The following is a 288,358-nucleotide window of genomic DNA, read 5'->3' on the forward strand; positions in this document are numbered from 1 at the left end:
CATACCATAGGAGCCTGCCCTGTCTTGAGGCAGAGCAAAACTCTCCCACAATCCATAGTCTGCCAGGGAGCATGTTGTTGACTGAATTAGCTCTAGGAAACTCGTTTCTCAAGCTCTTCCCTGCCCACATGTACCAAGAGTTACCCAGAAAGCAGCTGCCAATCTCACAAGTGGAAATTCCCTTGGGCTCCCCTTGCAGGCCACTCCCTATCTCTAGTTTGGTTGAAGGTGTACAGGGAAGTGGCTTCCTGTACCAAGGCTTCATTGTCCATGGTAGTTCTGTAAACACTAGTGTGAGCTTTGAGCCTCGATGGCAGTAGTACTGCTCCTCACAGTGTTCCAATAGCCCCTCAGTTTTGCAGGCAGAATATAGGGGATGAAGAGAGTAGATAGACTATTAAGTTTTAATGAAGTTTTTTAAATAAATATTTTTACTTTATGTGTGTGTGTGTGTGTGTGTGTGTGTGTGTGTGTGTTCCTGGGCACACATATGCCGTGACATACAAGTGAAGATCAGAGGACACCATTCATGAGTTTGTTATTATCTTCCACCATGTGTGTCCTGGGGCTCCACCTCACATGTTCAGATTCAGTAGTCAGGGCCTTTACCCTCTGAGTCATCTCACAGGCCTCTCAGTGAACTTTTAAGATAGATTCTTCCATTCCCCTTTCTTTGTCCATGGTAGCCATATGGTCTGAAATACTCTTTGTCTATGGCTAGAAACACCTTCTAGTAAGATGGTAGTATTGAGAGTCTGGAAGTTTCCCAGAGGGAAATGGGTTAAAGGAAAGCAGAGCATGTGGGCCCATGCTGACAGTCTGAATATTACATTATCTATTTCTGCAAATACCTTGGACCAGATCCATCTGTCACATACAGAGACAACATTGATCATTCAGGATAGATTTGCCAAGTCTAAGATGCCAGCTGTCCTCTCCTGCCTGCTGTGGGCAGAGAATGCCTCTTTATAACCAGCTAGAGTAGTCATTGCATAGACACAGGTCTCCAACCCAAATTCATTTAATTTCCTTTCTGTACCCTTTAAGAGAAAATGAGCAAGTAAGGAACATCCTCCATTGGCTCCATGATGGCTATGGAGGATGTTTTACTTCTCACACCTTGCTGCTGAAGGGTGGGGGCGTATGTGTGCATACTCAGCATATGACCCTGCAATATTATAAGCTTATTCATTCTCTTGTTGCAGTTCAGTGTTCAGGTGCAGCTTGCTGACTCATGGACTGGAGGAAGCCAGTCATTCTCAATTGAGAATTGGTACTCTCTACCCATCAACACTCGCCTTCTACCCAACATTAAAGAAATGCAGAAAAGTTCTATCTGAGAATTCAAATTTATTCTGGAGGACTGCTGCAGACCTAGACTAGATCTGCTCATTTTCATCTTAGCTGTCTCAGTGGGTTCATTTGACAAGAGCAGCAGAATCCATGTACCCAAGAAATAGGAAGTAGGGGGACAAACAGGGATGGGGCCAAATTGCTCCACTGTGGGTAAGATTCTAGATCAGCAAGACTTTTTTCAGGAGCAATGTGTGTGGTAGCATTGGTGAAACTTGTCGGCTTTCCTTTGACTTAGCCATTGCTCCTCTGCTTCCTGTCATATGGAAATAACCAGAGATCCCCACCAAGGTGACTAGGTTGTCATTATTTATAATAGCAAGGGGGAATAATGTCAATATCCCTTAGTGGTGATAGGTTGGTTGTTTCCATACAGCCATGAATTATAACACAGCCATTAAACATTATGGTGCCAATAGCTGCTAACTGACATGAGATATAATAAATTTATATTGTGGGGAAAGCATAATAAAATATGCAAAACATATACAGATGGATATGTATATAAAGAAATAGTCTAAAACAGTCTCCAGCATGTTGGCTGATGGGCATTTTGATAACTAGTTTGATTTGGCTTGTGTCTATTATTGATTCTTGATTTTGGGCATTAAGCTTGAATTTCATTTGTAGCTAGAATTAGAAACAATGAGATTTTCTCTATCTTTTACATATATGTGTGCATGAATGTGCATGCTTGTACACATGCACATGTTTCTGCATTTAGAAGGTATCAATAACATCACTTCTTTTAAAAGCCAAAAATGACAGAAGAGTAAAAAATCACTTGGCGTTGGCTGTTTAATTGAAAGAACTCTCCAGTCCCTCCCTGCTGAGCTGTGCATTGGAAAAGTACACAGGACTATATAGATGCTAAGGTTATTTACTCCTGTCCTTAAATGTTATGTTATCAAATTCAGTAAGTAATTATTCTTACTTTCGTGTCAGAGGGGCTTTCTGTGTGCCAAGCATTGTCCCCAGCTCCTTTGTTCAGGATTTTTTTCCTGATGTCAAAGAGGGCGAAGCAGGTTTACAAGATGGCAAGCAAAGAGGTGAAGCTCCGCAGCTCTAAGGCACTTCTCAATGGAGCTTGACCCACTGTGCTAAGTTTCTCATTGAATGGCTCTAGGCTTGTCTTCCTCAAAGGAGTTACCTTACTAAAGAACCAGCATTTAGCCTACTGGCAGACAGGAGAACAAGGAGTATAGTGTGCAAGCCTGGTGACCTGAGTTCAATCCCCCAGACCTATATAAAGGTAGAAGAAGAGAACTGACTCCACAAAGCTGTCCTCTGACCTCCACAAGTACACCATGGTACCCAGACTTTCATGCACATGTGCACACACACACACACACACACACACACACACACACACAAGGATAGATAGATGGATGAAAGAAAAGAAATTCAGGTAAAGTATGTGGTGAAAAGGCCACTTCTGGTGTTAACTTTCTTGCTGGAGGATCCTGAAGTGGTCCAGGGATCACTTGCTAAGAGACAGAGAACACATGTTATAGTCTTCCTTCATCTTCTTTTGTGGTCCTAAGTGTTCATGGGAGTTTCATTCAGATGACCTTACCTAATCCCATCTCTTCTCAAAGACCTCACCTCTACACACCCTAGTCAGATTAAGTTTCTACCCTCTTAATACCTCACAACAGGGATTAAGTGTCAACACATGAACACTTGTAGGATATACTTAACCCATGGCAAATTGAAAACCCAAAGTATTCCTAAAATAAAACTGTATCTGTACTGAACACATGCAGACCTTTATTGTTATTACATATTGTTCAGGAAAGAAAAACAGCTTTTTTACATAGCATTTATATTGCTTTAGGGATCACAAATAATTTGCATGTTTCACTATTTAATGCAAGGGGCTTGAGCATCTGTGGATTTTGGCATCTGGGAGTATCCTGGTCCCCATTCTCCTCAGTGGGAGTCTGGGCGGGTGCTCCTTTGGAAACTCATCAATGCTTCTGGTGACACCACTGAGTCTTCAGTGAGGGAGCCAGTGGGAAAGCAGGTACCACCTCCTGGCCTGTGAGAAACGAGGCTGGGCTTTCACAGATGACCCTCCCTCTCACCAAGAACTCCACAGATTTCAGTGTCCTCTCTCGGGGAGCTTTGCCATATAAATGCGAAGTACCTGATCTCCCTCTCCACATGGTTAAAAGATGGTACACATCTGTGTTCTGTTTAGATCAATGCCTTAGGCAGTATAGATGGTTTAGCTACCGAGTACTGTGTCCTTTGGCCTAATTTCCATTCCAAAATACAGAATCATTTTCTTACAGCATTAGCCAAGCATGTCCTAATCACAGCAGCTGCCGTCTAGTAAACACTATGCGCCAAGTCTTAACGGACTAAGCACATTTGTGTGTATAATCTACTTATTTCTCACCAGTCCTGGAGCTGTGGGCATTCTTAATGATCCTCATTTTGCAAGACAGGAAAATGAGGCACACAGAAGTTAAGTAAATCTCCCCAGGTGATATGGGAACAAAGTGGCGGAACCAGTATTCAGAGTACTACTGGAGGGCCACCTGATCCCAAACTCCCACACTGAACTGTTGATTCACTATTCTTAAGATATTCTTTTCATTTAACAGTCTGTTTATCAAGTATGACAGGTATTCTCTGAAAACCGACAACCCATCAAACTATTGAAAAGTTTCCAAACGTTTTCCTATGTAATGTGTGCTTATGAGGCCATGGCACTGGGATTTTGCCCGTTCAGCAGATTCTGGGCAACTCAAGCAAATTCCCTCTAAATCTACTCTGTTTGTTTCAGGCAGGTTCCTTGTGTCCACCAGGCTTGTTAAGTTATTGTACAGAGGAATCAGCCCTGTAGATGCCTCCCAGAGCAGCAGGGAGCGGGGAACAATATGTACAGTACTAGCATTGCCTCTCTACAGTTTAGGAAATGGTTCCACCTCCCTACCCCATTGTAGAGCCAAGGCAGCCTTTACATGGTGATTGGGCCAAGTCAGTGATAAGGAAGTTTGCCCAGCCCAGACCTGGCATGTGAGCAGTGCACTGTCTTGCCAGGGATAGCCGGTATTTCAGAAGTGGGACTTGGTCTGTGTTGTGTCTTGTCTCAGTGGAGACTTATTTTGCTCTTGACCCTGATTATCCTTTTCCAACTGCCATGAGACTGCAGTCTCAGTAATTTTAAACCCTGGACAGGAAAATGGAAGCACCTTATTTCACGACACAGGGTCTCGAACCGCCTAACCCAGACTCGTAGATACTTTTGACCAAGTGACAGATTAGCATGGAAAGTTTATTAATTCAGTGGATAAGAAACTTAACATACTTTGTCTTTAGCCAAACATAGTAAAAGATATCTTCAAATACATTTTTTTAAAAATATATATATAGTTCTATTTCCCAAATATACAGTGATTAAACCCATTTGTGCATCTCTGCCAGCAGCTGTGGTACCGCCACCCTTCGTATCTCTCATGTAAATTACTATCACCTTGTGATTTGAAACCAGCTTGGTAAGTCCTTTACTGAGTAGCTTCTACAAGGCTGCCCTGGTTAAGGAACTGGAACTCTTTAGTCTCTCGGGGGCCATCGCTGGAATATTGAGCCTGCAGTTGGAAGCTACCATACAGGTTGTCGTGCAGAGCTTTGTCAAGCAGAACTAGGTTGTGGAGCCTGTCCCGAAAGCTGCCTTGGTACCACTTCTTCTTTTTGGCCTTACCCCCCAGATTTGTTTACTAGGTCTTTGTCTTTGTTGGCCAACTCTCCAGCCTCATTCTTCTGATCGTCCTTGGGTGACACAGCAAAGCTTGGAGAACAGTGACAGCCCTGGCAGCCTTGCTGAGATGTCAGACTGAAAATAAAAAAAGTCGGTTTTTAAAGGAAGAAAACTGTACTACATTTCCTCAGGTTCAAGCTGACTTGGACATGGTAGAAGCTTAGGGTCACTGGCCCCTGTCTCTGGCTGCTCATCCAAACTGTGGTCCAGGGGAAGGATAGCATGTTGATAGGCTCTTGGGCTTCATTTGGCTGCTTGCTAGCGTAAGGGATTTTCATTTTGGAAAGGGCATTTTGTTGTCTTTCATTTGTACAATTTACTGAATTGATAGTTTCTAATATTCTTCTGTTGGAAGGATTCTCCCTAGAGTTCCCCTTCCGTTTCCACAGCTGCCTAGGTGAGTGACAGGAAGCCCTAGTATAATCACAATACCAGTTTGTCGGGGTAAATCTGGGTGGCGATAAGAAGAAAGGGCTGGAGGATGTATAGTGGGGTTGGCACTCTAGAAAACTTATTGTCACCTATATTTTAAGTGGATGAAAATACAGATTGATGACTTCTAAAGGGAATAGAATAGACACCTTTGCAAGTGAATTGCCATAAACCTGCTGACAAAAAGTGAATGAATGTCAGAAGTGTTAGATGTGGAGTAGTGGAAGGGTGGGCTAAGATAAGGGAGTGGGCCACTCATGATGTCTGACCATCCATCGGATCCCCTAGTGAACTGAAGATGCAGCAGTTTATGCAAAGGAAGGAATCTTGAGATTGTTCAGTTGGTTGTTTGGGTCTTAGGTAAAAACTTCTTTTCCAAAAAGTTGAAGCACCACCACCACCACCCCCCTTTTAAAGGCATATAGAAACATCACTGAAGAGGCAAGCATTTCTTCCCCAGACAGAATGGTGTTTTAGTTTTGCCAAAAAGCAGGTACTTGCAGAATAAGTCTGTTTAGCTGTTAACCAGCTACTGCTGAGATCTCTGCCACAGCTAGGCCCTTGCCTACTGATCTCCATTTGATAGTGCTTTTTTTTTTCCAAAATAAGACCTTGTCCAGTAAGTCCACACATGTTTTGAGGCAAGACTCCATTCTTTTTTTTTTTTTTAATTTATTTTGCAATACAATTCAGTTCTACATATCAGCCACGGATTCCCTTGTTCTCCCCCCTCCCGTCCCCCTCACCTTCCCCCCAACCCCCCCCATTCCCATCTCCTCCAGGGCAAAGCCTTCCCCACAGACTGAGGTCAACCTGGTAGACTCAGTCCAGGTAGGTCTAGTCCCCTCCTCCCAGGCCGAGCCAAACAATCCTGCATAGGCCCCAGGTTTCAAACAGCCAACTCATGCAATGAAGACTCCATTCTTAAAAAGATTGTGACGGAAGGAAATGGGGGTTGGGTTAGTTTTGGTCCCAATGGCAGACACTAAAAGATGCTCCAGCATTAAGGAGAAAGAGCCTCCATGGTTGACTTTATTAAAATCTCAGCTCAGGTGTTGCCCCTAAAGAAGCTGTCCTTTCTGTAGAATTCACACCACTCCATCCACCTTCCCATCCAGGCACCTGCTTTCACACTGCCTTGATTATAATTTCGTTTCTTACCTCTTAACACCATTTAAAATGAAGTCTTTTTGATTTTTTTTACTTGCTTAAACTGATATTTTTCTATTCATATCACCTACGATAGTTACTAAACTTTTAAAATCACATTAATAATCAAAATATTTCTCAGACAAAATTATTTGGAGCAAGTACCTCTAATGTGCATTTGTTGATTCTATTAACTTATTTATAAAGTGTGTTTCTACCTTAGTCATTTTATATACAGCACATCAAAAAATACAATACAGAAATTCTACAAAGACAGCTACAAAGAGTGCCCAAACTGGTATTTTCTCTTCCTCTGTCCTATCTTCGAGTACACTATCCTTGAACATGAGTGGCCCGAGGGCAGAGGCATCCCAGGGCCTGAAACCTGTCAGAGTACCTGCCTCATAAAGCCACCTAGTAATGCTGGGTAAATATCTCTTGTTTGAAAGTAAACAGGACTGCAGCACAGTTCACCCTCCAGACTCTGAATGGCTGGGGTTCTGCTGTACCTTTAGGGTATAGGAGGAAAACCGTGGTTTTAGGATCAGAAAGTCTTCCTAATACAAGCCGTGCTGAGTAAGGGATTTGCTGTAATGATTCAAATCCTTCACCGAGGAGGTAATTGCACCCTCATGACATGAGGGCAGCTCCAGCAGGCAAACAGCTGCTTTCTCAGTTCTCTTATACCAGATGGCCCCAGGGGACCTGCTTCTGAGGCTTTTTGAGGAAATGTCCTCAAAAATAACCGGAATATACTTTTCATGTCTTCCAACACACATTTCCTAAGTAAAACAAGGAGGTTGAGGGTGAGAACACACGGTAGGAAGACGCTCGTTGCTGGGGAAGGCACTCCCCATTTGCCCAAGCATCCGGTGCCTGGTAGCAGGCACACTGGGGAAGGCCCTGTGTCTCTGTTCTTCAAGTTCAATGGTGAATTAAGACATTTGCAGGGAACCTATAGAAGAAAATCCTTTAGGCAAAGATTTCTTAGATATGGCAGCAAAAGCACCATCTACAAAAGACAAATTTAGTGAATTAGAACATCCGAAGTTTGGTCTTTCAAAAGACACTTTCAAAAGAGAAAATTAAAAGACAAGATGCAGATGGGAAATCATATTTGCAAATATCATCACTGATAAATAACTTGTGTTCACAGTCTGTACAGAAATCTTACAAATCCGTGAGGAGACAGTAGGTGTCCAAACAATGCAATCTGATTCAGTAATAAAGACGAATTGACTAGCATACATGCTAGAGCATGAACAAAACTCATAAATATGCTGTGAAATTAACAGTTCACAAAAGACCACACAAGATAGGTTCGTTTTTGTGAAATGTCCATACAGGGCAAATCTGTAGAGATGAAATGTTGATCAGTGTTTGCCTCTGGCTGGGAATGACAGAAAGAGCCATAAAAGATGAAAGTGACACATGTTTTCAGTGTCCTAATGGTTGAAAACTGAAAAGCGGACCATTTCAAGGCATCTAAGTCACACAACACAAGCTCTGCTTTGAGCTCTCCCAGGAGCACTAAATATTCTGTAACTGTTGGTAGTTGTTTTTCTGTATATAATATGGACAAATGATAACAAAATTAAGAGTTTAGAAAAATATGACTGTAAGTACTCTGCCTGAGTGGATGCATGCGTTTTAATACATTAATTAGTTCTTCTAAATAGTTAAGTAGGTTTTCCAAAAATGTATGTCTCACTTTTATAAAAGTTTAAAAAAAAAATGTGGGTTTGTTGGCTAAGAAAACAGGATAGCATTGAGAAAGCCAAATTAATTTTAAATGGTACATGGATGAACTTTCTTTTCCTTAGTAATAATGAAATTTTATTATTTAGAAAGGACAAGAGTAGATGTGTATATTTCATTAGAGAGATCAATTTAAAGAACTTAAAAATAGTATGGATTTAAAGCATACATGTCACACCAATTAAATCTGAGTCACAGTACTGGGCACGCATGTATGACCTGACCTGGGGCAGCCAGCACATTATCCAGTTGGAAGAATGAAGCCACTAATGACTGAAACTGAATACCAAAGCCCAGAAATTCATCTAGCATTTCTGTCTCCCCTTTTTCCTACCAGAAACAAGAAATGTGGGAAGCTCCCCTGCTGTCATTTCTTGAGCATAATCGTCCTAGGCTGGTAAACAAGCAGCTAGTTGCAGAGCCGTTATGACCAACCAGAATAAGCAGTTCCCTTTGACCTTGCATAATTCTGATTCTGGAATGTCTTGCTTCCCTGGCAGCCAGTAGTCTGGCCCTTGGTTTCTGGTGGATCCATATTTTCCCAAAACGTTTTGCTTTAAGGCTGTGGAGTCTATTTTAATAGAGCTTTTGAGTATTGCCAGTTCAAAGAAACTTATTATAGTGCATAAGAAGTTCAAAGAGGATATAATAATGACAATACAAGATAGAGTCAAGACTGGTAGAAAAATTTAGTCCTGGAGGCTTAAGAGGAGAAAGATGCAACTGCTTGACTCCGTGTGATATCAGAGAAGCCTCAGGAAGGAGGTGGCATGGGGAGCACGCTTTGAGTAACTGGAGAGGCAATGACTAGCACAAGGGCAGAAGTGCCAGCACCAACATGTCAGCTAGCTGATGTGACACCAGGGATGGCAATCTGACGTTCCTGGGCCAGGTCCAGACAGGGGAGGGAGGGCTACGCTTCTGCCTGTTTGCTTTCTTTGTGGCTTGTGAGATTAGGAAAAAACGCAGTGGTGAACAGTTAACATTTAAAATGGTTATACAGGGAGGGCGTCTACATAATAGCCTCAAATTTGCTTATTGGTCTGCCACCTAAACTGTTTACTTCCTGGTCCTTGGATGAAAGGTTTGGGGAGGGCCCTCATGGTGGCTCATGCCTGGTAGTCTCAGTGCCTGAGAGGTTGCAGTCAAGAGAATCAAGAATTCAGACACATTCTCAGTTACATAGCGAGTCCCAGGCCAACCCATGCTGCACGAGATACGTCTCAAGAGAAGGGGGAGGGGGAAGGTAAGAAGAGATGGAGGTAGAATGGGGGTGGCTGTAATCATAGAATTTAGAAGGGCAAGAGGATCTCAAGTTCAAAACCACAAGGCCAGCTTGGATTGTATACAGCAAGACTCTGTAGCGCACACACACACACACACACACACACACACACACACACACCCCAAAAAAACAGCATTGGAACTATAGCTCTGGATAAGCGTGCTCAGCTAGCACCTATGAGGCTCTGAGTTCAGTCCCCAGTAGCATGGAAGTGGAGCAGCAGGGCAGAGGACAGAAATGTGGGGAAGGTTTGGGATCCTTCCTATGAGAAATCTGCAAATGAAGGAAACCTAAGTAGATTGGAGGGTTGAGAGAAAAGTTGTAAGTGTGCATTTTAAGAAGTCTCACAACATATCTAACCGGAAGTACAATTGGATCCAGTAGCCCAAGTTACCATTATTATGCTTGATTCTCATCCCTCTCTTTGTAAAACTTCATTTGCTGGTAAATATTTGCCACGTGATAGTGAAGAAAAAAAATCTCTGTTCACTCTATTCTGTTGCATTTAAGGTGTCAGATCCAGGAAGGAGAGTGTTTAGACTCCCCCACCCCACCCCCCGTAAGTAGATGATGAGCAGATATGGCTTCTCTGTGGACCAGCTGCTGTGCTGCTGGGGAGAATTCTGGTTGTCCAGCTTAGGTTCCATGCTTCCCTGCAGTGATATGAGTGAGGCACTGGGGATGGGTAAGAACTTCTCCAGGTGAACTGTAGCTGGAGTTTTTCTGCCTGGCCCACAGTCAGGGCAAATCTCTCTCACCCGCCAGTCCCAAGCCGCTCAAACCCGATCAAGTAAACACAGAGACTTATTTTGGTTACAAACTGTATGGCCGTGGCAGGCTTCTTGCTAACTGTTCTTACAGCTTAAATTAATCCATTTCTATTAATCTACACCTTGCCACGTGGCTTGTGGCTTACCGGTACTTTACATCTTCCTTGTCCTGATGGCGGCTGGCAGTGTCTCCCTCACCCAGCTTCTTGTCCTCTCTCTTCTCCTCTCTTAGTCCCGCCTATACTTCCTGCCTAGCCACTGCCAATCAGTGATTTATTCATTGACCAATCAGCAACACATTTGACATATAGACCATCCCACATCACTTCCCCTTTTCTTTTCTTAAAAAGGAAGGTTTTAACCTTTACACATCTCCAAAGTCAGCTTGGTATATTTGGGAATTTGGGCGTAGCTTCTCTTACTACTTCCTGCTGGAGGGGGGCGCTGTATCTTCTGGGGAAACAAAGAAAATTTTAGGATCATGGAGTAGTCCGTGAGGCTGTATCATCTGAGCCAGTTGCCTTGAAACGGTTCTGGATGTTGGATCATCTGGGCCATGGTGTCATCGGAGACCTTTCAGGTGGTCTTGGCTGGTCAAACCTGATGTGTCTTAATCTGGAACAAATCCATAGCCTCTTGCTTTCTGTGGAAACAAAAGAGACTCTTTTCCAAAGCAACATATCCTTACATCCAAATTTTGAAGTCAAAGTATCTTTAAAATATACATACTGGTTTAACTCAGCTTCCTTTACAATCAAATATCTCTCTGTAGTTAAGAATCCCAAAGACAACACAATCCAGACTCTCTGTGTAATAGTCATCTCTACGTGGCTTATTTTTTATATTACTTTTACTGTCTCTTTAAAGACTTTATTTTTTAAAACCATGTATTTGTTTCTATACTGTATATATCACCTTTTTTTTTCTTTCAAGCCTACGTATATTTTACATACATTTTAAACTATTACATCTGAATCTGTCTTATTGTGAATCTATTGTTTTAAGCTGCAGCCTTCTAAGCCTGAAACGGTGCTGGTGCTGTGGCTACTGGCTCCGCCCGCCTCAGCTTCCCAACATGGCGGCAGTATGCTTACCGCCAGCTCTGGGAGCCATCGTGGGTCTATGCTTTTATCCAAGCAGCGTGTAGCCCAGAAACCTCTTTTTTTTTTGTACTAGCAAAGGCTAAATCCATAATGTAGCTTAATGTGCCATTTGCAGAGGCCTCATTCCCGCCATATGGCGGCAGGTCGAGCGCGCACGCCAGCAACCCGCCAGTAGCTCAAACCGGCAGCTGCCGCCCATTTGAGAGAGACAATTAGGAACTGTTTTTAGCTCCGTTTTAGAATCCTTTTTCTCAGTTTTTAGGTGGAAACTCTTGCCACCACGTTGGACGCCATTTGTAGCTGGAGTTTTTCTGCCTGGCCCACAGTCAGGGCAAATCTCTCTCACCCGCCAGTCCCAAGCCGCTCAAACCCGATCAAGTAAACACAGAGACTTATTTTGGTTACAAACTGTATGGCCGTGGCAGGCTTCTTGCTAACTGTTCTTACAGCTTAAATTAATCCATTTCTATTAATCTACACCTTGCCACGTGGCTTGTGGCTTACCGGTACTTTACATCTTCCTTGTCCTGATGGCGGCTGGCAGTGTCTCCCTCACCCAGCTTCTTGTCCTCTCTCTTCTCCTCTCTTAGTCCCGCCTATACTTCCTGCCTAGCCACTGCCAATCAATGATTTATTCATTGACCAATCAGCAACACATTTGACATATAGACCATCCCACATCAGTGAACCAAAGGAACAGAGCTGGGGAAGCTGCTCTGTGCTAGTAAACCACAGTTCCACACGGCGCTCCCCCAGGGGAAGGAATTTATTTATGCTACACTTAGGAAACAGTGGGAAGTTTCAGCATTTATTACGCAGTGTGTTTGGGGGTCTGTTTATCTATAGGATGAGGTTGGACAGGTCAGAAACCAGGCCGGCTATTCCTCTGAGAATGTCTTGGTCTTTATACTGTCAGTGAGCAGTGAGGAGGCATTGAAATCAAGCAGAGAAATTTCATAGTAAGATTTATCTTTTGAAATTATCACCAGAATCGTTCTTCTAAGTTAAGCATTTACACTTCATGGGGGGGCACAAAATTGGGGGAGTGGGTCTGGAGGTGGGGGTGAATATTATCAAAACACACTGCATACAATTCTTAAAGAAGTAGCAAAAAGTAATATAAAATTATTTTGTTTTCTGTGTTAATTTTCTTAGTAACACATAGGGGGTCCAGAGTCAATTTGAATCCACCTCAAATTTACCAGAAACATAAAAGCTAATTAATTTTGTGAGATCATAATTAATACTGTCTTGCTATACTTACTTCTATTGACTTCTCCATGTTTGAAGCATAAGAACTAGAAGAGAATGTGAAAATCATATTCCTTCTATTTTTTTTTTTATTCACAGATGTTGAAATTATCTTTTTTTTCCCCTAGTGGAAAGGTGACCTTGCTGGAAAATCATTCAAATTTTTTACAGTCAAGTCAATAAGTTCCTCAGAGTTAAAGGAACAAGGGCACAGAGATGGCAGTAGAGGCCACTGCACCCCTGAATTGGCATCTACCAGTGCACCAGCACCCATGGAAAGTGTGGAGATGAGGAGTGTGCTGCTGTGGTTACGCTGGAGGAGCAGGGCCAGGTGCTGAGCATAGAAACAGTAGAGAGAAAGTTCGAGTTCCTTGAAATCAACAAAACAGTTTTCCACATCAGTAGACTACTGAATAAACAGCAGAATTCAAGGGAGTCAGCTGTTCACTTAGAAGGAAGGAAAGAGTTGGAGACCATGGCCTTTTCTTCAGAGTTGGTCTCCCCTTACCTCTCTGCCTCATAAGCCTTTTGTGGTATCTGGACTGTGGTGTGGCTGTAAGTAACCATTCTAGACATCATCATTAGCAGAAGCCCTTTTTCCATTGCTGGAAGCTCTGAACACAGTGAATTATTTTAGGCTCCTTATTTTATCTTTATAGGATTACTGTAAAGCTGAAAAAAAAAATCTGGGACCACCACTTCTAATTTTAGATATTCTTTTGTTTTCGCTAGCTGACATTTAGGCTCTTATTAAAAATCTCTCCCTCTTCACTTCTGAGTAGTCCAAACAGGAAATCTTCCATGTGAGTAGACTGTATAGAAAAGTGTGCCAGATGGTCCGGCCTCTCCCTGTGTCCTTAACATATTGTCCAGCCTACTCAGAATGTGACATCAGAGACATCCTCCTTGACTTCCCATGTGCCAGTAAAGAAAAGAGGCTGTGGATTTGTTTGTAATAACTTCACTAAAGAAAAAAAAAATCTCTAGAATAGTCAGCATAAATTCTCAGTGGTGGGCGGGATAGGAAGGTTAGTTTGTGTGCATAGAAGCCGGACAGTAACATCTCTTAATTGCACTTTACTGAAAAGGTAGAGAACAGTGTCCGTTGGGAGCTGCCAATTGGAAATGCCATCCACACCATGGATTAGTGCCACAAAGTCTAAACTATGTTTGACCTTCTCAAACATCCTAAAGAGTACAATGAATACTTTGAATAGAAGACAATATAGAAAATGATTTAAAAGTACAAAGACTATGCCTGTCTGTGGGCAAGGGAACTTTGGACATTCTGCTCAATTTTAGTATAAACCTAAAACTACTTAAAACATAGAACTTATGTTAACCCCCACACACTACAAGTTTCCTTTAATTTCAGCACCTACGGAGAATAAATGTGACTAGCATGTCACACCGTCTGTGCTTTAAGCCAGCTTTAAAACGTATTTTATAGTGAAAGAGATGCATGAGATATGGGACTATGACTTACTAATTGTCATTCAGCAAATGCCCACTTACTCACCACCCAGGCTGGAAGTTCAGACTGCCTTATCTGTGCCTCTGGCCTTCTCTCTGTCCCTGACCTCTCTCTCCATGATGGTGAGCGCAGATCTGGTGTCTGCAGTAATCAGTTCCTTATTCTGACTGATAATTTTACCTCCTAAGTGCACTTGTCACACTGTGAAGTCACAGAACTGAACAGTGCCCCAGTCTTTGATCCTCAGGAAAATACAAGTTAAGGTTCCTGTGAGAACTCCTAGTCACAACATTTTCATCATTTCATTGATAGAAACCATGGTTTACATGCATTTCTGTGTAAGACCCCCTCCTTTAGTATTGTTGATTAACATACTCAGTGATCCACAGCTTTGTTATCTCTGCCTGATTGCAGCTACCCTGAACACATGTTCTCTTGTGAGGCCCATCAGAGCCACCTGGTGCTTAGGAATATCAGAAAGCACATCAGTAGTATGCTGAAAGGTGGGAACATTTTAAAAAGTGACATTTTCAATAAGGAACGCAAACACACACACACACACACACACACACACACACACACACACACACACACACACACACACACAGGGAGGAGGGGCGCTGGAGCAATGGCTCGGTGGTTAAAAGCACTTGTTTCTCAAGAAAGAGGACCCAGGTTGTTTCCAGCACCAACATGGTGGTTCATAAACATCCATAACTCCATTTCCAGGGAATCCAACCCCGCTTCTCACTTCCCCAGATACTAGGCACATACGGGGTACACATACATATATGCAGGTGAAATACTCACATACCTAAAATAAAATTTAAAATTTTAAGAATTACAAAGATGTGGCACCACACAGATCTTGAAAGAACACTTACAGTGTGAAAGTTGCAAAGAGGAGGCTGAGCTTTACCTTGTCGGAGTACAGTCACAAGCTGTTACTCAGCTTTCACTTCTCCTAGGCAGATACTTCACTGCCCTAAACACACCCCAATTGTTTGTTTGTTTGTTTGTTTCAGCGTTATAAGTAAACTATAGAGAGTAGGTAAATTTGGTAATGGGGAATCTGGGAATAATGAAGACAGCATGTTTTCATAAAAGCAGTATTGTATTAAAATGTTTTGCGGTTAAGTCTCTCTTGCCCTACTATTTTAAGGGCCATTCATGTACAAATAACTTAATCATCTTTATGTAGTAAAATGTATCAAGATGCTAAAAGTATTTTCTGTTCTTCTTTTCCTGAAATTTGAGGGTCTCACTTTTTACTCTTCCAAATTAACTGTGCTGCACATTTTGGGTAGGTGGTGTAGAGGAAAGCTTCAGATGTGGCTCCCCGAGAGCCATATTCTTTATTTTTATACAGGATACTCTGTCCTCATTGGCCTGGAGCTCTCCAGATACTTTTGGGTGGCTGACCATTTGAGCCCTAGGAATCTGCCTGTCTGTGCCTCACCAGCACGGTTTCTTCGAGTAAAAGCCCCATGCCTAGCATTTTTTAGTGTGAGTTCTAGGAATGGAACTCAGGTCCTCATGCTTACCGGGCAAGCACTTTTTACCTGAGCCATTGAGTCCTGATTGTCATATTCTTCTCATATTAATGTGTGTCTGGAGATGCACATACATAGTCCTCCAGGGTACATCCTGGAAAGGTAGCTGCTGTTGGACCATAGATGGCGTCTTCACCTTGATCAGAATGGGTGTAGCCATTTGTCTCTATCTCTCCTTCAATAGAATATGGTGGTTTTTGGTGTTCCACATCACAAACTCCAGCATTCTCAGGATTTGATATCCACCTTCTAGTCATTGTATGGGTAGAGGATTCTCTTGCTATGGCTCTCACATACTCTTCTGGCTTACTGAAAAGCACAGCACTTTTTCTTTAGTTTCCCCTTTAAAGTCTTAGGTTGCTTGCCCAATTTCTGCCTTTTTTTTTTTTACTAATAGTAATAATTCATGTAGCCTAGCTATGAGTTCCACATTTATTTACATGTCATAGATCTTTCTCCTCTCTTAATATTATCTTTTAATGAAAACACACTTGTTACTGGGGGGTAGGATTGTGCTTATTTTTGTTCTTCTTTTGAGACAGGGTCATACTGGCCTTGAACTCATTATGTAGCCCAAGCTGGACTCTACTCATAGTCCTCCTGCCTTAGCCTCCCAAGCACTTGGATTACAGGCACATGTTGCCATACCTGGCTCAAAGTTAATGTTTTAATATAGTCAAGTATACCTGTATTTTCCCTTACAGTACTCTGCTGTAGAACAATCTTTGTACATTGTAAATGTGTGTTACTACCATTGGTCAATAAAGAGCTGACTGACCTATAACTGGACAGGAAGAGATTGGGCAAGAGAGCCAGACTAGGAGGATGCAGGGAAGACGAAGGATGGAGTCTCAGGAGTTGCCAGCCAGACACAGAGAAAGCAGGATGTGTATGAAATGAGGTAACAAGACATGTGCTAGAACTTAGATAAGAAAATTGGGTTAATTCAAGTTGTAAGAGCTAGTTAGTAATAAGCCTGGGCTATCTGCCGAGCATTTATAATTAATATTGAGTCTCCATGTGGGTTATTTGAGAGCTGGCAGGTGGGAAAGAAAAGTCCTCCTACAGTACTCCATTGGATAAATCCAACCCTGAATTTATCTTCTATAGTCTGTATTGTTTGCCTTTGATATTAAGATTTATAATCTATCTGGAAATCATTTGATTTGTATGGTATGAAATAGGATGTCCAATGTCCTTTGGATATCCAGTTATTCTAGTACTATTTACAGAAGGGCATTTTGCAGTTATTTTATTTTAGAGAATTTAATATGTAAGTCCTATATTTGCATCATTCTTTCCCCATGCTTGCAAATTTCATTTTAAGAGCCATGTTTATGCCTCCCTGACATCCTAACAATTGATGTACCTTAGACTGTAAGACAGAAGATTGAAATAGTCAATGTTAAACTCTCATAGTGCTTCCTCTTTTAAAAAAAATGCTTAAGATGTCCTACAAATAGCATTATAAATCATGAATTTTCTTTGATTGAAAGAGAACAAATATATTTAATTTTAGGAACCAATTTTGATGTATCTTAGTGTGATTAAAACAAGGGAAGACTGAGCTCACTGTGTATTGTGTACCATGTGCACAACTGAAGTGCTGGGCCCAGCACCTCTAGTTCCTTCCATTGGGGGTTTTCTTTGAAGTGAGCAATTGAACTAGAATTCTTGTCCAGGAATCTCATTTAAAATTCAGAGTTCCTCTCTCTCTGACTCATTTCTGTACTATTCACCTGAGAAGATTCACACTGTTCACTGAGAGAACCTTAAGGACAATAGACACCCTCTGCTAAGATTGTCAGTTTTCTTTAAACCCTGGAGTTACTCACCATTTTCACCCACATCATCAGAGTTTAAAGTTGACTTGAAATTTATCCTTCAGAATTTTTTGAGCTGGAAAACAGAATCACTATATTGTGGATTAGTCAAGTATTTTAATGTAAATTATTAGAAAAGTATTTTTTGAAAACAACTGCCCATAATTGTTAAGACCTTAAGGGAATTTTGTCAGCTAGCATTATTAAAACAAAGGAACAGCTCTATACTTATCAGTTTAAAATGTATATAAAGTATAATGGATGAGGAAAAAGAATCTGTATAAATACATAAAGAAACAAACATAAGTCAGGATGAAGGTCAGGAGCATATGAGCTCTTTTCTTTTTTCCCATTTTCAAGTTGAAAACACATCTTGCAAGATCCCAAAGGTTGGCTGTAGGCAGACTTTTCTGTCCTGCCTGCCAGCTCCCAAATAACCACACAGATGCTTATTATTGATTATAAATGATTGGCCAATAGCTTAGGCTTGGTACTGACAAGCTCTTACAACTTAAATTAACTCATTTTTATCAATCTACATGTTGCCACATGACTTGTGGCATTTACCCATCCTCTTGCTTGTTTTGCCCCCTCTCTGTCTGGCTTGTGACTCACCCTTCTTCTTCTTCCTAGCGTTCTCTCAGTCTTACTCTCCTGCCTAACCTCTTCCTGCCTACCCATTGGCCAGTTGGCTCTTTATTAAACCAATGAGAGCAATATATCTTCACAGTGTACAAAAGTATTATTCTATAGCAGTTGGCATATACATAGTTTCTGTTTCAAAAGGTTGAGTAGATACATGAAAGAACCTTTGCTTTTCAGTTTTCATCAAGAGATTATAATTTTATTTTTGTGTCATTTTCTCTGATCCATTATTGTCATCCTACTGACCAGTGCTGCTTTCAGCCATATTTACCCAACTGGCTCTATTTCCTTTCTCTTTTTGTGATATTCTAATTCAAGTCATAAAGGGATATTTTCCAGGGAAGAGGCACTCACTGATCTAGAATTACATTACCTAGATGCTATTGATTTTTCCTTCTCCTTTTTTGGGGAGAGAATAAAGACATACCTACCCCCTTTGGCCTTAATGGCTTCAGTCCCAATTCCAGGTCTGAAGGAGAGATAAACTATTAAGGTCAGCCCTGGCCCAGGCCTGAACTACACACATGTGGGGTACAGATTATTGGCCACTTCTGACAGAGACATAAATACAAGTTTTATGTCTTCTGCACAGTGTGATGCTAGCTGAGGAGCCTTTGGCCCCTCTTCATTCCTTCTATTTAGTCTTCAAGAGTTCTGAGCCGGCAGAGTACTCACTACTCCCATTTCTCTTGGCACAGCCCCACAATCAGACCAGGCATTCAATGTCCCTAGGTGTGGTTGTCCATCTGTCTATATGCTGGTGTCCTTTCCTCACTTTTCAGCATAATGCCCTTTGGAAAATTAAACATTGCTTCCATGTAAAAACAGAACACTGGGAGGAAATCACACTTGTTTGTACATTATTGGAAATGTTGGGAGAAAGGGGGACATCTAAGCTAATCTTAAACGAAAACAACATGTCGAGTCTTTGGACATAATGCTCTGTGTTGGTAGAGTGCATTTGCTGGAGCTTTTTGAAAAAAAAAAAAAAAAAAAGCTATTTGGCAGGATATATCATGACCCTTGAAAGAAGAACCTAACCTTTTACCCACTAACTTTACTTCCAGGAATTTATGCTAAGGAAACAATTGGTGACACAGGCAGTGATCCTCTGCAAGAATGTGATGGCAGCACTGTTTATACTAGCTACAAGGGCATAGCAATCTGGATGTACACCCAGAGAGAATAGCTATAAATCAGGTATACCATACAATAGAATGCTCTGTAGCCAATGAAAAATGTTCCAAAGCCTGTTAAATGACATTGGAAATCCCTATAGTGGGTAACTTTAAAAAATAGCCTGTTAGCCATGTATATAATATTATGATAAAATATTAACAGTGATTATCAGTTGTGCAAAGTATATATAATTTCATTGCTATTTTGTTTTCAGTATTTTTCCATTTTTCTGCAAAGCCATAAATTGGTTATAAGAATTTAGAAAGATTAACTTTCTTCCCTCCATGCCTCCTTTGCTGTGGATTGAACCCAAGGCCTTGTACATCCTAGATAAACACACTACAGCGTACATCCCCAGCCCAAGACAAACTTTCTTTTTATTGGCAAGCCTATGTCTCCAGTAAGAGCACCCTCCATCTTATACAAGCTCTGTAACAGTGGTGTGAAAACTTGAAAGGGTCTGCTGCATCTCTATTGGGATTGGGAGGAGCCTGCTCAGGTAGCTCTATTCACAGCATGGCCAGCATGCCCTGGCCAGTGCATCACAAGTTCCATCATTCAAGTGAGTCACCACAGAAGGGTGTCGAGCTGATGACATTACTACACACTGTACTTGAACTATCAGCTCCAACCTCACAGGCTGCCAAGCCTTGGGCTTATCTTCCTAAACTGTTATTCTCTCACTGTGCATAATGTCAAAGGAACTGCCTAGGCTGACAAGTCCTTTTGAGGACACCATGGGCCAGCATGCTACAGCTGATGCAAGCCTTCCAATTGGAGACAAACCAGCCCAGCAAGTGTTGCTTCCATGCTAAAGTTGAAGCTGTTACTGCTGTAGTTGGGCCTTGATGAAGGCTTTGGCAGGACTCCAGAAATATTTAGGGTAAAAAATATGCTGGGGTGTTCAGCTGGGAAATACCCAGCTGGCTGAGGGGTGTAAGAAATCTTTAAGGGTCATCTGCTAAAATTGGAGTTAGAAAGTTATTTCCTCCTGTTTTTAACCTTGGTTGTTTGTTGTGTTTGGCTTTAGTAGTGGGAAAAGAACGGAGAATTTTTTATTGGAGGTTTTAGGGCCGAAGGTGAAATTGACCAATTTTTGTTGGCCTGGTTTGTTTGGGATTATTATGGTGTGGGTGTTTTTGTTTGTTTGTTATTAACGCTTGTCATTTTAATAAGTAACGGGTAACCAGTCGCTGCTGTAGTGAAGAGGATATTGGTGATTATGCACAGATGGGCTATCATTGTCATCCCTGCGCATTGTAAGTCCCTCGTGTATGTTGTATGAATTCCATCAAAGCTAAAAGAGTGTGTCTCAGGGTCTGTTAGATGATTGCCTCTATGTATACAACCCTTCTGTTGTTATAAGCATCTTCAGTATATAAAAAAATGTGGACTGGTGTTGTTGATAGGGACATTTATGATGTGTCCCTGAAGTATAAATGAAAGGCATAATAGCTTTAGTAGTTGAAAACATCATAAAAAGTCTTGTGTAGTATGCAGTTTATTACTTCATGTACACCAGCACAGTGGTAATAGATTTTAAACTGTGGTCATTTCATAGCAAATAAATGTTATTGCTATGACTAAAACAAGCAAATAAAATGCTGTTAGACATTAAAAAGTGCAGATAATATTTATGGCAGTTGACATGGGACTTGAAGAATCACTTCTTAGAACAGTTATGAATGCCCTGCATTCCAACCTCACCCCCAGATAATTTCAGCCATGGTTTCCTGGCCAGGAATTGCTGAGACGTCTGAGGATGTAAAACAAGATTCAGAACCCCATATTGTATTCCAAGACTATGCTTCCCTTACAGATGACATAGGAAGCTAGAGGTGTTTCCTCAATATAGAAGTAATTTTAAACTACTTTGTAGATCCTTTTGAATTACCCTATGGTATTATAACAGGAACAGATTAGCCCAGGCCTCTGAGCCCAAGTTGTTCTCTTGACCCTCCCCTTGTTTCACTGGTTTGGGCCCTGATTCAGGTGTTCTTTCCAGGCCTTACCAACTGGCACGTTATATAGTGGGACAGAGAGAGGCCTGAGAAAGCATGACCTCAGTTGCTGGCCCAAGTGCCAAGGAAGACTGCATAGCATAGGTGATGTACAGCTGTTCCTGGACCCAAAGTGAGAGTCACCAGGAGTAGATGCTAATTTACAGTATAGTCCCTGACCTCCCTCTAATGATTCTTACTGTCTCTGTTGCTGGTTTTCTTCTTAACCTATTACATCTTGTCAAATATATTGTAAGCTCTTTAAAGCCAGAAACTTTGGCGAATTGTTCTTATTGTCTTGCTCATTCTGGGTGCTCAGCAATGAGTCTTTGATAGATTGAAATCTACTCTTTGAATTTCATTTCTTCCCTTGCATGACTCCCATCTGCTATATGAGTCTACCAGACAGGACAATAGAGGCTGGACTGTGGAGTCTATTGGAATTTACTATGTGTTGAGTCCTACTGTGTCTGCTGCTTTATTTCCATTCTTTGCAAATGTGGCAGGCATCTGAAGGAAACTCATAAATCAGTGATTAAGAGAATTGCTAATGTTGGGCCTGGGTCTGTGAAGCTTTTCAGGCCTAGAGGAGCAGAGTAACGCCTGCTTTGCAGACATAGAACACTGACAACGAGAGCCCAGGCTTTGGGTCGGGGCACTGAGTGAATCTTGGCCCTGTCACTTAAAGGCTGGCAAGCCTTACCGTAGCCCAGGGTTTCACATCTGCGCAGTGGAAATTTTAGCAGTGCCTGTCTTTGGGCTTGTTTGGCAGCTTAGTGAGAGCCACTAGTTTACTCACAAGTTATCTCTTTAATCCCTACAGGAATTACTTAGACAACCTAGCTACCGTGAAAGGAACAAAACTTCCTCCCTGTGGGATACATGTGCTAGAAATATAATACTCAATGATGACATTTAATAAGTGTTTAATCAGATTCATTGGAAGATATGAACTTGTCACAGAGTTTTCTCTGAATGCTGCCACAGGCATTCATGTTACAGCGTACACACACACTCAATACCAGTATCAGGTCTGAATTGGTGTAACCCTAGCACAGTCCCTGATATAGGACATGCATGTATTCTTGCTCAGTATCTGCAGCTGTCTTCCTGTACATTTCCTCCCCCCGTCCCCATAAAGAGCTTTATTTGAACAGTCCAGCAGCCAGCTAAGACTCGGGGCCTGAAGGTGGTTGTATGGCTAGCTAGTTTCCACATCATGTCAGCCATCTGTGTTTGCACTTTCTGTGACATAATGTAATTTCACCTAGTTGCTAAGATGTTTGCATAATCTACGGAAATAAGTCAGATGGCCAGCGTGGCCAACTAAAATCTACCAACCAGATTGTGATGATTTCAACCTTTCCTCTCAAAACCTTTGGTCAGCTGCCCATCAAAGAAAAAAATGAGCCGGGCAGTGGTGGCGCACGCCTTTAATCCCAGCACTCGGGAGGCAGAGGCAGGAGGATCTCTGTGAGTTCGAGGCCAGCCTGGTCTACAAAGTGAGTTCCAGGAAAGGCGCAAAACTACAGAGAAACCCTGTCTCGAAAAACCAACAACAACAACAAAAAAGAATAAAATGGACAAATTCGAGGTTTGGGCTCCTTTTTTAAAACTGTTTTTACTGAGGCTGTTCTTTGAACATCAGAATCCAGAACAAGAGAAAGAACAGGCCTGACAGCACAGCCCCAGGGAGCTGCACACAGCCCTAAGTGCTGTCTCTGAAAGGTGTGTGTCTGTTCTGCCTCTATTCCCTAGCATGTTCCTAATGTACACTCAGATCTCCCATGGCACATAGCCCATGTAGTTGAAAATGTAAACAGGAAATTGTTTTCTGGCTGAATGGCCTTTGTGGCCCAGAAAAATATTCATTTCTGCTGAGACGTAACTTTGAAAGCACGCAACAGTGAAGGCTAAAGGCTGGCCGAGAGTGAGGTCAGTGTGTAACAGAGCAAGCAACAAAACACAGAGATGCAGATTCATGTATGTGGGTCCAGCACATGTTCACCAGTGGCCAGTGGTACAATAGATAGTGGAGAAGCTTGAGTCACCTAGAAAGCCCTTGTGAGATGGGGTGAAAGGGCATGTTTGTGCATCCAGACATCAGGTAAAATGCACTCCTTGGAAGACGCAAAGGACCGACCTGGAGCATGGAGACTAGGCAGCATGCCTCTGGCCCTTGGTGCTCCTGTGTTCTGCTGCAGCACCCTGTCATTTGGCCTCCCATGAACCTCCTGTGCTCCCATTGTGGTTTCCCTATGTGCTGATGAGTTTTCTGGTTGTTATGTCTTGCAGCCCCCCGAATCCAAGCCCAACTTCACCCCTCTCGCCATCATGGCCCATGTTCTCGGCGCCATCCAGCCCTATGCCCACCTCATCCACGTCCAGCGACTCATCCCCCGTCAGGTCTGTTGCAGGGTTGGTTTGATTTCCTGTTGCTGCTGTTGTTCTCTCATTGGCTTGGTCCTCTCTTCATGCAGTGTTCAGCCTCCTCGTCAACTTTGTTCCCTGCCATCCAAACCTGCACTTGCTTTTTGACAGGCCAGAAGAAGCAGTTCGTGAAGACTCCAGGTAAAACTACGGATGGTGACTGACCTGTTCCCGTTTATGCAGAGCTGGTCAGGGACATTGTTGCCTCCTCTGCTCTCATATGATTCCATCCTAAGAAACCAAGCCAAGAGGCACAATACGCATGGCCTTGCATGGCATTTTTAATACTCTTTCTAACCCTTACCCACATTTCTGAATTAATCTGGTGCTTGGATTTGGGGAATAGGGATCTCCAAAAACCAGCACTCCTGTGTTGAATTATTTTTGGAATCGTGTGGGCTCTCCACGTTTTGGTTGAAGACAATATCCTAGGGAGCAGTGTTGACATACACACACTGGTCTTTCCTTGTCACATGTTTATCAGGTAATATCTGGCAGCATTTGCTTGTGGGTTGGGCCAATAGCCCTGAGCACTGACATCTAGTCACAGACCAAATCCGCTGAGTGAGAGGAGACTATAACACAGACTAAAAGACTGAGACATGAAGCACTTGCCCTTTAGATTGCTCAGGGCTTCTGCCTTCCTACCCTCCACCCCATGTACTCCAGGAGTCTCCTGGCCTCCCAGCCCACTTCGGTCTCTGTAGATCATGAACTCTGACTCTGAGTGCACATGGAAATGGGTTCTACATTTTTTTGAGGGTGAGTGGCTTGACCTAGTTCTTCTCCCAGAAGACCATGCCTCTGTCCTGTCTTGGAGCGCTCCACAGCTAAGTGCCATGGGTTTGCTCTTGGGCTCTCTATAGAAAAGAAACTCTTCAAATCCAGGGAAGGATGGAATAAAGATCCTATAGACTTCCTCTGCTGTTTGGGGCACTCGACGGGCAGCTCTCAGACTTGGCCTCCACATTCAACAAGCCAAAGTGCAGGGTCCAGGTAGAAGCATCGCAAGCATTCTTGATTTCGGCGGGATTTTTGCATACTGCCCTTTCTCCTCAGGAGTGGGTCCATCAGCGAGGGCTACCTCCTTTGTAAAGCTGACTCTCACCATTCAGGAAAGCCGTGCTCTCCATGTATGCAGGCACATGACTTCTTTCCCTTTGGGCATCTTCACATCGGTTGTGTCATTCTATACTCAGATGAGAATGAGAAGAGAAGTGGCCTGAAGCACACTGTGGAAAAAGAAAATGGTCACTTCATCGAATGAAAGCCAGGGCAGAGTCAGGAGTTCCTGCTGTCTGCCCGGCGTTTTTATTCTAGACCTGGGCAGCCCCGGTTAAGGTTCTGTGCCATCCCAGCCCTCGGCTCTACTGGATGAGACGTGGCTTCCCACCTAGTTTAGTTCTGGGTGATGGCAAAGATGGCGGGGTTGTGTATTGTTTTGTCCTCCCCCCATAGATAAAGTAAAAATTAGATCCTGTTTCTTAACACTTTAAACTATTTGTGAGTTATTTCTTAGGCAACTGCTAGGCACTTTAGGAGACATTTACTTTCCAGCACACCAGAAACCATATAGATTATTCCAGATTGGTCCCTCATTGACCCACAAGGACCTTGAAGGAACAACTACCATGACTCATTTACTTACTAAATAGCCTTGGGCATTAGGGGAATGGGGCTAGCCTAGACACAAGTAAATAGTTACACAGTACTGCCCCCTCTGGCCTCTGTTACAAGGGCACTATTGTGAAGATGTCCCACAATCCTTAAGGAATCTGTCATTTTGAAATAGACAAGCCACGATAGGGCTTGAAATTGGATGTCACTGAGTTACATGTTTATGCTAAGATAAACACAGATCAGAACCCTGCTGGAAAGGTAGCCCACTAGGAGACCAGAGGTGGGTCATAGTCCCTAATGGCTGTCACAGTGTATAACCAAGAGGTGAGGGCGTACATCCGTGGTTCAGGTCTAGTGTTGCCTTTCTCCAGATTTACTGACAGAACATAAAACCTCAGATTTCTTTCCTTTGGCAAAGCTTTTAACAACAGATTCTGAATGAGGCCTAATTAGGGGTCCTGGAGACCTATAGGGGTGGCTTCTTCTCTCCATCCAGTCTACTTTTTGAGCTTCTTGTTCCAAGCTCAGAAGTAGAGGTGCCTTTTACAGTGCAGAAGAGCTAGACACTGGAGGAATCCCCCTTTGACATTTGCCCTTGCTTTTTCTATTTGCCCATCCACTTTCCAAGAAGCCCCCACATTGGACCCCTAATTTGTATTTGCACTCGGGCCCTGGGAAACTGCATTAATGATCAAGTCACCGCAGGCTGGCTCCTCCTCCAGTAGCATGCACCACAGAGAGTGGGTTGTCATTCTGCAAAGCTTGCAAGGGCATTTGAGGGAAATTCCTCTGAGTGTTTTCCTGGCCTCGTTCCATGCTCAGAGGCAAAAATTAAAAGTGAACCAGCAGAAGGTTCCAGAGTTGCTCATGCCCTTGAAGGCCCAGCTGAGAGCTAAAGAATGCTGGGGTGGGAACTGCTAAAACCTCCCCCAGCTGTGTGCAGTTGCATAGTAGGGAGCCAAACAACCAAGAGTGCTGGCTTCAGTCACAACCAAAGCTTCTCAACCCAAACCTTTAGTCGACAGGATCTCTCTGCTTTGGTAGGAACCCTTCTTGTAAAGCAAATGCCTTAGAAACTTTCAGAGGGAGCTGTCAGGCTTATAGCAATGGCAGACTTTTAACAGGACAGGACTTCCCCAGTTAGAGTTGGCAGATACGCAAACCAAATAAAAATCCAACCTACTCAGTTAAATTTGAATTGAAGATAAATTAAAAAGACACTTCTTAGTATATGTGTATATATAAAGCATACATTATTTATATGAAATTCAGATTTGACTAGGTGTCCCTTAATTTCTGGTGACCTTACTTCTGGGGAATGGGAACACCCTCCTTTAAAAGCATGGCCTCTAAGGCTAGAAGTGCAGATTGGTGCTTGCTTACAATATCCATGGCACCCTACACTTGATCCCAGCACAACGAATATGTGCATGTACACGTGTGTGCAAACATACACAAGTCCCCCGCTTCTGCACCCCCCTCTATTTTCTGTACACCATTAGATAGTCGGGGAAAGATCTTCGATCAGCTGTCAATTACCTGTTAGAGAAAAACACTCTCTTTACTTTTAATACATTGTTTTCTTGGCATTTTATCACTAAATTGCAAAATTTTAATATTGGTGGAAAGTTAATCCCTTCTACTAATAGTTGTGGGTAATAGAGACCATGGTCTCTGCTGTCTGCTGCCAGACAGTCCTACTTGTTTCCTGGGCAGCTCCTGTTCTGTCCTGTTACCTTTATTTCATAAGGTTAATGAGTAACCTCTAGGAAAACCACATCCAGAGAAACATTGCCTTCTCTGGTCTCTTCACACTGCGCCCACCTGTGCTGCTCTGTCCTCAGACGCAGCCCTGGTCTCAACCTTGGCTCCCCTGGCCTGGATTCTCCTTCTACCCTGCATGTTGTGCGAGGCTCCTCAGGCTGGACAGTGTAATGCTTGGCTATTTTAGCCCCTTTCACGGCCTCCTGGCTGCTCTCTACCCATGGTCAGGGCAGGAGGTGGAAAGAGAAGTGCACTTCTTGTCCACTGTGAAGAGCTATACATTGACTGCTGGGCCCTTGCCAGCCGACACGCACATTTATTGTTTACTGAGATTAGACCAGGAGAGCTGATTTCCAGCTGAGCTGATGAAAACCAGAGGTTTTCTGCCTCCTCCCCAGTGTCCCTGTATTATTTTCTTCCCCTTTCCCAGCTCTCCCCTTCCCAGCATCATCCCGAGGCTATGAGAAAGCCAGCGAGAGCTACAGGAAGCTGTCATTTCCCTGGCCACACCCTCTGGATAACCACCAACTCTGCTCCCCCTCCTCTACAACACTCTTTCGACTGTGTGGCTTTCCATTTTCACGGACCCAGGGCTGGAAGGAACGGTCCCACTCTGAGTTGGCATCATCCATGACTCGTCCTTCCCGATGAGTCCTTGCACTCGGTGTCCCTAAGCAATCGCAGTTTCGGCAGACCCAAGACACCCCACCTCGTCTGAGACCAGACCCCTCTTCAGGCACTAGAAATCAGTGCACCCCAGGACCTGGGGCATTACCAGTTCCGTGAGGCTCTCAGATTGTCAAGTGAGGAGAAATTCAATGACACAGCTCTTCACTGTGGCTTTTTAAAACCTGTGCTTCTGAGTTCCAAAGTGTACTCCCTCAGATGACTTGGAGAGAGAAAGCCACTTGTGGCAAATAAAGACCAGCCCTTTTGACAGTTCGATGTCATTTTGACCATTGAAAAATCTACGGACTGCCGAGAATAATCAGGTGCCCAAGTCAAACTTGACAGAAAAGAGTGAAATTACCCTGTTCTCACAAATGACCGTGAAGACACACAGGCTTGCACCTTATATGGCCTGTGATGGTCAAACTATGCCCCTACTTTGTGGTAGATAACTTTTGACTGGAACAAAGCCTCACTGGTGTGTTTCCATGTTGTCCCTGGCTGCTGTGGACAGCAGTGCAGCATGAAGTAGTTACGACAGAGACCACATGCCTTCAAGAGCTCAAAGATTGGCCCCGGTACCACAAAAATCTGCCAGCCTCAACTCTGGCTGTGTGTAATAATCACTTGGAAAGTGACATACAAACACTTCAGTTTCAGTTCTGTTGCTTAGAGTTCTATATGCAAGTTGATAGGACATTTAAATGCCCTCAAGGGCATTCTGATAACATGGAGAGAGAATTGTCAGTATTCACTGAACAAGAGAACCCCAAGCAGAACACAGACTCAACCTCTGTCCGTCCCTTCTTCCCCCTCCTCTGCACACTCCCACACTGGTGCGCACACGTGTACTCACACACTACCTCACACTCCTCCTCCATCCTTGCCTGCCCTGGGGGCCGAGGAGTTCCAGCTCTGGAATGCTGCCCCACCAGCAATGGAGAACATCTGGGGGAACTCACGGCCGCCCCCGCCTGGGCTGAAACCTGGCTCTGCTGGAGTTTCTGCTGGATTCACTGGGTTTTGCCAGCTTCCAAGAGTAACTGTTGGGAATATTCTGCAGAGCCCTGTGACCCCTTCCTACCCCCAGCACTCTGTCTCTGAAAGCTCCTCCCTCCCTTCCCAGGCCCAGCTGTTGTAACTCCCAGGTAGAGTTTCTCTGGGGCACAAGATGACCTTGGAGAATTGTGGCCTTAGAGTGTGGCCTTTTCCTGACTCTTACTCCGTTTTCTCCTGTGGCCTCTGCGACTTCCCACCTCCTGCTTGGCCATCTGGCCGCCTTGTCCAGACTCTTCCCAGGAGGGGAGGACTAGGTGGCTTGCAAGAAAAGGGAAGAAGAAAGATGAACTCTCGGGTTTTCGGGGTGGAAAACAATGTTAAATAAACTCCCCCTTTCTACACAGCACACCGTTCCGGAAGGCAAAGGCCTTGTATGCCTGCAAAGCCGAACACGACTCTGAGCTTTCCTTCACGGCAGGCACCATCTTCGATAACGGTGAGTTTCCCATCATCTCACAACAATGGAGGGAAGCAGATGAAGGAAGTTCCTACCTGGGGTAGGGGGAGTCTTTCCCCCAGGTCAGACTTCTGGAGGCGTTACCTTGGGTAGACCCACATCGACACCTAGTCACTGAGATGTTTGGAACTGTGAGTGAGATTGTACCTGGCCTTGGTGTTTCACATTTGTGAGCTAGATGGTCAGAGACGGGGGGAGAGGAATACAGGTTGGTGGCAGCTGGGCAGAGACATGGGTCGAGCTCAAGGTCACCTGTTCTGTCATTCTTTACCCTTGGGATCTGGGCCTGCATTGTTTTCAGCAGGCACGGCTCCTGCCCCAGACAACCAGGTGGCCAGTAAACCTCTTTCTGCTCCTCCTCCTCCTCCTCCTCCTCCTCCTCCTCCTCCTCCTCCCTTGAACTTGTGAGCACAGAACAGATGCCCTCATGTGACATCACACCCCAGCAGCGGCCTGCTGTGGCATCCAGGTGCAAGAATGTATTGTGGCACTCCATAAAACCGTGGTCCGGACCTCTTTGGTGCACCATTTTCCCAGTTCTTTTCTGTCTTCCTCCCTAGAAACATAGTTGATAGTGAGAAGTGAAGCTGTGGCTTGGCGTAATTATTTACCTAAGAGGAAAATCTGGACCCCTGTGCAAACACCAGGTTTCTGTGATGGCTGTTTTCCTTGGGTAAAGTTCTCCTTCAGGGTTAAAAGCGGTTCGTCCTGTTTGCTTCAAAGGAAGACAAAAAGGCAGCAGCCTGTTTCCAGGACCCAGATATTTGTTCTGGCCACCCCTTGCCTTAGGCGCAGGGAAGGCAAAGGTCACACCAATCTGACTGAGCACCACCCCTGCCTGGCCCTAGACCCGCCTCTCCCCATGTGACTGAGGAGCAGCACAAGTATAGGGCAGCTGAGGTGCCTCCGCAGCACACGAGTGCCTGACCCTAGAGCCAGGCCACAGTGCGTGTCCCAGCCTGACCACTTGTTCTGATGTGACCTCAAGGGGTGACGTCACTTCTCTGTGCCCTGGTTCTCCTCTCTGTCACAGCCGATAACACGCCCACTTTGCAGGGTGTGGTCAAATGACATCAAGCTAATATAAATTGTGGGTTTGAAATAGTACTTGAGGAATAGGAGGTGTTCAGTGTGCTGTGCTTATTAGTGTCAAGAGCTTGTGTCCATCTTAGAAAAAGACCATGGCACTGCGGTCCATTAACAAGGATGGCTTTTCCTTTTTGGCTAGCATGGCCCAGCCTGACGAACTGTCCATCAGCTAGCGGTAGGCACTGTTTATGTCTTTGGAACCTGTCGGCACATCCGGAGTGCCTGACACCAGGTGTATCCCACACCCTGCCTTCTGCCCACCTATTAGTCAGGCTTGGGTAGACATAGTGGGGAAACGCAGCACACAGTGCAGGGAGATTCCCAGCCTGGACCTCCTGGGCCAAAGTTGAAACTGCGCGTGTCCTGATGAGGCTGTGGTCCAGCTCCGTGCTTCCCTGAGTCCAGAGCCCCATGCTGGGGCTTTGGCTCTGTTGACTGTCTTTCCGGGTGCTTTGCAAATCAGAGCACGGAAAGTAGCCAGTGCAGCCACCTCTCCTGTCAGCAGCGGGTGCTTGCAAACCTGGCAGACCAGCATGCCAGTGGGCCTGCTGAAGACTGTCCCGAACCGTGTCTCGGTGAGTGTGCCCTGCCCAGACCGGCTGGAGTAACATGGCACAGCTTCCCCCGACAGACAAATCAGAAGGGGTGTCACTAACTGCTGGGGCAGCTGTGCTCCTGACGTGGGTGAGTAGTATATTCAGAGTGAGACAACTCTCACCACTATCTACTTCCAGGATATCACACCCCCTCCCACACACCCCCAAAACACACAAGGTGAATCCCATAGCCTTTAGTAATCATGATGCTTTACCCCTAAACTTTGGATATTTCATACAAATAGAACTACATAGTTTGTGGTCTTTGTATTTTCTTTTTTTTTTTTTAATGGTGTTTTTCAAAGTTAATCCATGTTGTAACGTGTATCTGCACTTTATTCCTTTTTATGGCCAAGTAGTATTTCATCGTATGGCTGTACCACAGTTTACTTAGACACCCACCAGTTAATGACGGGCTAGCTTGTTGTCACTTTTTCACTGTTAAGAATGATATTCTGTTGACATCCGTGTTTGAGTATTTTTAAAAGATAATTTCTCCGGGGATTGCTGGGTCACGTGGTAACTCTAGATTTACTGTTTGAGGAAATGCCAGACTATTTTTACAAGGAGCTTGTACCACTCTGCATCCCCTCTTCCATTTTAACTCTCATTTTTGAAATAGCTTAAGTAGTCGGGCAAACACCGCCCGCCTATGAGTTTGACTTGCCAGGGCCTTCCTTGCCCAGCGGGGTGCTCTGCCCAGCAGGTGCTGTGACTGCTCCCACCAGGTAGGTAACCTTCACAATTCCTCTAAAGACAGATACATGTAGCAAGAAGGAAGTCTGGTTCCCTTCCCATGCAGTCCTGTGATCTCTAGGGTTCATTTCCCATCCCTTTGTACCCACCCTCTGCCCTTGCAACCTCCCCCCACAAAATAAAATAACATTTAAGAGGAAATAGGAAAAATCAATCTCATCATGGAAGCTGTAGTGTGTGACACAGTGAGTCATGCAGTAGACCTTTTTATCCATATATATATATTTACTTGCAAGTGTTCATTGCAAAGCATCATTGGTCTGGTTCGAGGCCTCTGGTTTCTGCTACACTATCGATGCTGGGCCCTCACTGGGTCTCCTCTTGGATATCCTGTTGTTGCCCTGTGTCATGGAGATCCTGCAGCTTTGGATCTACAGGCTGGGCCCCTTCACGTGCTCCAGCAGATCACAGATGGGGTGGATGTTGGGGTGGGCCAACTCAGAACCCTGGTTCTGGGCCTGGGTAGTTGCAGGGTTGATGAGCCCACCAGCTCTCCCTTGTTCTCACCACCAGAGTGAGCTCTCCAGCATTGCTCTGGCTAGCTCACCCCTTGCAGCAATGGGCAAGGGGCGGGGCCAGTTCTCCTGCTTTTACACCCTCGGGGTCGGTTCTCCCACACCCGGGCTATCTATCGGGGCCAGCTCTACTGTGTTGCCCAGGCAAGGTGCAGTGGCCACTCTCCCGAGTGCTGCAGCTGGTGAGAGACACGGACAGCTCTCCCACTCATATAACCTCAGGGCCAGCTCTCCTACCTGCCGCAGGTGGTGAGGGGCAGGAGGTGGGGAGGGCATCTCTCCCCCACCCACACCACCACATGGCAGATGAGGGGCGGGGCCAGATCTCCCAAGCTCATTCTTAGGCCGGTTTACCCGCACCCTGTCAGTAGGGTCAGCTCTGCCTCTGCTGCCCAGGTGAGGTGCCAGGCGCACTTTCCCAAGTGCCGCAGCTGGTAAGGGGGAGGGTCAGCTCCCTCACCCACCACAGGTGGTAGGGGCAGAGCCAGGAGGACATCTCTCTCCCTCACCCTCACCATCACATGGCAGATGAGGGGGGTGTGGACAGCTATACCACTCTCGCATCCTCAGGGCCAGCTCACCCATGTGTCCGCCAACAGGTCAGCTCTACTGTGCTGCCCAGGTGAGGAGCAGGGCTGCATGCCCAAGTGCTGCAGCTGATAAAGGGGAGGGTCAGCTCCCTGGATAGCAGGAGGTGGTAGAGGCAGGGGGTAGGACATCTTTCCCTCGCCCCCACTACTCCACCACAGACAAGGGAGGTGGTAGCAATCTCGTCCTCCTCACACCTGCAGGGCTGGCTCACCTGTGCCCCTGGAGAACATTTCCCCAGTCAGTTCCTTCCACCTTTCTGTGACACAGGCTCTCTCTCGTTTCTTCTGTGGGCTGCAGACTCCAGTCTAGCTTCCAGCCAGTTCTCCCTCTGGCTCCCAGCTTTCCACAGGAGTTCTGGGATGCCAGAAGCACACTACCGCGTTGGCTTTTCACTTAGCTTCTGGGGATCAAACCCTGGTCATCAGGCTTACACAGCAAATGTTCTGTCCTTTGAGCTGTATCCCTGGCCCCTGAGAGAAATGCTAGCCCACATTCTAGGCTGTTTTGCCTGGTAATATTTCACCAGGTTCTATCCTAGAGGAAAAATCTTCTTCTACTCTGTCAGAGAAATTAGGCAGTGTAGAAGAAAGTAATTAAGATGTTAGATGGAGAAGTGGCCTTTTCTGACTGTTCCCTCCTGTATTGACTCTGAAGAGATAAGGTAAAGCCTGTGTGGCCTGGATGCTCACTGCAGCTGTCAGGTTAAAGCTTCCTCCTGACAGTTTTTGAATATGTAAGCTATTGCTGCGTGTGTGCTGTGTTTTGTGTGTGGAATAAGGAAGAGAAGGGAAGAGTGTGTGGGGGGGTGAAAGTCTGCTCTTTTATAACCATTGATCTCTCAGCCTTGGATTCCAGGGGCTCAAACTTTGACTCTGGGGCAGCAGCTTAGTCAACTCCTAGACTCTATGTGGCAGAGGATTGATGTGCAGTACTGGGAAATATCTCCAGTGTTAGCTCTTGCCAATCTACCAGGAAACTGTCCACCCTGCTAGGAGCACCTCAGACAGTAACTGGAAAGAGAAGCAATTTGTGTTCTCGGGAACATTAGTCACCCAGAAGCAGTGTGATTTGTGATACCTAGAAAATTCACGTGGCAGTTGCAAAAATTGGGTTCTTGGGATACTCTTCAAGTTTTGAGATGAGGATCTGGAAGACAGATCTGTAGGTTAACATGGTTACCATGTGGACATGAGGCCCTGAGTCCCACCCCTAGTGTCCTTGTCAAAAGCCAGGTGCAGTCATGTCCCTGAAATCACAGTGCTGGGCAGGCAGACAGGAGGGTCCCTAGAGCTTGCTAGCATCCACTGTAGTTAAATCTGCCGGGTTCAAGGAGAGGCCCTTTCTCAAGAAATAAGGTGGAGAACAGCGGAGGAAGACACCAATACTGGCCTCTGGCTTCTACACACACAGGCATACGTGTGCACACACATTCATGCACACGTGTGTGCCTGTGAGAGCACACACACACACACATTTGAGATGAGCTAGATTCTTTCACTGTGGTATACAACGAAGCATCATTGCCAAGCCAGGCTGCCCCAGGTCCCTTGCCCGTAGACAGTATCCTCACCAGAGAGACCACGAGCTGCCCAGGAGTGGGGTGACCTGAGAGCTTTTCAGGGTAGTCTCAGCTCCCCCGCTGTTGCACTGCCACACCAGCATCCAGCCAGTTTTGCCTCGGCACCTGCATGTTCCCACCAGCTGCCAAGTACCCCTGCCAACCACTCTTGCCTCTCAACCCATCTCTGCATACAAGCTAGAGTGGTCTCCCAAGTCCCATCGTGATATTCCCCGTTTAGAGCACTTCAGTGGCCTCCTATTGCTCTGTGAGGTACCTCGGAGGCCCTCTGCATCCCAGCCCTACCTCCTGACCTCTCACCAGGTGTTTATACACCACAGCTTTGGAGGACATAACCGTAAACTGCTGGTAAGCTGCCTCTTTTTGTAGTTAATGTTTTCTTGGAGCATGGCCACTCCTGCTTTTTTGTTTGTATGTTTTCTAGGACACTCCAAGGAGTTGCCATACTCTGTGCCCGTTACAGGGTGTTTACAGACCACTGTTCTGAGACCACACCTAGCTTTTCTGTGTCTTAGGGCCGGCCTCGTATCTATGCTAAGCACTCCTGGCTGATACTGTGAGTGCCCTTAAGTTGTAACTTTCAGAGTTCCTCCCCTCCCCCCAAATCCCATCTCTTCTCCCCTTCCCTTCCCCTCTCCCTCCCTCCTCTCTCTCTCCCTTTTCCCTGTCACTATGTTTATTGATAAATTGTTGCTCCCCGAAGGGGACATATACAGGAACCTAGCACAATGCCTGGCCCCTGATAGGAGCTCAGAAGACATCTGTGTAATGAATAAATGCCTGCTAATCACACAGGTCTGTAACTTCCTCCAGTGGAGGCTTCTTCCCTCTGGGGGTAGCCAGCCATTAGAGATCATAGTCACACTTGCCCATTGTCCATAGTGGATTAGCAGAGAAGAAAGTGTAAGCTGAATATGCCGGGGACCTGTGGTGTACCTAAGGCTGTAGCAAAGACAGCAGTTGGGCCCATGTCAGCAGCAGCTTATAGTTTATGTTCACTGGGCTAGATAGCCACCCAGGCAGCTCCTTGCAATGCACGGTGCGTGCATAGTACATTGACTGGTAGAGTTCAGCCTGCCAATCACTAACTGAGTACTTCCCCAGTCAGCATACTGAGGCAGGCATAAGCAGAGTTCAGACTGTGGGCTGAGTGGTCAGATGTCCCAGCCCTGTCGTATGTCTCCACTGTCTACCAGCTATGCAGTCCTTGGCAGGCTGCTTAGCCTTTGGGGCCCTCAGTTTTTTGTCTGTGGATAGAAGAGCAGCAGAGCCAGCTCTGCGTTCATACTGAAGCTAAGTCAGCTGGAGTTCCTGTTGGTAGTGTTCCTGCTACATAGCGTGTGCTCAGCCTGTTCACACCATCAAGAAGCACCTTCTCCTGTTGAACCAAAGCAGGATAGAGTGTGGGGGGGGTGGGGGTGGGGGGGGTGGTCTCTGGGTTCAAATTCTGGTTTTACTCTCATGACTGTGCAAATTAATCTGTCTGAAATTCTGAGCACGGGACCCCTCCATGATACTCAGCCTCTCCACATGATGGGTTGTGTCATAATGGATGATGCAGAGGGGAGTCGCTGAAGGTTGTTGAACCACATAGTTGATAACAAACTGAAATGTATTGAAAAGTCAGGTAGGGAAGCATTTTAGCAGTGTATTACTAGGACCCATAAACACTATGTGGGATGTGTATGAATTTTCCAGAAATCAGGAGGTTGGAGGAGCAGGTAGAAGCAAGTCCACAATACTGTTTATGAAGGAGTTGCAGCTGAGCCATGTATGAGGCCAGAGAAGGGATTGCAGCAGGATAGAGTGGGGCGTCTGGGCTCCCTCCTCCACCAGCCAACCTCAACTCAGATTTTCATTCTTAGCTATTGCCTTTATTACAACAAAGGTATTTTGACACAGAAAAGTCGTAGTTTTCACTTCTACAGACCTATTAAAATGCAGGTGCCTAGGGCCCAGGGATCTGTAGGTTCTGTAAGCATACAGTAGGGCTGGTGCATTGTCTAGCAGGAGGCTCTAAGGAACCCTGGATCAAGGACTCCAGTGAGTCAGCAGACTCTAAAGGGCTGCTTCATCCCCTGAAATAATTCCATGTGACACATCTCTAGGTCTTCCTGGTTCCCTCTGATCCTTCCCGTAGTCTGCAAATTCCACCCAGGTTTGTAGATAGGCTCCTCGGTACTTGTGCCATTTGAACAACTGTGGGAAGGAAGCAGACCCATCCATCCGCCAAGCAGCTCTGCTGTAGAGTAGCAGAGCTCTTTTGGTTGTCTTTATTTTAGTCAGATGGTTTTTTCTTTTTAACTTGTTTAATTGGTCTAATTTTGCTTCTGAACATCTAAGGTTTCCTGAAGCTTTGGTGGGCGCAGATACTAAGCCCTCGCCCAGACCGGCTGGTGGAAGGGCCCTGGGGTCCTCCTGTCTCCACCTCCCCGTGCTGGGATAGTGGAGCACACTCCCACAGCTGGCCTTTCACGTGTTTTCTGACGAGCTGAACTCAGTCCTCACTCTTACGCACCAAGGGCTTTCTCTAATTTGCTGTCATCTCCCCAGCCCCTTGGCCGTGTTTTACTGGAGGGAGTTCCTCACAAACCTGCACTGGGAGTTAATGACGCACTTGCAGTGTCTCCTTGAGCACCAGAAACCACAGAAAAGGTTTTGCCACCATTGTAGAGGTGTAGAACTGGAAATGGTCTTGACAGCCTCAGCTGGTGGCCAGGCAGAGGACAAGCCTATTTGGTATTCCTTATAGGCTGCCTAGAAAGACCTGTAGTAGCTGGAGAGGCCAGGCCACCCCTAAGAGCTGCAGACTCTTCCCTGTGTGGTTGCTGTGGGTCTGAGCAATGTAATGATAATCTGTTTAGGCTTCATTCTTCAGGCCTCGTGGTAGGAGGTTATGCAAAGTTTTGGAGGCCAGCTAATAGGTGTCTGACCATGTCCTCATCTAAGGAATGCCTCTACACACACACATTAGTCCTTCTAGAAGTCTCCGAGCCTGTGATTTTGTTTCCTCCCCGCTGGCCTCCATCAGTTTCTGTTCTTCTTTCCCTACAAACCGAAACTAGAATTATACAGTAGTGGTGGGGCGGAAGTGCGTTTCTAAAACAAGCTCAGGAAGTCACTTAATTAGCCCAGGAAAGGCACAGGGGGGAATCCATTCTCTCCAAACAATCTTGGATAATTGGGGTTTCCTAATCCGTATAGAGTGAGTACCCTGTCCCACCCCAGAGTGACCTGTGCTTGTACAGCTGGTTCACAAGTAGGAAGACCCCCACTTCCCCATACACACTCATCACTGAGGCTCACAATCCCCTCTTCCCTCCCACTAGGCTGCACCTCACAGACTCAGACAGATTTCTCCATGTCTTCGTTATTGGTGGTTTCCAGAGAGAGGGATCGTGACATAACAGAACAGGGTCTATATTCTGTGGATGTTGAAAAAAAAATCAAAAGTTGCAGTAAAGGAAGCAGACAGCTTTCTGGCTTGTTTATAGGCAAACGAAAAGTTCGAGAGTGTAGAAAAGAAAAGTAAGGAAGGGCGTGGGTGGAGCAGAAGGGAAGCATTCAGAGTCTGCAGCGTGAAGGGAGGATCTGCAAGGAAAGGAGAAGCAGTGGTGAGGATTTAAAGGTACAAAGCAGATAGGTCAAGCTGGGCTTGGTGGCTCATTCCGCTGCTCGCAGGACTCCTAATGCTGAAGCAGGAAGATGGCTATGAGTTCAAGTCTAGACTACAGATTGAGACCCTCTTTCAAAAAGATAAAAACAATAATGAACAAACACACAAAGCAGATAACGAGTAAAGACTAGTTCTTAGCAAACCTTCAGGGGCGTGCCATTTGGTACATAGCTGATAGTGAGTAGGATGGGTTGATACAAATACGCCTGTTTGGGTGCAAGGGGGGGTGAATGGGTGGGTGTGTGGGTGGGTGGAGCATCCCAACTGTTGACCTCTAACCTAAAAGATGTAAATCTGTTGCATGTAGTTTAAAACGGGAACTTCAGAAAATTCATAAAGCCCCTGAAACTGCATGTAAAAATGCGAATGTCTGAATGTTTCCCTTTTGGTTGTGGGAAGACTTCAGAACAGCCTTATCAGAAGGGTTTCGTTCCACAAAAGGTTAAGGACCTCTGTTTCCAACCAGTCCTGGGATTACATAACAAGCAACTGTAATCATTCCCCAAACTTACTTCCCACATCCTCCAATGCATAGCACACCCACCTCTTGCTCTGCCCATGACCTCATCTCCTCTCACTCTCTCTCCCCTTCCGGTACAGTTCATCCATCTCAGGAGCCTGGCTGGTTGGAGGGGACTCTGAATGGAAAGACTGGCCTCATCCCAGAGAACTACGTGGAGTTCCTCTAACCTGGAGCCCCCGGCAGAGCTGCTGAGCTTTACGTGGTCTCCATGACAACTGCTGATTCTGGCGTTGGGGGCCACTTTTCATTGCCACTGAGAAAGCAGGGAACCTGACTCTTGCTTCCTGCCAACATGAATGCCTCTGGGAACTTGTGTCACGTCTCTCCACGATCATCTCAGCTGACGACACCACAGTGATGCTGCAAGAATTGAAAGTCAATGAGCAGAGGAGGCCATTTGATTTGGATAACCTAGAGGAAGCCTTGCAAAGCTGTTTTCTCATGAGTACCCTAAACAGCGAGCCCTGATTTTGTTTCAACAGTCATCCAAACCCCCAGGTTCTGGAAGGAGGAAACAGGATGAGAATAGTCTTACAGAAAGGGCAGCATTGCTGAGTCGGACAAGGCAGGGCAAAGATGCAGGCTGCCTCGACTGCTGTTTCCAGCAGACACTCGTTCTCTCTCCTTCCTTCTCCCAGAGACACAGTGCTGCAGGCAGCTGGGCCTGTCGGCAAGCACACAGGATGAAGGGGTTGCCGCGCTGTTTATGGAAGGTCCAATCTCTCACCATCTCCTGAGCAGCTGTCGGCCTACACTCAGCAGATTTCAGTCCAGTCCTCTCATGCAAAGAAGCACATGCCCCTCACGTTCTCTGCCACTGAAGGCTTCCATCACTGCCATCACCTAGTAACCATAGCAACCCAACCTACTTTAAAACTAAGCCAAAAATAATACTCCTCTTTGTATGACAACCCCCTCTACCAGCTCTGGTGGTTTTTTTTTTTTTTTTTTTTTTTTTTTTAATGGTCTTCCAACAATCTGAAGCAGAGGATTAGACCATTAGGGTGGTCTCTCTGGGGCAGACAGGATAGCAACTGGGGACTGTTCCTTTTCTGGTAATGTCAACATCATCAGCATAGGTTTGGAGCAAACTTTAAGAACCTGTTGAGATTAAATCCCATACACAGTCAATGCTTCTGTTCTTCATGTAACGAGTTTTTGCTTCAGAGGGCAAGATGCTGCCTCTCTCTAGGCTAGCATCTAACAGGTCCCCTCCAGTTCTCCCCCTACCCCCTCTCTGCTGCCTGCCTTTGCCCTTGCCAATAACCCCCAAACAGTTCCCTAGAATGCTTTTGCTACTGAGGTCCTGTGGAGTTTAGAGATGATTCTTGGGCCATACCTATAGCCTGAATTTTAAAAGGACATTTGTATTCACTGCCACCCGAAAAAGAGGGAATCATTAACTAGGTTATCCAGGCATGAGACTAATATAGACCATTAAGAATCTGGAAGACACCAGATGTTGAGGCCTAGGGGCTAGGTTGGGTGCCTTCTAGGAGAGGGAATTCCCAATTAAAAGGCTCTGGGTTTTAACTGTTGTGCATGGGAGACCACATGGACATTTCAACGTCACATGACCTCCAAAGAACAGAATCATGGTATCTTCACAGATGAATGCCCTTATTAGAGGGACTCTGGACAGACAAACTGCCCCACTCTCCAGGAGCTCCTTGGATGGCAGTGTTGCTCCGGAGTATCTTTGGCTCTGGGGACTCCCTTAGGGTTCTATAATGAAGAAAAGAAAAACTTGAATTGTGTTGAATTACTGTATCTTTTGCTTTTTTTTTTAAAGATAAACTTGTAAATAGAATGATTTGAAATATTATATGGTAAAGTTTTATATTTGATATTCTTTAAGCTAGTCGCTCCATACAGTTAGTATTTTGATTGCTGAACAAGTGTATTTAAAGGGTGTAAGAGAGGCAGAGTAGATGAGTCATGGTCATGTCCCCTCTCTGGCCCAGTGAAAGAATGTTTCCCTGTGATTCCTGTCGGGAAGCCTGAAAAGTCCATTGTATTCAGTTTTCTTTATCTACGTGTGATTTCAGGCTTCAGAGCTCAGAAAGTGTTTTCAGGTAATGAATTTTCAAAGAACTCCCATCTAACAGTAAAGTGACACTCAGGATTTAAAATGGTGGGGCAAGGGGTGACGTGTTTGTTTGTTTTTGTTTGTTCTTCTCAGGTGTATTTCTTGGTACCCCAGGATGTCCAGACAAAAGGAGATGAGACAATTACTCCTTTTCTTCCACACACCCTAAGGTTTTTATAACTATAGCCTAGCTGGTATAGAAATGTATCTCTCAGTGCTAAGAACAGAACAAGGAAGCCAGCGCTGTGCTTCTTAGTTGTTGGTGCGCTTTTACTCCTCCTGTGGCTATGTCTGCACTTCCCTCTCACCTCCAGATTCCCTGCAGCTCCAGAGGAAGAGTCTGCCACGAGGGATGGAGACTGCACCATCACGGTTTTTAGAGCGCCTGTAATGTTAACAGGAGTTGACTGTTGTGACTCAGTATTGACTTTACCAGCTACAGGATTGTACTGTTGTCCCCCAGGAACTCAGCCAGGAGGAAGGGCGACTCTGCCCTGCAGTCAGGGAAGCAGAGCAAGGCAAACAGAGGACTCAGAACTGCCATTGATGCTGGGTGTGATGGCTCATGCCTTGTAGTCTTATCACTTTGCGAGGCAGAGGCAAGAGGATTGCTGAAGTCCTAAGCCAGCCGGGTTTGGGGGTGGGGAGAGGGATTGAAAACAGGAAGAAAGGAAATAGGTGACACAGGTTCCATACCTATTCCCTGTGAGCTTGAGAACAAGGTTGGAAATAGGGCCTGAAGGGCATGCACGCTCAAGGAGCATTGAAAGAGCCCAGCATGATACTTTTAATATGTCTGATGATTTAAATTGTCACCTGCCCCATCATAAGTGAGGTGTTCTTGTAGTCAGGGCCCAGCATGACTGCTTGGTTACATATCCCTCTCTCCCGAGCTGGCCTTGGTTTGAAGCTGCTCTCTGAGGCTGACCTCCTTCCAGTTTCCCTGAGGCCATGTGTGGCCTATGACAGATGGTCACTCTGGTTCCCTCTGTCCAGCTAGGCCTCCCTCTTCCTCATCAGCTAAAGAACTGGGGAGATGAATACGAGCCAAGTGAACTGGAAGATTAAAAATGAAATGTACCCTTTCTGCTCTCTGAACACCCCCTCAGCTCCCATGAATAAGGAAAACGGGGGTAGAATGTGGGGAGTGAGTTATCAGAATGGAAGTCCATTGACTGGACTCCCAAAGGTTTCCCTGGAGCGTTGAGCTCCTCTTGTAAGGCCCTGGGATCAGGCGGTTGGGACCTGGATTTGGGGGCGTTATGATTGGCTTCACTCCACCTCGAGATGCAGAGCTCCATAACTGAAGAGAAGATAGCTGATTTCAGATCCCTGTCCCCAAGCAAGGAAAACCGGGTCTTGCTCAAATGGATGGAATTCTCTCCCAGTTTTCAAGATCAATGTCTAAGAGTAAACTCCGTTTAGTGGGCCCCTCAGTAGTCTATAAGTCTTGGAGCCAGTTTTTAGTATTTCTAAAGCCTATATGTGAATGCTTGTGGGTGCTTTTTTACAGGGAAGCAAAGAAAAACTTAGCATAAGTACTTACAGACTGGCACTGGTTGGTAGAACTGAACCATGCTGGTTTCTTGGGAATTGCAGGCACTTGCCCACAACTCCAGACATGAGTGTGCCATACCTGGATCTCAGAGAGAAATCCTTGTCAGCTGTATCTTCTACCCGAAAATGGTAGTACCAATTATACCAAAAGCTGTTTCTCAGCCTTAGAGGTTCCGAAAGCATCCATTATTAAGGCATGGGGAAATAGAGTAAAGATGGTGAGATCATCTGTTCCATGGCAGGCTGTTGACACCTTCCATCCTCTGTCATCTGCTTCCAGAGACGAGGCTGCTCTCCTAGCTTCATAGCCATGGAGCTCCTGGGTGCACCAGCGACCACCCCGGCACCTCACATTTGCTCTATTACTCACCATCCCTAGTAGATGAGGGAACCACGCATCTGCTTAGATACCTGACTTTCAAAGGAATCTCCTGGGTGTCTGTGAAGGGAGTTATCTGCCACCTCTGGCAGACTTGACAGTGATCACTTATGCCGACAGCCCTGCCCCATAGCCCTTTAATCAGCCAGGTACCCCTCACACCCCACAGTGGTGTTTGAAAAATGTCATTTGTACTCAAATATTTCTGCAGCCATGTTGATCTAGGGGTTGTCTGTGAGCATAGCATCAAAATGCCAAGAAGAGAGCAGTGAGCCTTGCACATTCCTCCAACACACCTGAGACGAGACTCCAACAAGTAATAATTAGCTTTCTTCCTTTTGCCGCCCACGGTACTTGTCTAACTTAAGAGAGTTTCCCAAAGCAGACAGAGATTCCAGGTGTCGCTCAGAGGCAGCCCTGTGTTCATGGGGAGAAAAGCGTCGATACAGAAGCTCCAGGATTGGAAAGGGAAAGTGAGCCACATTGAGGAGCCCCAGGTCTTTAAAGAGTACTAAGATACTGCTCTTAAGTGAGCAGTATGTCTTATGAGGGGGTGAGGGGTGAAACTGGACTACCACCAGAAAAATTTCACAACTAATGATTTTTCACAAGTCTGTAGGACATTACAAAATGCCCTTCATGGCGGACTGTTTTAGAGAGCAACAACTGAGCATAGTCCTAAACCATGGAAGATGAGTCAAGAACTATTGTGTCAAAATTAGTGTAGTTGGTGGGGACCAGAGTATGGGCAATTCAATGTCTGAGTGACCTGGAGTAGCTTCAGCCAGGCTGGGACATTTTGTGTCATCCCACACCCACAGTTCCAATAGGCTTAACACCGACGAGACAAACAGCGTTCCTGGGGGTCAAGATGCCAGGACCAGCGTTGTGGCTGTGAAAACAGACATCTGGTGATTCTAAAAGCTGTGTGTGCATGTGTTCGTGTGTATGTGTCATGTGTAGCATATAACTACATGTGTAAAGATACAGCCTCACGTGTAGACATGCATGAGCTGGCACTTCCAAAGCTTTTACAGCCTTGGAGATTTGGAAGGAGGGTCTCAGAGGAATGAGAGGCTGATGATTTCCATGCAAAAGATCAAAGATATAAATGAAGTGCCATCTAAACCCCATGTTCATATTTATCACGTAGTTATCTGCAGCTGTGTTCCTTGGTGACTTATTAAAAGTCATGTTAAAAACTCAAACCATAAATTCCCAATAGCTAATGCTAGGCTAGTGTTCAAAAGCACTCTAAAAGACATTTAGTCCATATCTTGGGAAATAAACTATTTGCATGTTTAATTCATCTTTTAGGCTACCTTTGAGTATACTGTACAGTGCTATGTGATACAATATCAATAAAGTACTTATAAATGGCACTTTAATATTTTGAAAAATCATAAGTAACACACTGTTGTAAATTTCAGTATTGAATATTGACTGGTGCATAGACTCAAATTCTGTAATTAAAAAGTAACCTGCAGCTAGTATAGAACATTTTCCTGTTGTTAAAAAACAACATTTTGCCATGTTCAGGCTTTTAAAAAAAATGTGTTTCTGTGCCATTGTGCGTATCTATAAAGGAAATACAATTCCTGTAAAGCACCTCTGAAACTTGGCTTTTTTATGTTTGGTTTGTGTCTGTGGCAATCTCTATAAAAGTGAGTGGAAGTATGACTTTTGAATTAAATGATTTTTTTCCATTTGATAATGTGTTCATTTCTTGAATTTCTGATTAGTTTTGACACAACATATCTTAATTTCTTCTAATACGCACTTACATACTGATCAAAGGTCACAAGTCTAGGCCCTTAGCAGTTCTGAATGTCAACTACAGGGCTGGCTTTTTATGAGCTGGGAGTGGCTCTGTGTTCCACTTGCCAAGAGGTCAAATGCTGCTATCCTTGAGTCGGCTACTCAGGCCTCTCACACAGTTAAGCCTCACATTGTCATATTCCATATAAAACTAATAATTGTATCTCTTGGAACACATAATAAGTTTGAGCCTTCCAAACTTCAATTCTCTGAGTAGTTAACCTTTTCTAGAACTTGACACCGAACACAAGCAGACTGCCTGTGCTACTGAGTGTTCTTGTTTCTCGGGCCTCCCAGTAATGTCCTGAGTTGTGGCTTGGGATCTGGGTTTACAGTGAACGTCTAGTCCTAGTTCAAGTTCCAAGGATTCATGGATGCCTCTGAAGGAAGGGGACCTGGGGGCCTAGGGCAAAGCTTCTCACCAGTTGCTTGGCCTACACTGAGGAGGAGAGAGATGGGGATGCTCCTTTGGAGCCAGGATTTAAGGAGGAAGCTATTTGAATGTATGGGTCACATGGGAGCAGTCCACATCGTCCTCTTCTGCCAAGCTTAGCCTTGGTTGAGCTCTGGGAACAGCACAAATGTCCCACATCTGTTGTCCTCGCTGGGTTTGCAGGTCCTCTAGAACCACTGAACTCTTGAAGCCTTACACGTGTGACATGTTTGGTTCTGAGCTGAGGCTTTCTGAGTCCAAAAGCAACTTGAAGAACGGATTTATTTGGTGTAGATATCCCAACACCATAGGTCATTAAGGGAAGCCAGGTCAGGAACTCAGTCAAGCAGGTGAATAGGCAGAGACTATGGAGGAATGCTGCTTACTAGCTCACTAGCTTTCTTAGCTACTTATCCAGCTCAGGCCCAGCTGCTAGGGATGGCACCACCCACAGTGGGCTAGGTTCTCCTGCATCAGTTAGCAATTAAGGAAATGCCCCCACAGGCCAGTCCATTGAAGGCAATGCCTCCAATGAGCTTCCCTCTTCCAAAATGACTCTTTTGTGTCAAGTTGACAAGAAGCAACCAGCCCAAGCACACTGTCTGATACTGTCGCCAAGAGAGTGAAATGTGTGTCTCTGTTTCTGTCCCATCTGACCTTGTCCTTTCCAACAGGCTTCCCGGTCACTCTGACTTTCGAGTGTCTTCACAGTGTGAAAGGTCTTCATTTTTGGTTTGCCTTTAGCAGCCACCTGGAGCAGAACTCGAATGGCGTCACGTCCAGTGGCTTGCTGAGGCTGTGCTCATGTTAGTTCTGGCAGTGAGGCTGGTTGGTTGTAAGAGCGCTGTGGTTAGATATTGACTTGATTGACAGTTGAAACTAGGTGACTGTTTGTGGGTGTGAAGAAATATTTTCTCAGGCCCCAAATAAGTGCCAACTCTTGAGAATTATGCCATGTCTTTCTTCTTTCCTCAGGTCTTTCTCAGACTTCACTCAGATGCCACACGTCTCTCGCTGCTTTTAATAGCACCAAGTTACGCTGCAACTAATTGTGTGCTGAACTAGCCATTGTCAAGCTGCAATTGGCCTGCTCAGCAGCCAAGAGATGCCCTAACCAAGGCAGTAAGTAACTTCTCCGGTGGGCGAGGCTCCTAGCCTGGGAGAGCTGACCTAGGGGAAAGGATGCACATACCAAGGTACCAGAGTTCAGCCTTGGGATACTCAGCCAGCATCAGCCATTTGGGGACCAGAACCAGGATGGCTTTCCATTGAAATGATCAAAAACATATCTCACAGCAGCTGGCTGTCACACTACATAGCTATCCAGTCTATTATGTAATTGACCCGGGAGCCTGGCCACAGCCTCTGCTAGTGAGGCCCAGCTGCCTATAATATGCCTTCCTGAGCCCATCTAGCAATCCAGTGAAGATTTGAATTCATGGGGTTCTTTCTGGAGACATCAACTCATATCTTACCATGTCCTGTGCCCAACCTGAAGTCCAAATGCATGTTCTGGCACTATGGCCTGATGTCCCTTGCGCATTTATTAATTTAAATACAGGGTAAGTGACCCTTGACAAAAACGCCTCATTTGCTCATAGGCTCAGAGTGAAGGCTGTAGGGGCAAGACTTTTCTGCCCTCCACTCAGGCACACAGTACCCCCTCCCCCCAGTACCCCCCCTCCCCCCAGTAGGTGCTCTCAACTAGTGCTCACCACAGTGAACCCTCTGGATAACCCAATAACCAGGAGCCAAAAGCCCCTTTACTGTCATCTGGGTGGCTGGTGACTCATCCTAACATAGAAGCCCCTTCAACAAAACTCAGAATCACCCCAAACATTAAAAGCGCTCCTTCCTAAGGACCCATCGAGGAAATTCCACTCTGTCCCACGGGACCCGGTCTGCTCTCTGTCACTCTCGCTAAGGGAATTCTTGGAGTCTGACTGAAGTTTCCCATGGTGCAGCTGGCGTCCATTTCCGTGCTGGCTTAAGCGCCCTATTTTTATGCTTCCACCCAGTCGTTTCCTCTTGACCCACTCACATGTCAGGAGCTGCTAATGCTGGGAAAGGAGCACGCCTCTGGCCTTAGGGAACTCACACAGGCTTCACAGAGCAAGCTGGCTGGGGCTTTGCTATGAGAGATAGAAGTAAGAACCAGAGACAGCCTGGAGGAGGTGGCCTTCAAGTTGGACCTTGATACATGGAAAAGTGTCCCGGTCCTCCCAAGTGGGAAGGCATGAGGACCAAGGCATGACAGGGTGTTGCTGATGTTTTCTCCAGTCCTGCCTGGCCCACGGTCAGGACAAATCTCTCTCACCCGTCAGTCCCGCAGCTGCTCAGACCCAACCGAGTAAACGCACAGAGACTTACATTGCTTACAAACTGTATGGCCGTGGCAGGCTTCTTGCTATCTGTTCTTATATCTTAAATTAACCCATTTCTATTAATCTATACTTTGCCATGTGGCTCATGGCTTACAAGCATCTTTACATCCTGCTCCTCATCGTGGTGTCTGGCAGCATGTCCTCCATTCCGCCTTCCTATTCCCCCAATTCTCCTCTCTGCTAGTCCCGCCTATACTTCCTGCCTGGCTACTGGCCAATCAGTGTTTTATTTATCAATAAATCATAGCAACATATATTCACAACATACAGGACATCCCACAGCAACAGGGTATGGCCAGGAGTCGGGTAACCTCAGTGAAACTGGACCATGAGGAGACAGGGCTTTCCGGAGGTTGCAAATGACTCACCCTCACCTGTTCCCACCTTACCATTGGGTTTCTCTTTTACTGTCAGCTGACAATATCCTTTCTTGTTGGTCATAGTTAGCACCTTGCTAGATCCCCCCACTAAGTCCTCAAGACATATGAAGCACTGTCTAATATGAAATAGAAAGGTTCATGGAGGCCACACAAGCTAGGATGAGATGAACGGACAATTCCAGTGTAAGGCCTGTCTAGTTCTACAATTCTTGTGTCCTTTGAAAATCTTTTTAGAAATCCCTTCATACATGATCTTGTCTCAGTGTATGCACAGTAATTATGTCCCACACAGGACTGTTTCTACATTTACTGGGTTCCTCTCCTAGAGTGAAAAGCTAGTCCCTAATAGGCCTACTTCAGGTGTGGGGCCTACCTCAGGTGTGGGGCCTACCTCAGGTGTGGGGCCTACCTCAGGTGTGGGGCCTACCTCAGGTGTGGGGCCTGCCTCAGGTGTGGGGCCTACCTCAAGTGTGGGGCTGGCCTCAAGTGTCGGAGAGGCCTGAAGAGGACAGAGCAGTTCTAGGTTACGGAGCACATTTGCACTGCTAGGCTTCACACTGACTCTTCCCCGAATCCACTTACTTAATTCTCAAATCGGCCCCGGTGAAACAGGTACCCACTGTTATTCCATTATGCCCGTGAGGAAGTCAAATACCAGATTAGGCAACTTGTTCAAAGTCACACGGTTAATAAGTAACAAAGCAGAGCTAACCCCAGCTAACCCCAGCTAACCCCAGCACTTACACTCATAACATCCACAAAGGTCACGCTGGGGAAGGCCCAGAGGCTGCACCCCCGCCATGCCCTTCACTTCCCCGCCCTGAGAGAATCCCTGCTGTTCTTACCTGCTGACAGCCAGCACCCTTTCTACTGGTAAGAGCACCCCACTTGGGCCTCAGAGAGCCACATGCCCCTTACCCTCTGGTCCCAAAGGTTTGTGTGGCCTGGCATCAACTCGGCACCCAGTGGTGACCATGTGTTCTGGTGTGAGATGGAGTTGGATTGCTTCAGGAATGGATCCAGGGTCTACAGTCCCACAGCTTTGACCTGGAGCAAGGTACACAGAACCCAGCACCGGACAGCATGAAACCTGGGAAGAAGCAAGCGCCACGACGCAGCCTCAAGTGGCTTCTCCGTATCACTTCTTCCTGTCACGCTTGTTATCTGAAGGCCCAGGATGAGGCCCCTTCCTTTGCGTAAACTGCTTGTTGACACTGAAGAGTGCATCAGTTGGAGAAGTTGCCTCAGATAGCAAACAGATAGAAAGTGAACAAACACTGTCCTGGTTTGAGCAACCCTGGAACGGGCTCACACAAAGAAAAGCCTAACGCCTGTCTCCCTGCAGCAAGCGGAGCTTAGTTTTACAGTTCCGACATTTGGTCTCTTTTGTGAGCCAGGAGAAGCTGTGGCTACATCTCCTGAGGACAGGGAGGAATGATATCTGTCAGAGAAGGCTTTCCCAGCCCCAGCTGATTCCCCTTGTCACTGACTGATTGGCCCTGCAGGGGTGCCTCAGTGTTGAGCCAGCTGCACCCCACAGTTCTCACAGAGGATCCCCGGGGCAGCTCTAAGCAGGAACGGCAGTAAATCATGGCCAACCGTGAGGTGGAATTGGGTGCCATAGAGCTCATCTCAGAGAACTGAGCACACCCTGAGGCCGCACCCAGACCTGCTCAGCAGTCCCAGGAACATGGGTCTGAGAAACTCCAGACACCCAGTTCAGACCTTCACCTTTCCTTGGGTGGGGCAGCATAGCTGGGCCTCTAGAGGTACATGGGTGGGTATATCTCCTTAGCCTCCCTTGGAGGCCCTGCTGTGGCGCTGTGGCTGTGGTGTGCTCGCAGTATCAAGACTGCCAAATAAAAGTAAAATCGCCAGCCTTGACAGGAAGGCCCACAGGCTGGAAGTGCTTCTGGTCCACCCAGGAGCCTGCTTTACTTAACAGAGTACTGTAACACCCTCAAGGCTCTGTGTGTGTGTGTGTGTGTGTGTGGTGTGGTGTGTGTATGTGTGTATGTGTGTGTGGTGTGTGTGTGGGGTGTGTGTGTGTGTGTGTGTGTGTGTGTGTGGTGTGTGTGGTGTGTGTGGTGTGTGTTGTGTGTGTGATGTGTGTGTGTGTGTGTGTGTGGTGTGTGTGTGTGTGTGTGTGTGGTGTGTGTGGTGTGTGTTCAGCAAAACTTCAAAACTCAGTCCCACACCTGAAGGAGGGAGGAAGAGAAAAGGGAGAGAGGGGAAAGGAAAGATAAAAGGAGACAGAAGGGGGATTAAAAGGAGGAGAGAGAAGAGATTAAAACTTCAGAAGCTCCTGTGGAGGGAAGGACAAACCCTAGCTCCTTAGCACTCAGGATTCTTCCCAAACCGGCCCCAACCTTTTTTTTTTTTTGAAAGATTGCTCTCGAGCCATCAACTCTCCACCTCTCCACATGAATGGACCAATGCTTGTGTTGTTATTCGCTTAGCTTTTATGAGGTGTCTGTGGTATCCATGTCTAAGTGCTAGGTACTGTCTTCCTGCTTGTGGACCAGAGGTTGAACTAGGCTTGAGTGCCCTTCATGTCTTTCACTCCAAGGGCCTGTCAGCTGCCATTGCCTCTTTGTGCCATTAACTTTTCTTCTGATTGGAGCAGATTGTTTTCTTTTGGGAAGCCCCCTCCTGCCCTAGGGACCCTTGGTTTCATGGGTTGACATCTGTATTAGTCAGGATTCTCTAGAATAATAGACTTATAGAATGACTCTCTCTCCATACACACACACACACACACACACACACACACACACACACACACACACACGAGATTTATTATAATGACTTACAGGTTGTAGATCAGATAATCTAGCAATGGCTAGCTATAAATGGAAAGTTCAAGAACCCAGTGGTTGCTCAGTTCATGAGGCTGGATGTCTCAGCTGGTCTTTAGTAGATATGGGAATCCTGAAGAAGTAGTCTTTAATGCCAGTGAAGGAATAGACTTGCTAGCAAGGCAAGAGCAAGCAGACAGAGCAAAAGCTTCCTTCTTCCATGTCCTTATATAGGCCTCCAGCAGAAGGTGTGGTCCAGATTAAAGACCTATGTCTTCCCACCTCAAGATCTGGAATAGAATGATTCTTCCTACTTCAAATTAAGCAAAAATTCCCTCACTGGTGTGCCCCCCATTTTGGATTTTAGTTCATTCCAGGTGTAGTCAGGTTGACAATCAAGACTAGCCAACACAGCATCAACCCTGGATCTAAGGTCAGTCACCATGTGGCTGGTCAGGCCTCTGAGATCATAAGACCTACCTAGTCAAATTGACTGGTTGATTCAGGAATGGGCATGGGGCTCACAAAGCGTGAGGAGAATCAGTTGGGGGTTTAAGGTCAGTCATAATAGACTTTCTCTGTCTGACTAACTGAATCATAAGGACAATTGGCAGTCATCTTGGCACTTTGATGGGGAAGCCTAGGGGAACACTGAGCAGCCTGGGTATGGTGCTGTGAACAGCGAAGAACAGCACTCCTCATCACTGGAACAGATACTCCCCAGCTTTTCTAATACATCAGCCAATAAATTCTCATTTTCTTCAACATGCTTTGCTGTAAGGTCTTTCACTTGTGACCAGATTTCTAGGAAAAATACTGCAATAATCTCTATGGCTCCCCTGTGATGAGGACAGGACACTGGCCTTGCTGGAATGGAGTGTGGCTGAAGCATTAATCCAATTAATCATTTTCGATAAAAAAAAAATCGGGAGTCAAATATTGAGGTAAGAACCTGAAAGATCAGAGAACAGGGAGCAGCCACTTCCTACCTCTACTGTTCCTCCATCCAAAAAGGCCAAGATCCTCTCTCAGCCCCGCCTTACTACTTCCTGTCTCCTCTCTGTCTACAGTCCTCCAAACCTCTATGGTCAGCTAGTGGCTGGCTCTGCCCTCTGACTCCAAGCAAGCTTTATTTGTTAGAACACAATCAAAATATTGCACAACATATGGCTGTTTCTAACCGTGAGACCTTCAGGCACACCTGTATCTTCTTTGAGTATCAGCTTCCTCAGCTTTAAATTGGATATAAAGATGCTTACCTTCTGAGGTTACAATGAAGTAGCACTAATGTTGTGCATAAAGTTCCCTGTCCTTAGACTTCAGTATTGCAGCATGGAGTTCCCCAAAGCCTTGCAAAGAGTTGGGAATATCTAGATACTGATTATATTATTCATGACCATGACCAGGGTTAGGAGGCATCTGGGCTACATGAGTACTGCCCATTACTCCTTGGAGGACCATGCCACCATCATCTATTTCTCCACTGTAATTCCCTGGCCAATCTCAAAAGGACTAGTTGTAAACAGACATCTGTGCTGAAAGGTGTCAAAATGCCAGTGTCCTGAAACATACATGGTCTAGCCTAACACAGGACATGGACCAATCAGACTTTGGCTCCTGAGAAAGGGAAGATGCCCTTTGAAATGGGGACAGAAGATAGAGAGTTCCTGGGATGGAGCTGGGAATGATGCTTGTGTCATGTAGGGTACACATCTAAAGGACACAATGAGCCCTGTGTGCTGAGCAGGAGGCTTTGCAGAACCAATCAGAACCATGGGAAGAGAGAAAAGTCCTGACCCACTTTGCAATTCCCTAGAGGGACCAGTTGTGCATTGAGCCTAGGATCTAAAATCCCAAATGATCATTATGACCTTAAAACTAGCAAGCTCATGTATTGGGTGAATTTGAATGACTTCTGTTTCTTAACACCAGAAGAGACTTTCCTAGAACCTGGAGAAGTCTCAACTGGCAGCAGAGAGCTTTTAGTAGCTGGATGATTGGCCCAAGGTCATGTGGATTTTTCAGGCCGAACATACATGCAATGGTGTTAGATGAGCAGGGCCCATTGCCTTCTTCTCTCTCTGTGGCCTTACGATCTTACTTTTGGTGATGTCTGAAATGGCTTCCTAAGAAAGGCAAACCTGAGCATTTGAGCACTGGAAAATCTCAAGCCCACTGCCACAAGCACTGTTCTAGCACCCTGGGGAGAAGGGTGTATCTGGAGAGGAGGGACAGGAAAGGTCATTCCACAGAAGCCTAGCTGGCCATCCATCCGAACCGCAGAGTCAGCTCTGCCCATCCCTGCTCAGGCCCCAAACAAAGCCGATGAAACATAATTCTTGGAATCCACAGAGGCCTGTTCATCCAGGCTCTCTACAACTAGTTGGTAAATGTGCAGGAATCTTGGAGCTGCTTGCTGAACTGCTAGGAGTTTGGAATCAGCGTTAGTGGGATACTTCATTTTGGCATAGCCAAGACCACCAAATGCTACAGACCAGAGCTCCCCAGGAGCTGGCTGCTCAGTGCTACCAGCATACTGTTGCTGAGTCTGCCTAGGTGCTGACCAGCTAGGCGGCCCTTGAACTTGGCTTGGTCTACAGTCTAGATGTTTGTCATGTAAGAGGGGGAAGGGATGGAAGAACTGAGGGCAGTGCATAGAAATAGAAAGAAGCTGCAAATCCCTCATTTGGAGCAGTGCAGAGCTCCACAGCTGACTTGCTGTGGAGATTAAAAAACAAAAAAACCTAAAAAACACCCCTTTCCCAGTAAGACAGCATGCAGCCCTTGGAAACAACAGCTGGCTTGTGTTTATTTAAATCAGTCTTAACAGGACCTAGAATCAGGGATTTGTTCCCCCTCCCCCAAGGAAACTTCTTAGAACTCCGTGAGAGCTACAAGGAATTTCATGCAGATCTTGTACATCAGAACATGCAGCAGAGAGGGTTCCCTCTTTGTAGCAGAGAGTCAGTTGGGAACCCAGCCAGATGGGAAATGCCACAAGCTCCTTCCCAAAGGCCAGCACAACTCTCAGTGACCATTCCAGGCTTCTTTGGGAGTGGAGGAACCATTCTTTCCTTTGGTAACTGCTGTGGGCAGGAGGCAGAAGGATGAAGTGATAAAGCCAGCATGGTCCAATGTCCATGGGAGCCAGGCTTTGTCAGAGGCCCCAGCACACCCTGCCCACCATAGAAAGCATTAGAGTTCTCAGGGCCTCCTTAAAACTAAACAGCTGTGTGTGCGCAAACGTGTGTGTGTGTGTGTGTGTGTGTGTGTGTGTGTGTGTGTGTGTGTGTGTGTGTGTAGAATGCTGCCCTTGATTCTGTGTTTTCAGCAGGTATATGAGTTGCGTATTAGTGGTCCTCAGGAGTAATTCCAAGGTCATTGTGGGGGGACCATTAAAGCCAGACATGATTGATGTGTTTTTCCTTTGATTAAATATTGAGATCTTCTGATTTGTTTTACAATATTATTAGGAAGTTTCCTTGGCTCACAGATGTATGAGTGAGAAGTTTCTTTATAGTGATTTACACACACGAGTAAGAATGGAAAAATCCATATTTACCTGGATGATAAATCAGAGGGTAATGATGTGACGAAAGACCTCCCCAGAGTTTCCTCTGCATGATGACATGAATTTACTCACTGCAAGAAATTGACTTTCCAGTAACCCAATTGCCATAAAGTGGCTGAAGTACACCAGGGTTCTGGTGGGATCTACATGGCCACAGCTCTCTCACTTTGCAGCTGATTGGAGTCCAGGTGGCTTTTGGTCAAAGTGGAAACCATCACAAACACAGGCTGTCACGAAGAAAATCACTGATTCTGCTTTTACCTGTCCTGAATGGACTCACCTGAGCATCAGTAAAGCCCGGATGTTCACATACTTCATCTGCAAAAAGAAGGGCCATGTGGTCAGCTGGCCAATAATTCGAGATTTTAGTGAGCCCATCAAGTTCCCAACATAGCTTTTGTAACTGTTTAGCCTCTCTGAACCATTATTTTAAAGTCAAGAAGGTGGGACGTGAAGGCAATTCCTATGTGTAGAGACATCAGGAGGATTAGGAAAAACAATACATATGCACCTGCACATACACACACGCACACATACGCACGCGCGTGCGCGCGCGCGCGCACGCGCGCGCACAAAGAACTTCAAGCATATGACATAAAAAGTTCACAGACCACCAGTTAACTTTTTGAAAAGTTAATCTTGATGAACTTCTTTCTTTCCTTTTGTCTCCAAAGCAGGAACAATCATAATCCCAGAAGCAGAATTGTTTCAAGAATTAGGTGAAATGATGATTTAACTAGAGTACTTCACACGCATCCAGAACTATTGACCACCAAATATAGTGTAAAAAAAAAAAAGTAACTAGCTGAATAAAAAAATTCTGAGTCTTAATAATAAAGGTATGCAAGGAAGTTCTTTCTTATACAGGAGTTGAAAGCCAGCTATGTGTGTAGAAGGAATGACAGGATCTTAATATTCCCAACCATAGTACTAGTAGTGCTTGAGTGAATCCAGAATCATCAATGGGTGATTCATATCAGATATTTGCATAATCTCAAAATATCTCTTTAAAAGATACCCATCTATCCCGAAGAATAAAGTACTGTGGAATAATCGTCTTGTACACTCTAAAGATTTGTCACTTGAACTGGTTTAATAAAATACTGATTGGCCAGTAGCCAGGCAGGGAGTATAGGCTGGGTGACCAAACGAAGGATGGTGGGAAGGAGAAGGGTAGAGTCAGAAGTCGCTAGCCAGACACAGAGGGAGCAGCAGATGAACATGCCATGCTAATAAAGGTACCACCATGTGGCAGAGTGTAAATAAGGAATACAGGTTAGCTTAAAATGTAAGAGTTAACTAGTAACAAGCCTGAGTTATCAGCCAAGTATTTATAATTCATATTCAGCATCTGAGTAAGTTATTTGGGACTGGGCAATCAGGACAAAAAATATCCATTTGCAATAAAGTAGTTACTTTGTACTGGAATCTAGCAGACACAGACTTTTTATTGTTTGAATTGTGATCTCCAGTCTGGCCTTGTACTCCTGGGCTCAAGAGATCCTCCTGCCTCAATCCTCAAAACACCCAGGACTATGTCTGTGAACTGCATGATAAGACTAAGTCCTAAATTTATTTTTTCTGTATATATATATACACGTGTGGCTCAGAGTACACTTTGGGGTATCAGTTCTCTCCTTCCACCATGTGGGTTGTAGGGATAAAACTCAGGTCATTAGGCTTGGCAGCAAATGCCTTTACCTTCTGAGCTATCTCATTGATCCTAGGACTAACTTTTAATGGGACACACCAATAGTATGTACCTCCTAGGAGACATTGAGGGGGACTTAAAAAACCCTTCCAAAAATGTATATTCTAAACTGCACCTGATAAAGACAAATCAGTGCAGAGATATTTAACAAAGTAACTGAGTTGTTCGCTTCTAAAAATGTCAGATTTCAGAACAATTCTAATGCCCCAGGACATGAAAAACGGGTGCAATACATACGCTTGATTTCCACGGATAGAAAGGATATTATAGGGAAAACTGGCAAAAATCTGAGTAAGGATAATAGACTAGATAACTGCACTGTATAAGTGTTCATCCTGTGATAGAGAAAATTGCATTACAATTTGAAAGGGTACAATTTTTAGACAGACTGTTACAGAATATGTGTAACTAAGGGTAAATGGCATTCATCGACAATTTCCTCTTAAGTAACAAAACAAAAAATTAAGGTGTGCTTAAGGGATGGCACAGCAGTTAAGAGCCTGTATTGCTCTTGTATCAGACTCGAAGTTTGGTTGCCAGAACCCATGTCCAGCAGCTCACAACTGCCTGTGACTCCAACTCCAGGGGAACTCATGCTTCTAGCCCCTGGGTGTGCCTGCACTTGTGGGCACAAACCCCAACACAGACACATAGCTAAAAAATAAAAGAATTCTTTTAAAAATTAAAGAAAGATAGATGGTGCATGAAGCAAATGTAATCAGATACTAACATTGGACATATTTGGGCAAAGCGCGTCTAGGAATTATTGAGGTTTATCACTTTTTTTTTTTGTAGCCTAATATCGTGCTTAGGGAAGTATGCAGCCATGCCAAACAACTAATAGCATTTGTTGTTCTATCAGTTAATGTTGGGCACAGACACAGACTCTGTTCTCAAGAGTTTGGAAGCTAAAATCAAAATGAGTACCAAGTCAAGATGGGAACTCTCTAGGAGACGCTTTGAACTTTTAGGTTTTTTAGCATGAAGTGTAAGTCTGCATCAGCCACTGTCATTCATCTTGATTAGTTCCTCTTTGTGCTTCCAGGAGTGTGGTCCAGGTAGACTGTGTGGCCTTATGGAGTGTTCCTTGATGCTGTTTCTTAGCTTCTTGTGTCTGGAAAAGCTTCAGTGCACCAGACACTGGGTCTGGCTTCCAGCCCCAGAGAAGACTGCAAAAAGCCATTCCAGGCTAAGGGTTTAATCTTGGCTCTGTCTGTCAATTTGAGGATATAAGTATAAGAGGGTGCTTTTAGCAGCACAAAGTGCCCTGTGACTGCATCAGCCATTTGCTGTGTGCCTTGTGGTGGAGTCTGTCACTTTGTGGTTAAGAAGGCAGGCTCCAGAATCAGCCAGACTGCTTCCAAATCCCAGAATCACTACTTGACTAGAGAGGTGACTTGGGGAGAACCATTTGACACCTCTGTCCTCTACTTTCCTCATCTATAAAATGGGAGTAAAAACCATTATATGGAATTCAACTCAGACAGATAGTGCAGCTGTAGAGCCTGCCTGCAAGTGATGGGCTTTATGGCCGGGCATCCTTGAGTGTCTCCACTGTGATACTATCCTGAGATGACCCTGAACCAGAACAATTTCTCTAGGACATTTGGTGATCATCCTGGCACTTTCTTTTTCCTGTTTGGGCCAGCCTACCATCTCAAGACACACATTGCTGATTACTTTGAATGTTGAATTTTCTCCTGGCACTCAGTCCTTCTGGGATCCAGAAGGAAGAGCCAGGGAAGAGAGCCGGATCCTCTTCCCCATCTTAGGTTCCCGATTGCCAGCTGAACCTTGGAAACTAAGGGGCTTCTTCAGTCCTAGGGGAACACACCTCACCTGGGAAGCTCACCTGGCAGATATGCAGTTGGAGCCAGACCTTTAGTGCCAGCCCAGAGCTGTGTCCTCGGTGTGACATCTTACCAGGGACCCCTGAGTCTCCACACACTCCGCTCCTGTGCAGGCGTGGGGAAGGCGGTGGCTTTGCTGCTGAGGTTGTGTAAATACACCCAGGATCTCAGAGCAGCACTTCCCCCACCAATCCACAGTGGCCTGAGCCAAACCTCAGCAATGGACGCTGGACAAAAATGTGTCAGAGGAAAAATATGCCCTCCAAGTCCTCTCTCTCTCAAGTTCCACGCCCATAGTTCTGCCAGCCTGTTGGACATCTCTAGTTCGATGACCCACGGTCGTGTCCTCACCAAAACAACATGTCCACAGTGATAGCCGACCCTTCTGTACCCCCTTCTGTGCCAGCCAAAGTGAAAAACCCTGAATCCTGCCACCTCTATCCATCTGCCCCTTCAGTTAGCAGGTCCTCTCCATTGAGAATCCACAGTGACGCAGGTCTTACCCCCCTCTTTGGGCCTCACATGTTGACCACTGGGGCCTCAGGATCCCTTGCTGAACTCCCAGTCTCTCTGAACTAGTCTCATACCTCCAGTTCAGCCCTGTTAGCTCTTTCTCTACAAGAAGAACATAACTATTACCCAACATGGTGAACCGTACATTGGTTCCCTAGCAGCTCAGGAATAGAGGGTGGAGTCTTGCACAGCCATGTTCATTCGGCCACCTCCCTGGCTTCCTCCGGCCCTGATCACCCATCTCTCCAGCATCCCAGACTTCTCAACGGGCCCCCAACTGCTTCTTACCCATTTCTTATTAGCTTTTGAGTAAGGTCTTCCCCTTGTTTGGACCCTTTTCTTCCATCATGTAACCTGGAAGAGTTCTACTTACCTTCAAATCCAAATTGAAAGCCTCTATTTTAGGAAGGCCATGGTCCTCCTTAGTCCTCTCTGCCCAAGTGTTCAGCATATTGTTTATTATAACTGGCTGCTAGTTTGCAGATGATTGTTTATGTATTTACACTGGATGCTTATATGGCATTCCAAGACTATATGTTATTCCCCATGGACTCCTGTACTCCAGGAAAGAACAGAGTATTATTCAGGAAAGGATGGTCACATGGCCTGTGTATCATACACCTGGGGTACCGGAGGGCAGCACAAACAGTTGGCATGGCCCCTCACTATTCTTTTATTAGAACAGAAGGACTAGGAGGTTGATTCTGCAGCAGGCCGTGAAGGGGCACCTTCCTCTTTAGCCGAACGTGGAGTCCTTTTCCCCTGGTGTCTTTCCTGACCTCACATGTTCTCAGCAGATCTCTGAGGGATATCTTTTTTTGCCATAAAGAAGAAAAAGAAGAAGAAAAAAAAAACCCAATGTATTCTGAATTTGCAGGCTAGAGGAAACAGGGGACAGGGTTAACTGCCTGTGGTTTCAGAAGCTCTTCTATCTCAGAGGAGCCTCGGTCAGTAACTTAAAATGCTGGTATCTGAGGCGGCCATTCCCACGCCTGGTCATCCTCGCATGATATTTAGTACCAGGGTTAGACTGACCCTGGCACTCAACCGTCTTCGTTCTCATTTCTTCCACACTGAGTTTCCTTCCAAGTTTCTGATCATTTCTCCTCTGAAAGGCGGCCAACGCCAACGTCCTGGTGGCAGCCACCATCATGCCGAGTCTCCAGGCCTCCTTTGCTTCAGGGGCTGTGGTGGCTCTGGGAATTCTAGTGTCTGCCAGGTGCGGCACACGCAGGGGGCAGGCCCCCATTCTGATGAGGCGGGCACCTCCTGCGCGGGATCTCATTTTTTTCTCCATCTGCACAGCTATTTGGGCCCCAGGCCCTGTGACTCACACAGTGGCTATCCATCTGCCCATTTACTCCAGAAAGGGAAAAGGGCTTCTTTGCACGCAATGAGTCATCCTATGATCTATGAGTCAAGCCACCTGCCTGACTCAGACAGTAGCCGAGCTCAATCATAGTGGGGCTTCCTTCCACACGAAGATGAATGGAACTTGTCTACTATCCCTCCACCCCTAAACCAACCCAAACTCCCATCTCCAGCCCATAACGGGACGGGCTACGGTTGCAGGGCCTCTGGCATCCTTTTCTGTGCTTGCTGACACCCTGATTGGCTGATGAGACAAATGTGAGCCCGAGCATGCCAGCAATGAGCCCTCACAGCTCAGCCTCAGACTAGGCCCGTGAAAGGAACAGCTAGCTAGTCATCCACTGAGGCCAGAGTGGGGGGAGAGGACTGTTTCCAGGTTGAGGACCATGGTGTTAAGATGACTGCATTTGTATTCTCAGACAGTTGATTACCTGACTCGGAAGCATGAGGGATAAGAAGGGAATACCCCCACGGGAAATAAAACCTAAGATATAAACAAGAATTAAACAGTGAGAAGCCCTGTTCCTACCTCAGTTCTGAAGACAGGGCTCGAGAAAGAGAGAGAAAGAAAATTAGTTTTCTAGGTTTAGTATAATGAAGTGCCAGGAACTTAAACAATGGAAATTTACTGTCCCCCGTCTCTGGAGGCTGGAGTCTGAGCTTGAGGCTGCAGCCTGTGAGGGAGGCTCTCTTCCGGCCTCTCCATTAGCTTCTGGTGTTTTGCTGTCAGACTTTGGTGGCCCTTGACTTGTAGAAACATCCCCTTGACCTCCATTTTTTGTTTTCATTTGACTTTGTCTCTGTGTGCATGTCTGCGTCGGAACTTCCCTCTCTGTAAGGACTGACCATACTTCATCAGGGCCCGTCCTAGCGCCTTCATTTGAACTTGGTTCCTTCTGTAAAGACTCTGTCTCCAGGTGACATTGGAGGTGACACAATCCAACCCATAAGAGGCAAGGCTTTGTGTCTGTACTAGATTTTCCTGGCCTCATCTCAACCCTGTTCTGCCTCCAGCTTTTCCCTGTAAGGCTCCTTTTTAGTCACACATATTAGTTATACATTCCAGTGGGGTTTGTTGTGATATTTTCATCCATGCTCACAGTGTGCACTGATCGTACCCAACCACCCTCTTCCCAGGCCCTGTACCCTTCCCAGTCCCTGGTCATCACTGTCCTAAGGTCACATTGACTTGGTAAGTCTCACATGGAAGTGAGAAAGTGTGGTCCTTGTTCTTTTTGTGTGTCTGGCCTGTTTCACTTAGCGAAGTGTTCTCCAGTTCTATTCCTTTAGTTCCAAGTGACAGGATTTTATTCTCCCTTGTGAGTAAAATTCTATTGTTGATGCACGCATGCATGTATGCATGTGTGTGTGTTTGTATATGCATGCATGCGTGTGTATTTACATGCATGTGTGTATGCCTGCCTGTGTGTGCATGTGTGTCTGAATGTCTGTATGGATGCCTGCATTGTGTGTGTGTGTGTGTGTGTGTGTGTGTGTGTGTGTGTGTGTGTGTGTGGTTTGTGTGTGTTTGCATGTCTGTGTATGTACCTGCCTATGTGTATTTGTGTACCTGCCTATGTGTATTTGTGTATATGTCTGTGCACTCACAGCCCATCTTTTCTTTATCTACTCATCTATCGGTCAGTACCCAGGTTGACTCTGTATTTTGGCCATCTCATGTATTAGTATGGAGGCCTGCCTGGTCCTTTCTAGACCTGCACTAAACTGCAGCTGACCACCTGGGAGTGTCGCTGTTAATGGATCTTTATGCTGATGATTAAGGCCTTTCCATCTCTCCCTATAAAAGTTTCTGTGAATGTCCTTGAACATATATCATCACACTTTCAAGGGAAGTGTACCTGCAGCATAATTTCTTAAGTAGAATTGCTTGTTCCCAGGGTAAGAATATTTGGTTTAGATATTCATGAGACTCTTTAAATGATCCCCTTCGTCTATGCCACACAGAGTTGCCTTTCTGACTCTGCTGACCAGAGACCATGTCCTCATCTCTGAATATGCTGGATCTGGGTCCAGAGACTCTAGAACCTTCTTCATAACTGAGGCCAGGGGCTGGGATGACACTGGCGTGTAGAAATGTTAGGTAGGAGAGGGACATGGAGGGTGAGGAGTAGAGCTGCCAACACAGGCCTAGTGTGGACATACTTGCCATTATGATTTTTTCCCAGATGCATTTCCCATGGGAATACCTGTTCGGCTTGGCAAATGCTAAGTTTCAGTTTGGCTTGTAGGACTCTGAGACTCTGTGTGGCATGAACACATGTGAAGCCAGCCAGTCAGAGGCCAATGAGGCACGTTCAACAGAACTCCCCGCTGAAGACTTGCAAAACTCCCCCAGGCTTTGCCTGTTTAGAGACTCACTCTCAGGTTACCAGTAACTTACCCCTTGTTTCTGGCTCTTTCTGGCCCTGTTCTCACTAGTTCTCAGCATGTGAGCATCTGTGGTAAGGGAATCCAAGGTCCAGTCTTTGGTTCCTGGAGAAGCCGAGGCACAATGTGGGGAGGTGACCCGAGTCAGGAGGAGGAACAACAGAGACTGAGCATGAACTGTCCACGCAACACATGAGCATCTGTTGGATGCCTGAAAGTGATGATTACAACAGACCCTATCCCTGCTCTCTGAACGCACAGAATCCTGTAAATTAGCCAGTCACGATGGGAATGATTTGCATTTGTAAAAATACACAAATAAGGAACTTATAAAAATTAGAAGTTGTGAGTGCTGTGAAGGGGACACCTGTGGGGTGCTAAGTGTGTTGGGCCAGAGGCTGTTCCAAGAGGACCTAACTTTAGGCTGTGCCCTGCAGAAGCCGCCACCCAGAAGGAGCACCACTTCAGAGGTGGCCTTTCACCTGGTCACCCTGCCTGACTGAGGCAGGTAGGACAAAAGGCCATTCCTCTCACCGCAGCGGGCTTAAACAAGGAAGAGAGAAGGCCTCGGAGGATGGGGAAGGACAGTCTCCCACTCAAGCCTGACATAGGAACTTGAGGGACAGTTTGGAAGAGTCTCCAGGTGACTAAAGGAATGTTCCCTGACTGCTCCAGCTCTCTGCCTCCTCTCTGGGAGGGGTCCAAATACCTTCACTCTACTTCATTGTTTAAAGAGAAAGCAAAAAACCAGACAGGATGACCGCAGCTCTTCACTTACAGCCACTGCTTCCTCCCCGTCAGTGAGGGAGCCCTGCTGGCCTCTGCTCCAGCCAGGACAAAAACAACCGCAAACAGGACTTTCGTGCATTCAGCCTGACATTTCTTAGACCCTGCTGGGTGTTTCTTGAGTATGTGTGGAGGCTGGAGGACACCCTCGGGTTTTGTTCCTTTTACTTGAGATGGGGTCTCTCCCTGGCCTGGGATGTGTCTGCTTTCTACTGACCACAATTACCAGCTGATATGTCCCTGATACACTGGAGTGGAACTTGGAGCCATTCAGGACATTTAATGCATGTCTGGGACCCAGAATGTCTGGCACTTGCTTCTGGGTCAGTGGCCCGGCAAGTGCACACTGGCCTATGTTATGAGATCTAGCAAGTGTGAAATGTGGAAGGGGAACTTTGTAAAGAATCATTTGAATTGGGCCTATAATTCCAACACCATGAAGGCTGAAGGAGGAAGATCTTGGGTTCAAAGCCATCCAGGGCTACATGGAGACCCCGTCTTGAAAGAAAAAGAGTTGTTGTTGGTGGTGGTGGGTGTAGGGAGGCATGAGCTCTCTGGCCTCCATTTCACATTGGTGCTGTGTGGGATCCACAAAATCTACCATTAAGCCCAGATTCAGTGGCTTGCCAAGGGGGCAGAAATGCACAGCCCACTGGGTTCTGTTTTAGCAGTCTGTGTCTCTGTGGGTTAGCCACACATGCTGCTTTTACCTGACTTGACAAAGGAACAAAACTTCCTCAAGATCTGGGAATTCCCACATCCACCCCTGCTGTTTCTTCCAACCACTTCTTCTCCCTGAGAGGAGCTGCCACCCTGATTTATTATTATTATTATTATTATTATTATTATTATTATTATTATTATTAATTTTGTGACAGGGTCTCACAGTGTCACTCTGGCCAACCTGGAGGTTTTAATGTAAACCAGGCTGGTCTCGAACTCACAGAGAGATCCACCTACCTCTCAGGCACTGGGATTAAATAAAGGCCATGTCATCACACTTGCATTATCCCAACTTTTAACACCATAGATGATTAATTTTTTCCTATTTTCATAGATGAAGACTTGAAAAAAATCATGAACCAAGGCTGTTTTTTTTATTTTAAAAATTAGAACATGAAAATTTTCTATTTTGCTAAGTTCTTTGTAAGCATATTTTTAGTTGTTGCATGAAACTATATCAACAGTTACCAAAATTTAGTTACTGATTGCTTTTTTTGCTGCAAATTAATCTTTTGTGGATAAGGCCTTTGATGCTGGCTAGGGAAGTCAGTAATACACAGGGTAGACTAGAAATCTCAGACATGAGGGGACGCTGCAGCCCACAGGTGAGCTTTCTTTACCAAATAAACCAATGCTCTGCTCTCCAGGCCTTTCAAATTATTGACAGCCCTCATACGCACTCTGAGATTTTCTGGGATAATTTGCTTTATTAAAGACATGGGTTATAAACATTCACCACAATTTTTTAAAAATCAACTTTATTATTTTTGTTGCTGTTGTTTTTGTTTTTTGAGGCAGGGTTTCTCTGTGTACCTTGAGAGCCTGTCCTGGAACTTGCTCTGTAGACCAGGCTGGCCTCGAACTTGCAGAGATCCATTTGCCTCTGCTTCCCAAGTGCTGGGATTAAAGGCGTGCACCACCACCTAGCTTTAATCAACTTTATTAAAGTATAGTTTACAAGTGATTTAATGTACTCATTTTCATTAAAAAAGTTTAATGAGTTTTAACAAAACTCCATTCTTGTAGCTTATCACTACCACACTCAGGATGTCACCTTTCTAGTATGCCTCAAAATGCTCTCCTACTTTGTATCCATTAATTCCTGCCCCAAGCTCTGGCCCCAAGCAAACACAGATCTGCTTTCTGCAACTGTAGATTAGTTTGTTTTATCTAGCATCATAAATAAATGGAATCAAACAGTACGTGGCTTTCGTGTCTTGCTTGTTTCAGAATGTATTTTTGGGACGCCCATCTTAGAATTCATTTTATGAATTAACTGTAGGTTGCTGCATATGAACATTAGGTTGTTTGCAATATTTTTATTACTGTGAGCAAAGCTGCTGTGTACATTTCAAGTAAAAGCCATTGTGAGGGCTTATTTTTCCATTTCTCTTGACTAAATGTACAAATTTTAAACAGAAATCTAGCAGCAACTTGCCTCATAGGAGTTGGAGAGTGTTGGCAAATTCAGGGAGTCCGGGGTGGGATTTGTAGAACCGGGGCAGCTCCCCTAGTGGGCAGCCTTTATCTAAGAGTGGCTTGCCCACCGGGATCCTCTCAGCTAATACAAGGACTATTTTAAATGGCTGTCATTTCATCTATTGTGTTGTATGAGTCAGAGAAAAGTCGTCTTTTCTAGGGTCACCCACAGTTTATAGGAAGCTAAGCTGATTCAGGATGGATTTATTATGAATGAGAATAATGGTTAAGATTTATTAAACACTCAGGGTGCTGAACACTATGAAGAAGGAACTGTTTTTCCCCATTTGGCAGAAGCCTGGAGCGGTTAGGCAACTTGCCTGAGACGGCATACCTAGTAAACAGTAGAGCTAGCGTTTGAAAGCTCTTGGGCCCAGGCGTGTTTCATTCGGAATCCCTCTGCCTTAAGGGCGAGGATGCAGGCTCTGTGTTCTGACTCACACCTTTCACCTGGTAGGATTCATGGCAGCCCATGTGTAATGGCTGAAGGCTCTCCAGAGGTTATTTGGGAGTATACTCAGACTATTCAGTGTTTAATTATATAGAACTCATCAAAAGCAAGTCTTCATCCGTCCCCTTGCCTGCCTTAGAAAGAAAAAGGGGAAAATCTTCCTAGCAGGGCGCAGCTTCCAGGGTCTCATAGACCCAGCCACTCATGAGACTCCATCCCGCCCTCAGCAAATATTTACAGAGAGCTTTGTGGTGGACACTGCGGAAAGCCTCCCAGTCTACCTCTGCGAGGCTGTGATTTGAGCCTCGGAGGAAGAGTCGGCAGCTGCGGGAGGGAGAGCAGCTGTGAGCCAGTTTGGGCAATGAGAGGCCGCAGGGCCTTCTGGGAAGGAGCCCGCCCCTCCCGCGGGGGGCCATTTTGAGGCAGCCATCTTGCCACCTTTGGAGACGCCGGTTCGAAGGCCCTGGCCTGCACGGGAAGGAAGAGAGCCCGGCGTGGAGTCCTGCCTTCTGCTGCTGCAGTTGTGTGAGGTACAGCTAGCTTCTCGTTTTTATAGTCTGTGAGTGTGGTCTGAGCGGGATTTCCAGCTCGTGCGGCCGCTCAGGGCCCGCGACCATGCTGCTGCCCGGGTGAAGGCCCTGGAGCGTGCTAGTGGCCTTTGCGTGCTCGAACCCTGCTGCTGGTGGGTGATGCAGCGCGGTAACAGGGCGGTGGTTTTCCTTGGTCGCCTGGGGAGAGGGTTTGCGTCACGGTATGCAGGTGTTTACCACATGCAAAAATCCGCGCTTCCTTCTGACATTCCCCAAAGACCGTCTACAGCTACAGAGAACAGGTCTCATTTTACAGGTGAAAGATCCGGGCGCCTAGACTACTTAAGTTCCCATAACTAATGACCTGAAGACTGAAATTTGACAAATCTCCTCAAAAAGTCTCCAGCCGCTCTTTCATAGACAGGTGTCTAAGGTAGATCGGTAATGGGTTTTCTTGGATTCTAGTTTCACAGGGGCAGAGGGTAGGTCAGATTTTGGTTTTCATCACGTACTAATCAATTAAAATATTTTTGGCCTAAAATCAACAACAACAAAAACCTTTCCCCAAATTTATTGGGATGTAATTGGCAACATTTTATATAATTAAGTTGTATAATGTGATATTTTGTTATATTCATATATCATGAAATGATAGCTACAACAGAGTCGCTTCTTTTGCCCCCTGCCTGTGGCGACCACTACTATGGTTTTGCCTGTACAAAACTTGTGTCCAGCGTCTGACACTTAGCTTTTGAGATTCACCCAAGTTAAAGCATGTAGTCCTTGTTCATTTACTCTTATTACTAAGCATTATTCAATTGTATGAATATATCACAGTTTATTCTATTGTGGCTGGATTTTTTTTTTGTTGTGTGCAGTTTTGTTTTAAGCAATGATGTTAAAATGACTATTCATGTACTAGCTAACACATATGTATGCACATAGAATATTTTCTTTTGTGTTGGTACAGAGGTCTAGTTGATTGCCTAAATCACATTGTGCATATATATTTGACTCTTAAGAAACTACCACATAGAATATATTTCTCTTTATATATATACACATATAGAGATATGAAAGCGCGCGCACACACGCACACAGGCACACACACACACACACACACACACACATATTACATGGAAGTAAAAGGGGGCCTGTGTGGGAAAAAAAGGTGTCCAAAGGGAGGAAAGAAAATGAAAGAATAGCAAGGAAAGACAAATTAGCTCATATTTTCTCTTTTATGTGGAATCCATATTGAAATATATATATATATATACACAAATATATATATATTTATTTGTACACACACATTTGTATTCATGATAGAGCAGACTGTGTGAGGAGAAAAAAGGAGCCAGCAGGAGGTGGAAGGAGAGGTAAGTGTACTATGGTGGGAGGGTGTATTGGTTAAAGTTCTCTAGGGAAACAGAACTGATAGAATGAAAATGTACACACACACACACACACACACACACACACACACACACGCGCGCGCGCGCGCGCACACACACATGATTTATTAGAGTGGCTTACAGGTAGGTTATGGCCCGACTGTTTAACAATGACTGTCTCCCAATGGAAAGTCAAAGAATCCAGTAGTTGTTCAGGCCAGCAGGCTGGTTGTCTCTCTTCAGTGTGCACTACAGCCTTGAAGAAGTAGGCTCTAACACCAGTGAAGGAATGGACTTGCCAGGGAGAGTGAGGACAAGCAGGCAGAGACCAAGTGCTTGCTTCTGCATTGTGCTTTATAGAGGCTGTTACCCGGAAAGTGTGGTCCAGAGGAAAGGTGGATTTCCCCACCTCAGAAGATCCTAATTTAGGGTGGATCTGCCCACTTCAAATGATTCTGTCAAGAAAAATCCTTCCCAGCTGTACCCAGCTGCTTGAGGTTTAGTTAATTCCACATATGGTCACATTGACAACCAAGAATAGGTATCACAAAAGGCAAATATAAGAAAAGTAAGGTGATGTACATGAAAGTGTCATAAAGAAACCCATTATTTTATACCCAGAAAACAATTAAAAATAAAACCCTGTCATATGTTTCCTCATAGTGATTGCACCATTGTGCATTCCTGTCAGTGGTCAATCAGAGTTCCCATTGCTGCACATGCTTGCTAATACTTGGTAAGGTCAGTCTTTCAGATTTGGAATTGTAATAGATAGGTAGTGGTTTATCATTTAGTGTAGCCTGCATTTTCATAGTGACTAATTGCCATCTTTTTATAGTTTTCTATATCTGCACATTTCACGATTTCATTGTTCTTTACAGCTGAATAGTATTCATTGTGTATGTATAGATATAGATATCACACTTTTGTCATCCATTTATCATTTGAAGGATATTTAGGTTGTTTCCATTTCCTAGCTATTGTGAATAGAGGGGCAGTGAACATGGTTGAGCAAGTATCTGTGTAGTAGGATGTTGAGTCTTTTGGGCATATTCTGAGGAGTGGTATAGCTGGGTCATGTGGTAAATTTATTTTTGCTCTCTTGAGGGTTTTCTATACAGATTTCCAGAGTAGCAGGACAAGTTTGCAATCCCAACAACAGTGAATGAGGATTCCCTTTCCTCACGTCCCCCCATCATACGCTGTCAGGAGTTGTGTTGTTCTTTGCATTCTGAGTGGGGTAAGATGAAATTTCAGTGTTGTTTCGATTTGCATTTCTCTAGTTCCTAAATATGATGAGCATTTTTGAGCTATTTGTTAGCAATCTTTATTTTTTCTTTTGAAAACTCTCTGTTCAAAACCATAAAAAATATATTATTTTATGGGTATGGATGTTTTTGCCTACATATATGTCTGTACCATGTGCATACAGTGCCTGAGGAAAGCCAGAAGACGGTGTCTAATCCCCTTGAAATGTAGATAAAGAAGGTTGTGAGTCACGATATAGGTGCTGGGAATGGAACCCAGCTCCTCAGAAAGAGTTGCCAGTGCTTTTAGCAACTGAGCCACCTCTCCAGGCACCATAGCTCATTTTTCAATAGATCTTTTGTTTTCATGATTTGTTTTTTTAGCTTCCTATATTCTGAATATTAATCCTCTGTCAACTGTATAGCTGGCAAAGATTTGGTCCCGCTTTGGGATTCCTCTTCACTCAATTGATAGTTTTCTTATCTGTACAAAAGCTTTTTAGTTTTATGAGATTCCACATATCAATTTTTGACCTTAATTCCTAGAAAAATTAAGCCTTATTAAGAAAGTCCTTGCCTACACCTGTATCTTGTAGGTTCTGCCTGGTTTCTTCTATCAGTTTAAGCTTTCACATTGAGGTCTTTGATCTATTTGGAGTTAATTTTGTACAAGATGACAGGTAAAGGTCTAATTTCCATATTCTACATGTAAACATCTAGTTTTCTCAACACCATTTGTTGAAGATGCCATCTTTTCTCTAGTGTATGCTTTTGACATCTTTGTCAATTGTCAGATAGCTATAATTGTGTACTCATGTTTGGGTCTTATGTTTTGTTTCATTGGTCTACAAGTCTGTTTTTGTGCTGGTGCCATACTGTTTTTATTACTATGGCTTTTTAATACGTCTGGAATGGTAATCCCTCCAGCATTGTGTTTTGTTTTGTTCAGGATTTCTTTGGCTATTTGACATCTTTTGTAGTTCCAAGATTCTGTGCATTTCTTGTATGTGTGTGTGTGTTTCCTTGGTTTGGAGTTTTCTTCTGTAATGGTGAAGATCTGGCTGGTGACATTGACCTGGGATTCTTCTTCTCCTTCATCTGTGCCTATAATTAAATACTTGGTCTTTTTAGGTATATGAGTGTTTGCGTGCATGCATGTCTGGGTACTATGTGTATGATTGATGTCCTTGGAAGCCAGAAGAGCTTGTCAGATAGAAGCCAGAAGAGCTTGTCAGATACTCTAGAACTGTTTGTTCCAGGTTGTAAGCAGTAATGTGGGTGTTGGGAAGGGAACCTGAGTTCTCGGCAAGAGAACCCCAGTGCTCTTAACCTCTGAGCCCTCTCTCCAGCCCCTCTTGTATGTCTTTAAATTTTTCATTTTTGCTTGTGTGGCCTAATTCATCTGCTTTATTTTTGGTCCTAATATTCTGTCTTCTACTTGAAAGGTTTTCCCCTGAGTTTTCTAGTTGTGTTACGGAGTTTTTCAATTCCATCTTCATGTTAACTTGTGTCTCTATTGAATTTGATTTTCCAGTCCTTGGTTGTCTTTGTCACTTCATCCAGCCTTATGCTTGTGTTTTCTTGGGCATTTATCAGGTGCTTATTCTCTTTAAGTTTCTTGAGATGTTTCTTTTTTTTTTTTTTTTTTTTTTTTTTTTTTTTGGTTTTTCGAGACAGGGTTTCTCTGTGTAGCTTTGCGCCTTTCCTGGGACTCACTTGGTAGCCCAGGCTGGCCTCGAACTCACAGAGATCCGCCGGCCTCTGCCTCCCGAGTGCTGGGATTAAAGGCGTGCGCCACCACCGCCCGGCTGAGATGTTTCTTTTGGTCTTCTATAAACCTGAATTCTTTGATGAAGTTTTGTTCTTTTAAATTTTGTGCCCTGGGGATGGTCTTGGTAATTCTCATTGATATGTCTGTCTGTCTGTATCTCTCTCTGTCTCTCTCTGTCTCTCTCTGTCTCTCTCTCTCTGTCTCTCTCTCTCTCTCTCTCTCTCTCTCTCTCTCTCTCTCTCTCTCTCTCTCTCTGTGTGTGTGTGTGTGTGTGTGTGTGTGTGTGTGTGTAGTTGAACAAGAATGTAGAGACCAGAGGTCAGCTTTGCATGCCATCTACCTTGTTTTCTGTGACCTTGAGCTCATTGATGAAGTTAGGCTGGGTGGTCAGCTAGCATTAGTGATCCTTCTGTCTCTGCCTCCCCAGCACTAGGATTTCAAGTCTGTACTATCACATTTCACTTGTTTCAGGTCCTTCTGCTTATGTGAGAAGCACTTTGATGATTGAGCGACTTTCCCCAACCTTGATGTTGCTTTCTTGTTTGTTTTTGAACCAGGGTCTTGCTGTGTAGCCTTGGCTGACCTGGTGAACTTATAGAGGTCTGCCTACCTCTGCCTCCCAAGTGTTAGGATTAAAAGTATATATTACCAAGTTACCCAATGTTACAATTTAAGATTGACACAAAACTGTGAGCAAGTTCTTTCTAGAGGTTACTGTAGGAACCATCTACAGAATTCTCTATATTCCTTGAGCCCACTCATGAATAGTACTCCCAGAATCAACACCCCTCCTTCTTAAAAATATATGGATTACACTTAAGGACCCCATCCTTATGTAATAATGTTGACACCATCATTGCCAATAGTTTATAGGTTATGCTAGGATCTCTCTTGGTGCAGTATATTTGGACAAATATAGAATGTATCCACCATATGGTGTAGACACATTTACTGTCCTGCTGAAAATCCTCAATACTTTGTGTTCCTCTCTACTTGTAAACCCTGCTTCTAAAAGCATTAAACATCTTTCTTTATAGTTTTGCCTTTTGCAGAGTGTCCTGCATTTGGAATCATACAGAAGGCAGTCCTTTCAGATCAGTTTTTCACCTTTTGTAATGTATATTTAAGACTTCTCTATGTCTTTTCATGGCTGGTAGCCCATTTCTTTTTGTGTTGAATGATTGTCTTAGGATTTCTATTGCTGTGAAGAGACACCATGACCACAATAACTCTTATAAAGGAAAACATTTAATTGGGGCTAGCTTACAGTTTCAGAGGTTTAGTCCATTATCATCATGGTGGAACATGGTGGCATGCAGGCAGAAATGGTGCTGGAGAAGAAGCTGAGAGTTCTACATCTTGACTGTGGGTAGCAGGTGGAGTCTGTGACCCACTGGCCAGACTTGAGCTTATAAGACCTCAAAGCTCACCTCCATAGTGACATACTTCCTCAAACAAGGCCACACCTACTCCACAAAGCCACACCTCCTAATAGGGCCAATTTTTATGGGCAAAGCATTCAAACACATGAGTCTACGAGGGCCATACCTATTCAAACCACCATGATACCCCACTGTGTGCAGGTTATCTCATCCACGGAAGCCAACTCAATGCTTCTCTGTGTATTGATGACTATGACTAAAGTTGCTGTAATAGATGTTTTTGTGTGTATATGTTTTGAACTCCCATCTACATACACACCAACCCATTGATTAAATGGTAAGAGTATGCTGCATTTTGTAATAAACTATCAAATTGTCTTCTATCATGCCATAGCATTTGATTAGCAGCAAACAGGAGTTCATATTGCCCCACTCTCTCTAGCATTCGGTGGTGTAATTGTTCTGGATTTGGACCATTCTAAAAGTATGGAGTGCTATCTCATTTTTTTGCTTTAACATTTCTTGGATAGCCTATGATGGGGACATTTTTCATTTACTCACTACTTTTATGCTTTCTCAGGTGCTTGGTCAACTTTTACACTGGTTGTCTATCTTATTTTTGAGTTTTAGGAGCCTTTGTGTTTTAAATATTCAATTAGGAAATGTCTCTTGCACATATTTTCCCCCAGTATATGGATTGTCTTTTTTTTTTTTTTTTTTTTTTTTGGTTTTTCGAGACAGGGTTTCTCTGTGTAGCTTTGCGCCTGTCCTGGAACTCACTTGGTAGCCCAGGCTGGCCTCGAACTCACAGAGATCCACCTGGCTCTGCCTCCCGAGTGCTGGGATTAAAGGCGTGCGCCACCACCGCCCGGCGGATTGTCTTTTCATATTGTCTCTAGCACAGGAGAAATTTAAATTTTAATGGAGTCTACCTTATTCTCTTCCATGGATTTTGCCTTTGGTATCATAGCATGTAGACTATGCTGTGTTTTTTAGTTTTATAATTTGTATTTCACATTTAGGTCTGGGGTCCATTTTGAGTTTGTATTTGTTAAAAATGTAAAGTTTGTGTCTAGATTCCTCTTTTGCATGTGATGCCCCATTATTTCCAACATCACTTATTGAAGTCTTTTCTTTGCCGTGTAGCCTTTGCCCCTTGGTCAAACATCAGTGGACTGTATTTATGTAGGTCCAGTTCTCAACTCTGTTTAGTTTAGATGACTATTAAAAATAATTTAAAAGATAATTTTATATTTTTAGTGACAGCACTACTCTACCTTGATTACCATACCATAGATATATAATTAGTTTTTGCATTGATCTGATACTCTAAGAATCAGTAAAGATGGTAATATTTTTGGCTTTGCAGACCGTATAGTCTCTGTTGGAATGACTTGATTTTACAGTTGAAGGAAAGTTGGTTTGTTGATCCCTGTTGTATCCTGTAGCCCTGCTCATTAGTTCTTGTAAATTTTTAAAAAGTAACGTTTATTAAGGTAAAAGTCCTAACAAAGTCAACTACTCAAAAAATAAAGGTAACCTGATACATGTTATATAACAACCATTTATGCCTCATTCCAGGATATTCCTGTAAATGTAAAATCCTTACACATTAAGCAGTAACTCCTCATTCTCCTCTTACTCTAAGACCCTGACAATCATCATTCTATATTCTATCGATAGATTTAATTATTCTGCATCTATCTGGTCAATGGAGTCAATCTACATGTCACTGTGTCTGGCTTTTTAATCATGTTTTAGATGTTGTTCCATCTTAAGTACAGGTCTGTACTTCATTCTTTCCCAGGCTGAGTAACAGCATATTGCTTGTATGTGCTGTGACTTCTTTATCCATTCATCCCCTTGAGGGACATTTGGAATGTTTCTACCTTTTGACTATTGTTAGGAATGCTGCCATGCATAAATATGCACATGCTTGCTTGGGCAGATGTTTTCAGTTCTTTTGGATATCTACCTACAAATGGAATAGTAGGTCAGATGGTCATTCTCTTCTACCTTTTGAAATTTAATAGTATCCTTTAAGATGTCATAAGAATTTCTACTTAAATGATTATACAAATAATGATCCTTGGTTTTTCCTTTGTGATTTAGATGTCTTTTATTCCTATTTCTTACCTTATTACATAGTCTACAGCCCTCACATGTAATATTTGAATGGAAGTGGTAAGAGTACATATTTTGTTGCTGATCTTAAGAGGAAAATGTTATCTTTTTCCATTGAGCATGATGCTGAGAGATATCTTTTGGTAGGTGTCTTTTCAGAAGGTTGAGGAGGTCTTTATATTCACCCAATGCCTGTAAAAAATTAAATGTTGCATTTCATAAAATATTTATATCCATTTAACCAGTTTTCTCATTTTAATTTACCATTGTGCATTATACTTTGTGTGTGTGAATATGTGCATGTTGCTGCTAGCATGTGTGGAGGTTGGAGGAGAACTGGCTGGAATTGATTCTCTCCTACTATAGATCCTGGGCATGGAACTCAGATGGGCAGGGTTGGTGCCAAGTGCCTTTACCTGCTGAGCTATTTTTCCAGCCTGGACTGATTTTTTTTTTTTTTTTTTTTGGTTTTTCGAGACAGGGTTTCTCTATGTAGCTTTGCGCCTTTCCTGGAACTCACTTGGTAGTCCAGGCTGGCCTCGAACTCACAGAGATCCGCCTGGCTCTGCCTCCCGAGTGCTGGGATTAAAGGCGTGCGCCACCACCGCCCGGCTAATTTTTAATGTTAATATAACGCTGCATTTGTGGGATAACCTATTGGACATGGTGTACTCTCCTTTCAGTTATATTAGATTTTATTGCAAAGACTTTGTTTAGAATTTTTGCCATCTGTGTTCATAAGGGATACTAGCCTGGAGTTTTGTGTAACTTTTAATTTTTGTCTGTTGAATATAACGTATCAGGAGATTGATAAAGTGGCCTGCAGAGTTTCAGGATTAATTTGCATCCACCAAGCTATGTAGTCATCACTGTAATCAGTTTGAGAACACTCCATCACCACTAAAAGTTTCTTCAAGTATTCACATTCATGGCCCTGATGCTATCCCCCGAAATAGGCAACGATGGAATAACTTTCTGGTTGTATACATTTGCTTTTTCTGGGCACCAAAGAAAAATCACGTATGTAATCTTTTGTGTCTTTTAGCAAGTTCTTAAGGTTTATGTGTATTTACAGAGTGCATCTGTATTTTAGTTTTAGTGGCCACATATAATAATTCCATTGTATGCTTACCTTTTCATCAACTGACAGACATTAGGTTGTTTTCATTTTTGGCTGTTTTGTTCCTATGCACGTTTACATATAAGTCATTGAATGGTTACATGTTTTTATTGGAGTAGACAAACAAGTGGAAATGCAAGTCATTGGGCCTTCATTGTTAATTCCTTGAGGACAGACATGTGTTCATGAATTTTTAGTAATGCCTTGGTGCTCTCTGAGTGGGAACAGCTATATACTTGCCAACATAATGGGTCATGAAACTGATCAGAAGTTATTTGTAACATGTTCTCATGTGAGCCTCTACTTTTTATGAATACTGTCCTTCCCTCTTTAAGGCATTGTTTCTTGATTCCTTGCAATCTTTTCAAATAACCCTGGAGATTTTACATGTCCTCCATTTGTGTCTCCATCAGAACCCCATAGATGTATTCAGAAGTACTTTATGAGAAAAGCCACATTAGCAGAAGAAAAGAGGCAGAGCCTTGTTTCCCTTGGCTCCTGTTAGCAGTGCTGCTGTGCATGTGTGTCCACAAGCTTTGGAGGAGCACCCAGTTTTAGTTCTTTTGTGTCTACATGTAGGAGCAAATGACAGGGACAGATGAAAACAGCTTGAGCGACAGAAACAAAAACCGAAAATCCGGGCCAGTATGATGGCTTAACAGGTAAAGGTGCTGGCTGCCAAGCTGGACCTCCTGAGTTCGGTCCCTGGAACCCACACAGTGGAAGGAGAGCACCAACTCCTGAAAGGTGTCCTCTGACTTCCACAGGTGCACCATGGCATGTGCACACCCACCTCTCCCAAAGAATGATAGAATACAAAAATCAGATCCAGGGTATACATGGCAGACAGCAGCACACGGTGGTGCATTAGTGGCTGGGTGTGTTCTTCTTTTGTCACTGTTACTTATGGAGTGTGTACAGTTTGCTATGAACACGAGGCTACGGAAGAATCCAAAACAAAACAGAAACATGTCCCGTCCCGGTAAACAAAGGGAAGGAAACAGACAATTGACTTAAAACTTGAATTTCTGATTCTCTTTGTAGTTCTTCAGGCTTCTGTTCCTGACACTGCCATTAAACCCCCTGGGACTGCTATTGCCTAGTGCTTCTGCCACTGTATTACCCTGATGATGGCCTATGGGATGAACAGAGTGTAAATAGCCCTACTCCAATGGGCTGGATACAGTGTACAACTGTGTAGGCATCTGATGTGGTCTAGATGAACTCCTTTGTTTAGAGATTCAGGTCTGGAAACAAGCAGAGTAGCATGTTTCCCTTACCAAGTACTATCTCATTTTAACTAAGAAACAGGAAGCTTGATGAAGTCTGGTGGCAAGAGACTTTTAGCATCAAGAAGGTAGTATAAAAGCTGTTGGGAGTCACTCACAAGATGAGCCAAAGTCTACAAACTGTTTAGCTGGTACAAAAACTGTTTAGCTGGCTCTCCATTTTCAATTTAAGCTTTTTATACCCAAGGTTTAGATAGTGTTTTTGTTGTTGCTAACATAGGACCAGATTTGACTTGTATCACAGTTTCCATTTGTAAACAACTTTCCTCCTCAGCTCAACTGTAACCTTTTTGCATCATTTCGCCTGAAGGTTTGTTGATTTGCTTTGAGTGCTGTTAAATGACATACAGATTCCTTGTATATCTGAAAAACCAAAGGGTTTTCTAAAATCTCTCTGGAGTTAGTTTTTCACCCTCAATTTCCTCAGGAGTCCAAAAATAATTAGCCCTGGAAACATACATACAAGTCCCATTGTATAGACTGAGAAGGTTGTACTTACATATATTTAGGAATGCTCACACATGCATGCTCGTACATACACATGCATGCTCGTACATACACATGCATGCATATAACAATAGTTAATGAAGAAAAGAGGCCATGAATTTGAAGAAGAGCAAGGATGGTACATGAGAGAGTTTGAGGGAGGAAGAAGAAGGGGAAATGATTGCAACTACAATCTCCAAGAAGAAAAGTATTAAGAAACTGAGGATGGGATTGAGATCATGTCAGAAGACAAGGACTCAAAGGCTCAGCCGCTGCACTTAGGAGCTTCTCATTCCTCTGTCCCCAGAAGTGGTTAAGAACATGAACTCCAGAGCCAGGTGTCTATGTCAAGTTCTCCTCAGCTATTTCCAAGCTTTGTAAGCCTCAGAAGATTACTCAGATTTTCAAGCCATACTTCCCTCATATATGTGAGAATAAGAGTACTACTTTATAGGGCTGCAAAGATGAAGTAAGATAACATTGAAGCATGTTATCTGACACATAGTAAGTGCTCAGTGAAGCAGTAGACAAATGAAAAGCAGAAAATATCAGTTGTCTGTGAGGATGCCAGAGACTTGCTATCTGATACCTGGTAACTAAAGGGCTTCATTACAGAGGTTTCCATTGTAATTTTAGAAATTGAGTTACTAGCATTACTTGTCTTCATTTATTCATTGAGTGAAGATTAACTGGTATAGTATGTGTAAAGGTACTTTACAAAAACAGGTTAATACTTGAAAGTAAATGGTATAACAAGAATGGGTATGGGTGGTTGGTTTGGCTTAGTAAGAACTCTTGCTCTGACATATGGATATCTGAGTTTGAATACCCAGAATCCATGTAAACAAGCTGATGTGGACATACATGCCTGTAACCCCAGCACTGCAGGGCAGTCAGGCAGGTCCTGGGAGCTCACTAGCCAGCCAGTCTAGCTGAACCAGTGAGCTTCAGAGTCACTGACAGACCTTGTCTTAGGGAATAAGGCAGAGAGTGATAGAGGAAGACAGCAGTGTTCCCTTCTGGCTTCTGCATGTGCATGCAAAAGTGTGGACACTAGACACTGGTGCCATATCTAGGGTATTGGTATTGCACCTTAAGATACCAAGAAAGGTAATTCTGGACTGCCCAAGCTCCAAGTCTTAAGTGTCTTAAGCATTGCCAGTGTCCTTGTATTTATATAGTAGGCCTGCAGCCAATAGCTGGACTACATAAGATAGATACAGAAAATGTACTTTTTAAGTTAGAATGCTTTTTTATCATAATGATAGCAGTATCCCATGGAAAGGTATGGGAAACATGAGCATGTTTTAGAAGATACTGATAGATAGATGACTTTCCGCTTCCACAGCCTTGATCTTCTGTATTGTACACTTGCTGTGCTGACTTATTTGCATTTCTAAGAGAAAGTGTGGATTTTAGATTAAGCTATTAATCTTTCTCTTAGATAACACTTGTTTACATAAAAATGTCATCTTTTGGAATAAAGGCTGTTACATTTGAAGCAGTTACAGGAGTCAGTTTCTTCTGCATTTAAGATCCTGTGAAATCATAACCACATGAGCACTGAAGACATGGGTGAGATAATCTTTTAGAGTTTTGGGCATCATGGTTAAGCCCATTTTGAACAAATGTAATTTTCCTATGCACACACTAGCTGTCACATTGGCATTTAAATGTCCACCTTATCGAGTTCTAAGTGGGAACTTCGCTGTCAGTAGAATGAGGAGAAAAAAAAGTTGTAACTATATAAGTTCTATGAAAGCATGTTGGGAGTCACATAATGAAAAAGCAGATATTTTTATTATGATGTTTATCCATATTTGGCATTGCTGTAAATGGCTGACTAACATTTACTGCCAATTCAGTACAAATGTGTGGTTTGGTAATACCAGAACAGCAAATTTAAATGAAAAATAAAAGTTAAACATTTCCACACAAAATTTTACAGTCTGACATTTCACTGTGTAGGTAAAAAGACAGTTTTTAAACTACAGGTTATTCAGCATGAATAAAAAACTACAACTTTTATTTTTAAACAGGAGTCACTGGTTTTTAATTTTTACACATTTAAAAATTACTGTGATAAAAAATAATGAAAAAGCTTCTTAATAATGCCATACACAGTATAATATAGATTTGTCCCCATTATATAGCATTTGTTTAATATACAAAATAGAATATTGACACACTGAAATCTATATGTAGTTAAGCAGGTTATTTAGAAGGGTATTTTCATACAGCCATTTATCAGAAAATAAAATCCTTTCAGGCATGTTCTAGACAGAAGCCAACCCTTTCCTGAAAACCTGGTCATCAACTCTGATGGACCAGGCTGACTGAAAGTCTGGAAAGTGAGGAAACTTCCATCTGAAGTGGTTTGCAGTGTCTCTTGCACACTTTTATTTCACCTAACACTGAAACCAGGCACATAAGAAACACATTCAACTACAGCTTATTGTTGGGTGACCAACCAAGATGTAAAGCTCACTGAAGGCTACCATGATCCTTGAATGTTGACAGAAGCAAGCATAATACCGCGGTTCATCCCATGGTGATACGGTCTCAGTACAGAAGAGGGGGCACATACTGAGACCAATGGCCAACTGGAATTGCTTGTCCTGTCCCATCCCTGCCCTGGCCCTACTCTGCAGTGCTGGGGAGGCTGGCTTCTTAACATGCTCACCAGAGTTCACCCTGCGCTCATCGTCAAGGACTGCACACACTAAACATGTCCCTTGTCCCTTTGGGGTGGTCTCACTTGTTGTTTTGTCTTTCCTAAGAGAAGGCTTACAATCCCTTCCCTTCCCCAAGCTTCCTGTCTTCTAACTTCTGCTTCTACAGTATCCCAAGTCAATGCCTAAAATACCCACAATGTCCCTTTTTGTCCTACCAGTAATTAAAGATAGTTTTCAAGATCTGTTGTAAGTCATGTAGACATTTCACCAACTCTCACTGAAGTTATTATAAACCTAAATAGTTTGGAATGGTATGAAACCACACACAGTAATCGAAGCTGCTCTCAAACAGTACCATAGCTTTCTCACATCTACTCAATCAAAATGAGGATCGCTTTCTTCTTTCCTACATAGCGAAGGCTCACTTGATCCATTTAATAGAAAGCTTCCTATTGTAGTTTTATGAATGTCTGTTGCCTTCTGTTAATAACAAAGCACATATATCTTTTTCTTTTTTGGAGCTGTAATTTTTTTTGAGAGCCAAGCTGGTTGGGACTGAAAGTAGATTTTTTTGTGTGATGTGCTATCTGGTTTTAACCATATAACATTCCATAAATGTACAATAATCTATTTTTGAGAAGCTCATTTTGAAACTTAACACTGTCATTGATAATATTCAAGTGGTATTTCTTAGGCACCATGAATTTCACATCCAGCTGGGTTACAATTATCTTAAAGTACTTTGAGACCAATTTAAACCATTACAAAGTGAACATTCCCTTTTAGAGAGAATTTAAAAAGCAAAGGATTACATTTTTTTATTAAATAATTTCTGCAAAATACTGAAAATAACAACATTCAAAAAGCATTCAAAGAAAACAAACATGTCCTCATTTTACTTGGAAATAAACTATTGTAGGATGGGAAGGATTAGTGTATTATTGGTGACCTATGGGATTCTGTAGTATTTACATATTGCTGGTACCTCTATTCATATTATTGCCAAACTTCTAAAGCCTCTGTTTCTGTTAACCTGTGGGGAGGCTGCAATAACCCTGTTACTAGATGGTGCCTACCACTACATAAGCGCCACCTTTCTGTCCTCTTTATGTATGTTAGCGCAAGGGGGGATTTAATAAACTAACCCTGCACTGGCAGGGTCAAGGTGGATAAGGATGGTTAGAATGGGAGGTGGGGAATTAGTCCCCTGGGATCTGATTGGGTCAAAGCCTCAACAACCCCCACTGCACACAGGGCCAGTCTCCATCTCCCTCTTCCTAGCTTAGAGCAAAGCAGTTTTGACTTCCCAGACCACTGAAGCCTGTATGGATGCTCTCACACACTATAAATCATATAGGATTTCCATCAACATTTCTTTGACCCCTACAAAAAATATATAACATGTCATGATAAAACAATCTCATCTAAAAATCATTCTTATTTTACACTATACAGCTATTTTACAATCATTTTAATAAATTGCATGTAAAGCTGCAGTAGCCCTTCCCTTCCCAGATTAGTGAATACCAATATGATATATATCTGAAACTATAACTAAATATAAAAATATATTAGAAGTTTCATATTTTTAATATTAGATTTTCAGTTTTCTATTACACAAATAATTTGGCCACCTTAAGTAGAAATCAAATTGTTTGTGGCTTAGTAAGTGTGTTAAGCTTTGAGTTTACAGAAAGTTGGTAAGGTGCACACAGAAAAGGCTACTACAGCTTCTGTTGTTTAAAATGAGAATTCTCAATGTGAAGAAGTTCACAAGACCTCTGTTAAATGCTATGGCACATGGAGGGATGTGTAGTTGGACAAACATGGATGCCTGACATTCAGTTCTAAATAACAAAAATCAGTAGCTGATTTCCTGTACCACCAGGAAAGCTAGACCAATTGGTGACAGGTGGGGATGTGAAAATGGGTGTCTAGCCATTCTTGATGTATTAGAGATTAGCTTGGGGGTAAAGTTTAATGAGAGAAGTAACTTGGGCTGATTTAAAAAAAAATCTCTCCGCTTTGTCCCATGATCTGGAATCATAAATTTGAAGCTGTTACACAAACCACTCCAGAAGGTCCTGAAAGAGTTGGTTATAAACTTTGTTGCCATCTCACCCTTGTAGAGATGGAGCATTAGGTGCAAACTGGGCCTTTTGGTAGTTGCTGTCTTACAATCAGTCTTTTGTGACCGTCATCCACAGTTTACCCAGAGGGTCACTGACTAGGTAGGTGCTCTACACCAGTTAGGACGGTAATCTGCACAACCTATCTAATTCTCCATGGAAGCAGATATATACAAAATAATAGCTTTTGACAGGAATACTGGAGATCTGAGTCAATTTTTGTGGTCTTCTGATAGCTAAGTGCCATCAGGGTAGAAGCACCAACCCATTTTCACACAGAAGATTAATGTTTAGAGTTTAGGAAAGCTATGAACTAGCTGCCCATCTTAAACAGCTGTACAATAACTTGAATACAAAAATTATTTAAGAAAAAACGAGCAAGCATAGTTCACTGAATATAAAGGAAATTGTTAAAACCAGACAGTAATAGCTATAAAAGGCACAACTTCCCTTTTCTGATATACACTTGTAAACTTTTTTCAGGTTTCCATGCATAAATCAAAAATGCTATATTAACTATACATGGGAAAAATACACCAACAGAAAGTCTAGAAGTTTTATCCAGCCAACTGAAAGTCTGAGCAGAAAGCTGACCACATGGACTTTGGGCACTGGTGGTTTGGGTGCGGTCCTTCACCGAGAGTGGAGATAGTGGACATGCCTCCACACAACTGTTTTTAGTTTCTGTGATACACCAACCAATACACTTCACTGTCTGCTTCCCATCACCTCCAAGTGATGGCTCAACTGCTTCTGTTGCCAAGTCTTGGCCCTCTAGAAACCACATGTAGTGCGTATTTAAAACAAAACAAGACAAAACCAAAAAGAACAACAAAACATCTACAAGACCAGTTGATAAGTTTGTACAGTAAAAGCTATAAATTCAACTTTCTTAAGGCAACCTTTCTTAGTAAGGCAGTCATTTTTGATGAAACAGAAGCTTTTTGATGTTTCCATTCGTATATTTTGGTATCTGATTAGTGATGATTTCAGCTAACATCTCTGGGAATTCAATACTCATGGACTTATCCAAAAATGTTTGGAAGCAGTAGCTAAGGAGGTTCTCAACCACCTGCAAGAGAAGACACAGTACAATGAGGCTTGAAAACACAGCAGTGTGAGTGGCTTGTATCTGTTGCCTCTCCTTCCCCGCCTTTTATTGAAAGTCGATTCTTTTGTCATACAGTTTCCCCTTCCTCTGTTCCTCCTAGTTCTTCCTCCCCTCCTCTCCCCTCCTCCCTGAATCTACTCCCTTTCTGTCTCTCATTAGAAAAGAACAGGCTTCTAAGAGATAACAACCAAACATGACAAAATAAAATATAATAAAATAAAACAAAAGTTAGCACATTGGAGTTGAACAAGACAAAGAGCCCAAGAGAAGGAATAAGATTCAGGGACCCACTCGTTCACACACTCAGGAATCCCATAAAAAACACTAAACTGGAAACCATAATACATATGCAGAAGACCTGTTGCAGACTCTGTTCATGTTCTGTTGGCCTTTTTTTAAAATTTGATCTAAAATATATCAGTATTTATTGGAATTCCCAGAGAAGAAAACTTATTGAAATAAAACGAGCACTTAAGTACAAAGACATTTTAAATTTCTTCGACCGTGTGCAGAATGAAAGCCTGGCATGTCTGGAATCCCAGCACTTAAGCAGACTGAGGAGCAGGAGCAGGGAAGGCTGTGAGTTTGAGGCCAGCCTGGACTAGTACTGAAATACGGGAAATGAAACGAGTGTAATTTAACAGCTCTTTTGTGTAGAACAGGGAAATCTACTAAAAAAAAAAAGTAGGACTATTAAACTGTGATAACATGGTATTTTCATGGAAATGACTAGAATAGTAAGACTTAAGAGAAATGTGTACAGAATTGAAGTCTACAAATTTAACTTGAATGATCACTAAAATATATAAACTGAGGGAGGGGGAATGACTTGTTGGTATATAATTACATAATATATATATATATGTGTGTATATATATGTATATATATATATATAAAATATGTACTAATTAAAACATATCTTATGTCCCACAAGATTCTTATGTTTCTCTCTGTCTCTGTCTCTGTGTTTTTGAGACAGGATCTCTCTTAGACAGCTCTGACTGTCCTGGAGCTCATAGAGATCCACTTGCCTCTACCTCAGCCTGTGCTATGATTAAAGGCATGTGTACCACACCCAGCCTATGGTTTTCTTTTTGTTGTTGTTTTGGCTTTGTGTTTGATACTTACATCATGCATGGAGTCCAAAAGTTTTGTCAGTTGATAAAACCGCTGCCAGTTCTGACTGGAGTTTCCTTCCCTTTTGACAATGGCTTTCCCAAGCTCTTTGATATAGGTCATTCGAATCTCATCAAATAACTCCTGGCTCTTCAGCCCTTCCTTAGGAACTAAAAGGTAAGATGAAGTCGGTTAAAGAATTTCCTCGCTGTAACATCACGCACCAAGTAGGACATTTCATGCATACTTCGTTGTTACAATGGACTTTTAATGCGTTCTAAAATCCATGCATTTTCAAAGGACTGGGGGACTGTAGCGAAGTGGAAGTATAGGGTGATTGAGAACTGGGGGTCATTTGTTTTCTATCTTATAAGCCAATTGTTTTCTATCTTACAAAATGGGAGTTGGTGATGACAAGCCTCTTTTGAAGATTAAATGATAACTGATGATTTAGTTAACTTTGGCTGGTATTCTTCACTTTCAATTAGTTCCGTTTCCAAGTAGAAGGCTTTAGCAACAACTTTTATTCCCACCAGCTACATAGTAAGCATATGTATCATACTGCTAGTTAATTAGAAATTTAAACTTAGCATGCACCATTAAAAACATGTTAGTGCCGGGCGGTGGTGGCGCACGCCTTTAATCCCAGCACTCGGGAGGCAGAGCCAGGCGGATCTCTGTGAGTTCGAGGCCAGCCTGGACTACAGAGTGAGTTCCAGGAAAGGCGCAAAGCTACACAGAGAAACCCTGTCTCGAAAAACCAAAAAAAAAAAAAAAAAAAAAGTTAGCATACTAAAATGTTATGATTCTAGTATAAGAGGAAAGATGATCTTTACTTTGTCACCCCCTACATACAGTCCTTTCTAGGGAGTAAATATCTGGTTCTGTGCCCATTTAAGAACTAGCCATACCTCATGAAATCTGGATTGTAATATTGGGGTAACTTTTTTATTTTCATATTACTCTCCAATACTCAGTGTTACGAAGGGCTGATCATGGTCAATTGCTCTCGTGGTGTTACAACTTCTGTAGATGGCTACATTTCTCAAAGTGTGCTCCTCCAAATACTGCTGTGGTAACAATGGTTAGGGGCAGGAAGAGCTGGGTAGTTTAATACAAGGATCTCTGAATGTCAGTACTTTTCAGAGACCCTAATATGCATTCTCCAGATTTAGGGCTAGGTACTGTGTAATCCATGACTGTTGATGCCAGAGGGCAGACTGAGTAGCTGTGACAGAAGTTATAAAGTTGTAGATATTCGCTAATGGCTCTTTGCAGAAGTTTGCTATCTCGTATACTGCAAAGTATCCTTTTACTACAGCTATTCAGTGTCTTCATTTAGTCCTTTTGTAAACACCATAAAGTTGGGGGATGTTTAAAAATCCACTTCAAAATTATGCTTCCAGCATTCAGTTCATCTCCATTTTTCCTGACATTATGGATATATTTGAATTTATTTGGACTCCCTTATGTGGCATCTCTTATCATGTCCCCTCTTGTCCTCCTCTTGCCTCCCAGCTCCTACCTTCCACTTCTCATTGTGTCTTGTTGCACCCTCCACTGTGCCCACAAAAATTGGTAATCTGCATACTCTAGTTGTCATCCTTGAAATTAAGCATCCATTTTTACCAGATTCCCCTTTGGGTTTATTATGTGATTTTTTTTAGTTGTTTTTAGCCCACAAAGATATTTCTGTTATTTTCTATATAGGCAAAAGTCAGTTTAAATGTATCTATTTCCCATCCCTTAATCCTTTATTCCTTAATAAACGTGAGTTGCTACTTTCCTTCGACCTAAGTTTATCCTGTAACAGTGTCTTGGTCAGAGTCCATGGTGGCAAGCACTTTCATCCTGCCTTCTAAGAAGCCTGCCGCTGTGTTCGTGTTCTGCCTGTCTGTGTTTACTGTGCTTGTTGACAAAACTGGTTAGAACCTGCCTTGTCTCTAACTTCCTCTCCTCAGCATGTTTGTCCTTTGTTTCCTTCTAGATTGGCCTCTTTTTGCACCTTTGATGTTTTTTAATTTAAAAAACTGTATTTACTTAAAGGCACAGAGGATGTCAGTAAGACAGCAATCCATTTTTCAGTCACACAGTCGTATTTGGCTACCAGGATAATTATGTTGTGTAAGTTACGTCAGAGACTCCCGAGGATGCAAACACTCCCGTTTACAGCCTCCATACTGTACCAGCTGAGGTAGGAACTACTGAAAACACCACCAGGACAGGGATGTCTACAGGCATATTGCGGGTGTGTCAACTATCCCCAAGCTGGAGAGTTCAAAACCAACCTTACACAGCCTTCCATTGCAGGTTTTGTTTTCCTTAAAGGGAGCTGTTTAATACTTTATTGACAAGAAAAAAACCAAACTAGACCCAGTTTATTGTTAATCATCATCTTCCTCTTCCTCCATTTTTCACTACTCTCTTTTTTACTGCATCCCCCCCACCAAACCTGCAGGCAATATTCTTTTCCTATTTTTCCTTCAGTTCAGTGGGCTGTCTGTCCCACATCCCACAGCTTCTCTGCAATGTTACCAGAGGATTCAGCCCAGATATTCTCCATTTATGTATGTATGTATGTATGTATTTATTTATTTATTTCTCTTTTACATTGGACTTTTCTATTTCCCTTTTAGGAGGGATGCAGGTTTTCATTTCTCTTTCTTGTCCACCTTTGTCCTGTCTGTAGTTTTTCATTTCTTAGCTGACATGCCTCCCATGAGCACATTTTATAAACAGCTGGAGGAACTGACGGAAGCTGGCAGTTTTGTACCAAGAATGCAGTTTTCTTTTTTGTTTCTGAGGATTGCCTTTGCTCATATGTAGTAGTTTCTCCTCTTTGCATAAACAAGGTGGGAGCAGAGAGAAGCCTTGAGCTCCAGCCCTTGCCCCGAGATGTACTCCTGTTCTGATGAAGTACATCAGGTTTGGAGTTGATTCAAGTCAACAGAGACGGGAGACAGAAACCACTTTTGCTTGTGGCCCAGCAGTCCTGCCCTGCCACTTGAGAGGAAGGGTGCGGGTTTTAGGTCTGGGAAAGTTGGGGTATCTTGCATGTGAGACAGACTTCCAGCCCTTAGAATTTGGCCTAAGGCTTACTGCAGGCTGTCACATCAGCCTTCAGTTTTCATGAACTACTTCATGATTCAGTTTTTCCTTTGACAGTTTGAACTCTTTTAAGTGACTACTGTATCATACACAGTATACATTTTCAACTAACCTATTTACCCCTCCACAATACACTATACCACTTTAACAGGCAATGTCAATGCCAGAGTATACCCAACTCTTCCCTTGTAACTATTACAATACTGCTGTCGTTCACTTTACATATCCATGCACTTCAATCATCCAGTACTTGATTATTAATTAATTAAAAACACATTGTTTTGTGTGTGTGTGGGTGCTTTGCCTGATATGTTTGTGCCCCACAAGTAAATATGGCAGAAGTCAGAAGAGGGCATAGGATCCCTGGGACTGGAGTTACAGACAGTTCTGAGCTGCCATGTGCTGCTGGAAACCACTGAGCCATCTCTCCAGACCCCTGGTACCTGATTATTGTTACTCTAATAGTTATTTAATATTAAGACAAAAGTGACATTTTACCTCGTGCAACCCTTTTCTAATATGCTTTCTTTCTTATGTAGCACATCCATAATTCTGACATATATTTTCCTTTCCTCTGAAAAACATTTTAAAATAGCTCATGTAAGATAGATGTAAAGATGTTCACAAATTCCCTACCTTTTTTCTTTGTTTGTTTGAGAAAGTTTTTATTTTACCTATTTGTTTCTTCAGATAGTCTTGATAGGTAGCCATGGCTGGCTTGAATTCCAGCCCTTGGCCTCTGGAGTGCTAGTATTCCAGGTGTCTGCTACCATGCCTGGCCCCATCTTCATTTCTGAGGGGTAATTCTGTTGGCTCTATTGTCTGAGGTTGGTGGGGTCTATCTGTGTATTTGTTTTTGTTTTTCAACACTGTAAATATTTTACTTCAAATTTTTTTTTTTTTTTTTTCCGATTTTTCGAGACAGGGTTTCTCTGTGTAGCTTTGCGCCTTTCCTGGGACTCACTTGGTAGCCCAGGCTGGCCTCGAACTCACAGAGATCCGCCTGGCTCTGCCTCCCGAGTGCTGGGATTAAAGGCATGCGCCACCACCGCCCGGCATTACTTCAAATTCTTATTTGCATGCTTTCTGATGTATGTTATAGAGATTTTTTTTAAAACTATGACTCTTTCAAGATATTTTTCCTTTGTCTTTGGTTTTCTGTAATTTGAAGAGGACATGCCAAAATGCAGATTTTTTTTTTTTTTTTTTTTTTTTTTTTTGCCTGGTGTTCTCTGAGCTTCCTGGACCCACATTTTGGTGCCTGTCTCTAATTTTAGAAATTTCTGAGCTTTTAGGACTTCTCCCTTTTTCCGTTCCCACTTCTGATGGTCTCCTCCAACCGTTTTAATTCTTTTTTCTCTTTATATTTGAGTCTAGAAGTTTCTATTGACCTCTGTTCACTGTTTCCTGGTTGCACTACAACTAATGATAATGCCTGTTGGAGCATTCTGAATCTGCATGTCAGCATCTTTTGTTTGTAGCATTTCCTTAGAGGAATGATTCCTTAGCAGTCTATGAATCTATTTCTATGTAGTGTCCTTAGCATAAACTATAGTTATTTTAATTCCTACCTGATAATGCCAATGGCTTGGGATCAGATTTAATGCTTGCTTTGTTTCTTGAGATTTGTGGCTTTTTATTGCCTTTTAGCATGGCCTTTGCTTTTTGTTGAAAGCTAGACAAAAATTATCAGGACTGATGAAATTAGACATTTTGTGGGAGACAGTGTGTTAATCTGGCTAGGCTCTGGGTTATGTTTAATGTTGTTTATGGTACTGTGGTGGTTTGAATACAAATGGCCCCATAGGCTCATATAATTTTGACTTTAGTTACCAGTGGAACTGTGAAAGGATTAGGACTAGGAGGTAAGACCTTGTTGGAGTGGGTGTGACCCTGTTAGAAGTGTGCCACTGTGGGATAAGGTCTACAAAGTCCACAACAGGCCCAGTCTCTCTCTGTCTGTCTGTCTGTCTCTCTCTCTCTGCATGCAGATCAGGATGTAGCTTGCAGCTACTTCTCCAGCACCATGCCTGCCTGCCTGCCACCACACCCCCCTGCCATCTTAATGGACTAAGCTTCTGAAGCTGTAAGCCAGGCCCCAATTAAATGCTTTCTCTTATAATTACGTTTCAGTTTTACTGCCTCTGAACATTTCCTAGAAGCCCATTCCCCTCTTTTCTTCCCTGTGAGTCAAGAGGGCTATTATAAGGGGTCTAGAATCCTCTATTTGCTTTTTTTTCAGGTCAGATATGGTCCTGATGAAGCAGTTTCTCCTATAGGGCAGGCTTTGCTTTTGTTTGGAAAAACACTGTATGTACTTCCAATGCTTTCATCCCTTTCTTACTGGAAGAAAAGTGAGTTTTCCTCTCCTCTTCATCACAAATACCTGGTAGAATTTCTGAAGAAAGGCTGGACTGCTGGGCATGCTGAACATCAAACTATTCCTCACAGCCTCCCTCAGTTCCTTGATGAACCTCCCTTTTGATTTTGTTAATTGTTCACAATTTATTAGAAAACAAAATCTCCAAACAGACAACTCTCAATTTCCTCTGTAAGAAACAAACTTTTCTAATTCCATCCTTCTTTTCATTCCTTTAAGAATACTGATTTGGTTTACACATTTTGGCAAATAATTATTCTGTCCTTACCCTTGATTTTATACCTTTTTGTACAGTTGTTCACTTTTACCTCACTATTCTGTATTCCTATTGAGTTGGAAGGTCTTCAACAAAGAGAAGTGTATGTACCTCTTCTCTATTCCCTACAAGTGCGAAATACAGTTAAAGTATTGAGTGAATGGTCACTGAGCACGGGGTAGGGTTCAGTTCAGCTGTTTGTGCCAGGAGTGAGAACTAACTGTTTTACCAAAGGACAGACTGCTACCAAGTTTGCCTCTAAGCTAGCAGTGGGACCACTGTGAATGACATTCGGGGCTAGTGAGAAAAATCAAGGAAGTCAGAGAGGCCCTGAGAGAGGCTCTGGGAGAGGTTCTGGTGTTCTGCCCTGCCCTGCTGTCTCAGAAACCCTATGATTCTTAGATTCTTTCTTTTAAAAATTACTCCTGAATTCAAGTTTATTAATATGGAACCAAAGTAAAACAACAAACAAGATAGAACATATAATACCAAAATGAATTTTCTATATTCTACTTGTAGAGTACAATAATTTAATTGATAGGTATAACAATAAAATTCTGTCTGAAAAGATTCATGTGGGGCAGAATCATAATCATCTCATCTCTGGCCCCCGTCCTCACTTTTCTTGTAAGAAACAAAATCAGTTTCCATTTTCATTTCTCTGTAATGAGCCTGACTGCGTGTTTAGCCATGTCCCGGTGAAACATCTCCTCTACTTCATCCTTGATTTGGTCATTTATGTTCTTTGCTCACTTTCTCTTTATGGGTCATGAATTATTCTTCTGACATACATAAGTTCCCTTTAATAGCAAGTAACATATACTTGTAAGAAAATACATCATGTGCAGTATATCAATGAGTAAATCAAGGTATTTGTAAATTTTTTAAAAAATGATACGTCTTCAGACCAGAAAGACAACTGAAAGTCAATGCTATCACTATTTTGATATTGTCATCTTTTAATCAAAGATTAAGTAATATACCTGAGACAAAAAGAAATTCCCAAAGGTGGTAGTAGAATTGGAACTACAATTCAGGAAATGACTCAACTTCAAAGTCCAATACATTTTTCTTCTTCCAACAGACTTAGTCATTCAGGTTCATGTGACTATGTATGTATGAATATGAACCTTTTCCATAACATTAATAAAACTGGCTTTAAGAAGTTCATCTAAAATATAATGGTCCCTCTATTTATAAAGACATATTTGACTCAGCTCTATTAAGGTGACAAAAGCTTTTTCTGAATTCTTTCTTATCAACACCTAGATTTTTTTTTCATTTATTCAAACAACCAATATTTCATTGGGTACACCCTCCATGTTATATTGTAGACTTGGTGATCTAGAGAAAGGATGGATACTTAGGACCTTGTAGTATTTATTTATTTTACATCCCTCCTGCAGTTTCCTATCCCTCCTCCCTGTCTCCCCCCTTCCCACCCCCAATTCACTCCTCCTCTTCTGTTTAGGAAAGAACAGGTCTCCCATGAGTATCAACAAAACATGGCACATCAAGTTGCAGTAAGACTAAGCACCTCCCCATGTATTAAGGCTGGGCAAGGCAACCCAGACTGAAGAGTAGGGTCACAAAAGCCAGTGAAAGAGTTGGAAACAGACATGTTTCTGCTGTTAGGTGTTCCACAAGAGGATTAGCTACACAAATGTAACGTAGGACCAGCTACACAACTGTAACACAGAGTGTCTAGGTCAGTTCCATGCAGGCTCTTTGGTTGTAGGTTCAGTGTCTATGAGCCTCTATGAGCCCAGGTTAGTTGATTCTGTGAGTTTTTCTTGTGGTGTCCTTAACCCCTCTTGCTCCTACAATCCTTTCTCCTCTTCTGCAGGATTCCCAGAACTCTGCCTTATGTTTGGTTGTGGGTCTGCATCTGTTTCCATTAGTTGCTAGATGACACCTCTCTGATAAGAATTGGGATAGGCACCAATTTGGTCACAGATGGCCAGTTCAGGTTACATATCCCCTATTCCTAGGAGTCTTAGCTGGTGTTGTCCTTGTAGATTCCTGAGAGATTCACTGTTACCTGACTTTGAAATGCCACTCCCCATCCCCCTTCAGTATTCTCTTTCAGTACTCTCCCGATATACCCCCGCCCCAACCCCAACCTGATCACTCATGTTCCTATCCCCATCCTCCCACAGTCGGCTTGTGAAATCAGGGAGATCCAGTGTCTCCCCTCCCCCTTGCAAAGAACCCTCCTTGTTACCTAGTCTTTTATGTGTCTGTGGATTGGTTTACAGCTCATATCCACTTATGAGTGAGTACATACCATATTTGTCTTTGTAGGTCTGGATTATCTCACTGAGGATGAATTTTTCTAGTTCCATCTACTTGCCTTGAAATTTCATGATGTCCTTGTTTTTAACAGTTGATTAATACTCCATTATGTAAATGTATCACATTTTCTTTATCCATTCCTCAGTTTGAGGGACATCTAGGTTGTTTCCCGGTTCTGGCTATTACAAATAAAGCTGCTATGAACATAGCTGAGCAAGTGTCCTTGTGGAAAAATTGAGCATACTTTGGGTATATGCCCAAGAGTGGTATAGCTGGGTCTTGTGGTAGATTGATTCCCAATTTTCTGAGAAACAGCCATACTAATTTCCAAAATGGCTGTATAAGTTTACACTTCCACCAGAAGTGGAGGAATGTTCTCCTTACTCCATGCCCTTGACAGCATGAGCTGTCACTTGTGATTTTGATCTTAACCATTCTGACATGTGTAAGATGAAATCTCAGTCATTTTGATTTGCATTTCCTTGATGGCTAAGAATGTTGAACATTTCTTTAAATGTTTCTTCTCAGCCAGTTGAGATTCCTCTGTTGAGAATTCTGTTTAGATCTGTATGCCATTTTTTAATTGGGTTATTTAGTTTGTTGATGTCTAGTTTCTTGAGTTCTTTATATATTTTGGATATCAGCCCTCTGTCAGATGTGAAGTTGTTGGAAATATTTTTTGTTTTGAGTGCTCCTGTCTTGTCCTATTGATGGTGTCTTTTGCCTTAGAGAAGCTCTTTGGTTTCACGAGGTCCCAATTATTAATTGTTGATCTTAGTGCCTGCTATATTGGTGTTCTCTTCAGGAAGTGTCTCCTCTGCTAATGCATTCAAGGATATTTTCTTCTATCAGGTTCAGTGTATCTGGATTTATGTTGAGGTATTTGATCCACTTGGACTTGAGTATTGTGTAGGGTGATAGATATGGATCTATTTGCACTTATACATGCTGACGTCCAGTTGGACTAGCACCATTTGCTGAAGATGCATTCTTTTTTTCCATTATGTAATTTTGGCTTCTTTGTCAAAAAATCAGGTGTCCGTAGATGTGTAGATGTATGTCTGGATCTTAGATTCCATTAATCCACCCGTCTGTTTTTATGCCAATACCATGCAGGTTTTTTGTTTTTTGTTTTTTTTTAATCACTATAGCTCTTTAGTAGAGCTTGAAATCAGGCATGGTGATACCTCTGGAAGTTCTTTTATTGTACAGGATTATTTTAGTTATCCTGGGTTTTTGATTTTCCATATCAAGTTGAGTTTTGTTCTTTCAAGATCTGTAAAGAATTGTGTTGGGATTTTAATGGGGATTTCACTGAATATGTAGATTGCCTTTGGTAAGATGGCCTTTATTACTATGTTAATCCTACCAATCCATGAACATGGAGAGTTTTCCATGTTCTGATATCTTCTCCAATTTCTTTCTTCAAAGACTTGAAGTTCTTGTCATAGAGGTCTTTCAGTTGCTTGATTAGAGTTACACCAAGGTATTTTTATATTATTTGAGACTATTGTAAAGGGTGTTGATTCCCTGATTTCTTTCTCAGCCTATTTATTGTTTGTATATAGGAGGGCTACTGGGCTACTGATTTTTTTTTTTTTTAGTTAATCTTGTATCCAGCCACTTGACTAAAGGTGTTTATCAGCTGTAAGAGTTCCCTGGTAGAGTTTTGGGGGTCACTTATGTATACTATCATATCATCTACGAATAATGATACTTTTTATATCACCTTGATCTCCTTTAGTTTTCTTATTGCTCTAGCTAGACCTTCAAGTACTATATTGAATAGATATGGAAAGAGTGGATAGCCTTATCTTGTTCCTGATTTTAGTGGAATTGCTTTAAGTTTCTCTCCATTTAATTTGTTGATGGGATCCCTCTTAAGAGATTAGCTTCTTTTCTCTTAATAGTGTATATTTAAGGTTCATTGATGTCTTGTTTGGCACAATAGAGTATCTCTTTTCAGTGTTGAATAATATACCATTATTTGGATGTATAAATTTATCCATTCACCTACTGGAGGACATCTCATTGCTCCCATGTTTTGTCAAATATAAATAGCTTGGCTATAAATATCCTTATTGACATAAGTTTTCAGTTGCTTTGTACTTGATCAAGCAATTGTTACATCAAATGGTGAGACTATGATAGTTTCCTATAATATCCAAACTGTTTTCTGAAATGGCCATTCTACTTTGCAGTTCTTTTAGCAATGAAGGAGAGTTCTGTGCTGTGTGTCCTTACCAGTATTTGGTGTGCTCAGTACTCTGGATTGGTTCATTCTAGATAGGTCCCTGCAGTATGTGACAGGCAGCACTGTGTCATGCTGACTTTCTGTCTTTATCTTCTTTAGTAAGGCATCTTTGCATATTCTCAGTCCATAAAAACCAGGTTGCTGTTTTAGTTGTTGACTTTGAAGAGTTCCTTGTATATTTTAGAGAATGCCAGGTAAGACTGTCCTTTTATTAATTATTCAAGATGTCAAATAACTAATATAGGTAAGAGTCTATATTTTTTTGAATTTTTCTAGTTTGATTATTTTTACTAGATGAAAGCAATTTCATTAAAGTCTAAATGTCATTAGTCTTGTTTAAACTTTTGACTGCTTTGATAAACTGTTAGTTTTCTAGGCTTTTTTCCATACATGGTAGTACTCATTAAAGATAAAAACTAATGCAGTAGAGAAACAAAATTATTTGTCTTACACAGTGATGTACTGAAGATGGATGGGTGGAAGGAAGGACGATAGACACAGATCCTGAGGCAGATCTCATACCTATTTCTACAATACCTACTTATTTTACTAATATTGGCAACACTTAACATATACATTTCTTACATTTTACCTTTCTTAAAATCATCCGGCTAGCCAAGCACAGTGGAATTGTGTATAATTGGTATAATTACTACATTATATACACAGAACAATAGTTTTAAAACTTGCACACCCCATGCATTTGCCATATTTAGATATGAGTCTTAGAAGTGAGTAGGTGGTCCACCAACCTGAGGAGAGAAGCAGTAAGGTTTTCATACAAAGATACTCTTCATAGGACACCTGCAATCTTTGTAATTCAGAGGAGATATACAGCATGTGTTTACATTGGTCATACATGCAGGGTAGAGTCATTCTCTGCCTGTGAGACACAAATACAAGTGTGAGTTAGAAAGAAATTGGGCTCGTCTAAAATAATAGCTGAATTTTGGTTTTCAAATTTGTGAGCTCCTGAGTGAAAGTGTACCTATTGCTGTCACTAATGCCTTACAGAACTAGAATGTTGGAGAACAGGAGAAACTAGTCGATAATACCCCTTTAGAATTTCAGAATTGTGAATGCTTTGCTATACTCAGAACTCATTAAGCTATATAATTCTGGAGTGCCCACAGGCATGCTTTAATGGAATCATTAGGATTCAGTTATTTTTACAGATCTTCTAGTCTGCTTATTCCTTTTTAAATTATTTTATTTTTGCGATTATAATATAATTACATCATTTCTCCCTTCCCTTTCCTCCCTCCAGACTCTCCCATATTCCCCTTCAAATTGATGGCTTCTTTTTGCATTAATAGTTGTTACATATATGTATATTTATTTATATTCCTAAATACATAAGTACAAGCTGTTCGGGATGCATACTGTTACTTGTGTGTACGTTTCTGGGGCTGATTAGTAGTACTGGACAACCAATTGGTGTGCTCTTCGCGGGCAGACTATTGCTCCCGCTCTCAGCATTCCGTAGTTGCCTGTAGTTCTTTGTGTAGGGTTGAGGTCTGTGAGCTTTCCTTCACCTATGTGAGCATGTCTTTTGTTTAGCTCCTTTTTAGGCAGGGACACTAGTTGTCTTCATACATGGCAGATATTATTTCCTTTAGCATTTAAAGGTTATTTATTACCAGTTACTTATTTAAACTAACATTTGGCATTTGACTATAGTCAGAGCTACAACATAGTTTTTTATCTTACCATTTAAAAATCAGAAGCCCCCTCTCTGTTAAATAGTATCTCATCCTAAAAACAGTTGTGTGTGAAAGTTATGCTGAAGGGGCAGTATTAGCACTTGACATCTTCTTAGTCTTCATCATATTTTTTGAGATAGAGTTTCTTACTGAACCTGGAGCTTACTTATAGGCTACACTGTCTGTCCACAAAGCCCCAGGGATCCTGTCTGTAACTCCCTAGTGCGTGTCTCCACTAGTAACACAGAAGCAGCTAAAGAGCAGGGACCATTTCTGTATTCTGATGGAGTTAGGGTGGAGCTCAGTCTGTAGACTGCTTTGCCTAGCACTGGGCTCAGGTTCAATCCTTATTCCCTTCCCTCTACCAGGACTAAGAATGTTATATGTTGTTATTTACCTCTAATCCAGGATGCTTATTTCTTGGCCCTAGAACAAAATCTAAAGTCTATTTCATGGACTGCATGATTCTGTTTAGTCATTATGCACTCCTTTCAACTCTGCCATACCCTTGAGGGCCTTCTTTCAATTCCTCACCTGGGCCAAGCTTGCTTCAGTTCTTCACACTTGTTTCTTCTGCCTTGACTGCACTACACTTTCACAGTGAATGATTAAGCTACTCAACCCTCTGGGCTCCAAGACCTCCATTATCTGCACACACACCCTGTCACACTATTTTATTATGGCTCCATGAATCCCCTCATCAGATTGTTCTAAGGGACCTTATTTGTCTACTATTTTACTCCAAGTTTTCATAATAGTGCTTGGCTCTTGATAAGTGTGTAAATGGCATTTAAAATATGGCAGGAGAAAATTACAAGTACCATTAGTAAAGAAACAAACAATATTACCATTAACTGGGATGATTAACTGCTTCAGCTAACTTTTTCTACTACTTTCCCAGCTATCAGAAAATCTCTGCTGTATCCTGAGATGTGTGTCCCAGAAATTACCCAGTAGTAGCTCACAGAAGAGGTGTCTGGATTCTAGGGTTACCTGGTAACAATGGCTCTGGCATACTCCCTAAGAACCTCTCCTTAGAAGCACCTGGGCTATCTCATCCGGTCCTTACTAAAACAGCTCCAATAAAAGGAGCTTATGGATGTCATTGCTCTAGGCTCCCCCATGAACTTTTAGCTCAAATAGATGCTTTTCTGTAACTCTACACATTTAATTTTTTTTTTTTTTTAAATCTGGTACACACAGTAAGGAATGCTTGCTACATTCTCGTACAACCTCTTTAGGCTGTCCTAAATGCTCTCTAATTCCCTTTTCTCTAAACATTCCATTCATTAATCAGCATTAATTTCCAGACTTATTGCCATTCTGGACACATTTCAGGCGGTCGCTCTTACTCACATGAAGTGTAACTGAATGCTCTTGTGCTAATGGGGCTTTATGGATTCATTACTTTTGGGAGGAACTCTTAACAGAATCTATAAATGTACAATAAAGGATAATCTCTATTGTCTTCAGAGAATAGACTCTGTGTATGAACTTATGCACATTCTAGGAAAGAATAAGCTACTGGCCCAAAGGCTAGTGATAAAAATAGAAAGTAAGAACAACCAGGGCTATATGGAAGAGGTTATATTTAGTCTTACTGTGAACTAAGAGGGTATGGTTTGAAGAATGACCAGTTTAGGTATTGACAAAGGACATTTAAGAAGAACAAACAGAAAGTAAGGATGCATTGGATGGCCCGTGGATCAGAACTGCACTTCAGGAGGAAAACATTAGTCAACATGAAGACAATGACAATGGAGGTAGAAAACCAGTGAGCAGAACAGCTCCATGAGACCAGAGGGTGAAGAGCTGCCATTATTCACGAAAACTAGCATAGGCCTACAGGGTAAGACAATGGCTGATTTATAAAACTGTGAGTTGTGATGGTTCTTCAGTTAAAAAATCACTATGTTTCCTCATACACATTCTTTTCTTTTTTTAGACAGGGTCTCATGTGGCCCAGGCTGGCCTCAGACTTGCTATGTAACTATGGATAATCAAGAAGCTCTGATCTTCCTATGTCCACTTCTTCAGTGCTAAGGTATCCACACTGCACCCAGTTTCTGCTGTGCTAGGAATCAAATGGAAGGTTTCACACATGCTATACAAACACTACCAATTGAGCTACATACATTCCTAGCGCAGGTCTCACGGTCTTTCCAGGGCCTGGATGTTATAGCCTTGCCATGCAAACAGATACCTCTTGTCTCTGTGTCTGTACCACCTCACATCCACTCAGTGGGGACAGTCTCATTGCTTTTATTGACCCCACATTAGTTTTCTCATACTTACTTTGTTTTCTTGATTAGGGTTACATAATTCAAACAATAGTACAATAAGATTATTGTTATTGTTTCTTGCCACACTGTATTGATCTCAAGACTCCAGAGATGCCCAAAGTGTAAAGGGTTTTTGTTTTTTGTTTTTAAACATGGTCTTCTGTTATGTAGCTCAGGCTAGCCTGGAACTCACAGAGATCCACTTGCCTCTGCCGCTGGAGATCTGGTATTAAAGGTGTGTACCACCACATCCAGCTGGAGTAAAGGTATTTTTAAATGTTATCTTGAGACAGTAATAATGGTACATATGCATATTCTTTATCTTATAATTACTCTACCTCAAGCACTAATGAACAGCTTTGCTTCAAGTTTGTCTAGATCCTAGATAGCTGGTAGGATTGATTCAGAACCACATTATTATGATAGCACACTGGGAAAACATCAGCTGGTTGAAATACTGCATGAATCTAACTTACTCATTAATGATCAGATCAGGAGCAAAACACAGCAGGTTTGCACTTGCTTGTCTGTATGATCTCCAACCCAGGGCAAATGCCATGAGAAACATCCATGAGTACTGCAGGAGGGTCATTTGGTCGTCCAGGTGTAAGTTTCGGAATCCTAATTGAAAAGAAAGGTGTAAGGCAATACTCCAGTCGATCAGCTGGCCATGTTTGGGGGTGGCCTTTAATAGATAGCATCTTTCACATCAACACCTAGGTGCTCAGAACTTTTTAACAGTTTAACAAAATGTATAAATAGCTGGGTTTTTTTTTTGTCACTTTTGCCTATTTAAGTATACACAAAGTAATATAGTAAAAGAGAAAGCCAAGGGTCTTGGCTTAGGATAAATTCTTAATGGATTTAGATTTCCTGATATCTATCTCCTTTCCTTTGCTAAGATGGTGGGGGTGATGGGAGCTTAGCTAACTTATTCTTACTCGCCTGTGTGTGTAGCCATAAGTTTGCCAATCCCCTCTATCTGTAAAGTCAAGACTGATGCTTAACATTGACTTCTACTACACCAAAATTCCAACATGAAACTTTTGTTTAAAAATGCCTTAGAATTAGATGGAAATTTATATTCACATGTGGCATTTCATTTAATGAAAAGCAAAAATGATTTTGTGTTAGTAAATTTTGACAAATTCAACACACCTACTGTTTATCAATTTCAAAAACAAACAAAATGAATGGAATTCCTAAATGTTCTCTTCCAGGTGTCAGAGTGAATGGAATTTGAGTTAATTCTGGTAATAGATGATCCTATCTAAAATGAAATGCTATGGGTGACCTGAAAATCAAGGAATAGTGTCTGTGGTTTACTATGGTCTCTCATTTGTCCTTATGAGTAAGAGAAGCAAGATTTGCTGTGAGATTAGGATGATACTCAACCTAAAGAGCCCTAGAGCAGCTTTATTTTTGGGGGGTGCTGCAGATTGACCCCAGGGTCTTGTGCATGGTAAGCAAATGACACACCACTGAGTTATATAGGAAGCCCAACCCAGAATGCTGCTTTTGTTTACAACAAAATACCAAGGTTCACACTCTAGCTCTGCCGTTCTTTGTGTCTTACCTGGTATTGCCAAATGGCATACCACTGAGTTAGTTATATACCAAGCCCAAACCAGAATGCTGCTTTTGTTTACAGGAAAATACCAAGGTTCACACTCTAGCTCTGCCATTCTTTGTGTCTCACCTGGTATTGCCTTTGCCCATTTCACCGCTGCAATCACCTGGCGCCCACCTAACATGTTGAGTGTGGACATGATTCTCCAAGCTGAGTCTGGAACAGAGCTGTCATATCCTGCATATAACACCTCAGGTTCAATCACCTCCAGCAGTGATATCAGGGTTGGGGTAAGTTGTGGTAATGTTGCAGGAACTACTGTTTTGTTAGGATTTTCAGAAGTGTCTTGTGAAACTCCTGTAGTGGCTTGCTGAATCCCTTTTATTTTTTTCTTTGTTTTTCGGGCTGTGGATATTGAGAAAAAAAATTAGAAGTGTATTGAATCAACTTTGTAGCCCCAACATTCCAATTACAAGAAGTGTTTACTTCTTTCAATAATAATTTCAGAAATTAAACTATTTTAAATTTTTTGGTATGTGTGGTAGTTTGAATGTAATTGGCCCCATAATCTCATAGGGAGTGACACTATTAGGAGGTGTGGCTTTGAGGTCTTTTGCTTAAGCTTCGCTCAGTGGCTCAGTGTCACAGTCGACTTGCCTACAAGGTGTACAACTCTCAGCTACTACTCCAGCACTGTGTCTGCCGCATGCAGCCATGCTCCTTGTCATAATGATAATGGACTGAACCTCTGAAACTGTAAGCGAGCCAATAAAATAAAATGTTTTCTTTATAAGAGCTGCCATGGTCATGGTGTCTCTTCACAGCAATAAGGAACCTTAAGACAGTATGTATATGTGAATGAATGTTTGTGCATGCACATGCGTGAGTGTGGTGTATGTATGCATGCACGTGTGGGAGCATACACCTGTGTATTTGCTCAAGGCCAGGGGAAGAAGTTGGAAGTCCAGCCCTCTTACTCGCCACCTTATTCTTTTGGAGGTAGGCTCTCTCTTTGAAATTGGAGCTAGGCTAGCAGCCAGTAAGCCCAGCCACCCTCTGGTAGCCACCCCATCTCTCAAAGTGCTGGGGTTAATAGGCATGGGAGTAGCCATGTCTAGCTTTTTATGTGGGCACTGGAACCCACACCAGGGTCTTCATGCTTGCCTAGCAAGTGATCTTACCCACTGAGCCCTCTCTCCAGCTTCAGAATTCTTTTATTAGTAATTATGGTGACATGGCATGGAAAGGGAGGATTTTTTTGTGGAAGGGAAAGATCCATAGAAGTTCACTCCTATCATTTGTTTCCCCTAAAAGTCAGCTAGCAGTTTACTGTTTGCCTTAAACTTCTGATCCTCCGCCTCCTAAGTGCTAGGTTGTATTGTTTTTCTTCTCATTTTTTAATTCTTCCAGAATTAAATATTAACATATTTTGATCATATTTACTCCTTTTTCTAACTCCTCCCAGATCTATACCCTCTTCCCAACTCTGTTCTCACCTATTTTTTTTTAACCCATAAGGTACAATTTGTACTGCCCATTTGCTCTTGGATGTGTGGCCTTCCACTGGAGTGGGGTGACCTCGCAGGGCCACACTCACTAGCTGTTTAGCTAGGGTGCGGAACTCTGTGTCTATTCCCCTTCTCCATGCTGGGCTCTGGGCTGGCTTGAGCTTGCCCAGGTCTTGTGCAGCTGTCCTAACACCATGGCTAGACCACAGTTTCCTATAGTCGTCCACTGCCTCGGACTCTTACAGTCTTTCCACCCTCTCTCTACAATGATCCCTGAGCCTTCGGAGGAGGAGGAGGAGGTTTGCTATAGATGTCCCATCTAAGACTGAGCATTTTCCACTGAATACAAACAGCATACATTTGAATTCTCTCTTGAAACTACAAAGGTTACAAAAAAGTAGACAACCGTTATTGTATTTAAAGATATGTTTAATGTGTTAGTACTTGGCTGTCAATTTTAAACAATCTAGATGGACTTAAAGCTTTAGGGATGGTCTGGGGAATTTGGACTCTATATTTAGCAACACTCTATGGAAGGCAGCACTGGGAGTGAAAAGAATGAAATGAATACCATTCTCTCAATAGCAGCATCTTTTATTCAAATTTTAGCCTTTTTAAAAGGTTTCTTTTTCTTTTTAATTATGTATATGCACTTATCTCTGTGTGGGGTATGCATACTTGACTGCATGTCAGATACCCTGGAACTGAGTTATAGGCAGTTGTGAGTTGTCAAACGTGGGTACTGGGAAGTGAACTTGGTTCCTCTGCCATTGATCCATTTCTCCAGCCCGAAGACTAGTCTTTGTAAAATACAAATATGACCATGTCTCTGCCATTATTGTTTATTTAATTCCTACTCATTGTCTATATTTACAATTCAGTGCTACTTTTTCCTGGATGACTTCTCTGACCTTCAGGAAGATGACCTTCCCTATTAGTCCTATAGCAGCATTCCTTTTGTGGCATGCCACACAATTTTGTGATTGATTTTGTGCCTAAATAGAAAGTAAGCGACTCAAACTCAGGCACTGATTTGTATTCTCTTTATACTTGTTGAGTACTTCCTAAATGAAATATCATAATAACAATAAACACTAAATTGAGTTAGTAAGAATGCTGATTTCAGAGAGCTTGCTATTTCAACTACAGCATAATCCCAAACTTTTCCAGAGGAAAGTTTTTAAATGAGATTAAGTGTTGATTATATAACTTGTTATATAAACAGGGATATCAAATTCTAACTTACACGTAGTTTTAGTTTTCTTTTGTACTTAAACCACAAACCCATCCACTAATTCCTTATTTTTTTGCAGAGTTGCAATAAAACATATTTTTCAAGAAAAAGGTGTGTTTTTTGTTTAAATGCAAAAGAAAGAGAGAAACATGAAACAGATCTCATACACAATACTTTTCCAACCTTAGGGAATGGTTTTGAGTTTCAAAAAAGGAGTAAGAAGGATGAAAACAAAGTTGCTTCGAGTTATGTAATTTTCAGTATTATGTAATTTATTTAATATACACTTTAGCTATCCTAAATTCAGTGTATATAACACAATTTATGTGATAAATTAACACATAAATGATAGGATCATGGAAAAAATCTAAAATGTTTTACAATATATTTCATTGGACAATAATATAACATGATGCTAATTAAGCATATATAAACTGAGTTCACTGAATGATTCCATCTGCTTGCTTATATAAAAAGGAAAGAGATCAGTTTTCATGTGACAGCTAGATAGTTCCTTCTAGGTATTTTCATTACCTTCAAGGTTCATTCCTGCTTGAAGACATTTTCGATAGCGACATGCTGGGCAGTTTTTCCTTCGAATTTTATCAATGATGCAATCATTTCTTCCAGCACAAAGATAATTGTGCTGTCCTAAGAGAGATAAAAAGGGGCACTGTTAAAATTCCACAGATCTGTAAGGACTTTTTTTTTTTTTATGAAGAGCCTAGTTTCTTTATGTTTTTATTTTGAGCAGAATATGATCAAGATAAAAGTCACTTTTTAAGGAAAGCACTGAAATAGGAAGGTAACAGTATGCTTGTCTACATAAATTACAGTGTTGAGAGCACTTGTTCTGGTCAACAAATTTAAAAGTTAATGCAAACAAGTTTTACTGCAGTGTTTCATGTATAGATGTGTACAAATCGTAAATATACTTGAAGATTAAGAGACAGAACTGTATCCTAGAAACCCCCTGGTGCCAAAAGTCAGCACTTTAAAAAACTGCTTTGTATAGTTCTTTTAACAGTTATAGATGGTGTCTGTAATAGTTGTTCTATTATTAATTCTGACCTATTGTTAAAGCGACTAGAGAGAAAGCAGGCTTAAAAATGTTTGGGAATCCCTAAGAAAAAAATGACTTTAATTCAACAGTCAACATTATACCTTCACGTGTAGGTATAAAAATTTAAACAAAGTGAAACGTTACAAATTGCCAGTAACTGGTCACATAAATCACAAACTTGGCAAACTTACAAAGACTATTTAAAAAGCTTTTAGAACATAAGGATGTTTAGAGTCACTTGTGGCCTCAAATACTGACTTAAAGAGTGCTAGTATCTAAATTTTCTGGTACCCAGTATTAAAGAACTGCCGTTCTCTCCTGTCAAAAAGTTTCAAAGACATTAAAAAGGAAAAGACTAAAAGTGTTTTCCATCTCTCACATGCACATTCTCCTTGTCTTCTTTTAATCTGAGTATTCAATATTGACAAAAACAATTGAAAGATCCATTTGCCTGGGGAAAAAGTAGAAGTTTCCTACACAAGACTTGGTTGTTTATATAGATATATCAATAATTAACATTCCATGTTACTTATACTAGATGAGATGGTAAGGCATTGAGAAATGAAGGTCATTTCTCAAGAATAAATCATATTTAAAGAAACGAGAAAGAATTATAATGATCAGCTTACCAGGCTGAATATAGCTAGCCCTGGTTTCTAAGAAGAGGCTTCTTTTTCTTTGATGCCTAGGGCAACCTAAGACTTGGATTAAAAAATATTTATTTTTCCTGATATGATAAATCATGATGCTCTTTTAAAAATGAGTACAGGGTTAACTATATCAGTTCAATCTTTTGGGAAGCTGAGGCTACAAGGTTGACTAATAGTTACACATCTAGCTTTATTTCAGGGCTATACTTCCATGCCAAATATCTGTGCTCTTTCAAATCCTTTCTGTATTCTGTAAGCTTCCTGGCTTCTTGGACACAAAATGGAAGAACTAACCCAATAAAATCCTATTATATGGGACTGAAGAGAAGGCTCCACAGTTAAGAGCACTTGCTGCTCTTTCAGAGGACCTGGGTTCATTTCCCAGCATCTACATGGCAGCAGCTCACAACTGTAACTCCAGTTCCTGGGAATCAGATGCCTTCTGGCCTCTGCAGGTACCAGGCACGTACATGGTGTTCATGCAGGCAAACACTCAAACACATAAAATAAAACTAAATCCTTTTTGAAAATCCCATCATGCAGCAAAAGGAGAAACAACAGATTGCATCCACAGCTAAGTGCTAAAATTTCACCCCCTAGGAACATCCCCACATTAGTGTCCTGCAGTTACTGGGAAAAAATTACTTCTAAAGTAGAAGAAATTCGGTGTTTGTTCCATGTCCAACTAAAGGATTCAGCTATTCATACTATGCTGATTCTGCTTTCTTTGCCCAGGGTGGAGTGTAACTGAGAATCTTCACTATAGTCTCAGGTTATCATAATAGTATGATGTTCAACTAGTTGATTCCTCCCTTATTATAAAACAAGGGATTGGAGCTAGTGTTAAGATTTCACAAGGAATGGCCATGCACTACTCATAGTAATTTAACAACCATCCTTTTAAGACCGGTATCTGGAGTTCCTGTTTCCTGCCACCTGGTAAATTTCCTTTGAACTTCTCAATGTCAAGTAAGGAGCCCTCAGATCATCCAAAGCCTCTTATTACTGCTGGTACTGGTACTTTGGGCTAAAATCTACTTTTAGCATGTGACTGTGGCTTGCCATTAATGATAGGTGGAGCAGTCAGACTAACAGATAGCCAGTGTATCTATCTGTCTCCTGGTACAGAGGAGTGCAGTCCCTTCCCGTATCATACCAGGGCTGGCTTCTGTGACCAGTGAAATATTTCATAGACCAAACTGGGATGGGAAGTGGGAACACAACAAAGAGCATGTCGAACACGCAGACTACCAGCTGTCCTGGGATAAACATAAAGTAACACGGTCAGTCAGCTTAAACGCCGATAGCCCTTCTCAGCAGCAGTGCAGTACAGTGGGGCATGTATCAGTGGGATGCCAAAAACGGTTTGCGAAAACATTACCTTTTTGGAGTTCATTCTCTTAGGAAGGGTTGAAAAATATGTAAATCTTAGAGATGATGATGCAGATGTTGCAGTGTTCAACACCCCAGAAGTTACTCAGTGCATGGTAGTGATTAGTTAAATGTCTTGTGATTGCTTTTATTTCATCATCTATCTACATTATAAAGTGGCAGTGTCAAGGGCTTGCCATATGTGTCTTTGAGAGTCAGTGTCTGAGACAAAGACCTTACTTACTTGGAGACCACTTTGTTGGAATCCCAGCTTTGCCACTTCAGCTCTTCCAACCTGACTGCTCGTGTGCCAGACATAGATCCTAAGAGGATCTAAGTGCTCACAGTGTGTGAAGTACATGTGTGAAGTACACACACTGATTTGGTGTGTGTACTTCACACATGGAAAGTGGAGTCATTGATACCTGTCCACCTTATATTCTACAATATAGTTATAGACACTGGGGGTAAATTGAACCCAAGAAAAAAGGAACTGGCAGGGCATAGGAGCATATGGAAAGGAAATGGAGTACTCCCAGGGTCTTAAATTAAAAAAAAAAAAAAAGAAAGAAAATATCTACTCTCTATACATCTTATATAAATAACAAATGTTTAAAACTTAACTCAGATTTATGTTTGGGTATTTATAATGCCAATATGGGGGCTAAGTATAATTTCTATTATGTGTTAAAAATGTGATGTTAAATATATAATATACCTGTCTTTTAAAAAAGAAATGCTACAAACTATGTATAGGGTTTTTACAAGTCTAGATAAAAATTTGAGTTAAGAGTACCAAAATTGATGGAATTTTAGAGCTGGGAAGTGCCTTTTCTTACTAATCGTGGAATCCAGCCACTATGCTCTGCTGAAATAATTAAATGATAAACAGTTTTTTAAAATAGTGTAGCTAATACTAATTTTTACCTAAAAATAACTGAACGAGTTAATTTTAAAATAAGAATTAAGAACAGTGGACTGTAATGGTATTATATTTCAGAGGTAAATTTGGCTTTATTTTCTGGTTTGACTTCCATTAAGATGCTTTTAGGTAGGGTATATAAAATATCTCTAATACTAATCTTTCCTCCTGGGATGTGCACCCACCAGCACATGGTCACCCTGAATCATATTTACAGTGCAATCACCTTCAAGACTACCCCTCTGTGTGATAGCCTCTGTACTTGGAATTGTTAATTCAGACTTTACTCAAGTGGACTGCGACCTCTCTGAGGGCAGATCAGGTCTTAATGGTATTTGTAGTACTCAACATGACCTCCTATTCAGCAGGGAAAATGAAAGAAAAGAATGCTGTTCTTCCCAGTTCTGGTGTCACTCATTTCTGTCTGACTGGTCGAGCTGGTAGCTTTGAAACCAACTTGGTTATAGGGAATGAAAAGCCACCGTTCTCGGACTGTCTCGACTTAGCAAACTGTCAGTTCACATAGCAGTATTCCTTACAATGTCTTCTTTCGTTCTTTCTCAGACTGGACTTCTATCAATTTATTCTAGTTCTGCTCCTTCCTCCTTTCCCTTCCTCTTCCCAATGGAGCCTTAAGAGCTACCATGCTTGCCCCTAAATTGATGTCTAGACTTGGTGGACTTTGCATACAACGAGCAGTTCAAAATTTACTGTGAGAAATAGAAACAAAATAAAGCAAAAATGAAACAAAAATGAAACTCTTCAAAACACACACTACCTTCCACTGCTCTTTTGAAGAATACTTTACAACTCCCACAGGTTAACACCCCATAGTGACATCCGGAAGCTTCATCAGAGCACACGAGGCAGAGTTTGGGAGGTGGTCCCGCTGCTGTTGAGGAGCTAGACGGAGGGGAGCTTACATCTGGTCTCATTCCAGGGCTAAATTAGGAAGAGGAGAAACAGTGTTAGGATTGTCACCACGATGAAAGGAATGTCAGAATGTATTTGTTTCCCTTTTCATTCCATGTTAGTATGTTTGCAATGAATCTAACAAGCACCAGAATACCCTATCTAAATATATTTAAACATATTATTTTTCTATATAAAATATGAAATTCAGGAGCTGGCAAGATTGCTCAGTGGTTAAGATCCACCTGCCCAGCAGACATAAGGACCCGAGTTCAAATCTCTACCACCTTTATGCAAAGCAGGGCCTAACTGTGCATGCCTATAATCCCAGCACTGGGGACAGAGTTAGGTGGCTATGAAGGGCTCCCAAGACAGCCAGCCTATAGCCAGCCTAACGGAAACAGGAAGGTTCCCAGGCCATGAGAGACCCTGTCTCAGGGCAGAAAGGTGGAGAGTCACAGAAGATACAGACCCTAGGAACTGCTCTGGTCTCTACATACCTGCATACTCCCATGCATGTAAAACATAAACATCCAACAGTAATCAAAAACTAAAATATGAAGTGCAATAGCAAAATCTTTTTGTGGCTCCTAAACAGAATGATGTTGTAGTTCACTTAGAATATAATTGCTATTTAAATATAATAATATGCATTATTTTCTAAGTGTGCAAATAGCAAGATATTTTTAAAAAAATGGATTAGACCTGTAACTACCATTAAAAATCAAGAAAGACTATTTCTACCATGCCCCCCCCCCAAATTCCTTCTATCTCTTTAATTGCTTAGGACACCAATCTTTTTTCCTCATAATTTTAAGATCTCACATTAATTAAGAACCATTATCATTCTATCCATGCTCTCTAGTATAGAAAAAAGTTACATAACAGCTCATAAATTGATCCTAGCTGAAACAACAGTTTCTTATGCCTTGGAAAAGATTATTACAGAAACATTATTGTATACATTGGAAAAAACTCTAATTTTCAACTCGGAGAATGACCATCCTGCTCTCTCTCTCTCTCAATCAAAATGCCCGAAGGCAAGCAGTGTCAAGTGTGAGTCTGACGCTCTGACCAGACCCCACTTTCCAGTTTGCAAACTTCTTACTACCACAGAATGTGTACGGTGTAGTGCTTATTAGTTTAAAGTTCTTAAACATTCAATAAGAATAATAGATGTTTATCTTATTTCATATCAAGCGGTGATGATGGTTTTCAATATTGAATTGTCCTAAGGAACTCTTATCACATGCTGACTCTGAAACTAAAATTTATACACACACACACACACACACACACACACACACACACACACACACACGTATGTATGTATGTATGTAGCTAACTAAAAAAGAATCTCCAGCTTCCTGCTTCAAATTACACTGCCTGTTCCTTATCTTCTTATTCGCTCTCAAACAGGCTTTCAAAAATATGGGCAGTATCAACTTGTTGGGTGTAGAACTCTTCATGTTGAAGTATTTTGTTTATCACTTACATAAGACAGTTCACAAACATAAACACACACAAACTCTCTCTCTCGGAACTTTGCTCACTTTATTCCCTAAGAGATAGCATTTTGGAATAAGCTGGAGTGGATGTAGATTGTCTCTTCATCCTTTATGCATGCTTTTATTTCAGCCCAGGACAGTGCTAAATCTCAAGTGCAAAAAAAATGATTAGTACATTGACAACTACAGTAATTTCTTGAGTTTGCTCGATTAGTTAGAAATAACAAGTAATTATCTTTCTGTTGCTAAATTTACTTAGGAATAAACATTAAAAAGTAGTAACTGTAGCTGGGAGTTGTTACTTATCCCTCTAATCATAATACTCAGGAGGCTGAAACAGAAAGACTGCTATACATTTGAGCCCAGTCAGGGATCTTTCAGTTCTGGGAAACCCCGTGAGACCCTGTCTCAAGAAACAAACAAACAAAAAATGTTCTGTAATTCTAGTAAGTAGTCAGTCATTAAACCCAAGGTTCACCCTACATTTAATCCTCAAATGAAGCTTCCTGCATTTAGCCAACTGTCTGTTTACCTAGCGGCTTAATCAATAGGGCAGCATTCCCACCATTTAGTTCTGGGAATAGGCTCAAGGGTTTCACATTGTTCTCTGAGCACTGTCAATAGACTTTCTGCTTGTTTCCATATCACAAGGTATTGATTCCTTGCTAGATTTGGGCAAGTGGACTGACTGCATACTACTGAGAGCCTCTAATAGAAGAGAAGCTCCCGAAATGACTGATGTGGTTGGGCATACCCTCTGGTTAATGCAGACTTGTAAAGCTGCTGCTCTGGGCCAGAGTTCTCCATTGGAGTAGGAAGGTCCTGGGATGAGCACAGAGTGTAGCAATGTGCTAAGGGAGCAAAACTCCCTAGCTTCTGTTCTGAAGATGCTCCTATTCCTGCTCAGCCAATCTCTTCTCAACTGACATCTATTTTTAGGGAGCAGCAAGTTGCTTGTATATTTAGTTTATGGAAAATGAGCACATTGTTCAAAGATTTTTAAGGTCAATCCTACAGTTTCCTTTACCAGTTTTATATATGGTATTCACATATATATATAAAATGTATGTATATATTTGAATTTTAAACAGTATTTTGTAGTATATCATGGTTTAAGAACACTGCCATGAAGAGAATCTCATTTAGCCTCTCAACCTTGTGATAAGATGTCACCATCCCTAGGTGAGGTCATGAAAAGAGTGGCATGTAGTTGATGAGGGAGAATACTGATTTGTTTCAGCTCTCAGCAGTCCCACTTGAGAGCCTGTATAGCTTTTGGAAAGTATCTACTACTTTGAGCTTTAGTTTTCTCATCTGTAAGCTGAGAAGCATCACTGGTGAATATGTTCTGAAACCAAAATAACATGTTAGAACTCTAGCGTATAGTTCATCCTTGCAGCAAGGAATTGAAGCATACATGTTCATTATTTTCTTAAGGAAAACAGAAGACTTAAGCCTAAAGTCTAGTACAGTGTCTCCAAATTATCACACAGAATGTAGAATATATGAAAAACATGTTCAGACTACTCAAATATGATTAATAGATGGGAAAATCGAGTGAAGAATCTAGAACCCAACTCAGGCTTGGGGAATCATCTGGACTACATCAGATAAAAACTCAGTACATGGAAAGCTGCAAGTCATAGACATTCGTGTGGGAAAAAAGTCAGCTTTTATTACATAGAAGGGAACTGATTGGGCTACACTGGCCATCTTTGTAAGAAACAGATGAATACAGCTGAAAATATTATTTGTATGATATTGCTGAAAGGGCTAGGGGTCAACAAAATGGCTAGATCCCCAAGGAAAATAACAGATATCTTCTAATAAAAAGCTATGGCAGAAACTAAAGTTATATTGTAGTAACTGTGTATTTCACCTGCTTTTTCTTATGGCTACTATCAAATGCTAATAGCACAGGTATGCTGTGGAACAATGTTTGTACACTGTAAATATTTATTACTCTCCTTGGTTAATAAAGAGCTGATTGACCTATAGGTAGGCAAGAAGAGATTGGGGCAAGAGAGCCAAACTAGGAGGATGCTGGGAAGAAGGGTGGAGTCTGAGAGTCGCAAGCCAGATGTGAAAGAAGCAACATAGGAAGTTTATCGATGAGGTAAACAAGCCTTGGGGTAGCACATAGATTAATAGAAATGGGTTAATTTAAGTTATAAGAACTAGCTAAAAACAAGCCCAAGCTATTGGCCAAGCATTTATAATTAATAAGTCTCTGTGTGGTTATTTGGGGAGTGGCTGTAGGGACAGAAAAGTCCACCTACACAAGTATTTATATCTCTTTCTATTTTGTCACATATTAAAAGGTACATGTGTTGATATTTACATAATTAACCATTTTTTGTTTTCTCAAGGATGCTTGGTGGACTTGACCTTTTTTAACTATGAGGTAATAGTGAATATAATGATGAATAAGTTCATAAGTGCAAATATCACCACAAAAATATTCTGATAGGGTCTTGGAGACTCCCATGAGTGCTTGAATACTCTGTGAGAATTTGCTGTCATGGAGAACATGAGATGATAACATGATAGCTTGGTAATAATTTAGTATCTTTAAATTCTCAATTGTTCTGTTTCTAAATGGGAAATTAATGAACTGAACAAAAGAAAACTTGAGGCTTTTCTCTAAAGGATAAGGAGATATTAAACTTTTACTAACTCAAGTGTGGTGGTTGGCTTAACCTTCAATTTAAGTGAATTTAATCAATAATTTTTCAATGTAGTGCAAGATATCCACCTCAGAAAACAAGTATTAACTACCATGGGAAAATCTTGGAAATACAGCTGCCTCACTGGTTTAATTTTTAACAACTACTAATGGAATAGGTGTATTCTCATCAGCTTGTCAGATTTGTTCAAATGCCACAAGGCAGTAGTTCTCAACAGGGGACAATTTTTGTTCTTAGGGGATATCTGGCAATGTCTGCAGACATTTTTATTTTTCACAAATAGGGGAAAGCTACTTTTGTAAGAGATAAAGGTCCAAGATGTGATAAACACCTTCCAGTGTACAAGATAGCTCCCAATAACAGAATTACCTAGCTTCAGGAAGCTTTGCCAAAAGCTTGCAGCACATAAATTGGTATGGGTAAATAAATTAAAAAAAAAATCTAACAGGAATCAGAAACATTAAAGCGTGTGGTGCTCATTCTCAATTGATGAAATCTAGAACACAATTCTTACAGCTAAGAATCAGAATATCTTGGGAAAAGGAAGATTGTAACAGCCAGAGGGCACGGCATCTACTGTGAGGGAGTGTCTTCCATATGGACAGGAGAGCTGTACCCATGAAATCTCAAGGATATGGTTTCCTAAATAAGACCTGAATAATGACAATACCAGTTGACATGCCAACGTGGAAGGAGGGTATCTCACAGGGTCCCACCCCTAGAGACAATCAGTCTTCCTCAGTGATGTGCCCTCTAATTAGCTAACACCAAGTAGTCAGCTCTAAAAAGTATACATCTGAGCGACAGTAATGTACTCAGGTTATATTTTACACACACACACACACACACACACACACACACACACACACACACACACACCCGCATGCACGCACGCACACACGCACCAACAATAACTGAAGAAAAACAGACCATGAATTTGAGAGGGCAGAGGGCTGACATGGTGGAGTGGAGGGAGGAGAGAAATATTATAAACACAGTAGTCATATATGAAATTCTCAAAACAGTAGTAAATTTTTTTAAAGGAATGATTGCTTTATTGAGGTACCCACTGTAGTCTTTTAGTCCAGACAAGTCCAAAGAAAGGTTCAAAATGGAGTTGAAGCAAGAGAATACACAGGCCTGGTTATCAACGATAGAATTAGCTTGGGTCAGTAATTCAATTTTTCCTCTAGGGCTAGCAGTAAAAGGTGGATTTTACACATTAAAGTCACCTGTACTTTCCTTATCTTTGTTCACTAGGAAAAATGTAAATACTCAGCTGCACACACCAGGTGACTGTATTTTCTGTCTCTGTTTATCTTTGCTTTACCTAAAAGATTACTGATTTGTTTAATAAAATGCTATGTAATAGCTTTCCAACCAAATGTAAAAGTACTCTAAGGGAAGATTTTCACCACATTTCTGTTCTGTGGTTTCAGTAGGACACATTTTATCTTATTTAGCAAGGCAAGAAAGACTGGTTCTTTATTCTCTGCTTTGCGTTTATGGGGAGAGGTTTCAATTTTAGGTGTACAGAAAGAAACTTTCTCTAAGGTTTTGATAAGGTAGGAGGGAAAAAACATGTTTCTTTTGAAAATACTTAATTTCTCACTTGCTGCATGGATCAGAAAGTTATTTGGTGAAGATTCTGAAAACCAAATGATTTGTATCCATGATTAAAGGTGGGATCCAATTTTCTCCCCTAACCTTTCAGTTTAAGCTACGAAGTTATAGGTTAATGTGGAATGAAATCATCTGTGATATATTATGTTCATTTGTCAAATGAGCTGTTTGGATGTTGTCCATTTTTATGTAAACTATGAAATAAAGATCCTATCTCCACACTGGTCATCATTTATATCCACTCCTGCATGTGAGAAGCTACAGTAGCCAACCTAGGGACAGTAATAGCCCCAAGGATTTTCAGTGAGGAGGGGCAAAAGTGGAGAGTTCCTCTCGGACTTTGGACACACCAAGGCCTTGTCATGCCAGTTCTCTGGGTTTAATCTGCTTGACCATATAAATCAAAGTCTTTAGCTAATATACACCAAATATGCAGGACACATTTCCCAAGTGATTTTGAGTAGTAAAGGATACACTTTGATCTGTAAATGCCTTTTGGGATCCTGTATATTTATTTGAGAATAAATGGTCACCCAAACTCTACTTCACAGAAAAACAATGTATGTTTTTCCTCATGAACAGTCAATCCTGAGTCCTTAGCCATTATGCTAAGTAATTTAGCTATTAACAACTGTGTCATCATTCACAGAGGAGAAAATATTACAAATTTTATAAACTCCACACACCCCCTTTCTCAGGCTGTGTTCTCAGTTCTGTTAGCTTAGTTTGCATTATGAAACTTGAGTTTTAAGGAGGAGCAATGATGTTTTAAATAGTATATCAAGATGAAGATTGGTTAAGGACAGTTTTGGTAAGGAGGAAGATTGGTAAGGAAAGTTTTCATTACATGGTTATTTCTAGAACGAAGATTTTCTTTTCTTTCTCTTTGATGTTTCTTTACTATTCGGAACACACGGAATAATAAATGGTTTACTATGTCAATGGTTTCATACAGAATTTTGAGCATGACATCTTCAGAGAAGGCAAGAATATGATGGAGACAATGATAAGTTATTGCTGCCTTCAAACATATACCCTCACATCTTTGAAGTGTTTGGATTTCTACTTGAAATAGGGTGGGAACTTGGTTTCACCATTTTTAATCTGTAAAATAATTTCAAACAGCCAACAGTGTACATGTCTGAAATCATACCAATAATATAATCTTGCAACCAACACTTAGTAGCCAAGGCTGCCTATGAACTTGCAATCCTGCCCCCGCTTCCTCCTGAGAGATGAGAATATAGGTGTATACCATCACATTCAGCTTTCTTATCTGATTCTTAGAGATCTGAATTCACTTACTATGCTTAGTAGTCCACACAGAAATCAAGAGATTGCCAATTTTAGCCATTTCTCATATCCTACCTATTATTTTGTCATTGTTGTCTTGGATACAGTCTCATAGCCTAGGCTCTATTTTTTATTCTTCTATACCATGCCACTTTTCTCTTTCCTGTCCCTTCTCTGGTCACCTTAACTATATGCTTTCACCACTGCAGAGATTTGTCCTAAGTTGTCTTATTCTTAGCCTCTTCTCTTTCCATTCTACCCAATCTCTATGCTGCCAAAACATCCAATCCTGTCCTAATTAAAAGTCTAGGGGCTTCTCCAATGTGTACAGTACAAGCACAATATGGCTCACAGTCTGGCCTCTTTCTTTTTTCCAATCGTATGTCTTTCTACAAACACAAACCATTTGGTGTGTCATTTCAGAGAACCTGTGTTGTATAAATATTTACAAAGTGCCTAGTGCATACCAACTTTTTCCTGGGAGTCTTTGCTGAGTCCTGTTCCCCTATCCTGAAGCATCTACTGTGGCATTTCTGAACCATAAGATTCTGGGACTCAAACACTGCCATTAAGATTTTACAGAGGTGGCCTTGGTACTTTGTGATGTGTATGTGTATGCTCTTCCTACTAGTAATTCCTTTGAAGAGATACAGAACCCATGTCTTGAGCCTCTTCATACAATGAGCCTCTTGTACCTGGTTCTAATAAAGATGTGAAGTATAAATATGCTAAATAAAATACCCTATCTTATCTGGGGAAGAATTTGAAGCATAGGTGTTTATATAATTATACCCAATAAAGGTGTAACCCTGCAGCTAAGTACTGCACAGTATTCTTTATGAAAGGGACTGAGTAGAACAGCATACATAATCTTATGATATGGACACTGTTGTCAACATTACAGATTTAGATACATTGAATTAATTAGGAAAGTCCAATCATGTCTTCCTGCTCTCCTATACACATGTATGGTCTTTCCTACACTAAATTAACGTTGTGAACCAGTATTCTACTTCCACTATGATGAGGTGAGAAACTGTGATCTTGAGGTTGAGGAGCAATGCTTTCTACTTCATGTCTCAGTAACACAGAGTAAAAGCAGGAATTTCCCTGTGTTCACTTCTAATCCTAATTTGATTTTTTTTTTAAGGCAAAGAGTTGTTTTATAACTGTTAAATTTTCAAATATTCTCCAAACGAATGCCTATCCAGTTAGCTCCTAAAATTTCCAGAGGTATTTCTAAGAACAAAAGGAATGGAATAGTATGTCTATATTTAGCACAAAAGAAAGAATTCCTCAGAACAAGCTTCGACTTCATTTAAGACCATATTCATTCTATCCCATCAAAGGTGAAAGCTTAATTCTCACGTTAGTGTGAGGTGCTAGTTTCTGAGATGACAATCTACTAACAAATGAGTCTCTTTTGATCCTCCCGTAATCCCTCAATATTCACAGTAGTGACTGTGATAATATCCATATCTGATAACTAGGGAGAGACACATTTATTAGAATTCCCACTAGTAGATCAAGAAATACACAGGTAGTCTTTTGAATGGATGAAAAAGCTACTTAAAGGCTGAAAGGATTTTCAGTCAAACCTCAACACAATTCTGCAGTCACAGCAATAACCATATTGCAAATTACAGATTTTAATTCCATATGCCAAGATTCCTAATTAGGAACTTACGTACACAGTACTAAATTTAATTTACAGACTGAGAATAAAGAAATTAAGCTATTTGTTTACCAAGTTGAATCATAAAATGCCACCTGGACTTGAATCCAGCTATGCCTGATAGTTGCTCAGTAAGGATTCGGAAGATAGTAGCCTTTAACGGTGGTAAATTTTTTAAAATGATGTGGGCACCAAGAAGATACTACTGAGGTAAATATAAAAATTCAGTTCTAATTCATCCTCTCCTGTCTGTGAATAGGGTACAAATTATTTATAAAAGTACATTTGGAACTTACAGGTCCGCAAACATCTAGGGTGTTTACATTTTCCTTAGATCTGTATTGTGTTGAATTACTGTAATCATGGTGAGCACTGTCAACGATCCAGAAGCAGAGACATGTCTTGTGCACTCAGCACCATCCTTGCCCTCAGAGGAGCTCTGAAGTACACTGTACACATTGGACTCACATATTGGGTCTGGAGTTTTTCGGAATACATCTTTAAATAAACTAAACTACTCCACTAAGGTATCAAGTTGGATATGAGCAGTTACAGGGAAGTCATTTCTAAGCTAGAACAGAAATACTAAATAGTTAATTGAAGTAAAATGAAGTCAGTATTACACAGCCTGAGCTGGAGGGGAATGGCTAATCACACTGTCTGGAAAACACCCCTACTATCAGAAAAACAATAGGGGTATGTTAATTTGTTAACTGATGTTGAACAGACTGACAAAACCAAAAATTCTGATGCTTCAGTTTAAAGGTCATTAAAGTACCAGAATTTATATATCCGACTCAACTGTAAGGTAATAGATACCATTTATTTAGAAGTTTTCTGCTAGGTACTTGATACACAGATTCTGTGATCCTCGTAAGCAACCCCCGAGACAGTGTCACTGTTGACATGTAAAAGTGTGGAAACTAAGACAGAGGGGTGTTTTTAAAGAACACCAGTCCCAGGGCACTGCATGTAATACACCAGTAGGAGGGAATATCTGAATCTGAACTCAAGATTTGAGGTTGACTGCCGTTTCACTTTTAGCACATATCACAAACAACTGTTTGCCCAACTACAGCAGAGAACATAGAATAGTGTATCCACTTTTAGGTGACTATGGTAGAGTAATGTAGAACATGTATAATATGGTAATAACTGCAGGATGGAGGTCTCCTACAAAACTGTACTCTACTGAAGTCCTCTTGGTAAGTTATGTAAATGTCAAATTATATAGAGGAAAATAGTGCAGCATGCACATGCTGCATGTTTATATATACTCTGATTTATATACTCCACCACATATATATTCTCAATAATTCAGAAGATAAGCAATATAAGCTATCATGTTTTACTTCTATAAATTTTGCAATCAAAAACAATTTTTTTATTTCAAAGTCCAAAAAAGTTTAGATTACTATAGTTCAAATTAGAATATTCCTGTGACAGTAACTTGTGTTTCTTCTAAATCTGAATTCACTAACATTAGAAACAACATGGGACTGGAAAAAAATGTAAAAATAGGTGTGATTTTGTTGGAGCGTTTTTCTGAATGTAAAGCTCCATGGGCACAGATGATGCTTCTTGAGAAGGCTTTGTGCCTGGTGATGCAATGGGTATGTGCTGTCTGCAGCTTTGAAAGTGGTAAGCATTTATAATCAAAGAACAGTAATTCTGCTGGCTTTTAACTACCCCCCCCAAACTATTCTGAATATTTAAGAGTAAACCCAGGGGCTGGAAGGTTGGCTCAAGGATTAAGACCAGGACCTAGGTTCAGTTCCTTGCACCCACATGGTGGCTCACAATCATCGGTAACTCTGGTTCCAGGGGTTCTGACCCTCTCATGACCTCCATGGGCACTAGGTATGCACATGGTACACATACATCCATGCAGTCAAAACACCCATATACAAATTAATTCTTTGTAAAAAGCAAATGAAAGCTGGGCAGTGGTGGCGCACGCCTTTAATCCCAGCACTCGGGAGGCAGAGCCAGGTGGATCTCTGTGAGTTCGAGGCCAGCCTGGACTACAGAGTGAGTTCCAGGAAAGGCACCAAAGCTACACAGAGAAACCCTGTCTCAACAAACCAAGAAGAAAAAAAAAAAAGCAAATGAAATACTATATTGTCTGAAACAAACTTTTAAAGCTCAAAGTTTCTATCTTCATAGAAGTATTAAAAATACTTTTTAAACTAAATCCTGTCCTAAAAAGTATCATCAGAATGCCTTCTTATGTGGGTGGTTGGTTCTGTGCACAGGAAACAAAGCTACTGAACACTACACTGTTAATAGGACATTTTTGTCAACAGCAGCTCCCAAACCTGAGACTATACTGAAAGTATAGTTCACTATTTAAAAACAGCCAAAGCAGTGTTTAAAACTGAAGCTTAAAAAAAGTCACTTAAAGTCACAATTTGAGATTATAAGTAATATGCTTTAATAGCAACGAACATTTCACTATTTAGAGATTCGTGTTATAGCAAGCAGATGAAATGGCATGCTGGTTGCACTTTGAGAAGTAATGTTTAAAACCCCTTGTGGACTATGGATTAGCTCATAGAAAAACTATCTGCCATTAATGAAACAGTAAGGAGGAAGGCTATTAGGAATTCATTTCCACGACTTAAGTAAAACATGGCTCTTTGAAGAAATGAAGGTTTCTTCTGAGTTCCTGAATTTAAAACAATATATGTAGAATTTGGCTACTATTTAGTTTAAATGAGCTTACTGGGAAATGTTATCATGTTTACTATTTTCTACAGAGAAAACATTCTCGAATTTATCAAAAAACTCAGCGAACTTTGGTATTACAGCCCTTCTATTCTGGGGCAGGTTGAGCTATCTGTGTAGCTGTTTCTTTGCAGTTGTACATAAACTATTTTCACATTAAAATGAGTTAATGTATAAAGTCCTGCAGTAGGCCATAATGAAGTAAAAAAAACACTGCAGAAGTTGTCTTGGCAGGAGAGGGAAGAGGGGATAAGGAACCAAAAGACAATAACTGTTGCAAAAATTTTATTCATGGTTTAAAACAGAATACAAAACCACTTGCTATAAAAACCTGGATCACAGAATTGGTGTATGGAGGACAAGTCATTGATTTAGCACTTACATCTTTGACAACCGCACAGCAAACATTTTACTGTTGGTAAATGATTCTAATATCTTTAATATTGAAAACTGACAACCGTTTATAACATGAAAACATGACCAGGTGAACTGTAAACTGTTAGATGGACATTATTGCAGGAGTTTGGCTGTACTGAGACTATTATTTAGTCTGAGTATTTATTACCTTGTTTATTTTGAACTTTCCCAAGACTTTCTGTAAGAATCAAAGACTAAACTAGACTTGATGGCATATAACTGTAACACCAGTACTTGAGAGGCTGAGACGGGGGACTGCCCTGATTTGAGGCTAATGTTGGCTACAGAATCACAGTGTATCATAACATTTGAACCTTTAGAATTAAGAGTACAGAGAGTAAAGAAAAGAAAGTATTTTAAAATTACAATGGAGTGGTTAGGGAAGGTTCCTGATAAACATTAGGAAGGAATCTGTCCACTTGTCTTCTATGAACAGGAAAGAGGGTAGGAATATTCCCTGAGGACCATTCTTATTTGAGTGTTGGTTTTCCTCAGAGTGCTCAAGAATGTGACCAATGCAAGGAAAAGTTTCTTTAATTACTGAAATGGATACAACTCTAAAGCCAAAAATAATGAGGAATGGTAACTTAGGGGAATTCAACAGGAGAGGAAACAATGGGCCACATCTTGCCACTGCAGTGGGAAGTTGAAATCAGCGGGGTAACTGTATTTATGGGTTACAGGATCACATTTTGAATAGTAGATAATTTAATTTTCTTCTTGCTAGCAACAAGAAATAGTATCATAGCCCATAGAATGATACATGCCAAAGCAATTGCATTTTTTTTTCATCCAGGTAGGAAGAAAAAAATGGAATGAACTCTACATAACTACCATCCTCATGCAGAAAGCCTAAAATATTTTCCTTATTTCTTTATATTCAATCCACAATGTATGCCAAGAATATTGTTTCAAATCCATTTAGAAACATACATTGAGAAATAATGAAATAATCTACTAAATTAAGCTGGATTAGATAATAGAACATTTAGAAAATAAAGACACCTCCATTCATCTGTCAGAGAAACCTAGCTATCAAAATCAAAAGACTGATCAAGAGTTTGGTTAGAACATTTGTAGGTTTCTTTTTATAGAAATAGTAGGCTAGGTTACAGGTGTCCAACTCTTACGTGAAAATCAGAATGTTGAATAAAATACATCTATTTATCCTTAAAAGTACTTGTGAGCAGACAATGAATTAAGCTATGTCTAAGAGAAAGAAAGCACTCCAAACACACAGAAATACTTTTAGGCTTAGTCAAATATGAGTTTCAAATTAAAGAACTGAAAACTCACTTGAAAAATGGACACTCTTTCTCCTACCCCAAATAAACAACATAACACACATATACTTTGCAAACCAGGAACTCTAAATAGCTAGTAAACAAGTGAAAAAAGTTATTCAGCTTCATTAGTAATTACGAAGTTTCAAATTTAAGCCACAATGAAAGTCCATAACATACCTCGCACCCTGGGAGAAATGAAACATTTGACAATAAGAAGGGATGAAGTTTAAGGGGTACAGTTAGTTTGGAAGACAGTTTGGCATTATCTTGTCCAGTCTGGTGATCCAGCAACCCCAACAGTGGATGAGTAGCCACAAAAAAATTGTATACAACAAACCATGTAAAGATGTTGGTAGTTGCATTTTTCACTGTAATTTCAAACTGGAAACTAATCAAATGCTCACAACTGTGGAATAGATGTCCTGCCTCTGAGGATATAGTTCTCTCATATGAACAAACCACAACAATCTTCAGTGTTGAGACAAAGAAACAATACAAAATGACATTGTATTCCTAAGAATTCACACACAACTCTTCTATTTATATGAAATCTCCAAACAAAGGTTTAAGTATAACATATAGAGTAGCTAAAAAGCAAGAAAAACAAGTATCCTATTTGTTAGGGTGGTGGTTATTTGTTGTAGAATATTATTTTAAGATGTGGAACATTTGTTTAATGATGCAAAGATGTGTTATATTTTATGTTGTATTTGTTTAACTTTGTGAAGCTGTGTTACTGTGCCTGTCTAAAACACCTGATTGGTCTAATAAAGAGCTGAATGGCCAATAGCAAGGCAGGAGAAATGATAGGCAGGGTTGGCAGGCAGAAAGAATAAATAGGAGGAAAAAGAAAGAAGCAAAAAAGAGATCAAGGAGAAAGAGAACAAGGAGAGGACACTAGAGGCCAGCCACCTAGCCACATAGCCAGCCACAGTGTAAGAGTGAAAGTTAGATATACAGAAGTAAGAAAAAGTAGAAGCCCAGAGGCAAAAGGTAGATGGGATAATTTAAGCTAAGAAAAGCTGGCAAGAAACAAGCCAAGCTAAGGCCAAGCATTCATAAGAAAGAATAAGCCTCCATGTGTGATTTATTTGGGAGCTGGGTGGCGGGCCCACAAAAAAGGAGTAAAGAGTCAAAAGAGTACAAAACAAACAACAGTTATTTCCATGATGATAATCTTGTAGAGTCACTCTGGAACCCTCCAGGGTGTTGCTAGGATTTCTTGTTTCCGTTTCTTACCCTGGCTAGGAATTACAAGACTGCAAGCTTCATAACTATTCTTATATATAAATATGTTTGACTCATAGAATTTTAGTAGTAGTAGTTTTTTGTTTTGTTTGGGGGTGTTTATTTATCTGAGACCAGGCTTCACTGTGTTGCCCTAGTTGGCCTGGATCTCTCAGAGATTTGCCTGCCTCCCAAGTACTGAGATTTCTTACCATCATGGCTGGAATCCACTGAACTTTTACAATTCCAAATAAATAAGTAGGAAATCTCTACATTATCTCCTCTATCCTAGTTTTGATGACTTCCTTCCTTTTACGTCTTAGTCATTTTTTGTATTTTCTTTCTTGAGTTCCTAGACTGGTCTTACTTTCCTATATTCTTTCCCATTTTCTATGTCTTTTATTTCTGGGTCATCTTATTTTTCTGTTTCTCTTGTTCTATTGACTTTTCATCTGTCACTGTCTTAGTCTCCAAGGTCTCAGTTGCAGTCTCAGCAGGTTTCTTTAAAAAGCACCATACTGTTATTTGATGAATGCTATTCTTATGTCTGAACATAAAAATGATAGTTTGAGGGAAGTTTCCTTTCCCTGCATGCTTTCTATTTTCTCCCAGAGGGATTTTTCTTTCTCTTTGATCTCTGTTGCAAACCCGGAAGCTCTCCTTTTATTACCTCACCCATCCCCAACCCTGTGCAGGCAGGAAAATTCAAGGGCTTCCTCTATGAAGATACAAACAGCAGCAGTGGACAAAGACAAAGATTCTCCACAGTTGAAGGTGGGGACCCTAACATTGGAAGTTCACGTTCTACTCCTTGCTGAAGGCAGAAGCTTGGTATGTATTAAGCAAGTTACAGCTCCAAAGGAAGAGGAGCAAGGGCTAATGCAGTGTTAAAGGAAGCAGACTAACTTAATGTCAACTTCCCTTTACATAAGACTTAGCTGAATCTGTCAACTCAATAATTAGAAATATTCTTTAATTTATGACGTTTTCCTTTGACTACTTTTAAAAACATGAATGCCAATAATAATATAAAAATAACTATTCACCACTAGTCTTTTAAGAGACATCTGTACACAAGGATCATAAACACCCCCAAGTCTCATCTCTTTCAAATACAAGAAGGTAAGTCTTCAATTGCAAACTGTTCTAACAGAATATGTATCCTGTACTGTATATTTATAACCAGAGTTGAAATTACAATGACATTATTCAATATTGTTATTAAATCTTAAGTAGTATTAAAAAAGAATTGTTAGGAAAGACAAAAACTATTTCAAACAAGTTACTGTAGAATATAGAATTATATAATTTACAATGAATAATATGTACAAATGTCCTCAATGTTTAAAGTCAACTGAAATGTTAGTGCTATGGGCTTAACTTCAGTAGATGGACAAGAGGGTAAAATATATTTTATCACACTTTATTCTGGCACACATCCAGCTGATGTTTGTCTAAGATGATGCAATGGTTGAGTCATAAGTGGCTCACTGACGCCATGTTCAAAAGTACAGCCACAGTCCAAACAGTAGGAATAACAGAAATATCAGGTAGGTAGAACCATATTATGCTTTAAGAATTTTTAATGACTTTCCTTTTAGTGATTTCACTTGACCTGTTAATGAATTGATGCTAACTCTCACCGTGTGTGGGGGCTGGCAGGGCATACATGCTCTATATCAGTGATCTCATTATTTTATCTTGACATCATCTCTGAGAATGATTGTTTTAACATCTCCATTTTGAGGATAAAGACAAGACTAGTAAACAAGTTACAGGGGTTAAGGTCACCAACTTGGTATCTTCCTGGCAACAAGAAGCTATGTTCAAACTTACAGTCCAGGAGTTTATTGCCTTCTATTGGTGTTCTGCATGTTGATGCCATATGGATACAAAGGTTACCATGGACATATATTGATAGTCACCTTTGAAGAGAAGTTGGACATCTCAAGTAAAGGTTTTATGGCAGTAAACTACCAAAACATTAACAACAAGAAGATCCCTCGGGCTGGAGAGATGGCTCAGCGGTTAAGGCACTGGCTGTTCTTCCAGAGGTCCTGAGTTCAATTCCCAGCAACCACATGGTAGCTCACAACCATCTGTAATGAGATCTAGTGCCCTCTTCTGTCCTACAAGAATACATGCAGACATTACACTGTATATATAATAAATTAAAAAAAAAAAAAAAGAAGAAGATCCCTCAAGCTATTTGAGGACTGAATCAGAAAGTCCTGAGCAAAGGAACAAGGGAAACAAAGTTCTGTATCAGAAGTCAGGAAACATGCTGTGTGCTTCAGACCATGTGTGCAACTAGTAAGACATGAGTTTGTCTTTATGAAGCATCTGTAGTTCACTGTGGAAGATGTAAGGAAATGTAAGTTATATATATTAGGAAAGGTAGAGGGGGCCTTAACAACCAGACACTAGCACAGTCTATAAACCGAGCAAATTAAAGTTTCCCAAATTTAAATTTGGAACATTCTCTGGGTTAAGAGAGGATAAAATACAACTGTCAGATCCCAGTTGTGGTCAAAGTAATTTTTTTAAAAAAAATTTTGGTGACATGGTCTCTCTACATAGACCAGGCTGGCCTCAAACTCACAAGAAATCTTCCTGCATCTGTGTCTCAAGTGCTGGGGTTAAAGGTAGGCACTACCACACCAGGCTAAGATGAAATAGTCTTAAAATATGTCAAAATCAAAATAATGAAAAGAAAAATCTCCAACATTTACAGGAAAACCGTTGTGAAAATGAGAAATGTTGTAGTCACTCTATAGTATAAGGAGTGACATTTTCTTCATGAATAGAAAGCATTTAGACTCTGATAATCAAGTAAGATTGTTTGCTAGGGACATGTTACCTGGTTGTGGGAAACTGACTTCTGGCATTTCTAAAGCAGTGTTAAGAGGGTGGCTTGTATATGGTTGGTCTCCATGAGTTCCAATAGAGGCTGTGATTAACTTTGCAGAGGCCTTTCTAGGGAGAGTAAAGTTCTTTATGATGAATAGTTTCCTCCCTCAAATGTGGCATTACTTAAAATGCAGAAACTTACATGTTCAAAGATATGCAAAAATATTCTGTAGTAATTACAGTTTATTTGAATTGTTTTACCAAGGTAAAAAGTAGGAAGTTCAAAATCTTCCCATGTAACAAAAGGGATGTAATTTGTATTATCTTTCAAGTTGTAGGCTTTAAGATATTTTTATATAAATTTTTATTGATATTTATTAACAGCACAAAATAATGGGTTTTATCATGACATTTGTCTTTCCAAGTCTGGTTTATTTTGCTTAGTATGATGATTTCTGCCCATTTCTATATAAGCAACACAATTTCATTTTTTAGTGGCTGCATACTCAAAGAAAATGTATATATATATATATATACATATATATATATATATATATATATATATAGACACACAACACACATATTCTTTATCTCTCCATTGATGGGTGATTAGGCTGATTCTGTGACTTGGCTATTTTGAGTTGTAACAAAATAAATATAAGTTTGTAGGCACCTTTGTTGTATTCTGATTTTGATTCCTGTTGATATGTACTGAAGAGTGATATAGCTCAATCACACAGTAGTTCTGGTTCTTTTTGTTGTTGTTGTTAAGAATCTCCATACTGATTTCTGCAATGTTTGACCTAATTGAGAAGCTTTGGATCTGAGAGGACTTACAGGAAGGAGTGTGGGATAAGTATGATCAAAATACATTGTATGAGAGTCTCGAAGAATTAGTAAAGTATCTTAAAAGAAATAAATATTACTGCAACTCAAAATAATCTCCACAATATAACAATATGTAAGGGGCACTCCACTTGCCCTCCTGGCCAGCATTTGTTTCAGAAACATCATGTGTGCATGTGTACACACAGATAGATACACATGTACTGATGTTGGGCATCTTCCTCAGTCATTCCTCACCTTATTCTTTGAGACAGGCTCTCTCAATGGATTTGAAACTTACCAATTTGGCTTGATTACATGACCAGCAAGCAGCAGGGATCCCTGTATCTGCCTCTGCATCCCTGAGATTGTAGACACATCACCACACTTGCCTTTTTTCCCCATGGGTGCCAAAGAGGGACTCAGTCTTCATTATTCCAAGGCAAGAATTGAGACATGTTCCTTGTTTTCTTTTATTTTTTAAGGCCAAATAGTTTCTTATTTTAAAGACTTATTTTTGACTGGACTCAGACTCAAGAGTAGAAACTCTAAGTGAGGACAGCCTACATCTCTTGGCGATCTGTTCCGGGTGTTGACTTCTTTAATTCTCTTGGCTAATACCCCGCAGCCTCCTCTTCATTTTTCGTAGTGCATTGTTTCTTTAGAGCAATATGTGTTATAGGACATGTGGAGTAACAAAGACACTGATTCTTAGGTGCTTTGGTCTTGGGATTCTTAACTTCTTTCTTAAGGGCTTTCTCACAGCATGTTCTTGGACATCACCTTCTTTAGAGAGGTTAGAAATGCTTTCAGATTCTGCTAGTTCTTTTGAGACTACTGAGCCACAAAAGTATTTGTCAGTTCAGGAATATCCTTCTTTCTCCCATGCCCCCCCTTTTTCAACAACCACATCAAGAACACTCAAATTGGCATCTATGAACAGACTTGTGCTTCCTCTCTTCAGTTCTCCTTGGTCTGTAGCAAGGATACTCCTTATTCAACAGCAGGCACACTGTGCTCTGGGTCAAGATGCCTTGCTTCATGGGAAAATCTTGTTTGTTATTCTTGCCACTGATTCCGACCTCATGACCTTCCCACTCTTCACCCAGGACCTCAAGCATCTACTTATGTGTTTCTCATAGAAAGTATGAGGCTTGCATTCATCATCATTTTAATGGGTTTCTGACAGCCAGTGGCTGGGAAGGAGCTATTCAGCTTCATCTTGTCACAGCCAATCCTAGGAGGCACCACAAAAAAGTGCTTGTTTTCTTGATGGTACTCATCCTGACTAGGGTAATTTGCCTTTCCTTAATGTTTAAAGACACTGAACATTTTTTTTCCACAGATTTATCGGTCACTTGTACTGTTATAATTATTTTAAAAGTATTTGTTCTTCTGTTGTTTTGGATTTTACTCTTTGGTGACTAGCTGGTGAAGACTTCCTTCCACTCTGTAGGCTGTCTCTTTATGTTGAAAATTGATCCCTTTCCTATTCTGCCTCCTGATTTCATGCAATGCAACAGCAGTTTTCTATCACTTCTTGGATGTGCTGGTTAGTTTTATATTAACTTGACACAATCTAGAGTCATTTGGGAACAGGGTACCTCAGTTGAGAAAATATCCCCACAAAACTGGCCTGTGGGCAAGCCTGTAGAGACATTGTCTTCACTGATGATTGATGTGGAAGGTCCCAGCTCATTGCAGGTAGTAATAAGCATCAGCACTTGGTTCTGGGTGAACAGGCTGAGCAAGCTATGGTGGGGGTGAGGGGAAGCAAGCCAGTAAGCAGGACTCCTCCATGGCTTCTGTTTCAGTTTCTGCCTTCAGATTCTTGCCCTGAGTGCCCTGGATGATAGACTACAAGTTCTGAGATGAAATAAACCTTTTCCTCCCCAAGCTGCTTCCGGTCATGGTATCTCATCATAGTAATAGAAATCTTAACTAAAACATTAGACTATTACAGTTCTTTTCAAAAAGTCCTTGCCTGTGCATCATCTATCTTTCAATGTTTCCCTCTGTGTTTTCCTGTAGTAGTATCAAACTTAAACTAGGTCTTTGATCCATTTTGAGTTTTGTACAGAGTAAGAAGTAAAAATCAAGTTTGAATCTTTTACATGTGGATTTTCCATTTTCCTAATAACTTGTTAAAGAGTATTTTTCTTCAATGTATGTTTTGGCCCCCATGTGGATCAGATGACTATTGCTGGCTATGTTACTGTCAGTTTATTTCTGGGTCCTCTACTCTGGTTCTTTGGTCCACAGGTTTTATTTTCACACCACTGTCATGGTGGTTTTGTTGCTTTGGCCCTGTATTATAATTTGAAGTGAGGTACTTTGTTGCCCCTTAGTATTGTCCCCTTTTCCTTTAAGATTACTTTGGTCCTAGTTGTGGGAATAATGTCATAGGGGTTTGATGGAGCTTAACTGCATCAAATCTGTAGATGACTTTCAATAATACAATCATGTTATTTCATTCATTATTTCTTGCATTTCTGACTGCATTTGGTAAATTAATTTTCTCAGCTGTCACAGCCCCTTTTGCTCCATGGTTAACATGAATCTGGTCAGCAAAGCAGGAGGCCCTATAGAGTTAGGGGATCCTAAGGCAATGAAATGATGAGGTTGGAGCTGCATGTGGCTACCATCTTGAGCAAAAGAAGACAAGAGTAGGATACAAGGAACATACCTAAATATAATAGAAGCAATAGACAGCAAGCTGATTGCCAACATCAAACTAGATGGAGAGAAATGCAAAGCAATTCCACAAAAATCAGGAATGAGACAAGGTTGTCCACTCTCTCCATACCTGTTCAATATAGAACTTGAAGTTTTAGCTACAGCAATAAGGAAACCAAGGGAATACAAATTGGAAAGGACGAAGTCAAAGTATCATTATCACAGATGATAGTATACATAAGCGACCCCAAAAACTCTACTAGGTAACTCTTACAGCTGATAAACACCTTTAGTTAAGTGGCTAGATACAAAAATAACCCCCACCCCCCAAATCAGTATCCTTCCATTAAACAAATGATAAATGGGCTGAGAAAGAAATTAGGGAAACAACACCCTTCACAATAGCCTCAAATAATATAAAATATCTTGGTGTAACTCTAACCAAGCAAGTGAAAGACCTGTACGACAAAAACTTCAAGTCTCTGAAGAAAGAAATTGCAGAAGATACCAGAAAATGGAAAGCTCTCCATGTTCATGGATTGGTAGGATTAACATAGCAATAAAGGCCATCTTACCAAAAGCAATCTACATATTCAATGCAATCCCCATTAAAATCCCAACACAATTTTTTGCATATCTTGAAAGACTACTCAACTTCATATGGAAAACCAAAATAATCCAGAATAGCTAAAACAATCCTGTAAAATAAAAGAATTTCCAGAGGTACGACCATCCCTGATTTCAAGCTCTACTACAGAACTATAGTAATAAAAACTGCATGGTATTAGCATAAAAACAGGTGGATTAATGGAATCAAATTGAAGACCCAGACATAAATCTGCACACCTATGGACACCAGATTTTTATACAAATAAACAAAAATTACATCCACATAATGGAAGAAGAAAGCATCTTCAGCAAATGGTGCTGGCATAACTGGATGTCAGCATGTGTAAGTGCAAATAGATCCATATCTATCACCCTACACAATACTCAAGTTCAAGTGGATCAAAGACATCACAGAAGAGAAAGGGGAGAATAGCCTTGAGGGCATTGGCACAGGAGACAACTTCCTGAACAGGACACCAATAGCAAAGGCACTAAGTTCAACACTTAATAAACTAAAAGGTTTGTATAAGGCAAAAGACACTATCAATAGGACAAAATGGCAGCCTACAGAATGGGAAAAGATCTTCACAAACCCCACATCCTATCCAACAGAGGGCTGATTTCCAAAATATAAATCTCAAGAAACTAGATAACAAGCCAAATAATCCACTTTAAAAATAGGGTAGAGATAAATAGAGAATTCTCAACAGAAAAATCTCAAATGGCCGAAAATCACATAAGGAGATGTTCAACATCCTTAGCTATTAGGGAAATGCAAATTAAAATTATTCTGAGATTTTATCTTAAACCTGTCAAAGACAGCTCATGCTGGAGAGGATGTGGAACAAGGGGAACACTTCTCCATTGCTGGTGGGAGTGCAAACTTGTACAACTACTTTGGAAGTCAGTGTGGCAGTTTCTCAGAAAACTGGGCATTAATCTATCACAAGACCCAGCTATACCACTCTTGGGCATTTACCCAAAGGATGCTCAATCATACCATAAGGACACTTGCTCAACTATGTTCATAAATGTACATAACAGCATTATTTTTAATAGCCAGAACGTGGAAACAACCTAAATGTCCCACAACCAATGAATGAATAAAGAAAATGTGATACATTTACAAAAAGGGGTATTACTCAGCTGTTAAAAACAAGGACACCAGGAAATTTGAAGGCAAATGGATGGAACTAGAAAAATCATCCTGAGTGAGGTAACCCAAACCATAAGGACAAAGATGGTATGTACTCACTCATAAGTGGATATTATGCCACAATCCACAGACCCAGAAAGACTAGGTAGCAAGGAGGGTTTAGTGGGGGACACCTGGATCTCCCTGGGAAGGGAAAATAGAAGGAATTTCATGAGTGGACTGTGGGTGGGTGAGGATGGGAACATGAATGATCAGGTTGGAGTGGGGGTATTTATGAGGAGAGTACTGAAAGAGACTACTGAAAAGAGGGGAGGCATTTCAGGGTCAAGTAAAAACCTGGTGTAAGGGAATCTCCCAGGAATCTACAAGGACAACACCAGCTAAGACTCCTAGGAATAGGGGATATGTAGCCTGAACTGGCCACCTCCTATGACCAGGCAAGACTTTAAATAGAAACCGACCTAGCCACATAACCTTTGACCCACAGTCTGTCCTGCCTATGGGACGTGCTGGGGTAAGGGTGGCCCAGAGACTATGAGATAGAGGCCAACCAATGAACAGTCTAGCCTAAAACCCATGTCAGGACAGTAAACCCACCCCTGACATAGCCTCAAGCACCAGGACCCACAGGCTGGATGACCCAGAGACCTAGGATAGAACCAAACATTACTAGAAGAAAAAAAAAGTCAATGGTGGAGATTGAGAAATCCTGCAAAAGTGGGGGAAAGGACTGTGGGAGTCAGAGGGGTCAAAGACACCACAAGAAAACTCACAGAATCAACCAATCTGGAATCATAGGGGCTCATAGAGACTGAACTGACAACCAGGGAGCCTACATGGGACTGACCTATAGGCCCTCTGCATATATGTGACAGTTGTATAACTTGGACCTCTTGTGGGACTCTTTATCAGTGGGATCAAGGGCTGTCTCTAATCCTTTGCTGGCTTTTGGGACTCTATTCCCCATACTGGGTCGCCTTGCCCAGCCTTAATACAAGGCTCGGTGCTTAACCTTACTGCAACTTGATATGCCATGTTTTGTTGACACTCATGGGAGACCTGTTCTTTCCTAAACAGAAGAGGAGGAGGAGTGGATGGGAGGTGAAAACAGAGTTGGGGATGGGGGCTGGGAGAAGAGGAGGGAGGGAGGGGAAACTGGTACCTGGGTGTAAGGTAGATAGAAAACTAGAAGCAGTGTCACGTCTCTTCTTTCCTTCTATTTTAAACACATAAAATTTGCACCTGCAAACTCATACCTTTAACTAGTGATAATTACTTGAAGGGTATCTAATAATGTTCTTTACTTTTAAATGCCATTATACTAAGTGCATTTTCAATATCTATTAGAGGATACACAGTGATTCTTTGGGCAATTAATTTTATTATACAAATAATAACCAACATAGTTGTTGGTTGTACATCTTTTGGTACTCAAGGAACAGCTTGAAAAAACTGTTCTCTCAAATTACATTCCCATTTAGAAACTTAGGTTAGAGGCAGAGCCAGGCGGATCTCTGTGAGTTCGAGGCCAGCCTGGGCTACCAAGTGAGTTCCAGGAGAGGCGCAAAGCTACACAGAGAAACCCTGTCTCGAAAAACCAAAAAAAAAAAAAAGAAACTTAGGTTAAACTAACCTCAACGACTACAAATTGTTAATGTGAAAAGACATTAATAAATTCAGGCAGGGAGCAGTGCATATTTGATAGGGATAACATGCTGCTCACATGCAATCCCTCATACTGTTTTTTTTTTTCTAAATTTCATTTTGTTTTGTTTGGTAGAGAGTCCTTCAGTTTGCTGTACAGCTCCACGGTCTGTCCTGTCTGCCTTTCTAGAAGAGCCTTCCTTTATGCAAACAGCAAGGTGAGGCTTTTGAACTCTTGCCCATTGGAGACTGTCTATCTGAAACCCCACATCCTACCTTGGGTAACATGACCAGTATTCACTGTGTGGTCCTTTAGTGTTCATCTCAGTCTGGGCTTTCAAAGAGGTTCTTAACCATTCCAGGTAACAACTTTTTTTTTTTAATGGTGTTTTTGAGATGATCTCTAACTAGCCCAGGCAGGCCTTGAACTCTCAAAGTGTCTCCTGTTTCAGCCTCTTAAATCCTGGGATTACATGTGTGTAACATGGTGACTGGCTGCCAGGTTGTCTGTTGGCTTTTCCTCTATTAGCTAACTTCTCGGCTAACACAGTTTGGAACTCTAATAAGATTTGAATATGTCTTCTGATGAAAGTTTTAAAAATGCCCACTGACAGTATAAACAACAACACTCAATTATTAAAAAGCAGGATAATGTTAAAGCCAGGCAATTGGTAAGTTTATTCAGTCCCAGCACTTGGGAGCTGAAGGCAGGAACATAAGGATTTCAAGTTTAGCCTCACCTACGTAGTGAGTTTGAAGTTAGTCTGAGCTAAATGAGACCCTGTCTCAGAAAAACAAAAAACCCCAACACATACCTACACACATACACATACAGAACAAGTTCATAAACTGTGGCGATCCTACTTTTAGACACTGATATAATGATCACAATTTTTTGTAACATCCAAAATGCAGTGTCATCCAGGCTATATGCATATAAGCACAGAGTGTTGAAAATTTTGACTTGACTGAAGAACACATCAAAGAGATAAGAGAGACACTGCTTTCCTGTTTTCAGGCTCTCATACTATAAATGTCTGTCTCATGTACTTAGTACCACATTTAGAATTTAATTACCATGGATAATGAAAATCACCTACATGGCTAATATGATACAGTGTTAAACACTTACTTAAATGATTGTATAGCTCTCAATCAATCCACATCTGTCAGCAAAGGACTACACAGTAGAAGGTTTTGGAGCCTTTTGCCATTCCCTCTTGAATTTTATAATCCTTTAAAAAAAAATCATGGCAATTGAAGGGCCAGATGAATCTGGGACTATAGTTTGCTAACTCCTGATGCAGAGTTAGTTGCATTACCATGAGGAATCACCACAGAACACTACATGAATATAAAGAAATTAAAGAGCTTAATAAATAAAAGATGTAGGTAGAATAAGTCCTACATTTGCAGGTAGACACATTAGAAATGTGTGACTGTAGAGAAATAAAAGTATCTATGGTGATTACACAAAAAGATGAGAATATTAGTGAAATAAAAAGTTGTACTAGCTAGTTTTATGTCAACTTGGCACAGGTTATATCATTTGGGAAAAGGGTTCTCAGTTAAGAAAATCCCCTCACCAGACTGGACTGTGGGCAACTCTGGGGGGCATTTTCTTGATTGTTGATTGATGTGAGAGGGCCCAGGTCACTGTATAGTTGGGGCTACCTCTGGTGGTCCTAGATTCTACAAGAAAGCAGGCTTGGCAAGCCATGAGAAGCAAGCAATTGAACAGTGCTGTGGGATATTCTGTATGGCAAATGTGTTGCTGATTGGTCAATAAATAAAACACTGATTGGGCCGGGCAGTGGTGGCGCACGCCTTTAATCCCAGCACTCGGGAGGCAGAGCCAGGCGGATCTCTGTGAGTTCGAGGCCAGCCTGGTCTCCATAAGCGAGTTCCAGGAAAGGCGCAAAGCTACACAGAGAAACCCTGTCTCGAAAAACCAAAAAAAAAAAAAAAAAACAACAAAAAAAAAACCAAAAAAAAACACTGATTGGCCATTGGCTCGGCAGGAAGTATAGGCGGGACAAGGAGGAAAATAAAGCTGGGAAGTGGAAGGCTGAGTCAGAGAGACACAGCCAGCCGCCACGATGACAAGCAGCATGTGAAGATGCCGGTAAGCCACGAGCCATGTTGCAAGGTATAGATTAATGGAAATGGATTAATATAAGCTGTAAGAACAGTTAGCAAGAAGCCTGCCACGGCCATACAGTTTGTAACCAATATAAGTCTCTGTGTTTACTTGGTCGGGTCTGAGCGGCTGTGGGACTGGCAGGTGAGAGAGATTTGTCCTGACTGTGGGCCAGGCAGGAAAACTCTACCTACAGAGCAGCATGCCTCTAAGGCTTCTGCATCAACTCCTGACTCCAGGTTCCTGCCCTGTCCTGCCCTGACTTCTCTTGGTGATGGACTAGAAGTGTAAGATGAAATAAACTCTTTCCTTCCTAAGTTGCTTTGGGTCATCACTGAAATAGAAACCTAGTGAAGACTGGTATTGGACTTTGTTGCTATTTTTTTAAATTTGTGTATGCATGGTATATGTACGTATGTGTTGAGGGCTAAGCAGGCCCATGCTTGTGTTGAGACTCAAGGAAGATGTCAGGTGTCCTATCTGCCTTATTCCCTTGAGACAGGGTCTCTCACTGAACGTGAGCTAGGCTGCTGGCCGCCAAACCCTAGTCATTCTCCTGCCTCTACCTACCACAGCACTGGGGTGATGGGTGGGTTCATGCAGGACCACACCCAGCTCCTCCTGCTTGTGTAGCAAGCGGTCTTAGCACTGAGTCATCTCCCCAGCTCCTCCTTTGTGAGTTTTCTCCCCAGCTCCTCCTTTGTGAGTTTTACATTAACCCTTATTCTTCTTTAAAAGAAGGTAGTAAGTTTAACTCCAAAAGACAACTTTCCTGTACATCCTCCTATCTACCCACTCACATTTTCGTGTGTTCATCTATTTAACTAGCTCTTCATCTAATAAAGATTTTGTGAACATGTACTTTTTGTTATAATATTGATAGTGCAAATAATGTACCAAACACTCTGACCGGGCTGGGGCTGTGGTTTACTGGTCAGAGTACAGGTCCCAAGTTCCATCTCTACTACTGCAAACAAATATGCAACACAGACTTGGAGAGCACAATTTAAAGTTGTGTTATAAGTACAGAAAAAAGCTTTATGTATTAATAAGTATTTTCATTGGATGGATGACAGAAAATAGTGTCCCCATGCATTTCCTCCCTATGTATTCCACCCTTAGTGACATTTTATGCAAATTCCTAATTACTGTACAATCAGAGGTGTGAGAGAAAAAGCCTCCTATACTATTTTTTTCTTTAGTTGAAATACCATGAGATAAATATCAGGCTAGGGAAATGCCTTGTGTTGTGATGGTACAGACAGGAGCATCAGGGATAGTCTTGCTTGAAGATGTGCTATTTAATTAGGTTTTGGAGAATGAAGAAGGGATGGTAAGTGAGTAGGTTAGAGGCAGAGTGAAGGCTAAGGATTATGGAAAGGCACTGCAGCAGGAAAGAAAGAATTAAAAAGCAGTTTAGAAACCGTATCCCATATGCTAGGACAATGGTGACACAAACCTGTGGGAGTAACCAACCGATGTCTGATTTGACTTAAGGCCACTCCATGAGATGGAACCCATACCTGACACTGCTTGGGGGACCAAGAACCAGACACTAGATAGCCCAGAGAGCTAGAGTAAAACCAAATCAAAAAAAGAAAAAAATACGTTCAATAAAAAGCTTATCAAATCTGTTCTGTTTTTTGGAGGTGTCTCCCCTCCCTTTGATTTCTTTTTCTTTTCAACTTGACAAAGAGAGTTACCTGGGAAGAGGAAACCTCAATTGAGACAATGCCTCCATCAGATTGCTTGTAGGATTTGATGTGGAAGAGCCCAGCGCACTATGGGTGGTACCACCCGAGCAGATAGATGGTCTTGGGGTATACAAGAAAGCAAATTGAGCAGGCCAGGGGGAGCAAGCCAAGAAGCAGCACTCCCTCATGGCTTCTGCCACAGTTCCTGCCATGACTTCTCTTCATGATGGACTACAACCTTAAGTGAAATAAACCTTTCCTCCCCAAGTTGCCTTTGATCATGGTCTTTATCTCAGGAACAGAAACCACAACACAAGCCACATAAAATGCCTAACTGACCTGAGAGGCAGTGAGGACTGTTACATACACTCTTTCTTATAAACAGTAGTGATCTGATCTTATCTGTATGCATGAAAGCTCCAGGTACAGAACAGAGAGCACGCTGGAGATGAGAAGGATGCCAGTCAAGATGTTTCCGTGAGCCACTTAAAAAAAAAATCACTGTAGCTGGGCAGTGGTGGCATACACCTTTAATCCGAGCACTTGGGAGGCAGAGGCAGGTGGATCTTTTAGTTTGAGGCCAGCCTGGTTTACAGAGTGAGTTCCAGGACACCCAAGGCTACACCAAGAAACCCTGTTTCCCAAAAAAAAAAAAAAAAAATCATTGTAGCCTTCCTTAAGGAAGGATCAACTGAAATGGCAGGTAGTAATTGGGGAACTGAGTGTGTATCAGTTGTAGAAAATTTGCCTTTCCTTTATAAGACCTTGGGGTTGATCCTCACCCCCCTCCCCCACCACACACACACTATGAGGGAATTATTCATATCTTCAACACAATGGGCAGAGAGGAGAAAAGTTGAGGATTGTCCAGATTGAAGCTTTGGGAAGGGGATAGACAGCACATAATGTACCTGCCCAGGTACTGGCTATATCTGCAAGAGGAAGTCGAGCTTCTGATAAGCAGGAAAAGCATTTTGGACATGATGAGCTTGAGAGGCCTGTTAGTTAGATAAGCTACTCAGTAGGTAGTTCTCCGTACAGGTCAAGAGGTGAAAAGACCACAGTGGAGCTGGAGACACTCAAGCTGAAGGGGTCCTCGCCCCTGAAGCAACTGATCATTTGTCAGGAAGAGGAATGAAGTGACAAGAGGGCTAGGACAGAGCTCTGCAAACACTTCAAGTAGAGGAGCTTATAGAAAGGAGGCAGAGAACCAGAGATCTGGACCCCAGAAGTCTTAGGAAGAAATCTTTCTAAACAGGTCACTGATAGACAGCACGGAGCTACTGTACAGTAGGTCACCGGATAGTGTCCACTGTATTTAGTGACAAGAAGATGATTGGTAGCCTTAGAAAAGCCAGTGTCGATGAGCAGCGATAGAAACCAATGGTGCTCCAAGGTCAACCACCGCCTTCCTCCTAAAGCCTTCCAAACACTGCTCTCCACCTCCTTTGCTGCCTGCCTCCCTCCTAAAGCCTTCCAAACACTGCTCTCCACCTCCTTTGCTGCCACTCCAGCTCATACTCTCATTATTCCTTATCGGCTCCTTGGCAGTCACTCTTGGAGTTACCTTGCTGTATAGTCTCTTTCTAAACCCTGCCCCCAATATATATAGTTTATCCTATAGCCAACTGCCAGAGTAGTATTTCTGAGGTTACAGCATGGAGCAGAACAGTCTGGCTCAGAAACAATCATTCCCTGCTGCCTTTATAAAGTTGTACAGCATCCCTCTCAGCTTCAGTGGGCTCTGTATTCTGCATCCTTATTATCCACACATACAGATATGATTGGATCATTGCTGTTAGTAACACCTTAACAGTCCTCACTGCCCTCAGCTCTGTTAGGACGATTTTATGTGGCTCATAAGGTCTCATGATATTGGTAAAACCTAAACACCTTTACATGATATTCAACCCTCACCCCATTACTTGTCTCAATCTTCAAGTCCATTCATATTGCCTACAATTCAAAAAAATCTGCCTTAAAATCCTAGCTCTAAAACATTAACTACATTTAAAGAGTCAAAATATAAATTATGGTCATGCGGATGAGAATAATTTTCTTAAGGTATGGGTCTGGATCTCTAATAAGTCTGACAGACTGGATAAACAGCATCTAACAGAAAACTTGTCATGAAATATATTCCTTGTTGTATTATGAAACACATGGCTAACAAAGGGGGGTGTATAAGCATTTAATAATGGGTTTCATAATATTAATCTGTTACAAAAAACATTTCTATCCTGTTATCACTGTCTATTTTCAGCTCAGTAGAATGACAAGAAAAAGAGAAAAAAGGCGCACACACACACACACTTTCTATTTTAAAGAAACAACCATCTTGTAAGTGTGTGGTGCTTCCCAACTGGAAGCTAGTAGTCTAACAGGCTACACTGAACTAGCTAGTGCCCTGACTTCCCAGCTGTAGAATTATCATACATAAGACAACTGAACTCCAGAGAGATCAGAGGCCTCTAAACTCTTAGAGGGGATAAAGACGATGTCACAGGCAAAGAAGGATACGTTACGTAATCATATACCATTTTCCTTGTCTTTGTTACTGTTGGCGATTGCTTTCCAGTACTTGCATAATCATGTGTGTGTTACATAACCCTCATATAGTACAGTGGTGGTAGACTACACTAGCAAATGCTTCCCCTCTATACTTCCTCTGGGCCTTGGGACTGCCTATAATATACAGTTGCAAAGGACTCCTAGGATCAGTCCTCAGAAGGTGAGTCTGTACTTGTAACAACTATAAGAAACCAAAGATCACCTTGCCAGAACTGATACTTTGAAATTGTACCATGGTGAACCCAGAACTTCATGAAACAGCAAGAATGAACTATCCCAGATGTATTTTGTTGGCTGATAAAGGAATGCCAAAAGACTTGTTCTATTTTAATTAGAATTTTTCATGTTCTCAATTAGAGAAAAGTTACTTTCATTCATATTTTAGAAATCTAATGTTTTCTTGATTTTAGCAAGATGTTCTTTGAACCACAGAACAAACATTCTAGAGGACTGTTATCATAGTGCTTAATTATTTGTCAGTCTCAGAACATTCTGAGGCTTTCCAGGAGGCCATCTCCCAGACTCTGCTTTGGGAAGTCCTGTATCTAGTGAGGGATTCTGAGTTGGTGACTAGCTGTGAGATCCATTTTGTACTCACCATAGTCTTTCCCACACTTAGCATATTAAGTACATGTTCCATCACTAAGTATTTGGGAACAGATTATCAAAATAATTTCTATTTTGTGTCTCTGTCAGAATTACTTAGTTTAAGTCCAGTCAAGCTCAGTACCTTGATTTATGTCCTTACACTGTCAACTCCTGTGGACAAATTTGGAGGTCTAACAACTATTTTTAGGATAATTTACATCATCACCTATGCTCATTATGCTAATAAGGTATTAGCATAAGCAATGACACAGCTAATCAAACTTTGACCAAACGTAATGCATTCCCCACCTGGGTGAAATGAGAGCTCTCCAACCCAAGAAAGCCTGCAAATATTGGTACAGATAACAACAATAAAAAGCTCACTAAAATATACTATAGCCTCTAAAAATTATTTTCATATTTTAACACTCAGCAGATGACTTAGGATTTCTATTGCTGTGACGAAACACCATGACCAAAAGGCAAGTTGGGGAGGAAAGGGTCTATCTGGCTTACACTTCCACATTGCTGTTCATCACTGAAGGAAGTCGGGACAAGAACTCAAACAGGGCAGGATCCTGGAGGCAGGAGCTGATGCAGAGGCCATGGAGGGTCAGGCTTGCTTCTCCTGGCTTGCTCAGCCCACTTTCTTATAGATTAACCCAGGACCAGCAGTTCAGGGATGGCACCACTCACCATGTTCTGGCCCTCCCCCATTGATCACTAAATGGAGAAAATGCCTTAAGTTGGATCTCATCTTGGCGTTTCCTCAGCTAAAGCTCCTTTCTCTGATGATTCCAGCTTGTGTCAAGTTGACACACAAAACCAGCCAGTACAACAGATAAAACGACCATCTGAACTGCAGTGTCCTTCATGTGTATCTAGAAACTATATTAGTTTGTATTCACTGAAAAGTATACCAACGCATGGTGCTTTAATTTGTTCTAATAATCTAACCTGGTCTTCCAGAGTATCACTGCATGGAACAGAGCATTTAAAAGAGCTATAATGTAAATTACTATATTTAATCATGTTAAAAATCTGATTGTGAAAAACAAGTGCTTTTCTTAGATTTCAGGTTTTATACATTTGTAAATTTCAATGTGGTAAAATTCCAGTCTCCATTTTACCACTAAACATGTATGTATATGACCTTACTTTCTATTCTACAGCAATCTTCAGAAATTTTCGAGTCAATAATTTGGTTCCATGAAATTCTCTAAGTATAGTGTTTCCTGAGTTGCAAAATAATTGATAGACTATTCAGGAAGATCATTATCTTTTGACTGGTTTTTCAAACAAACAAACAACAACAAAACTACCCAGAATCCTGGCTTCACTTTTTATGTGGGAATGACACTCAGCTAGTGTAGGTAGTTAAAGTGGTTCATCAGCTCCAAACTAAGCTTTAGGTGGGATGTGTCTTTGAAGACAAACACGAAGTATTTTCCTCTTTTTCAAGGTATCTATTTACTTTATCACTCAAAAAAAAAAAAGATGGAAAAATCTTCAGTTCCTAAATATCATACCTTCCCCCTCAAACAGTACTAGGCAGTAAATTGAATATATTAAAAAAGCAGGTCAGAGAGGCTCCCTGTACGACTCCAAGTACAGTCAACAAGGGGAAGGGTACGCTGATTTCAGAAATTCTTTTTAAATATTAAAATTGCCTTTTAAAAAAGTTAGAGGGGTAGAGTTCCAATGAAATTACTAATAACTTCTGAGACATTCCTGACTACTTTGTCAGCATTACAAGATCTTGTGAGGAACTTCATAAATTAGAGCAATTGTGCCTCCCCCTCATATTTAAAGAAACGGAAATGAACAAGTTAAAAAGCATTTTCCTAACCCTGACTGTAAGTCACAAGCTTGATGCTGCCTGGAGCCAGCTGGCATTGGGCCCATTTACAGTAGGTTGTTTACTCCCTGTCTACCAATCATTACAGAGAAAGAATGCTTACAGGCACAGTCGGAATGCTTTCCAAAATAGACCGACAGAGAAAGAAGGCTTAAGAGCTTTATTAACTTTATAGGTATTATTTGGAATATTCCAAAATCTTTGAATCCACTTTTCATAACTCGGCATTTTAAAGTAATCCAAAGTAGACAATCTTAAAATGAGCTCATTAGTGGAATGGGTAATTTTCTACATTTTAAGTAAATTTTAACTATAATTTTTTAAAGATCCCAACATCTACCTTAAAACAGATTTTAATTTAAGTAATTTGATTGAAATTGCTATTACTAGTTCTTAGCATAAACATAACAGTAGGAAACCAGGGCAGAATATATAGAAAACAGAAAAGTAAGCTCTGAGTATCACGGAAGAAGTACACCAGAAAAACAACTGAGGCAGTTGGTCAACCCTGGCAGCTCCAGTGATTGGTGTTAAACCCTTGGAGAGCCTCTTTCATCCCCCATTGTCTAGTTTAATTCTGAGATAAACAGGTAATAAAACCCTTTCTCCATTAGAGGATATCCCAAGTTTGTCTCCTCAAGGTTACATACGATAGTATCAGCAGCCATGGAAAACTTGAAAATATAACTTGTCTTGGCACTCAGTGAATGTTAAAATGAGTGACAGGCAGGAGGTTTTGTCTCAGGTATTTCATAGTTATCAACTTAATCCTAGAATCAAATCAACAATGTAAACAAATTCCACCCAAAGGACGTTAGGAATAAAAACGACTTTTTAAGCCCTATGTATTCAGTGAAAAGATGACGAATGTGTTCTGTAGGAAAAGGAGGAAGCTTCTAAAACCTCTGAAGCACCCACAGCTCCTAACGGAAGACAGACAGCACTGCTGTGTAGTATTTACCTTCTCTAGCTTCTTCATTATAATTTTCAGTAGATTTTAGAAACCTATACATCTTTTACTGTACTATACACAGATCATTCCATGATATCTATGTTGTTGTACATAAGCAGTTATGTTTAATAACCAAGTCCAAAGGGCAAAACCGATCACTTTACCAGCACCAAGGCTGCCGAGGTTTCCTTTCTGAGCCCCTCAGAGCCTGGTGGGGTCTGGGTTGCTCTGCTCTCCGAGCACATCTTTTGCGAATTACCTTCAGTAATTTGGTGGTTCCAGCTCCTGCCATATGTTGGTCACAGTGTATCTGTTTCTGTTTTTACTTTTGTGTTCTTACTTGTGATTTGTTTCTTTCAAAAAGAGATCACATGCTAATGTGGTTTACTTATTACTAAATTATAGTAAACTATTTTCTAAACATGTTTTCTGACAAAAGCTTACAGCTAATTGTATTTAGGTTAATTTTTCTTTCTCCCCCCCCCCACCCCTCTCCCTCATCCCTTTTCTCCTTCTCTTATCACTTCTGCCCCCCAGGGATGGACTCCAAAGCTGTACATGTTGGCAAGCCTGCACTATGGCACTGAACTACATCTCTAGCCCATTCCTTTTAGGAGCTGAAAAATAAAGAATGTACACCTAAAATGCTGGAGTAATTGTAACACATACTGCATCAGTTATTTCTCAATTGTCACTAGGGTAGAAAATTTAAATGAGACATTGATCAGTAGGTAAATAAATAAAATAAAATTCTACCTAGTGCTTCCAGTTGTTAGTAACTGAGCAGGCACAACATTCATGACCCTGAAAATGCTGTAATTTATAAACAAGATTGAAATATACTTCCATGGTAGGACTATAGAGGTGACTCAGTGGTTAAGAGCACTGGCTGCTCTTTCAGGGAATTTGGGTTTGATCCCCAGCACCCATATAACAGCTCACAACTGTCTGTAACTCTAGTTCTAGAGGACCCAATGCCTTCTTCTGGCCCCCTCAGGTACCAGGCATGCAGAGGTGTACAGACAGACACACTTGCAGGCAAAATATCCAAACACATTAAATAATAAAATTACAAATACTACTGTATCAGCAGGGGTGCTTACTAAGATCTGAAGGACTAAAGAAGCATCAATTATTCATTAAATGCGTTGAAAGTTTTCTATCTATAATGTATTATTAGTATATTTGCTACAGAAAAGCAAAGTGGTTTGTCGACACAAATGTTACAAACTTGAATTTGCACAAAGGAAATTGAAATTTGACTCAGTAAATACAATAATTATAACAGTAATTCCACTTCTTAGGCACATTTCTAGCTTCTACTTTTCAATTTGGTAGTTGAAGGAAAGAATATATACTTTGTATAAAATTGAGTATCACAGCATGAAAAGCTAAAACTGGATAAATTTGAAAGATGAGTGTTTTACTCAATAAATGAAAAATTCTAAACAATTTTGGAAGAATTCTATAATCCTTAGGCTTGTAACTGAATTACTGAAAGGCAACTTAACCCGATCCCTTAAACTACAAATGGGGAATGCCATGCTTTGATTCTCCTTATCACCACCCACACTTCTTTCCTCTTTTAGTTTTGCAGAATACCACCTCGAAAATAGCATTTCTAACACTCAACAGAACAGAAAAATGCTGTGCTAATATCTTAGTTGTCTTCACTGAAAAATATATACTTTCACAGTTCCATTATAATGTAACCTCCTCTTCTTTTAAGTAGTATAGCTACCAGAAGTTCCTAAGGCATTTTTAGGCCCCTCTCATCTTCTCCAGATCCCACCTTCTGTTGACAGTTATGACTTCCAGAATCAAAACTGAGTGGTGAAACCTTAGTTAATGGCCGACTAAAACCCCCAAGACCCACAACAGAAACCAGCAGATGATGTGTTGACCAAACACCTGCCCAAGCCAAATGAGAAGTGCTGCCGTCTGCAGAGAGCTGAGAAATCTTTCTGTTTTAGCTTGTGTGTGTTCACTAGGCAGCCTGAGATTTGGGGTCTGTATCTCTTAACGCTCCATCTTGCTTACAGCACCACCATTCCCATTCATCACTTAAGTCTACACATTTAAAATTTGCCCTTTCTCTTTATTAATCCTCTCAAACTTTCTGCTGACTTTAAAAATCTTATTTTATATGTATGGATGTTTTGTTTGCATGTTTCTCTGTGTGCCACATGAGTGCCTGGTATCAGGTATCAGGTCCCAATGGAACTAGAATTACACATGGTTGTGAGCTGCCATGTGGGTGTTGGAAATCAAACCTGAGTTTCCTGGAAGAGCATCTAATGCTCTTAACCACTGAGCGTATTTCCCCAGCCCTTACTGACATAGTTAATAGACATTTAAAAAACATTTACTCTACAGCATTCTCTCTAGCAGAGATTCCCCCCACTTAATCCTATCTAGTGAAACTCCTGAGAGCTCCATTAGTTTACAGGTCAGAAGAGGATGGTCACTGTCTACATAACAGGGTATACTGCAGCACTACATAGCTCGAGGTCTAAAACTAACATACAGAAGTCTATACCTTTTTAAAGACTAAGTAACAGTCCAATAGAAAACAAAACAGTGCTATTTACAGTTGTAAAGAAAGAAGTAAGTGGGAATAAATGTAATCATGAAGTTAAAGAAGTACACACCGGAAACCATAAAGCATCGAGGAAAGAAATCAAAGACGTAATGCAAAGGCTGAATATATTCACAGAGGGAGTGAAAGCAATAAAGATTTAGGGCAATCTATCAAAATGCCAAATTGTGGTAGTCAGAAAAAAAAGAAAATAACCCCAAAATTGATCGGGGGGGAGGGGGAGCACACCTAAACCAACACTAAGAAACCAAGTTAGAGGCTTTCTGACTGAGTGCTACACTGCAAAGTCAGTAAAATAACACGTCACTGAGATAAAACAAAAACAACAAAGCAAACAAACAAAAACAACACCACAGAGGAGACTGACAACAGAATGGAGAACCTAGAAGGAAACAAACTTCTGACGATAGCATCAGAAAATATAAAAAAGACCTGGAAAACCTAGTTTACACATCCCCCCCCCCCCCCCGCCCCCTGCCAATGGAATTTTAGCTAGGTGCTTTCATGATACACAAAAGTCAACTTAAAATAGGACAGAAGACCTATGCTCAGAGAAGAACATAGAGGTAAAAGGACTTGAAATTGGTCTTTGTAGTTATTGTTTGACTACACCATCAAATGTTCCTATTACAAAAGCAGAAGTACAGGACTGGAGAGATGGCTCAGAGGTTAAGAGCACAAGCTGCTCTTCCAGAGGTCCTGAGTTCAATTCCCAGCAACCACATGGTGCCTCACAACCATCTGTAATGAGATCTGGTGCCCTCTTCTGGTGTGCAGGCATACATGCAGGCAGAACATTGCATATGTAATAAATAAATAAATCTTTAAAAAAAGACAGATGGCTAGATCTGTTTGGGGAGCCCGATAGTGGGAACAAGACTCATCCTGAGTGCATGAAATAGCTTTTTGGAACACATTCCCTAGGGTGGGATACCTTGTCCAGGCTTGACACAGTGGGGAGGGGCTTGGTCCTGCCTCAACTTAGTATGCCAGATTTCATTGACTCCCCAAGGGAGGACTTACCCTCTCTGAGGAGTGGAGCGGGGGGGGGGGGGGGGGGGGGGGGGCAGGAGGAGAAGAGGGAGGGGGAACTGGGATTGGTATGTAAAATAAAACTTTTTTTTTAAAAAAAATATTTAATTAAAAAAATCTAAACCAGCATAATCCCTAACAATAGTTAGTATTTGTCCATGTTCCCGCAGGTAAGAAAACTACAACCAATCAAAATGCAGAGCTGAAGAGGGGGCTGAAGGACTGTAAGAGCCAGGGGATCAGAGAGTTTGCTATGAGATTGCTATCTCCTAAGTAATGTCAGAAGCTACCCCCATAAAGATTCACCAACATGACTGTCCAAACATGAGCTGAACAAATACTGCACCAATGGACATGCCGAAGTGGATGGGGAAAAGCCCAGGAGGCCTCAACCTTACACAAAGAAGTATATTCAACTGTGGAAAGCTGGGAACGGTAGAGGTGGTCTTCCTGGGGAAAAGCATGCCAATTGGTTGTCCAGTGCCCAATGGTCAGCTCTGAAAACATACACACAATACATACAAATAACATTATATGAACTAAGCAGGTTATATTTAGGAATACATATACATATATACATGTATACACATGTATACACACACACACACACACACACACACACACACACACACACACACACACACGCAATAGTAATCAATGAGAAAAGAGGCCATGAATTTGAAGGAGAGTTGGGAGGGGTTTGGAAGGAAGAAAAGGAAGGGGAAAATGTAATTATAACCTCAAAAAGAAAAAAAAAGTAGCCAATTCAATAGCAGAACAAATAACCCAGTTTTAAGAATCAGCAAAGACTATATGCATGCCCCCCCCCCCCCCCCCGCCCCAATGACATTATAATTCTTTTGAGAAGCAGGAAGACTGCTGTGAGTTTGAAACCAGCCTGGGCTAGCAAGAGAGAGCTAGTACCAAGGGAGGGAGGAGAGAAGAGAGGAGGAGAGAGAAAAACAAAACAAAACAAAACAAAACAAAACAGGACAGACTAAGAGATACTACCTTACACCCTAAGGATGGCTGATATAAATAAGAGACAGACAAATATTGGTGACCATGTAGAGAAAAGGGCCCCTAAGTACACTGCTGGTCAGGGTGCAGATCGGCATGGTCATATGGAAATCAGTGTGGACGTTTCTAAACAAGTAACAAATGGAACTTCCCTAAGATCCAGCAGCGAGGTCGGGGTGATGGAATTAACCTCTTGTAAAGATGACGGTACTGCCATGTTCACTGCAGTAGTACACAGACAAGATCTGGAAACAGCCCAAGTGCCCACCAAACTGACAAATGGATAAAGAAAAGCTGCCACACAGCCCCAGACTACTAGTCAGCCATACAAAAATGATGCTGTGATGGTTATAGTCTGATGGACCAAGAAGACATTGTGCTAAATAAACTAAGCAGATGCAGAAATCAAACCTTTGCAGGATCTCAAGATGGAGAAGGGTTTCAAACATATACAAGGGAGTAAGGACAATGGAGAAGTGGTCAAAGAATGTAAAATAACATGCAGAATGAACAAGTTAAGATTTCATGGACAATATGAAATCTAAACTTATCAAGATTTTGTTTTATTAGATTTTTGTTTAACAGATTTTTTGTTTGTTTGTTTTTTTGTTTTCGAGACAGGGTTTCTCTGTGTGGTTTCGGTGCCTGTCCTGGATCTCACTCTGTATACCAGGCTGGCCTTGAACTCACAGAGATCCACCTAGCTCTGCCTCCTGAGTGCTGGGATTTAAGGTGTGTGCCACCACCGCCCGGCTGTTTAACAGATTTTAATTGCTATGTGACATACAATGTTATTAAGATGGCAGACAGTAACCATTTTATTTTCTATGAGAATCTCCTTATATCCTGTGTTATAAGCCTCAAATATATACACTAAAATTTATTTTGAATAAACTCCTGGTAATCTCTGACTAAACTAAGGGCCCTTACACATGCTAAGCAAGCCTTCTACCACTGGTTAAGCCCTTAACCCTTTTTTAAGTTTTTAAAGAGAAAGTAGCTAAGTAGCCCAGGCTGCCCCTCAGTTTTCTCCACAGCCCAGGCAGGCTCTGAATGTTCAAGCTTCCTGCTTCAGCTTCCCAGAAGCGCCCGAGATGACAGGCCAGAGCCACAAGGCCAGATTAAGTCTCGGGCTTTGAGCTTCCTTTGTTGGCCAGTCACTAAACTGAAGCCTAACCTAAAGGTTTTGTTGCCACATACAGTAACACTTCTGATCAGAAAAGAAGTATCTAATCTCCCAGGGGTCAAATGGTCCCTATCCTATTTAGTGAAAGCAGAGCAACCCATCTGTGTATGGTTCTAGCCTCTCTGGTATCTAGGGACTCTTCAAGCCACCAACAAGAAGTCAGCAGTAACTGCAAGTGATACAGAAACACACGGCCTGTGGTCACTTGTCCCCAGCACAGGCTGACAGCCACTGCAGTAGGGGACCTGCACACGTTCATCCTGAACTCTAGTGAAAACAGAAACAAGACAAAAGCATGCAGTCTACAGCAACACATCCTACACAAGGAACAGGGAGGAGGAGGTAGAGTGACCAAGTGGTAAGGCAATTCTGGATGAACACTTGGCTTGGCAGTGAGCCGTGGACTGTATTTTTAACTCAGAAGTGGTTGAGATCTATTTTCCTAAGTGCACACCTTTTCTTCCTTGATTGTAGGAGGCAGTATCCCTGAATGAAGATGGCGCAGGCAGCAGTAACACAGGAACCTGCTTCCTCCAGTTAAATCTGTGGTCTGGACGACAGCGTAAGCTAGACTCCCTTACAACTTAAGAGAGTCACAAAAGGAAAGGTAATAAAAGATAAAATTTCTGGAAGCTTTCTACGACTTATTTTCTAGAAAATGAAGAATCCTGACTTAGTCCTAAAGAAATTCTGTATTTCTAAACACAGTGCATTCTTACAATCATTTGTGATTGGTCTGGGGAATGCTCCATTTCAAGTCTTAAACAGAACACAAATTTATAGCATTCCTAATTTGTTTAGCTATAATCTCCAATGATATATTTCTGCATTTCACAGATTTTTCACTCTTTATTAGTATACAAGCAGTTCACTGAAAACACAGAAACTCTTGCTGTTTAAAACAAAACTGACAGACTTTCACTATGTTGTTTAGGCTGTACTATAACCCTAGACTGGTGATCCCTAGTACAGCCTCCCAAGTAGCTGGGGGTAACCTGTGTTACTGTGCCTAGACAGAAACCATCTTATCATTAGTTTTAATACTTTACATTTTAAATTTTCCTTTCTTTAAAAACCAACCAAACAAACAAATCTCCCTGGGAAGGGGAAATGGAGGAGATTTTGTGAGTGGACTGAGGTCAGGTGGGGATGGGAACAAGAGCAATCAGGTGTGTGGGGGGGCAATAAGGGAGAAGACTGAAAGAGACTACTGGAAAGGGGGGACATTTCAGGGTCAGATAATAACCCAGCACAAGGGAACTTCCCAGGATTCTACAAGGATGACCCCAGCTAAGATTCCTAGCAACAGCATATATACAGCCTGAACTGGTCATCTCTTGTAACCAAATTGGTGCCTAGCCCAATTGTCATCAGAGAGGCTTCATCCAGCAACTGATGGAAACAGATGCAGACCCACAACCAAATATTAGGTGGAGTTCAGGGAATCCTGCAGAAGAGAAAGAAGAAGGATTGTGGGAGCTTGGAGGGGTCAAGGACACCACAAGAAAACTCACAGAATCAACTAACCTTGGCTCATAGGGGTTCACAGACACTGAACAGACAACCAGGGAGCCTGCATGGGACTGACCTAGGCACTCTGTATATATGCTACAGTTGTAGTAACTTGGTCCTCTTGTAGGACTCTTAACAGTGGGAACAGGGGCTGTCTCTGACTTTTACTGGCTTTTGGGGCCCTACTCCTCATACTGGGTTGCCTCGCCCAACATTAATACATGGGGAGGTGCTTAGTCTTACTGCAACTTGATGTGCCATGTTTTGTTGATACTCATGGGAGACCTGCCCTTTCCAGAACAGAAAAGGAGGAAGAGTGGGTTGAGGAGGTGGTGAGGCCAGCCTGGGCTACCAAGTGAGTTCCAGGAAAGGCGCAAAGCTACACAGAGAAACCCTGTCTCGAAAAACCAAAACACACACACACACACACACACACACACACACACACACACACACACACACACACACACAACTTAGGTGACCACTCAGTGAAAGGAAGAGGTCAGGATATTCACAGTGCACACAAATATAAGCTTTAGAGACGACCTGAGGACAGGCCCTAAACACTGTCTGTAATCTTATTAACCAATGCTGTAGAGGGAGCAGAGAGCACCACAACTGCATGACTATACTACAGGCAAAGCACCTCTTATCTGAACTTCCTGGGTCCAGAAGTTTCAGATTTCAGTTTTTCCACATTTCTGGAACATGTACACAGTTATGCTGGCTTAAAAACCTCTAAAACAAGGATATGAAATCTGAAATACTCCAGAATCTTTAAACTATCATGTTAGCACTCAAAAGTGTTTAGATTTTGGATTTCAGTTTAGGGATCAGCCCACATTAAAATATCTCACTTTCAACAACAATAAAAATACAAGATATAAAACAAAGTACAGACAATGCACAAGAAAAAAGAAACCAACAGAGAAATACTGCCTTGGAAAGCTTATGCATTGTAGTATTTCAAATATACACTGACATAAAGCAAGCAATGTCTAATAAAGTGAAATACGAAACTGGTATCATTTACATTGAAAATATTAATATAGCGAAGGAAAAGATGAAATGGAACCAACACAGAAATATTAAAGCAGGGAAGCATTAAAAGTTCACTAGAAAGGCTGAACAGAGGCAGCAGCAGGAATAGGGGACCATCAGTGATCCAGAGGTAGATCCCTTGAGATTATGCAGCCAGAGGAACTGGGGAAAAGAATTAGGGGGGAAAGCACTGCACAGAGGCTTGGAGATCTGTGGGATGCCATTGTAACTAAGATACAGCTAGTGTCACAAAGAGGGAAAGTGTACCATCTGAAAAAATAACAAAAAGACAACCCCACATGTAATGGAACACATTCTAACACCCAACAAACTCCAAATATGTTAGATTTTAAAAGATCCACACTTAGGCACATCATAATAAAACTATCAAATCTATAAACAGAGACTCTGGTAGGCAAGAGGAGACAATTCATCATACACAAATACTGAGCAGCAGAACCTCAGAGAAGACAGCTGGGTAAGCTATTCAAAGTATGGAAAGAATGAACTGTCAGAGCCCTACACTCATCGATGCTACACTTTCAAAGTGAAGGGGAAATTAGAATATTCTAATTCCGGTACTGCAAGAGTTTATCATTTACAGACCTGCCCTCCAGCAAATACTAACGAGAATCCTTCAAACTGAAATGAAAGAAGGAAATAACTATTTCATGTAAAGAACACCAGGAAAGAGCTGGGAAGATGAGCCAGTTGGTAAAACGCCTGGTGTATAAACATGAGCACCTGAGTTCAGACCCCAGGACCCAATGAAGAACTAGACATGGTGGCATACTGAACCTGTAACTACACGACTCTGGTGTAGAAGAGTGAATTCACTGGCCAGCCAGCTAGGTGAAACAATAAATTGATTCAGCTTTGCAGAGACGCCCTGTCTCAAAACTAAAGGTGAAGAGCAAATACACAAACACAGGAGACAGCATTGAACAAACACTGGGCACTGGAGATACAAGAGGGAAAAAACTGAGCACTAGAATCAAATGTAACATTCCAGAATACCATGTGGGACACAATAAAACAGCAGGAAAGCTTATAGCTCTGAGTGTCATACAGTATAGACATGACAAATAATGTAGTAATACATCACAAAGTCTCACAGAATAGGGACAAACAGCTTAAAATCAATAAAAAGGAGAAAAATGACAAGATGAGTTCATCAATACATGAGGTAGAGCCTAAGACGACAATACAAAGCATGAATGGAACACACTGAGTCTTGGGGCTGGAGATACAGTTCAGTAGTTAAGAATGCATACTGTCCTTGCAGAGGACCCGAGTTTGATATCTGCACCCATGTTGGACAGTTCAAAACAGACTGTAACTCCAGCTCCAGAGGAATTTGATGCCCTGCACTCATGTGACATATCCACATGCAGACACACACACAGATACACATACAGACACATACACACAGACACACACAGAGACAAACACACACAAACACACACTTTTAAAAATAATAGAATATGACTCTAGAAAAAAATTATTTATAGCTCTTTGGGAAAAAAATAAAGACAACCCCTGACAATCCTTAAGTCAATTTCACTGAAAGAAAAACACTTAAAAATATAGAGCCCAAAATGAAAAATAACAACAAATGCCACTGAAATTTGGTGTTATTAGAAAATGTTTTAGAAAATTACATGCCAATAGATTGAAACATCTTAAAGAAATAGTCAATTTTCTAGACACATATGACTTAACAAGAGAGCCAAGCAGATATAAAAAATACAAATAGAACAACAATAAACAATGAGATCAGAGTAGCAGCAAATCTCCTAAGAAAGAAAAGCTCAAGCCTCGTGGGTTATCTCCTAACACTGAGCAGACTTCTGTAGAAGAACCAAATGTTTGTGCTCCTCAAGACTTCCCATAAATGATACTGCCCACCCTTTTCAAACCTCATTCAATGAACTGGTGTGACTCTGCAACCAAGTGCCAAGGCAGAACACAAACCCTGTAGACTAGCCCTACAAAAACCCTCAATAAAATACTTGCAAAGTGAATTCAATAGCACATTAAAAAGAACAAATACCATGATCAATTTGCTTTCACTCCAGGAATGCAAGCACTAGTTAACACACACAAATCAATGTAATACAGAACATAATCAAGAATAAAATTTATATGATCATTTAACAGATGCAGAAAGGGCCTTTGATAGAATCTTAAAAACCTAAATAAATTTGATATAGCTAGGTCATAAATAATGAAGTCTATGTATGACAACCTAGAGCCAACATCTTACTGAATGGGGAATTACAGACAAATTTTCTCTAAGATTAGCAACAAGACAAGGGTGTTCATTCTCGTCACTCTCACCGACTATAGGACTTGGAATTTTATCCAGACCCATTAGATTAGAGGAAAAAAAATGAAATGAAAAAGGAAGAAGGAAGGAAGTTAATCTGCCCTGCTTATAGACGACACACTTATGTTCCTGGAAGACTCCAGAAATTCCACCAAGACAGTCTTGCAACTTATAAACAGGTTCAGCAAAGTAACAAGAAACAAACTTCTATACACCAATAATGAATTCGCTGAGGAAGAAACTTGAAATAGCTGACAGAATGAGGGATAACTGACAGGAAGAAGAAATGAAGGAAGGAGAAAGAAGGGAGAGAATAAGAATAAATGAAATTAGGAATAAACCTAACTAAGGAGGTAAAAACCGTTACAATAAAAAAAAAAAAAAGGCTAATAAAATACTGAAGGAAGACACTGAAAAACACTGGAGATAGAAAGGCCTCTATGTTCCTGGATTTGGGAGAATTAATATTTAAAATGACCACACCACCAAAAGTGACCTACAGATTGAGCAAAATTCCCATTATTTCTTCTAAGAAGCAGTCTTAACAGTCAGATGGAAACACAAAAAGACCTCAAATAACCGCAGCCATCTCTACTTGCTCACTTGTTTCAAGTTCATTTTCTTGGCTCTGCTTGGTCTGGAACTCATTATGCAGACCAAGCTGGCCTCAAAGTTTTAATGATCTTCTGGCCCTTTCCTTCTGAGTGTTGGGATTACAGGTGTGTATCACCCAACAGGTCTGCCAAAGCAGTATTAATCATTAATCAATAAATGGAATGATATGAACATCACAGCTCTGATTTCAAAATATATTACACAGCCCATGGTAACAAAAGCAGTACAGTACTGGCACACACACACACACACACACAAGCACACAAACCAATGGAATAAAACAGAGGAACCAGAAATAAATCCAAGTTGCTCCAGCCATGGGTTCTTAGCAAAGTGTTGAAAGCATACTTTGGAGAAAGATACTCTAACAAGAGGTGCTAGGGAAACTGGAGAGCCACAGGTACAACGACTATTAAAACTATACTCGATTGCTTACCCTACATAAAGAATCAACTCAAAATAGATGAAGACCCCAATATAAGAGAACCGTGGAACTATTAGAAGCACACAGAGGGACAGCATCTCAAGTGTTCAACAGAGGCGATTTCTGAATAGGATTCCAACAGCACAGAAACAAAAGAATTGAAAAATCAGATTATAAAACTCCAAAAACCTTCTTCACAACACAGGAAACAATCAACTAAATGAAGAGAGAGTTCACAGCATGAGAGAAAAATCCTTGCCTACTATTTGCACAACAAAGGATTAATATGCAGAATATACAAAGACCTCAGAAAAACTTAGTATCAAAAGAACAAAGTAATCCAGTCAAAAAATTGTCTATCACCTCAACACTCACCTCTCCACAGTACAAATGGCCCCAACATTACAAAACAATGCTCAATATCTTCGGCCAGCAGGGAAGTGAAAACGAAAACCACGCTGAGAGTCCATCTCACCCCAATCTGAATGGCTTTTACTCAAAAATATGTGGAGAAAAAGGCATCCTTATATACTAATGGTGAGAGTGTAAATTAGTACAACAGTGTGCATGTTTTCCTCAGGTATAACGGCTACATGATCAAACATACCACTTCTGCGTATCACACAAAGAAAATCAAGCCTGTATATGGAAGAGATGCTTAAATACTTCCATGTAGTGTTGTACTATTCATAACAGCAGAGCTGTGGGATCAGCCTATGCATTCACCAACAGATGAATGGATAAAAGAACATAGTGTAACTCCATAATGGAGTATTACTCAGGTGTAAGAAAAATACAATCATATCATTTGCAGAAAAAACAAAGGAACTAGAGAACAGGGGTTTATCAAAATAAGCCAGCCAGACAAAAGCAAGTGTTCCATATTTCTTCCTCATACCTGGACACTTAAAGTTACCATGAACGTAGAAGAGAAGCTGGAAGGGAACCAGAAGCCACCCGCTTCATCTCTCTTACCTCTATCCATGTCTAGTGTAAATGACACCTTTTAGAGTTATCACTGAAAGGTATCATAATTGGGAGTGTTCTACAGCTGGTGAGATTCCTGCAACTATCACCTCTGCATTTATCTTGGCTACCGCGGCCAAGGCAAACACTGTTTGCCTTACCCAACCTGCTGACGCCATCTCTTTTCCCACTTCTGTTCCCTGACTCTCATCTAGGACTAAACTAAAATCCTTTGCGGGGGTTCCCTAGGTTTTCACATATCTGGTCACTGGTATGCTTATCTAATATGAACCCTTAAACGTTCTCATAAAATTTTAGATATAAAAATCGGGTAAACTAAACTGACCTTCAAGTGTTCTTGTACAACCATCCCAAAGCTGCTTGCTCCATTCTGTTTCAAGTACAGCTGCTGGCACACTAGGTTTTTTTTCCCTGAGACAGAAGAGTTCCAGAATCCATCTCTCTTCCTCCCTCCCTCCTACCAATGGGCACTTTACAGCAATGTTTATCCCACCAAGCAGGCACTTTGCAACAATATTTATCCTAAAGCCTAATCTCAATTTCTTCACTAAAATAGAATGAGGGTTAAAAAAACCAACAACAACAAAAAAAAGGAGGGTGGAAAAGGCCCAACTTGATTTGTAAACTCTTAAAACAGCTATGTAAATAGTAACATGAAAACGGAAATGGAAGCATCTGATACACCTCTGACACAACTTCGGGGGAACAGACTAGTGGTGACTACTGGTATTGCAACTCAGCACACACAACTGCATGAGAGCTTCGGGGTTATGTTAGCTAGTATTGGGGTGTTTACCTTATGGCCCAGGTATTCCATTTCTAAATAAAATTCCCTTGGAAAAAACCTCAAGAGACATTTATCAGGAGACATTTTCATAGCATCATTGCTCAACATGACAAACCAAAAAACAAAACAAACAAAAACTCTGGTAATGATCCAAGTGTCCACGAGAACAGACAGGTATTATATTCATTAAAAAAAAAACAAAAAACAAAAAACATGTCTGGTGGTCAGGCAGTGCTGGTGCATGCCTTTAATCCCAGCACTTGGGAGGCAGAGCCAGGCGGATCTCTGTGAGTGTGAGGGCAGCCTGGTCTACAGAGTGAGATCTAGGACAGGCACCAAAACTACACAGAGAAACCCTGTCTTGAAAAAACAAAAACAAAAACAAAAAAACAAGACAAAATGAAAAAACAAACAACCATATCTGTACAAATATGCTTTAGTTTGCATGAATGGATGTCAGGAACATAATGTTTACGACAAAAAATAAGAAAACAACAGGTTGTGACTGAGAGGGACTGTACATGCCTGTAATCTTATCACTTGGGAGGCTGAGGCAGGGGAATCACTATGAGTTTTATGACAGCCTGGGTTTTTCAACCCTGTCTGAAAACAAACTAACACCCAATCAAGCAACAGCAAGCACACATTATATTTAACATGATTCCATAGCATAAAGTTAAAAACCACCTAAACATAGCTAATGAAGTAAGTTATATATAATAGGTGCCAACAGGAGCTGCTTATTATTCTTTAAACAATACACAGCATTTATAAGTACTTTCCCCATACGTATCGTACGAATTTGAAAAGTAGAATCTCTGGTAAGACAACATGGTTTTAAGAGAGTTCACCAGGTTCAGTAACTGTCTTCTGTCTTCGACGTGTGCAGTTATTTCACTTTGCCATGGTATTGACGCATGAGGACAACACTGCCTTTCACGATGGTCACTAACCGATATCCATTGTCTTTTCAAACTTTTTCCAAACCACTGTTTACCTCAACCTCAGGCTGACCAGAGATTTTACAGAGAAGTGATAAAGAGCAACGTAAGTTAAGAGAGAGAGCGGGGGTGGGTGGTGGGGTGGGTGGGGATTTGTATCTGTGACTTGAATTCTCAAGTCTTATTTTGTACCTTCTACTGCTTTCTTTCCCTAAGCCTCTTGGATCTTCATACTGTACCTGTTTTCTACAGAGCCATCTCATAACTCATATGAAAACAAACCACAGGCCTCATCACCTTGATGTCCGTGTTAAGGCAAACAACTGGATTTAATGCACCACACTGCCAGACTCCAGGCTGACATCAAGACAACTGCTTCCAAATTATCTCACTTAAGTAAAAGTTGAAGATTTTAAAAATTCTGTGTATAACAAATTAATTAGGTGACATAGTTTAATTTAAAGAATAATAGGATAAATTTCTGATTAATGCTTCTAATGATACTTAGGTCAATTTCAAAGCTTTTATAAATTTAAACTACACAAAGATGTGAAATAGTAAAAGTAAACTTCGTGTGTATATACATCCCCTCCCCCCAAAAAACATGGGCGCACTCAAACACGCTAACATACCACCCCCACACCCCGACACACACATACTCAGGCATATACCTGTGATCCCAAAATCTGGGAAGAGTTGAGGCAGGAGGATCATGAATTGAGGTCAGCCTAAGCTATGTAATAAATAAGCACCAACATACTCAGCAACACTGCAATAGCACTAAGAGTTAACCAGCTTCCTCTAATGTATACCTGGTTAACTTTTGAGAAAAAAGTAGATTTCTTTTGATATGGAAAGATGACCATCATACTTTTTAAAGGGCTAATTGCATAGGTACAGTCATATTTTTTAAATTATTATGTAAAAAATAGCAATAAAGTAGCCCCTTCCGTCTTCTACAGGAACCATTCCATCACCCCTATTGCCTTTATGTGCCTCTTTATGTGCCCCTGTTGACTCAGGCTCTTGGCAGATTACCAAGACAAAGGCAAGCCAACAATGGTGGGCCTCCCTCAAGAGCAAGGACCCATTAGCCCAGCTACTTCGGTCTTTATTCTTAAATAACTAGGGATAGGGATTGTTTTGCAGTTGCAGGCTTCTCTTGTTATGAAGGCTGCAAATCTTGGACTCGCATCCTAGGCACCAGCATTTATTGGCACTTTCATTGTCCTTCAGAGTTATGGTTCCAAGTGTGACTGGTCATCCAAATTTTCTGAGGAGCTTCTAAAAATACTCACATTCCTGAGCTCTACCTCTGCAAATTTGCAACTCTTGAATGGGAATGAGGAAGGCAGGAGAGATCAAAAAAAAAAAAAAAATTAAACAAAAAAAAGATTTTTCCTTCAAGAATACCAGGAAGAGTGTGGTGCCATTAATTCACATTAGCCCTAAGTGGCCCACTGCCTGTGTCTTCTGGACATCACAGTGTAGGAAAGGAGCAGCAGATGACTGGAGATGAGTAGTAGGGATGGAGAAAGAAAAACAAGCTGGTTATTGCTCCACAGAGGAGAAAATAGGTACATAAGGAGGCTCTGTTGCCTCAATTACTTCTAGCCTTTTGCTAATACCTAAAATTCCCTCATTATGACATTGCTTTCTTAAACTGTGCCAGTCAATAAAGCAGAAACATCCCTTAGTATTCAGCTTTTACCTTCTAATAAGGCAGAAATCACTTGATTTTTTTTGTTTGTTTGTTTTTAAACTGGCCACTGAGCTAGGCATGGTGGTGCATGCCTTTAGTTCCAGCACTCAGAAGGGTCTTCTGTGAGTTCAAGGCCATCCTGATCTATACAGTTAGCTCTGAGATAGACAGGGCTACATAGTAAGACCCTGTTTTGAAAACCAAAACTGAAAACTGGCTGCTGACACACAGAAGTTTTATGGAGGGCAGTGCCCTCCTACCAAAGGACATACCAAGGTCTATGTGTGGGGGTCATGACTTATCAAGGCAGACTGTACAAGCTGGCCCAGCCATGCATCAGGGCATCTAGGGAATAGTTCTGTCTGGGATGAGAACTGGCTCAGAACAAATAGAAATGCTAATTTGCATAAAAAGAACCATCTGAAGATACATGGTCCCTCTTTTTACACTAGTTTCTCATTATGATACCAAGTCCACTATATTTGTTTTTTAATTATTTAATGCGATCATGATCCCTAGACAGACACAAGCCCTTTGAGACTGGGAAAAATATGATTTCTCTTTTCGACTCCTTGGCACCTAGCATAGCATTTTATTTTTATGACCCTCCATTTTAGATTCTTGACTCCTACTTGTCCCTCAGACTTTTTCCAATTAACAGTCCTTCCCAAATTAAGATTCTTTCCTCAACAGTCTCCTGCAGGATTGAAACAACGACAAACAAGCGAACAAAAAAACATGTACTCATATGAAATGAGTATTGCTTGTCTGGGGAAAAGATGCTTGTTTCCCAAATATTTGGAACAGCTGATGTTTCCCTTGACTAATGGATAGACATGGTCCTTCTAAAGCACTAAACTGGGAAATATGATAAAAAAAAAAAAAAGCAAAGACTAAATCTACTCAAGCTGGTTTAACTCTCAAAAAAATCAAGTAAGGGCTTTTATACAACACTTATTATCTAAAATGGAACATTTTATTTGTCATTAATCAAAAATGACACCTAAACTTTCTTTTCTTAGAATACTGTGTAATTAAACAGTGACTAAGGTATAGAAAAATCAGCTGACATGTCTGTGTTCACAGAGAGATAATACCAGAGGAGACTCAGTACAGTTTGGATTCCTTTGTGAGTATTTACCTGGTACCTGTCCTGATCTTCTGATCGAGGCTTTAAAAGCTCACCATTTCTGAGTGCAGATTCTAAGATCTCTGGACCCTTATATGGATTACATTAACTCGGTTTTATTCTGTATGAGTTTCACTTTCTCCCCCCACCTCCACTTTATTTACTTATTTATTTATTTGCTTATTTACTTATTTATATTTCAAAACAGGGTTTCTCTGTGTAGCCCTGGCTGTCCTGGAACTACCTCTGTAGACCAGGTTGTCCTAAAACTCAAAGATTTGCCTGCCTCTGCCTCCAGAGTGCTGGGATTAAAGGTGTGCTCCACCACCATCCAGCTGGGTTTCACTTTCTTTTTTCATCCTTGTTGAAGGATGAAGGGATTCAAATGTTTAGTCCCCAATCAATCTGACAACTCTTTGTAATGCATGGGAAAGAAATCCATGCCATTTAATGTTGGTGGCTCTTTAAAACATTTAAAGACAATTAACGGTCAACTGTTCATGTGTGGTATTATAATCTTTCCTGTCTTGCATTATACTCTTTTTTGTAAATGGGTGATAATTACCAAATGTGGTATTAAGGCACATATCTAGTTGTGTCTAAAAGGGACCATAATTCTTTTGAAAAACAAAATTCTAAATGTGGACTGTGTTAACATTACAACTGCCATCCTATGAATTATAGTGAATCCTACCCTAAGGAGACCTAGGGTTTATATCTCTTTAGTATGTGTCTCTAACATCTATTATCATAGGACAATATCCACCCATGGTCACTTCCTTCTGAGGTCAAAATTAGTCAGATGTTCCTCTTCCATCCCTGACATATTTTCTCTTCCCTTTGTAAGAAAGCCATCAAGTCTATACCTTAAATGGATTGTGGGCAACAGGTTTCCAAGAATAAACTCAATTGTTTAAAAGGACTTGGTAGATACTTGCCTGCTCCCCCTTTTAAGTACACAGAGAATCAGAGGTTCAGTTCAGTCAGCCACTTTTGATGCCTACCAAGAAGATTATTTGACAAGCAGGACAGGGCTAACTTCCATTAGTATCTAACTCCTAAGCCCCTTTACCCTTTTGATCAGTGATTGGCTTTTCACCTCAGAAAAATGACATGAACAATTAGAAAGTTCATAATTCATAAACTAAAGAATACATTTTTTAATGCAACTAAATCCTCTAACTATTGTGACAAATTGGGAAGAAATGAAACCAAACAAAATAATCAAAACACACACCTTCTTTCTGGCATTCCTCTTCGCAGCATCATTTTACAGCTCTTCCATTTCCTGAATCCAGACACTGAGGTTTTCTTCTAACCAACCAACCAACCAACCAACCAACCAACAACAGAATGTGGTTGACGCTGACTTGTTAAAGTCTAAAATTCATTTTTACATGCTTCTTCTGGCTCTTTGGGAATTCTACTGTTTCAAAAAGCTCAGCCAAGTAGGCAGACAGTTGCCATTTATTGCTAAAGCAAATCAAATCACTGACCATAAATACACTGACTTAATCCATCTGAGGTCAATGAAGCCTGGCTAGATCAGAACTGATCAGTTAACCTGGAGATTCATAAATAATAATAAATGAATGCCATGTGAAAGCCGCTATGTTTTTACGTGCTTTCTTACAGAGCAAACATTAGCTTATACAAGTTATCAGACGAATCCACTTTGAGCAACCAAGTAAACAAAAGGTTGCTTCTGAAAAGCTCCAACATGGAAAAAACTTGATACTAAAGAGAATGACAAATCTTTGACTTAACAGCATAAGGCTGAAACATAGCCAAGTCTACCCAGAACTTCGCAAAGGTTTCAATGTGTATTAAATTTAGGTAATAACATGAACAGTTACATATTTGAAAACCTACATCAGGAAATAATAGCTTTTTTGTGTGAGTCACTGTATGGTTGCTGAGAACCAAAACTGAGGTCTTCTGCAAGAGCAGCAAGTATTCTCAAGCACTAATCCCCCAGGAGAGTAATGTCTTTTTAAATTGTGGAATTTAATTTATATTGAAGCATAGGAAAAATGTAAACAGTCCTTTAACGAGGCTGTATCATAATACTTTCAAAGAATTATTCTCTTTAAGAAGAAACTGAAGATATAAAAAGATCAGATAACAAGCAGTGAACTTATTTTGAATATTCCAAGAATTTGTGAAGCTAGGAGAGGCTTGCTCTTTTTCAGACTGTTATTCTAATTTACCTTCCCTCAAGTTCCTAAGAGGGTCAAGTAGTAGTGAGTGACTCTCCATAACTTATGTGGCAGAGTGGGGGGATGGAAGGAGTAGAATAGGAGCCAGACAGGAAGCACTCCTTTTAACATAACATCTATCACATATACATTTTTTCAGTTCCCCTTCAAATTTAATTTAAAGTATAAATCTGATAACACTATCAGAAATTAAAGTCTCCAGTTGCTTAACTATAATACTTACTTTGAAAGTTAAAATCATAATGAACTCATCTTAAGAACTACCACTGAGTAAGACTCATGAGAATAGTGGCTTGGTACAATGGGCAGAGGGCTGGCGAAGCACTGAAATAGTAAGGTGCTCTCTAATCTGAAGGCACATCATTAACAATAAGCACCTGTTTCCTGAGTGCTAAGTCCAGACTGTATCACATGGTTCACCAGCAGCATCTCCTTGTGCCCATTTCAAAGGTGAAGAAACTGAGGGTTTATGGATTGTAAATCTGATCAAGGTCAAACAGATTTTAAACAGACTCATGCCTAGGAAGTCTGACCCACAATATGATACTAACCACCAGGTCTCAGCTTCCTCATATGAAATGGTTAAATACCGAGGCTAGCTCCAGCTAGAATTCCATGGTTGGACAACAGTGATAGAATACTCCTTAGTGATTTGTGTACTGGGCATACTAATGAAGACTGGAACCTTACTCACTGGCACACAAATCACCATCTACTCATTTTCTTCTAAATGCAGATAGAGAAGTAGTGTGCCCCCAAGAAGTCACTCTTGGTCAGTTTACCACCTCCCAGGCTCGTACTCTTGGACTTCCTCTTCGTTCCTGGCAGAGTAAGCACTAAACAAAATGGTCCATAGTCTCCACTGAAAAGACAATGAGACTGGATACCTTTTGAAAACTGTTTCCTACAAATGCTTCAAATGTAACATCCACACAACACCAACTGGAAGAAAACACTGCAACATTGACCATGCAGCCAATTCTGCAACTGTGAAAACTGGCTCCCAAACAGGAAGTACTCAATAGGGGTGCTGACTGTTGAGTGATTCTTAGAATTCCAGTTTTCCCTAAAAGGAACGAAACGTATTTAAGGCAAACCCACGCTATTTGCTTCTTCCTCACTGTGGACCTTGTTCAAGCGATTAATCTAAATTGAATACCTTACATGCTAAGGGGCTGGAGTGAAAATATTCCTTGTTCTTATAAAGACTGCATGCAATTAAAAAGAGAGGTCAGACACAGGCACGTGCATGAGTGCGAGTACACACGTACACACATACACATCCAGTTTTGGAGGTACACACCTGTAGTCCCAGCTGCTCAGCAGGCTGAGGCAAAGAAAGATCACCAGAAAAAAAAACAACAACAGTGAGACCACATCTCAAAAATATCCAACAGACTTACAAATATATGCCCATATATATTTTCTATGTAAGAAAGCAATATCTAAATAGACATCTACTGGGCACCTACTATGTGCTAATCACTCAGTCAGGTGAAAAGAAAAGAATCCTGTATTGTCAGTAGTTACTGTTAGAGTAGCAATAAAGGCCTATTAAGGAAAAAAAAATCCTTCCACTCAAAAGAATAGAATCTCTGGCCTGGTTGGATGTCTGACATTCCCATTGGGCCAGGTCAATCATCTGGTAAGGGACCACCCCTAGGAAGGTAGGCATACTTTATGCCAAAGAAATAGGAGAAATCATTTTTCCTTTAATGAGATAATGTACTTCTCCTTCCATGAAATCCCACCCCTAGCACACCCTAAGACATGCAGTTTCATAAGTCTGTCCACTTATTTAATTATTTAGAAAATAATAATAATAACAATAATAATAATAATTTAGAAAAGTGTAACTTCTTTCCTTCTTTCTATTCCCTAAGCCCGCTCTCCCTATCACCATGTCTGATCTCCATGCTGGCTTAAATGACATGGCTTTCCCATTTTCATTTTCTTCCTCTAGGCGGCTGCCAGAGATTTAGTTTGTCTGTCAGGGGTTTTCTTTTAAACTCAATACAAGCATCCTGGAGTTTGAGTCCATTCTAAAATTCTTTTATTAATGAGGCTAAGAGCCTCCAGAGGGACCTCTGATCCCCCCCCCCCCATATCACCTGGCAACCATAAAGTGAACCTACCTTCCAGTAACATTACTACAGGATGCGAGAATGGATTGCTGTGGTTGAACAATACAAGGGAAATGTACAAACTACGTGTCCTTAAATTAATCTAAAAGGTTAAGTAATGTCCAAAGCCGAGTAAGAGCCTAGATTCCAAACTGAAAAAAACTGTGTTATATGGCACACTGGTGTGCTAAAATCAACTTTGGGACTTATGGCAAGAAATTAGTTTGTAATCATAACGTATGTGTTTTTATTATAAAGAAAAGAAGAACCACCACCAAGCGACACTTGATTCCTTGTGAAAAGTTAAAGTGGAATCTGGTGTGGTGACACACACCTGCAGTCCTAACACAAGGAAGGGAGGTTGAGGCAAGAAAACCGTCAGTTTAATGCCAGCCTGGCCTACACAGAAAACATTAGTTGGACACATCTCGTAAGATTTTAATTACACAGAACTCTGACAGTGACCCTGTTTGGGAATCTAACCTTTGATCTACAGAGATGCACTGGGAAGGGCATTTATCAGAGCCTATGGTGGCGTAAATCATCAAACAACCTGCAAAAAACATTGTACAGTTACTAAAAAGAATGGGATCCACATCTATTGATCTGGAAGTCCAGGGTGTATCTGTTAGGTAAGAAAAGCCAGCTGCGGAGAAATGGATAGATGATGATCCCACTTTTATTTAACAGCACGGACCACAATGACTCGTATGTGTCTACTTATGACTGCGTGGTGACAGAGAAAGGCACAGGAGAGAGAGGAAGAAAGAGGAGTGAAGTGGGAGTTTATTAACCATTTGTGTTGTAATTTACCAAAATAAATAATCCCACTAAAAATGAAATGAGGCAGTTGCTAAAATAATTTGGGAGAGCCAATGCACACATGACCTGTATAATCCACTTGCATTTGCAAGAGAATCTAGGGAAGGCTTGCTATGTATCATCTGGCATAAGGTGAACAACACAACCACAGACATTCTCCTGGTTAGGGGAATACTATTGAAAGCAGTATTCTAGGAAGATTAGCTGTAGTAAGCTGCAGAATGGATTAAAGAGAGAGAAGGGACAATTAGGGAAACAGTTGGGCCTCTCCTGGTAAGAATAATCCAAGTTTGAAGGGAGGATGTAGTCAGTTTTTCCCTGCTGTGCTGGTGTCCCAGGAGCAGGAACTAAACTCCTTCCTGGGCCGGGCTCCCAACACATCTCAGTTTTCAAAGTCTCAGAAGGGTATCATTATCTATTTCAATGTTTTAACCTATATTCCAAATTGAAAGGTTTTTTTTTTAAACTATGAACTAATCACTTGTTTTGTTGATGCATTTAGGACTTAAGTTTTGAGAATATCTGCATGTTTTAAGAACTGGGTTCAACAGCAATCACTCAAAACTTAAGTGCCCTCTTTTTAGCTCAACTTGATATAGTATCATGAAACACTTTCTCCTCGCCCCATTTTAAGATTTTTGTCTCTTAACTCTCCAGCTAGTCACTTGGGAGTTTTGGGGGGCTGCTTTCTGCATGCCTTCCCGAGCCCTGTCCTTGGTCCATCCCCACTTTTTCCTTGAACACTAGAGAAATTCATTCTTAAAAGACTTCATCTAATTTTCTTTCAATAGTTAGGCCCTACATGGCTTGGCTTTATTTATTATTATTATTATTATTATTATTATTATTATTATTATTATTAGTGTCTGTCTTTCCCAATTATTATTATTATTATTAGTGTCTGTCTTTCCCAGATTAAGACTTAATTATTCACCTGCAATACTTAGAAGATAAGATAGACCCTTCTACTACCCTTTTAGGTTAATATGATATTCACTATCGTGCAATAAATCAAACCCCAAACATCCCTAAGCTAAAGAAAGACAATGTAGAAATTGAGAGAAAATAAGTCACTCCTCCTCTCCTAGAATATTCGTGTTTATAAACATAACTATTCTTTCTTGCCTAATTTTCTAGCTAAGTCAATATAAGTGTGTACATCTGACCTATCTGCTAGAATAATGTGTTCTTAACAGGAGACTTAAATCCTGATAGCTATGCACATAAGGGAAGCTCTAATTGGACTTGGTGGGTTGCTTTTATAAATTGGAGGACTTGGGAAGTGTATTGGGGAAAGGAGCTGGGAAGTTGGAGAGGCAGGGAGTGGGGGCAGATAGGATTAAGATATATCACATACATTTATGAAAATTTCAGAGAATAAATAATAACTGTAAAGTTCTGTGGCAGGTTATATAGTGGGGAAAAAAAGCAACCAGCCAAACCAAACACCCTCAAAAACATTTATAAGCTTTGATTGCCCTAATTTGTTAAATAATGAATGTATCTGAGTTCTTCTAAGAAACTGCAAGAATCAATCCAATTTAAAGCTTTAGAGTAAATTTAGTGACTGATAACAAACATAGTTTACTGATGTATACTCTATTTGCATCATTCCGTCTTAAGACTGACTTTTTTTCTATGCCAAGTTTCTTATTCACATACACAGCATATATTTGTTCAGGACTTCCGATGTCCTACACTCTTCTAGACGCTGGGATATAGGAGCGGAGCAAGCTTATAATAGAGAGGACTTAAAGATTCCTAAGTATGTCAAAGGGAAGGAAAGAATGTTTGAAAGAAAGATCTTATAGTTTCAGACAGAGACAGAGGTCTCTTCTGCAAGTGATATCTAAGTGTGACCTAAATAAAAGGGGACAGGCAAGTATGTGGATATTTGGGGAAAATATTTCAGACACGACTTCTCCAGGCCCAGATCATGTGCCAGGGGACCTAGAAAGACAACCATATTCCTCTAGGGAATACAGAGCTATCCCATGTGGTCTAGGAAATTCAGGCTTCAACTAGGAACCGCAGTCTGAGGCTGCAATGGTCACCTTGTTCTCGTACTGCAGTGTGAGGGTGACAGTGTGGTCATACTACTTTACCCCATGGTGACTTAAGTCTGTCCTAACACAGAGACCACTCTTTCCAGTTTTCATCCTTTTCCTAGCACACTTTCTCTTACTCCAAATAGCTGAACGGACTCGCGGTTCCCATTCATCCACACAGTCGCCTTCACTCACTCCTTCTCCCATGAAGGGACTAAGCCTTCTTCAGGTAAACACTTAAAAAGCAAATTGGAAGGAAGTTGGAGCAGGTTCCAAGGTCCCCACTCTGTTCTCCAGCAGGCTCTGATCGCTGTCTTCCTTCGAGTTGCATGTTGGTGCCTAGTGCCCAGCTCTACAGGTATTTGCCGTTCAAGTGCAATTGGAAGACTGTAGAGAGCCGTGCACGGCCGTACCTCAAAGATGGCGCGGCGTCTGGCTTCTGCCTTCCCGATGGCAGGTGCTCCTTATTTGGCTAAGGCTAGGATCTGACTTGCTTCCGCACACCTGGACCTAATCTGGCTTGCTTGCGTATGTCTGACCCTATCGGCATTATCCACGTGGCACTATGGGGTTGATTGCCCAGTGGCTATACAGGGCGTGGGCTGGCTTTCCCCGGGAGGAGATATATGTGTGTGTGTGTGTGTGTGTGTGTGTGTGTGTGTGTGTGTGTGTGTGTGTGTGTGTGTGTGTGTGTGTGTGAGAGAGAGAGAGAGAGAGAGAGAGAGAGAGAGAGAGAGAAGAAGAAGAAGAAGAAGAAGAAGAAGAAGAAGAAGAAGAAGAAGAAGAAGAAGAAGAAGAAGAAGAAGAAGGCGGCTTTCCCCCGGGTCAGAAGATTGTTCAAGGTTCCTGAATAAACTGCTTGGAGAAGAGCCTGGCGTCGCGTCTTCCTTACTGGTAGAGGCGGACGCGACAGAAGACCCCTGTGATCCTCTAGTAGATACCGCCCTCAAGAATTTGCTTCCTGTAATATGTCTTTGGAGCTCTTCCTTTTGCCAACATAATGACATCACCAGGCCTCTTACAGATGTCCCAGTGCCCATGCAGAAGCTTAGGCATACAGAAATCAAACAGCCACTCACCAGACAGAAATTTAAAATGTTCATGTTCTTTTTTTTTGTGGCTTTCTAACTTTTCCTTTTGGTTTCTTTATTTTCTCTTTTGAACATGTTTGTGGCTGTATTAGAGCAACATGGCTGTTTAATGACACTTGTAGATGTAACCGTCTTGTTAAATAAGAAACACAGAGCCAATTGCCGAGTTAAAAGCATAGCCGGGCGGTGGTGGCGCAGCCGGGCGGTGGTGGCGCACGCCTTTAATCCCAGCACTCGGGAGGCAGAGCCAGGCGGATCTCTGTGAGTTCGAGGCCAGCCTGGGCTACCAAGTGAGTTCCAGGAAAGGCGCAAAGCTACACAGAGAAACCCTGTCTCGAAAAACCAAAAAAAAAAACAAAAGCAGAAGAGGTCAGAGCAGTAGCTGAGAGCTGACACTTAAAACCGCCTTTCTTACCCTTAGCTGTCGCTGTGGTCCTTCCTATCAGAAAGAGGCCTACTTCCTTTGTGTCTGTCCTTTTATTGACTTTCTGTTCTGCCTTCTCATTGGTTATAAACCCAACCACATGACCTCCTCGTCACTGCCTGTCTATACAGACCTCAGCTGATGAGGACACAGAAGCTTCCAGTCTGAGGAAACTAGATCAGCTGAGGAACTGTCGAGGTGAGGTAGCTGTGGCTTGTTCTGCTTCTCTGATCTTTCAGCATTCACCATAATAACTGGCCTTAGGTTTTATTTTTATTAATAAGAACTTTTAAGATTCCTGCTACAGACACTACTTATTAAATGGTCATTTGTCCTCAGTAAGTTAGACTAGGAATTCTATGCATATTTTTCCTCTTCTTTAATATTTCTCCTATAGATTATATTAAACTCTAGTGCCCAGAGACTAATACTCTCCCATCTGCTACATCATAAATGATGGCTCTTTGTCCCTCTTTCTTGGCCACTGAAAACTGACATCATGTTTTCAGGAAGAATAGTAAGTATTTAAGAAACTAGCTTGTTTTACATATAGTTATAAAAAAGTTCTTAGACCATTCTCAATAAAGAAGTTCTCTTGAAAAAAAATCTCAGTCCTAACACGATGGTTACACAACAGACATGCTACCTGAATGGTTCGGCATGCGTCATGATTTCAAAGGCCAGGATCTACTCATCTTAACGTTTCTGTCAACAATAAACAGAAAAATAAATAACAGTAAGACTTGAGATGAAAATTCTTGAGTTCTTAAATGGCAGTCAGTAAAAGCAAAAGTTCCCCTTTTAGATTTTGAAGAATAAAAGTAAAAATATTTGAATTCCATATTGAACCTGTAACTCAGACTATTTTATTAGTATAAATAACTTTGGTGCACTTGTTGCCATAGTGACTGTCAAATGGTTAGTTCTCCAGGACATGGAGGAGCTGGAATGAGGGCCTCAAGTACTTTGGAAATTACTGGAGGAATTCACACTGTATTTACTCCATATCTGCAATCACCAAATTCCTTTCAAGTCCAAGCCAAAGATAGGCCCTACTTTCTCGAACATAAAATAAACACGAGAGAGAGAGAAAAAAAAATCAGGTTTAGAAGTAATCTTTACTTTTTCTGCACTACATTAAAAAAGAAATATGTAAACTGTTTACATAAATTCCTCTATAACTTAACAGAAAACACAAACCAGGACTTACCCACTGAGCACCACCTGCTCGAGGGAGTACCAGGGAAGCATGGCCTGTTCTACAGAAGCACCTGCATGAGCTTGGAATGGTGGAGCCTGCTGAGGCACAGCTGGGGGCCGCCTTTTCTCCATAAGAGCCTATCTTATAGAAGGAGTGGTGGGGAACATGGAGGCGGGGGAGGGGGGGAGAACACCCTAGGTGAACTCTTTTAAATAATCCCCAACAGAAACAAATGTTATAACCGGAGACAGGTCAATTTCTGAAAGTACTTCATTTCAAGCTAAGGCATAGAGACGTTTTCTGATTAAGAATACCGATGTAGTACTACAGTTTAATGAGTTCAGTCTCCTTGCCTGCTTTACAAGGTGTCTCAAGATGGATTCAAAAGAAGAACAGTAACAACACAGCCTCTCAGGGTGGGGGCTTACAAATAAACATTCATTCTGGGTTTTCTATTTGGAGGAAAAATATTTTAAAAATATCTATTCTACTCTCATATTTTATCCTTCATAAAATCAGCTGGATTCCAGATGAGATGTTTCACATAATGTTCTAATTAAGCTATTTCAATATTTCTATCTGTAAAACTCAGGTTTTATAACAATATATCTATAAATTTAAACTGCCATTTTTTCCCATAAGTGGCAACACACATGAACACACACACATATAGATGTATATGTGTGTACACACACACATATAGATGTATATGTGTGTATACATATATGTATATATTTAATTTGTTTTTAGTGAAACTCTTTTTAAAAGATTATTTTATTTTTGATTATGTGTATGCATATGTAGGTAGGTTACACACATGTAAAGGTGCCTGAAGATACCAGAGGTGACGGATCCCACTGAGACTAGACTTATAGGTAGTTGTAAGCTGCATGATATAAATTCTGGGAATGGAACTCAAGTCCTCTGGAAGAGCAGTAAGTGCTCTTAACTGCTGAGCCTTCTCTCCAGACCTTATTGCAGCTTTTTTTTAACCATCAAAGAAAAAAGTTAGTAGATGTCTAGCATGTTTTGTAGTCCTCCCAAAATCTATGCACCTAGACAAAGTGTTGGTATTTATGATTCTTAAAACTGAAAGCTTCTTAATAACACACCATCTCTGCATACATGATTACTTATGAGTATCAGACAATAAAACCAGAAAGGGAACAGCCTCATGTTTAACAATAATGTGGTTGAAGTTATCAGTATAGCTACTAAATTTAAGACGGTGTACCTAACATGCAATAAAATCCATGGAAAAGGGCTACTGATGGAGGTACTCCCCTTCAACAAGACAAAACAAAACCTTGAAAAATAAATTAATATTAAGGTGATTGTCTGGGCTTTAAATACAGAAGCCTAAATAAAATGGATTCACGACCCTTTGGGGAAATGCACATAGTAGGCACTAAAAGAGTTCCCAGTGCTTTTTGATAGACACTACCTATATTAGAGGCACAGATACCTTAACTCTTAGCAAATGGGGCCATCCTATTTAAGCTGAGCAGAACTGCCAAAGCATTAAAAGTACCACCTTGCATTTCCGTAAGAGTTTTTTAATGTTCAAGGTAAACTCACATTTACATATTTACTCAAGTTTTTAATGAGTACTATTTTTATTATGTGTGTGTATGTGCGTGAAGGGGAGGTTGCCACAGCATCCCTGAGGATGCTAGGTACTTTAAATGAAACCTGCAGGACACAGTAAGAGACAACACACACACATACAGAGCAGAGGCTTGGTCATAGCTCTCCTTTGCATTGTGTTCTAAGATTCACTGTTGGTGGACAATTAGTGTTTAAGGTCATTGAGGAATTTCTAACCCATCAAATATAAACTCATTCCTTTCAGATCAGTATTAAGGTTTCTTCTTATTTTTTTCTTTAAATGTCTTAAATTTCCCACTTATAAAATTCAGGTAACAGCTGCTTTTGTCCTACATGGATGCTGACAGTCTCAGAAACTTAATATAACAAGCAAAATAAAGAATGTCAGAGAATTAAGACATTAAATGAGATGAATGTATGAGAAGTGGATAGCATGAACTGCAGCATCGTATATGTAGCACAGTGCTACCAAATAATTAAGTGTCCAATCACCAGAGAAAATATATAGGAAAGAAAGGATCAGCAACCTTTAGGAAGTCACCGGTCAGTATTATGTCTATTACTTACTGTTTTTAGACCTCTAGAAGAGCCCTGGATGCTATGGCTTAGATAGCTGCCACTAGGGTGGTTCCAGGTGGCTGCACACCTACTGACGTGTGTGGTCTTTCCCTAAATCCTGGCCATGAACTCAAGCTCTCATGGGAAATGAGGGAATGGGAAGAGATAATCTCTTACCTAACACACAAAACAAGCTCTGAGAACTCAAGGGCCTACATCTTGAGTCCAACTATAACAATATTTATATTTTATGTGCTATCAAGAGTATCATTTCAAACCTGTATCTTATAAAAGTACAACTCTAAGTTCATTTTTTGTCTTGTACTTGGTTCAGGTTAGCCTTAGGACCCAGGTCTTTTTTTTTTCCCTCTATCATTACTGTTATTAAACACCTATATCAAATTATTGGGAAAGGATGTAGAGGGGGAAAAACCAAATCTCACATACTAAAATTAAGGAAGCCTGAACTCCCAGTTATAAAACAAAACATAAAATGATGACAACATAAAAGTGTCCCTAGCAAACCAGTAAAGCATTACTCTTCATGTGACAGTCATAAGTTCCTAAGTCACTGCATTGCTCCAACATGAAATGACAAATTATGAGCTGCACTGGCTATCATTTCACAATAGCTTTCAAAATCTGGCTATCAAACCTACTTTCATAATAGCCATGGCTAAATACTATTATGGAAACTTATGAAATAAACTAGAATAAAGGCTAATTTATTATTTAAAATAAACATAATAAACTATAAGTTTATAAGTTTCAAAAACTGTGTACTTATTAAACTCTCAAATTAGTAACAAAAAATAAAAATTCGAGGGAAAGTCACGTGTAAACATGTAAGCCATGTAATTCAACCTTTCTCCTCTCCTTACACACACATATATATACATATATATGTATATATATATATGTATATTATGCCCCCATATGTGAATGGAAAAAATTATAAAACAAGAGATACCGTATTAAACACATTGCATTACAGGAACTATAAATCTTGTTGAAGATTGCTAAAGTAAAAAAAGTATTCTGAAGTATTTAAATTAATAGCTGGGTTACTCTAAATAAGTATGTTTAAGCACATAGTTCAATCAAGAAAAGCTACTAATATTTAAGTTGGCTCAGAGGTTAAATTAAGGGATGACATGTTTTCATTCAAAATAATTAGTTTTAAGGACTCTATTGCAATATAAATAGTTTAAGTGGCTATCTAGTACTTACAGAATCCAATAATTTATGTTGCATATTTACCTAATTTACTCAATATCCTAGCAAAAAAAAACCCAAAAACAAAACAGATAACCCATGGAAAGAGTTGGACTCCACAGTCAGTTGATAATTTATTTGTAAAGTGCACTATGAAATATGAAATGGTTGTAACAACATAAAAGGCACCATGATTATTTTAACTAAGTTCACATCATTAGATTTTCTTTAATAACAGCTTAAATTAAAATGGGACAAATATGAAATTAATCTTGGCAGAAATAAAAGTATGATGTAAATTTTGTCCTTATTTTGGTAATGAAGCACCACAAGAAACAACCTAACTGGAAACATTAGTTACTCTGCCCCTTCGCCTCTCTCACTAAAGCGTCACTTTAGTACGGATGGGTGACCCCCTTTGTAACATCTGAAGACTAATTGTTGATCCAACTGGTTGGTATGTGGAACTGTCCTAAAATTCTAGTTTCTCCCCCATTCCATGCCTCTGTTACTTCTCTCTTTGTCCCTCCCCCAAGGAGTGGGAGGAGGTTGAAGCCACTAGCTACAATTAACTTTGTAATGTATAAAAAAAAATTAGTATGTAAAATAAAAAAGACATCATCAAAGGTTACACCCAAATGTCATTTAGCATAGAAATGATCACATGACTCAGAAGAAGGAAGCAAGCACTTTAGAGATTTGTTTTTAAAAAGCTGAGTTTCCCTTAGGAAAACTTGGAAAATACAAAACCAAGGTAGAAGAAAGGGAGAGCAGGTGGCTGAATGAAGCTGGAGAAAGAAATCATTGATCTATTTTGTAAAGACCAAGGATTGATTTTTTTTTTCTGGTTGTAGCTTAATCCAATAAAACAGTCCTTAGAAATTCTTTATACAATGGGATTCACCAATTTATATTCTGCATACCTCAGAAATATAGACAAACGCTTATTAATTTGGTAACTATTTGTACTCTATTAAACAATTACTTTTGACAAAAGTATTACCACGATGGCTTCAGCACAGTAAATACTGCTCAACCTGAACCTAGTATGCCTGTTTAATTTACTCACACAGTGAGACCTAAAAGCTCATAATAAATATGTACAACCATGAAAGAAAAAAATGTATTTGAAAAAATACACTCCAGACCTAACAGAAATATAAATGAAGGCTTCCCAATATAACCAGGCTAGAGTGCATTGCGACTTACATAACTCACCGAGAATTTAGAAGCTCTGTCTTTTCACATTGGCACTCATGGAAAAGATACCATTTGATACAATCTCTCCTCAGTAAAACCTCAAAAGGCCCTTAAGTGATCTTTACCTTCTTACTAATTTATCTACTACAATGTGCATTTCATCTACATTTGTGCAAAGTATATTTAAGAACAAGTCGTAAAATTTATAAACGTTAATAATATATGGAAAATGGTCAAAGTATCTGTAGCAGAAATAGACAAAACAAAATAACATTATGAATACAGTTAAATTGTCAATTAAAGTATACAGGGATTAGCCAAAGAAATATTACAAGAATTTCATTAAGAGGTGACTAATGGCTTGTTACACATTTCAGTATTAGTCATTCCATACTAAATTGATACACCTGAGTACACAATTGCTCAAATTTCTCATAAAACCAATCATACTGATCTTTAAAAAGAGGAAACGATTCTGCCATAAAGGTAACAACATGTAAGCACAAAAGTATATGCTCAAAAGCAAATCACATCCAGAAATCATTTTATATAAATGGATCTCAAGAAACAGTAAGCTCAAAATGCCACTGGAACACCCACTGTCAGAATCTTTGGAAGGCGGGAAAAAGGTAAAACAGTAAACAAGTACCTTTCAAAAGAAAAGGCTAATTGTGGCCCAAATAAGCCTACTTACTCTTTCCTTCATGGTTCATCTCCTTCTCAGAAAAATACCTAGCCTGACATTAATAAGCAAAATGAGAGAGGGACAAAATGTGTTTCACTCAGCCCACGATCCTACAATTTTTCAATTTTATTACTTTTATAAAACTTGACACAGATATGACCAATAAAGAGAGATGTCTAAATCTACTTAAGTTTTAGTAGCGTCATTAAATACCCATTACCATAACCCTCTACTCCAGGAAGACTCAGTCTGTAAGTCCATCTTGCATTATTCTTTTCTCTAACCATCTACCTCTCAGGAAAGGGTCAACTTGTAAAAATTTCACCAGTATCCCTAAAAGCTCTAACTCCACTGAAATCCCTTTAATTCTCTCCAGTTATTTTCTGCGATGTACACCATTTAATGCTGAGGTGAAACATGGTAGGGGAAAATCAAATTATTCAGAAGCATGCCTGCTTCGATTATGCTTATGTTAATCTCACTGAACTTTAAAGTGTACTGTTAAAATTAGAAGTTCATTTTACTAAGAATGGATCTGAGCATCAATAACCTTTACCACCAATGAACTTAAACCTTAAAAACAAAACAGGAAATCTTAATCATGATATTCATAACTTTACAATTTAATGTGCTAACCTGATATCATGGTGCACTGTTAGAGTTGTAGAAATTGCTTTATCCAGAAATACAATATGAAGTAGTTTTTAATTGACATTCTGGGGGGAAATATTTTAGTTATTTAAAAATTCAAATTAGGAAGCACGCTTTTTAAAAAACTTCCAAGCGATGTTACTAGAGGCACTACTATTTTTTTATCTAAAGTCAGAGAGTATTCCATCAAGCTGTTGCCTCAGCATGTTGATTTAGTGGCTGGTGACTCAGGGTCACTGATGATAGCTAATGTTTGGCAACCACCATGCATCATATATAGAGAGCAACCAATTTTAGTTCTGCCAGGGCTGCTGCTTGGAAACAATAGAAGAATTCAATAATGGTCAGAAAGGAAACATTGTCCCAATTTATTTGGGTGAAGCTTGGTTCTGGGCTATCACAGTTCCCAGTGCTAACGGTAAAACTTTCAAGCATTGCCCATGTCCCGTTAGGGTATTCTACCATGCTAAAAGACACTAGTGATTAAAATCCAAATCAGCTGTCAGTATAAAATTAATCACTTCCTGGACATGGAAGAACCTCTGAAGTGCCACATCATCATAGCTTTGCCTACCTCTGTAAAGACAGAGGCTCAACAAACGTGAACATTTTATATGTCATTAAATGTAAAAGGTAAAGCACTAAAATTATTGAATGATTTAAGGGTGAGACTTATTGTTCATATCCCAGATTTTATAAGCCTTAATGAAAACTCATAGTGCACGGAAGTTCATTTTTGGTTACATTATTTTTTCTTTTAATAAGTGAAAAGTTTTATGATGGTTTTTAGGGCAAGGAATTTCCTAAATGTATTGTTTTTCCTCATATAATCACATGCTTATAAATCAATTTAATAGCTCTCTATAGATAATCAAATCAACTGTAATTACTCTTTTATGAAAGTCAACTAAATGAAAGCCATCGTCAAAAACTTAAGATTGGAAAATTTAAAATACAGCACATTTCTTAACGTTTGAAAAACACAGTTTATGCAATAAGAAACTATTTAAATTTCCTTGTTGGAAATATCTTAAACCCCTAATTCAGAAAGGAAAGTCAAAATGTTTTCTCCAAAATAAGAGACAACTAATTTTTGAGTACTAGATTGGTCGTCACTACTCACAGTCAGTGCAGAGTAACTACCCATCTCGTAGGCTAAACAAGAACAAAGGTGATTTTTTTCCCTCTTAAGCTATAATTAGAAAAATATATCATAGTCTAAATCTAATTTTTCCCCAATATAAGCTTCCTACACATGGAGGAAAGCAATGCCTTTTTGTATGTCAATGTCAGGATAACGTCAGAGACAAGGAATGGTAAAGAGTTATAAGGATGTAGCTCAGTGAAAGACTACATCGGAAACATTATTTATATGAGCTTTAAGTAAAATCTTCTCAAAGGACTAGTTAATAGGAACAGTAAGATCACTAATAGTTAAAAAAAAGTTGATGAGACTACATAAAGAAAGGACTCTGTTTTCTTCCCAAACAAAACAAAACAAACCCCTAGTGATTAGTCAGCCTTCTATCACTACAATCCATTTTCTTTTCTTTCACACCTAAAATAGACATACAAGCCAGCATTTACGGACTTGAAGATGAGGGCACAGTGTAACGAACCTAAGCCTACCGGTACATTTATCTTAACTTACATGGTTTTTTTTTCAATGATTTTATTCTAAGGGACCTTTGTGAGGTTAGACAGAAATGTCAGTCTATGTCTACCTTACTGAGAAAAAAGAAGAGTCATACATGGTGCTTGCTAACTGCAGCCTGAAAATTCTAATCATGAATTACCTATCAGAGTATCTGCAGGACCATCTCAAAGCAACATGCACCAGTTCCTTCCTTAAAGAGGCTGGGAAGCAGGCACCAATTGTCTGCTTTAGTGTACTCTAGGCTGTGGTCTAGGTCACTACACATTGCATAGCTTTAACCATTTCAAAACTCAGAAGGTTCAGGGGGAATAACAGCGCTCAGTTTTACTACTTCCTATTCTTAACCCTTTACCTGAAAGGGAACACTTCACACAGGACACATATAGCAAAGCACTTTTAACTATGCAGGCATTTCCATCTAATAATGTATTCTAAAGCAGCTAAATTAATATGCACAATAAACATATTATATGTCTAGATATCATATTTTCTTGATTTCATGTCAGCTTTACTTAAGATACTTGTTACTGAGCAATTTTGACTTAAAGTATTCACATAAAATCTTCAATACTGACCAGTGAGAAACTATTACTATTTAACCAAACACCCAAAGTGCTTTTGTACAGGTGAGTCCTTTAGATTTTCTAACATGCCTACTTTCAAAAGACCATTTCTACTCAGTAATTTGAAAAAGTATACAAGTCTCTAGAAAACACAATCTGATAAACGGATTCAAAAATGTATCAAACTTATCTTAAGCGTATCATTCTGATGAAACAGAAAGGCACTTACCTTGAATAGCCATTAGAAAACACCGATCGACCTGGGAAGTTCATAGTCCCCAAGGAAGCTAGGTTATCCTCTCCAGATCCCTGGCACCTATTCCAGTTTTCAGAACCAACAGGAATTGGTGGAATGACATTAAAAACAGGCTTCTGATCCTGCTGTTCAGAAAGGGATGCTGCGTTCATGTCATAGTGGTACATCTGTCCTCCAGAGGTACTCACGCCATGAACAGAAATGGCAGAGATTTTATTACCAATTATATTTGTCCCAGAAAAGCTTGCCTGACAATAAACTGGGCCCAGTTTCTCTTGCTTAATTACCCCGGGGGTGCAAAGTTCAATGAAATCATCTTTTTCTGTTTTCACTTGGGGCAGCGTCACACTGCTGGTGCTTGGTAAGATCGGATCTCCAGTATCCTTAATTTTCGGTTTAGTGTCCGGTACAACAAAAGGCTTACAGTCCTCATTAGCATCCCCTTCCAAAAGGAATGGATCATCATCTCCAGTCAAAGGAGAGAGCAAGTTTTCGTCTATCAACAGGTCTGACCTCCAAGGACTCTCACTTGTATCTTTACCTGGGGACCCAGCAGAAAACTCCAAATCCTGTAAGATGTCAAAGGTGCTTTGGTCTGTGGTATACAGCTTCACATTGCCACCATTGGTGCCAGGCTGGCTTTTTAGATTTTGCTGTTCTGAAGATGCATCAGAGTGAGTTTTGGGAAACTCCTTCTCTGGAGGGGCAGCACACCCAGTAGCAGATGTTGAGCTCTTGGGGTTCTCTGGAACACTGGTTGACCTATTGAGGTTTGCAATACTTTCTTCCAGAAGCCGAAAGTCTGTTTCCCCAGAGGACAGGTTAGTCTGGCCCTGCTGTGGGTACCCCAAGTCATTTCCCATCACTTTTGTTTCTGTCTCCCCCATATACAGGCCCATGGACAGTGAGACGGCTTTGGACAAGTCAGGCTGCTGCGCATTGCTTGTTGAGCCTTTTGGAAAATCAAGGAGAAGCCGCTGCTGCTGCTGCTGCTTGGAATCTGTCTGAGAAGCAGCAGCCAGTGAGGACAAAGATGCAGAAACCTTCACAGTAGCTCCTCCCCTTAGGCTTTTATGAAAGTCCATCACGTTTCCCCTCTCCAGGACAAGTAAACTGCTGGGGACTTCTCTACCAGGGGGAGCTAAGGATTCTTTGGAGTCCATTGGCAAATATTAACTAGAAAAAAGAGAGAGAGAGGGCATAATAAGCTATAAAATCACATTATCTCTGATCCGATTAGTGAGAGACAGCCTATTAAATAAACCCTTTAGGTAACTCCCAAATCAAAGTCTCCATTATCAGAAGAATAGTTTCAATCTTCTAAAATCAAGCTATATCCCCTGCTCCCATCCAGTGTGCTCCATTTAAAACGCACGAAGCAGCTCATTTGCAAGGACAAAGTTATCCTGAATTGATTTGAATTTGGCTGTTTATCCTGTTCACTCCATGTGTAGCTTTGGCAACCATAGGAATTGTAATTTGTTATCAGTGATTATTCTAAAGGTTCAAGTTGATGTCAAAGTATCTCTTTTTTTTTAATAAAAACCATGATCCTTATAATTCCAACCCCTTTTCAATCAGTGGTGACTGCCTTTCTGGAAACCAACACATAAAACATTTGATAAACGCTACCCTAGAATTGTTTGTACCTTATGATTCACAATTCCATCTTGTGCCAATCCCCCTACATCTAACCCTTTCAAGGTACAACCTCCTGGTGAATTATGCATATTTTATTTGAAAAAAAAACAAACATCGCTGTTCTTCTTATCTCGTCATAGGCTAGGGAAATGCTCTTACTTTTTTAACCTTCATTTCCCACTCTAAGTACCTGTTTAGTAGCCTCAACCTTCAAACGTTGGATATAAGAAATGATATATATTGTATATAGCCTAAAATGTATATTTTAAAAAGCAGAGTAGAATTTGTACTGCTTCTTCACTACAGTTTAAACTTATTTAAATAGTTAAACAGAGCAGAACTTACCAAACTCCTAACACCGAAATTGAGTTATATTTCTTTCTAAAAATTGCTTAATGCACTCAATACAAAATATTTTATCTCTAGATTTAAGATTTTTTTCTTTCCAAATATGGGGATACTAGGGAAAATAGAAAAACTGGACTGTGGGATCATGTATAAATTCAAGTAAAACCCATCCAAGAAAATGCTCAGAAAAATTTTCTCTGCAGTTTTTAACCTTCACTTATTTAAACTGTATTTCTCCAGATCATTAGTATACTACTAATAAACAAAATGTTTTAAGAGGTTGGCAAAGACTACGGTAAGTATATTTGGGTAAACTTTTCCTGTACCAAGACAGTAAGAACTATGACCATCTTCACTGAAAGGGGAATGTAAGGAAGGTGGAGAGGGTGGAACCTGCCCTAGGAATCTTCCCTGTACGTGGTTTCTCTCTCAGAACCCACCCAGGTCCTGTGCATCCTACAAGGATCTCTAGCCACGAGATAGCAAATGGCCCCTAATGAATTTCCACACCCGCTTTTTTTTTCTTGACAGCTACCTTTCAAGCCTGAAACCGTAACAATACTTCATAAAAACGAGATGCTCCCTTAAGCGACATGTATACCCCAGTTAAAACTGTAAATAACCCTGGGACAGTAGTTGGCCCTGACGAACTATGCCAAGGGTCTTCAGTGGTAAGGCCGCAATGATCAAGCCTTCAACCTCAAACATCAAAGGAGCACTTGTCAAAAATCCCTGCACAAAATAAAACTGCGGCTAGGGAGGGTCTCTTTCTAAAAAGGGACCACTCAGAAAAGTCGGGCGCGAAATCGTGCCCCAAAGCTAGTGCACAAGTCGTCGGGGGGTGGGGTGGGGGGAGAAGGAGGGAGAAAGGTGCGAGTTGAAGGGAGAAATGTGTCCAGACCTGTTGAGTTCTCTGCGGCACGCCCACTTCTAGCAGATAAGGCCGGGCGGGCGAAGTCTGGGCTGCAGGCTGCGAGCCCCGAGTCCACCCCACAAGCCCGCAGCCCGCAGCCGCCGCGCGCCCTGAGCCTGCGGATCGCAGACGCCGCTCTGCCTCCCCCCCCCCACTCCCCGCCCCGGGAAAAGCGGGGGGTCCGGGCGGTCCCCGAGGACAGCGAAGAACGGAGGGCTGGCGGCAAAAGCAAAACCAAAAAGGACGCCAGACTCCCGCCGGGGCGCGTGAGGCTTCCACCGCGGGGCAGCGCGCCGGGCCAGGGATGGCGGTGCGGGGAGAGGAAGCGCCGGCGCTGTCACCGCCGAGGCCCTTTCGTCACCGTCACCCTGCCCTCGCCAGCCTCCATCTCCAACCCCGGGCTGACAAAAGTTTGCCAAGTCCCGCCGCCCCGGCTGCCGAGCCCCTCGGGGAGCGCCGCCAGCAGCCCGGCTCACCTCGGCGCGGGCGCCCCGCTGCCCAGCCCCCGCTCACCTCGGCACCCGCGCGCTCGCTCGCTGGCTCGCTCGCCCGCCCGCCCGCGGCTCCCACCGCAGCGGGATAAACAAGTCAGCGTGCGGACGCGGGAGGCGCGCGTGTCACGGAGAAGGAAGTCAACAGTCGCCCCCTCTTCTCCATGGGGGGAGGGGAGAGCCCCTAAGCGCGGAAAGTCGCCCGTCCCCGGCTGACAAGCCGAGCCCCGCGCCGCTCCCGTCTCCCGCGCGCGTCCCCCGTCCCGGCGCCGCGCCGCCCGGCTGCGGCGTCTCGTTCCACCCACTTAGAATCCGTCCCCGACGGGCGGGCGGCGACTCGGGGCTCCAGGCACTGACTCGAGCTCGCAAAATGGAGGAGGCGGAGGTGGAAGGGGAGGGGGGGGGGGGAGCGCGGACACGCGAAAGGGCCGCCCGGCCGCGGCAGGCGAGCGGGACCGAGCGAGGGGCGGGCGGAGGCGGCGCCACGGCGCGCACACACTCGCACACACGCGCTCCCACTCCACCCCCGGCCGCTCCCCGCCCGAGGGGCCGCGCCGCGGCCGCGGGGAACGGTGCAACCTGTTGGCGACTGTCGGCAACTGCAAGGGCGCCCGCCGCCCTCGCCCCCTCGCCCAGCGTGCGGGGGGCCCCCGCCGCCGGGCCCGGCCCCGACGGCGTCTGCCAGCCCACAGCTCCAGGCATCGCCTCCGCACCGGGCGAGCGCGGCTTCGCCTTCGCCACCCGAGGAAAAAAAAGAGAAAAAAGTGCGGCAGCGGGGTGCCGACCTGGCCTGGGAGGGAAAGCGAGTTTCTTTAGTTTCTCTTCTCCCTGTCTCCTGCCCGCCCCCGCCCAGCTCCGCGGCTTGGAACCGCTCGGGGGGGGGGGGGGGGGTACGGGGGGAACCCGCCCCGTGGGTCCGCCGCCAGAGCCCCCAAGGGTGACAGGCAGCCGGCCGAGCCGCAGGGGTGGTCCGCGGCCGCCAAGCGCCGAGTTGCGCGAAGTGTGTCACACTAGCAGAGGGGGCTCCGGGATGGCACGGAAACGGTGCAGCAGCGCGCCGCGGCCGCTCTCGGGGGGCCGGACGGCAGACACGCCCTCTGGGCGAAGCTTGGGGAGGGGAGGGCAGAGGAGAGGGTCATTGCATACGTACTGTGAGCCCTGGGGGGGGGACTCGCGTGCCGGCAGGTCCCCCACCCCCGCATCGTCTGGGCGGCCCCGTCTGCTGCAGCCGTGCGCGCGCTCACACCGGGAGAAGTTGCAAAGCAGAACCCACCCTCCCCCGCGCCCCGACCGTCCCCCACCCTCTTCCCCGAGTCTGAGAGGCGGCGGCGGCGGCGGCAGCAGGAGGCGCCGCCTGCCAAGTTCAACCCCCCACCACTCCCTCCCCGCCTGCCAGCGCGCTCACACTCGGAGGAAGTTGCACGCCGAATGCAAAACCTCTAGCGAGCAGGATTTCTTTGCACTTTAAAAATTGTGATTAAGGAAGCATGGGGGGTGGGGGGTAGTACTGGGGGGGGGGGGACAGGCTTAGAAGCAAGTTGCAGAGGGACTAGTAAGTTGCTGGAGAAGTCCGCCCTCTTCTTACCCCAAACTCCTGACCTCTCCTTCCACCCCCTTTGGGGCCCGCTTCCAAGCTCCCCGCCGAGGCCCCTCCCCCGAATCTTGACATTTGCTGCCCCAGGCTGGGTGCCTTGCCCAGCCTTCTGGGTTCCAGGGACCCCTCTGGCCCTCCCAATAAAACCAGACACGCAGCTTTCAGCTTTAAAACGGCAGCGTGGAGCTCCCCTCCAGCTGTTCCCGGTCCGCGCCTCCTCCCGGGTCTCCAAGAGAAACACGTGGCCGGTCCCGGGAGGACAGGAGAGGGGCTTGGGGCGAGGGTGACAGTGCAGCCCCTTGGGTGCCAGGCGCATTGGGCAGGCTGGGGCGATGCGGGGACCCTGCCTCGCACACGCTGGGGTTTGGGGCACTGGGAGCAAAGGTGTGGCGGTGTAGCCTGAGGGTGCGGGGGAAGTAACTTTTGTCACCCCCCCACCCCACCCCCAAGCGCGCGCACACACACAGGTGACAGCACTTGGCACTTGTGACAACTAGCCGAGGCTGCCGCGCAGACTCCACCTCATCCCCGCCCGGGCGCGCAGAGAGAGACTGCAGCCGCTCGCCCTGCTCGCCCCGCTCGCACTTGGACTCCAAGGGCGGCCCGCCTCTGCCTGACCCCTTGGAGATCCCTGATTGGGGGAAGCGCGTGCCGGAAGCCGCGCGCCGCCATCTTGGTAAAGAGCGGTGACGCCGCGCGGCCACCATCTTGGCCGAGGGGCTCCGCGGCGTCCAAGCGAGACGCCCCTCCTTGGTTGGAAAGTGTAAACGCTGCCCTGCGCGGCCAGGGGGAGAACGTAGCTGTAAAGCAGGTCCCCTGGGCAGAGATGCTCCACGGTCGCTACCTCCGTGGGGTGCCGGGGCCGCCATCTTGGCAAAGGAACAGAAGCTGGGCACCCCGTAAAGGAAAACTGTAGACCCCTGCGCCAGAAGAGTGTGTGTGAAGAGCCCTTGAGCCACTTGGGGTTAAGGGGAAAAACAAAAACGAAGGAGCCTTTTAAGTCGAGAAGAGAGATTCCTTCCTTCCCAAGGAGGATCAAGTCAACCAGGCTCATAGTGGACACAGAACTTAAACCCATGACTCTACTACTTCTCCTTGTTTGCCAGTTTGCACACCCTCTGAGGGAGGCTCAAGTACTGGAATCAGAGGTCTCGTGAATTTGGTTCCCTAACTATTACCAACAAGATTCCTGGAAGGCGGGTACTCAAGCCTACAATAAAACTCATGCTAATATGATTATGTTTTATTATTTGATGTCTGCCTTAAAAAAACCAACAACTAAGGATTGTGCATGTATATTATATTCTTAAGTATACCTTCATACCATAAACCTTCTAAATAACTGACTTATCTAAAGAATCTACTTCATTTCTCTTGCATGTTTGAGTTGTAAATGATAGTTTTTTAAATAATTTATGATTTTACAAGAATTTCCACTTAACGTGTTCCCTTTTTTGCATGTCTAATAGTTCTTAATGTAGAAGAATACCTCATTTTAAATTTAAAATTTGAAGTATTTTCAACTGAACAAAAATATGAACTTTTCCTGTTTTTTTTTTCTTTGTAGTGGCCTAACTATGCCTTAGTTTGTTACTTCAATAGAAAAAACATCTCAGGCTTTAATCTGCCATATTTATTTAAAAGTATGATTAAACTATCAATAATTGATCATATTTGCACAGTAAGAAAAGTAGTTATGCGTTTTGCTTAACATTCATTGACCCTTCTGCCTAATTTGACTGGAAGTGTTGAATGAAATAGATATTATTGTATTTTACTTCTTGGGAAGTGCTAGGGCCCAAATCTGGGGCCTCCCACTTGCTCAGAAAGTGCTCTGCCAGTGTGCAGTATCACGTTGTCTTAGTTAGGGTTGTTATTGCTATAATGAAATGTCATAACCAAGAGCAACCTGAGGAGGAAAGCGTTATGAAAAACAGTGAGGACAGGAACTCAAGCAGAGCAGGAACCTCAAGTCATGAGCTGATACCATGGAGGAGTGTTGCTTACTGGCTTGTTCCTTATGACTTATTCAGCTTACTTTCTTACCATCAGCCCAGGCATGGCACCACTCACTATGGGCTGGGCTCATTTTTTTTTTTTAATCCAACAAAGACCTTATCTACCTTTTTCATTATGTTATGTCCCTGGAACAGAGGTACCATATATAACGGGCTTTGAGTAATATTTTACAGAGTTATAACAACACTGAGTCAATTAGTCAACTTGAGTTAAGTTGGCTAAATGACTTAATAAAAAGTTTATGAACATTACTCAAGACCTTCATGCTTATTTCCATGGATTTTAACTTCCAAGCATACTGTACCCATGAACAACTAGATCAATTATGTTTTTACAGTATCCTGCACAGTATGATAACATCTTACAATGACAGTTCACTTGTTGTGTGCACATTATATTCTTATTCCTGACTAGAATATGAGCCTGAAAGACAGAGACCTAATCTTTCCTGTTCAACACTCTATCTCCAGTATATAGTTGATGCTCAGTGGGTGTTAGTAGAGTGAACTGATGAATATGAATTGAATATCATGTCCTAAGACAAAATATTAATAAGCCTGAGCTGCAACCAAATCACCATTTACATTGCTGTAGCATTTGGGCTGTGGAGGTTACTCAGAAAGTAACAGCACCTTCTGCTCAAACAAGTCCTCAGAGCTCACATAAAAAGTCTAGCATGGCATCAGGTGCCTGTAACACCACACAGGTATGGGGTGGAGTGGGGTTGGGCAGAGACAGGAAAATCACTGGGGCTTGCTCTTCTCTAGCTAAGCTCCAGATACAGTGAGAGACCCTGTCTTATGGGGGAGGGGGGGAGAGAGAGAGAGAGAGAGAGAGAGAGAGAGAGAGAGAGAGAGAGAGAAATAAGTAAAGCATTTTTATACAAGCACTTGGTGTACTATTTAAGTGAGTTTTTCCTTTCTGCTTATCTGTTTTATTATCTTCATTCTCAAGGGAATAATCCAAGCCACAGGGCCAGATGATCCCCTCAAAAAACATCAATCAAATCATATGCTGCTCCTGCTCCAGCATATACAGTGCCTCTCTATTACAGTGATATGAAGGTTCCAAGTTCCATTTTTCTGTTTAAGTCCATCGTCTTCTGTCTGTCCCTTTATAGAAGGCAAAGCCTTCTAGCAGTTGTAATTAGCCTTGTATTTAAACTTGGCATAGTTATTTAATATTGAAAGCAAGAGAATCATAAAAACTGGCAACTTGCAAGCTTTTTATTTTCCGAGACCTAAAACCCATCACTGAACGTTTAGTTTCCCCACCTTAGGATGAGGGTCTAAAATTTTATGAGTTCAATGTTACCTTCCCTGTGTGGTCTATTCCTGCAGTGTATTGGGACTAAAGCCAGTCTCTCTATAGGGGGCTGTAATCTTGAGAAAACTCTCAACTCACTATACCTTAGCTTTGATCATTTGTAAAATGGGAATAAAATAGTAGTGACTTAAATTACAAAGATTAAAAAAGTTTGATATATATGCGATAGTAATTCATGAGACATACTCACTTATCATTGACAATTATTAGACATTTTAATCTCAATTTTCCCTAGTTCTTACAAAGTAGAGAAGGAAATTAAAGACATTTATAGAGTAAATCAGATTTTTACTCGTCCCTGTCTTTCCTCCTGCCTCACTCCAGTCTTTTGAAGTATCTTCTACCCACACTCCTTGACTGAAATTGTTTATAGTATCTTTCCAGTTAGATTGTGTAAAAGAATGACTTCCTTTCATACTTATAGTTCATCCTTAATATGAAAACAAATTTGAGGAGAAAGCACAAGAGACTGTGGATAATAGGTGGTGGCAGGAGAAATATATGGAGTAACCTTGGCTCTATGTTTACCACTCACTGCCTGGACACCCGGGGTAAGTGTCATACGAAGACTAGATAACTTGGATTTATTGGGATGCATTGACTAACTTTTGTTGGAAAAGATCATTCAAGAAAAGGCTCCTGATAGCCCACCTCTACCGTTGGTTAGCACATATTTTCCTTTACAAATAGACACGTCTTTGAAACTTATTTTCTTATAGCTACAACCTTTTTCATGGCTCTGCTTCCTTTTATTTGTTTCTTTACCCATCCCTTAAATCTATGATGTTAAATGTAAACTGAAGCCAAAGAATTTTTTGTTAATGAATAGTTTTGAAAATAGTAACAATATGGTAATCCAACACAACTTTTCTTGTTGGCTGTCAAAACTTTAAAATATTTCCTGAAGCCATCATAGCAACTAAATGCCACTCTAACAGTTGGCTCTGGAGACAACATTCTTTGGGTGTTACAGGTAAGTAGTTCAAGGGAAACCCAGCTAAACTTGAAAATCCCATTTCTGTGTGCTTTAATATTTTGATTTGCAAGAGACATGTTTGTTATTTTTTAAAAAAATGAGTATCTCAAACTCTTGATCAGAATCAGTTCTACTTTGGTATGTGTTTCTTTTCCTGATTGGAATTAACATAGAAACTTGGAAATGCTACATGGTTACATCTTTCCTCCCCACCCCCCTTTTTTTGCCTTTTTTGCTTTTATCATAAGCAACTTAAAATACCAGCTTCTGTTCCTGTGTATGAAGTGTTTGTGGCTGTCCTGGTTAAGTCTATGTCCTCTGTATGAGCAGAACTTGAAGCAATAAGAGATTAAAGGGGAGGTAAAACATCAGCTGATAAATTAGATACATGTTGCTATACGCAGAGATCTAATGTTTTAAATGTTTGGAAACATTAGAGCAAGCACACAGAGTAATTGCAACAATTAGACGTACATTGTTTTTCATTTGTGGCATTTGTGGCTGGCCATTATGTCATTAGCTTTCTTCCTTTTCTGATTTAATCTCTTCTGCCCCATGCTCCTTTGGTAGACAGTGTTTCAGTCTGCTCTATTTGTTGCTGGCATTGCTCAGCTCAGTTTTGGGAGGCTTTGCTCCTGTTTTAGCTCTCACACCCCACTTACTTATTTAGATTATGTATATATTTGTTTTATTTGAAGCTAAATTGGAGGTCAGATTTGTACATACTTCATATTTTAAAGCTGAAGTTTATTAAAGAATTTTAATAAGGATTTAAGCACAAGTGTTAAAAGGAGACACATGTAAGAGTCGTTTAACACATGCACAGGCAGGTGTGGACTTCTTAAGAGGCAGTAGAGTCTGTAAGTTCTTTATACCACATTCTAAAACGCTACAAAGCTATATTTGCTATATTTTATAAAATATTTTCAATAATAGTATCAATATTAAATTTTTTCTATTCTCTTGTTTAATTTTCAAATTAAGGTCTGCATTTGAAACTGAACTCACAGTTTATACACTTGAATGGATTTGGGTCAGTCATGTAGCCTTTCAGTTTGTAGCAGAAGGGACTATCTACCCATATATCTCACAGGAAGTAGGAGATTTTAAACTTCAAGAATTATTCAGAAAAGAGGATGGCATACATAATGTTTGTATCATTAGAAAGTTACAACAAAAGTACCAATTATCTTTACCCGTCTTCATTCATGCTCCCAGTGCAAAGGGCAATAGAGTTGAGGCAAGTTTTAACATAAAGCAACTTAGTCTTGTGTCAGAACTAGCTGTACAAGCTTGTAAAAGCTGCCTGTTAACTGTTTAAAGATTTTGTTAGTTACTAATCATGGTCATTATTAAAAATAATTTGTAAACTTACAACTGAACATTCCAACAGCAATGTTAATAAATGCTCAGGAGTGATTTACTTTCTGTTTCACTATTATTTGATGTTTGTAGTATAGTGGACATCTTCTGGTGTGTTATAGCATATGGACCCCTAGTCTCTGCATTCAAAAGTGTTATTTGGGTAGTTTGAAATCAACCATGGTGAAGTTTTTGCACCATAGAAATTGGAAAAGCTATACACTAGATCTTTATGTGTTTTGTTGATATTCAGACTTCAGTGCTAGGAGATATTTTGATAATGAAGATGAGATGAGTTATGTTTTTTTATGAATAAGTATTTCTCCAAAACTTGAAAACCATTATCTGGTTCATATTTACTGAAGGATTTTTTTTTTTAGTCTCAATATATATCTTTGTTCCTTCACTATTAACACATTCACTGGTACAAAAGTATCAGTCAACAATCAGGTTAGAAGTTTAACAGTATCTGTTTTGCTGAACTGAATATGAATCAAATATATATTTATTTGTAGTCTGACTTTACCAAAGGAGTATTGAACCATAGGCTGACTATCAACAGAAGTCAGGAAAAGATTATTGAAATCATTCTTTGGAAATCAGTTGGCCATATAGAAGTTACTCTTAAAGAGTATTGTATACATTATTATGTTTTATAAATTGTGTGATATATGTCCTTAAGATCAATGAATTTATATAAACAGACTTCCCTATCACCTAAATGGCAATGGAAATGACAACAGATTGGATGGTTGAAGCCTTTGGAAGATGAAAAGAAAACAAGCCAGTCACGGTAAAAGAAATATCTGGCCAGGCAATGGTGGTGCACATCTTTAATCCCAGCACTTGGGAGGCAGAGGCAGGAGGATCTCCGACTTTGAGGCTAGCCTGGTCTAGAGAGTGAGTTCCAGGACAGCCAGGGCTACACAGAGAAATCTTGTCTCGAAAAAAAAAAAGAAAGAAAGAAAAAGTAAAGAAACATCTGGATGGGAATGGAGGTGGGGAGGAACTCAGAGGAGTTGGGAGAGGGGAAACCATAATTAGTCTACATTGTATGAAAAAAATCTATTTTTTTAAGAAAAGAAACAGACTTAGAGGAACATTTTATGCTGGGGAGTGGGGGTGCTGTGAGTCAAAGTCCAAGAAGGGTCAACGGTGGATGGTAGGAAAGGAGTCCAAAGGAGGGGTGCAATAAGAAAGAAATACTGGCAGTTCTAGGGTTTCAGAATGTCTCTGAAGCACATGAGAAAGGGTTTGTTTCTTAGTTGTTGAATTGTCTTAACATATGGGTAGGAAGGGGAAGCTCAATGTGCCCAAACTAGGATTCACATTAGACATTTTCTTTCTCATCTAGAAATTCATTCATGTCTGCACGTACAGAGGAATTATTAGTTCACCCTTATGCCTTGTTCTCATCTCCAATCTGTGGTAGGTTGTTTTCTAGCATTGGCCTGTTTGGTTGTAAAGTCTCAGTCTCCCTGGAACACATAGATAGTGCTGCATCTTTTTAAATTGCTTGTACTTTATTCCCAGTTTTTCCTAACTATGCTACAAGCAAACAACAGGCCGTGACCTAAGCCACGCAGTTGTATTACCTGACAGTCATCAGCAAACTTCCATCTGGCTGTCATGGCGCTCTCTGGTTCATTCATTATAGCTAAACTACACTCCACATTATAAGTTGTTTGTTTTTGTTTTAGCATTATGTAAGAAAATTTATTAATTTTGTGTTATTTGAAAAAGTGGTTAGTTGTTCCACAAAATAACTGACTCTCCTCATTCACCTACCTTAGGACTATAATGACCTGAGAAAGAGCCTCAGTTATTTACTACCAAGGACTGACGCTTTGAAGATTCCCTTTGGATATGTTAATTTGTTTATTTCAGTTTTCTGATAGTTAAATACCTTATAGGTGGCTTAAATGGATCACAGACTATTAATAGCAGATCAGATCAGGGTGTAGCATGGTGGTAGAGTACGTTTCTATCATGTATAAGACCAACGTTTAATTTTCAACAATGTATAATTAAGTTTCTTTTCAACTAATCTAATGGAAGGGGTTTTCTCAGCTAATTTCCTCTCCCATTCATGCCTGTATTCATTCCTGCAACTTTATATACCTTCAACAAAGTAACAACTATTAAATGTTAAGCCCAAGCTTAAGGTTGCAGACACATAAAATGATTATGGGTTCAATTATTATGTTTCCCAAACCAAAATATATAAATACTCATCAGTTAAAAAGATTGTGGTAGAATCCCTATTCTAGAGGAAATGGAGGTAGAGAGTGACACGTCCTTATCCCACACAATGGACTTGTAGGAATGTGGCAGTAGCTGCATGAGCACTGTAATATGCATCAAGGAGTCACCTGAGTATCAGAGGTAGAAAAGCTAGTGTGAACACAAAAATGGTGGCCAGGCAGGATTCCTTGCAGGGATTACTGATTTGAGTGATGAATCTCATTCAAGTGGTTTGGCTATTTCTCAAGAAGAGGCACTCAAAATAGAAGATTGCCATTATTATTCAATGAGGGCATTTAAAAAAACATTTATAAGACACCCAACCATTAAAGCAAGTTTGTTGGTTTACTTAAAGTTCACTTTCAGGCATGGCTAGATGTGAGCCCATGTCCAATGGGCTTGAGTTCTATCTCTTAGCTTTAATTTCCCAGCTTTTGTTTTATTCTTGGGAAAGGTATTTCTGACTGGTGGATGGTGAGACCTATATTAACATGTCCTACAGTAGTGAAGAGTTCTCTCTGGCAATGATCTCCCTTGTCCTCTTGCTGAAAGAGACTATTTTGCTTTAGTTGGGCTGCATGAACCAATAACCATGATCAAGGGATATACTGCATGTGCATTCTGTATGCCAAACCCTAGGTCAGGTATTAATGCCTGAAGGGCTAGTGCGAGGGAGGGAGGGAGAAGAGAGGGAGAGGACAGAGACAGAGAGACAGAGAGAGGTGTCTCATTTGGGGGCTTTTAAAATGGGAATAAAATGGATGTTGGGCATGCAGAAGTCAACAGACATTCAACTTTGCAGTTATAGCTATTTAATAAAATTTAACAGTGACCTAAACATCACACTTAACATTTTACCTGAAGTGTCTGTTACAGCGGAAAGAACCCTGAAAACTAGGTACCGTTGTCACAAGTGCCTATTGGTTTCACTTCCTGACATTAATAGGAATCAGATGTTCATTTGTACTTTGAAATTTCAGATAGTACACAAATGAATTGACTATTGCTTTGGAGAAAGAATGCCTCTATTTCACTGGGCTCTTTTCAAGTGATGTAGTGTTGTTTTAAGCTAGCTTTATAGTCTTCCACAGAAGGAATTGGTCTTGATTGACTAGGGTTTCAACAAACATGAGGGGTGCAGACGGCTGCTGTGAGCCTCTGCCTGCCCATTCTGCTTTCTGTCTTGACAAGCTGAATGTCATGCAAATGTCTCCAGCCTTGGCACTAGACAGGCAGGAAGCCAGAACCAGTAATAGAAGCAGGAGGCAGTCTGTGAATACTTGCTGATTAATTTTAGCTCCATAGGCTTGATGGGTTTTCCATCCCTATAATTATCATCAGCAAATAGTTATTGAATGATGTCCAGCATATTTTTATTCTTCTTACTTTGGTCCTAATTTTCTTTTTCTATTTTACCTCTCAGTGTGAGTTCATCACACATATTTCTGTTCCTCAGACCCAGAGTCTCCTGTGATCAGTGGGTAGGGACTCAGTTATATTCCTCCTACAAGATTATTTATATAGCATTATCTGTCTGTTTATCTATCTATCTATCTATCTATCTATCTATCTATCTATCTACCTTCTATCACTTATCTACCTATATAAATGATCTTTGTTATGAAATGGCTCAAATACTCTCTGAAGTGGTAGGAGAATAAATTACATGTGTGGAAGATAAGATAGGTGACTGAATAACTATTCTGTTCTGGCTGCTATATTAGTAGATCATATCAGCTTTATAAGTTGGCTTTTTTATTAGAAATGATGCACAACAAGGCTGTAAGTTCTTACTGGACTTGATCTGTGGAGGAAATGGAGAACAGGGGTGAGGGTATGAGTTATGAATGTAATAACTGTCAAAAGACCTTCTAGAAAGGAGATGATGGGCACCCAAACAAAATGGTTACCTTTGTGTTTGTGACATTAGATGGGTGAACTGTGATACCTTTTCTGCTTTAAATTTTTTAAGTAATAGGTATTAAAAAATGGTACAAACTTATTATCAGAGTGAGACATGTAGAAGAGAATGATACATAAATTCCCACCCCTCTGTAGTCCCGATTTACATATATAATTAGTGTGTAAGAGTCAGTGCTTCCTTAAGCCTTTTGTCTGGTCATGGGTTCATGCATGTATAACCCAATAGTTTTTATATTAATTAAAAAAGTATTATTGTGTGTATAATGTGTAAGTATATGTGCCGTGGTGTGTGTGTGTGTGTGTGTGTGTGTGTGTGTGTGTGTGTGTGTGTGTGTATGTGTCTGTATGTACAACTCTGTGAAATGGTGTTTCTCTCCTTCCATATTTATGTGGGTGGATTCGGGGTATTGATCTCAGGTCACCAGGCTTGCCTGGCAAGAACATTTACCTGATTAGCCTGTTTTTCTTTTAAATAAAGTGGGCTTTTATTTCATGTATTTTTTTAACTTCATTATGTCTTGGGGTTTTTGTGTCAAAATTTCTAGGGTAATTGTAAATTATAATGCAATATTACTGCATATTTAAATTAGTTCCAATTTTTCACTATAGTAAGCCATGCTAAGATGAATATCTTTGTATTTATACTTTTACATCATTATGTAAGTACTTCTGTAGTAAAGAACTGGGATGCGGCTCACGCAATGACTAAGTACCCACTGTGCCACGCTGGTGGAAATGCTTGTCCATTCCAGCTTATTTTATTTATTTATTTATTTATTTTTGGCTCTTGTCTTTCTTTGGGTACTCTTGAAAGATCCAGTTACAAGAGTTGAGTGGATCTACAGAACAAGCTCTACCTGACCGTCCCTGCGTCTGCTTTAGTCATACCTCTGCTGGGTCCATCCTTATGTGAGAAATAGGTCAAAGAAGAGCAGTTTGTTGAAGCGGGAAAAGAAACCCACAAGGGATCATTTAGGAACAGCATAATGGTCTTGTTGAGCGAGCTTCAACCTGTCAGGGTGCCATGGCCCTGTGGTGGGATGTTGTTGCTTTCCTACCAAGAATCTACTTTCCACATGTGACGTCAGATCTACATTTCTTGTTGCAAAGTATTATAACTTCATTCCATGTGTTCGTGGTACTAGTACCATCTCTCACCTTGTGAGTGGGACAGACCCGGCTTCTCAGGACATTAGTGCAGAGATAGGCACAGAGCAGGGACAAATGAACCTTTTTTTTTTCTAGGCTTTCTGGGACTACTTAGCAGCTTATATTTAAAAAAAAATGAAACAAAAATAAAAACAAAATATTGCATGCAAGCTTGGAACAGCTGGATTCTACCACTTAGAGACACTATTGAAATAAAGTAGGAAAAAAAGAGAGAAGAAAAGAAAATCTGGTGATAGGATCCTCATTCTCTAGTGTATCCTGAGTCTAGATTGTTCTGGACGTGACTGCCACACACTTCAATAAATGACAGTAATATGTCTCCCCTTTTCTTCTTCCCCCTTTCCCTTCCTCCTTTTTTCTTCTCCTTTTCTTCCTTTAAACTTTTTTTCATTTTGCTCCAGCCAATTGGAGTTAGATCTCTAAACTTTTGCCTCTAAAAGAATACTGGTTGCAGAACCAATGGTGTAGAACACAAGAATGCCACTCCCCCTGGAGCAGAGAGGCAGCCCACGGTTGCTGGGCATCTAAGATGACCTCAAATTGGATTAGAGTTTCCTCTTAATGATTAATGGGTTGAGATGGGTAAACTCCTTTATTTAGAACATGTGCATAGCAAGGATTTCAGTCTGAAGTTATTTTTCTGATTCTGGCTATATTGGCCTCAGAGTTTCACTTTTAAAAAGGAATGATATAGGAAATGCTTCTCCACTGGGGTATATTTCAAAAGAAACAGGATAAACAAAACCATGGTGATTCATGCCAATGGATTATTTAGCTTCAGTGTAAAACCCTTGAGTTATTAATCTGCTTTATGCATCTTTCCAGGTTTATATTTTATTGTTTTGTTTACAGAAGACTTGACAATACATTAACTTGCACTTTATCTGTAGATATGATCTACTGGGGTTATACAATAAAATATTAATGTTTGTTTACCCTAAACCAAAGCCTGAAAGCTCTACTGATACGAAAATCAATACCGCAGTTTAATTCTATCTGCAATCTTTATGCAAACACTATTTGTATTTTATTTACACCAACTTTACATTTCTTTATATTTGTAACAGAAGCATATGGTATGGGTGATAAGGTAGTTATAATCATTCAACATTTATTTGTTTATGAATAGCTCCAACTCAATCTGAAGTAGACTTCAGACTACGTATCTGAGCAGGCATGTATCCCTGACAAATCATTTCACTTCTCTGGGTTTTTGTTTCCTTATCTGAGGAATAATGTAGCAAGAGTATTTGCTTTACAAGATACTTGTACAGAATAAATAAGATATTCCCTACAAAGCCTTTATCAATTGCTGGCACTGAGCAGTACAGAGTAAAGCAACTGTTATTCCTACAAAATGTGAGAAGGCCAGCACCACATACCCCAAATAAAGTATACATGGTCATGACATCAACTCCCTTCATCTGTCTTCCTCATATCACTGGCTGAGGTGTGAGGCTATTGAGTACCTACTGAGGATTCTGTAAGAGAAACCCAGGCACTGGCTGGGAATTTGAATTTTCCGTATATGATTTCCGATGCTTTCCCATCACATCTACAGAGTCTTGTAACTGTATAAGCTACACAAGTTACGTATTTCTGCAGTTTTATCATTATGGAACCTAAGAGGACCAGAGATTTCACTATCCAACTGAGCATGATCAAATAAAGACAGATATTTAAAAGCACACAAGTCGCTCATGTGCTCTTTAGCCAGCAAAATCCTACAGCTAAAAGAAATAAAAGCACAGGGAAATGGAATGATTTGTCTGAAGTCTCACCGACTTGCTAAAGACCCAAAATGAACATGAAAACATTCTAATTCCTGGTCAAGTAGTTCACACAGGATACATAATGATATATCTTCAGATAGCACTGTTTACCTAGCATGAATTTATCGCCAGTGACGTGTTAATCTGCAAATTCACTTGTTTACTTTTATCAGTGCTCTAAAAACCCTTGACCTACAAGGTCAAAGTTTGTACAGTGGAGTGGACACTGCACTGGACTTCAGGACAGGGTTTGTGCCTGTCCACCGCTCCCCTCAACTGCATGATTGTAAGTCACATTTCCTCCTTACGACAGTTTCCCTTTCTCTGCTGCTTAGGTCTCTGGACTTCCCCTCCTTATTGCTCTTCACCCACATAGAGGTATTGCCCTCCTGTATCCTCGGGAGATGGACTTCAGGGCTCTCCATGAATCCCACAAATCTACAAATGTTCAAGTCCATTCTATAAGTGACCACTATGTAAGTGGTTGTTATAGCACACTGCTTAAGGAATAACAAGAGTTATGTACGTTTGGTACAGGTGCATGTTTTTCTTTGTGAGTATATATGTGTACAAGTTTGTGCAGGTGAGTGTGCACATGCACACATGTGCATGCATATGAAGCCTAGAGGTCAACATTGAACATCTTTTTTTTGAGAAAGGGTCTCTCACTGAACATGGAGCTGGCCAATTCAGCTACACAGGTTGGCCAGCAAGCCCCAGAGAGAGCCTCCTGTCTCTTTCTCTCCAATTCTGGGAGTACAGGCTCCGTGTCCAGCTCTTTTACATGGATTCTGGGGGATTAACCTGATGCTTCCTTATGCTTAGGAAGCAAGCACTTTACCAACTGAGCAATCTCCCATGCTCTGATACACCATTATTTTCCCTGAGTACTTTTGGTCTGTGATTAGTTGAGTTCACAGAACTCATGGGTACAATGGACCAGCTGTAATGATGGGCATCTTCCTACCTATGGCTGCAAAGCTTTGGCTAGCACCCCATGAATTCCTATTGTTTGCCTCTACGATGGCGCTGAAGATGAAGGTAAGTAAAATAAGCCCTTGTTCTTGAGAGTCTCTCAGAATAGAAAGGTCAGAGAAATAAAGGGAGGAGGAGCTAATAAAGACAGCTGTGTTAGGAGCGCTTGGGTGGGAGGGTGAAGACAGAGGAGACGGATGAGTTGAACATTCCCTGGTGGATGGGGACCCACAACCACAATCTGAAGCTAAAGGTAGGAAAGCTCATGTTGAGGAGCAGCATAGTACCAATCACACTGGCTTGGGTGGGGGTAAAACTAGAAAGAACCAGGCTCCGCACGTTCCTCAGGGTATGACTTTCTGGTTACCTCAGCTTCCTCATCAGTTATACCAGGCACAGGTCTGGATTCCCTTTCAGGCTGTTGTGACCAGTCATTGAGATCATGCATGCTGATGTTAGCAGGACACTAAGCACTAACTTGTTAAAGTAGTGATAGTAGTAACGCTAGTTTGCTTTCACCAAACCTGGTGTTTTCTTCCTTTCTTCCAGCGACAAGGACATATTTATAAACTGATATCCCATTTTGTTGTTGTTGCTATCATCATCATTATCATCATCATCATTATCATCATCATCATCATCATCATCATCATCATCATCATTTTTGAGACAGGGTTTCTCTGTGCAGCCCTGGCCATCCTAGAACTCTCTCTGTAGACCAGGTCAGCCTCAAGCTGAGAGATTCACTTGCCTTTGCCTCCTGAGTGCCGGGATTAAAAGCCTGTGACACCACCACCTGGCTACATTTTGTTATTTTTTTAAAGGGTGTGTGTGTGTGTGTGTGTGTGTGTGTGTGTGTGTGTGTGTTTGTATCTCTGTACACTGTATTTGTGCAAATATCTGCAGAAAAGATGGGATCGGATTCCCTGGAACTTATGTTACTGGCAGTTGTGAGCTGGCATGTGGGTTCTGGTAACTGAACCTGGGTCCTCCACAAGAGCAGCAAGAACTCTTAACAGCTGGACTGTCTCTCTAGCCCCTAAACAAATTTTTAATAACACTCAAGTACTTGAAGCACTATGAGTTAAAAAAGAAAGAGAGAGAGAGAGAGAGAGAGAGAGAGAGAGAGAGAGAGAGAGAGAGAGAAAGAAAGAAAGAAAGAAAGAAAGAAAGAAGACAGAAAGAAAAAAAAAGGCCAGCAACATGACTCAGCAGGTAAAGAGCTTGCCACTTGTCTTTGTGTGCACGCGCGCGCGCATGTGTGTGTGTGTGTGTGTGTGTGTGTGTGTGTGCCAATGTGACACAGCTAGAGTTAATCTGAGAAGAGGATGGAACCACGTTTGAGAAAATACCCTCCTTAATAAGATTGGCATGTAGACAAGGTTGTGGGTCATTTTCTTAGCTAGTGTTTGATGTGGTGTCAGTCCTGGAAAGGAGGCCTCAGGTTATATGAGAAAGCACAGGGAAAGAGGAGGAGCAAGTCAGTAAGCAGCACTCCTCCATGGCTTCTGCTTCAGTTCCTGCCTCCAGCTTCTGCCTTGAACTCTTGTCCTGATTTCCTCGGTTATGGAATGGGGCTTGAATGTGAACTCTTTCCCAGTTGCTTTCAGTCTGTCATGGAGTTTCATCACAGAGGTAGAAAAGTGACTCATACTGTAGGCATGCTGCTAAGTGTCCCATAATGCACAGGGTGATCCACTACAGCAAAGAATTATCCAAGTCGCAGCCAGTGCTGAGGTCAAGTCCTGCCCTAGATGTAACCTGTTTACCACTACTTTTCATCAATCATCAAGAAACAAGAATGATCAAGAATGCTTCATCATTTACCTACAAAAGCATTTCCTTTGGGCATTTTTACACATTTTACCCTCTCCTTTGGATAAGAAAGTTTTCTAGAGTTTTTGGTACAACCATTCAAATGGTCTTGTCAAAATAATGGAATTTGTGTGGAGGTGGTGGTGGGGGACCTGGACATATGCATGCAGTCTCCTACTCTATCACCATCTATCTACTTTATACCTTTGAGACTGGGTACCTCCTCGAACCTGGAGCTAGGACGGTTTAGCAACCTTAGTGGTCCTCTTGTCTATGTTGCCTACAGTGCTGGGGTTAAAGGTGTGTGTGTGGCCATGCCTGGCTTTTCACGTGGGTGCTAGGATTCAAACTCAGGCCCTCATGCTCACACGGGATGCACTCTTATCCACTGAGCCATCTTTCCACCCCAGGAAAAAAAAAATCATCCTTTTTAATAGATGGATAACAGGATAAAAATGTATGTATTGTGCTGGAATTGAACTCAGGGCCTTGCACATGCTAAGTTGGTGCTCTACAAATGAGCTGTTCTCCCCGCTATATGGTGATTTTAGTGATAGTCACCTCCAAAGGCATTCGCTTGCCCCTAGTTTCAGCTCATTTTTTCCTCAGGAAGTAGAGAAGCTTTGACAGCCTTGGCTAGGCTCCATCACCACAGAGATGCAAATGGCCAGCTTTGGGGAGGAAGGAGCCAGTTGACCTTGAGCTCCCAAAATTTTACTAACACTTCTGTCAGAGCTGGGTCAGTACCAAGATAGCTCACAGGTGTCTGTGAGTTTGTCTCTTTTTCGTGAGGATCAGCTTCAAGGAGCGTTTCTAAGTTGCAGTATTAATAAGTCTCATCCCTCGGTCTTTGTTTTCTTTCTAGAAACAACACAGTGGTTAAGCAGCTGGCTCTAGGGTGAGGCTGCCTGGGTTTGAGTCTTGTTCTGTTACTTGTTGCTATGCGACCTTCACAAGTTTCTCAGTGTCTGAGTGCCTCAGATCCCTTTATTGGTAAGGTGGGGAGGACAGACTGCCTGACTCAGAGGTATAGTCAGGATCCAGTCTGTTCCCCAGTGTAGAGCATTTATACCTCAGCTTCTTGACTGTGTCTCAGCCCTCTACACAATCCCTTAACTGGATGTTAGGTCATGAAAATTCAGGAATAGTCAAAGATTTCCAAATTCTCAAAGACCGAAAATTCAAAAATCAAGTTTGTAATGACTCTGAGGTGTTTCTCCCAGCAGCAGCCCACATTACATCATGTGACTTCACTGAAGCCTTGCTTCTGAACACACCACACAGAAGGCCAACAACACTCCCTAAAACATCCTGACTAAAGATTTGAGACTATAGTACATTATGCATAATGTTTTTATTTCCAAGTTTTCACTTCTTATAGAAACATAATCATCTAATTAGAGAAAGCAAAGACTTTTAATATTTTCCTACCATAATATCTCAGCATATAAAGATCCAATCAGTATAATTTAGGGTTGTATTCTGTGTATTTGGTTTTTAAACTTGCTATTTGAATTATTTGCTTGAATTTCACAGAAAGTATCTAATAAGTTTCAGCTTGGAATTAGGACAGAATTTCCAACAATTTCTGAAGTGGTGTTAAACATACTTTGTTTTATATATTTATGCAAACCAGTGCTCCCAGCACCAATGATTATAAAAATCCATATATTGATCAGCTCTGAAAATTGAAGATGCTCTTCAGTTGATAGCATCAAGTATTCAGCTAAGATTGAATTATTTATGTAAAAATAAGCACATTAATTTCATTAGCATGCCAATCTGCTTTCTTTAATAAATTACAAAATTATATGTATACAGAAAGTTGAAAATTTCTTTATGATTTCATGTCTACAAATGTTTGATCTGTATACGTATTTTATATACCTGGGGTTGGGTGAAAATGGGAAAAATGTAAGCAGCCCTGACTTAGAACTGTGTCAGCTGTCACTTGTTGAAGTCATTCTTGTTTCCTTCGAGGGATAACTTACTTGCCCACAGGACTCCCATACTTTCCTAAACTGTAGGTGTGATGCATACTAGGAAGAAATGCTTGTTCCCACAGGGCAGGTGACATGGTCAGGGGCAAGGCTAGAAAGGTCAAGGTGGGGAGCTGAAATGGTCACTGATGATCAGTCCTGCCTCTTCGTTAGCTGCCAGTGCCCGAGTTTCCCTTCCCCTTCCCTTCACCAGTGCACTGTTCTCCTCAGGTCCCTAGCATTTTTCCCCAAGCATGTCACCATCACTCCAAGGGCATCCCTGCTTTGCTTTGAACTTTTGTGCTACTTTGCATGGCCATCCCTTAAACACTGATTTCCATTCAAATCATCTGAGGAGTTTGTTTAAAGTGCAGCTCTCCACGCCCCACCTCAAACCTCCCACCTAAGGGCAGAGTCCAGGACTCTATCTGAGGCACTGCGACTTATTATGTAAGAACATGCATAAGAGACCAGGTCACAGAAGCTCTTCACTAGTTGTGACCAAATCATTTAACTGTCTCATTGTCCCATCCTCATTTGTAAAACAACTCTGAAAGAGAAGCTATTTTGGCCTTCAGAGCTGGAAGGGAGAAGAAACCAATCCATCCCACAAAATAAATTACTACACACCTAGCAGAGGTCTCTGTGCCTTACTGACATTGTCTTCCTTTGTTAAGTTGCAGCTTCATTTTTAGCTTGATGCCTTAAGATGCTATTAAATCAAAACAATAAAACAATTTTTGAAGAATAAAATTGGAGAACTCACACTTATCAACTTTAAAACTTACTACAAAGCTACATAGATCAAAACAGTGTGGCATAAGAACAGACAGTTAGACGATGGGACAGAATTAAGGGTCCAGAAACATATGTCTTGGCTCAACTGATTTTTGACAAAAATGCTAAGACCTCTGATTTCTCTCAACAAATGGTTCTAAGAGAACTGGACAGGCATATGCAAAATAGAATATTCAAAAATAAACTCAGTGGATTGTAGATATAAGGGAACAGGTGAAAGTATAAAATTCTTAGGAGAAAGCATACAGGTAAGTCTCTGTGACCTTGAATCATATAATGGTTGGATGTGATAACCAAAAGAGACTCAAACAAAGTCAATAGCCAAACTGAATTTCGTCAAAATTAAAAATCTCTTCTACTTCAATAGAAATCATGAAGAAAATAAAACATTGACCCACAGAAGGAGGCAACAATTGCAAATTGTTTATCTGATAGAGTCTAGATCTATTATATATATATATATATATATATATATATATATATATATATATAATGAACTGTTGCTACTTGACAATAAAAGGACAACATATATTTTTAAAAGGGCAAATGGATTGCACAGAGTTGTCTAAAGAAGACATACAAGTGACTAATAAACACATAAAGGATATTAAAAGATGCTCAACCTTATTAGCTGTGAATTGATACAGGAGATATTACTCTATATGCATTAGGCTAGGAATGTTTTTAGAAGAGGAACATTATGTTTTGGTGAAGATGTGGAGAAAATGGAGTTCTCCCACAGTGATAATAGAGTTATAAAATGGTTCAGCTTTATGGAAAATAGGTTACCAGGTCCCTCAAAAAGTTAAACCTAGAGTTACTGTATGATTTTAAGAAGTTCCCTGAGGAAAAAGAGACTACTTCAAACAATATGGGTCACTGCCACTGCCCTTTGTTGCTTCCCAGAACTTGAAGGTAAAACTCTATTACTGGAGACACATACATTTCATAGACAGGACATGGAGGAACTGAACTGGATCTGACCTGGAAGCCTCTTCCCTGGAGACTATCTCTCATAGTTTAAGAAGGTGCTATGCAAACTGCCAAGAGAGAAGAACAATTAATAGTCCTACTTAGATGTAAAGCCAATAAACCACAACAATGGCCAGATATCTCCAAGGGTACAATAGTGGCACTTATATATTGGGGTAACCAACTGATGGGGGAATGTCTTTCTGTATGCTGTGAAAATATGTTGCTCTGATTGGTTGATAAATAAAGCTGTTTGGCCTATGGCAAGGCAGCTTAGAGGCAGGTAGAAAATCCAAACAGATAGGCAGGAAGAGAAAGGAGAGGCAAAGCAGATGCCAGCTGCCACCTAAGGAACAACATGCCAGCAGACCAGTAAGCCACGGCCATGCGGCAACTTATAGATTAGTAGAAATGGGTTAATTTAAGATATAAAAGCTAGCTAGCAAGAAGCTTGAGCCATAGGCCATGGCCATGCAATTTGTAATTGATATATGCTTCTGTGTGTTTACTTGGGTCTGAGTGGTTGCAGAACTAGGTAGGACACAAGCATTTTGTAAGTGGCTGTGGGACCTTGGTGCCAGGCAAGACCAGGAAAATTTCAGTTACAACCAACAGCTGTTTAATTGAACTCAATGACTGCTCAACTGGAAGGAGTTTATGTCTGGTACTATAAACCTATCCAACTATCCATGGCTGGTGAGGTCATGGACCCGAGAGGATGATCTAGTACTGCCACTTTCCTAGCCATTGGAATTTCTAAATGCATTCTAAATATGTATTCTTATATCCACAAATAAATAGGCTCTCACCCTTCATCAAAAAAAAAAAAATCTAGTTTTTGCAGCAGATGGAGCGTATTACAGAAATCTAAAACTGGTCAACATATAGAGAACTACTGATTATGGGGTGCCAATCTCATAACCCCTCCACTGAAGGTTCAGGGAACATCATGGAGGAGGGAGATGGAAAGATTCTAAGAGCCTGGGGGACCAAGACATTTGCTGTGATAGAGCATCTTTCGTACATGACAGGGAAGCTGCATCCTCGAAATCTCAACAATATGGTTGCTCAAACAAGATCTGCCCAATGACAAATACCAGTTGACATGCCAGCATGGGTAGGGGACTCTCACATGCCCCCACCATGTCCAGATGAAGAGCTACAAGCCATCTGGCTGCTGAGAGAGGGAGAATCAGTCTTCTCCGGGGACAAGGCCCTTCATAGCTTATCCATCCCAAGTGGTCAGCCCTAAACACACAACCATACGAGCAACACTAAATGAACTCAACAACAAGCTGTATGTATGTGTCTTGGGGTTTCTATTGTTGTGACAAAGCACCATGACCAAAAAAGCAAGTTAGGGAGGAAAGGGTTTCTTTGACTTACACTTCCACTTACTGTTCATCACTGAAGGAAGTCAGGACAGAAATTCAAGTAGAGCAGGATCCTGGAGGCAGGAGCTGATGCAGAAGCCATGGAGGAGTGCTGCTTGCTAGCTTGCTCCCTATGTCTTTCTCACCCTGATTTCTTACAGAATCTAGGACCACCAGCCTAGGAGTGGCACCACCCACTATTGGCTGGGTCCTCCTCCATCAATCACTAACTAAGAAAATGCCTTATAGGTGCATATTTTGGAGGCATTTTCTCAATTGAGGTTCCCTTCTTTCAGGTAACTCTAGCCGTGTCAAGTTGATATAAGACTAGCCAGCACAGTATGCATGTAAGTATATATGTATGTATGCATATATATATATATGTATATGTGTAATAATAATTAAAGAAGTCGTGAATTTGAGAGTGAGAGGATGTGAGAAAGAGTTGATAGAGAGGGAGGAGTGGAAATGATGCACATACAGTACTCTTTTAAAAAATAGAAAAATATAAAAAATGAGTTTTTTGAGTGAAATTATACATCTCTACAAAACATATTATAGTTGAATATTCACAATGACACTATTCCTATTAGTCAAATGGTTATAACTTAAATGTCTGTCAAGTGATGAATGAGAAAACAAATGTGGTTCATACAGCAGATGCTCTAGATCAACAGATATGAATGATGTGCTGACCAGAGCATGCAGGGACAAATCTTTAACACGTTGTTCTAAGTCAGTGGTTCTCAATTTGTGGGTTGCTACCCCTTTGAGGGTCAGATGACCTTTTTACAGGGGTCACATATCAGATATTCTGCATATCAGATACTTACATTATGATTCATAACAGTAGCAAAATTACAGTTATGAAGTAGCCACAAAAATTATATGGCTGGGGGTCACCACAACATGAGGAACTGTATTAAACCATCATAGCATTAGGGAGGCTAAGAAGCACTCTTCTTAGTGGATGAAGCCAAATAGAAATGACCACATACAGTATGATTCCAGTTACCTTCCAGCACCTGATGGGAGATTGTAGAATTTGGGATTTCCTCTTTTTGTTCCCATGCAGTGCTAGGTTTGAATGCACAGCCTTGTGCATACTGGGCAAGTCCTCTACCACTGAGCTATGTACCCAGCTATCTGGGATTGCCTCTGCTAGTGAGAAGGCTATGGTCAATATGGAGGTGGATAGCATTGTAACCAAAGGACACTACGAGCTGATGATCTGCTGGCATGCCATTCCTAGCAGAGATGGATATATTGGGTTATGTCCTCAAGACATTAGACAGGGATTTACCTGATTTCTCCCCACACCCTCCACTGATTGAATTTCCTCTTATGAGATACTGTGCTAGACTGGTTAAATGCCAGACTGATTTACACCGTATGGATCCAGCTCTTATGTCTATCACTTACTAGCTTTGTGTTCCAAAGTTACATAATCTCTTGCTCTCTAATATGAAGGGGATTTAGGTATACTTTCTACTTAATAGACTTAAGGCTTAAACAAACTAATCACGTAGATGGATTTATACTGTGCTTGGTAGAACAAATAATAATAATAAAGATTAACCACCATGGTTGCTGTTACTGTTTCTGTATGGATGCTGTTTATGTTATAGATGAGAAAATGGACTACTTACATTTGGCATTTCTGTACACCATTGAAAATTACTTGAGCAAAGTACAATGATATACATCTCTATCTACCTACATATAAAATGTCATAATGAAGCTCCATACACTAATTATAAAATAAAGAGAAAATTAGTAAGTTGGGCTTACTAGGGTGTCAGTCACTTGAACTTGGAGTATAAGTCTGGCAAAGAACAAGGACAGTGTGTTGACAGATTGGGATTCTTGGTCCTGCTAAGCTGTGGATGAAAGCCACAGCCATGACAATGTCATCAAAGTCACAGATGTCACCTTATGAAGCCCCTGCAGGCTGCTCCTGCCCTAAAGATGCCATCTCATGAACTTTAGGAGAAGACGCTACAAAGGAAGGGCCACAAGGGACCCTATGGCCACATGGTGAAAACTGCGGGCCTGATCTCCAGATCTGCATTATGGCCCTTTCTAAAATCCTTCACAGACTTCTTCCTTGGGTGAAACTGAAGTGGTCCTGGGATCCCAGGGTGCCCTCTGACTGGCTCCTGTCTGTCTTTCAGCTTCCTGTTCAACCCTCCCTTGGCTTACTATGCTCGCACCCAGAAGTTGGCAAACCACAGCCAAGTATTTTAGAGTTTTATTAGGACACAGCACACCCCTATGTTTATGTATCTCAGTTGGCTGCTTTCACACTGCAATGGCAGAGCTAGGCCATACAGACAGAAACCATATGGCCCGCAATGTGAGCACATGGTAACATTTAATGAAATCTGGGAAATGAGGTCTGGTTGAGGGTCCAAGAAGAAGGAATGGCTTTGGTCATCAGCTAAGAATTTTTGCTGTAAAATAAAAGTTACGTGTATGGGGGCAGGGGCACTGAAGCCCTCAGTGACTATCATACTGACTATCATACTCTCATGCCCATCAAAGATCCTTGGAACACACTCCTGCAGGGCTTATGACTTCTGGACACACACTTTGTAAAAGCACTGACTCTACTGCTTTGATTTGGTATTTTGATTAAGGTGACTTTTGTATTTTTGATTGCTCTTACACCTACATGCTGCAGACATTCCCCTACCACAGTGCTTAAAGAACATGCAATAGAAAGCCAATAACTCTTAACCACTTGATGTTGTACCCCAATCTACTTCTTAATCATAAGTAATGGTGATAATTGTAGCTGACACATGCTACTCACATGCAGCACTGTCCTATCTAATGTTCTTGGAGGAGGGAAGCACATGTCATCTATGTTATAGATGAGAAAACTAAGGAAAAGAGAAGTGATGTGATTTGCCCAAGGTGTGCGATAATGAATAATGAGTGACTGAGCTAGACTTAAACAGTAGCTCTGACAACAGAGTACTAATTAATTGGAAGTGTGTCTCCTTCCACTTTTCCTGTTGCAAACAAGAGGTGAAATGGAACTGTATGCAACTTCTTTGCAATGGAACATCCATGATTCTGGAACCTATTGAATGTTAAATCAGAACACACTATCAAGGATGCCTGAGACTGCACATCTATCATATCTGTCAATCACATACATACATTCTCTAAGAAAGAAATTCTCCTGAGAATATGTTTCAAGGGAAGAAAAGGAAATATAATAATAAGAAACATTGGAGACAGTCTTACTATTAACCAAAGGACAGTTAAGTCATCAGGCTTGGTGGCAAGCACCTTCACGTGCTGAGTCATCCCACTAGCCTTGGGTTTGGAATACTACTTAGCAATTCCCAGTTAGCCATCACTGCCAGCTGTGTGTGCCTTGACTCATCCATCATCTTGCTTTCACAAAGATGTGGAGAGGTGTGATGGTTAGTGTTAAGTGTCAAGCTGACAGGAACTGGATCACTTGGGAGAGGGGTTGCTGGGCATGCCTGTGGGAGATTATCTTGTTGATATCAATAGCTGTGGGAAGACCTATCTTAATTGTGGATAAGACCATTCCCTGGATCTTGGCCTGACTAAGTGAAGAATGGGAACTGAGCACTGTATATATTCATCATTGTTCTCTGTTCTTGATTATGGTTGTGCTGATTTCACTATGATGGACTACCTGGAAATGTGAGCCCAAACAAGCCCTTTCTCCTTCAAGTGGCTTTTCTCAGGGTACTTTGTCACAGAAATTGGAAAATAAACTAAGACAGAGAGAGAGAGAGAGAGAGAGAGAGAGAGAAGGAGAACATTTGATCTCTTGTTTTTAAAGGGTGTACTGTTTGATCCCTTTAGGAAAGAAGACGGGAATAGGTTAAAACATGGTTTAGAATAAAAGGGTGCCAGGACCAGGCAGGAACTATGGCTCAAGAGTTTCTGGGGAGCAAAGTAAGGCCAAATCCCTGCCCAGTATTGTCATTTGGATCTGCTTCCCAACAGGGCTTAGGACCCTCCAGGGAAAGATGGACACCTTTCAAATCATTGTAGGAAAAACTGGGGTGCTCCCAAGTGGAGGAGCAGTGGAAAGGAGCACATCATGGAGAAGACCTAAAGTGGCAGTGTGATTCCAGGAAGGGAGGCTGATGTCAGCAGAGGACAGGATGGCAGTCTGCAGGCTGAGACTAGAGCTTGTCTGGACCCAGCTACCCCGGGAGCATTTGAGAAAGAGTTGACTCTGCAGCCTCAGGAAAGGGTACCGTGTGTATGATTTGGAAGAAGGATGCGTTATATGAAATAGTGACACTATGGGGTTCACACAGCTTTTCAGTGGCCTCCAGGGAGGAGACTTAGCTTTGAGTAATAGTTAGATTAGCTGTCCTGGAGGTGGAAATGGTAGCAGCAAAGACAAGTGGAGCAGAGTTGAACCCTGGAGTCCAGCCATAGTCTACGAGTCAGGGTAGGATTATTTAAGGAAGGTCTGCTGTGAGCCACCAGAGCGCCTGAGATTGAGTACATTTTCCTCCTGAGGGTAGCCCCATGTGCTCTGTCTCACTCTGCTGAGCAGGGAGGTGATGAGAGGCTCTGGCTTAGACATTCAGCAGGCACTCTGAGTTCACCAGCTCGGGTCCTGCAGGCCTTCCTGGTAGCAGTGAGTGTGGTGGCGTCAGGGACAGGGACAGACCCCTCGTCCCGAATGCCGTCTTAGTGGAAGCGTGTGAGCCTGGGCCCGTGGACTCCTGCTTTGGTGAGGACACGCAACAGAATTATTTCTAGCCACATGTTAGCACCTCTGGGCATTTCCAGAAATACTTAAGGGAAAAGAATTCATTAAAGGCTGAGGTGATGCAGGGACACCCATAACTGGTGAAGTGTGAGGTGTTTTGGAAGAGATTATTTAAACAACTCTGGCCAGAGGTTATTAAAAGCATATGATTCCCCATGGGGTCAATGCTTTTCTTTAAGTAGTTTGATGTCTGTGGCCACTAGCTTTGACAATTGCAAGGGTTTGGCCTGAAAGGATTTTATTTTTCTAAGAGTCAAGAAACACCACAGCTAGTGTTGACTGCAGACAGTTTGGAGGCTCCCGCTCTGGGGAGCCTCTCCATCTGCCATCTCTCGACTGTGGCATCTTTTATGCATATTTCGTCTTCCCTTTCTCCCATGTGAGCTATAATGGCAGACGTGTGGTACGGAAACTCGCTGAAGATGACCCATGACTGGCAGTAGCTGGATCTAGTGTCTGGTGGAGGAGGAGGCCTCGGGTCCACCATGGCTTAGGAGAAAGGCTAATTGTGAAAGGCCACTGAAGGGTGACAGGGAACTTCCTGGAATCTGTTAATAATATAACTCAAAGGTGGCACAAATGACTCATGCCATTATTAATACGCCTCGAGCCATTTGGCCGCAAGATTATAGTTTCATTCAGCCCATCCTTCGGAGGGAGACAGAGGGGAAACCATCGCTGCTGACACAGCAGACACGTGGAGGAGGGGAGATCCTCATGTGCCCATTTCTCATGCAGTAACTGGTGAACCAGCAGCAAACATAAATGTCATCTTCCTTTCCTGGTGCAGGCTGAATAAAGCCACGCCCGAGAAAGACCTTGGCCCTGACTAGTCTCCTGAGCTAACAAATACCGAGCCACGGACTTAAAGATCAGCTAAATGATCTGACCTGAAAGCCTGCCTGCCTCCCTTCACCCCCGTTCACTCCCCTGGCCATCTGTCTTCACTTTCTCCACCATTGAACCTCTGCTGTTTGATGGGGGATGCTTGAGGATGCCAATGAATAGTCATCTCACCATGAAAGCTGATTTTTTAAAAAAAGAATTTAAATATCAAGGGGATTTGCCAAAACTAGCCCAAGCATTTTTCATAGACTCTCGTCGTATCATTATGATTTTTAATAAGGTATTTATTAGTTGGCATAATGGAAAGGAAAAACCTTATTTACAATGGGCCTAAAGGAGATGAATGAATTGCTACAGGTTCTAGAAAGAAGGATCGATAAAATACAGTTAACTTTGAAAAGTATTTGATTGCTTGCTGTTTTTCGGCCCTATGTTAAACAGCTCATAGCTAGGGAGATCCATTTCCGGTATCAGGAAGGTGGTTTGAACTGACAGGAGAAGGCAGTCTACTACTTTGAAATCGTGTTTCACCACACACGACTAATAATTTTTTCAAGACTTTTCAATGCCGTAAAGTGAAAAAGGGATTACTGAAACAAACTCATAAAAAAGTTGAAACACAACAAAACAGCATCCCTATCTCTCCTTCAGATGCCCCCCACCCCAAGCTAGACAACTCTCCTGCTTGCAAACTCAGCTGGACACACAGCCTTGCCTCCATTCAGAGAGATCCTGTGAGACCCTAAGTGGTACTGGACATAAAACCATCAGTGGTCCCCCACTTCCCAGGGTGCCAAAGCAGAGCTGCCCCTCTCCCTGCTGCCTTGCTGGTTCCAGTGTCTCATCTCTGCTTCCGTGTCTACATCGCCATTCTTCAAACTTTCTCGGCCCATGCCCACCTCACAGCCTTACCCTTAGTGTTCTGTGGGGTGCCTAGACAGCCACACAGCCTGCTCCTTTATTCAGAGCTCTGCTCAATAGCTTCTCCCCATAAAAGTGCCCCCCCATCCTTCTCTAGTCCTTTGCCATGTTTTGTTTTTGTTCAGAGCACTTTCCACAAAACATGTTACACACACACACACACACACACACACACACACACACACGCAAAGATTGATGTGCTGTCAGTTCTTATTTCATTTGCTGTTTGCATCGCCTCCAGTAGCACCCAGTACACACTTGCTGAATAAATGAAACTGAGATACTCAGAGCAACACATTTCTTTTTAGATAAGCCCACAAAAAAAGTCTTCGCTTCTCAGTTTAAACGGTTCAGCGCTCATCAAAAATCTTGTGATAATTTTTTTTCAGATGCTCTGACCTCTGTGTGACCTTCATCTAACTTCATTAGAACTCGCGTCGTCCAGTAGCAGAATGAGAATCAAGGTACCACTTACCTTCCTCCCAGACACTTTAAGGAAGCAGGATCTGAGACGTCTTCCTTGCCAGGAAGACGGCAGATAATCAGGCTGCAATGGGAACCCCAGGAGGGCGGGAGCTGGGCTGCTCTCATCTCCATTCTTGCACAGAGTAGGCGCTCATGCACTGTTTATCAGAGTTCATATCTGCGGGACCCACACTGCACCTGGTCCTGCACCAGTTGTCACGGAAGCCAGCCCCTCCACTGGGCTAACCGCTCTCAGAGCAAAGAACCAAATCTGGCTTCGATGTGACGCAGGCTGCTTTTTCTAGAAGAAGCTAAACTCGCACCACGTTTGATGAGCAAGCTCCCACTGGTGCTTTCTTTCCTTTGAGTGCACAGCAGAGAATTTCTCACAAGAGAACATTTCAGATCAGAGGATTCTGTCTCTTGGATCTAACTTTTTTCCAGAGACACTGACTAAATGCAGTGACTCTCCTCTTTGGGGTGAATTTCCTGGTTCTGCTCAGATACTGATTCAGCAGATATTCCCTGAGTTAGACCCGAATAGAAACCAACACTCCAGGGCTAGAGTCTCGAGCTGCATCGTGCTCTAGAGGGATCTGAAGAGTCGATAATGCACAGATGTCCACCCACCTCTTTTTTTCTCGTCTTAGTCCCTTCTTGACTAATCTCTTCCACCCTCACGCACACCCCAGCGCTCCTCTCAGACTCATGGACATTTTCTGGTCCTATGGGTCCTGAGAATACTGCAAACCCTCCAAGGTTCAACCATTTGGTATCAGAACATCTGTTTTCTCTTTCGCTCTACCGTTTAGAGAAGCATGTTGTAATTTCCTCAGCAGAAGTGAAAGTGATCAGCGTCTACCCATGGGTCTGTGCAGGCCCTAAAAAGAGCAAGAAGGAACCAGAAAGGAGGTGGTGGTGGGGGACCCGAGAGAGGAGTTAGAGCAAACCTCACAGCTCTACCCACTTGGTGGAAGGAAATGAAAATGGCATTCAGTTTTATTATTGATTATAATTCTCTGTCATCAAACAGGTGCTAGTTAAATTTTTGTTTTGATTTTACACATTACTTTAAACTGATACTTCCTCATTTGCCTGAAGAGAATCTATGCAAGGGTGCACAATTTAATTTGTTAATCTGAAAATGAGCGAAATATTACCAGGCCTTTTGTTGCTTCTGAACATAAGGCCTAAGTTTGTGTAGGGCCCCTGGTCACCATTTAGGTTGTAAACAGGTGTGTCATTTTAAGCACATCTGTAACAGCGAGAGATGCATTACATGGTCAAAGTGGTAAGTGACGGTGGCCTTCAGAAGTGCCAGCCATCCCAGGACAGTGGATGTGCATTGGCTTGTGTGCTTCGAGTTGAGCCAGTGCTCTTGACATCCTGGCCCATCAGAAGGGTCTCACCCAGTCTCTCCAGTTACACTGAATTCTAAATTCACTAGAGCTGGTTTCTAGCTCATTCTCCAGGCTGATTAAATGGCAGCATTGTTAAGGACATCGATGATTTACATAAAATATCCATGGGAACTGCACAGAAACTTGTTGCTGCAGTAGCTGGTAGACACAGAATAACTTCTATGTCGAATTGTTTCCCTGATGACAAGGATCATTTTCCGGTACAGGTGCAACTGTACTATAAAGCAAATGTTATCAGAATCAAGTGGCAATGGTTGCTGAAGAAATGGAGACCATTTACAACTTAGTAAGAATAGAAGAAGAACCTGATTTTAAGAGACTTGCCATGATGTTTGCAGACAGCATATTGGCAAAGTCCTTGTCCATATCATGTGACTGCTGGACTGAGTTTCTTTAGACTTTAATGTTAACATCCACAAAAGTTCTGGGTTAGTTTCTGGAAACTACAGGGTTTTAGCATCGGTCAATTTTTTTCCCTATGCTTGGTGGGCAGGAAAGTGAGAGACCAACTGACAGCTTCTGTCCAGTAACTACCAACAATCCGTTTGACTTTGATTTTCTTTCCGATTAGGACAGTATATGGAAGGTGTATATTAATTCTTTCTCAGGCTTTATTTTCTTACCAGTATTTCCTCTTCAATGTAGGTCCTTTCCAACTGTTTTCTTTTCTCTTTTCTACTGTGCTCTTAAGAGCTGCCACAGAAGGAGATGGACTAGGACTTACATAAGCACAGCTGGTCTTAAGGTGATAAATGTCTGAAGTTATCATTCTGGATTTATGTCTCCTTGCTCTGCAGAGCAATCCATTCAGACAGTTGTCCTCCCTCTTCATGCTCCAAACTCCCTTCCTTCTTCCCTGAATTTGTGTCTGCTGAACTTGAGTTTTCTTTGTAGTCTTTTATGTTATGTGTTTTCTTGTTCAAAAATCTCTTCCTCAGAAAGAATTAATGTGGACGATGACCTTAGCTTCTGTTAGTCCTCATCAGGGGATGGACACCACAGCCCCAGTCTTGGTGAATCCCTTCTCTTGACAGTTCTAGGAGCCTTGATTAATCTCCTCAGATTCGTCATGTTCTTCTACTCTGCCCAGGGACTGTGTCCTTGCCTTTATTTTCACTGCCTAACACAGCATGGTTATTTATTGTTTGGCCATTTCATGCCCTTTCTCATTCTTCCTCTCATCTGCTTGCTCCTTCCTCCACCCCTGGACTTTGCCCATCTTTATCTCTTTCTCATATTCATCTGTCGGTCCACCCATCACTCCTCCTCGTAGACACTTCTCCATAGGTTGAAAAGTAACAACAAAGCTGGGTAGTGGTGACATACACCTTTAATCCCAGCACTTGGGAGGCAGAGCCAGGCAGATCTCTGCGAGTTCAAGGCGAGCCTGATCTACAGAACGAGATCTAGGACAGGCACCAAAATTACACAGAGAAACCCTGTCTTGAAAAAACAAAAACAAAAGCAAACAAACAAACAAAAAGTAGCAAGGAAACTTGCATGTGAGCTGGCTGTTAGGCACTATGTGAAGTCCTGAAAACCATTGCAAAAAAAGAATTGTACTACTTATATTCCTTCTTGAATCCATCAAAATCTGGCCTTTGGGGCCAGACATGGTGGCACACACTTCTAATCCTAGCACTCAGGAGGAAGAGGCAGGTGGATTTCTTTGAGTTTGAGGCCAGCCAGGGCTATGTAGTAAGATCCTTCCTCAAAGCAAGCAAGCAAGCAAGCAAGCAAGAAAACAAACAAACAAACCCAGTTATTGCTCTCCTCTACCCTCAACTCAAATTGGTTTTAGCAGAACCTCCATTGGATTGACTAACACCATTGGTAATTTACCCAATGGGCATCTTACAAGCCTCAGCCCAGCCTGCACATCACTTGCGTCCAACATTGCTGATTTATTCCCCTAGAAACACTGCTTCCCTGGCTTCTCTTACACTGTATACCTTTAGCCTGTCTCCTATTTCATAAGCCCAGTGGATCTCAGACTTCAACATGCAACAGAATCACAGGAAGGGTTTGTTCAAATGCGCACTGCAGGGCTCATTGCTGGGACTTCTGCATTAGCATGGCTGGAGAGAGACCAGATAACTTGCATTCCTCACTTTCCTGGAGATGCAGGTCTGGTGGTCCAGGACTGTCATGTTTAGAATCACAGACTAGCTACTGCTTATCGGTCTCCTCTGCTGGGTCCTCATCTCTCCAAAGTCACAATGTGGGAACACCTTAGGGCCAGTCCTTAGGGCCAGTCCTTAGGGCACTTCATTTTTCCATGAACACCCTAACTTTAGGTTTTAAATAAAATTTCTACACCAAAATCTGAGATGCGATGCGTATCGGTAACCTAATGTCACCCTGAATTCTAAAGCCATCTACCCAACTGCATACCCTTCACATCTTAGATGGGTACCCAGCAGGCATCTCAGACTGAACTGCTTGCTCATCTCCACTCCTAGCAAAACACAACCCTTTTTCTCATGCAGTCTCCTGTTTCACTTCATAGAAGCCTCAAGCTGTATCTTTTCAATTGTTTAGACCAAAAGTCTTAGAATTACCCCGATTTTTCTCTTATGCTTATATCTCACACCCCATCTGTTAGTGGATCCCGTTGTATCTGACTTCAAGATAACATCCAGAATTACCATGTATTCCCTTCATTACTATAACCATGGCCAATCATGATCATCTTTTTCCTAGGCCACCAACATACTCCTTAGTGTTGGCCATGCGCCTACCTTCACCTTTGAAAGTGTTCTGCTCCACACTGCAGGAAGTGGGATGACCTGAAAATTCATCCCAGGCCTAAAAGAAGGCTTTGCACCTCCCAGCCAAAGCCAAAGTCCTGCCCACCACTGCCCACCACTGCCCACCTGGCCCTGCAAGGTCTAGACACCTTCCTCTTCCGAGCCTCCCCTCATTCTGTGTCTGTCCCCAGGCACAGCTCCTTTGCCCACACACTCTCTCAGCCAACTTTATGTCCCCCACTATCACTTCCAGGTCTTTGCTCAAGCCCTGTGCCATCAGAGAGATTGTCCTACTTACATTTCTATTTACCCTGATGACAAGGGGACTCTTCTAGTTCTGTGCTCCCCTGCTCCCATTTTGCTTTTCTCCATGGAATGTACCACCACCTGAAAGGTTAACACTTTATCAAAGATACTTTACTTACTGTCTCTATGCCTTCCATCCTGGCTAGAGCCCAAACTCTCAAGGGCAGGCTCTTTCATCCGTGTTGTTAGTGCTGTGTGTATAACACCCCAAACACTGGTGTGTGGGTAGCTCAAAAAGCATGACTGAATGAATGGATGGGCCCACTTACTCTGGCCTCACTGGCACTGATTCTAAACAGCTAAGCTGGTAAAGCTGAGGGTCATCCAAGATAAATGAACAGAATGAAGCCTGGCCAAAGCAAAATAGAAAATTAAGGTAATAACCAATAAATTAGGGCAAAGGAGCTTTTTTTTTTACTTGTTATAGGATCCTATGGAATCAAGGGACTGGAAGGAAATCGGAGACCAGGCTCAGTCCTACCTCCTGGTAGGAAGAAAGACGGGCACAGTAAACCATGCAAAGTGGACCTTTGCTGTGTCAAGGGCATTGGCAGAAGCATTGTGTTTCCAGGGTTGGAAAATTTCCCCTTTGATGGTAAATAACTCACACTGGGCATTCCTTCTCAAACATACCCTTAAATCAGTCAGCTAAGGGTATGGCTGTCTGTGGTGACTGCCATCTCCTTTTAGTGCTATGGCCTCAGGCAGGCCAGGAAAATAGTGCCATGGAAAGGCCACCAAAAGTGGTGAGGATGTCAGCCTTAGCTGAGGTTACTTCCCTTGGGACGCATTTTCTGTTGTAAGTTACTAACAGTCTCTTGTTGTATTTCCATAGGAAGTAACTGCTAGCTCATTTGCTGATTAAACATTTATACACTATTGGCCGGATTCTGTTAGTTACAGTACACACACAAACAAAACCAAAACAAGCTGGGGGTAGTGGTGTGAGCCTTTAATCCCAGCGCTTGGGAGGCAGAGGCAAGTGGATCTCTGGGAATTCAAGGCCAGCCAGAACTTCATAGTGAGACCCTGTCTCAGAACCCTCACCCGCAAACAAAACAAAAACAACAACAACAACAACAACACACACACACACACACACACACACTTGCACAGGTAAAATTTTCTAGTTTCACAGAAAACCTGTTTTCTCCTAAAATATGATACATAGAAATAGAACCCCAAAAGCAAGTTTTGGGTGACAGAAAGAGTTGCAGCAGGAGAGAGGTAGGGTAGACAGTGGGTAGGGCACAGAGCTGGAATTCTGTCTCCAGGAATCTCTTGTGTGAGTGTGAGGCAAATGGTGCAGTGTTTCCAGCCCACTGCTTTGTAAGTGAGCTTTTCAGGGAAGAGGGAATTCTGCATTTTTTAAAATAAATAATAAAATCCTTTATTCCCAGGGTTTTGTGTAGTTAAAATGCATCTAGGCTGAAGTTTTAAGTTTGGTGATCTCTGCCATTCTCCCCTCCCATCCATTCCCCTCCTCCCCACCATTCTTTTAAAAAGTGTTTTTTTGTAATGAATTTTTAGTTAGTATACACAACGGCTTTTGTGATATCTTTGTAACTTCCACAGTGCTCCTCTCCCCTCCTCCTCATGTCTTGCTAGCCCCTTTCCTCTCAAATAGTCCTGTGTGTGTGCAGATAAATATACATGTATGCATATATCTTAATAGATATATGCATGCATATGTAAAAATAAGCTATCTTATGCTTTTCTCCTTCTCTGTTACCTGTTTGTTCCCGTATATTTCTTCTTCCCCTGATACAATCACCTTTTTTATTTTTATGTCATTGCATATATTTGTGTTTACCTCTTGAGTCTGCATATGAGAGAAAACGTGAAGCATTTAACTTTTTGAATATAGCCATTTTCATTTATCATGATCTCCACTTCTAACCATTTTCCTGTAATGCCATTGTTTCATTCTTGTTTGTTCCCCCCCCCCAAAAAAAAACCTCCATTGTGTGCGGGAGACACTCTTGAACTGTTTATCTATTAATGGACATCTAGGCTGTTCGCTTCCATCTGCTTAAAAATTGTATTTTGCTTTACTTCTCTCTTTTCTCATTCTCCCTTTTTATTCCAGCCACACGTTTACCCATGTCTTTCTCTTTGTCTTTTTTCTCTCCTTTTAAAATTTTATTCTTTTCTTTCCTTTGCTCATTTTAAATCTCATTTCCTTTCCTGCTTTCTTTCTTCTTTTCTTCTTCCATTCTTCCTGCAGTAAGCCACTTGACATTTCAACAGGCAGCGGTTTTATGGGTTGGTATTAACACCTCTCTGACTAGCCAGGCATTGCAGCCTGATGTGAACGATGATAAGGTGGCTTTTAGGCCTCGCATGGAAGGTAGCCAAATGGATGGCTATTACTTAATGATGCCCAGAGTCGAACAGGAAGCTTACTGCAGATTGCGTCATGAATTCCTGGCCTTCTCGTTGGCATGAAATGGATTTGTGAAACTGGCTTTTGACATCCAGATTCTTTCCTGATTATTAGAGTAGCAAAGGTATCTCTCTAAATTGGGAAAATATTGCTGCTACGATGAAATTAAAAAAAAACAACTTTCCATAACTTTCAGAAAATCATTGCAAATGATTTATGTATACATAGGTGCTTCAATAGGAAATGGGCAAAATTGTGCACAGGTAATTCATAACAAGAGGGGAAAATGGCCAACAGAGATCCTTAAACTCAGCAATGACAGAGATTCCACTTGAAAGGGTCCCTCCCTGCTCCCTCCCTCCTTTTCTCTCCTTCCCGCTCTGCCCCCCCTCCCCTTCTCCTGTAGCTAGAGTTTTCCTGCCTGGCCCACAGTCAGGACAAATCTCTCTCACCTGCCAGTCCCACAGACGCTCAGACCCGACCAAGTAAACACAGAGACTTATATTGCTTACAAACTGTATGGCCGTGGCAGGCTTCTTGCTAATTGTTCTTATATCTTAAATTAACCCATTTCTATAAATCTATACCTTGCCACATGGCTCGTGGCTTACCGACATCTTCACATGCTGTTTCTCATTATGGCGGCTGGCAGTGTCTCTCTGACTCAGCCTTCCACTTCCCAGCTTTATTTTCCTCCTTGTCCCACCTACACTTCCTGCCTAGCCAATGGCCAATCAGTGTTTTATTTATTGACTAATCAGCAACACATTTGCCATACAGAACATCCCACAGCACTTCCCCTTTTTATTTTTTTCAAAAAGGAAGGTTTTAACCTTAACAAAGTAAAATTACATATAATTTGGGAATTTGGGCGTGGCTTCTCTTACTACTTCCTGCTGGAGGGGGGCGCTGTATCTTATGGGGACACAAAGAAAATTTTAGAATTATGGAATAGTCCATGAGGCTGTATCGTCTGAGCCAGATGCCTTCAAACCATTCTGGATGTTGGATCATCTGGGCCATGGTGTCATCAGAGACCTTTCAGGGGGTCTTGGCTGGTCAAACCTGATGTATCTTTATTTATTATTATTATTATTTTTTTTTTTGGTTTTTCGAGACAGGGTTTCTCTGTGTAGCTTTGCGCCTTTCCTGGATCTCACTCTGTAGACCAGTCTGGCCTCAAACTCACAGAGATCCACCTGCCTCTGCCTCTCGAGTGCTGGGATTAAAGGTGTGCGCCACCACCACCCGGCCCCAAACCTGATGTATCTTAATCTGGAACAAATCCATAGCCTTTGGCTTTCTGTGGGAACAAAAGCAGAGTCTCCTTTCCAAAGTAACATATCCTTATATCCAAATTTTGAAGTCAAGGTACCTTTAAAATATGTATATTGGTTTAACTCAGCTTCCTTTACAATCAAATATCTCTCTGCAGTTAAGAATCCCAAAGACAACACAATCCAGATTCTCTGTGTGATATCCATCTTTACGTGGCTTATTTTTTATATTAATTTTACTGTCTTTTTAAAGACTTTACTTTTTAAAACTATGTATTTGTTTCTATAGCTGTATATATCACCTTTTTTGTCTCTTTCAAGCCTACGTATCTTTTACACACATTGTAAACTATTACATCTGAATCTGTCTTATTGTGAATCTATTGCTTTAAACTGCAGCAGCTGTTGCTGCTGGCTCTGCCCACCTCAGCTTCCCAACATGGCGGTGGCACATCTACCACCAGCTCTGGGAGCCATCGTGGGTCCATGCCTCTATCCAAGCAGCGTGTAGCCCAGAAACCTCTTTTTTTTGTACCAGCAAAGGCTAAATCCACCATGCAGCTTAATGTGCCACTTGCAGAGGCCTCATTCCTGCCATACGGCAGGTTGAGCGCGCACAGGAACCCACCAGTAGCTCAAACCGGCAGCTGCCGCTCAATTGAGAGAGACAATTAGGAACTGTTTTTAGCTCCATTTTAGAATCTTTTTTCTCAGTTTTTAGGTGGAAACTCTTGCCACCACGTTGGACGCCATTTGTAGCTAGAGTTTTCCTGCCTGGCCCACAGTCAGGACAAATTTCTCTCACCTGCCAGTCCCATAGCTGCTCAGACCCAACCAAGTAAACACAGAGACTTATATTGGTTACAAACTGTATGACCATGGCAGGCTTCTTGCTAACTGTTCTTACATCTTAAATTAACCCATTTCTATAAATCTATACCTTGCCACATGGCTCGTGGCTTACCGACATCTTCACATGCTGCTAGTCATCGTGGCGGCTGACAGTGTCTCTCTGACTCAGCCTTCCACTTCCCAGCTTTATTTTCCTCCTTGTCCCACCTACACTTCCTGCCTAGCCAATGGCCAATCAGTGTTTTATTTATTGACTAATCAGCAACACATTTGCCATACAGAACATCCCACAGCATTCTCCATTAAGAAACAGTGTCTTACAATGTAGCCCAGGCTGGCTTTGAACTTGAGATGCCCTAAGATAAAAGACTCAAAAGGTCATTTTTGAAAGAAAATTTATTCTGTTTAGCAAAGAATGATGCTTTAACTTAGCTTGAAAAAAATTCCTTTAGCATATCCTCTCCTTTTACTTTTAATCTTATCGTGTACATTTAAAAATGACTTTAAAAACACTTTTCTCTGTGAGTTCGAGGCCGGCCTGGGCTACCAAGTGAGTCCCAGGAAAGGCGCAAAGCTACACAGAGAAACCCTGTCTCGGAAAACCAAAAAAAAAAAAAAAAAAAAAAAAAAAAAAAAAAAAAAAAAAAAACACTTTTCTCTCAATGAGCCATTTTGCCAAACAACACATCATGTGATCTTAAATTTTTTTCAGTTATCTTAAAATTCTAGGTTATAAAGAAACGAGGAATTGCTTAAAACTTTTTCTTCTTTGTAACTGGCAGATGATAATTACACATATCTATGGCATTCGGTCCGTGTCATAGTTCAATACTTAAGTTTATTTTGTAATGATAAGATCAGGGTGACTGGCTTATTAACAGGCTGCTGTAGCAGACAGTCACTGTCCTGTGCTGTGGGACACGTGAGCTCATTCCTCCTGTCTCTCTTCTTTTTTCAGAGCAAAGCTTTCTGTGATCCGTATTCCATCAGACTGGCTTCCCAGTTTTCCTCTTTACTACCGAGTCCTGCTGAAATGCTCAGAACAGTGGTGGCCTTGCCTTTATTTAAGTGTTTGCTTTGAAACAGGAAGAAATCGGGTCTCCTTTGTGATCTCCCCCACCTCTCTCTCATGATACCATGGGAAACTAAGCCCACAGGATTTACAGTGGAGCTGAACCTGGGTGTCTTAGCTTTGGTGTTTAACCCAAGCATCCTTGTATAAATTCTTCATCCTCCTGAACCTCAATGCTCTCATCTGTAAAAAAGGCCTGATAACAACATCTCTTTCATAAGCTCTTGGTGAGCTTTTGGCAGAGACCCTAACGTGGTAAGATCAATAAATAGCTGAACTAATGAGGATGATAATGAAAGCCCAGCAAAGTGAAAGAACTTCTCAGAATGTGGAGGTGAACTCCGTATACTACCCATATTCACATGGTTAAACAAAGTCGAACCGAGCATGGCGGGGCACACCTTTAAATCCAGTACCCAGGAGGTGCAGGCAGGCAGATCTCTGTGAAGCTTGGTCTATATAGTGAGACATTGACTTAAAAAACAAACAAACAAACAAACAAACAAACAAACAACAAACAAAACAACTGTATAATCTCATATGCACTGGTAAGAAAAGAATTTTCTAACTTATTCTCAGTTGGGGTCCAGCTCCCTTGGAGTCCCCCTGATCAGTACAATGTGGAATAAGCTCTTATTCTGGTGAATAGCCAAGCTATAAAAATCTTTCATAAATTTAAATACAGTAGATTGAGGGAGGCAGAACAGAACAGAGAACAACAGTTGGAATGATAGGGGAGGCAAACACACATCAAGGTCTATGTACAGTTTTGATACAATGTGGGTCAGCGTCTAATAATATTCCACAGATGATGAGAGGTAACCTTGACAACCCAGCGGATGCAGGCACCGAAAGACTGAGAGGTTCAGACAGGAGCAAACAGGAGCTATTTTTCTTGGCTTACTGCTGGCTTATAGTCTTCACTTTGCAGAAAATTTCTTATAGCTTGTAAACCAAACACTCTTAATCCACAAACATCCACTGAATACCGGTAGTATATCCAGAAAGTGAATTAGGCTCTGGGGCCAGGAAGGTACTCTCTACCTGCACAAAGCTTCCCAGGGAGCATGCTCCCACTCACAATCAACCAGGATGCCACTCTGCCTATGCAGCAGCCCTGCTGGGTCAACACAAAGCCAGTGATTGATTGTGATTGGTATAATGCTATAACAGCAGTAGCAACAGCAATACCAAGGATGAGAAGGAACGGGCTAAGTGTTTTTTACAGTGGCAGTCAGTCTCCGTACAACACATTTTTCTGTCTTAATCATGTGATATATTCAGGGAGATTTGCAGAGATACCAACTCCACAGAGCGCTGATCCCCTGCCATCCAGCTGCCTTGACTACTGTAGCAGAGATGGAGACCATGGAGAATGGAGTGATGGCTCTGATGTGCCATTAGAGCTCACCAGCATGACCTCGTCACATGGCCTCCCTTGAGGCTGAGACCAGGGTGAGCCAAATTAAATGCGTGCTTAGAGCATCAAATCCTATGAGGTTTTCACCGTGTGATTCATGGAGTTGTAGGGCTGACCCTCGGATGACTTTACCCCTTCTGATGGTGGGGTTTGAGCCCAGCACTTGTGTATGCTAGGCCAGCACTCTAGCACTAAACAACATCCCCAACCACTGGTTGATGCCTTCAAAGAACAAATGGCCTCCTATGCTTTGACCTTAGGATGTCATGAGTTTCACCCTAGTGCCAATCTCTCTGGAGGTGGGTAGGAAATGCACTATTTCTGGTATTTAGAAAGAGGAGGTCAGTTGGATATTGTCTAGTAACTTAAGTGTGAAGCCTCATCTGTGACATGTCACTTCCCTCTGCACCCCCCCCCCCCCAAGTCAGGTGGTCACTAAACCTGGTGGCTTTCACCAGACATAACAAATTTGTTCCAGTGGTGTTTGATTGTTACCTTGACGGAGCTGGAGTCACCACAGGAACGAGCTCTGGGCATGTCTGTGAATGCTGTCTAGTTCAGATTAGTTGCAGCAAGGAGACCCACCCTGAATATAGAGGCACCATCCCAGGCGTGGCCATCTGGACTTTCGAAAGGAGAAGGCAAGTTGAGCGTGAGCGTTTATCACTCACTCCTTTCTGGCTGAGGACTCAGTTGTAGCTTTACTCCTGCCATTGTGCCTCCCCAGCCATGATGGACTGTCCCTTGAGCTGTCAATCAGCGCAAACCCTTCCTTTCTTGAGTAGCTTTTGTTACAGCGATAGAAGTAATACATCTGCTGTCGGTCAAGTCTAAAGCTAGGCACGTTACCAGTCCTAGCTACTTACGCATTCTCACAGCAACCACTTTGAGGACATGCCAAGGATGAGATGGTCCAGTTTTCAAAATGAGCAAACCAAGGTTTAGGGAAATTTGATAACTTGCCCAGGATCATCATTTATAAGATTTTAACTCGTATCTGGTAACAATGCTCACACCTGTTTTATACTCCACTTTTATCAAGTCAGCCCAACCCAGTGAGCTAGTTGGAGTAAAGAGTACTATCTGGCAACTTGTTGGAAGTATACAGAAGCCCCACTGTCAGTGGCTTCAAGCCTGACACTGATTAAAAAGTAATTTTTGTAGTTGTTACTATTGTATGTGTACATGTTTGCCCATGTGAGTACATGTAGAGATGAGGTTGATATTGGAATATCTTCCTCAATTGCTTCTTCACCTTGTTATCATTATTGTTGTTGTTGTGTTGTGTGTGTCTTAGTAGAATTACTATAACTGTGATGAAACACCATGACCAAAGCAACTTGGGGAGGAAAGGGTTTATTTGGCTCAACTTCCATATCATTGTTTATCATTGAAGGAAGTCAGGACAGGAACTCAAACAGAGCAAGAACCTGGAGGCAGAAGCTGATGCAGAGGCCATGGAGGGGTGCTGCTTACTGGCTTTCTCATCATGTCCTGCTTTCTTATAGACCCCAGGACCACCACTGAGGCATGGCCCCACCCACAATGGACTAGGCCCTCCCCCATCAATCACTAATTAAGGAAATGCCTTACAGGCTTGCCTATAGCCCAATTTTATGGAGGCATTTTCTCAATTGAGGCTCCCTCTTCTCTGATAACTCTAGCTTGTGTTGGCATATAGCTAGGCAGAACAGTGTGCATGTATATACACACATTTATGAGAATGTGGAGGTCAGAAGATAACATTGGGTGTCCTGCTCTATCATTCATTACTTATTCTCCATTCCTTATAGTACTGGAGTTACAGGTGAGCATGGCCACGCCCAGCTTTCTTATATGAGTAATGGGGGTTCTTTCAAAGTCAGGCTTTCACGATTGTATTCTTGCCTACTGTAGTAGCTACTTTTCTATTGCTGTGACCAAGGCAACTTATAAGAGTGTTTAATGGGCTTACAGTTTCAGAGAGTTAGAGTCAACGATGGCAGAACAAAGGATATCAGCAGGAACAGCTGAGAGTTCAGATCTTAATCTCACAAGTAGGAGCAGAGTGCACACTGGGAATGACATGAGTTTTTTGAACCTTAAAGCCCACCCCAATGGCACACCTCCTCCAACAAGGCCACACCTCCTAATCCTTCCCAAACAGTTCCACCAACTGAGGAACAACTCTTCAAACATATGAGCCTAGGAAGGATGTTCTCATTCAAGCCACCACACATACTTAGCCATCTTCCCAGCCCCTTCACCTATTTTTGGAGTCAGAAACTCTCATTCTACCTGGAGCTCCTTGTTTTGGCTAGACTGCTGGCCAACAAGTCTCAGCCTCCATCAGCAGCACTGGGTATGCAGATATGCATTGCTATACCTGGCTTTTTCATGGGTTCTGGGGATCTGAACTCAGGTTCTCATGCTTGTGCAGCAAACGCCTTACCCACTGAGCTACCATTTCCCTTGTCCTACATTGTGGTTTTATCTTGTGTTTCCAGATAATAATGGAGGGTCATCTGTAAACAGAAGATGTAGGATAGAGAATATATGTATGTGTGTGTGTGTATATATATATATATATATATATATATATATATATATATATATATATATATATATATATATATATATAAATTTAGTAATTAGATATGGGTTGTCCTCAATTGTTTTGGCCATAGATGCATGGTTAAGGCAAATTCTTTCCTCTTGGTTTTTGACTATCTGGTAACAGGTGAATCAGACTCTCTAAGGACACACAAAATTCTATGTGGACAGACAAAATTAGGTAAGATCATAAGAAAGGAAAATATATTTTTTAAAATATTAAAATATTCTGCAGCAAATCTCAAACACTGGAATTCCCAAATGAAATAAAGACACAAGGCTTGGCTGCTAATGCTTTTGAAAATAATTGAACATATTTTCAACACTGAGACATAGACTAATTCCCTAATCATACATAAGTATAAGATCAATTAACTAGAGACATAGCAAGAGTTTTCCATGTAAATTTGGCTGTGATTGAGTATTCTTTGCTGAAACTGTTCATGTGTTTATTTGGAGTTTATTGGGGAGAAAATATGGAGTGAGTGAGAGTAGAAACCAACTTTGACTCTTCCTGAGGCCACCAATAGCTGAGTGGGATATAAAGACAATGGATGCTCCTTACAAAGGAACTGGGGGAGACTAATTAGCTCAATTAAGGGGAGGATTGTTTGAATCATCATTATGGATGAAGTCATGTATGCCAGAAGTGCATTAAAAAGTCACATTTTTTTGGTGAAAACATTTGGCAAGAATATTGTTGAGAAAAGAAAACTTTCTGCTTGTGTAGTGGGATCTTACTATGAAGAGATGAACACGCCAGCTAACTACTGGATGTCTGCAGAAAGGGTTAGATTTATATTTCAGACCTGCTTTTCCCCTACAGGAAAGACTAATATAAAATCAGTGATAAGCTGTGGTAAATAAATATGGGGTAGGAAACAATGAAATGAATCTAATATGTAATACTGTACCACGAGGATTATTAAAATAGAGTTCAATATATACTTGCTTTTATAAGTATGCCAAGAGGGAAATAGAAAGCTCTGAAATCCATATGATACAGGCCACAAACTATGCCTATCTGTTTGTGTAAAATGCTCCAGACCTTTTATTAAAAATTCCTCAGCTATTGTCCAATGTAGGAGTAAATAATGCACATTTTGGAGTTTTATTTGCATTTATGGTTACTGACTACAGCATCATCAAAATCGTCCAAGTTTTTCCTTTTCAATCTTCCTTTAGCTTCTTTGTCCTTTCCCCTCAATTCCATCTCTTTCTCTGATTTTTATTAGATTTTTTTGCAGCCTCCCCCTAAAAGGAAATCAAAAGAAGAGAAGTTGGATGTGCTCTAACCTGGATCCCTCTTGGATCACACATGCGATGCTCCTATTAATGGCGCCAAAGGCAAGACAAGATGTCAGGGACCCAGAGGCTAAAAGCATCTCCAGCCAGCTAGCAAGTCCTTCAGAGGCTTGTCTCTAAAGGGGTTAGGCTTTGACTGATGCAAAAATGATGTTAATCTCTTTGTTTCTTCTTGCAGTAACAAAACACTTGAAATAACCCGAGGGAAGTATTCTTTCTTCTGGAGCTGAAGGAGCATAAAAGGTAGACTTTCTCAATCTGCAGAATTCAGTTGAGATAAAAAAAAAGTTGTGTGTGTGTGTGTGTGTGTGTGTGTGTGTGTGTGTGTGTGTGTGTGAGAGAGAGAGAGAGAGAGAGAGAGAGAGAGAGAGAGAGACCGAGACAGAGACAGAGACAGAGACAGAGACAGAGAGACACACAGAGAGAGACAGACAGAGAGTTTGTGTTTCACTTCCTGGAGCTTGCCAAGTATGCTAGAGAGATCTACTTTTCTCATCCTCTCCAGAGATATGGGATTCCAAGCCCTCCCACATGCCTCACTTTTAATGTGGATTCTGGGGATGAAAATCAGGTCCTGTATTTGCAAGGCAAGAACTTCACTGGCTGAGCCATCCTCCAATCCATTAAAGTTCTTTATTAAGAGTTATGATGATCATTGCCTAGTTGTATAACATCACCTATGCTGTCATAGACCTAAATGAGACTTAGGGCCTCAGAGATTCAGGAAATCTGATATCTGAGTCTCCCAGGGACCATACTCCACCCAGTCCATCTGCTCCGTGGCTGTCCACCGTCCTGCATTGCTGATGAGCATCTCACAGGCAGAAATAAGTTCTCCAGTCAAGTAAGGTAGCAATGATTACAGTCATAGCACTGGGGGGAACTGAGGCATGAGGATAGTGAGTTTGAGGTCAGCCTGGGATACATAGCAAGACCATGTCCCAAAAGCAAAGCAAAGAGAGGAAGTCATTTTTCCTCTGACTGAGCTAGGAATCTCATAGCTCTTTGCACAATGTGCCTCTTTATAGTCATCCTGGATCAATGATGGCATTCTCTCCAGTGCAACACACTTCCTGTTAGTTCCTTCCATCTCTCCAAAACTAAAACCCCATCACCTGCCACTTAGTAACATTCTTACAGTTCTTACATTCTTACAGTGTTGGTTTTCTGAAAGTTGAGAGTTAATTAATTGCTCTATAGCCACGGAAAAACTACAAAGGACCGGAAAGATGTGTGGAGTGTTCTGACCTGGGCCTGTTGCTCGTGAGTCTTGACCAGGTCTTTGCAGTAGTTCTGGGAACTCTCTGAGATCTGTGACGGTGCCTGACTCAGGCTGCCTCTGCTCCTTCCTGCAGAGTCTAGAGCTGCTTCGGGAACATTGTGATTCTCAGTCATTCTACCTGTCAAGCAGGGAATGACCGTCCCTCCTTTGGCCATTTCTTCTGCTGGGTGCTTTGAATATGGATATGAATGAGGCAGAACTCTCTCTCGCTGCTGAGCCTTGGATAAAAGGGTGATATCTGAACACACCTGTCTGTGGTACTGTCGTCTCTGAACAAAGCAATAGAAATAGAAGTTTCCACTAAAGACAGGGTTGCAGACACCAAAGGTAAATCTGCTTCTGATGTCTCTCTCGATAGCCTGGCAGCACACGGTGTTTTCTCTATTCACTAATAATGACAGCAGCAACAACAAATGATTATGGGTGCTTAACGCAGACTGAGCTCTGTACCAAGTACTTTGTGTATGTTCTATAACTGAATTCTCACAACTCCCTATACAAGAGGTTTTCTTTCATTTTTTTTTTTTTTTTTTTGGTTTTTCGAGACAGGGTTTCTCTGTGTAGCTTTGCGCCTTTCCTGGAACTCGCTTTGGAGACCAGGCTGGCCTCGAACTCACAGAGATCCGCCTGGCTCTGCCTCCCGAGTGCTGGGATTAAAGGCATGCGCCACCACCGCCCGGCTTCTTTCATTTTATTGGTGAAGAAATCAGAACTCAAAGCTTATGTGCCCTACTCTCACAGCCACTTCATGGCTGGTGAGTGGAAATAATTGCTCTGATCTCTGGCTGGTTAGAATTAAATTTATGTCTGTCTTCCCTTCCTTAAGGACAAAGCCATTTTGTCAAGAAAACACAACATATCAAAAAGTGGTTTGATTCTGTCACTTACGAAAAACAAAATTTGGAACACTGATTTATTTTTTTAACTAGTTATTGACTGTCTTAGTTAGGATTTCTATTGCTGTGAAGAGACACAGCAACACAGCAATGCTTATAAAGGAAAACATTTAATTGGGGCTGGCTTACAGTTTCAGAGGTTTAGTCCATTATCATCATGGTGGGACACGGCAGCATGCAGGCAGACATGGTGCTGGAGAAGGAGCTGAGAGTTCTACATCTGGATTGGCAAGTGGCAGGAAGTGACTGTGAGCCGCTAGGCATGGTTTGAGCTTCTGAGACCTCAAAGCCCACCCTCCTAGTGATGCACATCATCCAACAAAGCCACACCTACTCCAACAATGCCATACTTCCTAATAGTGCCACTACCTATGGACCTATGAAGGTCATTTTTATTCAAACCACCACACTGACCAAAATGCAAGTATTATATCTCTATTGTGTGAGTGAGAAACTTGGGACTCCTAGTAGGTCACAGTGGTAAGAGGGGCAGACTGTGGATAGAACTATACCTCACACAGTACTCTCTCCTGTGTTATAAGGGAGCCTCTAGGAACTTCAGAGAGACCGTTTCTGTTTCATGTTGTCACCAGTACATTATGGTCTCTCTGTACTCATCCAAAATGGTGTGATAATACCACACTGGCAAGCAGAACAATGAACTGACAGGAAGCTAAGAAACCTTACCTTGCCTAGGTCTTTCTTTCCTGGAGGTTGTTAGGGAAACACTGCCTAGTATCTTCTACATCCCTCTACACCCATGATCCCTCAGGATACTTGACAATGTCGGAGCCATATTCTGTGTGGTTATAAATTGGGGCTGGGTGGCTGCTACTGCCTGTGGTAAGTAAAAGTATTGGGGGCGGGGCGTCCTGCTAACATCCTCTATGAACAGGATTCTCCCTGGCAAAGAATTACTTGGTCCATGAAATGTTGCTTTAAAGCAAGGTTCTGCCTTTCTCACACAAGCATTCTTATACCTTCAAAAGTATAAAAATTAGACCTTTTGAACAGGCATGATGTCTAAATCACACACTCAAGATGTAGAAGACCACTGAAACAAGAGAATGACCTTACTTATTTATTTGAATATGATGGTTTTTAAAAAAAGTATTTCTACTACTTCCTGAGAGAAAAGACTATACAGTATCATAAATGAAAAATAACAGTTATACCACAATTAATACAATATCAACTGGGGTTCTGTTTTCAGAACAAAACAGAACGATGCAGCCATGTTTTGCAGGCAGTGACGTTAGAGTCAAACAGATAGGCATGGAGAAGATGGAAACAATTTCCTGTGAATTGTAAGAAATATAAAATGAGGTTAACGGAAACCTTTTCTTTAGTGGCTCCTTCTGAGGCTTTGAGTGGTATTCTGCTTTGAGACAGTTCCACTTACACGGCATACCATCCTCACTTCTTTCTCTTTGCTTTTCACTAGGGGGACACATAGGGATAACCAAAAATTCATCGTGTTTTGTTCTCAAGCATCTAGAGACACACACTGGGAGGAAGATAAGTATCCCTGCGTGGAGGTTTGGGTTCTGCTTGTAGACTGATGGTATCTCTTGGGACTCAGCAATGGTAGTCCATTCCTTCTGTGTCCTGGCCTTCACTTGAGTCCTCTCCTCAGCTTATATCCACAGCAGAGAAAAGGCTCTTCTCATCCAGAATCATTCACTAATCTTCACCAGGCAGGAACATGCACAGTGGGGAATCAGAGAGTCCCTACCTTGTGGAGCTCACAGTCCAGCATGGGGGAGAGGCAGCTGACCATCCACAGACGACCATTGAACTGTGTGTGATGGATGCGATGGGGAGGATGGTCCAGACCTGAGGAGAGCACACTCTAGAGGACTGTGCCAAGTTCCCTTATCAGTGAGATGGGGATGGAGAACAGTGGGTGAGGATGAGGCAGGATGGGAGGGTTCTTTCCTTGTGAACTGAGATGGGCAGGATCAAGGAGTGGTCCAGGGAGTGTGTATCCAGGCAACACAGGCCATCCTGAAGCTCTTGTCGCTTTCATGTAAACATACTTAAGACCTTAGAACCCCTTTGGCTCCTGCTCCTGCTGGCCTTGTTTCCTAACATTTCCCCCTTCTCGCTTGTAAGAGAGGGATGATTAGGTCAGTTAATTTTCACTCCAGGCGTGTATGACTCTTAAGTTATTTCTCTTTCTGATGTTAGTATCAAATTTTTTTTTCTGGACAGGAGCCAGGAACCCGAGACAACATGCTCTCTACTCCTGCATTCTCTGGAAGGTTTTCTGACTATTGCCACATGATAGTCCCTTTTTCATATGGAAAAAGATGAAACTTTGGATCAATGTCCCACTGGGCTTTCTAACTGGTATATATAATTTACCCTAGTTGCATTGAAAGGATGAAAGGAAAGCATAAGACATTCTCTGTCACCTTCATGTCTCACTCCACATCAATTATTTTGGGAGCTAAAGAGCCATACTCACCTTCCCCCATACCTTCTACCTACCATCTTCACTGAGCAGGGCTGTGGGTGGATCTGTCTGTCTGTGATTCTTAAAATAAGGCATAGTCTTATTTGGACTTCTTGAACAATTCGGGGGGGGGGGCACGGGTGAACCTCTTATAACAGAAGGCTAAGAAATACTGTGGACACTATCTGATTATAAATATTATTTTGACTAGAAAATAAAAGGGATATTGCCATAAAACAACTTTGGGGGTTAGGGAAGTGACTCATTCAGCAAAGCTTGCCACACAATCTTGTGGACCTGAGTTCAGATCCCCAGCATCCATGTAAAAGTCAGGCACAGTGGCTTGTATCTGCAACCCCAGTGCCAGACCCAGCATCCATGTAAAAGTCAGGCACAGTGGCTTGTATCTGCAACCCCAGTGCTAGAGGTGGGGGTAGGAGTGAGACAAGAAGATCCCTGAAGTTCATTGGTCTATCAGCCTAGCTGAACTGAAGGAAACTCCAGGTTCAGTGAGAAACCCTGTCTTAGAGGATAAGGCGGAAAGTGATTAAGGAAGACACTTGACATCTCTTGGGTCTCCACATTTTCATACACACACACACACACACACACACACACACACACACACACACACACACATACACATATTTCGCATGCACATATGTGTGTGTGTGTATGTGTGTGTGTGTCTTATTTATTCATCTCCATGGAGGTCAGAGGACAACTAATGGGAATCAGTTCCTTCCTTCTACCATATGAGTCATGAGACTTGAACTCAGGTCCTCAGACTTGATGGCAAACCCCTTTACCCTCTGGATCACCTTATTCCCAAGCACAGTTTTTTTTTTTTACTTACCTATTGTAGCTTTATCATATTACATTGTAACCAATACTGTTGTCATTATCATTATCATTCTGACTCTCATTTTAAGTTGCCTAGTAGGGTTGATTGTCTGGGTAATTCATTCATTTATTCATCCACCCATGCCCCATCCCAATAAGAGAGTCTTGGTTCCCAAGTTACTTTAGTAACATCATTTTGTCTATGATTCTTTTTCTTTTTTTTTTTGGAGACAGTTTCTCTGTGTAACAGCCCTGGCTGTCCTGGAACTCACTTTGTAGACCAGGCTGGCCTCAAACTCACAGAGATCCACCTGCCTCTGCCTTCCGAGTGCTAGGACCCCAGATTAGACTACTAGCAAGAGTGGTGAGGGTGCCTGGACTGGTTTACCCTGGTAATCAGATTGGTGAATACCCTGTCATCATAGGGCCTTCATTCAGTAACTGATGGAAGCAGATGTAAAGATCCACAGCCAAGCACCAGGCCGAGCTCTGGGAGTCCAGTCAAAGAGAGGGAAGAGGGATTACATAAGCAGGGGGGGGGGGGTCAAGATCATGATGGGGAAATCTACAGAGACAACTGAACTAAGCTCAAAGGAACTCATGAACTTTAGACCGACAGCTGTGGAACCTGCATGGGACCAGACTAGACCTTCTGCATACAGGAGACAGTTGTGTAGCTGGGTCTATTTGAGGGGCCCCTGGCAGTGTGATCAGGATCTACCTCTAGTGCATGAGCTGGCTTTTTGGAGCCCATTACCTATGGTCAGACACCTTGTTCACTCTTGATACAGTGGGGAGGGGTTCGGTCCAGCCTCAACTGAATGTACCAGGCTTAGCTGTCCCCCCATGGGAGAACTTACCCTGTTGGAGGAGGAGATAAGGGATGGGGGGTGATAAAGGTAGAGGGGAGTGGGAGGAGGGGTGAGAGGGGGATCTGTGATTGGTATGTAAAATGAATAAAAATAATAATAATAAAACAAAACAAAACAAAAAGGCATGCACCACCATGTCCAGCTACAGCCAGATTCTTCTCAATGACTTGAATTCTTTTTTAAAATGATTTATTTATTTTAAAAATTATATGTATGTATGTGTCTGTGTAGAGGTATGTGTGTTGCCTGTTGAAGCCAGAAGGTGGTATTGGATCCTTCTAGAGTTGGAATTACAAGAGGTGGTGAACTGTCCCACTTGGGTGGTGGAAACAAAATTGAGGTCATTTGTAAGATCAGTGAATGCTCCTTATCACTGAGCTGTCTCTCAGTCCATGGCTTGAATTCTTAAGCTACATACAGTTGTGAGAATGATAGTGGCTTGGAGCAAGACGAATGAGTACACACAAAGGCAAGGAGGTGGGCAGTCATTTGGCAGTAGCTTTTGAAATAAGAGACTAACAAAGGCATTTAACTATTTCAGAGATTTATGTGACTTGCCCTGGGAAAAACCCAACGTCTTGAACAAGGACATTTTATGAGAAGCCACATATAATAAAAGGTACCTATTTAAGGAATGTGTGCACGTGAGGGTGAGGAGAAATTAGCTCAAGAGTAACACTGAGAAAAAAAAAAGAGGACATCACTAGGAGGAAGGTGGAGAGCAAACATATCCCACCATGCTTCAGTGCAGAGGCAGAAGTAAGGGTATAGGGGGAGGAAGGGCCGATTCATCTCTGAAGAAATCTCTGTAGTCCCTCCAGAGTCCCTTCAAGTGGGAGGGGTGAACCCTTTATAACACTGCTGCCCCATGCCCTGAAAGTACTAACTCTGATTTTGTTTCTTTGTGAAACCCTACTTATTTATCAAGACAGTGAAGGAATAGACTCTCACGCCCATTCTTCCCACCTTCATCTCTCTGCTGGGATTGTTTTATTGGGTGTGATGTATTTATATAGGTTTCTAATCTGACTGTAGACTCACAGACAGAAGTTTTATCTAGCTCATCTTTCAGTTTTCAAAGTCTCACACAGACATCTACAAATACTTAAATATGTGGGAAATAGAGGAAAATAAAGGAGTGGTTTGGTATCATTCTCAGACAGAAATAAATGAGATATTAATTGTCCAACCAACTGACCAACAAATAACATTATTTTCTACATGTCGACTACTGTGGTAGAACACATCTCTTTTACTTGAGGCTGGATCCCCATAGTGAGATTAGTGAGTAGGGCGGGGAGGTGAAATCAGCTCTCAAGAGGTAAACAGTGGTTACACAGCATTGTGGGTGTAATTGATGCCACTGAATTGTGTACATAATCCCCGTCAAAGCAGCACGTTTTACAGTGCATCTATTTTATTAACACTAAAACTTTCAAAATAAGAGTAGATACTGCATATTCTTCTTACATGAACCCAAAGGTAGGCAAAGTGATCTATACTGCTGGAAATATGGAAGCACCTGATTGGGTCTGAGGGGCTTTCACAGGAAAGGTGCATAAGGAAACTCACAGAGCAGACCTCGGGAGTGTTTTATGTGTTGTTTGGGTTGATGATTACCTAGGTATATACAGTTGTCAAAATTCATTGAGATGGATACTTAAGACCCATGTTTTTCATTGTAAATCATTTCATAACAAGAAGTAAAACTAAAGAGAGGAGATAGGAGAGTTATATGAACAAGGGAGGGCCAGCAAATCTCACTCCGGGTCAGGGTCAGGGTAGGCTTCTCAAGGAGTCTAAGCACATGTGACATTGTACATTTACATAGCTGAGGGGTAAACAGAGGTGTGTAGATAAGCAGTGCGCCCACCCTGCCACTCATCTGCTTCTTAAATGCTTTCATGCATATACTTAAATATTTGGTGGTTAATATTGTTAATTTGGTGGAATTAAGAATCACCATTGAAACACACTTCTGGGTGTACCTACCTGTGTGTTTCCAAAAGGTTTAACTGAGCAAGAAAGAACCACTGGGAATATGGTTGGTACCATCTCTTGGACTGGGGTCCTAGATGGTATAAAAAGAGACAGTGAGCTTTTCCAGCATCCATCCTCCACCGCCTGCCTGCCTGTCTCTGCATCATGCTGTTGACCGTATTCTGTTGATGCCGCTGCCGTCTATGGCTGCCATCAGAACCCAGATCTGTAGGCTTTCTAGGGTGGACTGATCTCATTGTATCTCCAGGAATCCCTCAGGCCTTCAGTGCCAGACTGGGATTGCTGAGGCATCTAACTTCAGGGTCTCAGCTTCTCCAGTGTGTAGATGGTATTGTTGGATTACCCAGTCCCTATTGCATAAACCAATAACCTAAATCAGTCTTTATATATGTGTTCATTTTATTGGTTCTGTACCTCTGAAGAACCCTGACTAATACACTATCCATGAATGTACACTTAAAATAGGCACATAAAACTGCCAGACTAGTCTTTTTGATAGGTCAATCACGTGGGCACTCTTATGTGCTTAAAGTTCTCCTTTGGCTTCCTGCTGTCCTTGGAATAAAGTTCCAAGTCTTTACTAGGATCTAAAGGACCAAGAACATCCTAAATCTTGTGGCTGCTATGCCTTGCATCCTGGACTCCTCTCCAGGGCAGAAGGACTTCTTATTCCTGCTTGAGGGAGAGCTTCTACCTGGCCTCACCTTTCAGTGAGAGTTAGAGTCAGCCTGAGTTTAAATTCAAAGCCTACTTTCTTTGACTCTATTTGGAACAATACCAAGAGAAGCATCTCTGTTCATAAGTCCCTGTTTGATTGTGCTGTGATGAAATGGTAGCCCAGCCTCTCTCTCTGCCTAGTCTTCCTTCCTCTACTTCTCCCTGTCTTCCTGCTTACCATCCTCTCTAACACTGGTGATCCATAGATCCCAGGGAACCAACTGGAAACATTCCCTATCTGACATCACACCATTTTTACCTCTAACCCAAGCATATTAGGGTTTACCACCCTCCTGAACTGTGTGCTTCTCGTGGATTGAATTCTTGTTCCCTGTGTCAGGACATCTTTGATCTTTACTAGTTCTTAGCTAGTTCCCACCTACCTTTCAGATTCCAGTAACAAAGACAATTTCCTCAGGGGGATTACTCCTGACCCAGGGCTAAGTTCTCACCGCTGTTAAATATTCTCACCCTTGTCCTCACCCAGCCATTTATTTCTAATCATTAAGAAGTTATACAGTTAAGTCAAGTCTGTGTTTCCTTCCAGAAATACCTAAATTGCCAGAACTTGTGCCAGTACTTGCAGTGGCTTCAGAGGAAGCTGTCAGCCCACAGTGGAGACAGGAGTTAGGCCCACAGGGGATTGGGAAATTCCACATTCCCCAGCAGCTGCAGATATTGCTGTAGACCTCAGGAGTGGACTAGTCCTGAATTGAAGGCTACTATTTTATAAATGTCACACACACACACACACACACACACACACACACACTACCACACAGAAGAGTTTGAGCTTTCCTACATAGGAGGTTACGCATATTCCAGAAGCCATGGATTACCAAAATAAAAGCCCAGCACTAGGTGTAGGAAACTTCCCCTCAAGCTGTTGTCGGTCAGAAGCGTTCCAGAGCCCTCCAGAACAAGACAGGCTATTGCCATACCTTGATTGGTAAGACACTATTGCTGAATACAGCACACACGAGCCACAGGAAATGGAGAAATTGAGCTAGTACCAACCAGGACGCTTCTTCCCTGCTGGATATCTTTCATACTGCTGCAAGGTGTTATGTAGAATGCTGAGGGGAAAACATCAAGCCTTACTCAGCTGTGGACCCTGTGACCTGCAATAATGAGTGGCGTGGCGAGATACGCCCATGGGTGCAATAGCAGCCCAAATATTATGGGTAATCACATTCCTGGTTGGGTTTGAGGCCTTCTCTACAGGAGGAAGCACATGTCTGGTGCTGAAAATCTGGCCAAGAATGAAAGGTTGGGGAGCACACAGGTCCAAGGCATGAACCTACTATTATTCTGCTAAATGGACATAATATCAAACTATTATCTTAAATTCTCATCTCTCTACTCAAATACTAAAACAACCCTCAGACCTCATGAAAAAGGATTCTTGGTGTAGTGGATGGCAGTTAATGGAGCAACTCACAACTGGTCCAAGTACAGAGAATCACCGTGGAGTGCTCAGCCACAAATGAGATGTCTGTATCGCACTCTCTCCCCAAGGCTCAGGGACGACTGTGGAGAGGGAATGGCGAGACCTGAAGAGCTGGAAGTTGGGAAAGACTGGAGGGCAGCAGCGTTTTCTCGCTGGGACAGGCCCACTGTACTCATGAACTCACAGAGGCTGTGGTTGGGAGGTGGGGTGGGTCAGGTGGGAGTCAATGAGAGAAGTTGGGAGTGAATATGATCGAAATACATTGTGTGAAATTCTCTAGGATTTCACTAGATAACACTCTCTTAATCTTAGCACTCAGGTGGAAGCAAGAGGAGGATTGCAAATTTGAGGGCAGTCTGAGCTATAGATTGGCATTCTGTCTGCAAGGGGCTGGGAGTATGGCTTAGTTAGTAGAACAGGTACTCAGGCTCTGCATTCAATCCTTCAACCCCCATCTCTCTCTCTCTCTCTCTCTCTCTCTCTCTCACACACACACACACACACACACACACACACACACACACACACACACTGAGAGAGAGAGAGAGAGAGAGAGAGAGAGAGAGAGAGAGAGAGAGAGAGAGAGAGAGAGAGAGAAGAGAGAGGAGAGAGAGGAGAGAGAGAAATAGAAACACCAGGAGGGTGGCGATTTGTGAGCCTTCTCAACTGTCTTTCTTTTTAGCACCGACCAAACTGCCTCAAGTGTGATGGATGATTAGTAAATATATTTGCTGATCAATCACTGAAATTTAATTTTCCTTACTCTTAGGAACAGGTAAAAAAGTACAACGATAAGGGTCTCCAAATAAATGTGGCTAACATCAACTTGTTTCTCCATACTTGGGAGAAAACAGAATACAATAACAATGAAAGGAACAAGCGAGCACCTTAAAGAGACAAAGAGTGGAGTTCTTGGTGTCCACTCCATCCTCTGAGGGCCCTGATGATTTCAGCCATGGTACAATGAGGAAAGGGTGATCTCAGGAGAGACTGGTAAATTATCTCTTTCTTAACATGGGTCCAGAGCTTTCCCAAACATCCACAACATGTCATTTAAATCAGGCTCGATTCAAACTGTCACATCCTTCTCTCAATACTCCTAAGGGTTCAGATTTCACATGCAAATTGTTCATCTTTTTGAGATGTGATCTAGCATGCTATTTTATGCCCAACTCAAAAAAAAAAAACCCCAGAAATGCCTCAAAATCTAGAATTCATAAAATAAAAGGTTAATAAAGTCTAAAAATCAAACAACTTTGCACAGAAACACTACGTGGGGAGATAAGCACCAACAGTGCCCCAGAAAACATCCTATTCATCAATTCATATTAGAGTGTGTTGCTTTCTCTGATAGATGAGGAATGATTTGATGCTGCCAAGAAAAGGACCAAAAGCTCAATAGAAATGGGCGTGAAAGGGCTGTCAGCCACATTGAGATGTGCAAGAGTCTAAGCTTCCCTGTGAAGAAAAACCACACCAACTTGTCGCTTTCTTCTTATTGTCCCAACAAGAACAAAAGTGCTCCATCACTAATTCATTGGTAAGGTGGTTGGGAAACAGACACTCCCATTCCCTCCTTACAGCTATAAAAAAAAATCGTTAAACTCCTGTGGAAGAATATTTGACTGTTTTAATTGTCAGTATACACCCTCTTTATCCCAGAAATCTACCTTTAAGAATTTTTCCTACCCAGTTTGACTTGCTTTTCTGTAACTTGAAATGGTATTTTCTTTTGGAAGACATATCTCAGGTAACACAGGCTGGACCCAAACTCACTATTGTACCCAAGATGACCTTGAATTCCTGATCCTCCTGCCTCTACCATCCAAGTGCTGGGATTACAGGCTTGAGTTGCCATGGATTATATTCCCATTTTTAATTTTTTTCCCATGTCAATTTTTATAAGCTACATTTTGAAGAATTTGTCCAGTTAATACAAGACATCAAATATTATTGGCACAGAGTTGTGTACTTTCTCATTATCATTTTAATACAATACTATATACTCTTTCAGCCTTGATATTGGTAATTTATATTCTCTTTCTTCCTTAATGGTCTTCCTAGTATTTGTCATTTTTGTTAATATTTTCATAAAAATAAGCCCTTTGTTTTAATAAATAATATGGCAAGTGTTTGAAAAACTCAACTTCAGTATTCATTTGGGAATACAAAAAAAAAATCAGAAGATGCAATTATATGCTAGCATGACAATTTTATAAAGTGACAGTTTCAAATACTAGCAAGGACTAGGCTCAGCTGGGACTGGGAGATGCAGGTGATGGGAATGCAAATTGGCATTTGGAAGAATATTCACTTCTTATAAAGTTTAACACAGACTTTCTATACAATCCACCAATACCACTCCTGGGTATTTAGGCAAAAGAAACTGAAACACATCTACATGGATGCCTGTGTGGTCTAATTTTGGTTGTCAGCTTGACCACATCTGGCATCAACTAAAACCCAAACATCTGGGCATGCCTGTGAGCGATTTCTTGATTGGATCATTTGAGGTGGGAAGATCTACCCTAAATCTGGGCCATGCCTTCTGGTGGCACACCACATAAAAGGACATGGGAAAAGGAAGGTTTTGCTTTTTGCCTGCCTGTCCTCGCTCTCACCGGCAAGTTTATTTATCCTGTTGCTGAGACATTCTTTTCTGGTATTAGGACCTACTTCTTCAGGATTCCAATGTAGACTGAAGATCAATTGAGACATTCAGTCTTGTGAACTGAACAATTACTAGATTATTTGTCTTTCTGTTGAGAGACAGCCATTGTTGAACTAACTAGTCCAGAGCCTATAAGTCACTCTAATAAATGCCTTTAATGTGTGCAAACACACACATGCACAGGTGTACACACACACACACACACACACACACACACACACACACACACACAATCAGTTCTATTTCTTTAGAGAACCCTGACTAACATAGCCCGTTTTTTCAAGGTAAGGTGGGGAATATGTTCAAAATATATCATACATCTGTATAAAAATGGCCTTATGTAACCCATATAACTTTTTTAAAAAGATATTTTTCATTAACATAATAAAAATATGTATCCATGTAAGACAATATTTTATGTAGGCCATTACATTGAGAAATAATATTGTTACTTTGTTCAAGGTATTAAAGACTTTTAGCCAAATCAAGGCAAAAGAAGGTATTGAAATGAAAGTCTGATGGAAATGTTCATAGCATATTATTTGTAAGCTCCCAAACCTGAGACTAATGCTTTTCTAGCTAGTGACCGCATGAACAAACTATTGGACATCCTTTGTCCTAGCTGGCTTCTTTGACACTGTGATGAAACACTAACCTAATGCAACTTGTGGGAGGGAAGGGTTTATTTCACTTACAGTTTCCAGTCCATCACGGAGGGAAGACCAAGGCAGGAACTCGGAGTCAGGGACTGAAGCAGAAGCTATGAAGGAACACTGCTTTCTGTCTTTCTGTCTTTCTGTCTTTCTGTCTTTCTGTCTTGCTGTCTTGCTGTCTTGCTGTCTTGCTGTCTTGCTGCCTTGCTGCCTTGCTGCCTTGCTGCCTTGCTGCCTATGGCTTGCTTAGCTTGCTTTCTTATATAGCCCAGAACCACCTGTACAAGTGTGGCTCCACCCACAATGGGCTGTGGCTACCCACATCAATCATTAATTAAGAAAATATCCCCAGCTGTGTCCATAGGCCAACCCACGGGAGGCAATTCCTCACCTGATACTCTTTCTTGCCAGGTGACCCTAGTTTGCATCAAGTTGACAAGAAAAAACAAAACAAAACACAACACATCAGTGCATCATGTAACACATTGAATCCCACTCAACACTAGAAATAAACTAATGTGAATGAATCCTGAAAGCATCAGGACCACACTAAAGAAGATGTTATTTCATGTGTAAGGCACAAGAAGACTCTAGGAATTCTGAGAATAATTGCTCTACGCTGTAGTTGTCATTGGTGATAACATAGCTGTATGTTTGTCATTTGTCTAAAATACAACCTTAAGAGGGTGGAGAGATGACCCAGAAGGTAGAGGCATTTGCCACCAAGCCTGATGACCTGACTTCTGACCCCAAAGGTAGAGAAACAAATGCCTTAGGTTGTACTCAGATCTCTCCATGTGCACACTGTGCATATCGTTTAATTGAGTTTTGTGCCTCTTGTTTTGGCTTTTTCTTTTAAATTCTTGTTCGTTGTTTGATTCTGAGGTAGGGTTTCAGGGAGCCCAGGCTAGCTTTGAATTCTTTTTTTTTTTTTTGAGACAGGTTTTCTGTATATAGCCCCAGCTATCCTGGAACTTGCCCTGTAGACCAGGCTGGCCTCAACTCAAAAGATCCTCATGCCTCTGCCTCCCAAGTGCTGGGATTAAAGGCGTGTGCCACCACTGCCTGACTTGAATTCTTTTCTAGCCAACGTTGGACTCGAACTTCTGAACTTCCTGACTTTATTTCCTGAGGGCTCAGAGCAACAGCATGGCATTTTAAAATCTATTTACCTTCCAGTTTGTTGACTTTTAAAATAGGTTTTGTTGTTTCTATTTTGCTTTGCATTTGAGAAAAAAATCTTGCTATGTAGTTTACACTGGCCTGAAACTTGAAATCTTCCTGTTAGAATTGTAGGCTTATGCCACCATACCTACTGGTATTTGCAAGTATATGGTGCCTTGTGTGTGCAATTGTGTTTGTGGAGGCTAGAGCTCATCTTCCAGTGTCAATCCTCAGAAGCTGTCCACCTTGTTTTTGAGACAGGATTTCCCCTTCGCTTGGAACTTGCCAACTAGGCCCTTTTGGCTGTCAATGAGTTCTGTTGACTCACCTGTCTCCACCTCCCCAAACTGGGATACAAGTACTCCACCACTCCTAAATTTTTATGTGGCTTCTGGGCATGGAATTTGGGTTGTCATGCTTCTAAGTCCTTCTCGTTCTTCCTCATGCTACATGCAACCGATCCATCTCCCCAGGCCCTCATTATGGCTTCTTAAGGTAGAAACAGATTGCTCATTTTAAAGCTTTTTGATGCTTATGTAAACGTTTAAATTCATGAATCCTATTCTCTGCTGCATTAGCTACATTTTCACTACCATTCGCTTTGGAATGTTTCCTAACTTCCTTTATAATGTCTTCCTTCTTCCATGTGTTATTTAAAAATGCATTGCTTAGTTCTAAAATATTTTGGGATTTCCTAACTATTGTTGGCTTTTGAGTTCTACCTTGATTTCACTGTATTCAGGGAATGTGTTAGGAATGGTTTCAATCTTTTGAAATGTATTGGGACTTATTTTGCAATTTAGCGTCTGGTGTGTCTTGGTGTAACATTCTATCATGCTCACCTGAAAAGAATATATTTCTGCAGTGGTTTGCCTGGCCTATAAATACCATGTAGGTCAAGGTGATTGATAGTGTTTGGATAGTCTATATAATTATCTGTTCTATCCGTTACTGTCTGCTCGCCTGCATGCGCTGTCAGTTCCTGAGGGTGGGCTTAAGATCTCCAACTCTAATTATAAATTTGCCTAATTCTTTCTTTACTTCTAGAAGCTTTTGCATCACTTGTTTTGAACTTGTTTTAAAGTTAACAAACACCTAAACTTTCTGTGTCCTCCTGAGGAGAGGACCCTTTAGTCACTTTGAAATGTCTGACCTTGTCCCTGATACCACAGCCTGTTGAATCATCTCTGATATGACTATAGCCAGAGTGGCTTCTTTATGCACACAACTTATATAGCATTTTTAAACTGTTGTGCTTTTAACATCATTTTATGAGTAAAGCACATGTGTTGTAGACAACATTTAAGTTTCTTTTGAAGCTACTTTGAAAGTCACTGCTTTTTAAATGAGCTCAATCTATTTATTTTTAGTGTAATTATTGATAAGGTTGTGAGTAAGTCTATTATCTGGTCATTCATTCCCTGTGTCTGTCTCTCTGGGTTCCTCTATTTGTTCCTTCCTGTTTCCTCTTGACCTAATCCAATATTTTTAAATGATTCATTTAATTCCCCAATTCACTCTTCAGCTTTTCTCTGGGAACTAAAATGTGTACTATTTATTAACGGCCATCTATTAAGAATTAATGTTATACTACTCAGTTCTAAATACCTAGAAAACTCCTATTCCCACCATGTCCTTGATACTCTCCTTTCAATATAGTGTCCACCTGACATATAGAACATGCTGAATATTTAATGAATGCATGAAACAGGTTAGGGTATAGTGTCCTCAAGCAAGGAAGTGGCACATTACAACTTGTACAGCAAACCTTGGTCCATTCATGAAGTCTAAGGTTAGAGGCATTTCTATGGCTTCACTGAGGTAAATAATCATTTTCAGTTACACACTTACTTAGGATCTCTGGGGTTCAGCTGTAGCTGGCTAGGAAGATTATGAACTTAGAGGAAGACTGTTCCAAGTTATAGAAAACAAGCCAAACTGGTTTAAGATGAAGACAATTTGAAAATGGCCAATTTCTTTTCTTTTCTTTTCTTTTTTTTCGAGACAGGGTTTCTCTGTGTAGCTTTTGGAGCCTGTCCTGGAACTCACTTTGTAGACCAGGCTGGCCTCAACTCATGGAGATTCATCTGCCCCTGCCTCCAGAGTGCTGGGATTAAAGACATGTGCCACTGCGTGGCCATGGCTGATTTCTTAAGTGAGAGATTTAGGAGCTCAAATAACCCCCTCTTTCTACCTTTCCTTCGCTTCTTTCACATCTGCTCGTGGCTGCCACTCTCCCTGTACTGGCCTCAGTCTTTTAGCTAGAGACAGACCCTCCCAACCTAACAGGAGGGATGTTTTCCTGCAATCTCCCAGTTTACATTATTTTCAGTGTAGAAAAACGACTAGCTGCTGATTGGCTGAGCTTTGGTCACATGCTCTTCCCTGAGCCAATCATTGTATATCAAGAAATGTACTGTGACAAAAAATTAGTCATAGGATGTCTTACTGGACAGTGAGGTAATAACAGACATTCCTAAAGGAATCTGATGTAGTAATAGACGAACTTCTCCAAGGAGTCTGAAGAAAGCCAATGGAATTAATACATCCAGCGGACAATAACTGGCCACCCTAGGCTACTGTAATCTCTTGAAGTCCTGGCTCCCACCATCTTCTATGGGACTTTAGTCTAATCATTTCTATTCTTCTACTGTATCCTTTCCTCTGTACAGTGACCTTTGAGCTTTCTTCTGTCTCTGAAAACTCAATATGAATGCCTCCGAAGAGTGGGATGAATAAATTAATGTAGCAGGAATCTTAGAGAGTCTTATTAATAAAATCAAACCTGAGGCCAGTTATTGGGGTGAATACTGGAAGATCAGAGAGACAGAACAAGCCACAGCTACCCTCACCTCGCCGGATCCTCAGCTGGTTCTGTTTCCTCAGACTGGAAACTTCTGTGTCCTCATCACAATGGCTCTCAGCTGAACTGTGCTGCTCAAAACCTAAAAGCTTAACCAGCCAAATGCTTCTAGTTTCTGGTCCTCACGCCTTATATACCTTTCTGCTTTCTACCACCACTCCCTGGGATTAAAGGCTCGCTTTCTGGGATTAAAGGCGTGTGTAACCATGCCTGGCCGTTTCCAATGTGGCCTCGAACTCACAGAGATCCAGAGGGATTTCTACCTCTGGAGTGCTAGGATTAAAGGTGTGAGTGCCACCATTTTCTAGCCTTTGTATCTAGTGGCTGTTCTGTCTCTGACCCCAGATAAGTTTATTAGGGTGCACAATATTTTGGGGGAACACAATACCACCACAAATTAATAAATATTTATATAATGCAAATTTAATATAGTAGTGAATACAAGTCAGCTCAAATTTCAACATTGATAGATCTCAAAAAAGTAGTGATGACTGAAAACTGCAACTCAAAAAGGATTATAGACTAAATTATACCACTTAAATAAAATTTCAGAACACAAACTAAAAATATAGAAATGTAGGTTAAAATTTAGGACTTTATCCACTGCTATGAGGATATAGTAGAAATGGGATAGGAAAAGGTACATCGGGCTTTAACTCTGTCTGGAATATTTTGCTTCTGAAAAATATAAAAATTATATAGCTGGTGAGATTCCTCAGGTAAAGGTTAATGTATTTGCTGCCAAACCTGATGGCCTGAGTTTGATCTCCTGGACCAACGTGGTAGAAGAGAACTGACTCCTTCAATTGACATGTGCCCACACTTGCACATACACACACACACACACACACACACACACACACACACACACACACACAATACTGTAATAAAAACTTTAAAGTATGAGACAATTGGTTAATGTATTATTGATAAAGGTAAGTGGGAGGGTTTTGGGCCTTGCTGTTATATTCTAAGCTTTCTATATGCTTAAAATATTTCAAAACAACTTCAAAAGCTGTCACTGTAGTATTGTTTACCCATCTTAGAACCCCACACAATATCTCATTTAATCTGTATTAGTTATCTCTTGAAGGTCTCAATTTCTTGTCACAGAGGCCTCTGTATGGGGTTGCTTGTGTCTGCAAATGCAACCACTGGTGAGTGAGTGGTAATTGGCCCAACTGAGGGTTCACAGCACCATTGGTAGGAAGGGACAGATATATTTTCTATATGCTTGGGTCTGGACTGCTCCATTATCAACCTGTTACCAGAGTGGTTCTGTAATGAACCATACACTGAAATGTCATAATTACCCAGGGTCTGTAGTGTACTCTAGGATCTACTCTTGGTACACTGTATGTGCTTGAAAGCATATATATCTCTACAGTATTGTGCAGAATTTTTTTACCGACCTAAAATCCTTCCCTGTCCTAGTCTGTAGAAAGCAATGATGTTTTTACTGTCTGCAAAGTTGCCCTTTCCCCAGAATGGCATACGGTTGAAATCTTCCAGTCTGCAATCTCTTGGAGAGGCTCTTTCCATTTAGTGATAAATATTTTAGCTCTGAAAACCTCAGCTTTTGTTATCTGCAGTTTATACATTAGGATATGAAGACACAGGAACTTGTTCTAGTTCTGATCTAGGAAGCACCCCATCCTGGATACAGCCCCAGGCAATCTGGTTCTAGGATCTGGCTCTTAGCCACTGCTACACTGTGTCTAATAAACAGTGGATTGAAGACATTCCTGGATTAACAGCATTACTAGGTGCTGCTACCAGGAAGCATAAGAAAACTACACAGAGGGTTGTAGAACTGAAGACATTGAAGGCTCCACTTCTCACTGGAATGCATGGGAAGAACCAGAGGAGCAGAAACCATGGACCTGAGGCTCTGAACTAGAGGTGGAGACTGGAAGGCATCTTGGTAGGATCAGGAGAACGGATATCCAAACAGAGGGCCCAATGTAAACAAAGTGCCCCGAAACTCCAAGTCACTGCACACACATGCATTAGTAGGAGCCAGCTCCAGACTGTGGGAGGGAGTACAGCAGTAGAGGCTAGGAATGCTATCCTAGGGCAGATGAAAATCTGGAAGGATCTCTAGGAAGCACGTGACATTTCAGAGCTGAGCATGAAGAGGAATGAGGCAGATCTGAGGGAGGAGCCTGAGAGTCAGGGACTAACATGGGGACCGTCTGATAGAGAAGAGGGAAGCAGCGTATGGGCTGGGGGTGGACACATGGAGATGGGCAGTCATATGGCTGCTCTTGCAATTGCCTTCTTGGGCATTCTTGTCAAAGAAATCTGGGCACACACCCTAGTGCTCATTTTCTAGGAGAGACACTGATGCTGTACCTGCCTGCGATCTGGTTCCTACTGGTGAATCCTTTTGCTCTAGAACAGAAAGATAATCTATGGCTGTCAACTGCTAACACTTCCCAAATTGCACAGTTTTTGAGAACTTCCCTGCAGCAGTGAAGTTAAAAAAGCGGTGACCTTAAAAAAAAAAATCTTCCTAGGTGCTAAAAATAGAAGAGTGAAATCACTCATTATTAGCTGGGTCTTGCCTTAAAAAGTCTTCAGATAGATTCCTGGAATGGTGGAGTAGGAGAGAAAATAGCCTCCTCTGTTTTAAAAATACATGAGGATGTGAGAAGTAGCTGATGCAGTCAGGTTTCCCCAGAAGAGCCCCACGGGAAACCTGGGGAAGGTGTGCTGTGTCTCTGCCCAGGGACTCATGGCAAGGGATGGGATGGTTTCCACAGAGGTCTCCTGCAGTGATTGACACTACCAGCTTCCAGTGAGGTCCAGCAGGAGGCCGAGCCCCACAAGTGGGTCTGGAGGGCAGGGGTTTGCTCTCAAATGCCTATAGCCTCTGTGGTTGTTTAAATGAGATGTCTCCCATGGTCTGGACAGTTGAATAGTTAGTCTCTAGTTGGTGGCTCTTGGGGAGGCTTGGGGAGACTTAGGAGGTATGGTCTTGCTGGAGCAAGCAAGTCACTGGGGCAGACTTTGATGTTTTTCAAAGACTCACATCAATTCTAGTTCTCTCTCTCTCTCTCTCTCTCTCTCTCTCTCTCTCTCTCTCTCCCTCCCTCCCTCCCTCCCTCCCTCCCTCCCTCTCTTCCCTCTCTCTGTTTCCTGCTTGTGGTTCAAAATGTGAGTTCCCAGCTGTTCCTGCTGTCATGCCTGGTGCTTGCTGCCACACTTTCTCACCATGATGGTGAGGGCGCCTTATCCTTCTGGAATCATAAGCCCTACATAGACCCTTCCTTCCACAGGTTGCTTTGGTCATGGCATTTTATCACAGCAGTAGAAAAATAACTAAGACAGCCTCTTCAGAAAGCAGCAGCAGGGCACAGTAAAACCTCAACTTAAGTTCCCAGCATCAAATTTCTGTCAGTTTGTCTGTCAATGCCACACAGCAGCCAGCTGTGATGAAAGAAAGTTAGAGGGTATATTTGGGATAAAATGACATAAAAAGTGGTCTGTCTGGAGTGCACTAGAATTAATTTTGGCAGACTATAGGGGGCCATTCTGAATGGTGGTCTTCCAGGGCAGCTGCAACTGAGTAGACCCAGTCCCTAGGACTGCCAATTTGGAGAAGTGGGCCCGGCAATGCTATTAAAAATGGCTGATGCTTGCTTCATGTTCACTGTGCATTAAGATAAAGTGGGCAGAGAACAAAAAAGATGGTTTTATGTATGAGCTTGATGAGGAAGGTCAGTGGAGGGAGACATTCCCAAGTGGACAGGCTAGTAATGAAAGATCTAGTGCTTCTCATTGGGGGAGATATATAAAGCATGTGACTATGTTGTATGAATATCAACAGAAATTTATGTATTTCACTATGTTTGATAGTTTTCTTGAGTGATGCTCAAGAGACCCACAAGATTCCCATGATATAGAGAGGGAAACTGAGGTACATAATCACTCACTGACCTGTGCTAGGCTGCCATGACATGGATAAAACCTTGTCAAAGTAGATCCATGGGATGACCAAAGAGTTCTGTGTGGTTTACGTATTTATAAGAGATTTAATAAGCTTAAGAGCATTATGTATGCTTATTCAATCAATGAATTGTTCTTGAAGACATTAACATGAAGACTAAGGAGATGCTGCTGAAGGTAAAGGTGATTGCTGCCAAGTGTGATGATCTGAGTTTGATCCCAGGACCCAAGAGAGTTGTCTTCTGACCATACATGCCCTGTGGCATGTGCACATGTGTGTACACCTCACATTCCCACCCTTATGCCAAATAAATAAATGAAAATGTAAAAAAAATTAAGATAATATCTGAAGCTGGTTATTTTTTACTCTAACTCTTTGCGGGCCTGCCACCTAGCTCCCAAATTAATCACACGGAGGCTTATTCTTTCTTATGAGTGCCGGCCCTTCACTTGGCTTGTTTCTAGCCAGCTTTTCTTAACTTAAATTATCCCATTTATCTTTTGCCTCTGGGCTTTTTATCTTTTTCTATTCCATGTATCTTTCTTTCTTTCTTTCCTTCTTTCTTACTTCATGGGTTGCTGTGTAGCTGGGTGGCTGGTCCCTGACGTCCTCCTCTCCTCCTTTTCTTGCTCCCTGATCCTTCCTCCCAGATTTCTCCTCCTACTTATTCTCTCTGCCTGCCAGCCCTGCTTATCCTTTCTCCTGCCTTGCTGTTGGCTGTTGAGTTCTTTATTAGACCAATCAGGTGTTTTGAATAGGCAAAGTAACACAGCTTCACAGAGTTAAACAAATGCAACATAAAAGAATGCAACACATCTTTGCATCATTAAACAAATGTTCCACAGCATAAACAAATGTAACACATCTTAAAATAATATTCTACAACAGATATCAAACTAACATTATCATTAGAAAGTCTAAGTTGAAAGTTCCTGATTTGGATAACAAGGTGTGATAGTTTGATTGTAATTGGCCCCCATAAACTCATAGGGAGTGGCTCTATTGGAGGTGTGGCTTTGTTGGAGTAGGTATGGCCTTGTTGGAGGAAGTGTGTCACTGTGGGGGTGGGCTTTGAGGTTTCCTATTTTCAAGATACCACCCAGTGTATGAGACCACTTCCTGTTGCCTACAAGATGTAGGACTCTCAGCTACCTCTCCAGCATCATGTCAGGCCACTCAGTGTCATGCCCCACTATGATGATAATGGACTGAACCTCTGAACTGTAAGTGACCCACCCTAATTAAATGTTTTCTTTATAAGAGTTGGGTCATGGCATCTCTTCACAGCAATAGAAACCCTAATTAAAACACAAGGAGAGAACATATTCTTGTCATCAGGGCCTCCGGCTTTGTCATTCAATTTCCCCCCCCGCCTTCCCCGTCTCAGCATCTCTTCTCAGGTATCCCATGATCCCAACCCCCATCCTAAACCTCAGCTCTAATCAGATTCCTTTTCCGCTGAGACATTTTAATTGTCCATTATCTTATGACTCAAATCAAAAGTCCTAACAAAGTTTTGGGATCACAACATCATTAGGTTGTAGCTGATATACCTACACTTAACTTCATCCGAAGGATACTTCAAATATTTAAATACAATTTAGTAAATTTAAAAAAATGTAGAAACAAAAAATTATTTAAATAAAAATTTTTAGAGCTGGAGAGACATCTCATTAGCTAAGGATTAAGAGCCCACAGTGCTCTTGCAGAGGTCACAGGTTCAAGTCACACACACACACACATTGTATGGCTCACAACCCTCTGTGACTCTAGGGGATAGAGTCCTTCTTCTGGACTCTGTGGCTCTGCACACACACATGCACACACCCACACCCTCATACACATAATTGATAATAAATAAATATTTAACAAGTAAATAAAAATAATTATTTTTTGTTTGTTGAGACAGTCTCTTTTATTCCAGGCTGCCTTCAAACTGCCTAGATAGCTGAGAAGGATTTTGAGCTTCTGATCTTCCTGATGTTACCCCTTGAGTGTTGGGATTATAGGCAGGCCCCATGGCACTCAGTTTAAGTAGTGCTAGGGATTGAACTAGGACTTTGTGCAGGCTAGGCAAGCAAGCACTCTACCAACAAAGCTCCAGCTCCAGCCCCCTAAATAAAAACAATCCTTACACTCTCACATAATTGAGGTACACATCATAATTTAGGAAGCACATTGTATGGCTTCCTAAACACACATGCCACTTGATCTTGACAGCAGCCATAGAAGGCAGGGAGGCAGGTACGATCATTTCTATATTTTAAAAATAAACTTCAAGTTTTGGAATATATTCAGAATAACATTAAAGCTGAAAGACAGTAAGAGTTCCAAGCACTATATACCTACCCTCCCCTGTTATAATATCAACATTTACATTACTATGGAGCATTTGACACATTAATGATCCAATATAGATGCCCAACATTAGCAGAAGTTTATACATTACTGTCTTGTTTTGTACTTAATGTTTTTTTTTTTTTTCTGGTTTAGAATTCTGTCTTGAAAGTCACATTGCATTTAGCTGTCATGTCTACTTGGACATCATTTGGCTGTGATAGTTTTCAGACTTCTTTTCTTTTATGAATAGTGTAATTTTGATGAGGATTGGCAAGGCCTTTTGTAGACCATCCCTCAGGATTTTCCTACTGTTTTCCTCCTGCTAATACTGAGGTCGTGTATTTTATGAAGGCCACAGAGAAGTTTCTTTCTCACCACACAACTGCCATTGGCACTACTGCCATGGCTCTTCACTGACAATACTAGTGCCAATCATTGGCGGAGGTACCTGTAGCTACCATGACCTATTATTGTCTCTGAAAGTCCCTAGGCATAGCTTACACTTAAGGGGTGTGGATTTATGCTTACCTCTTGGATGGCATCTACATGAACTATTTACAGTTCTGCATGAGGGCTTTGTCTCCCCTCACTTGTTTATTTATTACTTCATTATTTACATATATGGACTTATGGAAGACATTGTATGCCTTGGAATATAGTTTATGGTGCTATATTGAAACAATTAGAATTTTCACCATAGGAAGCTATTGAAATCGACTTTGATGTGCCTTTGACAAGTTCATCTTGCATATTCATTATCCCAATCCTAGGAAGACCTGTTTCTCCTGAAAGCCCTGGTCCCCTTCATTGGAGAATTATCTTTAGAAACCAAGATCTATGAAGGTAGCACAATGGTTAAGAGAGCTATCTGCTCTTGGGGATGTGGTTCCCAGCACCCACATGGTGACTCACAACTGTAAGTCTAGTTCCAGGGGATCTGGGATGCCCTCTTCTGGCCCCCACAGAGTCCTGCACATATGTGGTGCACAAGTTTGTATACATACACACGGTGTGTGTGTGTGTGTGTGTGTGTGTGTGTGTGTGTGTGTGTGTATACATAAATCAGAAGTAAATGAATTTTAAGAAAGAGAAACCAAGGTCTAGGCACTAATACAGTTTCTGCTTCCAGAATATGACCCTGGCACCTACATCCTCTCAGCTGGAAATGGATTATTCTCATTTTATATATGAGAATGGTGAGATCCCAGGAGCTTTTAGCCGTCTTATAAAAACATCAAAAACAAGAATCTCACTGTCTTTGGACAGTCCTCCCTCAACTGTCTATGTCAAGAAGTAGTTCTGTGTTTCTTCTTACGCTCAGTCCTCTGTACTGCCCTGCTCTGTACCCAGCGGAGTCAGCTCCTTCCCTGTGCTCCTACTGTAGTTCGTTAATGATACCAGAAAACATGCATGGCAGCATGGCACGCTGGAGTTAGCTTATGACTCTTCTGCCATGTGCTGGTCACTTACCACACCTCCCAGGCACTCAACACGTTTGCTGACCTGTTTGCACATGTGCAGGCATTATTCTTGGAATTTGAAGAGCAAGGGGAGTCATGAGGGGGACACCTGTAGCATGCCTTGTCTCTTCCTTTTACCATGCCTCTTCCCATTTGGAGTTCTTGGAGACAAGGCCACAGAATACTCAGAGTCATCTAGGCAAGGGTCAACACGTGACTGCCTTTATATCAACTGGGGTCTTGTTAGTATGTGGGACTCTTCCCACAACTTCCATTCTAGAAGTCTGGTTTCAGGATGTCTGGGGCAGGGCTGCAGCTCTGTATTTAACATCTTCTTCCCCTTGAGTAAAGAGTCAAGTAATACTGACGTAGCATTCTGCAATTGCATATTGATAATTCCTATACAACATAGCCTTGCCAACCCAATCTGAAATAGATGAATTAAAAAAAAATTCTACTAGGACTTAAGTCTCATTCCACCATGCACACATAAGACAACAAAAATACATAAACAAGTATGGAGAGAGAACAACACAAAGGGACCTCTTTTATAACCCCAAACTCTCTTTCCAAGGTTAAACTGGGCCAAAGCAAGCTTCAAGGCGACAGTTTAGAGTTGGATAACTAGGCTTTCTGTCTGGTCTCTGTGCTCAGGGTTTATTTGAAGCTCCCTCATACTGTGCTGAGGTTCTGAGAAATCCCAGAGAACAAAGGCCTCAGTTAACAGGGCCTGGCCTGTCAATCATTGCACCTGTTCCAGATTGGCTTAGCAGGGAGGCCTGGTTCATCTGCTGCTGGCAAAGGTTGTTCCACAGGAAACGTGTTTTCTAGTAACAACCTTTTCAGAAGTAATCTGTAGAAGAAATTTCTTCCTCTTTTTTTCCCTCTTCCCTCCTGCTACCCTGTCTCTCTCCTCCCTTCCTTCCCCCGTCTTTCTCTTTCTTTTTTCTATTCCCTCCCTTCCTTCCTATACTCAGAAAACCCATTTATTCAACTAAGTCCATTGGTTAAATTGTGTTAAATCTGACTTTTAGAACATATTAAGTGAAATGTAATTGTTTTTGAGAGACGGTTTCACTTTGTAGGCCAGGCTGGCCTTGAACTCACAGAGATGCCTGATTCTGTCACCTGAGTGCTGGGCTTAAAAGCACATGACAGGGGGCTGGAGAGATGGCTCAGAGGTTAAGAGCACCAACTGCTCTTCCAGAGGTCCTGAGTTCAATTCCCAGCACCCACATGGTGGCTCACAACCATCTGTAATGAGATCTGGCACCCACTTCTGTATACATAATAAATAAATAAATCTTAAAAAAAAAAAGCACATGACAGCCTGGTATAAATGAATTGTAATTTAAGGCATGTACGGAGAGTGACACACACACAAGCTGAAAACATGAAAGGAAATGTCATAAGCCGAGGTCTTTCAAGGTCAAGGAGCAGAGACCAAACTCCACAACCAGTGTGAACCCACTGCTTCTGGTGCTTCTGATGACTTTCATTTTGTGTTGTGAAAACACACCCTTCCCCTCCACTAGCTTATTTAGTTCCTTATTTTGCTTAACAGGATGGGTTTTTCCCTACCAGAGAAAAGTAAACAAACATGATGGTCCCACCTCAAATGACTGACCATATGAAGTATTTATTTTTGTGATGATGATGTTGTCAATGACAATGACATTAAACAATGACAATAAAAAAAGTCAAATACTAGCTTTGCAGTTGCTGACATACTCTCATGCACTGTCTGTTCTGGGTAGTTTTTTTTTTTTCTCCCTCGTCAGTTTAACGAAGGAAGAAAGGAAGAAAGTCAGAAGCCAGGATCAGGTGGGAAAATGGAACTTCAAACAGAGAAAATGCCTCTATCAGAATGGCCTGAGCAGTTGGTCCTGGGTTGTATGAGAAAGCAGTTGAGTAAGCAGTGGGGAGCAAGTCAGTAAGCCGCACTCCTCCGTGGCCTTTGCCTCAGTTCCTGCCTCTAGGTTCCTGCCCTGACTTCCTTCATGAGAGGCTAAAGCAATAAGGTGAAATAATCCTTTCTCCCCAAGTTAGTTTTGGTCATTGTGTTGATCACAGCAAGAGAAAGCCAACTAAGCCACTGTCTCAGAAAGCTGGGAAAGAGCATTATTATTATAATACCCATTCTCAGAGAGGTTAACTAACCTGCCCCAGCCATGCTGCTAATGAGCAGAAGACCGAGCTGGACGCTAGGGCACAGCAGGCAGCCTGCTCTTACCGTTTACTCTGTAGCGCCCTCAACAGTTTTGAAATGCACGTTGATGCTGATGATAACAACAAGGACAGAGAGAGGGGAAATGCAAAATACTCAAAGTTCTCTCCAATTTTTAATACTATATTACTGAATTGAAGATATATTCAGGTTTAGAGATGCCTACTTGGTAAGAATAGATTTCTCCCCGCCGTCCCCCCGCCCCGCCGGCTTTTTTTTTTTTCTTACTTTCTAGGATAACTTTATAGCAACATCAGCAAGGATTTGTTAATTTTGGGGGAAAATATGCTGTTCTTTGCAAAACAAGTATTTTAAGTAGTCATTACTCCGGCAACTCTGGTTCCAAGTCCCCTTAAGGGCAGAACTTTCCATTCTGTGGAACAGCTTTTCTTTCCAAACTTCTGGTTTCAAAGTACATTAGAAGGTCTTAAATAGCTCAGGAACCCAGAAACACAGCATAACCTTCCATGGACCCTCCTGACCCAATGGACAGTCAGGAAACTGGTTGTACCTCAAGCTATTAGGCATTGCTCTTTCCTGTCTGTACTATGTTCTTAAGGAATAAATGCTTTGGAGCATCAGCCAGTGTGGTCTCTTTGCAGAAACATGCCTCTTCTATGTTTGGTTTTTGATGCTTCTGGAATAAAAACTATTTCCATCATTCATTTGGGATTTTAACATAAAGCATGTCTCTGAATTTTACATTCATGAATGGTGTGGGCAGAAAGCCATGTTGTAATGATATATTCCATCAATCCTTCTTTACAAAGGGAGTGTGCTTACCTACAGTGAGCTATTCTCTCCATTGCCTGGTTAGGGGCCTATTTTGATAATGTGCCATTTTCTACTTCATATAAAATTATTATTCCATGTCACCAAGTGTTTAGGGCACACTTCCTGTACTGGCTAGATTTTGGTAACTTGACACAAGCTAGGGTCATCTAGGAAGAAGGAACATTAACCGAGGAATTGCTTCCATATGATTGGCCTGTAGACAAGTCTGTAGGGCATTTTCTTAATTAATAATTGATGTGGGAGGGTCTAGCCTACTACGGGCAGTGCCTGCTCTGAGCAGGTGGTCCTAGGCTGCATAAAAGTTCAAGCTGAGCAAGCCAGTAAGCAACATTCTTCCAAGGCCTCCATATCAGTTGCTGCCTCCAGATCCCTGCTTTGAGTTCCTGCCTTGGCTTCCCTCAGTGATAGAATATGATTGGGTCATGTAAGCCAAGTGAAACCTTTCTTATCCAGAGGTACTGTTCTTTTCATGATGTTTTATCACAGGAATAGATAGCTAACTAGAAGATTTCCTTTTGGTCATTAGCTTGGCCCTTAGGAAGCACATAGTCTGTTCCAGAAGGCATAAAACCAAGAGTAATTTAATCGTCATCACTGACACATGCTTTACTCTAAATAAATAAATAGCAGATAAATGGATACTTTAGAGTCTTTATAAGGAGGCAAAGTCATAGCCCCCATCTCCATCTGGGCTAGTTGATTTCACTCTTTTATTCCATAGTTGTATAAATAAATGTATCCCCCATCAAACCTACAGAATGCATGTTACTTACCACAGGGTGTGCATAACTGCAAAATGCATGCTACTTATCATAGGGGTCTGCATAACAGAATATCAAGGTATATGTTCAAGGAACTGGACTAACTGACCATGAATCCAAGTTGGTGCATCTGCCACTGCCACCATTGACTGCCCTGTAATCTTGTCTCCTGAACACTTGCTAGCAAATATAACTAAGCACAAATTAAACATGGATAAAGACACCACATCTCTGTCTTCAGAGGAGCTACAAGCTCCAAGTTCAAAAGTAAACACTGTTTTATTTTTTTCATGTTAGGAAATGAAAGGCGTTTTAACTTGGTTGTTAAAATAATCTCGGTTTGAGCACAGCGACAGTAGGGAACAAAACACTCCTTTGCTCACTCCCTTGTTCATTCCATACACTTATCCTGTACCTGTGTTAGGCCAGGGACCCTATAGGTACCCCCCACAGGAACACACAGTTGCAGGTAACCCTGAAGCGTAGTGTGCCACTTCCATATTACATGCACTGCACGGTGTGAGGAGCCTGTCCAAGGGCCTGGCATTCAAACAAGTCTCCGGAAAAGAACCAAGCTGCCGCTGAGCCCAGGAAGTTTGTACAGTGTACAAGGGTGAGCAGGGGAAAGGGAGGCAGGGACGAGCTGGCTAGGTGGAAACTGAGTCACCTGATAAGACAGAGCAGAGGGGGCCTTGGAAATTGTGCCGGAGTGGAGCACAGCCTCCTAGGAGGGGGACGTTTGCGAAGGGAAGCTTCTATTTTTTTTTTTTCTCGCTGTTTGTATGAACGCTGGCTGGACAGTTATGGCTCTGTTTTGTTTTCTTTGTACACACTTTCTCCTACATCATCCTGCTGTCCCATTGCAGGAGTTTTCAAGTGCTTGATTGTAACCTTTCCAAACAGGTCAGAAGTCCTATAGCAGGAAGAGAGACTTACACAGTCCAGGAACTTTGTACCTCAGATCAGAGAGAAAACTCAGAAGAGAACTGCCAAACTGGCAGAGTTCCTGGTGCTGAAATCAGTGTGAATTTGTCAAACTTTAAAAAAAAAAAAAAGGAGAAGAAGAAGAAGAAAGAAATTATGTAACTTGGCTTTGAGAAACACTTTTTATCCTTTTTGGGTGTTGGGCCTCCCTTCTCTGCCTAGTGCAAGGAAATGTCACCATTTAAAGTCAACCCAGAACAGGGCCTCCCTCCTCAGGCCTGGTCAAATTTTCTTATTGATGCAGGTTCTCTTGGTGAGTGCAGATACGGTAATAGAATGATTCCAGTAGCAGCTCGCAGCGAGGAGTGGGAGAAACCTCTGTGTTACTGGTCTCAGTGTGTACTGGGTATGTAATTTTATAGTTGCTGATAGACTAAAATGGAACAATAAAATTAGCTTCAGTGATGTAGTTTATGTAACCAAAATGTATCCACAACATTATCCTTTCAACATGGAGTCCATGCTTCCTTTTCATGCTGTCTTTGAAAGCTGGCGTGCATTTTATATTTGCAATGCTCTTTAGCAGCCACGTGTCCATTATGAGACAGCTACACGGGTTAGTAGCTCTTTTAGGGGACAGCTTGGGCCTAGAGTTTACACTAAGACCTCTGGGGTACCTAGGGGGGTGAGGTTGAGAATCCTCTTTTTCCTTTGGGGGGCCAACCCCTGCCCCTTTCTCCTAAATATAAGCTTGCTAGGGAGCCACCCAAGTCAGGGCGAGAGGAGAGAACGGCCACATGCAGGCTGGTGGTTGCACAGCATGCCCTTGGGGCCGCGGCAGCTCCGTGCTCTCCAGAGTGGGAGCATCTTAGTTGTCAGAGCCTGCTAATACCATCATGGACTTCCTATGCCTGCTGTAGTGGAAGCATGCGTCATCAAAGAGAAAAAGAAAGACTCATTTAATGCAGCTTTAGCTTTCTTTGGAGAAGCGTTTAAAGGGACTAGTAACAGAGTGCTGGGATGCAAGAAGACGTTCAGTAGAGATCAAAGAGTTTAGAATGTTGGAATTGGAAGAGACTTTGAGGGAAAAAATGCATTCTCGGAGACTGAGACCCACAGGATTTAAGGGGCTTTATCAACCATGCAACCGGAGAGTGACTGTCCAGGTTCTAAAATGTTGTTCTCTCAAATCCTAATCCTAAATCAGATGTCTTGGGCTAATACAACAAGGCTAAACATCAAGAACGACACAGCACTGGAAGAACAGATCTTAGGGCTGAATCTGTCTGATTAGGGTGGAGGCCTTCACATTATCTTCCTAGACACCGTCTTCCTGATGTCCTCTATCCAACAAGCAAGCAGCCTGCTGATGTGGTTTTGTTTGAGGGGCTAAGGGTGCTGCTGGTGAACATGGACTTTCTTCCTCACACATGCTTGCTTATCCTGACCAGCCCAGGAGGTCAGTTACTTTGGGCTACATCAGAGAGACGAGAGACAAATAAGAAGAATCCGGGAAGCTATGGAGAGAAAGTGAAAGCGTCTGAGGTAATACTCGGCTACAGGAGACCAGCTAGAACTGCTCTGTGAAGACAGGGGCTGAGTTGTGGCAGCTGTGGGCCCCTCCCACGGCCCCCATTTGGCTTGATTGGCCTCCTCTGAGAGAGTCCACTTCAACCTTAAGAGCTGAGCCTGTGGTTTCCTGGACACTGCCTTGCAGAACCATGGGTAAAAAAGGTTTCTGGTTTGGAGTGAATTTTACAGGCGGGGAGGGTGTGGTAAGTATAAACAAGTGATTTGATTACCAGCCCCTGAACTGATTTATTTTCAACAGCGACAACAAAGTCATAGGAACCAGTGACAGGAGTCAAGTGATTGCCCCTCCATGTGAGAGGTGGAGAGGAGGAGGCAAAATGCTCCTATTTCACATCATGGCTTCCAGCCAGATAGCAAGGCAGGAAGCTGTGAAACTCAAGGTCTCCCAGGCTATTATTTCTCTTTGTTATTATTTCTGAAACAAGACCTGGGCAGAATCAATTCAGCCTCAGAAAGACTATTACTTTAATTTTCTACATGAAATTGTCAGGATGCCTGAGTTAGAAGAGAAGACAGGCGACAATCATCTAGGCAGAAATTAAATGAACACATTAAATGAAGCAAAGGACATCTGTATCAGCAAACTCCAGTCATGAGGCAAAATATGCCTTTTGGCACAAACTCTTTGGATTAAAAAAAAACAAACAAACACAAAATAAAAACAAAAACCAGGAACACAAACGATGATGTAATGTCCAATCAAACAAACTCTCCCCGAAGCCTTAGGAAATCAATGCTAGATTGATCGAGGAGAATTAATTTTATTTTGATGCAAATGGATTTTGAAAGCTCTTAATTAGACTTTGTCCTAAAATAAGTGATTTTTCATAAAAATTTAATTTACTTTCTTCCCTCCTTAAGTCACTGACATATTTTTCTTTTTCAAATGGGGAAGCCAGGCTGCCTAGCAATGGTGAAGGACTGTTTTATGAATGTGTTTGCCACTGGCCACAGATAGCCATTCTCTACCAGATGTGAGAAGAACAGCCCAAGAGTCCAAGGAAGTTGGTGATATTTATATGAATGAGTTCCCCTGGCTAATATTTATGTACTTCATGGGCTGGTGGAATGGGACGTCACCATGGAGCTCTCAGCCTTTGGCTAGTGCATGTGGGATATGGCATCTGCACGTGCTCAGGTGTTCTTTGTGGTTATTTTGCCATGAAAGAGAAAAATAAATCTATTTTCATCACCTTTTTTTTTTTTTTTTTTTTTTTTTTTTTTTTTTTTTTTTTTTTTTTTTTTTTTACACATTGCTAACCTCACATCATCCTAAACACATCATTTATGGTCTGTCCCCTTTGGCCACTGTATGGTCCCTTTCATGGGGACCGATTCTGAATTTATGCTCTGCTCTTCAAGTCAAAAATCAACCTTCTATATGTCCCAGTCTCTTCTGATGTTATATGACAAGAGCTGGTTTGATCTATGGCCTTTCAGAACTAGGAGAAATGTCTTAGCTCCTGTAGTTCAGTGGCCTCATCTTATATACATGAGAACTAAATTTAAAAAAAAAATTCTTAGTTCAATAATCATTTAATAAGAACCTACTTTGGACCAGAAGGTGTGCTGGTACCTGGAGAGGCACATAAAATTAAGAAACAGTTCTTACTGCGATTGTTTTGTGGGACTGTACTCCCACATTGGTAACTGGGATATTTTAAGTGCAAATATAGACATGTGTTTAGGGTATTAGGATGCCCAGAAAAGGTCATGGCTCAGGAGACAATTTCTTGGAGATGACATCTGGCCAAGTTGTAAAGGATGAGATGGAAATAGCAACATAAATACTGCATGAAGCCAGTGTGGTGGCACACACCTTTAATCCCGGCACTTGGGAGGCAGTCAGGTGGATTCTTGTAAGTTGGAGACCAGCCTGGTTTATATAGTGAGTTCCAGGACAGCCAGGGCTACATAGTGAGACCCTGTCTCAAAATAAAAATAAAATAAAATAAATAAAATACTGCATAAGCAAAGGCAAGGGCTACTTTAGGGAAAAGCATGAGGATAGCCCTAACAAGTAGGCTCAGCCTGGTGTGTGCATGAATAGGAGCTACATCTTGCTTGGGAACTCTGTGTTGCTAGGATGAATGTGAGACCAGGATGAGAGAGTTGCAAAAGCACACAGAGGGCCTTGCATTTGATCCTGCAGGCTATGGGAGTGGCAGGCTGTGGGAAACGCAGCTGGGTGTGATGAGGAGTTTCAACTGGAGCTGCGGCTAGATTTACATTTTAGCTAGAGTGCCTTGGGAGCAGTGTGGAAAACAGATCTGAGAATATACCAGAGGAGAATAGTAGTCTTTCCCTTCTGCTCCCAGAGGTCCATCAGTTTCATACCATGATGCCTCTATGATCCAGCTGGAAGCAGGTGCATTAGTGACCCTGAGGGAATCCCTTGGCTTCATGGGCATCTGCTGTTTCTGCCAGGTGGGCAGCCATTCCTTTATCTAATGGTGACAACATCTGGTTTCCTTTTGGGGAGTCATTTCTATTCCTATTTTAATTTGAGCATTCAGGGCAGGTAACTTCTCTCCCCAGATTTCAAGGGCTTGTAACTAACTGCCTCAGGCCTTGCAAATTTATGTCTTTTATCCCTTCCAGGGGAAGTCACTGTTCTGTGGTGGTCACGTGATGCAGGCCAGGATGGTGAGACCAAGTTCTGCTCTAGATGTTTCTGTTATGTGCATACCCTTTTGGTCCATACCAGTTTCATCAGCTATATCTTTGCAGAAGAGTTCTCCCAAATACATCAAGAGATGCTTCTGAATTTTCCAATGCCATAGGTAGAGGAGATTCCAAGTGTCATGGTAGCCGTGTGGGCCACGCCTTTTGGGGAGTTATAGCTTATGGATGACTGTTTTCTACTTTGATTAGCCTTCAAGCCCCACCCTGACCTTCAGATCCAATGGACTATGGCAACATAAACTCACTAGAAGATTAGCTATGCATAGAAGATTAGCTTTCTTGTTAGATTACAAAACATATAAGTCTTAGGTTTAAAGGACCTCGGAAGCTCATTCTGCTTCTGGGATCCTGTCTCTCTTGTTGCCTGAGTCCCAGGCCAGGTCAGAGGGAGCCACTCAATGATTACCAATGCACTGATGGGATGGTTAAGTGAGCCCTTTCTTAGGTCCCTCTTATGCTAGAGTTTGGAACCCTAAGAAGCACAGCTGTTGTCCAAGACAAAACTGGTCAGCAGAGTTGAATTTTCCTGTTCAGATCACCCCAGGCAGTACTTACACTGAACAAGGTTGTCTGATAATGTAAAGATGAATAGGGACAGACTGGTACCAGGCTAGATCTAGAGGACCACACAGAAGCCATCTTCCTTTCTACTCACCAACTGCTACGGGTTTTCTGGAAAAGTTTTGAAAACTCACTGAAGCAAGAAGAAAAATAAAAAAGATGTTAACAGTTTTGTTGTATTGACTTTGGGGCTTCTTTTCCATGCAAATGCATGCATACATATATACCTAAACACACAGAGAAGCCAGGGCACTGAAAACTAACTCTCTTGCTTTATCCCTGGCTTTTTCCACTGCACAGAGTATCTTGGGCTCTCCCCCATATGCATATCTTTCTTAAGTAGGCTGGAATAACCTCCAAACCGTTCCAAGATGCCCTTATCTGACTCCCACGTTTCCAAATGCATGCCAGCCGCCTGAGAGCAGTATTCTGTTGGCCACTGTTCCAGGGAACATCTGCCGGCTGGGCTGCCTCTTTCTCCTCCTTTGGCAGTGGCCAAGTGATCCATTGAACCGAGGAAAAGTACTGAGCCAAGGTCATGGACAAACCCCAGGATGGAAGGATGAGGAAGTGCTTTTCACTTGTAGACAGCCCTCACAGCAATTCTGCCTGTTTTGCTGTTGATGATTCAAAAAGGGGTCTGGTCTCCCCAGCCTGCTACTCCTTGCTTTAAAATGCCCTGTGACTGCCCACCGAGTTTAGAAAAAAAAAAAAAAAACAACTCAAATCTTTTTTGCTTCCTGGGTTACTTGACCCCTGGGGACATTGCTGGTGACATCTTCACTTCCTGCCTCCCTAGATGACTTTTAAAGTTCCTAGTCATCTTACAGCACTGTTCACCTGTCGGGGACTTGCTCCCACCTTTTAAAGGATTCCTATGAGGAGGAGAGAGGAATAAGGAAACTGTAGACAGAATGGTAGGCCTAGCCAGGAAGAAGAGAGACAGAAACACAGGACAGCTTCGGGAGGACCTGGGTCAATACCCAATGGCCCAGAACTTTATTCAAGAGGGCTTTTTATAACAATGCCAAGGGATGAGACAAAAGACATTCCCCTTGCTAGATACAGCCAAGTGTAGACCCTTCCAAACACCTGATCTAATCATCCTCTTATGCAGTCCTCCTGGTAAAAGCAAGCTCAGATCTCACTAGGAAATGTCTGTGGGCTCCCACATTCACCCATTATTCTTTAGAGATTGATGTGCCCTGAGTGTCCATATGGAGAAGCTTGTTTGTTCCTGTTAGTGTGCCTCATACTGAACTCAGCACAATTCCAAATCCCATCAGCCTAAGTGACTGGACACTTAGGTCTTTTCCCCACCAGACTGCAGGCTCCATGGAAGTAGGGAGAGGTCTAGGCTGTCCGCTGGGTGAATACTGTATCAGTTAATAAATGACAGAAAATGTTGCCATCACTGTTACTCGGGAGAGGAAAGAATGTGTACAGAGAGGACTCAGCATCACCGTGTCTCTCCTCATCTTTTTGCCTGCTACCAGCTCAGGAGGACCCCAGCTCTCCCTGACACCTCTGTTGAGCAAACCCCCAGGAAAAAAAAAAACCCATACTTCTTTGTCATGCTTCTGTCTTCAGTTCCTCTGCCAGAGTCAGAAGGTAGAGAGAGCAGGCGTCAGGGCCACAGCTTTCTTTTCTAAAAGATACAGCTGTGGATCCCTGGGCAGATGCCCAGAAAGGCAATGCCTCCTGGAGCCCTGCAGACAAAAGTGACTATGGCTCAGCCTCCCTCTCCCTGGCCTGGTAAGGCTCATCCTGTGCAACAGATCAAGAGGAAACTGCAGGAATGAAGTGTGTTTGCACACTCTCTGCTTGGGGGCTCTACTTTGCAGCCTTCCCTCTTGGATGCTCTCTCTGTGACAGTCACAGCTCTTCACAGCGCAGGCCTCAGAGGATTTCCCGGGAGTCTAGGAGTTGAGAGGGCGGCACAACAGCTGCCTGGGCTGTGGGTTTTGTCCCTTGCTGCTGAATCGCAGCTTGAATGCATTTCTGAAGCATCCCCACCTAGTTACTGGGAATGATGGCCTCTCCCATAGCTACGAAACCTCTCTCTTGGCTTTACACAGTCGCTTTTAGGCTCAGAGAGCACAGATGACTCTTCTGTTGGAGAGGAAACCCCAGGTTCTTTGCCAAACATTCAAGGCCTTTCTGGCCCAAGCGTCCTCTCCCATGTCCCCTACCAGCAGGTTACTGTGTAGGAAATCTCTGTTTTGACACATGTCATTCCCTGACGCCCATGACATCGTTTAGCTTTAGTTTCTGATTAGTGCTGTTCCCCCTTTTCCAGCTGACTGTCCCCTCCTCTCCATGCTGGAGTCCCCCCTCCACCGCATTTTCTCTGGGGACAGCCTCAGTCTCTTCTCTCTAAGTCTTCCCAGTTGTCTTGGACAGAGTCAACAGCCTTCCTCCATCCCTGCGAACGTGACTTCTCGGCCGCCCTCTTGACCTCCTCTCTTCTTTGGTCTCTACACTTCCCACCTGATCTTCCCTACCTTCTCGTCAGGGCATCCTTTTCTATCCAGGCATTCAATGTAGGCATTTCTGCAAAGAGGGCCCGAGGCACTCTCTTCTCATTTCCAACCTGTTTTCAAGTGACTCACACACTTGTATTCCCGTCTCAGGTTTTTCCTCCAAAGGCTTCTGTTGCTCTCACACTCTTGGATCTTTAGCTGTTTCTCACCCCTAGGATCTTTCCCTGTCATTGTCATCCACTGAGGCATGGAATCCGGAGCTCAGGACATCGTCTCAGGCCTCTTTGTTACAGATTCTGGCTCTCACATATGTGTGTCATACTGTTTGAGGTCTCTGTGTACACAAGACCTCACTTTCTAAAAATATCACCTTGTCCTGGGAAGCTGAGACCGTTTGTCACACAGCACACCATGGCTCTAGCTTCACCACAGTGTCACAGGGGTGTGCCACCTGGGACGTACACAGCAGACAGATACTCAGGAAGTAGAGGCGAGCTCTGAGTGATTCTTTAGTACTGCCTAATCTCGGTGTCTAATCTAGACAAATGGAGAGGACGCCAAGTCCTTTGCTGCTTTCGGTGCCCTGACTGTAACCAACAGAGAATCACTAGGCTTTCGCATCTTCAGACGCACGTACAGTAATGGGATTGACTTCAGAACAGTGGTTTTGTTCCTTATAGAGGAGTTGGGACAGGAAACAAATACTTCTTCATTTTCACCCCCAAGCTAAGTCATGGTGCAACACATTCAGTCATCGGCACGAAATAAGGCTGAGTCCATTCTGTCGCTGTGTGAAGGGTTACGTAAGGGGAGTGCCGTGAGGGAAATAAGAAGCTAACCACAGGCATGGGAAGAGGGCTTATGCATGACATTTGATGAACAAGTATAGATGGTTTTAGTATAAAGAAACATCAGATAGAGGGATGTGAATTTTACACATAATTATGGGAGATTTTTAAAAAGTGTATGCAGAAGGACACCTTCCATTTCTCACAGTTGGGAAGCAGGGATGTAACTAGTCCAACTCTTTTTTTTTCCCCGAGCTAGGGTTTCTTTGCCCCTTTCCTGGAACTCACTCTGTAGCCCAGGCTGGCCTTGAACTCACAGAGATCCGCCTGCCTCTGCCTCCCAGTGCTAGCATTAAAGGTGTGTGCCACCACCGCCCGACACTAGTCCAACTCTTGACATCTTTCTGTACAAGAGGCCAACAGATGTAAATATAGCTATATTTTTGAGTACCCCCGGGGATGAGGCATTCACCTTGCCATCTTAGAACACATCTCATAATGGGGAAGCTTTCTTAATGCTTGAGCATGGGTTCTCAAAGGTACATTTAGCTTCTAGTAGTCACTCTCCCCCACTTTTTTCTTGAGTGTAGACAGGCTGAATTTGATGATTTTCCTATGGAGGCTGTCTGTGGCTCTTGCTCTCTCAGAATCATGTTTGCGGTTCATTTATTCACCAAATCTCCTTAGGTGCTAAAATTATTAAAATTTATAATTAGAAAAATTATTAACTTAGGTGCTAAAAAATTAAAGGCATAATGACATTGCTAGAGCCCTTGCCTTGTATGACCAATGCTTCCACAATGTCTGGCAAATATAAGGAAGTCAATGAATATTAATTTAATGAATGGTGGATATTAATTTAATGAATGAACAGTAGAGGCTCTCACTCCTCATTAGTGATGCTTAATCTGGTTGGGAGAAAATATAGGACACAGAGAGATATAACAGATGAGGAAAAGATAATAAATACGCTGGAAAACAGCAGAAAATATCAACAGGAAATTAATAGAAAAAACCAGCTAAAATCATCTGACATAGCCCTCCATCAATCTCACACATCATCAAGGACACACAAATTAAAGTGACAAGGTGCCATTTCACACTGAGGTGACTGACTGGCAGAACTGAAGAGTCTGACAGTACCAAAGATTGATGAGGATCTGGAGGGCTGGGACACTAATGCAGTGTGGTGGGTGGATAATTGACAAGCCATTTTGAAGAGCCATTTGGCAATGGTTTGTAAAATTAGAAAGCACAGGACATTTGACTCAGCAAGTCTTGTCTCTGGGTTTATGCTTCAGAGAGATTATTTCAGGTGTGCAGAAGTGGGCACTGAGTTGAAGCATTTAAAAATGTGTGTGTGGTGTGTGTATGTATTTGTGTGTGTGTGTGTGTGTGCGCGCGTGTGTGTGTGTGTGTGTGTGTGTGCGCGTACGCGTATGTATGCACATAAGCACGTGTGTATGAGTATGTGCAGGCCAGAGGTTGCCATCAGATATCTTCCTCTATCACTTGCCATCTTGTGTTTTGAAACAGGTTTCTCACTGAACCAGGAGCTCATCAAATTCAGCTCAACTAGCTGGCCAATGAGATTCAGGGATCCACTTCTCTTTCCCTATCCCCAGATCTCTAGATTTATGCCATTGAGCCTAGCTTTTATGTGAGTTCTGAGAATCTGAACTCACGTCCTTATATTCAAGTGCCAAGCGTTTTACCCACTGTGGGATCTCCCCAGATGCACAGCATTATTTTAATAGCAAGGAGCCGTGACTAATACAAACTTTCATTTATGGGAGAATTGGTAAACAAACTGTGAGGAACAGTCAAAGCAGTGCTCACCATGTAGTAGTGAAGCCAAAGGGACTAGACAAAACATGCATAAATCTCAAATACCATAATAAGCTTTTAAAAAAACCAAGTTGAGGAAGGTTATAATACTATTTGGACAAAATATATAAGAAAGCAGACTGAGTAAGTCATAGAGAGCAAGCCAGTAAGCAGCACTCCTCTGTGGTTTCTACTACAGTTCCTGCCTCCAGATTCCTGCTTGAACTCCTGCGTGGCCTCTCTTGATGATGGACTGTAGCCGATAATGTGCAATCAACCCTCTCCTCTCCAAGTTGCTTTTCATCATGATTTTTAATGAAGAAGCCAACAAGTCCAACAAACTACTGGGGACTGATTTTCTTTTTCTTCCTGTGGATACTGCAGGTGTGGGAGCAGTTTTCCTTATTGGTCTCCCCATCAACACTAGAGAGAAAAGGTTAGGGCAAGGCTTCTCTTGCAGTAGATGATACCTTAGGGCTGGTTTCTTTGTATCTGCATCTGGTGCCTCCAGTATTTTGCTTTAGTGTGATAATTTGAGGAAATTGTGTACTTTTATTCTTGAAGAGTGCACTCCACCTTTTCTTCTGTGAAAGCCCACAGCTGAGTGACGTGTTTTTAATCACAAGAGCCCTCACATTTTTATTTTAATTAGCTAAAATGATCTGGCACTTTATTATTTTTTTTTTGATATAAAACCTTTGAAGAGTAATCATTGTTCTTTGTTCTTGGAGTAGTGTTTCAGGAGGATGAATAGGAAGAGCAGTTTCCATAGAATCTGTAGAATTCCATAGAATCCTGCTCGTGACTATAACCCCACTGATAAGCAAGCCCATTAAGAGATATGGTAACTAAAGGGGAGTTTATCTACACAAGTATTTAAATATCTCCCATGTTGCTGACTGTCCACTTGGGACTAGGAAGATTTTAGAATTATAGAGAAGATAGAAAAGGTTTCTTGGAAGCAAATAAAATAACCTATTAGGTCAAAATGGTCTTACTGGGAGTCCCTGTGGGGTTTGCATTAAGCATGGCCATATAGCGAATACAGATTGAAGCAATTAGCCACTTCCAACTTTATGCAAGCAGTAGCAATGGGAAGCAGGCCAAGAGGGATGATTAAGGATTAAACAACACCATGGGAACCTGATCGGGAGCTCCCAGAGTTTACTGCCAGCACACACACGATATTTCTACATCACCACCTTCTTGATTGTGAAAGGTGGGTGGGTGGGGGGGAAGGGGGTGCTCTTCTGAGACCCCACCCCTTAACTCCACATACAGCTTAAGGGAAAGTTGAGGAAGAGAAGGATTCTGTCTCTACCAGCTTCTAACAGGGAACCTAGCCAAGAGAGGCAGGAAGAAGCATGCTCATTTCCAACCTTTCTGGCAAGCTCGAGCAAGAGTCGAAGCCCTGCCAATTCTATTTTTTAATACGGCTTTAAAAAGGGTCGTGTCTCCACATGCAGAGGGAAGCTCACGGAGGATGGTGTGAATTTAAGCAGCACAACAATTTTTTTTTAATTAAAAAAAAAAGCCTTAAACTTTGCCTGGCTATCCAGATCTTTACATTACAGGTGGTAGATACAAATTAGGGTGAGAAACCAGAGAAACACTTTCTTGTGTGTGTGTCATCCAGCTCCATCTCTGTTACTACCAGCCCTGGGCTGGACCTGTGGAAACAGCTGAAGTTCAGGTGGGACGATCCTGTTAGGGGTGGTAGCTTGAATCGGATCACTGTTAAGAGAGAAAAAGAGCCAGTGGGATGTAAGAGTGAGGAGGAGAGCTAGACAGAATGAAGGCAATGTCACCTGCACCATTTGCTGAGGTGAGGACTCTGGGCAATGAGCAACAAGGCTCACTCTGCTTCCTGAGGGCAGGGATTGTGGTTGTTTTGTCGTAGTCCTGCATAATCTATGCTGGGCCTTATGGTATCACAACTATTTTTATTAAAATATAATTATACAATTTTCTCTTTCCTCCCTTCAACCCCTCCAACACACACCCCTCAATCGCTCTTACATTCATGGCCTCTTTTTCTGTTTTTATATATATAGATATCTATATATATCTTTTTATATATTAAAAGATATATATTTTTATATATGAAATTATATAGATTAAATATATATGCCTAAATATATAAGCACAATCTGCTCCATTCATTTAGTGTTTTATATATATATACATATATATATATATATATATACATATATATATAATTTCAAGGCTGACCACTTGGTATTGGATAATCAGTTAGGGGGTTCTCTCTAAGGAGGACTATTTCTCTTGCTCTCCGCATTCCTGAGTTGCCTGTAGTCCTTTGACTAGGGGTGGCCCCCCCCGAAATTTCCCCCTTCCAATTAACATCTATATTCTTGCAGTACTTGTTTAGGTCTTGTTTGGGCGGCCATATTGTAGAGGCATCATAGGTGAAGCTTCCCTGCCGTTTCTAGGAGACAGGCTCTCACAGCAGTTTTCTTAGTCCTCTGACTTATACAGTGTTTCTGCCTCTTCTTCTGTGATGTTTCCTGACTCCACAATCATTTTTTTTTCTAAAGCCCCAGACTGTTTAAACTTGTCTTAGGTCACCAGCTCAGGAAATCTGAGTCCCAAGTGTGTGCAAAGCTTGATGGTACTGCTGTTGCAAGAGTCTACTCAACAGATCTAGGACTCGTCTCTTGATCAGGGGAAGAGAGGAGAGAACAAAGAGTGAGAGACTTAGCCTTCAGTGACATCTTACTTCTCTATTTACTCAGTGCCCACCCACCTATTTCTGTCCACAGCTGTACTCATCCTGGCAGGAGTGACAATCCTCTAAAGAGACAAGTTGTACCCCTCCCTTTGGCCACCAGACAACTGAAACAAATGTCCTCAGGAATCTCATGCTGGGAGAAGGAAAAGACCGAAGAAGCCTGGTGCCAGCCAGAGGAAGAACTGGTCTCTTGGAAAGAGATTTCGTATAGTTCTGACAAGTAGCCAGGCCACCGTGCAGGACAGACTGGAGCCCAGACAATGACTGGCCGGACCACACCTTGACCAGGACTGCTTAGTTGTGTGTACCTCTTGCCCTCATTTAAACCAAAGCCTAGGGACAGTTCTCCAAAGATGAACTTGGGAGGGTCTCTGGACCTGTTTATTTGTCTCTCTTCCCAATGTACCCACACTGAATCCATCTCATTCCTTGGCTTTTCCCTGTTATTTAGCTCTTTATTTGGCCACGATGGCTTGTTAGGGTTCCCAGGATACTAACAACTCCAATAACACTGTCACTGAACGCTTACTACATGTTTATTTTTTTAAATCTCGTTTGATCATTACTTTAACTTGAAAGATGGATACTACTACTCCATTTCATGGATAAAGAAACAGGTTGAAAGTCCACACAGTAGATTAGTGACAGACTGGGGTTGGACCTTGAATTCCTCAGACCCCAGAACTACTTCTTTGTTGCCTATTCTGCTTCCCAAGGAGGGCTTTCTGGAATAAGCTAGACTTCTTGCCACCAGTCTGTGAATATTTGCCAGTTTGATGGCTTCCTAAATTATTTTTTTTTTTTTGCTTCCTAAATTATTAACAAAAAATAACATTTACTTTTTCAATAAAAATTGGTACTTAAATGAAACACTCATTTGCTTAGGGCTACATATAGCAACCTTTTTCTATTTTTTTTTTAACTCAAAATCATCTAGGTCAGAAATTCAAACAATCAAAACAGATAAGCATAGAAAACCCATTCCCTTCTGTCCATGATGCCTAGGGCAATGGCTGCTGCTGGGTTCTCTGTCTGTGCAGGACTACGGTTTCTATACTCTCCCTCCCTCTAGCTAGAGGACTTGGGAGCTGCATCTCGACACACATGTTCTTTTCAATTGTTTAACTACTGCATAGAGACTGCAGTGTGGGCACATTTGACCTTATTTACAGAGTCCTTAATGGATGGGCACTTTTGTTGCTTCTCTGGTCTTGTGCCATCACAGAGCATGCTTCAGTTAGCATCCTTATCCCTCTGCTTCTGTAGAGTGGTTTCAGTGAGGTCAAGTTTATGGAGTGAAAATTGGGGGGTCCGTTTTGAGGGACCCACAGATCCTAACCATGCTCAGTTGACTACTGAGCACATGGTCCATGAGTATGATGGACAAGGAGATGTGAAGAAGTACTGTGGGCCCAGCCCCAGCTCTGCAACTCCTGGCCTGGGTAACCTTGGTGAGTTATTTAGCCTTTCAAAACCAGAATTTACTACCAGTTAAATAGAAGAGTAGTAATGCTTCATTGAGCTAGGTATATGCTAGGTAGTGATGTTTTTAAGTTCAAGACTCAAGTGATGTTAAGATAAAGGAACTATTATAAGGGAAGATGGTCATACCCATAGCAATTGATTGAGCCATGGTTTCCTCCACCTTATTTTCTAATCATATCTTCACAAGGGGATGCATGGATTAGTGAGACGATATTTGGAGAGGTAGTAGTGTGGTGGTACTGTGTTCCCCAAAATATTATGCACCCTAATAAACTTATCTGGGAGCAGAGACAGAACAGCCACTAGATACAAAGGCTAGAAAATGGTGGCACTCCCACCTTTAATCCTAGCATTCCAGAGGCAGAAATCCATGTGTTCAAGGATACAGCCAAGCATGGTGACTCACGCCTTTAATCCCAGAAATCGAACCTTTAATCCCAGGGAGTGGTGGTAGAAAGCAGAAAGGTATATAAGGTGCGAGGACCAGAAACTAGAAGCATTTGGCTGGTTAAGCATTGAGGCTTTCGAGAAGTAGTTCAGCTGAGATTCATTCTGGATGAGGACTCAGAGGCATCCAGTCTGAGGAAACATGATCAGCTGAGAAGTTGGCCAGGTGAGGTTAACTGTGGCCTGTTTTGTCTCTCCGATGATTCCAGCATTTACCCCAATACCTGGCTCCAGGTTTGATTTTATTGATAAAAACTTCTAACAATTCTTGCTACATAGTAGGATGGGCAGAGATGGGGTCCAGAGAGATGTGGAGAGGAAGTGTGGGAGGGGGAGGGGGAGAGGGAGGGGGGAGAGGGCAGTAGCATAGTGTGTGGCCTTCACAGGGTGTGGCCGCAGTGGTGATGTGATCCCGTCTGATGAGATTTCCTTACGATTTCATTTCTATGAGAGGAAGGCTGGGAACAGGGCGTCATGTGTTTCTGGAGATCTATTACATTGTTTAGTCCAGATTAATGGAACCTGAGGGAGGGAGATGCAGGTTTGTTTGCTTATTTATTTATTTATTTTAGACGGGGAGTCAAATGCTACTGAGAAAGGAAGCTGTAATGAGAATGAAAAGTCAGCCTTCGATGTGAGGAAGCCAAAACAAAGGGGTGGAGCTAACTAGGGAACATGACCTTGGCTATGAACAACAGACTAGAGCTGCCAAGGAAATTCTTTCCCAGAAAGTTAAGTACAATGTTTGAGCTAGACTGGTTTCCCAGTGAGTGAATGGATTCCTGCTGACTCAGTACTCTTGCTCTTCATGTATTATCTCATTTAATTCACCCACTGCTGCATGGAGTAGGTGGGATTATTGTCCCTGTCTAACCAGTGAGGAAACAGAGGCATCAAGAGGTGATGTGGCCTTCTTCCCTGGGGTCTGCGTTCTCATCTAGTGCATTTAGTAAGATGAGGTGATGGGCTTTCTTCCATGGAGAGTGCAGTCGAGACAACAGAGATTTGGACCTGCATCCTGGCTCTGCAACCATCCCACCAGATGGGAAAGCTTGGAGAATATCTTCCTAGCTCCAAGCCTGCATGTTGTCTGTAAAATGGAACAGGAGCAGAGCCCAACTTATGGATGGGGATTAGATGACATCATTACTATCCAACCCTGAGCAGAGAGGCTGGCCCATGTCAGTGCTTGAAAATTACATTAATAACCAAAAATACATATACACACATTTTAAACTGGTGCCAAACTGACAATGTTTGAGATTAGGCCCTTTATGTTGTGATCATAAATATTGATAGAGTAATGAATATCAAAGTGTCTCCTGCCCAGACAGTGAATAAATATAGCAGAGCCATGTGCCATTAGTTCCATCAAAGCCAATAGCACTTCTGTAGACTCTTTCTTACTAGTAAACCCCTGGACTCCATCTCACTTCAGATTCATTTCCCAGCTGACTGAGCTGTGAAGTCCACGAGGAAGGATCCAACTGCAGTCTATACATTATTAACTAAATAGAGAGAGATAAAGAAAACTGAAAAGAATTACCATAGCTTGTAGAATCTATCCTTGGTGGGTCCTGATAGAAGAATTTGTTCTAGTGTTCAAAATGAAAAAAAAAATACAAGTTGTAGAAGCATATAGATGAGAGCTAGCATTTCATCCTAAAGTGATGCTCTTAATGTGAGCCCCTGTTATGATGCAATGCACACAAATCCAGCTGCACAAGCTGAGTTCACTCAGCTGTCCTGTGAAGGACAGTGCTGTCCTGATTCTTCAACTAATAAAGAAACTGAGGCTCAGAAGGAAATACGACTTGGACATACCAGCTTACCCTAGTCTCCAAACCTGGCAGTGAAAACGTAGAAATATTACAGAGGCCCTGTATTCAAATAGCTGTACTAAATAGTCAAGAAGATCCTATAATTAATTATTTAAAAATATTCTAGGGGTTCGGTGGAAATAGTTCAATGGGTAGAGTGGAGTTTGAGTCTCCTCAAATTCTATGTAAATTCTGGGTGAGTATTACAGCCTGTTTATAATTTTTTATACTTGGAGGTGGAGAGAGGATCCTTGGAACAAGCTGCCTAGTGAGACTAGCCTACCTGGCAAACTCTGGATTCAAATGAGAGACTCTGACTCAATATATGAAGTGGAGAGAAATAAAGGAAAACACATGACATTAAATGCTGCCTTCCACATGCACTCGCATGCATATGCACATGCGCCTGCCCACGTACATGCAAACACACCTGTTCATGCAACACATATAGACATGTGCAAAAAAGGAGTTACCCTATACATAGTTATGGCTGAGGGGATTGTGTGATGTATGATTGTTGTAATCTAGGTTACCTTGGAGGTTTGTAGTTCAGGCTGGCTTCAAATTCATAGCAACCTGTAGCATGAATCTCCAAAGGTCTTATTAATAAAAACAAACCCGGTGCCAGTTATTGGGGTGAATGCTGGAAGATCAGAGAAGCAGAACAAGCCACAGCTACTTCGCCTTGCCAATTCCTCAGCGGATCCTGTTTCCACAGACTGGAAGCCTCTGAGTCCTCATCCATGATGGATCTCAGCTGAACTGCTGCTAGAAGCTTAAAAGCTTAACAAGACTCTAGTTCCTGGTCCTCATGCCTTATATACCTTTCTGCTTCCTGCCATCATTTCCTGGGATTAAAGGTGTGTGTCATTATGCCTGGCTGTTCCTAGTGTGGCTTTGAACTCACAGAGATCCAGACAGATCTCTGCCTTCAGAATGCTAGGACTAAAGGTGTGTGTGCCATCATTTTCTGGCCTTTATATCTAATGGCTGTTCTGTTCTCTGATCCCAGATAAGTTTATTAGTGTTCACAATATATTGGGGAACACAATATCACCACAGCAACTTTCTTGTCTTAAGTCTCCCGAGTGCTGGGATTACAGTTGTGAGCTGCCATGGCTTTGTTAGGATTTTTATTGTATGACGTGATGGTCCATGGGAAGTAGTTTCTTGGTGTAGTTCAAACGATATGCTATGGTGGTGTGAGTGAGAATGCCCCCCATAGGCTTATATATTTGAATGCTTGGCCCCAGTGTGTGGAACTGTTTGAGGAGGATTAGGAGATGTGGCCTTTTTGGAGGAGGTGTGTCACTGGGGATGGGCTTTGAGGTTTCAAAAATTCATGCCAGGTCCAGTGTCTCTCTTTCTCAGTCTGCTGCCTGTGGATCAGGATATAAAGCTCTCATTTACTGCTCCAGTACCATGCCTGTCTGCTTCCCACCATGATCATGGACTAACCCTATGAAACTGTAAGCAATCCCCCAGTTGAAGGCTTTTCCTTTCTAAGAGTTGCCTTGGTCATTGTGTCTCTTCACAGCAATGGAGACTAAGACATGTGCTTTCTCAATTATATGCTGTAGCAAACTTTAAAAAAGTATGATGGTGTGATTCTTTTGAAAACCTGAAACAACAAGAGACAATAGATCCAATGACTCCATGCACCCTGTTATGACCCGCCTCCTTCACGTGAAGTTCCTTACCTGTGAAGCTGGCCCAGGAGCCTGTCCTCACTCAAGCTCACTCAGCAGGACTCCTTGGGGGGTCCCCTTTCCATGCTATGTGACCAGTCTCCTGCCTGAGAACAGTGAACAAGGAGGAAGAAAACCGTTGCACACCAGAGGTTCACAGAGAGAGCACCCAGAGGAAGGATTCAGCAGCAACTGAGAGCCACGGTCTGCAATGGTCAGAGAGGCAGGCTTGGACGCCAGTTGGGATTCAGGCCTGCTGCAAACAGGAGGCAGTTGGGGTCCGGAGGCCCCCTCTAGGTCTCCCTGGTGGCCGTCTCCCTGTGTCTTCTCGCACCTACAATCACCAGCTGTAGTGCCAGATTCATCTCTGCCATAGTTTTCTTTCTATCGCTGTGATAAACACCACGGCCAACCGCAATCTGGAGGAGAAAGGAGCTTGTTTGCCTGACACTGCCACATCACAGTCTATCACTGAGGAAAGTCGGGCAGGAACTCATGCAGGAAACTTGAGGTAGGAAGTGAAACAGAGACCATGGAGGAATGCCGCTTTACTGTCTGGCTCCCTCTGGCTTTCTCAGCTACCTTTTTTTCCGCTGTTGAAGACCCATCTGCCTGTGGATGGCTCAGCCTATAATGGGCTGGGCCCTCCTACATCAACGAGCCATTAAGAAAGAGGCTGTGTAAACACGGACGCAGGCCAGTCTGATCTGAGAAATTCTTCAGTTGAGGCTTCCTCTCCCAGGTGACTCTAGGTTTGTGTCAAGTTGACAGTTGGTACTAACTATGCCAATCGCCTCCTTTGCTCTGAAATGGGCCTCAGCTATCCATACATAACAAGCACACTTTTCCAGTGTCTTCCTCATTATGGCTCTGTTCTTTGGGAGGATGTCTCTTCTCTCTTGGTCCCTTGTGAACAATGACATCCCTGGAGTCTCCCTCTGTTCCCCACTCCTATGTTCATGGCACAGGGCATGAGTTTAATGCCAGGTATTGTCCTTGCTTCTCTTGTATTGTCTGCATTGCCTGTCCATCTGGATATGGACTTGACTCTCATCATTGATCTAGGTACCCAGGAAAAGTTGGGGAACACAGTAAGTGTTCAATAAATGTTTGACAAACAAAAAAGGAAGGACAAGAACTCCCAACCAAACTCTAGGCTACATGATTGGAGCTGCACTATGGGCTATGGCAGTGAAGGCATTGCTAGCTACCAGACCATCAGGGATCTCCATTAACAACATATTTGAATAAAAAACTTCAATACACCCATGGCAGTTATTAGAGCTCCTTGGAAAAAGGCTATTCAAATTTTAAAACACCCTTAGAGAAGAATTCCAGGAGAAAAAGAAAATTAAGTTGGCAGTTGATATTTCCTTGGAATGTCCTAATGAGGTTGCCTAGCTGATACCTCCAATGCCTTCCCCTTTGTCTCCCATTCAAGTGTTAACCAGGCCAGACCCTGCTTAGCTTCTGAGATCAGATAAAGTCTGGCATGTTCATGGTGGTATGGGCATAGACTATTGTCCTCTTTGTGGAGTCTCTTCCTGGCAGCATTTCCAACAATATTGTTGTGATAACAGTATGGAGCAAGTAAGGGACATATTTAATTACTCTGAGAATCCCTTCACAGAGTTTAAAAAGTTGCCTTGGTAACGTTGACCTCTTGGGTACTTTGCTATTGTTTATTGTGGAAAATGAGCATAGAATCTGGATATTTATTAACAGTTCTAAGAAAAATGGAGTGGATGAGAGGGTATAAAAGCCAGAGCAAAGATGTAGTACATTTCACTTATTTAAGGTATCCCCTCTATGATCAACAACCATAGTCTAAGACTGGGAGTATCTGAATCCTAATCCCAAGTCTAGATTTAGAGAACACTGGTAATGGCTGTGACTAGCTGGGGCAGAGGCTGGGCTTGGGGGGATCAGTTGTTAAGCACTGACTTGATGGCTGAGAACTGACTTTTGCTTCAGAGCTGTTATAATGACTATCAGAATAATTTGGGCACACAGTAGGTCTATTTTTTAAAATATGGACCATGCATTCAGATCATGGAGGAGCTATGGTAAATTATATTGATTAGGAAAAATGAAAGTATTTATCTTTTGTAATATAATAGAGTCCACCTAGATTTCCTTCATCCATCCATTCATTCACTCACTCACTTACTCACATTCAAACGTGAAATTATATCCTGTGAGAACATGTAGTAACTAGGTACCATGTGCCAGGCAAGAATTTAATACTCAGCATACAGGCATTCCTCACTTTTCACAGTGGTATAAGACCATAAGAACAACTGTGAACAGTATAGTGACCAGTATAGTGGGGGAAATCACAGTTGTTCTGTGTAGAAAAATCTCTCTCTCTCTCTCTCTCTCTCTCTCTCTCTCTCTCTCTCTCTCTCTCTTGGTTTTTGAGATGGGGTTTCTCTGTGGTACAGTTTTGGTGCCTGTCCTGGATCTCGCTCTGTGGACCAGGCTGGCCTTGAACTCACAGAGATCTGCCTGGCTCTGCCTCCCAAGTGCTGGGATTAAAGGTGTGTGCCACCACTGACCAGCTTTAGAAAATCTCTTATTGTCAACCATGAATGCAGAGGGAAATGAAAGTAGAATAAAGCTGATCTAGTTAATGCACAGTGATTTAGAAATTAGAGATACTGGGCATTAGTGTAAAACACTTATGGAAAGTAGGTTAAACATTCATGTCACTTAACAGGTATTTTTTTTCTTGGATATTGGCAATTGTCTATTGTTGTGGGATGATCTTTTTGCACAACGTGAAGATGTGTCTCTGCCTAAGGTGCCTTCTTATTGGTTTAATAAAGAGATGAATGGCCAATAGCTAGGTGAGAGAGACTTCCAGAGATAGAGAGGAACTCAGGAAGAATCTGGGGTACTTGGATTAAGCCGGACAAACACAGATAGAGTTGGACATAGAGAATGGAGGAGAGGTAAAGAGCCATGTGGCAGAATGTAGATGAATAGAAATGGGTTAATTTAAGTTATAAGAGTTAGTTGGGAACAAGCCTAAGCTAAGGCCAAGCTTTCATAATTAATAATATCTCTTCCTGTCATTGTTAGAAATTCCTGCTACAGTTGATTCTAAGCTGGGATCAGCTCCTAATGTTTTCTCTTTGCTCTTTCTATGTCTTTTTTTTTTCTATGACTTTTTTTTCATTTTTTCTTTTTTCTTTTGGTCAACTTGATATAAGCCAGGGTCTTCTCGGAAGAGAGGATTTCAGTTGAGAAAATTCTCCATTAAATTATCCTATAGGTAAGTCCTGGGAGCATTCTCTTGATTAATGACTGATGTGAGAGGGCACAGGCCACTGTGGGCAGTGCCACCCCTGGCAGGTGGCCCTAGATTGTATAAGAAAGCAGTGTGAGCAAGCCACGAGGAGCAGGCCAGTAAGCACCACTTCTCCATGGCCTCTGCTTCAGTTCCTGTTCTGGGTTCCTGCCCAGAGTTCCTGAATGATGGGTTACAACGGTGCTCTGAAATAGACCTTCTCTTCCCCAAGTCATTTTTGTTCATGTTGTTTATCACAGCTATGGAAACCAAGACATGCCCCTCCCTCTAAAATTTGGTCTCTCTTTTTGTCATACTCACTTTGCACATTTGTGCCCCTGAGTTTGCCTTCATTGAGTTCTTCCAAATGCATAACCATAGCATATTCCGTGGTGAATGAAGTCCACATTTTGTGGTTAGCTATTTCTTGTCTAATTCTACCTGAGTTTGATTTGAATCTTTCTTCCCAGGCTAGTTGCTTTTCCTTCCTTTGCTGTACTTTATCTTTTGTAGCTGTTTTCTTTCAGTTATCTATAAAATATCACATGGGTTTATTTCTGAGGATGGGTGTCATGACTCCTGCGTTGTGCCCTACATGTGACAGGTCATCAACAGACATTGGAAGAAGGGATGTCATTTGTAACTAACTGATCATGATGTGACTAGCTTTTATGAGATCATTTGTGGACCACAAAGTGAGCAGCTCACAGTTTATAAAATGGCGCATGGGTCATATACTGTGGTAATTGAAATTTCAATTGTGTTGTTGGAGGGCTGGTCTTATTTAACCAAATAATGACAACCAAGGCTCACTCGTTGCCAGAACCATGTAGAGCAGTGACTGACCTCACATGAAAAGGACCACTTGGGAATGCTACAGGAATGCTTAGCAAATTCAAGTTTACTTGGTAGGGTCAGGGGTTTCTTGGAGAAGGGGACATACAAATTGAGATGGGTGGGGTTTAATCTTGAGAAGGAGGGATGTAGGGAAGATTTTTTTTTTCAGGCAGAGAGAAAAATATGCAAAGCTCCAAATGCAAGAGAGCTCACAAGGCTGGGGGTGGGAGCTACGGCTGTTTAATGCCTACTGTGGGAGCGGATCCCGTGTTCCATCATCTTGGCCTTGTCTAGCCACACAGGCTTGTTGCTCTTGGTTACCAGGCTTGCTGGCTGCTTTGGTTGGTAACCTCAAATGCTCTGTTTTGGTATGCTCACTTGAAGCAGCCACTGAGGACAGTCAACTGCCTCCCCTAGATCAAGAGACCCATCCTTGCGATCTGGAAAACAAGCACCAGGAAAATGAAACTAAATCAAGTAAAATGAATTTAGATATTGGTTTGTATTATACCAGACATGGACAAGACTAGTGATTTAGATACAAATATTCAAAGCACAGAATGGCAGTAAAGTAGAAAGAAAATCTGTTTCACAGTGTTCTTTCAAGTGTGTGTGTGTGTGTGTGTGTGTGTGTGTGTGTGTATGTGTGTGCATGCTTGTTTGTGTGGGTTTACATGAGTGTGAGTATACGTGCACAAATGTGCATACGGAGGCCAGAGGACAACCTGGTAATTGTCCACCTTTATTTTGAGACAGCGTCTCTCACTGGCCTGGAACTGGCCAAGTAGGGTAGCTGGCTGGCCAATGAGTCAGCAGTCTCCACTTCCCCACTGATGGGATTATGTGTGTCCCACCCCACTAGGCTTTGTTCTGAGGGTCAAACTCAGGTCCTCAAAGCACCTGCCTGACTGAACTATTTCTCCATACCCTGATCTGAATCTTTAAATGATAAACTGTTATGAGTAATCAAGTTAAATATAGAGTATAATCCTTTATTTAGTTAAGATTGGAACGGTTATTATAAAGCACTCAACCTAAATTGAGGGTAAAGATAATCTTAGTTAACTTTCATGTCTTTACAGGGTCACTGTTAATGATTTCCATTTCACTGATGAGAAAACTGAGATCAAATCACTACAGGGCCATAGGACTCACACTCACTTACTAGCCCTTAATCTCCTACATCACTAGGAGAGTTTGTCTTTTTTCTTTTTCTGTATCTCCACTTTCTTTTATGAAATTTAAGGTGTAACAAAGGTCAATCCCATGACCCCATGAATCTAATTGGCTAATTGTTCTAAATTATTCTTCTTTTCTTTTTTAAAAAATTTATACTATCTAAAACAATTTTAAATTTTAAATATATTTTGATCATATTCTTACCCTCCCTCGAGCTTTCTCAGATCTTCTCCTCCTCCCGACCCATCCAATTTTAAGTTCTCAAAAAGCAAGCCCCAAACCCCAATACTACAACAAAATGCCCCAAAGCTAGAAAACAAAAATACACCACCCCCTCCCCCAAAAAAAGAGAAAAAGAAAAGAAAAGAAAACCAAAAACACAACAGTGGGGTTCATTATTTGTTGGTTCACTACTCCTGAGTATGAGATCTGCCCTGGGGTGGTTTATCTACCCAGTGTCATTTCACTGCAGAAAATAGATTTTCCCTAGGAAATTTAGTCTTAGCCAATAACATTAAATGCAGATGTAATCCAAAACATAACTCTAACGCTGCCTTATGGGTGACTCAAGAGAGGTGCTTGCTGAAGATGGAGCAGGAAGAGTCCATCATTTCAGAAAATCTGGGAGTTCTCAAGAATAGCGGTTTAAAGAAAAGTTTGGAGAAACTGAGTAGAATTTCAGACATGAACAATCAAATCAAGATTCCATTAGGAAAACAAAACAATGAGATTATCTCAATTATTGAATTAACAATGAGATTTCACCATCTACATCCCAGCTATGAGTAAGACATTTATTTGAATTAGATAAGAAGATATAATGTCATTTGGAGGAGGCCCAGTAAATTTAATAACAGAGATAAATGAAACTGACAATGATCTCACACTTTATAAATCTAAACACTGGACCAAGGTTACACACAGGGGCCCCACCACGTGATGAATGAGTTTAAATGCAGCTTTTTACGTGAATGGAGGGAGGGCAGAGTTTGTTTTCTTTCTCTCTTTTTTAAACACCAAAACTAAGAATGAACTAATCCAATTCCATTTAAACCAAAGTGCAGGAACAAGAAATAACCTTGACCCTTCCCTGCTCGCATAGCTGCTACAGTGGTAATTTAATCACTAACTGAGTTGTGTAACTCACCTATGACAAATGGTAAAGTACTTTCAGTGTGGCAATCTGCCTGAGTAATTCCTTCATAAGAGTGGGAGGGGGGAAGCTTCCTTCACTGGCCCACAGTCAATCTGTCCCCAAGCCTGACTGCTGAAATCGCTTCTGCTTTAGGGAAAAACATAGGGATAATTCTCAGTTTGATAGGGACATCTCAGGATCCTCTGCTTTCTTCCACTCCATGTCAACCCTGCTTTGCCCTTTCCAGGATGCAGCAGTACACCCCCACATCCTGTCCTCAGTATTAGCAGAGAATGACAGATCCTGCATGGTGGTCTGTTCCCTACCTCCTGTGCAGCCCTACTGTGTGCCCACCCCTCATTCTTCTATCTAGGCACCAATGTTCAGTTGCACATATGGGCATGTTGAATGCTATCAGTCTGCCATTAGTTCCTGATGAAGCTTCATGTTCTAAGACTCCCAAGTTACATGAAACTGTGTTCCCATCCCGCATTTCCATAGCATCTTATCCTTCCTGGCAGGAAACATGCTTCTTCCACCTTCTCTACTAGCTATGAGGGTTGGGGAGGGCTGGTGTACAGCCCACCATGACTGCTACTGCATCCCACCACCCCATACAATACCTGCATGTTGCTTACCCTTGCTGTCACAGAAGGGGTGGTTTCATGCTTCGTTTTCTCTTTAAAGAAAGGTAGTGTAAGCTATTTAAGATATATACAATCATATAAAGAAAAACAATACCACACATTCCCATGTAGTAACTACAGGATAAGGAGTGGAAACACCTATACCAATTAAGTCCCTGCTTATTACTCTTTGATCACATTCTCCTCTCTAAACACAACCGGAACAGCAGTCTCCCCACAACCATAGCTTCAGTTACCTGGGGTTAACTTCAGACTCCACCCAATAAAAATTATTTTTGGTTGAGAACAGAGACTCCTTATGTTTTATTGTAGAATATTGTTGTAATTGCTTATTTTGTTATTAATACTGATAGTCTATTGTGCTTAATTTATGAATTGAACTTTACCATGGTGTGTGTGCTTAGGAAAAAACAGTAAATGCAGAGTTCAATAAATCTTTAGCTTTAGGCATTCACTGAAGGTCATAGAACATATTTTCTGTGGAGAAAGGGGAACTATTATAGTCTGAATTTAGTCAGTATTATTTTCCTACATTTAAAAAGCATTTTTGCTATACTAGCGCATAGAGTGGTTTCTATAATTTGTATAAGCATCTACACACATTTTATATAAAAGGCATGCTTTGGTAATTAGCTTCTTTGTTTCAACATTCATGCTGTTGGTGAGAGGTTATCTTGACTGCTATGTAGTACTTCATTGTATGGAAACAGACTATTAATCTGCTTTCTTCTTTTGAGTCGTTTTTTGAAGATTTGCATCATGAAACATCACAAATGCCCTTGTACCTGGAAAGGATTTTCAAAATTTTAGATTATAGTATACAATACACTGGCCCTCTTCATTGTTTATCTGTCAAAAAGATCTGTCCTGAGACTCTGAAATCTATATGAGACGCTGATAACAACCTAACTCATGGCATTATGGATTCACGGAAAGCAGTGTAGAATCAGGACAAGAACACAGATTCATCATGAAAATGCCATAATGACACTTAATTTTTAATGGTGAATATATACTTATAATAAAAATTATAATTAAAGAGGAAATATAGAGAAAGTTGATGCAGATGCCGAACAGATAGCTTCCAAGACTCACTCAGATACTTAGCTGTTCTCATTTTGTAAAGCTGGAGCAACAGTCTCTCTCCATCTGCCTATCTCAGAAGGTCATCACGGTGGTGGCATGGAGTGATGATGCTGAGATGGTCTGGGGACTAGATGCACTATGCAACATCTGTAGTCAGGGTGTATTCCCCAAGCATAATAGTACAAAAGGGTTTCAGTGAAACACCCCATCAACACGAAGATAAAATAATTCAGGATCACTTCTGTTAGAATTGTTGCCTCTAAGTCAGGCCTTATCTACACTCGATGGGGGATATTTGACAAATGATACCCTACCCCTAAAACCCAATTAGGAGAGAATTGGGTTCTGGAGAGAAATACTTTGGGATCTGTGGGTTTCTACTGCTGAGAAAAGCCTACTGAGCATACTGAAGTGGTTTGGCCTGCTTTTAAAAAGGTGTTTTCCAAAGGATTTGTCTTCATTCTAAGATGTATGTTTAGGTAGGAGTGTGGCAATGGTTGAAAGGGCAGGTGAGATGGTTAACAACCTGACTCAAATCTTGGCTCTGCTTTCTTTCTCTTCACTGAGGGTGGTTAGTCACTCTAAGGGTGCTGTTGGGACAATTCAATGTGCAAATTTCTACAAATTGGCTTTCTTGGCCCTTGGAAGCCAGGCTGAGATTTCCCAGCAGGTGAGTCAAGCTTGCTAGATGGCTGTTCCTCTCACCTGATCACAGTTACCTCAGCTGAACTCGTCTTCACTTTCTAGACATGTCAGTGCACTGTTCTGTGGGGACCTGCTACTACTTACTGAAATTCCGAGAACCTAGGAAGCTATGGTCACTGAGCAAAGAATGGTGTCATGCCTAAACACTTCCCAATGTGCAAATGTTTGGGGCCTGTGAGTATTGACTCTGGCTCAGAAACCAAGAAAGGACAGCCTGATTCATTTGTCTGATTAATAATCAAGAAACTAAAGATAGAGTTTCAAAGTAATTAATAAAGCCCAGCATTAATCATTATTCCCAATCTTAAGCCAAAAACAAGAGCAGATAAGATTTAAAAAGCAATGTAGAACTCCGGGTTCCAAACTACTGTTTCTTGCAGACATGCTACCCATATCTATTTGTTCATCAGAATCCCGTTTTATTCTTATGCTTAGGATGAGTCAAAGATTCATTGACCTTATATGTTACAGACTGATATCTAGGTTCCTGGGAACAGGCTAGCTTTGCAAGTACACGCTTCTCTCCATAAACACCTCTGTATCAATGTGTTTCTACCTTTCCATCTAGGAGGAGGTAGGAGAGAAGCAGAGAGGAGGATGGCAGAACAATGTCCTTTTTATTCTGATAATCTTGGGAAGCTTCCTGAAGTTCACATGCCTGGAAAAGGTGTATAGAGATGAGCACATGGAATTTTGTTGTCATGAATTTCATTCATTGTTCTGTGTCCTCCACTTAATCACTTAAAGAGGTAATTAAACCTCGGCTACATGGCACCATAGCTTAGGGCTTGGGAACCAGATTCCTCATTTAAACCAGATTCCTTATTTAAATTCTTGGCCATGCTACTTGTAAGTTGTGCGATCTTGGACAAGTTTCTTAAGTTCTTTGTATCCAATTCTTCATGTATAAAATGAGGATGATAATACTGTTTCACAGGGTCATTGTTTGGACTAGATAAACTAATTATCTCTATCTATCTATCTATCTATCTATCTATCTATCTATCTATCTATCATCTATCTATCTGCCACTTATCTATTTGTCTTTTAAGCGTGACTGGTCCATTTTAGTCATTTGCTATTATTATTACTCTCAGCTAGAGACAAAAGTTGGCCCTGAAAATAGTAATCCTGTAAAATTTGGTAGTCAGAGATGTGTGGATAATTTTATCCCTCTTCTGGGTTAAGAAAAGACTTGAAAACAAAGCAAAATATTGAGGTGCTGATCTTTTTTGACTGTGACATATAGTTCAAATTTGGTAGGCTGATACCCGGAATGAGTTTGGAGTGCACACACACTAAGTGATGTCTAATGGTAAAGAAAAGAAACACTATTATAAATCTCTAAGTAAGCTGTCCCCTGCAAATGGAAACCATTGCAGTCATTTTAGTTTGCCACTGAGTTCAGCCAATGACGTCCAAGCAGTACAAATGGATCATAATAGAAAAGTCTACACATAATGTACTGTTCTACATTCAAAGAGTGCATTTCTCTTACATGACTATTCCCCGAAATTTTCAGAGGGATGATGCATAGAATGAGGAGGAGGTTATTAAGCTAAAAACAAACAACAGTAAAACAGAGGAAGAATTGCCAGGGCCAAAAAAATTCAAGGGAAATCATTAAATATTATAAATATAATAGGAATGGGGGGATTATAAAAAAATCTCATTAGCTGTCTTGCTTCATGAGAAGACCTAGTCTATCATAGTTTTGATTCACAGATAAAAAAAACAACTCTGTGTGTGTGTGTGTGTGTGTGTGTGTGTGTGTGTGTGTGAGAGAGAGAGAGAGAGAGAGAGAGAGAGAGAGAGAGAGAGAGAGAGAGAGAGAGATGTTTTCTCAATAGCCCATTGTTCAGCAATGCTCCCAAGAAAATGACTTTTGTATAATATAAATTCCTCAGGCTGCAGCCAAATCCTCTAAGTGATAGTGCTGTGAATATAGGGAAAGCTACATAACTAGAATTCTTGAGAAATGGATTAGTTTTACTACTGCCCGCTTATTGTTCTCCTTAGCTTGGACTCAGAAGAAAACCTACCTCAAGCTTTCTGCTCAGACTCACCACACCCCTGTGTGTGTGTGTGTGTGTGTGTGTGTGTGTGTGTGTGTGTGTGTGTGTGTGTGCGTATGCTGTGAAGTGCCGTAGAAAGAAATGGTTTTAATCTTCGAATGATTCAGAGCTCACTAGGAGAACTTAAGACTGAACAGGACTGTGAATGCAGAGTTGTAACATGGCTTGATTGTGTACCCATTACACCCTATCTCGGAAATAGTGCTTTCTGTGGGGTGAGGGATAGAAAGACCTTCAATACGAGAGCCTTACTTCTGGAAGGTGAAACCAGGAGGGGGAACGCCCCCAAATAATACAGAAAATTTGAAGATTGTAATGTGAGTTCCAGTTCATATAAAAATTCTATAGATAGTATAGAAATTTGCCACACACTATAAAATTCACCCATTGAAAGCATGCAATTAAATTGAATGCTCATAGTATGCTCACAGAATTGCTAACATCTCAGTTTATATTATAATATTTTCATCACTCCAAAGAAACTCTATACCTACTAGAGACCACACTTCATTGTCTCCCCCCACTTGCTCCAACTTACATAAACATTAATTTATCTATTGATTGTCGTATTCTGGACAGTTCACACAAGTGACATCATGCAAAATGTGAGCTTGTAACTGACCTCTTAGACTTAGTATGATGCTTCTAAGCTTCATTGATGTTTTCTGATATATCAGTACTTCATTTATTTTATATATAAGTAATATCCTTTCATATGGACACACGTTTTGTTTATGCCTTTATCAGTTGGTGGCGTTTAGACTGCCTCCACTCTTGGCTTATCACAAATGATGCTTCTGGGAACACTCACGTGTTTTTGTGGGTAAAGTGTTTATTTCTGTTAGGCACATATGAGAAGTGTTCCTTGATCATATGGTACTTCTGTGTTTACCATTGTGAGGAATTGTCAAACTATTTTTGAGAGTGGCCATATCATTTTACATACCTACCATGAGGTATGAGAGTTCAGACTGCCACATCCTTGCCTAACTTTTATTATCTTTTTATTATAGCCACCCTATAAAGGCCTGGTTCTGATTTTAATGTGTGTATTACAAAATGATATTGAACCGTTTTTCATGGATTTACTAGATATTTCTATGTCTTCTTTGAAGAAATGTTTTTAAATTTTTTGTTCACTTTTGAAATTGGACCATTTTTAAATTTTGAGTTGTACTGAGTTATAATTACTTCTTTTTTTTAAAAAAAAAACTTTATTATAAGAAACTTGCGAATAAAATAAACATCACACACCCAAATTAATCAGACCCAATGTCTACACATCTCAATGAATGTCTATGCTGTTAGAATAGAATTCTGAAGCCATGGAGCTTTACATTAGATTTTATGCTTTCACTATAATTTTTAAATATAAAGTTTATATGTAAAATTTTTTTTATAAAAGTTCTTCAGAAGGAGAGGAACATAGGATTTACATATTTGTATACATAGGATATATAAAGATTTTTTTTCCATTTTGAAGTGATTTTCTTTTTTGGGAGGGGTTGTTCTCTTTGATGCTTAACTAGTTAAAATGTTTCATTGCTGCATACTCATTATGCACAGGGATGGGTTTCATAAGGACATTTTTCTACAAGTGTATCATGTGTTTTGGCCAAGCTCTCCTCACCCTCCCTTCCTTCCCAACTTTCACTTCCTATTCTTTCCATTCATTCCCCAAGTCTTATTTCCATTTTCATGCTCTATGTACACAATGAAGTTTATAAATTTATGTAAAACCTAATATCCACAAATGAGAGAAAACATTTGATATTTATCTCCTGGAATCTGACTTCCTTTAATTAAAAGGGTGATCTCCAGTTGCATACATTTGCCTTCAAACAACAGATTTTTTTCTTCTTAATGGCTGAATAAAAATTCCACTGTGTATGCATACCACATTATCTGCATCCATACACTTGTTGACAGACATCTTCGCTGATTCCATAATGTGGTTATTGTGACATTGCTGCAGGAGCATCTTAATAACAGTGATGGACATGCTTCTGGGTGTTATGTTGATTTCAATCCTATGCATCTATGTGCCAGAATGGGATAGCTAAGACACATAGTAACTACATCTACATTTTCCTGCAAACTATTACATATTGCCTGAGTGAGAAGCCTCCAGGGTCAACAAACAGATCTGGTAAGAATCCCAGCTGTACTCAACCAATGAAGTCTCTGATTACCCATCTATGAGCAGAAGTAATAATGTGCTTGCCTTACAGGGTTCTGTGAGAATGAAACGATAGCCCTGAAGCATACAGCTTGCTGTATCCTTTATCACAGGGCAGTCAGCTGGTTAAAATCTTTGGAGGGAATAAGTGCATCAGTCCTGTGGGTGTGATCTGACCCATGTAGTGGAGCTATGTGGCTAATATGCCTTTCCAATGGAAGCTGGGGACAGAATGTTGAACGACTGAGTGGGTGCAGTGCCTCCTTGGTAACATTCTGGAATCTCAACCATTTCTCATCTGAGCCTTCTGGGTGGAGGTCAGACCACCCTGATAAGGGAAGGATGCTGTCCTTCTGAGGGATCATCTGTAACACCGCTAAAAACAACTAGCCAAATCACATTTTTCTATTTCCACACTGAGCAACTAGTTTGGCCGATTTAAAGATGATATTTTTCTCCGTGTGTGTGCCAAGTTTACTCAGCTTAGTGTTTAGCTAGCATTGGAGAGGAATGCTGAAGTCCCACTGCTTGGCTTCCAATTCCAACTCCTCTGCTTACCATTTGAAAAAGTTACATAACCATTGCGAGCCTCAGCTACCTCTGAAATGGAAGCATGGATTGTGCCTGCACTGGAGGGCTGCTGAGGGGCTTCTGTGGCCCAGAGGACATACCGCACAGCTTAGTCCTTAGCACACCCACCAGCACAAAGAAGTCACTTCCAGCTGTTAGCCTTGGAGAGGCTTTGGTTTCTGATTATGAGAGGCTGAAATCCCAAAGCATTAGTTTCATTCAACTCTTGATAATCTTCCAAGGATAATGAGAAACAAAGGGCATATAAAACACCCATTTAGTGACATTTTATTGTAAACTACAGTTAATAGGATTGCCAAATTTTCCATCACTCCCAAGAAGCCATAAATGAGAAAACAAAACAAACCCTCTCTCTGCCTCTCTCTCTCTCTCTCTCTCTCTCTCTCTCTCTCTCTCTCTCTCTCTGTCACACACACACACACACACACACACTGTGTGTGTGTGTGTGTGTGTGTGTGTGTGTGTGTGTGTGTGTGTGTGTGTGTAATTTGGGGATGATTGAAATTTAGCCAGTTTAGTCTGAGTTTACAGAACATGAAACAAATCAATGTCCAGACTATTTCTATTATTCCCAATGAAGGTGAATGGTCAGTTAGTTCTTTACTCATAGTATTTTGGATCCTTAGAGGATTTCTTGTTTCAGGACTCCTGAAGTCATTCTTTTTAAAATTAATTTTTATTGGTATATATAAACAGGATAAAACAGTGGGCTTCTTTATAGTATTTTTGTCCATGCATATAACATTTGTTGAATTCCTTCAAGGAGTTAATTGTTTACTCATTCTTTCTTATCCCCCTTGACTTTCCTCCTTTCTCTCTCTCTCTCTCTCTCTCTCTCTCTCTCTCTCTCTCTTTCTCCCTTCCTCCTCCTCTCCCTCCTTTTACTTTCTTCCTTTTTCCGGTGCGTTGGTGGTCTCATATCTCTGTATCAAATGGAAGTATTTTTCTTGTAGGGCTGATGGGTGAGTGAAATAGAATATCTCGATTCTTCAGTACTTTGCCTGGGCATGTGGCCGCGCTCACTACATCTT

The 288,358-nt window shown here is 41.8% G+C and overlaps 2 protein-coding genes and 1 pseudogene across 13 annotated transcripts in view; 1 reads left to right on the plus strand and 2 right to left on the minus strand.

Moving 5' to 3' along the window:
* The window catches only part of Arhgap26 (Rho GTPase activating protein 26), a 729,500-nt gene extending 684,893 nt beyond the window's left edge, over positions 1-44,607 (plus strand). For 2 of the 7 annotated variants that reach the window (XM_052742060.1, XM_052742064.1), the window contains 4 exons: positions 23,840-23,950; positions 24,086-24,115; positions 29,431-29,522; positions 38,946-44,607. In XM_052742060.1, the coding sequence (XP_052598020.1) occupies positions 23,840-23,950; positions 24,086-24,115; positions 29,431-29,522; positions 38,946-39,034 (322 nt within the window). In that variant the 3' untranslated portion in view covers positions 39,035-44,607. The remainder of the gene's footprint in view (positions 1-23,839; positions 23,951-24,085; positions 24,116-29,430; positions 29,523-38,945) is intronic. The other 5 variants (XM_052742061.1, XM_052742065.1, XM_052742062.1 and 2 more) reach the window with 3 other exon arrangements.
* On the minus strand, positions 2,697-5,220 carry LOC128113060 (40S ribosomal protein S25-like; annotated as a pseudogene).
* Positions 44,608-78,670: 34,063 nt separating the features above from the next.
* On the minus strand, positions 78,671-210,376 carry Nr3c1 (nuclear receptor subfamily 3 group C member 1). Of its 6 annotated transcripts, none has more exons than XM_052742078.1 (9): positions 209,773-210,376; positions 177,033-178,235; positions 107,292-107,458; positions 103,045-103,161; positions 99,898-100,173; positions 98,675-98,819; positions 94,966-95,096; positions 83,933-84,090; positions 78,671-82,765 (listed from the first exon to the last, which is right to left on the minus strand). In XM_052742078.1, the coding sequence occupies exons 2-9, from the start codon at positions 178,220-178,222 to the stop codon at positions 82,613-82,615; spliced, it is 2,337 nt and encodes a 778-aa protein (XP_052598038.1). In that variant the 5' UTR covers positions 178,223-178,235; positions 209,773-210,376; the 3' UTR covers positions 78,671-82,612. The 6 variants fall into 6 exon arrangements, with proteins under 6 accessions (XP_052598038.1, XP_052598041.1, XP_052598036.1 ...); XM_052742081.1 differs by lacking the exon at positions 209,773-210,376 and adding an exon at positions 181,603-181,733 and having other exon boundaries at positions 107,295-107,458; XM_052742076.1 differs by lacking the exon at positions 209,773-210,376 and adding an exon at positions 181,603-181,733.
* Between the last annotated feature and the right edge of the window lie 77,982 nt (positions 210,377-288,358).

Source organism: Peromyscus californicus, unplaced genomic scaffold (assembly GCF_007827085.1).
Source record: "Peromyscus californicus insignis strain IS unplaced genomic scaffold, ASM782708v3 Scaffold_17__1_contigs__length_78620276, whole genome shotgun sequence".
Classification (NCBI taxonomy): Eukaryota; Metazoa; Chordata; class Mammalia; order Rodentia; family Cricetidae; genus Peromyscus; species Peromyscus californicus.

What these genes read in the sequence shown, in the direction of transcription:
- Nr3c1 (XM_052742078.1), bottom strand. Translation starts at nt 178,222, where the DNA reads ATGGACTCCAAAGAATCCTTAGCTCCCCCTGGTAGAGAAGTCCCCAGC. An exon ending in TTTTCTAATGGCTATTCAAG is followed by an intron (nt 107,459 to 177,032) that starts GTAAGTGCCTTT and finishes TTCCTAATTTAG; the next exon opens with CCCTGGAATGAGACCAGATG. An exon ending in ATGGGCAAAGGCAATACCAG is followed by an intron (nt 98,820 to 99,897) that starts GTGAGACACAAA and finishes CTTTTCAATTAG; the next exon opens with GATTCCGAAACTTACACCTG.